We start from the raw sequence: 288,358 nt of genomic DNA on the forward strand, positions 1-288,358 counted from the left end.
CTCTTATAACAAATGCACCATTCTGGTGGGGAATGTACATGCCTAGGAACAGAGACTATATAAGACAAAATGCCCAAACAGAAGTAGCTTATGGAAGAAAACGGTTTATTTCTGGCTTACAGTGTTCAGGGGAAGTTTCATCATGACAGGGAAAGCATGGGAGAACCCAGCAGCTGGGCCTAACATCTCCACAGCAGCAGGGAGGAAATACAGACAATGGGCTGGCTAGAACTGGCAAGCTGGGTTGCAGTATAAAGCCCCAAGACTCACTCTCAGTGTAGTCCTCCTTAAACAAGGTTCCCCTTCCCCAGGGCTCCGCTAGCTGGGGATTAAGTATGAGGTTTAACCACAAACACATGGAGCTAAGAGGGAAATTTCATATTCAGTCCTCCACAGTGAGAAATGTTATTTCAGCTCAACTTTGTTATGAATTTAAAGATTCTGTAAAAATTAAGTTTATTAATTAAGAAGAATAAAGTCTATTTTAAAATGTCAAAGCTAGTGTCAGCAAATGAGCTTGCTAGCACATGCTACCCTGTGTGCACTCATTCATCCCATATGGCCCCATTTCAACATGGCACAGCTCTTAGGTACATGTTTCTACGTGGTTCCTCTTGTAGCTCCCCAAGGTCATACCATCCCTTGGTTGGTTTAGGTGAAAGAGGTAGGTCTCAAGGCCCAGGTCCTAGGAAGATAGGCCCCTGCTCCTTCCAGCATGCTGGGTTTATGGACTGCTCAGAAATGGACCCCATCAACACGGAGCCTAATGTTCACCCCCACATCTCCTTCCCCAATGTCTCCAAGAGCTGCCAGGATGTGCTGACCCTTCTTTTGCTTAATATTCCACCAGACCCTGCCTCTCCATACCTGCAGATGAGAGCTGCCACAGACACCACACACTTGTCTCCCACTTTCCTTTGCTTGTGCTCACAAATGAGTCCAGATGGACCAGCTGCCATCCCATTCATCAGCCCTCAGCTCTTTATCGTTCTGTCATAAAATTCTCTGATGGAAAACATCATGATGGAAGACCTATCACTTCCTAGGCCATTTCATGCATGTTCTTCTAGAATTCTCTTTCTAGCCTTCTGACTTAGCATTCTCATTTTTCAAATGAGAAATTGAGGCACAGAGGCTTGTTGACTTGCCAGTTTGTATTTTAGAGGAGTCAAGCTTCAACCCAGGTTAGTCTTGTTCCAGAATCTATGTTTCATTGACTCTGACACTCCATTCTTAAAGTTCTCTTAAATGAAACACTGATTTCTAACCCCACCTTCTTCTCAACCCTGTTCAATGACAATGACTTCTCTTCCTACTGAGTCTTCATTCTGGACCAGTCCTCAAGCTTTACTCAACAAATGATGTACAGCCCATCAGCTCACATCTCTCCTCCCGACTCCATCTCAGCCCATCTCTATGATGCCCTTCATCTTTAAGGCTTCCAGTGCCCCTGTTGACAGACCTGTGGATTCCTTAGCCTCTGAGATGCTCTGCAAAGCCAGTAGTCCCTGATCTCCATTCAACTACAGGAATCTGCAGAGATCTAGGGATTCTACAGAATACCCATATGTGCCTGGTGTTTCCATTCCTCACCTTTTCCTCCCTTTAACAGTGCATTCACTACCATCTGAGAACCTCACTTGCTACCAAATGTGACCTAACACAGCTAAGTCATACCTTCTTCCTAATGCTTTTTCCAGAAAATGACGACAAACATGAAAATAAAGAATAAAATGGCCAGGCGTGGTGGTGCACGCCTTTAATCCCACTCAGGAGGCAGAGGTAGGAGGATCACCATGAGTTTGAGGCCACCCTGAGGCTACATAGAAAATTCCAGGTCAGCCTGAGCTACACTGAGACCCTACCTCAAAAAATAAAAAAAAAAAAAGAATAAAATGATCCTGAGAAGTTTGTTACAATATAAAAATCCAACACAAACTGCTAATCCCAGTAGGGCCCATCCCTCCTGCTGGAGCCACTCACTCAGCTCCAGTTTACCCTAGGTGGGTGGCACTGCCCATAGTACCTCTCTCTCTGTTTCCCTATCTTTTATTCTAAATAAGCCAGCTCACTTTTTATAGGTAATTTTATTTTTACTGTGGAGATTATAATAATTTAACATGTATAATATTGTATTTCCTAGCTATACTTAAAATATCTCTAGGACTTTTATATCTAAGAAGTATCTCACTCTTTTACCAAGATAATACTTCAGCTCCCCTGGATCCCATTCACTCTATCGCCTCCAGCACCTCATTTTCTCTAAACCCTCATTTCTAGTCACTCCTTGTATAATGCTCATAAACCATGCTGTCCACTGATGCCAGGTCAGTGCCATGGCAAGGTCAATTATGTTTTCACAAGTCCTGGATCAACACTATAAAGCAGGTACTATGCTTGGTGCTGAGACAAAGAGAAGTCAGCTAGCTTCCACTCTCAAGAAACTTAACATTCCATGGAGGAAAAACAGATAAGTGAGGAGTGGATAGATTCCAGTGGAGGAGTAAGTACAGTATAACTAGGACAGTGGTGGAAAGACATCTAGTCTGCACTGGGAGCATGCCTTCATCAAAGGACTAGACGACAACTATGTTGTCCAGATTCTTTTGCCATTAAGATTCTATTTTAAGCCAGTTCCTTACTTTCTTGATTCCAGACTACAGCAACATTCTGCTGAACAGCCTCTTGGTTTCAAAACAGCTTCCAATTCAACTTCTCTTTATACCTCAAGGGTAAATATTATTTCATAACACAGTCCATTCAGGGACTCCAAGATGCAAAAACAATTCATCTGAACTGAGCAAGAAAACAAGCTACTTGCAAAGTAGATAATTCATACTATTATTATGGATATCGCTTATTTAACATTTATTCCATTGCCTCTTATTACATGTTATATTTCCATTTGCATACGACTCATTTTGTTTACTAACTTATAATCTTTGTGAGGGAAGTGCTGCAGATGTAGGAGCTCAGTGTCTTTTTCTATTCTATATTCTATACCATGTCTCAGTTCCTTAGTGGGCCAGAAATTATAAAATGTAAGACAAATCTAAATAAGCATTTCTAGTAAAAAGAATAGATATATATTTAAATATGCAAAGTGAGAAAAGGTAGACCAGAAAACAGAAAGTACCATGTGACTTCATTCTATCAGGAAAACATACTAGAAGTAAAAATGAAATGGATAGATGAATGAAAATATATAAGTAGAGTTGACCAAATAGATAGCAGGTAGAGATCTAGCTAGTTCTTCTTATAGTATACTCAACACCTACCAAAGCAGAGATTCAGAGGCTTCTAAGAGCTCATCACTGAAGTAGACTTAAAATGCACCCACCACAGCTAAAGGAATTTTGTAGAAGAAGGGGTAGAAAGATTGTAAGAGCCGCAGGTTGAGACATCATGCCAAGAGGCATTGCCTCCCCCAACAGCTACCTGCTGGTCCCACAACACACAGGGAACATCTGAAACCTCACTGTGGAGGGTTCCCAGTGGAAGGGGGCAGGGATGAGGGAAAGGATGATACCAATAACTATTTCCATAATAAATAAATAAGAAAAAGAAAAATTTTCTTGTTTTTCTAGTTGCAACCAGAAAAAAAGCAACATGCCAATTTCTGTGCGCAGTTCCACAGAATAAACTAAAGAAGGTGTCTCCAGTGCTTATGAAGTAATATTTCTGCCTACAGTTCATATACAGGAACAGTGAAGACAAAAATAGTAAGTAATATTCCCCACAAAAGAGCCAATCATGATGGCACATGCCTTTAATCCCAGAACTGCACTTGGAAGGCCAAGGTTGGAGGATCTCTTTGAGTTTGAGGCCAATATAAGAATTCCAGGTCATCCTGAGCTAGAGAGACCCTTCCTCAAAAAAAAAAAAAAAAAAAAAATCCCCACTAGCTAGCCCCAGAAAAGACTGATCCTTCATCACCAGACTACGAAGACTGTCTTATTGAGACCTTCTTACTAGAAGAATCTAGAAAATTCCCTTGCCCTGAAGTATTAGGTTTTCATTTGCTGGTATTCTTCACAGACCCCTCACCACAGCCTTTATGGGCCTCTTTCCTTAGTTAAATTTTATTTACAGGTGACAAAGGCCAAGGGAAGTTGGGTATGTTAAGAAAACTGAAGAACAAGAGGTAGGGCAGCCACAGGGAATGGATGTTGGAACACCTTTATTATCCTGGGTCTGTCTGTGTAGACTGGGTCTCTCTGTCCACCCTATAGCAGAAGATGGCTACATAGCCCTTATCCCACAATCCCAGGATCCACAACACAGACTATGGGTGGAAAGCCAACTGACTCAGTTTGCTCTGTACACCCATCTTTTTCACTGTAAGGACCAGCACAGCACATGGGTTCCAGGGCACAACCATGGGCTATCTAGGGCATAACTGTGGCTCTGTGGATGAAAGCATGGTTTCAGGAACAAAAGGTGGGTGCAGCAGTGGGGCAGGTCCTCCCAAGAATTATCCTAGCAAGTCCACTGAGTAGTGGTCCCTCCAGGCCATGCTGAGGCTGCATCTGTAGTCAAGCTCTGGCCTGCAGCCTCATGCAACTCATTAATGACTTTTCAGTAGGGGCTGTCAGCCAACTCCACCATCAGGACAAGGGTGTCTCACCTCTTTAATGTCTCCTCAAAACAACACATCAGGGCCTTTGGATAGTTGTTATCTGATTGCCTTGGAGAAGTGCCAGCTGTGAGCACAACCTAATAGCAAAGCATGAACAACCTAACACTAGCTTAAGTGATGAAACCAAATAAACTGTTTTACTACAGAATCAGAACCAAAGGGCTTGCTATTACCTCTGTATTATTTAAAAGAGATATTTTAGGGAATCTTATGTTGGTGTTATATAAGGTGAGGATATGGGAATAGTCTAGAAATCACCTCATCTTACCTGTGCAGTTTTCTATGCTATAAGCCTATTGAAAAGATATTTTGGTCCCTGAAATAAAGTAGCAATGTTTGCATAAGAATGTAGCCAGAACAGAAGTTAAGTCCCATCTCCTCAGGTCTACCTGAAATCAAGTTTAGACACATTAGGAAAATGCCATTTGGGATCTTGTCTTAATTGGATTTTCTAAGCTTCCATACATTGCAATGAGCTTGAGGGATGGTGAGATCTTCAGTGTTTAGGATTTAGCTACAATCAACATGACATAAGCACTTTCTTCTCTTTCAGTTGCTATGTTAGGAAATAAGGTAAGGAAGGATTTAGTGTGAATCTCTGTTACCCAAGGAAATCTCAGCCTTCAATGAGCACTTGTCCAAACCCTTGGTTCCATGGAGCCCTGAGTTATGAAAGAAACCTCAAAGGCCTTCAGAGAACATCTACGAACTCACTGCAGCTCAGAGAGTCATGTTTGATGATGAATTAACGAGAATCTACAATTCATCTGTGGCTTGAGATCAGTAAACTGGAAACCAGAAGGGAAGAGACCTCTGCTGACCAGTAGCCATGCAACAAAGTTCACATCACTTCAGGCATCCCTGACAGACAGCCCAGACATGCTGGACAGGAAAGCCTGGCCTTAGATACACCATTGAGAAAAATAAAATGAATAGTATTTCCATCTCTGACCATCTTAACTAGTCAGCTAGGGCTGCCATCAAATATTTTTATCAAAAAATTATTTTCACACAGTTCTGGAGGTTTAAAGTCCAAGAACACAACAGTGGTAAGCATGAAATCCCTGTGGCCTCTTTCTTTAATTTGCAGTTGCTATCTTCTTGCCAAGTCTTCATGTAGTCTTTCCTCTGTACTTGTGCATGTACACGTTTTCTCTTCTAATAACAAAAGTCATATTGGATTAGAACCCATCCTCATAACCTCATTACAACTTTATTGCCTCTTTAAAGGCCCTATGTACAAGTGCAAGTCACAATATGAGATACTGAGAATTCAAACCTCAAAATATGAATTTAAGGGTAAGACAACACAGTACAGCTTATGTGTTAGTCAGACTTTTCACCTATGTAGAAAATATCTAAGAAAAATAACATAACTTAGTGAGATAACCCAGGCCCAGAAAGCCAAACATCACATGTTCTCTCTCATATGTGGATCCTAGCTACAAATGTTTGGACTTGTATGTGGGTTGGAATAAAACTCAGTAGCAGAGGTCAGTAAGCTAGAGAGGAGACGTAAAGGGAATAGTATGGGAGGGAGGATGGGGGTACTTAAGAGGATGGCCCTGTATACATGTAAGTAGAAGAACAGATTACTGGGGGCAGAAAGGCCTAAGTGAGGTCAGGGGAAGAGATTGAGTAAAGGAAAGGTGGGGTTTTGGACAATGGCACACCCAGAAAACATAGATTGTTACTAGAATTTTTCAGTACCAGGGATGAGATACCTTCCAGTGAGTTGTTGGCCAGGGAGGCCCCTTGTGCCTCACGAAACATTACAGGCCACTACCAAGGCTGTTGGTTTCCCTTCAGGAAGACTCCACATATTTGGCATTTTTCTGGGGGGCGGGTATTGAGATAGATTTTCACTTTAGCCCAGGCTGACCTGGAATTCACTATGTAGCCCCAGGCTGGCTTCGAACTCACAGTGATCCTCCCACTTCTGACTCCCTAGTGCTGGGATTAAAGGCATGCACCACCATGCCTGGCTGACTCCACATATTTGGGCTGCAAGGTCCCTGAGAACTCTTGTTGGTACTGAGCTGAAAACCTCCTCCATGTAGACCAACTGACAGAAAGCTAGAAAAAGCTATGCTGCATACAGTTCCATTGAGAGAGAGAGAAATCACCAGTGGAGATAAACAACAGTGGACCCTGTAAGCCTTACATTTGGCCAGCCAGGCCAAATGAGCCAATGGGTACAATAGTGGAATGTCTGTTATGGGGGAAACCAACTGCTCTCTAATTGGACTGGAGGCCTGCTCCATAGGAGGGATTACATGCCTGATACTGAAAACCTATGACAGGGAAAATCATGAGCCTAGGGGTACAACATTTTCTGGGTTCTGGATAGATGCATATAGTATGCTCACCAAACTGCCCAGTAAGCACTTCTCTTAATGTTCATACCCATATATTAATGCTACTCTCAGTTTTGGTTAGAGAAGCTTCTCTTTTTCAGATGGCAGTGACTTTGAGATAACTCAGAGGACACACCATAGTGCAGAGAAGAATTGAGAGAGAAGTGCTCAGAACTGAAATATCTCTATCACACCTTCCAAGGCTCAGGGTCCACTGCAGAAGAGGTAGCAGAAAGAATATAAGAGCCAAAAGAAGGGTAGGCCTAATAATACACTCTTCCAGACACAAAAATGGCTTGGATATCTATGACCTTGCAGTGCCTAACACTACCTACACAAGACCATCATAACAGGAGGAAAACATGATGATATCCAAATTTTTTAAAAAAAAGGAATGATTGAGAGGGAGATGGGGTATGAGTTGCAAAGGGGAAAGTGAGGGGAGGGAATTACCATGGTTTATTGTTTATAATTATGAAAGTTAGCAATAAAAAAAGAAAAGGTTTCAGTCTATGGTTGGCTAGCTCTATTGTTCTGGGGTATAACATGGTGGAAGGCATAAAAGAGCAAAGCTGTTCACCTCATGGTGGCCAGGAAGCAGAGAGAAAGGGGAAGAGGCCAACATAAGCCATCACTCAAAGGTACATTCTCAGTGTCCTACTCCCTCTCCCCAGAATCCATCTCCTAAGTTTCCATTTCTTCCCAAACTAGTGTCAACACCTAGAGACTAGCCCTTCAACACAAGAGACTGTTGGAGACATTCCATGTTTAAACCACAAGAATCCTTAAAACCATCTGAAGAAACAAAATGGGTGTGTAAGTATGTAACAGAGTTTGGGGGTTCATGAATAGTCCTTGAACCCCAAACTGTGAGTATGTATCTGTTTTTAACCAAGGAATTGAAAAAAAAAAACAGACTGAGAATGATAATTTATAAAACATTACATTTTATTCAGGAATATATATGAGGGAGAAGAAGGGTCAGAGCCAAGAAAGGGAAAATGGGCACACTCACTAGTCCATGAGCCCATATGGGAGAACAAACATGGACCCTAAAAACAAACATGTGGAAAGGGTTTCATTTTAGAAAGGCATGTACTTTCAAAGAAATCAAAAGGCCATAAAAATAGTAACAAAGAAGTATCCCTTCCCACTCTGCCAACCACTGCCAGGGCGGGAAGGACCTAGTCTTACCTGTGCAGACTCAAGTGTGGAGGTGTGAGCAGCCAAAGAACTGGAAAGGAACTTTTCTTCTGGAACTAGGACTCCAGGGGAGATTGGGACACCTGTCTCATGTGTGGAAGCCAATTGGCCTAGACCCAGACAGGGGCCCACCCACACCTGGGTGAGGTGTACTGTAGAGAGAGAGAGAGATTCAACCGGATGAGATGAGTAGACACTGAGCACCAGTTCTGCACTGAGGAAAGCTAGCTGAGAGTATTGAGAAGAATGAAGCCATACTACGAAAGACAAATACTGGGCTGGAGAGATGGCTTAGCGGTTAAGCGCTTGCCTGTGAAGCCTAAGGACCCCGGTTCCAGGCTCAATTTCCCAGGACCCACATTAGCCAGATGCACAAGGGGGCGCACGCGTCTGGAGTTCGTTTGCAGTGGCTGGAAGCCCTGGCGCGCCCATTCTCTCTCTCTCCCTCTATCTTTCTCTCTGTGTCTGTCGCTCTCAAATAAATAAATAATAAATAAAAGAAAAGAAAAGAAAGACAAATACCATGTTTTCTTTCATATGTAGAATCTAGACTTAAATTTTTATATGACATGAAAGTAGAAAGGGAACTATGAGGGGCAAGGAAGTGATCTATAGGGAGGAGGAAAGGGAGGACAAGAGAAGATAACATAAGGATAAAGACGAAATGTCACAAGTTGTCTCATATATGAGGAATCTAGATTATATATACATGTTGTGTATGTAATATATATAAAATGTGAAAGCAAATGGGTGACTTTTTGGAGAAGAAAGGAAACAAGTGAGGGGTGAAAGGAAGGACAGGGAAGGGTGGAGACAGGGTGAATAAAAGCAAATAACATTCATGTATATATATAAAATGTCATAAGGAAATTCATTATTTCATAGGCCAACAAAAAATTTTTAAATGATAAGAGACAAAACAGATCTTTACAACAAAGCAAACAGCACAAGGAAAAGAGACAGGCCAGGCAAATGCTAGAGGTGATGGAATAACATCATGGGGGCATCATGGAGAGTGATGAGAGGAGAGACTGAAAACCACAGACTTCACTGCTTTTCACACAAGCACCGAGCTTTCCCGTCTTCCTCATTCAGTACTGGTCCCCATGCTCATGTGTGCTTACTGCTTCTTTTCCTAGTGTCTGCCAGAAAACTAGCTGTTGAAAGTCCTCAGAACATATCTCATTACTGCAGGAAGTTTTGTTCCACAGCACTATCTTTGATGATATTATTTAAGGGATGGAGAGATGGCTTAGTGGTTAAGGTGCTTACCTGCAAAGCCTAAACCAGGTTTGATTACCCAGGACCCATGTAAGCAAGATGCACAAGGTGGCACATGCACCTGGAGTTTGTTTGCAGTGGCTAGAGGCCCTGGCACACCCATTTTCTCTCTCCCCGCGCCCCCCCCCAACATCTCTGTCCCTCTCTCTCTCTTTCAAGTAAATAAATAAATTTTTTTTAAAAAGAGAATATTATGTAAGAGAGTTGGTGGCTTTAAACAGGTTTGGAACAAAGCACTTCTATAGCCATTGTTTTAGGAGATTAGACATCAGAAGCAAGACAGTTATGTAATGTGTGATTATTTTTTGCCTTTGTTAACAAAGCACTTAACCACTGTGAGGAATCCTAATTTAGAACATATGGTAGTTAACATCTTTGGTATTAAATATTTCTTCTGTGTTTCATGTAGCCCTTGACAACCTAACAATTATTTAGAACCTGGCCATCTCAGAGTGTGTGTGTGTGTGTGTGTGTGTGTGTGTGTGTGTGTGTACAATCTGCATATGTGTTCCATTTCTTAAGACTGTATCAGTTTTAATCTCCTTAAATGCGGAGGTTCATACTTTTTCTGTTACTTGGGCTCAAACCCAGTGCCTTGTGCATGCTAGGCAAGTACATTACCATTAGCTATATCCCTACCCTAAAATGTATAATCTGACTGTTCTTAATCCCCAGTATACAAAACCAGTGCTTTGCATATAGAATAATCACAAAAGACATTTGAGCTAATAGCCTACAAGGATCTCCATGGCATAACTCTACTTCCTTTTAGGACTTCACCACTTTCAATGCCAGACTCACTGTCTTCTTCTCCTGTGCTCCCCACACTTCCCCCAAATACCCAGAATTTACATACTCTCCAGAGTTGGCACACACTGCTTCCCACCACCCTACACTTTTTCTGGCTAGCTCTTGGTCATCCTGTAGGAATGGAACTTCCTGTTTTCTACCTTGACTGACCTCCAGGTCCCCTAGGAGGCCCCAGTGGGGCCATGTGTGCTGTTCTGTGCACAATGACCTGTTTAGCCCTCTGTGTCCTCCACCAGAATGGGAGCTATAGGTGGGCAGGAACTGTCTTTTATTCACTGACCCCCAGAGCTCAGCTTAAAGTCTGGGTCACCAAAATCACACAAATGTATCTGAAATGAATGAATGTGTAGACATTACAAATAATTGCTTACCATTTAAGTGCAATAAGGTTTACAGAAATTATGGGGGCCTACTCAAAGTCCCACAAGTAATGCATACTGCTCACAGCCTGACATTTCTTTCTCTGTGTCATATATAGATTCAAACAAATGGTAACAATAAACCTCTAGACTCAGAAGAGAGCATCTACCTTAGAAGTAAAATCAGAGGTATGGAAGGAAGAAAGAACATATACATAGATGAATCTATATGTTTAATTAGTACATGATGTTTATCTTATTAATATATATACATGTATTATATAGTTTATTTATATTACAGATTATAAAATAAATACATTTTTTTAGTTTTATTACTCCTCAGTGACAAGTTCATTTAACCATTTTATCTGTTTTGCTTTAGTACAAAATTTTAGTTTTGTGTTATATTTTACAGATATCTCAAGTGGTGAGATATCTCTTTCAAGGGGTACCATGAAGTGTAATGGCAATGTGCTCAATCTATTGCCAGGAGAAAGAACATGGATCTCAATTTCTAAGTCTAACCCTTTCAGCATCATTAAAATTGTCTTTCCATTGTAACCCAGGTGGTCACAATGACCCTACAGATCTGGTCAGTATAATGACCTTTGCCTAAAAAGCACACTGTTAGTAGCTACATAGTGACGCAGCTCTTTCTCAGAAAGCAATGAAAGACAGCAGTGGGGGAGCTATGGCCCAGAGCTGGTACTCTCACAATTTCAGTGAAGTGTTTAGTGGCCACTGTGTGCTCAGCAATGTGCTAGGCAAAGCACACAGCTGCTGATTCCAAGTTCTTCTTGTGTGAAGAGGCAGACATGGTGTTACAGACACAGCCTAGGTGAGGAAAACATAACTTTAATTTCTAAGTGGAAGGTTAGGTGTTAAGTTAGAAAAAGCTTCCAAAGAAGGAGAAGGGAAAAAAAGACATTTTCTGGCAAGGAGGTAGGTTCAAAGACATAAGGTACATAGAGATGGGTGTGGTGGCTCATGCTGAAATCCCAGCACCAAGGAGGCCAAAGTAGGAGGATTGGCAGGAATTCCAGACTAGCCTGGACTACAGAGTAAGAGCCTGTCTCAAAAGGAAGAAAAAAAAAAAAAAAAGAAAGAGAGAAAGGGATAAAGCAGGTAGAAAAGAGAGAAAGGAAGGAAACAAGAGAGAAAAAAAGAGAAAGGAGAGAACAAAAAGGAAAGCAGAAAGAAATGTTGATTTATTTAAAAGTTGCTCTATAGAAGTTAACTATATTTAACATGAATCAATCTTAAAATTATTTTATATCTACTGAGAACCCTGAAGATTACTAAAGCAGAGGAAACTGGCTTAGTACCACTGAAGAATGAAGTAAAGCCACTTAAAAGTTGTAAAATGTTTCTGTAAAAGCATTAAAAAACAGATAAGCAAACAAATATTGGGCCTTCTCTGGAATTGAATCATCGGTTCTCTTCACTAAAAGTTGAATCAGTAAAGGACTTCCCTATGGTCTTCCTTGCACCACCCCCTCCATAGGGTTAAGCATTTCTGTTTCCATGTGTCTTTTCACAGGACTATAGAACTGTTTCAACTGAGTGGAGGCCCGTAGTATTGCCTCAGTATTTACCAGGCAGGATACAGCTTTGGGAATAAAAGGGTTGGGATGAGCTAGGAACCAATCCTCTGATCTCCCAGTGTTTCCTAGGAGAAGGCACCAATTGTAAATCCTTGATCAACCTATCCAGTAGCAGATTCTTTTCTGGTCTCTGTTAGTCTTTCCCATTTCCATTTCTATCGTAGTGGCAGATGTGGTAATTAGGTGACTGATGTAAGTGCTGCATAATTTGTATAGTGCTAGGAAATGCCAAAGCAAAATCAAGGGAGTTTGGTCAAGGGAAATTTTATTTTAGTGATGAGGAGAGAGAGAACCAATGGCATGAGGCCATCTGCTTCCCAAGGCCTAATTAGGAATGTGGTTTGCTGAAAACACTTTTAGAAGCATTTGTAAGGGCTGCTGAAAAGCAGAATCAGTTATGAGAAGGAAGTAGGAGATATGCAAAGGGGGAGCAGGTGGGGCACTCTGGAAAAATCCCTGGACAGATCAACCTCATGGAATGGTCCAGCCCAACCAAGGAAATCCTGAACATAGAAAGTAGCCAACAAGTAGACTGGATAACCTGGACTCTGATATACTGTCTCTTCAATCTAATGATATTATAAAATGACATTTATCTCCAAGAAGCAGAACAGCATGAGAAAAAATTATGGATCAAGATGTTTTGAAAAGTAAAGATTTTCTTCCTTAATATCAATCTGTGACCATGTGCCAATTTTTTTACTGCCTGTGTCCCTGCAAAGAAAGGCTTAGTCATGTAACTTCTCAGAGATAAGTACCCAGGGAGAAAGCATCAAGCTTCTAAAGGCCTTAAAAGAAGAGAAGGGAAAAAAAGAAAGAAGAAAGGGAAGGAAGAAATGAGAGGGAAGGAGGGAAGAAGGGAGAGAGGAGGCAGGGAAAAGTACTTGTAAGAATATGTTGATGGGCTCTAAGTTTTAGAAGGTATTATTTCTGAACATGCCTCATGAATCTGGTTAAATAAAGATGGGACAGAGTATCTGTAAAATTAACAATTCAAAAGTATTTGTGTTACATGTCTTTAATAAATATTGCACACTTATACTTTAATGCTTTGATTTTAATAGTTTCTGTAATGTGAACTAAATTAGACTATTCATCGCAATATTTGCCAGCATCTATTATAATCAGTGTAATTACCTTCATCTGTCTACTAAAGGACAATTTCTACTTCATGTCATTATCCCCATACTGAAATAGCACAACACAAATTAGAACTTATATAGAGATAAATTAAAGTTCCCTCCCAGAATTTCAGTTTCTCATGTAAAAACTTTAGTGTCAGATTCTAAGTTTGCTTAGATTTTAAACTTAATTACCTCATAGTTTATTTGGTATGAAATAAAGTATAACAAGTACTAAATAATACAGAAAATAAAATTTCATAAAATCAGATTTCATTAATGTACAATTCACCATGTTTATCTTCACTATAGCTATAAAACATAATTTCTAGAAAATTACTATTTAAATCCAAATGTACTAAGAAGGTTCCCAATGCTATGTTCAAGAATCTGAGTGTTTTGAAATCAAATACTTAAAATTTTGTATATTACTATGGAATATACTGTCACAAGGACCTTTGTTGGTGGGGGAAATGAAAATATTAGATCTTTTCTAGCCTATATACTTGGAAAGATGTACCATCTTACAGATAGTGTTCTTTTCCTTCCCCAAGATGAAAATGCTTTTGAGGTTACCAAGAAAGAATAACTGAATTTAAAAAAATACTGCAGTGTCCCATGTGGTGCTTGCACTTTATGTAGCAATTCCCCAGAAAGAAGACCATAGGAATAATGCTGAGTGCGTGGGAATGTTCAAGAACCAAGTCATCCAAACCCACCACACACAAATCCTTCCCACACACCATCATAAAAACACATCTAGGTCACTTCTAACAAGAAGCCTACCTCAGCTCCTGAAACAGGGCCATCCTGCTATCCTGCCAAATATCTTAGCTCATTGCTTCCTGAAGCTGTTCAAAAAGGCAAGGAGAGCTGGAGAGATCCTTAACAGTGAAGTTGCTTGCCTACAAAGTCTAACGACCCATGTTTGACTCTCCAGATCCCACATTAGACAGAGGCACAAAGGTGAGGCAAGCACAAGGTGGCACATGCCCACTAGGTGGTGCAAGCATCTGGAGTTTGACTTCAGTGGCTGAGGTCCTAGTACTAGAATTCTCTCTCTCAAACTTTAAAAAAAAAAAACTTTAAAAAGACAAGGAAACAAGTGCATGTCTATGTTCCCATTGAGTTCATTTCTAGTCCTTTCCTCCTATAGAATTTCTCAACTTGATTGTGATGATTGATACTTCACCAGAGGAAAATATAAACTCATAATGCCTGCCCCAAATGAGCCTGCTTCCAGAAGGACAGGGAAAGTGCCCTAGGTGGGGTGATGCTGTTCAAAGCAACACATGACTCCTAAGCCACTACCAAAGGCAGTCTTCTATCTCTAGCTCAGTGAGTTACTGGTTTATAGGTAGTGACAATTTTGTAGGTTAAGAAGCAAACAGAAGTTATACTTGTGAAAGCTGAACCATGGAGTCCTGAAAAAAACTACACCTTGGAGAAGAAACACAGACAGCACTTGTGTCTGGACCAAAAGCCAGCATCTTCAAAGATGAGGAAGAGTGTTGGCCAACATGTTGTGAGTGCCATAAAGAGAGGTGGGAAGAGCTCCAGCTTGCCAGGAAAGCCAGGTATCAATCTAGCTGGACTTTAAGCCAGCTGAAAAGAGGTTTCTGCACAACCCTCTCAACAATGTCTCTCACCTGTAAAATAAATGCAACAAAGAGTATGGTTGTTCATACAGGTCCCTTCCAGTTCCAGGCTCTCATGATGCTAAGGAATTGCCTACTGGTTAAGTGTAATGAAGGTTAATGCTGTCTTTTTAACTATAACGATACACTTAAGAGTGTCACAATTTGTCCCACATTCTCTGTAAAAGCTCAAGCGAATCAAAAAAGTTACTTGGAAAAATATTGAAATTCAATCCATTAAAATAATTGCTTCCCATATTCCAAATTCAAGCTTACTTGTTAGTGATATAGAGAAATCTTTCAGGAAAAAAAATTGGCCCTATCCTGAGAAATCATGGTGACTTATATGTCTGTTCTGTATGAGCAATTACCATTCCTCTCAATAGAAACAGGAGCAACAACTTGGGGCCATGAGTAATCAAGAAGTCTATTTAATTTCCCAGAGTATTAAAGGTAGTAAGTAACCCAGGGGCCTTGGCAGAAATGAGGAAATGGCAGAAGATATGTTGATTGTGTTTTTTAAAATTTCAATTTCACTTTCAAGTGCAAAATGTGCCCAGAAGCAAGAGTCTGCAAGCAGCCTACAGCAAATGTCCTTAATTACTTCTTTCCCAGGCTGCCTCTAACATTAGCAATCTGGAGGCCAGGTCCATAAAACTGGCTAGAAATCACTGGAAATCATTTTCTCATCATTTACTTGAAAGTAGGAAGGGGTTAAGTTGTGTAATGCTACCCTACTAGGTAGGTACTCAGCAGAATGAGGTGCAGTCTTCCAGTCCCAGTGGGATTTCAGAGGCAGCAATGGCCCAAATGCCATGTTTCCCTTGTGATTTATCTGACCTGCTTCTCTCTGCTTTCTCATTCTGTTTACCTAGACAGCATACTATTGAGTTCTGTTAAGTTCTGGGACAGCCAAACGTAAAATAGGTTGCTTTATTACTTTACAAAAAACCTATTTTCTATAATTTGTGCCCCAATTTGTGGCCTAAAAAATTGGGAATCCTGAGGAGTAGGCCTACTACCATGAATTCATGTGCTTTTTCAGTAATTCATGTGCTCATTCTTTTGATAAAGTTGGTGACAGTCAAAGAGTCTTGGCATTTGTTGCAGTTACCTTCTCATTGCTGGGATAGAATACCTAACCAGAAGCAGCTTACAGGAGAAAAGGGTTTATTTCAACTTATCATTTCAAGGGGACATTTCATCATGGCAAGGAAAGAATGGCAGACAGCTGGGCATCGCATCTTGTCAAATCAGCTGGGGTGGGCAGCTGCAAAAGTAAGCTAGCTGAAATCCTAGTGGGGCTGGACTGATACAACTCAAGGTCCACCCCCAGTGACACACCTCCTCCAGCAGGGCTTCACATCCTAAAGGCTCCACCAGCTGCACATTGAGTATGAGGCTCAATCATTAACACAGAGCCTATAGGGGACATTTCACATCACAGCATGTCTTCAAATAAAATTCACAATGCCTCAATCTCTAAACTGTTTGAATCAAAATGTTCTTTAAAACTCTAGTAACATTCTAGTAAAAGACACTCAAAATTGTAAGAATTGGGGCCAGGGAGATGACTCCATGGGTCAAGCATGAGGACCTGAGTTCTGATCCTCAGCACCATGAAGATGCCATGTGTGGTGATGCACACCTGTAATCCCAGAACTTGAGAAGTAAGATAGGGATTCCCCAGCGAGAGCTGACTATATGAACTTGCTGAATCTGTTAGTTCTGGGGGAAAATTTGTCTCAATAAATAAGATGGACGGTAACTAAGGAAGATAGCCATCATCAACCTGTGGCTTATTCATACATATGCCCACACATATGCAAATATGCATACCCATACATATATACCATACAGATATACACAAGGGAAAAAAACTATTTTATCTTCAGGAGTCAGTCTGAAGTCGATCAATCATTGGTATAGAAGTAAACATCTTAAGTGCTTTGTGTAACTATGCCAAGTATTGTAGTGTGGATACAGGGGAAGGAAGTTGGAACACAGGGATATAAGCCAAAGGACAAAGAGAAGAATGATAATTTATATCAAACAAGAAAAAAAGTTTTAACTCTTTTAAGTTTCTATGAAACATCATCATCTTTGGAATAAGATCACCAATAGGGGAGAAACCCAGACAGAATATGTGATGTGCTGATGTTGTATTTGGCAGAATTCAAGCAAAAAATTCACCTTGAGAGAACCTGGTGCTCTCCTCAGGAGGATGGGGTATGCTGAACATCTGCAAGGGAGATGTCTAAGTGATACCCATTCCAACATCTCCCTGTGGCAACCTCCTCTCTGGAAGCCAGACTGGCAATTTTTCAGATGTAAATGTTCCTACTTCAGACTTCTGGCAGACAGCCAGTGCCTTATAGATGCACCAATTTTCACTATCTTTGGAATGAAAGCGTCCCTCCTGTAATGGCTGGGGCAGGCAAGAGGTCATCACTGGAAGGGCAACACTGCCTTTCCTCCCAACACTGAGATCACACTTCAGACTGGTGAGCAGCAAAAATAGGAGAGACAAGGAGATGGAGGCTTCTATAAATAAACAGAAGGTTGATCTAAGATGCCAAGTCATAAAGATACAACGGAGACACCAAGATCCCCTTAATTCACAAAGAAAACCTCAGCATTATGTAAGAATTATTTGGCACCTGAGTAAAAGACTTTACTGTCAATGCTCTTACAATGAAATTTAATGCTACCTCTGAAACAACTCAGGAGGGTATACTCTAGACTAGGGCATAGGATAGGAGGCACTTTTTAGTCCATTTTAGTTTCATAAACATTTTTAAGACTCATCCTATCCTTGCTTTTTGATTTGAAATGTGACACAAACACCTCTAGTACTACTCCTAATCTTGTGGCTTTGGTCAAGTGTCTATCTTGTATGTGGGACCAAATTCTTGAGGATGTTGCTGAGCTAATGGTACCATGACACTGCCACCCTGAGCATCAACTCAGTGATGCTAGCTCTATAGTGTTGGGCAGACCCACCAACGAACTGTCTCTTCTCTCATTTTTTTAAAAAATTTATTTTAAAAATTCCATATATGCACATGCACACTTGTAACTAAACATACCAATGGACTTGTTTTGTTTTTCTTGCTGGCTGCTGGCCTTCTGTATGGCTCCACCCACATCATGGCTTCTTTCCTCAAACAGGGATCTTCTGGAAACAACCTTGTATGCATCCTTTCATATTTTTCTCTGTGTTCATGTCATAACATAAACTCACACAAATTTATACAAATGTATATTTTAAGAAACATAGAAATGTTTAGTATAAGATCTTATTTTAGGAACTTTTCCACATCTCACTTTGCTTGCATCCTTCCTCATGGAAATCCCTCCAAGCCAAGCAATGTAAGCATAGGCTTGTTTTGTTTTGCCTTTGCTTTTTAAATGGCTGAATAAGATGCTGCAATACAGATGCAAATACAATCACTGACAAGACCACTCCCATCCAAGGAAACATTCACTTTGTTTCCCATGGGTAAATGTGCATGTCGTGTGGTTTCTCCAGAGAAACAGAAGTAAAGGACATGTGTGTGTAAATTGTTTTATTATAAGGAATTTGTGTAGTTTGAATGTATGTCCCCCTTAGACTTGGATGTTTTGTTATGGTGAATGGTCTTTATTGTGTTTAGGTGTCTCTTCATCTTTGTTTCCCTGTTTGTTTTTTGAGATGAGGCTTGATATAGCTCAAGTTGGCCTCAAAATTGCTATGTAACTAAGGATGACCTTGACTTCTTTATCCTCCAGCTCCACCTCCCATGAGCTGTGATTCCATCTATGACCCACCATGCTTGATCTCTTGCTTCTTTCATTTTTGTTTTGAATATTTATTAGTTGAGAGACAGAGAGGGGGTGGAGAGAGAGAAAGAGAGAGAGAGTGTGGACACGCCAGGGAGTCCTGCCATTGCAAATGAATTCCAGATGCATGTACAAACTTTGTGCATCTGACATTACATGGATAATGGGGAATCACACTCTAGCTATCAAGCTTTGCAAGAATCTTTAACCACTGAGCAATCTCTTGTGCCTGCTTGTTTCATTTCTATATTACTTAGTTTCAATTTATAAAAATTTTATAAGAGGACTGGAAAGATGGGTTAGCAATTAAGGCACTTGACTGCAAAGCCTAAGGGCTCATGGTCAACTCTTCAAATCCCACATATGCCATCAGACACAAATGCACAAGGTCTCACATGCACACAAGGTGGTGCATGTGCCTGGAGTTCGATTACAGTGGCTGGGGGCCCTGGTATGCCAATTCTCTCTGTCTCTCTCCTCTCTCTCTCTCTCTCTCTCTCTCTCTGTCTTTCTCACTCTCTTACATAAAAAGGCCAGTCTTTTGGGCTTGCCTCAATTTTTTTTAATTTATAAGATGTATTTTTAAACTTCATTAATATAATCTCGTGTTTTTTCTCTTGATTTGCTGATGCCTTAAGTAATTCTGAAACTGCTATATACATATATTTTTGATTCATTACATAAATCATAGTAGATCATATTGTAGAGCTCCTTTAAACTTAACTAGATTCCATTTGCTGTTTATTTTTGCATTGATATTTGTTAGATTTGTACTTTTTAAAAATTATACTTCCTTTAACAAAGTTGAAGGGTAAAATTAGATGGGGCATATTTTTCACTTTTCTGTGATTTAGGAATGTTTGAGTCACATTAGAATTGCCTTTCTGGAAATGCTAGATGAACACCTGGAGGCTGAGCAGCCCTGTTCTTTCTTGTGCTCTCCCTACTTCTGGCCCCAGGGCAGAAGACTGTGTGGCCCTTCGGGATCTACAAAGGACACAGGTTCTTTACACAAAACTTTTGTCTGTACTTCAGCTTCATCTTGGTCTAGTTACTTTGCTATTGATGTTGACCCTTTCCAGTAGTTTCTGAAACCACGAGTGTGAGTGAAATGGTCTAGATGAGGGTATATCTTCAAGCCACTTTTTTTTCTTGCTTTGACATGAATATTTTGATGATGATAGGATTCTCATCTAGTCCTGAAGATTTTGTTACAGTATATTCTAGCTCCCATATGAGAAGTTTGATGCTAATTTTATTCCTTAGAGTAATAACTTATTTTCCTACTTAAACACTTACAAAATAGTCTATTCATTCTTACAGTTCAAGTTTTCCCAGAATATGTCAAGTGTCACTTTCCTTGCCACACTGCTCTAGAACCTAGCTGGTCCTTCGCTATATACTTAAAATTTCCTCTAGAAAGTTGTCTTCTGTTGTGCATTTATCAATTAATTTTTATTTATTTTATTTGAGGGTCAGAGACAAAGAAGCAGAGTGAGTATGGGCATGCCAGGGCTTCTTGCCACTGCAAACAAACTCCAGACACGTGTGTCACTTTGTGCATTTGGCTTTACATGGGTACTGGGGCATTGAACCTGGTCCATCAGACTTTGCAAGCAAGCACCTTTGGCCACTGAGGCATCTCTCCAGTCCCCAATGTGTTTATTAATTCTTATTCAACTGCTTCCTTTTTATCTTTCTATAAATCCTATCACTTTCAGAGTAAATCTGTTGGTTCTACCATCCCAGTTTTACTTTTGCTCTCATGTGATTTCTGTCTCCTTTTGACCTTGCTTAGTGCTGTGCTCTTTAAAGCTACCAAAGTGAGTCTTAGCAGTGACTGTTAATCCTCTGTTACACCTACTGAATTGGTTGAGTGAGGACACATTTCCTGTCTTTGGGAGTTACATTTATTTAGTAATACATTGTGGTAGTCTGAATGCATGTTCCACCACAGACTCGGGTTTTTTATTAAAGCTTATAAATTGGGTCTCCAGATGGATGGCTGGAGGAGGTGTCACTGGGGCAGACACTGGGGTTGAGCCCAGGTGTCTCTGGGGACAGACCTGAGTTTCATCCCAAATGTGTGGTGAGCAGTCTGACCTCTGGAGTCCTACTTGGTATTAGTTTGTGCTTGCTGCTTTTGTTTCTTTCTGCCCATTTGGTTGTTTCTCTCTGTTTGGATGTACAGAAATTGCTACTTCTGCCATTGATGGAACTTACCTCTGGATCTGTAAGCTTGAAATAAACCCCATCTCCCATAAACTGTATCTGGTTTGGATGTTTATTCCAGCAGTATGAAGCTCTCTCTAGGTTTCTTTTTACTCTTTGCCCATTTCTTCCAGCAGCTCAATTTTCCTGAGATTGTGTTCTTAGGGTTCTTACTCATCTTCCTGTCTCCAGTCACATGTTCTTTTTCTTTGTGGGTTAAGTGGTGTTGGAACTGGTTGAACATGGGTAGAGGGCAGTCGTTTCTTCCAAAGGCTGGCAGCAGAAAAGCCAGCACATTTGGGGCCCTGTTGTGAATTCAGAAGGAAAGTGCTCCCCTCTCATCCTCCTGAGAGACTCTTGTGCCACCCCTTTGGCTCTTCTTTAGACCCTTGGGCACCTGGGGAGCCAAAAGGGCCCATTGGCTGATATCACCCTTGTCTGTTGAGATGCTGAGATCTTTAGAAGGGCCATGGGTTTCGATCATCTTTCTCCCCTGAGATGCTGGACCAAACTCTATGGGATCAACTCCCTTCATTCCTCACTGAAATCTATTGACTGTCCCCACTCCTTACCATATAAGCATCTAGTTCTAACATAAAATCTGTGCCAAGACTCTTGCATAAATAGTCCCCCATCCTCACGCAGCTCAGTGTGCTTCAGCTCCAACTGTCATCTACTTTAGGAGATACAGACACACTGGAACTTGAGGTGTGGTAATATTTATTAGTTAATAAAACTAAACAAAAATAACCCATAAAACTGCTTGTCTCCTCCCTTCAGCCAAGTTCCAGCAAGAGAAAGACATGGATTCCTGTAACACAGTGCTTCAGTGGAGGAAAGAGAAATCCAGTGGAAGAAATATTTAAAATGTTATTTCTCTTCATTTCTGCAAGGCCTGCCCTGGTTCTGTGGGTCCTCAGCATGTGGGTCAATTTGTAGCTTTGCCACTGTGTTTGTAAAATACAGGAAACTGGGCCATGAAGGCAGATCAAAAAGAGAGGCATATTTCCTTCCAAGTCCAATTTGGATTTATTTGATTCAGCTGTGATGCCAAAAAAAGCCAAATATTACACAGCAATCATCCTTGTGTGAGCCCTGTTAGGAAATGAAGAAGACTATCACTGGCTTGTGACATAATAAGGCAGAACCCACAAAAACTAAGAATTCAAGGCCAAATCCCACCTGAAGTGCCTAATGACCATGTAGCATCTGTGTTTCCTTTTTACCAGTCATTGAAGAACATTAATACTGCTTGAAGTTGTCCATGAATCAGCCTTGCTCACTTGAAATCCAAGCACATGGAAAAAACTGTATGGTCCAAATATCAAGCACACAAGAATAATGTCAGTCGGCACGGTGCACATGCACACGAGGATGATGTCAGTCAGCATGGTGCACATGCACACGAGGATGATGTCAGTCAGCACGGTGCACATGCACACGAGGATGATGTCAGCCAGCACGGTGCACATGCACACGAGGATGATGTCAGCCAGCATGGTGCACATGCACACGAGGATGATGTCAGTCAGCATGGTGCACATGCACACGAGGATGATGTCAGTCAGCATGGTGCACATGCACACGAGGATGATGTCAGCCAGCACGGTGCACATGCACACGAGGATGATGTCAGTCAGCATGGTGCACATGCACACGAGGACGATGTCAGTCAGCATGGTGCACATGCACACGAGGACGATGTCAGTCAGCATGGTGCACATGCACACGAGGACGATGTCAGTCAGCACGGTGCACATGCACACGAGGACGATGTCAGTCAGCACGGTGCACATGCACACGAGGACGATGTCAGTCAGCATGGTGCACATGCACACGAGGACGATGTCAGCCAGCACGGTGCACATGCACACGAGGATGATGTCAGTCAACATGGTGCACATGCACACGAGGATGATGTCAGCCAGCACGGTGCACATGCACACGAGGATGATGTCAGCCAGCACGGTGCACATGCACACGAGGACGATGTCAGTCAGCATGGTGCACATGCACACGAGGACGATGTCAGTCAGCATGGTGCACATGCACACGAGGATGACGTCAGTCAGCATGGTGCACATGCACACGAGGATGACGTCAGTCAGCATGGTGCACATGCACACGAGGATGACGTCAGCCAGCACGGTGCACATGCACACGAGGACGATGTCAGTCAGCACGGTGCACATGCACACGAGGACGATGTCAGCCAGCACGGTGCACATGCACATGAGGATGATGTCAGTCAGCATGGTGCACATGCACACGAGGATGATGTCAGTCAGCATGGTGCACATGCACACGAGGACGATGTCAGCCAGCACGGTGCACATGCACATGAGGACGACGTCAGTCAGCATGGTGCACATGCACACGAGGATGATGTCAGTCAGCATGGTGCACATGCACATGAGGACGATGTCAGTCAGCATGGTGCACATGCACACGAGGATGATGTCAGTCAGCATGGTGCACATGCACACGAGGATGACGTCAGTCAGCATGGTGCACATGCACACGAGGATGATGTCAGTCAGCACGGTGCACATGCACACGAGGACGATGTCAGTCAGCACAGTGCACATGCACACGAGGACGATGTCAGTCAGCATGGTGCACATGCACACGAGGATGATGTCAGCCAGCACGGTGCACATGCACACAAGGATGATGTCAGTCAGCATGGTGCACATGCACACGAGGATGATGTCAGCCATTACGGTGCAAATGCACAAAGACTGAAAGAGTGGTGGGAAGGCGATCAGGACAGGGCATGACCCACATATCCTCACCTGAAGGGTGGATGTCCTAACACTTGCCTTCCAGAACTATTGGGAACTTAATGAAATGCTTAATAAATTGTCTTGTCAAAAGATAATGATGGCCTTGCTTTCATCCTTATTCCACAGGAGTGTGTGGGCTTCTTGTTTCAGGCCTTCTTGTTTTGTTCAAGCCTAAGGGGTTTCAGAGAACAATATTCGTTCACACCTCTGTCTAATTTTATAGTTCTCATTAACAACAAGAGGCATCAGAATGATTAAACCAGTGTTACTATTCACAGTAGTTTATTGATTCACAAACAATAACATCTTATGGGTGTACTTACCTGAATATATTAGCCATGTAATAAAAGGGATGACTGTACTCATAAGTACTAAGTCAACCCTAATTCTTTTTTTTTTAATTTTTTATTTATTTATTTGAGAGCAACAGACACAGAGAGAAAGACAGATAGAGGGAGAAAGAGGGAATGGGCACGCCAGGGCTTCCAGCCTCTGCAAACAAACTCCAGATGCGTGTGCCCCCTTGTGCATCTGGCTAACGTGGGACCTGGGGAACCGAGCCTCGAACCAGGGTCCTTAGGCTTCACAGGCAAGCGCTTAACCACTAAGCCATCTCTCCAGCCCATCCTAATTCTTAAAAAAAAAAAAAAAAAGATAAAAGACCATAATGGATTCAAATAGGTAAACAAGGGCTTTTGTCTCTTTTGTGCCATTCTTTGCTTGTTTCTTTCTTGTTTATTTTCAATCAAGGACCTTCTCTGTATCCTTTTAGCAGAGAAATAACAAGGTTTTCCTTCACCGGAGCCCTCAGCACTTGTGGGATGTGCTGGTCTTGACTGATTGCCCTTCAACTAGTATCAGTGGAATCCCATAAATTAGAAATACATTGTGATGGTATGAGACAGCTTCCTTCCCAGAGTCAAAGAGAGCTGGGCTGTAGCAATATTACTCTGCTAGATTACTCTGTAGATACACTACATCTTGGTTATCAATTTGTCTAATGATGGGCATCTCGGTTGATTCCAGTTCTAAACTATTATGAATTAAGCAGCTATAAACATGGTTGAGCAAGTTTCTATGAACTGAGGCATGGAGCTTTTAGGATAAATTTCCTGTAAGGGAATAACTGGGTCTGTTGGTAACTCTATAGTCAACCTTTGTAGGAGCCTCCATACTGCTTTCCATAGTGGTTGTACCGTCTTACATTCCCACCGACAGTGGATAAGGGTTCCTATTTCTCCACATCCTCACCAGCATTTGCTTTCATTTGATTTTTTTATGAATTATAAAATTTATTTTAGAGAGATTTAGGATCAAGTGGGGGAAGACTAGCTGAAAGGTATAAGCCAGATGGAAATACTTGACTTTGTCTGGCTGCAAAAGGGCAGGGGAGATAGAATTTTTTTTTTTTTTGAAGATAACTATAACACCTAAACATATGAAGTATTTCAACAAGCAATACTGTGAATATTCTATTGAAAACATAATGACTTAGTACTGTGATTAAAAATAGAAATAATGAGGAAGGCTGACTATTTTAAACACTCTTGTAGAATATGTGATTCTTATGTATTTATTTTTTATTAATTAGTTTTGTACTCAGTAAATACAGCCAAATTGGTACCATTGTTAGCCTCCTCCATGTGCCACCACTGACCCCTCCTTGTTGAGGTATATGGGCCATGCATTGTGGAGTTAGCCCCCAGTTATGGGGAGGAGGAAATGTTTCTGCATATCATAACCCAACATGTGGCTCTGACATTCTTTCCACTCCCTCTTCCAAAAAATTTCCCTGAGCCATGTTGGGCTCATTTTGGGTCTGCTTCAGTGATGAGGTGTTGGGAGCCTCTGTGTGTCTGGATATCTGATTTTGTAGGAGTTGATTAATCTCTGGGTTTTGTTCAGGAAGCCTTTTCCCCCTTCTATATCATGGAAAGTTCCTCCTATTTTTTTCTTCCAGTAATAGCAGAGCTTCTGGTCTTATATTGAGGTCTTTGACCCATTTGGGCTTAATTTTTCTGCATGGCAAGATGTGTGGATCTAGTTTCATTCTCCTGCACATGGTTATCCAGTTTGTCCAACACAATTTGTTGAAGTTGCTATCTTTTCTCCAGTCTACATTATTAGGGCCTTTGTCAAATATCAAGTAACTATAGTTACTTGAGCCAAAGTCTGGGTCCTCAATTTTGTTCCATTGATCTATAATCCTGTTTTTATGCCAGTACCATGTTGTTTTTGTTACTATGGCTTTGTAATATAGTTTTAGATCAGGTATGGGGATGCCTTCAGAGGTGTTTCTTTTGCTGAGAATGTGCTTGGATATGTGAGGCATTCTTCCATTCCATATGAATTTTTAGATCATTTTTTTCTATCTCTATGAACAAAAATATTGGGATTCTTTGTGTTGTTGTCTTGAGGTATGGTCTCACTCTAGCCCAGGTTAACCTGAAATTCACTATGTAGTCTCAGGGTGGTTTCAAACTCACAGCAATCCTCATACCTCTGCCTCCTGAGTGCTGGGATTAAAGGTGTGCACCACCATGCCCGGTGTAAATATTGGGATTTTTATTGGTATTGCATTAAGTTTGAATATTGCTTTTGGTAAGATTGCCATTTTCACAACGTTAATTCTGACCACTCAGGAGCATGGAGGGTATTTCTATTTTTTTAAAGTCCTCCTCAATTTCTTTCTTGAGTGTTTTTATGTTTTCATTGTATAGGTCTTTCACAACCTTGGTTAATGTTATTCCAAGGTATTTTTTTTATTGTTGTTGTTGAAATTGGCACAATGTCACTAATTTCTTCTTCTGTGTTTTTGTCTTTTGCATATAGAAAGGCTCATACTGATTTTTGTGTGGAGATTTTGTATCCTGCTACTTTGCTGAAATAGTTAGTCACCTTTCAGAGTTTTGAGATGGAGGTTCTTGCGTCCTTTATGTATAGAATCATGTCATCTTCGAATAAGGCTAACAAATTAACTTCTTCCTTTCCAAATTGTATCCCTTTTATTTTTTTCTCCTATCATATTGCTTGACCTAGGACTTCCAGCACAATGTTGAAGAGCAGAGGTAAGAGTCGACACCCTGTTTTGTTCCTGATGTCAGTGGGAATTCCTTAAGTCCTCCCCATTAAGTATTTTTTTGGGCTTTAAGGAGTTTTATATATAGCTTTTGTTGAGATATAAACGATCCATGCCTATTCTTTCCAATGTTTTGATCATGAAGTGGTGTTATATTTTAACAAAGGCCTTGTCTGCATCTATTGAAATGATTATGTGGTTTTTGTGTTTAAGCTTATTTATGTGGTGTATTACATTGACAGATTTTCAAATGTTTAACCAACCCTGCGTTCCTAGGATGAAGCCTACTTGATCCAGGTGGATAGTGCTTTTGATGTGCTGTTGAATTCACTTTGTGAGGATTTTGCATCTAAGTTCATCAAGGAAATAGGCCTTTGGTTTTCTTTTCTTTTGGCATTTCTGCCTGGTTTTGGTATTAGGGTGCTAATAGCTTCATAAAAGGAGTTGAGGTGTGTGGGGGGGCTTTCCCTGTTCTTGGATTATGTGGCACAGTTTGAGAAAAATTGGTTTCTGTTTTTTCATGAATGTTTGATAGAATTCAGCTGCAAAGCCATCTGGCCCTGGACTCTTCCTTTTGGGGAGGTTTTTGATTACCTTTTCAATCTTGATGGGTGAGATAGGTTTGTTTAGGAGATTAATCTGCTCTGAGTTTGACATTGGTAGATGGTATGTGTCCAGAAATTCATCCATTTCCTCCATATTATCCAGTTTTGTGGAGTAGGGGTTTTTGAAATAAATCCTGATGATTCTCCCAATTTCACTTATGTCTCTTATGATTTCTCATTTTTCATTTGTACTTTTGTTAATTTGAATGTCTCTTTTTTTTTTTTTTTTTGCTTGATCAGATTGGCCAGGGGTTATCAATCTTGTTTACTTTTTCAAAGAGACAGCTCTCTGTTTTATAAATTTTCTTAATTGTTTTCTTAGTTTCCAATTCATTAATTTCTGCTCTGATCTTAATTATTTCTTTCCAGCTGGAGCTTCCTGGGTTGGATTCTTCTTGTTCTTCCAATGCCTTTAGGTGAATCATTATATTATTGATGTGGGATCTCTGTCTATATTATAAGGCATTTAGTACTATGAATTTTCCCCTAAGGACTGCCTTCATTGTGTCCCATAAGTTTCAATATGATGTGTTCTAATTGTCATTTAATTCTAGAAATTTTACAATTTCATTTTTTATTTCGTCCACTACCCATTTATTTTTTAAAAGTGTGTTGTTCAGTTTCCAGGAGCTGGTGGTATTCCTGGCACATATCTTGTTGTTAAATTCTAGCAATACAGCATTGTGATCTGATATCATGCAGGAAATTGTGTCAATCTTCCTAAATATATGGAGACAGGCTTTATGGCCCAGTATGAGATCTATTTTAGAGAAGGTTCCATGGGCTGCTGAGAAGAACATGTAGTCTATGGATTTTGGGTAGAATGTTCTGTAGATGTCCGTTAGGTCTAATTGACCTATAGTGTTGTTGAGCTCTCTTGCTTCCATGCAAATTTTCTGTTTGAACATCTATCTATTGCTGATAGTGGAGTATTGAAGTCCCTGACTATGATGGTGTTGGTTATTTCTGTTGTGTTGTCAAGTAGGTTTTGTTTTATGAATTGTGGTGCACCTGTGTTTGGTGCATAAAGTTTCCATTCCTCTGTCGAGTTCCCTTCTCATGTCATTTTCTGATTTTCTTAATGCTTCTTGGAATTCATCCTTGCATATATTTATGTCTTCATTGAGCTTAGCCAGCTGATTATTGAGGTCCTTTTTTTGTCTTTGAAATCCTTCCTTGTGGTTCTTTTCTATTAGGTCTAATCTAGCAAGAACAGCATTCATACAATTATTGGACCTTTGTTGATTTTCTGCAAGTTCTACTAATTGCTTGGCCAGGGATGCATAGCTTATTTCTTCATTTTGGTATTTTAATCCTACTGTCTCTTCTGTGTTTGATTAGAGACAATATATTGTGGGACTGGGCAACCTTGTTAGATTTACTTGAATTTGATTTTTCATGTTATTCCTTTTGCACTGTGGTCTGCCCATCACAGTGTAGGAATCTTATTTAATTCAAGAGGAAGCTGTAGTCTACCCCTGAAGTGTCTTCAGTGATTATTCCCTTTTATGCTTGCTTGGATTAAGCTTCCGATGGCAATGGGTCCTCTCTGCTCAGAAGGAAGGAGCCTGTGAGGTTCAGGTGGGGGCCTGAAGACCTGATGAAGAGGTTTGTTGGTCGGTGGTTTGGGGTATGGGACTGCATGGTTAGGTGGTCAGAGGGGACCTGGAGTAGCTGGGAATTAGACTTATGTCTGGGCTGCCAAAAGGTGAAGGATGAGATTGCACTGTGGTTCTGCAATGCTGAGAGGTGAGGAGATGAGACAGTGGGATTGTTGGGACCACTAGCAGGGGGTGGATGGGATTGCCAGGTCCTGTGACAAGGCCGGGCAGGGCCGGGATATGGGACTTCTGTGGGTCTGTGTGGGTGGGGGATGATGCGCGGTGGTCCTGGTGGAGTGGCAGGAATTGAAGGGAGGGTTGAACAATAGCCTGCTGTTTGGGTCTGAGTAACCTGTAGGAAGTGCAGTAGGACTTCCTCCGTGTTAGGCTGTGTTTGTGCTTGGAGGTCCCTGGTGGTGGGAAAACCAAAGAAGGGAGAGAAGGGGAATACTAGCCTGCTGGTCTGGTTTCTGGCATGCAAGGCAGCTACTGGTATGGTGGTGGTACTGGAGGTCCCCAGTGGCGGGAAAGCCTAGGGAGGGGGGAATGCTAGCCTACGACCTAGGTCCACTTAGCCTTCAATTAGTGCAAGAGGAACCTGGTGGCACGTGGCTGGGGCAGCTGCTTGAGGGGATTGGGGGACTTGTGGGCTACCCCAGAGCATGAGAATCAGTGGATTTCTTACTTTGTTCCTCTTCACCCACCCACTGGAGGTCTACTAGGATCTTGTTTTTCCTTCCTCGAAAGGTGAGGCATGATTAGACAGATGCAATCTTCTCATCAGAATTTTCTGATGAAATAAAAATGCAGATGCTTCATTCCTATTGAACCTGAACCTCCTTAAAGGACAGAGTAATGGCAAGAAGCTGCATCTAGGAAAACATCCTAGATAATCTTGATAAGGTCTTGTGTGTGGGAACCACTGGCTTAGGCAATCAAAGCTGTAGAAAAATTAGTCTCATTATGTGAAAAACAAGAGACAAAATAAATTCATTTCAAATTGTGTCTCCAACTCCACTTTAAAAAAAAAAAAAAAAACTGGGCTGGAGAGATGGCTTAGTGGTTAAGTGCTTGCCTGTGAAGCCTAAGGACCCCGGTTCAAGGCTCGATTCTCCAGGACCCACATTAGCCAGATGCACAAGGGGGCTCATGCATCTGGTGTTCGATTGCAGTGGCTGGAGGCCCTGGTGTGCTCATTCTCTCTCCCACTTTCTCTGTCAAATAAATAAATAAAAATATTAAAAAAAAAACTATCTCAGAGAATGCCTTGAAAGTGTGGTGAAATGTAATAAATGCAAACATGTAAAGAAACAATATTCACAGGAAAAAGGCACCCATGGAAGCCAGTGAAGTTGCCCATTGTCACAATGAGCAATGTGTGGTGGGAAAAATGAACCAAGCCACTCTTTAGTTTTTATGTTACAATTGGTCAAAATTCAGTAAGTGTCCCAAGAGCCAGTGAATATTGTTCCCTGCTGTTGTGGCCTAGAACATTGTATACACACAGCTACATGAAGTTTTGAGCATCTCAAGGAAGGATAGCAGATGGCAAAGTGCAGAAGGCTACTCCTTCACACCTGTCCTTAAGGCTGGTCCTTTCATGTTCCCCACTGCCACTTCCCATCCTGAACAGGGCTCTGTTTGGGACTACGGGCTGACCCAGAAAAACATAGGAATTCAGGAATGTTGAAGTTGAGATTAGCACATGAAGAACTCTATATAGAGCATGCTGATCTGGAGATCCTTGCACCTTTGGGTGGTACAGGTGATGAACAGGAAGCATTTACCACCCCTGGGTCAAGGCCTGTGGCCAGGGCCTCCAAAATGTGTAATCAGAATAAAGAAAATCTATAGCAGGCAAGATCTGGGTCACAGCAAATTTGAGTTTGAACCACCAAATTCTTGTGTCATATTAGCCAAAGTATTTAATCTCACCTGATCTCAGATTCTCCATGGAAAATGAGAGCAACAATGCTCATTCTATAGGGCTGAGCATTAGAAATATTTGCAAGTGCCTAACACACAGGAATCACTCAACAAATTCTATGTCACACTCAATAAGCAGATGTGTGAGTATTAGAAACTGAAAACATTTACTTAAAAGAGAATGATTCTTTTGGGTTACATCATGCTCATCTTAACTGTCAATAAATTACAAATTTCACTACAGCTTAGAAGTCTGATTGCCCACATATCTCTTTAATGACGCAGTGTGACTGCAGGACCACCATGACGGCAGAGTGAGCAGCGTGGGCAGGTGAAGGTCGGCACGGAGAGTAGAGGGCTGGGGGCTGGGAAGTACATTTTAACATGACAGATACTTAAGGTCAAAACAAAAGAGCTCTTTTTCTTTCTGTCTTTTATTTTGGTGAGTGATCTCAAGAGTCAAGTCACAGTGTCCCCATCCACCCTGTGTGAACCAAATGGGTAAGTGCTTTGGAATGACCTTGTTAGGATCTCAATTGAACAAGCTCTGTCCACTTAGTACCTAATGCAGCAATCAGCACAGACAGATGCTCAGAAATTACTTTTAAATGAGAGTTTTACAGACGACCTCTCTTCTCTCTGTGTGTCGTGTTGAAATGCAGGTGGCAGTGATGATGGCGGCACGCAAGGATCGTGTCGCTGCACTACTTGTCCTACTGAGGCTCCACCCTGGAGCCTTTCCAAAGAGACTTGGTTATTATTAAGCCAAGTCTAAAACGTGTTTTTAAAGATAGTTTCACCAAAAAAAAAAAAAAACAGTTGGGATTAACAAAACTTGGGGGGGGGGACAACAAAATTCCTTCCTATACCTCCCTTTCTCAAAAGTTAGTAGGAGGCAGCAGACTGAGGAGTGAGGGAAGGTATATTTAATAACCTTCCTAATGGAATCAATGTGTACAGAAAAAGTACAGGAAGAAAAATCCCATTTCTTAATTCATTTAAAGAGTCTCCTGTGTCTACATCAAGTCATGATGAAGATATTGAGATAGAGGCCCACCCCTTTATTCTTTCCAAATGAATCAAATGCCTCAGTGTATGTTCCAGGACTCTGATGTGCCACAGAGATACAACAGTGAAAAGGATCAGCATGATCTTGCCCTCTTGAAGCTCCCAGTCCAATAAAGAGAGGCAAACAGGACACCATGGTACTTGTGCCCACTCTTATCTCAGCAGCTTCCCACAGGGGCACCCTGACAGCTGCTCAGCACATCTCACTTTCTGTGCCAGGAATTCATTTCAGTCACTGCAAGGAGCACCAGCAAGGATCCACTGAGTTGTCACATAGACATGGTCTGAAGAGCAACAGGATTGATGTTCCCTAAGGCACTGACGATGAAAGTCAGAAACCAATGCTTCCCTTTTGCATCCCATTGGTGCACAAATTTGAGTCACACTGATATAGTTTATTCATGACATTGACTGTGTTCTCAGAAAAGGGAACATTCTAATCCCTGCTGCCTATGCAGATTACCTTATTTGGAAATAGTCTCTACAGATGATCCAGTTAATGACCATTAGGTCTTTAGAGTAGGCTTAATTCAGGTCTGGAGAGATGGCTTAGTGGTTAAGCGCTTGCCTATGAAGCCTAAAGACCCTGGTTTAAGGCTTGATTCCCCAGGACCTACGTTAGCCAGATGCACAAGGGGGTGCACATGTGTGGAGTTCATTTACAGTGGCTGGAGGCCCTGGTGTGCCCATTCTCTCTCTGTCTGTCCCTCTCAAATAAATAAATAAAAATAAACAAAAAAATTAAAAAAATAGAGTAGGCCTAATTCAATATGACTTGTCCTTAACAAAAGGTTAACTTTGGAGAAAGACATTCTCATTAAGAAAACATCATTTCAAAGGGGAAAGTGTGGGGGGGGGAGGGAATTAACATGGGATTATTTTTTATAATCATGGAAAATGCTATTTAAAAAAAAAAAACCCAGAAAACATCATGTGAGCTGGAGAGATGACTTAGTGGTTAAATCACTTGCCTGCAAAGCCAAAGGACCCAGTTCAATTCCCCAGGATCCAAGTAAGGCAGATGTACAAGGTGATGCATGTGTCTAGAGTTTGCTTGCAGTGTCTTGAGGCCTTAGCATACCCATTCTCTCTCTATCTGCCTGTTTCTCTCTCTCTTTCCCTCTCTCAAATAAACAAAAATTAAATAAAAATATTTTTAAAACAAAACATCATGTAAATCTAAAAATAGAGGTCAGAGTGATGCATATGTTCTACAACTCAAAGATTACCTGCAAATCTTTGGAAGCTAGACAAGGAATGTGGGATAGATTATCCATCACAATCTCCAGAAGGAACCAGCCAAGCTAACACCTTGACACTGGACTTCTAGAACTGTGAGACAACAAATTTATGTTATTTCAGATTGTAGTACCTTCTTACAACAGGCCTATAAAATGTGTATACAACTCCTCAGAATGTCTCATTAGGAAGGTGCCTCAGTGTCAACCATGAGACCATGGAACTTCACCTCAACCCCTGCTTCAGTTTTCCTAGCAGCCTTCTTTAGTCAATTGAATCCTAAAATTATGTCTACTAAATAACCAATACTAAATAGATCCCCAGTATTGAGCCCTTGTCTCACACTGGCTTCCTAATGGGAAAAACCAGGCTAAGGCTTCCACTCCTGGAAGACCGTTCTCTAGATGAGGATTGGTTTGCTGGCTATCACGGCTTAGCCAGGGAACAAAGGGCCTGGCCCTGCCAGACACAGCCTGTAGCACAGGTTGCCTGAGGCAGCATAGTCAGGAGCAATGACAATGTACTGGGGTAACATGTCCCCAGCAACTTTCAACAATCTTTGCTTCCATGTCTTCCCAGATTATTTTTATTGCCACTACCTAGACAGATGCTCCTTGACTTTAGACAGTGCTCTGCCTTGATAAATTCTTGACTTTAGATGGCGATATGTCCTGATAAATCCTTGACTTTTGATGGGTCCCTAATAAATCCATTGTAAGCTTTTCAGCTTATGGCACCGTAAGTCAAAAATGCATAGCTAAGCTATGGAGCATCACAGCTTAGCAACACTGTGCATGGCAGAGTATCAGCTGTTTCCCTCATGACCACATGGCTACTGTTGTCCAGCTCCCAAGAAAGCATATGATTCTGCGTATTATCAGACAAGATAAAAATTCAAAACTCAGCACATCTAACTTCCATCTCCGAAATCATGAGTCTAATCATCATAAGCTGAAAGGCATCTATATAGATGTAAAATTATATGCTAAGGTCCTCTGTTTTCTGAAAAACCCAGCACCTGTACCTCACTACACCCTACTTCATCCCTGTCCACCACTTTTTCCCAGGACCAGGGGCTGTTGGGTTACATTTGTATAACTGCTGCAGAAGCATTCCATAACAAATAGCATTCATTGCTTCTGGAAGCTATTATACTATCATAGCCTTCATGTTTATATCTGACTCCTGGATTATATTATAAGCACCTTCATGGCACCAAAGAAACTTATTTTGAGATGGTGAAATGGGACTTACTTTTGGGGGTTCAAACACAAACTCAAAATCTGAGACTTTGGTACAGATCATACTCAGAGAACTCACACAATCACAGAAAGACAATGCTGCATGGTCACACTCATATGTGGTTCCCAGGTTGAGTTGCTGATATACCTATAGGCAACTCAAGGCCCAGACAATGGGAATAGAAGAGTTTGGAGGAGAGGGGAAGGGGAAAGGGAAGAAAAACAAACACAAAACTAAGTCCAAAATGAATGGGTACCATAGAAACCTTTATCCTTGAAGATAGACTAATAGATATAGTCTTCATCAGGAGTAAGGAAGAAAGCCAGTCCCCAGACAGTTAGCTCATCTAGTGCTGGAAAGCTACTGGGGGAAGTGGCCAACAGCAGTCAGAGCAACCAGAGGTCTAAGCTAATCAAAAGCAAACACCCTGACAGGATGTACATGCCAGTGCAATAGTGGCACACAGCCTTGGTGGGCAACCAATAGCTTTCTGATTGGCTAAAAGATCTGCTCAGTGGAAAGGAACACATATCTGGAATTAGGAACCAGGTCAGAATCGTATGGAAACAAAAATGATGTTCTCCAGTGTCAAGCTCTCACTAGTCTTCAGCTAAAAGAGGCATTACATACAACAAATTCTCCCTAAATTAATAATGCTTATCCCATTTAAACTCTGCTGACTTCACTTTTCATTGGAAAATCTGTTTTTCTTTTTCAGAAGGCAGGAAGATCTGAGGACGTAAACTACCACTACACTTCAGCTAAGCCACAGCTGAAACCACAGAGGAACTGGAGAGATGAGAAGGAGTGCTGCTTCCATGGTGAACCTGACTGGTGCCACAGTGAAGGAGACAGGCACTGTGGATACTCAACAAGTACCAAAGTGAAGATACAGAGGCTCCTAAGAGCTCATCACTGAAGCAGACTTAAAACTCATCCACCATGGCTCAGGGAATTTTGCAGAAGAGGAAGAAGAAAGATTGTAAGATCCACAGGATGAGACATCACACCCAGGGGCAGTGCCTCCCCCGCAAAACTGACTGATGCTCCCACAATGCATAATCTACAACCCATAGGGAATATCTGCAACCCCACTGAGGAGCATCCCCAGCAGAATGGGGGCAGGGACGAGGGAAAAGAATGTGCCAAAACAAGATGCATCTATATGAAATATGTTGTTAATAAGAATAAATAAAGAAGTTTGAGAAGGATTATTTTGTGAATTATTATATTCATTCAATAGGAAGGTGAGGGAGAGTCCATGGACCAAAGAAAGGGGAATGCTAGGTGAGTTTGCTCTGAGAACCAAAGGTTAAGGAATAGAAACATCCATATGGTCTAAGGACCCATTCTTTCCCACCCTGGTATCAGCTAAGCTAAGCTAGGTTTTATTATTAGTTACTAAACTAAGCTAAGCTGCCAGGGTGGGAAGGTCAAAACCATACTGGTGATGATAACCTCAGATGCTGAGGGATAAACAGCTCAGGAGTCTGAATAGAGGAAAAGCCTACCACAAGTTTTATGAGCAACCAGGCTTTTATCCTAGGTCCAGAGCTGAATTAAGAAGTCACACACCTAGGTGCAGTGTCCGGAAGGGGCTGGGCTTGAACATATGCACCTGAGTGACTCCAACCCTGCAGCAGGTGCTGCAGACAGCAGGGTCAGGGTGAGTGCGAAATGTTAAGCAGCTGCCATTTGTTACCTCTACTTGGTGGGCAGGAATTAAGAACCATGTTTCTCCTGTGGGCAATCCTGTCCAGCAGACCAGGGCTACAAAAACCTCCTTTGCTTTGCACAAAGTAGGAACTGAGTAAATATACAAAAATTCATTATCCTCACATTTATATCTAATATTACCTACTCCCCTCTCCTTTCAAGTGTCATCCCAAATGTGGAAGAAAAATAGCAAAGCCAGCAGTTTTCCGAGATATTTAATACATCTGCAATTGACATGGTATTTTTATATTGCTTTTTTTATTCTTTTAATTTTAATTTTTTTTTAGAGATAGAGATGAGAGATAGAGAATTGTCATGCCAGGGCCTCAGCCACTACAATTGAATGCCAGACACTTGCTCCACTTAGCGGACATGTGTGACCTTGCACTTGCCTCACCTTTGTGCTTCTGGCTCACATAGGATCTGAAGAGTAGAACATGAGTCCTTAGGCTTTGCAGGCAAGCACTTTAACTGGTAGGCCATCGCTCCAGCCCATGAATTTCATTTTAGAATATACTAATGGTACACACTTAGGGCTTTCTTTATGACACTTTCACACATGCTTATTATAATGTATTTGAGTCATATTCAGTGCCTTTATTCCTCTTCCTTAACCTCATCCTTTAATGATGCTGTTTGAGATGACCTGGGAGTATAAATATTGGGAAATTCCTTCCATCCTGGAGTACATGCCTAAGCAGCCATGGTTCTTTCTCCCCCAAACCCCAGCCTCCCTGAGCACACATGATCATCAAAGGACATCTGCCCATCTGGCACCCAAGAACTTGGAAATAGATCCAGAAACAAAAACAACATTCTCTTTCCACACAGCTTCCCACCTGTAGAAGAGCTGTGATGACCATTCTATTTTTAGCATGGAATAATGGGCTCAGGTGCTAGGTGGCAGGAAGAGGGGACTGGGACTTGGACAGGAATGGATCAAAAGCTACACACACACACACACACACACACACACACACACACACACACACCTGTGTTCTGCCTCTGTGCTATGGGCATCCTCCAAAATGATCTTGGTGCCAGCTGCAATTAAAAATTGTAAAGTGAAAAAAAAAAACAAATAAAAATTGTAAAGTGTGTAGCACAGAATCACAAACAGGATAAACAATTTTACCAATGGGCAATTATTTGTTCAGGACTTGTGTGTGATTGCAAATAGTTGAGGTAGGTTTGAAGAGCACAGGCATGGAGGCAAGCCAGTCTTACATTCCACTCCCTGGACATTGGTGAGGGCTGTCAGCACTAGTTAAAAATGAGCCTCCCTAATATGATGGAGAATGGAATTTCAAAGGGGAAAGTGCGGGGGGGGGGGGAGGAAGGGAGGGTATTACCATGGGATATTTCTTATAATCATGGAAAATGTTAATAAAAATTGTGAAAAAAATGAAAATAAAAATATGACAAAATACATGAGCCTCCCAAGGAAGCAGGTCAACTCTAGTTTCTAACCTCCTAGAAAGCTGCAAGTCTCACCGATGACATGAGAGGCAAAAAAAAAAAAAAAAAAAAAAAAAAAAAAAAAAAAAAGCAGAGAAAATAGTGGAGCAGCAGCTGGTGAAAATGTGCAGGTCCCTACACACTGAAAACTGGAGCAGAGTCTAATTCAACATAGCTCACCTGCAAAGAACCAATCACAGCTATGCCTCTGAACACTGAGGATGTGCTAGGCCTTTCTGCATGAGTGTGGACAAGCTTATTCCTATGTGACTGCACAAGAATGTCACTGGTCAGCCCTGTGTTTGTCAACTTTCCATCACCATGACAAAATAGCTGATGTGACCAACTTAATAAGGGAAAAGGTTATTTTGGCTCACAGTTTCAGAGAGTTCACTCCACAATGGCTTGGCCCAGCTACCTTTTGGCCTGTGGAGGGGAAGAACATTGTAGATAGGAGCTTATACTAAACGGAACTGGAGCTGGGCTCTCAATATCTCTTTCAAGGCCATGGCTCCACCATTCTAACTTCCTTTCTCAGGGCCCCACCTCTTAAAGATTTTATCACCTTCCAAGAGCATCATGAGCTGGTGATTAAACCTGTAAGAAATGGGATTTTTGGTGGTGGGGGGGGGCATCATTTAGCCAAAGTAGCAGATCCAAAGACCAGAGATATTTTCCAGTTGATGTCACATATGTCTCTGTTTTAATCAGTTTTGAGAAAGACCACATTCTGGACTATTTGCCTTTACAAATAAATGAACTGTTATGCTTGGGAACAACCCTATGGCTAAGAATACAATTATGGAACCTGTCAATTCAGGTATTAACATACAATCTGGTGAAGAATGTTCTCAACTCACTAAGTACATACACAAACATCCACATGGTCTAAGGGTCCATCCTTTCCCACCCTGATAGCAGCTCAGCTAAGTTAGGTTTTATTATTAATTACTAAGCTAAGCTAAGCTGCCAAACCTTACTAGTGATGACAGCCTCAGATACTGAGAGATGAACAGCCCAGGAGTCTGAAAGGAGGAAAAAGCCTACCACAAGCCTTATGAGCAACCAGGCTTTTATCCTGGGTCCAGAGCTGAATCCAGAAGTCACATACCTAGGTGCACTGTCCAGAAGGGGCTGGGCTGGAACACATGCGCCTGAGTGATTCCAACTCTGCAGCAGGGTCAAGGTGAGTGTGAGATGTAAAGTAAAATCAATGCACTTCTCCATATAATAATCTTACTGGTTTATTTCACTAACAAAGGGATCAATATGATGATTTTTATGTCACTACTCATGATGTGAATATTTTTGGTTATGTACAAATCTGTATATATTTAATAATAGAATTTTCTCTTTTTTTAAAAAAAGTATTGGTGTGTGTCTCTGTGTGTGTGTGTGCGTGCGTGCAAAAGAGGGAGAAGGAGAGAGAGAATGGGTACACAAGGCCCTCTTGTCACTGAAAATGAACTCCAGATGCATGCAACACTTTGTGTATCTGGTTGCACATGCGTACTGGTGATTTGAACCAGGGCCTGCAAACTTTGCAGCATATACCTTTAACTGCTAAGCCATCTCCCCAGTTCTAGGATTTTTGCTCTTATGTTTACTAGTGAGACTTACTTTCCCTTCACATTTGATATTTTGACACCATGGTGTGCAGGGACGGGGGGGCAGGAAATACAAAGCAATCCTAGTCTGTAGTTGCTGCAGAAGCCTCTGTACCTCCAGGAGTACAGTGATCTCAGGATGCAGAATGAACATCCACCTCCAACCCTGTGGCTCAAGAGAAAGTGTGTGGCTTCCTTCCTCCATCTTTTCTTTCCTTAGCACTTAGGGACCCCTGAAGTCTCCCATTCTAGGTCCTGAAACTCTCTCTTGAATTGGGTAGTGACTAAGTGACAGAGACCTTTGGATGGCAGCAGGCAGGGAGGGAAAGAAACAGAGTTCACAGGTAGAGAGGCACCAGTCCTTCCAAGCACATAGTTGCTCAAAGGAAAACAAACCAGTGACCTGAGATCTGAGCCTTCCCTTTAACAACCAAACAAAATATATTACTCATTTTCAGTGAACTCACCCAATCACAGAAAGATAATTGCCACATAGTCTCACTTATCTACAGCTCCTAACCTGAATCTACCAAGTTGCCGACATACCTAGAAAGCATCTCAAGGTCTGAACAGGAGGGAGGATGAGGAAGGAAGTGAGGGTAAGGGAGGGTGTGGGGGACATACAAACTGGACCCAAACAGCAATGGTACCATAAAACTCTGCATCCTAAAAGACAGACCAAATGGCTGAACCTTCACCGGGCCCTTAGAGGGAACACCGAATTCACAAGGCCCTGGAAAGGGTATGACAAAAACTGACCATTATCTCCTCCTGTTTCTGTTTCTCCCTCCCTCTCCCTCTCTCCCTCCCTCCCTCTCTTCCTTCCTCCCTCTTCTCTCTTATCTCTCTATCTATTTTATATCAATTATCCGGTTCTTCCTTCTCTTCTTGGGTGCTGACCTGTAACTCCCTGTACTAACAGGTAGATATCATCCACAATGAGCTTTTGATCAGAGAGACCTACAAGATGTCCCAAAAGAAGACAGATTTATGTCAGAGCACTGGAGGACCCACCATAGGTTAGTGGTAAGACCCTACTGCTGAAGACACCATACACAGTTGGCACACATCATGGAGCGACATTGCTGGAAGCTGGAAGAGAGTCAGTCCTCAGGCAGTTAGCGAGTCTAGTGCCGGGAGGTGCTACATGAGCAACTGGGGGAAAATGACCAATATCTGTTCAAGCAACACATGGTCTAACCTACCTAGCAGCAAATAACCTGACATGATGCTCACACAAGTGCAGTAGTGCTGCACAGCCATGGTGAGAAACAAACTGCTCTTGATCTGGCTAACTGATTTGCTCAGTGGAACAGAGCCCATAGCTGGAGCTAGAAAACAAGTCAGAACCATATCCAACAATGAGCCCACTCTCCATTAAACTCTCTCTAAAAAATAATGGTTATCACATTTACTTGGTGCTAACTTTACTCTCCATTGGAGAGTCTGCTTCTCTTTTTCAGACTGACACTGATCCTAAGGAGAGAATCACCTCATCATACCTCAAGAAGGACCCAGCTGAAACTAAGAATAATTGGGGAAACATGAATGCTGTTTTTTTTTTTTTTTTTTTTTGCAAACCAGGAACCAGCACAATGGTGATGGAGATAGACACAGAGAATAATCAACCCCTACCAAACCAGATATCCAGAGACACAGAGGCTCCCAAGACCTCAACACTGAAGCAGACCTAATATGAACCCAACATGGCTCAGGGAAATTTGCAGAAGAGGGGGGAGGAAAGAATGTCAGAGCTACACACTGGGTCATGACATGCAGAGACATTTCCTTCTACCCAAAACTGAATGCTAACCCCAAAATGTACAAACTATATACCCCCAACAAGGAGGGTCCATGTGGAGGGGGAGGACAGGGAGGAGGCTAACAATGGTGCCAACTTGACTGTATTCACTGACTACAAATACATACATACATACACATATATATATATATATATTTTAACATATAATATATATATATGTAAATATATATATATATATATATATATATATATATATATATATATGTTAAAAAACAACAACAAACAAAACAGTACCTTGCAGTAGTGAGCAAGCCTGAGGAAAATTATTCTGAAGAAAAATGTTTAAAAATATTACACTTTTTTGGACAATGGAACACTCAGGAGTCATAGATTGTTACTAGAAAATTTTCAGTACCAGGGATGGGATACCTTCCAGTGAGTTGTTAGCTAGGGAGGTCCCTGATGCATCCAAACCATTATAGGCCATTGCTGAGACCCTTGCTTTCCCACCAAGAATAGATGGTAAGACCCTATTGCTGAAGACTCCACCTATTTGGACTGCAAAGGCCACTGAGAAATCCTGCTGGAACTGAGTTGATAACCTCCTCCATGTAGACCAGCTGACAGAAAGCTGGAAGAAGCCATTGTGCATGCAGTTCAATGGGAGAAAGGAGAAATCACCAGTGAAGATACTCAACAGTGGACATTGCAAGCCTTATATTTGGCCAGCCAGGCCAAATGAGCCAACGGGTGCAATAGTGGCACATCTGTCATAGTGGAAACTAACTGCTCTCTAATTGGACTGGAGGACCGCTCCATGGGAAGGAATACATCCCTGATACTGAAAACTTAAAATAGGGGTAGTCATGAGCCCTTGGGGTGTAACGTCTGTTACTGTCTGGTTAAATGTATATACTATGCTTATCAAACTGTCCAGTAAGCACTTCTCTTAATGTTCATACCCATATATTAATGCTACTCTCACTTTTGGTTGAGAATCTTTTCTTTTCAGATGGCAGCGACCTTGGGATGACTCAGAAGTTATCATGGTGCTGGAAAGAAGTGACCAGATTGCTCAGTACTGCAATATCTCTACCACACTTTCCAAGGCTCAGGGTCTAATGTGGAAGAGGTGGCAGAAAGAATGTAAGAGCCAAAGGAAGGGTAGGACTCCTTACAATGTGTTCCCCCCAGATACAAAATGGCCTGGATATCCATGACCTCACAGTGCCTGACATTACCTACACAAGACCATAAGAGAAGGAAAAGATCATGACATCAAAATAAAAGAGAAACTGATTGAGATGGAGAGGGGATATGATGGAGAATGGAGTTTTACAAAGGAGAAAGTGGGAGGGGGGAGGGAGGGTATTACCATGGGACATTTTTTATAATCATAGAAGTTGTAAATAAAAATTTGAAATTACCCAAAAAATAAAATATTACAAGAGACTGTCATGAACTGGAAAGGAACATTCATCAATTCCAGAGGTACCTACTCCATTGGCATGAGCAGGCTCTGCATAGACAGGGATGAAAAGTTAACTCCAGAAAAGCCTGTGGATCACAGCATGAAAATGCACAAGTGTTATTCTGAGGCCTAGGTAGAGATTACTTTTGCATAAAGGGCTGATTGTTCTAATGAGGAACACACTGGGCATCTTGCCATGGGCACCTTGCAGGACACAAGGTGCAGAGTACCAAGAGAGGAAATCAAGTTTACTGCACAGATATGGAATGGAGATGATAAAAAAATGCAATTTTCAATTGGAAAATTGATAGCTGCACACCTTGATGAACATCCTAAAACCACTGGGATGTACACTCAAGTGTCATGTTGTATGGCATGTTAATTATATCTCAGAGATATTTTTAAATATTTAATTGTTATGTATTTCAGAGACAGAGAGAAGGAGGGGAAGAGAGAGAGAGAGAGTGAGGAAGAGAGAGAGAGAGAGAGAGAGAGAGAGAGAGAGAGAGAGAGAGAGAGAGGGAGAGAATGGGCATGACAGGACCTCTAGCCACTGCAAATGAGCTCCACACACATATGCCACCTTGTGCATCTCACTGACGTGGTTACTAGGGAATTGAACCTGTGTCCTTAGGCTTCACAGGCAAATGCCTTAACTGCTAAGCCATCTATCACTACAACCCTCGATATTTAAAGAACTTCCCGTGTCATTGGCAAAGGGCTAGCTTGGGTACTATTTTACTACAATCCAGTATATGTGCTTCTGCTAATGGCTTGAATATGAGCTTGAAAAATATCCCACCCTCATTTTCTTTTTGGGGTTTGTGTGTGTGAAAGGGATGGAATTTATTTCAGTTTACAGATCCAGGGGAAGCTCACACTTCTCTGCACACCTTTGGGCTGGATTCCCTCACCCACCCCCACTCAGTGATACCTCCTCCAGCTAGAGACCCAAGTTACAGGCTTTAATAAAACACCTGAGTCTATGTCACCCTCATTTTCTGATTGGATTTTCACAACTACCACAGAAGTCAGCAAAGTAGAGATTGTGGGGAGACTTGTGCCCATGACACGGTCAGCTTAGCAATAGAAGATGGTTCACAGTGTCTTCTACCACTGTACTGACATGTTATCTGACTGCTGACTAAAGTCAGGCCCATGATTCTACCAGTAGGTCTCTGAGCAAGGTCAGCAGTGTGGACACCTGGGCAAAGGCATCCACATGAAGGCTGGGATGTGAGCACGTGTGAGCTGAGATGTTGGCTCTTGGGAAGAACAGGAATCTGCAAACTGGGTGTCAACAACAGCTTGTTCTTTTCTTTTTGTTATTTTCTGTAATCTGTAAGCTCTTTCTGAGTATCTAATGTGCTCTAGGTCCTCGGTATCCAGAGGAGAACACATCTCCACCATCATGGAGCTTTCAAGGCAGGGAAGCAGAGATGCTAAACATATGCCATTTCTATAAACAAATAGTCAGAATTATAATAAGGGATGCATGTAGGTTGTCAAAAGCATCCAGTAGGAGTTGGTGTGCTCTGGACTGCAGACCAACTGGGAAGAGAGACATCTGGCCAGACGTCCAATGAAACAACCCATTTCTGGGGGTTGTTTATATAGATGTTGTGTGGTGGTTTGCAGTTTGTTGTTGCTGTTTTTAGTGTATATGCTTTACTTCCTCCAGCCTTGGGTTTTCATAAAAAGAGAAACTTCCACAAATACTTCTGACCTTTCAAGTCCTAAGGAGATACCATAGTTTGATCTTATGTGATCTTCAAGGCACATGTGTAAAAGACTTGGCTGCAAGTATCTGGGTCCATTGGGAACTGGTAGAACTTTTAGGAGGTGGGCCTTACTTGGAGAAAGTTATTGGAGGCACACCCTGAAGATGGGATTTGGGGTCCTTCCCTCCCTCTCATTTTTTTCTGGTCACCATGTGGTAAACAGATTTCAATTGCTACATACTCCTGCCATGTGTTGCTACAGGCCCCAAGAAAAAGGGGCTTTGAATCCATGACCCAAAAGAAAGTTTTCTCTTTATAGGCTGTTACCTCAGATATTTTGTGTCATTGAAGAAAGCTGCCTACTTTGATCTTTCAGCTTCTTTTATTTTCTAGGTATGTGTGTCACCCATGCAAGCACTCTGTCTGTCTTTCTGCTTTTACTTGTGTCTTTCTAGAAAGAGGGATACCTGATTAAATGAGGCTGACACCCCTAGTAGTGAAAGTGACAAGAGCCTGAAGTCCCCTGAGCCTCTTTCCAGGAGGCAGATTCATTAGCACTGGGCTCTCTTTGGGCCTCAGCCTTAGTTTGTTCAGTACAAAAAGTAAGGGATGAATCTCTGCTCTGTGTGCTCCAGCCTCAGCTGGGACTGGATGAGTGTTCTAGTTATCTATTGCCGATAACAATAATAAACTCGGTTTAGCAGTTAAACGCTTGCCTGTGAAGCCTAAGGATCCAGGTTTGAGGTTGATTCTTCAGGACCCACATTAGCCAAATGTACAAGGGGGCCCACTCGTCTGGAGTTCCTTTGCAGTGGCCAGAGGCCCTGGTGCGCCCATTTTCTGTCTCTCTCTCTCTATCTGCCTCTTCCTCTCTGTCTGTTGCTGTCAAATAAATAAATAAAAATAAACAAAAATTTTTTTTACAAAGTAAGCTATTGTATATGCCATAACAATTTTGAGGTTGTGAATTTGGACAGTTCTTCTTCTCCGCCTCGTACTACCGGTAGTGGATCCATACCTAAAGCTGGGCTGGAAGGTCCCAAACAGCTTCATTCCTATGCCTGGCCCCATATGGGGATGGCTGGCTCACATGGGCGCCTCTTCCTCTCCCAGAGCCTGAGGGCTCACTCTGTGGCTTTTCTAGCCTCAGGGCTCTGAGAGGAGCCTTCCAGAGAACCAGAAGCAGCAACAGCTGAGACATGGTCACAAAATCATACCTGTCCATATTCTGATAGTGAAACTAGTCAGAGATCTCACTTGATTCGCAAGTCAAAGATATGGATTCTACTTGTAGTGGGAGAAGTGTCAAAGGAGTGACAGAGCCACCACTGTCTGCCATAATGGAAGACCTCGCTTCAAGCTGGAACACACAGAAAGTCCCATTTGGCCTCAAGCCTTTATTTTGGTAAGTAAAGGTGGCCTGTGGACCCCTATTTCGTTCAGCTGATTGTATTTACATTTTGTAAGCCAGCATCCTGAAGCACAAAAGAGATGGCTATCCCCAGGACCTGGGCTCCCAGGTTCTAAGAAGCCTGAGCAGACTAATAGAGCAAGAGACCCACATAACACTTGCCATTTCTTCTAAACCCCTCTCTGCTGCTAGCATAAAAATCAGACTCACTGTGCTCAGTGGTTGCCATCCTGGGACCTGTGGGAGAAGCTGGGATTGGGGAAGAGAGACTCCAAATAATGCTTTTGGAGTTCTTCCCAGACCCTTGCATTTGGAATGGGCCTTGCAGAACCGGGAGGTATGATTTCTGGGATCCAACAGCTGTGGCCTCTCTATATTGCTTGGCAGCTTGCACAACCTTTTCTGGAGCAAACAACCTTGCAGGGGGCTTGGTGTGCAGGCCTAGGACACCATGCTATTTGAATCACAGATGGACAGTGGAACCCTGCAGTGGCCCATGAAGGCCTAGACCCCAAGACACACAGAAATGTTTAACCAGCCTTGTGCTCTGTGTACAGAGCCCCTGTGATCTTCATTGACAAGTCCATGCACTTGACAGCATGGGTGTGGAATGCTGGGTATATAATATAGCAGAGCAGGCTGCAGCAGCTCTGAAGAAGGAGATCTTGTTTTCTCTTCCAAGCCCAAGTGAATGATCCCATCAGCAATGATAATGATAATGAAATATTCCCTAAATGTTGAAGCACATCAGCTCACCACCCCCCAACAATCCCATGAGCTGAGAACTACAAATAGCAATAGAGTAACACTGATAGCATACGTCAAGTCAGAAATCCAACGTACACAGCAATCAAGGTACTTATCTGTAGTCATCCAGCTAGATAATGGTAGTAAGAGGCCTGGAACCAAGTCCACACTTTTTTTTTTTTAAAAATTTATTTATTTATTTATTTATTTATTTATTTATTTATTTATTTATTTGAGAGTGACAGACACAGAGAGAAAGACAGATAGAGGAAGAGAAAATGGGCGCGCCAGGGCTTCCAGCCTCTGCAAACGAACTCCAGACGCGTGCGCCCCCTTGTGCATCTGGCTAACGTGGGACCTGGGGAACCGAGCCTCGAACCGGGGTCCTTAGGCTTCACAGGCAAGCGCTTAACCGCTAAGCCATCTCTCCAGCCCCAAGTCCACACTTTTAACATTACTATCTTGGCATGGCTATGCTTAAAAACATGGATGCAAGCTGGGTGTGGTGGTGCACACCTTTAATCCCAGTACTTGGGAGGCAGACCACCACTGTCTGCCACCCTGAGGCTACATAGTGAATTCGAAGCCACCCTGAGGCTACATAGTGAATTCCAGGTCAGCCTGAGCTAGAGCGAGACCCTACCTCAAAAAACCAAAACAAAAACAGAAACAAAACATGGATATAGACTACACCTCCTCAAAAACAGGCAAGTGGATCAAGACCTTGGCTTTGTGTTGTGCAGCTTCCCTGACGTGTTAGCTGTCCAAGGTGGCTGTAACAAACTGTCATAACCTGAGTGGCTCAAAATAATGGAAGTGTATTCTCTCACAGTTCTGGAGACTGAAAGCCCAAGATCATAGCACCAGAAGAGCCATCCTTCTCTTCTGGAGGCTTCAGGGGAGGGTCCTCCCTGCCTCTTCTAGCAGCTGTTTCCCCTGACTTCTAGAACTATCAATCACTCTAGCCCCTGCCTCTGTCTCCATAGTCATTTCCCTATGCGCCTCTGAGTCTTTCCTTCTTCTCATAAGGAAATAACCTTATCTCAACTGTTTCATATAAAAAGCCCTTATTTCCAAACAAAGTCAAACTGCAGAATTAAATTAGGGGACCACAATTCAAGTTAGTTTTATTTGGAAGCAAAATTGAGGTCACTGTACTGCAAAAAGACAAAGACAATATTGTTTATTTCATACAAATACAGTTTTTATTGAGAACTTTAATATATGAAAACACTATAATTTGACTGTATTCCCAACTTGTTATCTTTTTTTGTCCCCTTCCCCCTACCCCCAAACCACTGATGACCTCACCTTTCTAGGTAGTCTTTCCCCTGTTTTGTTGTCGCAGTCGCATTCCTTTTGTCCTTGTACTCCAGATCAAAATGTTGATGGGCTCAGAACTGTGCAGGTCTTGTGGGGTTGTCGTGTGAAAACAAGTAGCTGCTTCCACTCACCTGGGTTGGTGCCTTCCCTGAACTCTTCCAGAGTTCTTAAATGTTGTCGCTATGCTTATGGCCTTAGCATTCAATTATCTCACTTGTAGGTTTTGCTTGTTGAAGAGACTATACTTCTCATTGGTGGGAAGCTTCCAGGTTTTCTGCCCCTTGTGACACCTTACATAGCACACAGCTCTCAGATTATCATTTCCAGAGCAGCCTGCATGTGTCATTTTCCAGATGACAAAGTCTTTCTCAGATGGTCCTGCCTCCCAGGACTTTAAGCATGGCATTCAGTCACTTTGACAATGTAGACAGCCCTACACTGGTAAATGTTGCCTCTCAAGTCCAAGTTTCTGGCCTCTGGGATATTTGGGTGTGCAGATGTCATTTCCTACTTATAAATTAGCCAAGACAAGTTGTAGGTGAACTGAAGGACAAGGTAAGCCTGTAGCGGTAAGAGAGGAAAGGGGGAGAGTAGGGAAAGGAGTCTATTAGTATCTTGTATATTACTTGAAAACTAGCTTTTGATAGTTTACCAATGCACTTTGGTGAGGGGGTGACAGGTCAAGTGACTCCCTGGCTCAAAATCTTACCATGTTCATGCTGAGGTAACATGGGTACCCTGCATAAGCAGTGACTGATCCCAAGAAGTGCTTGCTGGATGTGGCTTTCCAGCCTGAGTTCCTGGTGCATACTGCTTCTCACTATCATCCAAATATTTTCCTTTCTGGAATGCCCTATTTCCTCTTTTTTTTATAGGAAACCCAAAGTTCTTTTTGAGGGCCAGCTCATTGGCCCTTTCAGTAATGTCACATTCCACTTTACCAGGCAAATTGTTTTCTCCTCTCTTTTTCTGACAGATCTTGAGTTTTTGACTTTCCCTTTGCATACTGGCCCTTCACTCCTCAAAGTGCTCAGTCCATCAGTAAGTTATCAAAATCTATGAAATACATGAAAAATGTTAAAACCTTTCCCCACACATGCTTTCCCCTCCTCCATCTCAACCCCACAAACCAACTCGACCTTCAGTCCTCCTACAGACCCACAATGCCTCCAGGCTAATTTATAAATAGGAAATGACATCTGCATACCCAGTATCTCAAGGCCAGGGATAATCTGAAGACAAGGTCAGGAACACACACATTCTGTGCCTTCAAAAATATCTTACTCTTATGTATTTATGATTCTTTAGTATCTAAAACAGGCTTCTCCCTTAAGGCCAGTGAACACTTGGCTCATCTTTATTGTTCTGTATGGAAAGTCTCTCACCTTGGGCTGGAAGCCCTTCCCTGGGATAATTCCTCCCTGGTTCTAAAGTGTCTCATTTAAAACAATAATACCATGCCCAAAGAATCCAAATGCTTAAGTATTCCCTTAAACCCAGCATCTAAAAGGGCAGGCAGATTTGTATCCTTTCCTCAGGGTCTGTGAGGGTTGTTTGAGAGCGATGTTATTACCTAAGCAGTTACATGTTTTTAGGAATTATGAGGGCATGTGGTGTTAACTGTCTTAGGGAGAGACAGGGAAGTCCTTGAGAGGCACAGAAGCTTGCTAGAAGATGGGACAAGCTGACCTCAGTGAAGGCTCAGAACAAAAGACCTCCCAGGAAATGGAGAGATGGCTTAGCAGTTAAGGCACTTGTCTGTGAAGCCCAAGGAACAAGATTCAGTTCCCCAGTTCCCACATAAGCCTGATGAAAGTGGCTCGTGCTTCTGGAGTTCATTTGCAGTGACTAGAGGTCCTGGTACACCCATTTTGTCTATCTCTTCTATTTGCAAATAAATATATTTTTTATTTTTTTATTTTTATTTATTATTTATTTGAGAGTGACAGACACAGAGAGAAAGACAGATAGAGGGAGAGAGAGAGAATGGGCACGCCAGGGCTTTCAGCCTCTGCAAACGAACTCCAGACGCATGCAACCCCTTGTGCATCTGGCTAACGTGGGACCTGGGGAACCGAGCCTCGAACTGGGGTCCTTAGGCTTCACAGGCAAGCGCTTAACCGCTAAGCCATCTCTCCAGCCCAGCAAATAAATATTTTTAAACAGACCTCCTGGAAAGTTCCTAGACTCTAAATACCTCAAGAACATCTGATATATAGAGACTCTTGCCCTGAACCTATAAAGAAAAACAGGCCTAATCAAAAAAATAAAAAAGATAAACAGGCTCATGAACTGGTTCCTTTTTTTTTTAACCTCTACCCCATCTCCACTTCTCTTTCCCCCACTCCTGCCTCTGACCCCATGAAAACCCAGCTCAGCTGTGCCTGCATGCACCGTCTCCACTCCAGAACAGAGACTGACTGCTATGCATTGTTCTTCGCTCTGAATAAAGGATGATCTTTTGCTGTTAAGGTAGGTTTCTCTTTCTTTCATTTTCATATCACCTTACTTGGTCTGGATCCCGGTTCAGGTTCAACACAAAAAAACACAGAAAGCCTATGCAGGTCTGTAAGTGAAGACATGAGGTGCTTTGATCTGGGTTTATAGGGCCCCTCTCAGGGTGTGGTGGGCTGGAAAGGTGAGAAAATGAGATAGGAAGCCGTCTTCCCTCCTATGAAACTCTCCTCTTCTCCAGCTTCTAACCCATTCATCCAGTTCTTCCACACCAAAGTGCTGGGTACAGGAGATACATCATTCACAGCTGTCATCTGTTCTCCTTTGACGAGGGTAGGTCAGCAGGCCCAATGCTGAGGGTCTTTTGTTAGTTGTTATGGCTGCATCTGATGAAAATGGCCATGGCTGTTAGGCTCTCCAACAGGTCACATGATGGAAGATGTTCTTTAAGCAACCTAGCTGCAGTTCATTTCACAGCTCAGAAATAGTTTCAGATAGAGTTTACTCTTGGAATCATCTCTTCCTTCTTTTTCAAGTACTCATGCATGGTAGACTACACACACACTCCTAACACTTCCTCCAAGCTCCTTAGCCACCCCAGAAGCCATCCTCAGCCTATTCAGATGGCTGTTATTTAAGCAGTGCTGAGAAGAATTATAGCACAGTGACAATGTGGCATATACTCACCTTGTGGGGCCTTATGCTGCCTCCAGGGCAAAGGCCCCTTACCTGGCTTTCTTCTTCCTAATATAATCACAGGTACATCACAGAGACCAGCATGTGGTGAGGGAGCTCTTCCTAGACTTCAGAGTTGCTCCAGTAACTGTGACAAGGTGCTCATAAGGCTGGGCCTATAGCCTATTGAAAAGATGTGGATCTGAGAACACAGATGTCACACTAGGAACAGGAATTCTAATGTAAGGTTAGATTAGAAGGAAAAAAAATGAAAGGGAAAATTTGGTTCTTACAGTGTGGGACTTTCCAGGTTTTTCATGTATTGGGTATGCGTTTCATGCGTGTGTGTTTATATGTGCTGTGAGCATGGGTATACATGTGTGCATGGGTGCACATGCACTTTTGGGTGCATGCATGTGTAGGCCAGAGGTTGACGTCAGGTGTCCTCAATCATTCTCCACCTTATTTATTGAGACAAAGTCTTTATTTTTAATATTTTTATTTATTTGCAAGCAGACGGAGAAGACAGAGAGAATGGGCACACCAGGGTTTCCAGCCACTACAAACTCCAGCTGCATGTACCACTTTGTGTCTTCTTTATGTGGGTGCTGGGGAATCAAACCTGGGTCATCAGGCTTTGCAGGCAAGTGCCTTAACTGCTGAGCCATCTCTCCAGCCCTGAGACAAAGTCATTGCTGAACCCCAACATGACTGATTTGGTTAGACTAGGCTAGCCGGTGGTCTCCTGGGATTCTCTGTCTCAGCTTCTCCAGCACTGGGATTACAGGCAGCATTCACATGAGTTCTGGGGACCCAGACTCAGGATGTCATATTTACCTATCAAGCACTTTAGCCACTGAGCCATCTCCCCCACATGCTAGTGCGGGCCTTTAGGGAAGACAGAAAACTACAGGAGCTTGAAGGAAGCAGACTGCTGCCATGTAGCCGGTGTGTGGTTCCTTACAGATCCAGCTCACATGTACCCCACTGTGGCTACACAGGTGTTTAAACCACCCCAGAAACTTCTGGCTTTAGAAATCATCCACATGGCTCCATGGCCACAGTACTATGGCTCCCAAGTCAAACTTCAAGAGCCTCTGATTAACATAGCTCATTTATTTCCCCTCTCTTTTATCAGACAAACTGGAATTTATGGGTGCTAGGGTGAGCCTTACCATGTTCTGGTCAGCAGGGGCCAAGGAGGATGAAAGATCAGAGTCTCTGTAAGACCAACCCTTCCACACGAGGTGGAAGGGTTTCCTTACTTAAGAGGTATTTGTGGTATCAGAAAGGCCGCCGTGTATATGGATTAGTATTCCAGCAAGGAGGAGAGGAAAGGAAACATGACTTTCCCAGAACCTGCTAGTGTCTGTCCCACACAGACTCTGTTGGTCAGACACAGAAGGCACAAGAAAGAGGTAGAGAGAAGCAGTCAAGTTGTAAGGAAGCAAGGGCCTTCCCCACTGAGAAATTCTGACCTTTAGTCTTTAAAACATTAAAAGCAAATGGACTACTTCTACACAGAATTGCTTGTTCACCTGAAAAGCCAGGAAGCATGAGCAAGCTCCCATTGGGAACCCTCAGACATAGAAATCTGTTCCCTGCACTGTTTTCCAGACTATCTGGAGGTGTGTGCCTGGGAGGAGGGTGGTCTGAACATGACTCACCTGCACAACTGTGAGGTTTCTCAGTAGGTGACAGACCTCAAGGCTTCACAGGGTTTTGTCCTCTCAGAAGTACCTACTCTTAGAGAAGGAGCCTGAAAACCTACCTCCTTTTCCTCATCCCTTGGCAACTTCTTTTGTGGAACTGGGTATTGAACTCAGGCCTCACAAATGCTAGAAATGAGCTTTCCCACTAAGCTATATATCAGCCCTCTTTATTTTGAAATAGGGTGTCACTAAATTGCCAAGGCTCACTTTGGATTCACTCTGTAGGCTAGGCTGGCCTTGAACTCATAATCCTCTTGCCTCAGCCTCCTGCATAGTTGTAATTAAAGGCCCATGCCAGAAGACTGGCTGCCTGGACTCCTTTGATAGAGCACCCATGTCCCTCACTCAGATGGTCATGCTGAACTGGCCTGTCTTTACATTGATCAGGGCTTTTGGGAGAATGAGTTGGCAATAAAGTTAAAGGGGGAGGAGGATTTAGTCAGGAATTGAGGCTCAAAGTACTTCCTGAGAAGCCAGAATCTCTGCTCAGTGCTTCCACACACTGGAAAGCCTGACTACATGGGGTTCTGAGGTTAGAGGCATGGGACCAGATGCCTCTTAGGTCACTGTAGACACCTCCAGGCACTCATTTAACCTTTCGGCTAATTTCTTTTTTCTGTTGTCTTGGGAAAAATCATAACTGTTGCTTCAATGAAAAGAGATAATGAACACTGTTGTTGGGCTGAATCAATAGCTTCTCAGTATTCAAACACAAACATCTCAGGTACTTTCTACTTTTAGGCACTGGACAAGGTGCTGGAATATGGGGAAATCAGGTAAGAGAACATTAACATACCACCACACATATAAGCACTGGGTATCACACAAATACATAAAAGACTGCCAGCTTAGGTAGGAAGAGAAAAACTTCTCAGAGGTGGTGGCAGCAAAGAGCCAGAAGAGGACAGGTAAGAGAAAAGAATGATCTAGGCAGAGGAGCTGCATGTTCCAAATTGTGGGGAATAAGAGCTGCAGTTTGGGGACCCACAAGCTCCAAGCTGCTTAACACCATGGGTAGGTGAACATGGCAGTACAGACCTGCAATCCCAGCACTTGAGAGGTAGAGACAAGAGTATCATGAGTTCAAGGTCATCCAGAGGTACACAGCAAGTTCAAAGCAAGCTTGACTAAATAAAACCCTTCCTTAAAACAAGCAAAAAAACAAACCAAACAAAACCCCACTATGGGAGTGAGCTATGTTTCTCTGTGAAGTTATAGGCCATCGATGTATCTGTGATATGGTTTCCAGTATAAACACACAGGTAATGCTGCTGGGTTCAAAGGCTTCCAAGCTGCTGCCTTGGATAAGAAGGACTTGCTGACATCTGTGGCCTAGAAGAATCCAGCGCTGGTGATGGGGATGCAGTTTCAAATTTTAATAACATTTTACTCACTTGAGAATAGTGTCTGTTCAGCCCTGAAGCCTTTTGAACCATGCTAATTTGCACACCACAGACACGCTCAGGTTTGTTTTTACTCAGAGCAGGAGGTAAGACATAGATAGAAATGAAAATTCTAATTGGATAAAGGTAGCTAGACTGAAGGAGAAAACAAAAGTAAAAGCCTCATAGGCAAGCTTTCAGGCTTTTGGGTGAAACGCCCAGCTGGGGCCCTCTGCCCATCATTTGGGATAACTGACAGGCTGATATTTCTATGACTCATCTTGGCAAGGCAGGGTCAGGACTAGAGGTTAAGAGACACATTTTAATTTAATAAACCATCTGTAGCAAACACATCGTTCAGTTTGGCATCCTTGGCCTCCCCATATAAATGCTTCTATATTAAGGTCCAGCACACCTCGAATTAAAATCTAAATTGCATTCAAGACTTTTGCACTGAAAGAATGCCTGTTCTGTCCAGCAAAGACCTAGCCCCCTGCATTGTGCGAGAATATATAAAATCTCTTTAATTCCTCCCTTTCCACGATATCACTTTCCATTTATATCTAGGTGCCAATCACTAGCCTTACTATGAATATAACTAGATCTCACTTCTCCCAACATGCATAAATGACACTTCATAAAAATAGTCAGGAAGTTTCAAATGAACCGCAGTGTAACAACAGCTGAGATGTTCACTGCACTTTCAGATGTGGCTCTTACATGTCAGAGAACAGGGAGGAAGAAATGTACCACAAGCCAATTATGTCTGAAGATAGGGCACCAGCTCCAGGGTTCCAGTGTCCAGCCCAGTAATCCCCAACCCTGTTTGCACATTAACACCACCAGGGAAGGATTAAATACACTAAGAAGATAGAGCAGCCAAAAGCAATAAACTCCTAAAATTAATCAGATTTCCCCAGAATAATTCATCAATTATAACTGATAAAATTTTAATAAGATCTGTAAGTTGGTGAATACTGTTGTATCAATGGTCATATCTTGGCTGTGATGACTGCACTGTGGTTATGTAAGATGTTACATTAGCAAAAGCTGGGGAAGGACACACAGAGCTGCTTAGGCAATTTTGCATATTTTATGAAGTCTGAGATTATTTCCTAAATAAAACTTTGAAAAACATTTTATCTAAGGAAAAGAAAATAATTAGTGGAAAAATTACCCAGGATGTGCATTAAAAAAAAATACCAATGTTCTGGGCCCCAACTCAAATTAATTCAAACTTCTAAATATGGAGCCTGAATTTCATCAATTTTAGAGTTCTCCTGGTAATTTTAATGTGTAGCTAGGGTACAAAACCACTGTTGTAGTGAGGTTAAGGGTAGGTGAACTGATTTTAATTCCAATTATTCAGTTTTATCACCTCCCACTCTATGACTTCAGGTAGGTCATTGAACTGCATAATGTTAGTCTACTTTTTGTTGCTAAAACTAAAGTTTGGGCTGGAGAGATGGAATAGCAGTTAAGGCACTTGCCCATGAAGCCTAAGGACCCCAGTTCGAGGCTCAATTCACCAGGACCCACGTTAGCCACATGCACAAGGGGGCGCATGCGTCGGGTTCATTTGCAGTGGCTGGAGGCTGTGGTGTATCCATTCTCTCTTTCTCTCTGTATTTCTCCCTTTTCTTTCTCAAATAAATAAATAAAATACTTTAAAACTGAATTGCATAACTGAGCAATTTATGAAGACTGAAGGTTGATCTGGCTCACAGGTCTAGAGGTCTTTATTGCTCTGCAGGTGAAAGTGTACATCCAAAATAAAGAGCCAGCCTGACATGGATAACAGACTCACTCTTACAAGAACCCATGAATCTGTGGACAGGTTAATCCACTGGTGAGAGAAGATTGTTTATAATCATCTCTTCACTAAATGGAAGTGTCTAATTCCCAGACATAGGCTGAGTCCAACTGGGATCTGCAGCTCTAACAAGTTCACAGGTGACGCCAATACTGCTGAGCCTAAGGACTACATTTTGATCCATCACATTGTGAACCTGACTACTTGAGATCATCTAGGCTCTGTTTGTGTCCTCTGAAGTCTCTGGAAAAGTGGATTTCTGGTTTTGTTTCCATTTTCTTACACTTGGCAGTGACAGCACAAGGAAGGGAAATGTTCTTATCTGTCTTAACAGCTGTGAACACTCAGATGTGACACACCCTAAACCTGACACCCTAGGCCTGATATTGCCCAGGGGCTTTCTCAGGGAGATGTTAAGAACACTTTATGACATTTGAGGTGACTGTCTTGGACATGATAAACATCTGAGAGTTCTTTCCAAACCTGTGTAATCTTTGTCTTAAGCTGTGATTTCAAAGTCTTCAGCTGAAAGCTTCATGAGGAATTTGGTATAAAAATCCTTAATACTATCATCATATATTTACCTGTTATCCTATAGTTTCTCTTCCATTAATATAGTCTAGAGAAACTCATAATGGATATGTGCAAATACTTAATCATAAGAATGTGTATCATAAATGTGCTCAAAAGCAATTTAGAAATCATTTAAATTCCAACCATAACAGATTAAATAAAATGTGATATATGTTGTATGTCATTTTCTAAATAAGCCTTTTATAACTTTTTATCATAGAAGCACTTCAGACTTATGGAACAGTTATGAAGCTAGTACACAGTCCCCACACACCCGGGATCTAGCTTGCCCTGTGAGTAGCTTCTTACCTTAGTATGGTCATTCACCACAATGAATCAGTACTGATAAATTAACTAAAAATCCATGCTTGACTCAGACTTCCTTGCTTTTTACCTGACACCTTTGTGTTTGAGGCTCTTATCCAGGATGCTACACGAAATTTCTTGACCACATCACAGTCTTTCCTTGTTTTCAATGATCTTGGTAATTTTAAGAAGTACTGGTCAGGTATTTTGTGGAGTATCTGCCAACTTGGATTTGTCTGATGGCTAAACTAGTATTACGTGCTTTGGGTAGAAGAGCACAAAAGGAAAGTACACTCTTACCATGTCGTATACACATCAAGGACACCGATTATCAACAAGGCTACTGGGCAGAGCTACTCAGGGTTTTCCACTGTGAAGTTATTCTCTTCTTTGCTTTTTTTTTTTTTTTTTTTTTTTTTACACTGCACTTGTTGGAAGAAAGGCACCAAGAACTTCACACTTCAAGAACAGAGTTATGTTCCAACTTCTTAAAAGACATACCATCTACATGAATTATTTTTTAATTTGATATGGGATATTTATCATTTTTGAATTTTTTGTTCAGTCATTTATTTTATCAGCATGGACTCATGGATACTTATTTTATAATGTTGTAATTCAGTTCCCCTTGATTTACTTGTCAATCAAATTCTTTCAGCTTCAGCCACTGGGAACTCTTTCTGTTGGCTCCAATACATTTTGGCTTCTTCCACTTCATAAGTTTTATGTATTTTTTTTTTTGCGCTTTCTTTTTTTCTAGAATTGCTAGGTGTTTCTGGCTCATGTATTTCTTGTCACAGTCCTAAACTCAGCCAATTTTCCAAGGAATTCTGATTTCTTCTGCAATAAAATGATATTAGAAACCAATACTAGGTGGCAGATGTGCTCACAGGTATGAGTATGTAATGTAAATTTAATACATCAAAACTTATGTTGTGAGAGGATACTTAATGTTCACCAAAAATTAAGAAAAATGAAGCCCAACATGAAGAAATGAAGTATTTTAGGATCTATATATTTTCTTAGATATATGGAAGAAACTGCATTAAAGTCCAGGTAGCATTGCTTATCAGTGGGAGTATGTTCCAAGAAATGCCTCAAGAGGGGATCTGATCATGGGGTGAACATCATACAGCATATTTAGAAAAGCCTGGATGGAATAGCATACTACATATCCAGACCCTAGTATGTATTCCAGCATGGAATGCTGCACATGGTTATATTAACAATGGCTGGCTGTGGAAAGTATGTGGTAACTTTTTAAATATATTTTTTAAGATTCTATTTTTATTTATTTATTAGAGACAGAGAGAGGGAAAGAGAAAGAGAATGGGCATGCCAGGGCCTCCAGCCACTGCAAATGAACTCCAGAACCATGTGCCACCATTGAGCATCTGGCTTACAAGGGAGCAGGAGAACTGAACCTGGACCTTAGACTTCACAGGCATGAGTATTAATCACTAAGCCATCTCTCCAGCCATGAAAAGTAGATTTTATTTTCCTTGTATAACTATAATTCCTAACAGGGCCTATAGCACTCATGGATTTGAACCTGCAGTCAGAAGATTCTAGGTAGAGTTAAAGAGCTTGGACTATAATCTGCAGTCATAAGATCCTAGGAAGAGTTACTATGAACAGAACTGGGTTAGTAGCATCTGCAGTCAGAAGATTCTACCCCAGGTGTGTACTTATAGCCCTGGTCCAAGGATAGAGTAGTTCTGAGTTATAAGAGAGGGCTGCCTAAAAAAACTGACATGCCCTGAAGGATGTAGTATTCTACCTTGAATAAGTAAATGCTGGCTTGGTGCAATCCCCTCTCCTCAAATGCATCAGTCTGTTTTGTGTTGCTATAACTACACACTTAAGCCTGGGTAACTTTATAAAAAAAGAGATGTACTTAGTTCATAGTTCTGGAAACTCATGGGTATATCACAGGAATAACGACAACTCTGGAAGGCCCATGGTGGATGAAATTACAGTAAGAGCACATCATCACATAGTAACTACTGCAATTAGGTTCTCACTGCTGGTAGAAGTCACCCAATCAAGAGCAATGAGAGGGTGAACATCAACCCCTGGCCCACATAAGGTGGGTAACAAAAACAGGAGAGTGTGCCAAACACTAACAAGGGGGAGCTGGCTACAACACCCATGACTCCACCCACAACAATACACTCCCTTCAGGAGGCATTAATTGCCAAATCTCCATCAGCTGGGAACCTAGCATTCAGAACACCTAATTTTATGGGGGGGGGCACCTGAATCAAACCACCACATTCCACCCCTGGCCCCCCTAAACTGTTAACCATCCATGATGTAAAATGCAATGCATTCAGTCCATCTTTTTTTTTGTTTGTCTTTTGTTTTTCGAGGTAGGGTCTCACTCTAGCTCAGGCTGACCTGGAATTCACTATGGAGTCTCAGAGTGGCCTCGAACTCAGGGTGATCCTCCTGCCTCTGCCTCCTGAGTGCTGGGATTAAAGGCGTGCACCACCACGCCCGGACATTCAGTCCATCTTTAAAAATCCCCATAGTTTTTCTTGATCCTAATAATGTTCAAACATTCCCATAATCTAAGGTCTTTTAACTGAGCCATAATACCAAAAAATTTCCCCAAAACCCATAATGGCACAGAATAAACATTCATACCGCAAAAGATGGCACTAGGCATAGCAAAGAAATACTCAAGTAACACAAGATTTAAAACAACAAGGGCAAACATCAAACTGCAGCAAGTCCAATAACTAGTCAGTGACAAATCTCCAAGTCCTATAATTCTAAGCAGCAATGAGTCTCTGGAGTTACAATTCCATCCCTCCAGTTAGGCTACTCACAGTACTGGAAAACTTCATCTGGGGCCAGCAGCTCTCCTTGGCAGCCATCTTGTGGTCACGATACCTTCACTGGGTCTCCACACAGGCATCCAGCAAATCTGCTTCACCCTGCCCATGACCATTAACACAAGACCACATTGCAAAAATAATGGTCCTCTCTTTCCTGCATTTTTAATACTCCACAATACCAGGTGGGGTGCCATTTTGTTAATCCAAGGGGCAATAAAGCAGACTTTGAAGAACAGGACACTCCTTGAGCACTCAGGCCCCTTCAAAAGAGTTTGCATTCCTCTTGTTGCCCCAGTGCAGACTGGCTGACCCAATATCAAAGGTTGTAATCTTTCAATTGCAGCTGGATGGGCAGCTGTTCACCCAAAGATTTTTTTTTTCTGTGCCATATTCTTCTGCTCACACCAGTTCATTTCTATTCAAAGCAACCCTGCACAACTTCTCAGAACATGGGAATAACAGCAAGCTTTTCACAGAAACTGTCTCTAGTCCAGTCCAAGAAAAGCCCTTTCTCACCTTCATAAGGCAAACCTCTGACCAGACTAGTGCATCAAGCTGTATTACAGCACAGCAAGGTGTCTCTTAGGCCAAGGTTTCAAATCCTTTCACATTCCTCTTGAAAATCAGCTCCAAAAGGCCAAAGCCATATAGTCAGGTGTCTACCAGCAACCCCACTCCTGGTACCACTTTACTGTTGCAGTCATGTTTGCATTGCTGATATAAATCACCCAACCAAGAGCAGCTTGTGGGAAAAAGAGGTTTATTTTAGCTTGCAGGTTCAAGGGGAAGCTCCACAATGGCAGGGGAAAATGAAGGCATAAACAGAGGGTGGACATCACACCCTGACCCACATAAGATGGACAATAGGAGTAGGAGAGTGTGCCAAACACTAGCAAGGGGAGCTGCCTGTAGTACCCATAAGGACACCCCAACAACATATTCAATCCAGGAGGCATTAATTCCCAAATCTCCATCAGCTGGGAACCTAGCATTCATAACACCTAAGTTTATGGGGGCCACCTGAATCAAACCACCACAGTAACCCAGAAAGTAATTCAGGGGTGGGCTTCTGTATCATAATGACCTGCTCTTGGGAATTAAATCAGTCTCATTAGCTACCCAAGGGCATGGTCATAATGACACAATAACCTCCACTGCCACCTCTAAACTGCAACATGGAGGAGTGAAACTCTAACATATGAACTCTTTTGGAAACATCACACTCAAATAAGTGAAAAATAAAATGGCTCTAAATATAAACACAAAGCTAATATAAGTGTTAAATATATATTCCAGATTCTTTTAAAGTGAACTGCAAAATGCTAGAGATATCCATTGAGTCTAAATCTGTTCCACCGATCATACTCCTCTAACTCCTCCAGAAGTGAGGACTGTGGGTAGTATTTCCCAAGTGCAAATAAAAGCTTAGAATAGGAAAGCCTAATGTGGTCAGACCCAAGCAGTTGTTATGATCCACATGTCTATGATCCCCCACAAATAGTCATCACAAATAGGATGATCACTTACTTTTTTGTTGCTGGGACAAAGCACCCAAACAGAAGCAGCTTAAGAAAGGAAAAGACTTGTTTTGGACTTAATAGTTTTGGGAGGAAATTTCATCATGGTAGGGAAAGCATGGTGGGAATAGACAGCATCATATCTTCATGTCACCATGAGGAAGTAGATAGAGCAAGCAGGGCTGGGCTGTGACTCCTTAAGATATGCTCCCAGTGGCATACCTCTTCCAACCAGACTCTACTTATTAAAGGTTCCACACCTTTTCCAAACAGTACCACCAACTGAGAAGTAAATAACAAAACATGAGACTACAGGCTACATTTTATACTCTAACCACCTCAGTAGCTTCATAAATGCAGACTGAGTTGCTTATTTGTCCTTTAGCATGAATATAGATAGATGGTACCATATGTGGAAGATTATTATTATATTTTATAGTAAAGTAGCATGAGGTTCTGAAAGATCCAATGTGAGGGCTAGGAATGTAGCCCAGTGATAAAGAATGAGCCTACGATGCACAGGACCATGGGTTCAAGTCCTCTTAAAACAAAGGAAATAAGGGAAGGAAAGAAGAAGGAACTGACCCATGTCATGTCCAGGTTTGATGGAAGTGTCAAGGAACAATAATTAATAGTAAGAAGCATATTTGGAGTTCCAATTCAGATTTGTCCTATTCTAAACTGCCTAACAATATAGTTCATAACATACTGCTGGTCAGGAGCACTGATCTTATTCTTAGCTATGATAAAAAGCTCTCAGAACAAATACAGGCAAAATACCTTGGATAGCCTCATGCCCAAGACTTAATGGAACCTCTAGACTAGGTTCTGACTACTTTATGTCTGTACAAAATTTATCTTTGCCAATTCTACACTTAGTTCTATCTGAAAAACTTTCTTTTAAAAATAAACTAGCTAGAGGGAATTACCATGGGATATATTTTATAATCATGGAAAATGTTAATAAAAATTAAAAAAAATAAATAAATAAACTAGCTAGATATGGTGGGACATACCTGTATTCCCAGCACTTGGGAGACTGATGCAGGAGACTGGAGTGAGTTTGAAACCAGCCTGGAATATATTACAAGACCCTGTCCAAAAAACTAGCCAACCAACCAAACAAGCACATACAAAGAAATAAACCAAAAGCAAACAAACTAAAGCCTACTGTGATGGTTATCGGACAATGGGATGCAAGTCTGAGTGTCTGGAAATCTCAGTCCTACCAGGACTATATACCTTTTAAAAGAAAATCTTAAAAGGCATGGTGGCACATGCCTTTAATGTGAGCACTTGGGAGGCAGAGGTAAGATCACCCTGAAATTACATTGTGAATTTCAGGTCAGCCTGGACCCTATCTTGATAAACCAAAAATAAATGAATAAATAAATAAAAGAAAATCTCATTAACCCAACTGCATGTATAATTTGTAGGACATATACAATCATTCATTATCATGATATTTTCTAATCATTATTTCCTGTGTACTACTTGCTTAAAGCTGAGTGGGATATAGTAATGAACAACAACAAAAAAAACCTCTCTGGCCTACTTTGCTTGGCTGGGTTGGAAAGGAAGGAGCACAAAGACAGGCAACAGAGTGTCAGATGGTGGTAAATGCAATGAAGCAAGCAAAACTACAGAGAATGACCAGTTAAGATGAACTGGTTGGTCAAGAAAAACTCCATGAAGTGATGCTTGAGCCATGTAGGTACCTGGGGTCAGGGTAGGGAGAAGGGAAACTCCAGGCAGAAGAAACAGCTACCTCCAGTGTGACTAGTATGGACTGAGTAGAGGGAAAGTAATAGAAGCTCTAAGGTCAGAGATAAGACAAAATATGGTATGTTATGGACCATAGAAAAGGTCTTACATTATATCTGAAGCATGACAGGGAGTCATTACAGTTTTGAGGAATCACACAATAAAAATTTTGATATAAAAGGCTGGACTGGATAGATGGCTTAGTGGTTAATGCACTTGCCTGCAAGGCCAAGCACCCAGGTTCAATTCCTCAGGACTCAGGTAAACCAGATGCACAAGGTGGCACCTGGAGTTTGTCTGCAATGGCTAGAGGCCCTGATGTGCTCATTTTTTTTCTTTCTCTCTCAAATACATAAGGAGAAACAAGAGACCCAAAATTCATCAAGGCAGATAGTCAGAGGATTCAAAGAGCTCTATAGTATTAGAATTCTCAAATCTCAATAGTAAGCAAGTAAAACTAAATTGCAAAATACTTTGCCAAAGGAAGAGACATGGATACACAGAAGCACATGGAAAAATGTTCAATGTTTAGTTGAACTCTATAAACATCCAAATTAAAGTTATGAGATACCACTATGCTTCCATTAAAATGGCTAAAATTGAAGTCTATATCATGCACAAGGTGGTACATGTGTCTGGAGTTCATTTGTAGTGGCCCTGGTGTGCCCATTTTATCTGCCCCTGATCTCAGAAATAAGTAAATAAAAATATTTAAAGCCTTTATCAGCCAGGCGTTGTGGCACATACCTTTAATCATAGCACTAGGAAGGTAGAGGAAGGAGGATCACCATGAGTTTGAGGCGACCCTGAGACTACAAATGAATTCCAGGTCAGCCTGGGCTAGTGAGACCCTACCTTGGTAAAACCAAAAAATGCTTTCACAAACTACTGGTGTGATATAAAATGGTAACAGTTACTTTGGAAGAGCATTGGGAAGTTTAGTTAAAAGTTAAATATATGTGCTGGAGAGATTGCTAAGTGGTTAAGGTGCTTGCCTACAAAGCCTAAAGACTAGCGTTTGATTACCCCTTACCCACAAAATTCAGATGCAGAGTGGCAAATGCATCTGGGGTTTATTTGCAGCAGCTTGGAGGCCTTGGTGTGCCCATTCTCTTTCTCTCTCTCCCTCTGCCTCTCTTCATTCTTTTTCTGCTTGCAAATTAAAAAAAAAAAAAAAGTTAAATATACAACTATAAGGCTGACGAGATGGCTCAGCAGTTAAGGAGCTTGGTGGCAAAGCCTAATAACCAGGATTTGATTCCCCAGTACCTATGTAAAATGAGATGCACAAAGTGCAGCATGCATCTGGAGTATTTGTCTGCAGCAGCTAAAGGCCTTGGCACACCTAGTCTTTCTCTCCTTGAAAATAAATAAATATTTTTAAAAGTAAACAATATGAACCAGCCACTCTAATTCTAGACACTTACTTAATAAAGATGCACATGTGCAAGTTCATAGTAGCTTCATTAGTATTGAGAGAAAGTTTGAAAATGCTTGTTTGTTCACAGGTAAATGGATCACTTGTACATCAATCCACACTTGCCCCTTCATGGATGGACTTCAAGATAATGATGCATGACAAAACCCGACTCATACTTATGATGCTCTTTAACTAATCTACAGGGAAAGAAGATCGATGATTAAAGAAAGTGGGATGGAAAAGAGAAGGCTGGCCACAGCAAAGTATACCAAACGACATGACTGATGACTTGAACTATGTACTTATAGTTCAAAACTTAACAAATTTTATATTTTACACATATGCCATCTTACTGAACATCAGTCATGTCTCAATAAAGCTTATAGGGTAAACACTTAAGGAAGCATAAAAAAGGAATAGAGACAATTCTTTGGAGTTGTGCTATAAGGGGGAAAGGATTTAGGAGATACCAAGGTTTTGGTTTTAGTTGAGATGGTATACATTATAGAAGTCATAAACACTTAAGGAAGCATAAAAAAGGAATAGAGACAATTCTTTAGAGTTGTGCTATAAGGGGGAAAGGATTTAGGAGATACCAAAGTTTTGGTTTTAGTTGAGATGGTATACATTATAGAAGTCATAAAGAAGAAACAGAGAAAGGGGACAAGTGAAGAAGTGATATTCATGAGTGGGTCAGAAGAAATGAGGTCCAGCTCAAAAGTGGGGTTGGCAGGCAGCAGCAGGAAGGAAGGAAGAGCACAGGAACTAGGTGTTGGAAATGGGTGGGTAAGGACATTCACTGAGGGTCCTGAGTTGGGTAGTGAGGTGGGTCCATATGGTTGTACCGCTTTTCCCTCATTCTACTGCTAAGGTGTTTGTAAAATAATCCACTCCTTCAGTTTTCACTCCTATCACAGTCATCAAAGCAGTCCCTTGCTCCCCTGTCCTCTCTCTATCCCCTTTCCCTGTGTTACTTTTCTTCATGACACTTATTCCACCTGACAGTGTTTATGTGTCACTCCTTACTGTTCATCCTTGCTGGGTCACTGGTACTGACTACACAGATGACAAAGGGAGGACTTCTATGAGTCCTTCTTTCCTCCTTCAAAATGAGATTCTGCAAGCAACTAAGTGAGGTAGGAGCCCCTTTGGGGTAAATGTCTATATTATGCATATGTATGCAACTCCAAAGTATCCTCTCATTTGGGTGAAGTTAAATCATTTTGGGGAAAAGAGGATAAGTATGCCAAAAGTATTTCTGCCCACTATCTTTAAGATGCATACTGGCCCGGCCAGTAAAGTGCTTTCCATGCAAGCATGAAGACCTGAATTTGGACCCCCAGCACCACAGAAAAATACCATAGTGGTGGCATGCATCTATACTCCCAGAACTATGGAGGTGGAGACAGGGATCCCTGGGGCTTATTGGCTAGCTAGTCTAACAAAATTGGTGAGTTCTGGGGTTTTTGAGACCCCATCTCAAAAAACAGAGATTGAGGAGATATCAATACTATGTGTATGTACATACACATACATGCATGATCAGCACACGTGTCCACACACTATAAACACCATACACACATGGACACTACAGTCACATACACATGTGAAAAAGATGCAAGTTAAACACATTCAGAAATGTTCCTATCAGCCTTGTCTGTTTCTTAAACTATGACCTTAAACTAGCATTCCTGAGTAATGTATATCTTGATTTGAATGTGCTCAGGAATGTGCCTTCCCATGTGAACAAGTAAGGGTACCTTGAATCAAATCTAAATGAAGTAAAATCAAAGTGTTTTCTCATATGAACATGTAGGTACATGGAATAAAACCCCATGTTTCTGCTGTTTAAGGAAGATATCACTCTGGAAATGACCCCAAGGCTGTCTTTACCTGCTACAGTTATTAAGCCTCCACTCTTAATTCTTAGCCATGCTTATTTTGGCTTTGCACTCAGTGAGATGCAAACCCATTGCATGTCATTATAATTCCATCTACTAATGCCCTACATCTCTGCCAGTTTCTCTGGCTTGCTCCCAAACACTTTTCCACCCTGCTTCCTCTCTGGTTTCAGAAGGGTGGGGTCACTGAGGGCCACCAGCAGGAGACTTAAGAGAGCCAGCATTTACTCTTTAGGCTCTTCCCTGTCCTCGGCAGATGACTGTACAGTTAAACTGAGGGTCACAAGGCAGTTGTATGTGCTCCTCTCTCCATCCTTCCCTCCACATGCTCTCAGGGTGAGGTGGTAACACTCCTCTTCCTTGCCTTTGTGATTCCTTACACCCTGCCCTCTTATATGTACATAATCCTTTATTAACCCCCATTAGGATGATCCTAATTTGTGTACACCATCTGTTTCCTGCTTGGGTTTTGATAGAATCTTTATGAATAATGATTTTAATAACTTTTAATTCCACTAGAGCCTCAACATTCAAATGTGGCCACAGGCCAGAAACATCACCATCCCCTAGGAGTTTGGCAGAAATGCACAATCTCGGACCCACTCTGATCTACTGGATCAGCAGCTGTTATTTTAAAAATTCCCTGGTGAAGGGCTAGGGAAATACTCGTTGGCTAAAGGTGTTGGATTGTAAAGCCTGCTGGACTAGGTTCAATTCCTTAGTAACCACAAGAAAGTGACATATGCATTAGGTGTTCATTTGCAATGACAAGTGACCCTGGCACACACATGTGCACAAACAGAAATAAATAATATTCCTTAATGATTCCTTTATAGGTACTAACCAAGCAGTACTGTATTAGAGAGTTCTGCATTTCATTAAAGCTTCTGGGGCCTAAAAAAAAAAAAGATTCACTCAGACTAGCTCAAATGATGGGGTCTTATGCCTCAGATAATGAAGGGAACAGACAGAATAGAATCCATGAGAAGGGTAAACCTGTTAACCCCAAACTCCTCAGAATAAAGGGTTCCCAAAATAAAAGAGTTTACTGAACCATTACAGAGGATATCCCCCAAAAGACTGGTTCTAGGACAAGTTTTCACAGCAATCAGCAGCAAGTTTTGGAAAAGTTCTGGACCAGAAGAGCAAAGAGCATTTTCTATTTAAAGAAAAAAAATTAGAAGAAAGGTGTGTAGTGCTTGTATTGAAGAGGGTCAAAATTATTGTGACAGGAGGATAGCCAGATAGAGAAGCAATTACTGTGTCTGGACTTGGTCAAATAAGCTCTACATTTTCTTGTTAAATAAGTTCTGTATTTTTTTGGTAAAGATAATCACACACACACTTGCTACATACAGCATGTGTGCAGAGGTCAGAGGTCCACCTCAAGGAGTCTGCTCTTCTTCCACCTTCAAGACCAATGCAGTCTACCTGGCCCATGAGCTTCTGTCTTCCGTTGTCTTAAGTGCACTGGGACACAGACACATGTGCCACTTTTGAGTCTGGCTTCAATGGGTGCTTGGAAATTGAACTCAGGTTGGCAGACTTTATAAACAAGTGACCTTAATGACTGAGCCATCTTCCCAGCCCCATGGGTTTATGTTTAAACACACATTTAGGAATGTAAAATGGTCTCCTCTCCCCAATCCCATCTTACCTTCCTTATTGCCTCAGACCCTTCTACATTCCAGACATTTTAGAATTATTCTCTTCTCAAGCTTCAGGAAGACAAAAACTAGAGGATCACAAAGATGTCAAAACAGGAGTTTTATGATTGCTGTGAACAAACATATGGCACAAACTACTTAAGGACGGGTTTATTTTGGTCCTGGATTTTAAAGTTTCTGTCCGTCATAACTCCATTGCAGAGAGCCTCACATCACAATACACAGAATGTGCAGTGAAGCTGTAATAGGAAGAGTCCAGGGCAAGACACAACCCGAGAACATGCACCAATGACTCATTTCCTCCAACAAGGTCCCACTTTTTGCAGCTCCATTACAATCATTTAATTTCATTAGAATTTTGAATCCATCTATGGATTTGACCATTCATGGTTCAAACCCTCTGATCTAATAATCATCCCTGTAAAGATCCTCATGGCTTTGCCTGACTCACAATTTGAGCTCTTTTCTTTAAATCATCATTATGCTCCCTGTTCTATCCACAACCTTCCCATCTTTCTCATTATTTAAACTTCAGTTTCTGAAAATAAGAATGTATGCGCCAGGGAGATGGCTAGTAGTTAAAGGTGCTTGTTTGAGAGTGTTTGTCCAATTTGTCTCTTCGGGTTGAGATATTTTAAAAAATTTTTAAACTTTTTATTTTTATTTAGTCCTAGGGAATTGAAGCTGGGTCCTATGGCTTTACAGGCAAGCACCTTAATTGCTAAGCCTTCTCTCCAGCCCATGAGCTGAGATTTTTTATATGAATGTCCCTTGTAGGCTAAATGATGGAACAGATAACAATTCTTCATTCAGCAGGCAATGGGTAATGTGGTCTAAAACATATCTGCCTGGGCTGTCTGATCAGCAGGGGCTGTGGAAAAAAAACACACTATGACTACATTTCTGGTTATAATAGTCTTAAATTATATGCAGCAAGGTTCTGAATCTTGATTGCAGTCTCCTCCACTCTTCACTATGTCCTAGGAACATCTGTATCCTTTGGCAAACTGTTGATATCTGTCTCAGAGAGGACTTTTCATGTTCAGGGTATTTCAAATGTTATATAACAAAACTAATTACATTTAGTTAGACATGTGCATTTTTTATGGCACCAAACAAACCAAAAATGCCATGTGAAGCTTAGGAGATGGCAGTCCTCCAAAGATTTCTGCTGCTGGGTTTACTTATCAGAGACTTACATAATGCTGGGAATCATTGTATACTAGTGAGTCTGATACATGGCCTCTTGGCCTTGGTTCAGTAGTAAGAATTAAGTCTCTTCATAGAACTTGCAACTACCTATACCCTCCTCTCCTTCCTGCAATCCAGAAATAGCTCCCTTAAACCGTCACTTTCCTCTGATTATTTCATGATACACTAATTATGCATCATATCCCCTCATACACACTAATGGAAATGACACCTCTCTAAGAACAGAGCACATGGTAGTTGTTGCACTTACTAACACACTGAAAAAATGACTGTGATTGTGGGGCCCAGTCTGAAGAAACACCTTCTTTCTGGTCCATGCTAGTCCAGCAAATGGAGGACTGGAGCAAAGCTGATAAGAAAACCTCTGATTATAACCAGCATCCAAGTCATGGATGAAGTCAACATCAATAAGGTTTTAAGAATACACTTCTCAGGCTGGACAGATGGCTTAGCGGTTAAGGCGCATGCCTACGAAGCTTAAGGACCCAAGTTCGATTCTCCAGGTCACATGTAAGCCAGATGCACAAAGGCCCTGGCATGCTTATTCTCTCTCTAATAAATAAATATTTAAGAATACACGTCTTGGGCTGCAGAGATGGCTTAGCGGTTAAAGTGTTTGCCAGCAAAGTCAAAGGTTCCAGGTTTGACTCTCCAAGACCCATGTAAGCCAGATGCATAAGGGGGCACATGTATTTGGAGTTAGTTTGCAGGGGCTGGAGGCCCTGGAGTGCACAATCTTCCCCTCTCTCTTTCTCTCTCAAATAAATAAATAAAAGTAAAAGCATTTTTTTAAAAGAGTACACTTCTCAAAGGGAAGGAGTAGATTGGAATAAATATTTGCTAAACAATGCAATCTACCAGAATTCTAGTGAGCTTTCAAAAGCAACAAAGTGAGGGTCAGAGAGATGACTTAGCAGTTAAGGCACTTGCCTGCAAAGCCAAAAGACTCAGGTTCAATTCTTCAGGACCCATGTAAGCCATATGCAAAAGGTAGTGAGTGCCTCTGGAGTTCTTTTGCAGTGGCTGGAGATCCTGGTGCACTCTATCTACCTACCTACCTACCTATCATCAATCCATTTGTCTGCCTATTTGTTTCTTCTCTCTCTAACTAAATAAATAAAAATAAAAGCAACAGAGTGAGATACATGGCACAGTTAGGATCCATTCAGTCCTAAGGGCAGAATACAACTCAAGGTAGTTTATCAATCAAAAGGAATATATTTACTCAATAATTCCATCCAGGAACTAAATGGCCTTAATTCCTTGTCTCAAGAAGAACAACTAAAATGGGAAAGATAAAATCAGTTTATGCACTCTTGTAGTTTCACGATATTTGGAAAATGTTCAAGGCCAACAAACTGTATTAGAAACTGTAATTTTAAAATCTTCTCAGGTTATTAAACCCCAAATTCAATTCCAATCTATTTACTCTTTCCTTCCCTATCTACAGTCATTTAAATGAGCTTTTATGTCCACAAACTCCATCTCCTCCTCCAGAGCTGACAGAACAATGTCACAGACTGGCTGGCCTTCAGTGTGCTTTCATATCACTAGACACAATAAAAACAGTAGTACTTTATATTATAGGAAATATGTTTGTTTACTTATTATCTCACTTTAAAATACTCATTCTTTTCTCAGGGATGATCTATTACAGTAGTTCCTTTATAGTATTTCTTTGGAGATATGAAGGACACATCCAAAACAAAGCCTGTGAAGAGTTGAGTGATGTGATCATTTCTGTTTGGAGAGGTGTCCTTTGGGAATAGGACATATGGAACCCAAGTACCCAAAGCTAATAATGTTCAACTTCTTGCCCACATATGTCCAGTGGTGTCAGGGAACACTCAGAAGTAGTTAGCTCTGACTTCTGAGCAGGTGTAATACCAGCTCTTCATCCTCTGCTAAAGATAGGCCTGTATCCAAAGGCTCTAAGGTTTCCCATTTGGCCTTCTTCCCATGATGGCTTGTTGGTCCAACCTCTTCCAATTCACTGTTGCTCCTTTTCCTCATTCCTTGCTTCTTCTTGGTATCACTGGTGGGAACAAATCCAATGATTTACTTTATAAATAATTTACTCATTAATATAAAATCAAACATTTTAAATGGAACAAAATAAATAAGAACACATAATTGATGACCCACATAAGCCAGATGCACAAGGTGGCAAATGCATCTGGAGTTCATTTGCAATGACTTGAGCCCTAATACATCCATTCTCTCCCCCTCTCTCTCTCAAACAATAAAATAAAATAAAATAAAATAAATCAAGTAGCAAAGCCATTTTGAGCAAAAAGTAACAAGCATTATGTTACCTGATTTCTACATCATACTACTAAGCTATAATAATCAAGCAAGCATGGTGTTGGATAGGCAAGTCATTATAGAACAGAACAGAACATAAATAGAACCAAAACAAGGTGCCACTAAAAACTGGGTGACAGATCTAAAAAGATATTTCTCAAAAGAGGACATGCAAGTGGCCAGGAGGTCCATAAAAAGGTTCAACATCAATGATCAGCAGGGGAATGCATAATCAAAACAACAAGAAGAGCTCTCTTTTCAGTAAAAATGGTTAGTAGCAAAGCAACTGCAGATAGTGAGTGGCACAGGTAAGGACTTAGAGAAGAAGGAATCTTTGGACCCTACCAACAGGAATGTATACTAATGCAACCATTATGGAAAACATATGGAGTTCCTCAAAACAATATAAATGGTTGGAATCTGATCTATCTCGATGCTAGGTATATATACTAATCAGTGTATCAAACAGACATCTGCATTTCCATGCTCAATGCTATACTATCTATCATAACCAAGATATAGAAACAACCTATTTGTCTACCATTTGATGTATAAAGAAAATATAAATACACAAAAAGTAATAAAATCCTATGATCTGTAACAACATGTATGGAATTTTAAATCACCATTTAGTGAAATAAGTCAAGCACTATAAAAGTACTATATGGTTTGATCATATGTGGAGTCTAAAATAGTTGATCTCATAGGAGTTCAGAGTAGAATGGTGGTTACCAGAGGCTACAGATAATGGGGAGGGGAAAGGATGGGAAAGTTAGCTCAATGGACACTAAGTTATACTTAGCTAAGAGCAAGAAGTTTTAAGGCATTATACTGTACATTATGGTGACTATATAAACTATGTACTATACATTTCAAAAAGTTAGATGTATTTTGAAAATTCTCACCACTAAGAAATGATGAATGTTTGAGTAAATAAATGTTTAACATAATTACATAATTTAAACATTCTGTAATTTGTACTTATAAATGTCATTATGTATATATTTTATACATGCCATATGATTTATTTAGGTTATAAATATATGTATTATCAGTATTTTGGGGGGGGATTTTCGAGGTAGGGTTTCACTCTAGCTCAGGCTGACCTGGAATTTACTATGTAGTCTCAGGGTGGCCTTGAACTCACAGAGATCCTCCTACTTCTGCCTCACAAGTGCTGGGATTAAAGGTGACCACCACGTTGGGTAGTACACATATTTAAAAATATATTATTTTTATTTATTTATTTGCAAGCAGAGAGAGAGAGAGGGGAGAGAGACAGACACCCAGACAGAATGGGTGGGTTAGGGTCACCAGCCACTGCAAATAGACTCCAAATACAAGTGGCACTTAGTGCATCTGCCTTTACATGAGTTCTGGGGAACAGAACTTGGGTCGTTAGGCTTTGCAGGCAAGCACCCTAACTGCTAAGCCATTTCTCCCATCCCTAGTACATATATCTATGTTTCCCCTCTTCTGCCAAATTCCCTGAGCCTTGGTGGGTGTGCTTTAAGTGTACTTCAGTGTTGAACTCTCAGCAGCTTCAGGATTTCTGCTTTGGTGCATTTTGAGTATCCTCAGTGTCTGTCTCCACCACCCTGGCCCAGGTTGTCAGGCTTGTTGTGGAAGCAGCACTCTTGCTCATCTAGCCGATTCCTTTTTGGTTTCACCTAGGCCCTAGCCAATGTGCAAGGGGTTGTTCATTTCTTGCCAGGGAATCATGAATCTGCTTTCTTTCTAAACACTGGGCTTATATAATTTTTTCAGATTTATTTTGACAATTAAATGAGAAGTGTAACAGTGCTTAACACATGCTAAGTTTACTTTCTGCTTAGAAACTACTTCCTTTCAAACAAAATTTTCACACTGACTACATAATACTCAACAAAAAGTCAGAGAAATATGTATGATATACTCTCAAAGAATAAACTGCTCATTTGAATGGACTCCATTACTATTTAAAAAATAGTGTGGATATAAAAGTGAATTGCCTAATCAGCATACCCATTATGACCAGCTGGAAGCAAAACTGCAGATAATTCCCCTATTTACCCAAAAGCTTTGACTCAGCCATTTTCTTTCACCAGTAAAGGAAAAGCAAACTAGATGAGGTTATTCAAAGCCAAAGATTGCTGCATTCTCAAAGGGACTTGGAGAGATGAGCACAAAAGACTTCCCTGTGACAAGAATTCAGCCATCAAGGAATTAATTCTTTGAGCTTAAAAAATATAGTTAATCCTAATATTCTTATGAGTATGGTCAATTCCATTGGGCTATAGTGCTATGATTTATTGGGTGGAAGATAACACTGACTTTTGCCCTGTCTGTATATAAAATGCATCTCAGAATGGCTCACCAGAAAAAGAACCTAATGAACAGGCTCTAGAATGCATCTTCTTTGTTAATATGCTGCTACACAATACATTTCCTGAAGGAAATAGATAGTTCCAATCAAAAGGGAAGATCAGGGTTGGAGAAATGGCTTAGCAGTTAAGGTATTTGCCTGCAAAGCCAAAGGACCCAGGTTTGATTCATCAGGACCCGCAAGAGCCAAATGCACAAGGTGGAGCATGTGTATGGAATTTGTAGCAGCTGAAGGCCCTAGTATACCCCTCTCCCCCTCCTCTTTTTCTCTGTCAAATAAAAATAAAATATATATATATTTTTAAAGGAAGAACAGAGCTGGGCAGTGCACACTTTTAATTCCAGCACTCAGGAAGCAGAGGTAGGAGGATCACCATGAGTTCGAGATTACCCTGAGACTACATAGTGAATTCCCGGTCAGCCGGAGCTAGAGTGAGACCCCATCTCGAAAAACCAATAAATAAAAAAATAAAATAAAAAGGAAGATTAACAATGAATGCAGCCCAAATATTTTTAATTAGCACCTTTGTGGAGCAGTTGAAATTTTACTATTTATTTGTATACTTATATTTGGGATATATATGTGTGTATGCCTATAGAGAATATGGGTGCCTGTGGAGAATAAGTCAATATTGGGTATCTTCAGTTGTTCTCTATCATCTTTTTAAAAATTAATTCATTTATTTAAGAGAGAGAGAATGGGCACACCAGGGCCTCTAGCCACTGCAAACAAACACCAGATACATGTGTCTTCTTGTGCATATGGCTTACATGGGTACTGGGGAATCGAATCCTGATTCTTAGGCTTCACAGGCCAGCACCTTAACTGCTAAGCCATTTCTCCAGCCCATCCACCTTTTTTTTGAGAGAGTGTCTCTCATTGAACTTGGAGATCACAGACTGGGCTAGACAAGCTGGCCAGCAAGCTCACAGGGACCCTCCTATTTGCTTCCCTGTGCTGAGATTACAGGCGTACACCATCATGCCCAGCTTTTTACATGAGTGGTATGGATCTGAACACTGGTCCTCATGTTGTGTAGCAAGCACTTTACCTACTGAGCCATTTCCTCCTAAGTTGAAATTTTTGAAGAGCATTTTATGTTACTTTAGATAGCAAATAAATAGGGATTTGTAAAATATCCATAACAACTGTATAGGTATTCTATAGGTAATCTGCCACAAAGGAGATAACAAAGTGTTTTAGTTACCTTCTCATTGCTGGGACAAAAACTGGACAGAAGCAGCTTATGGAATGAGAGTTTATTTTAGCTTACAGTTTTGCAGTGAAGGAAGAGGCTACACATCATGTCTTGCCACAGCAGCTGGCAAGAGGGAGCAAGAGTGTGAGGTAGCTAGTACTGGCAAGCTAGGCTAATATACCTCAAGGACTAGCCCAAGCAACACACCATCTCCAGCAAGGCTCCACCTCTCAAACTGAAACAAGCAGTGGATTCAGTGTGAGGCTTAATCACAAACATCTGAGCACTCCACATTCAAGTTACCATATGTAATGAACCTAAAAAACTACTACACAGAAAAGCCATGAGTTGGATTTTTCAGAAAATGACTCTTTTTGCACTGGAGAGATGGCTTAGCACTTAAGGCACTTGACTGCAAAGACTAAGGACCCAGGTTCAATTCCCCAGTACCCACATAAGCCAGATGCAGAAGATAGAACAAGTGTCTGGAGTTTGTTTGTAGTGAATAGAGGCCCTGGCACGGCCATTTTCTATCTGCCCCTCCCCCCTCTCTCTCTCCCTCTTTCCCTCCCTCCCTCTCTCTCTCTCTCTCTCTCTCTGAGGGAGTTTCTGAGGGAGATTGAAGTAGCTGAGGTGGGAAGACCCACTATAGATGTGGCAGTGGCTGTGGTTCTGGGCTGAAGAAAGAGGAGAAAGCACATGGAACACTAGGAGTCATTCATCTCTCTGCTTCCCGACTGAGGATCATCTGTGATCATCTGCCTCACTCTCTTGTTGCTCTCTCCCCCCACATAACAGACATATCTCTTCCTTCCTTAAGTGGTTTCTTGCCAGGTACTTGGTCACAGCAACAAGAAAAGTTACTAATAGCAGCACATCATTGGTACCATCTCCATCTACCAAATAAACAGTGGAATATTCTGCAGATAAAAATGTGCTTAAAAAAAAAAAAAACCTTAATCCCAGTGCCAAACAAAAGATCACAACTGTAAATTCTTTTCCTGAAATAAGTAAACTCAATAAACCAAAAAAGGGTGATGTGGCATATAGTTTCAGTGACTGCTAGGTAGTAGCCTACAAGGTAGGGTACAGTATCTGAGCATGAGCCCCACATTTTAACTTCCTATCAGTACTCTTGGAGGATATAAAGTGCCAAACTCTTGCCATATTCTTCAATGCATGATGTATAAGCTAAGTTTCAGAAAGCAACACATTACTTCTCAGCATTAAGACAGTAAAACAAACCTCGAATATCTAAAATAATACTGAGCAACAAAAATGAGGCTGGTGGTATCACCATACCTGATTTTAACCTATTCTACAGAGCCATAGTAACAAAAACAGCATGGTACTGGCACAAAAACAGACATGTAGATCACTGGAACAGAATAGAGGACCCAGATGTACGCCCAAGTAGCTATAGCCACCTGATATTCGATAAAAATGCCAAAAATACTCATTGGAGAAGAGACAGCCTCTTCAGCAAATGGTATTTTGAAAACTGGATATATATCTGCAGAAGGATGAACATAGATTCTTCTCTCTCTCCATGCACAAGAATTAAGTCCAAATGGATTAAAGACCTTAACATCAGACCTGAAACTCTGAAAATGCTAGAGGAAAAAGTAGGGGAAACCCGCCAACATATTGGTCTTGGCAAAGACTTTCTGAATACAACCCCAATTGCTCAGGCAATAAAACCACAGATTAATCTCTGGGACCTCATGAAATTACAAAGATTTTGCACTGCAAAGGACACAGTGAAAAAAGCAACCTACAGAATGGGAAAAAAATCTTTGCCAAATATATCTCTGATAGAGGATTAATATCTAGGATATACAAAGAACTCAAAAGTTAAATAATAAGGAATCAAACAAGCCAATCAAAAAATGGGCTATGGAGCTAAATAGAGCATTCTCAAAGGAAGAAATACAAATCGCATATAAACATCTAAAAAGATGTTCTACGTCACTAGTCATCAGGGAAATGCAGATTAAAACTACATTGAGATTCCATCTCACTCCTGTCAGATTGGCCACCATCATGAAAACAAATGATCATAAACGTTGGTCCGACTGTGGAAAAACAGGAACCCTTCTACACTGATGGTGGGAATGCAATCTGGTCCAGCCATTGTGGAAAACAGTGTGGAGGTTCCTTAAACAGCTAAAGATTGATCTACCATATGACCCAGCTATAGCACTCCTAGGCACATATCCAAAGGATTCATCTCATTTCCTTAGAAGTACGTGCTCAACCATGTTTATTGCTGCTCAATTTATAATAGCTGGGAAATGGAACCAGCCTAGATGTCCCTCAACTGATGAGTGGATAATGAAGATGTGGCACATTTATACAATGGAGTTCTACTCAGCGGTAAAGAAAAATGAAGTTATGCAATTTGCAGAAAAATGGATGGACCTGGAAAGTATTATACTAAGTGAGGTAACCCAGGCCCAGAAAGCCAAGCGCCACACGTTCTCTCTCATATGTGGATCCTAGCTACAGATGATTGGGCTTCTGTGTGAGAATGAAAACACTTAGTAGCAGAGGCCAGTAAGTTAAAACGGAGACATAAAGGAAAGGGAAAGGAAGGGAGGAGGATACTTAATAGTATATATGTAATTACAATGATTGTAATGGGGAGGTAATATGATGAAGAATGGAATTTCAAATGGGAAAGTGTGGGGGTGGGGAGGGAGGGAATTACCATGGGATATATTTTATAATCATGGAAAATGTTAATAAAAATTAAAAAATAAAATAAATTAAAAAAAAGAAAAATGAGTTTAAGAAAGACAGTAAAACATATCTGTCAATAAAACATATCTTAAGCAAAAGCAAGGCTCATCTCAGCACACAAAAAGTCCACCTATTATTATAAAAAAAAACAACCAGCCAGAAGGAAAGGATCACCTTTCAAAAATCCAAATCATAGAGACATCATTAGTGATGTGTTACATTATTAAAAAAAAAAAAAAAAACCAGATCTTACAATAAAGTACAAGGGAAAATGTCATCTTGTAATGTATAAGCTGACCTGCCAATAAGAGGAAAATTCATTAACTTTGAAATTTTACTGAACACAGAAATATAAAGGCTTTTCAGGGTACTCAAAGCAAGCATCTGAACCAATTATTCACTGCTAATTATTAAAGAAAAAGAAAAAATGGGATATGAAGTTTAAAATCTTTTACTAAGAACTCAAAATCCTTCTAGAAACTGTTGTTTCCAATAGTTTTGACTTGCTGGTTTTAATATTTTAATTTTGTCAGGGACTTGTAGATGTCTAGTCTCCCCAGCAAGAATGCCAACTATATGAAGTCATAGGCGACAAAAGATGGGGAAGGTGGAGTCTGCACTTTTAGGTTTTAGGTTGGCATTCCCACCAGTATGCCCTGCTATAAATATGGCATGTCTTTCCAAATGAGACTTGCCTTGTCCTTCAAGGCTTTCTACTTACTCATATTCCCAAAAAGGTACACAATTAAACTAATTTTCCCCTCTGGATTCATATAGCTTGACTGTCTTCTTTGTTATTTTGCCTGTAGCATTGCTACTTGCTGACATGAATGTGATTTTTCTCACCTGCATGCAGTTTGGCACCACCTTTCACAAGTAAGCATGCCCAGCAATTTCTCGTCTGGGAATACTTCCCAAGGAATAATTAGGGACATGTTTACAGATTCCTTAAGATAGAGGTTAGAAAGTAAGCTGTTTTAAATTTCAGAAAGTAGAACCTTCCAACTCTCAAAGATTAATTCATTAAATAAGGTATAAAATCCAAAGTGGGAAGTGAGGCAGCCACTAAGGATAACGCTGCAGAAATGTCTGTATGGATAGACACTGAAAAACATAGAATGAGGGTCTATTTTTATTCTTCAAAACTTCTGCATGTATGGAAACCCATTTTTGGGATTTATTTTCAAATGTTCTTTTGGTTAATGTATGTATCTACAGGATTTTTCTAGAAATTAAAAATTACTTTCATATTCTACGTAGCTAAGTGATGTTAATTATTGTTTGTGCTAAAAGAATCTTTGCACCTGTTGATGATATAGTCTCTAAATTAGAGCCTTTTGATTCATGTATGGTGGCAGCAAAACTTGTTAGGTCAGAATGTATGAATGATGGCTTATTTTCAATACTTATTGCACACACCCAGCACTCAGGAGGTGGTGGAAGGATTGATACCAGGGATGTGAGTTCAAAGCCAACCTAGGTTACATAGTGAATTCCAAGCCTACTTACATACTGAAACTCTGTCAAAAAAAAAAAAAAAATGTGGGGTTGGAGAGGGATCCATGATTAAGGTACTGTCATGCAAAGCCTAAGGACCCAGGTTGGATTTCCCAGTAACCAGGTAAAGCCATATGCACAAGGTGGCACATGCATCTGGAATTCACTTGCAGTAGCTCGAGTCCCTGGCATGCCTATATTCTTCCTTTCTTTCCTCCCTTCCTTCCTTTTTGTCTTTCTTTTGTTCCCTCACTTTCTCTCAAATAAATAATTTTTTTTATTGTGTATCACAAACAGAGTAAGTTTAAGGTATTTTTGCTATTTATGCTTTTCACTAGAATCATTTCAGCTGAGTTTAGAATATGTTTGGTATGTAAAAAAGACCATAAAAATCTGGGTGTGATGACACATGCCTTTAATCCTGGCACTTGGGAGGCTGAGGTGGAAGGTTCAAGGCCAGCCTGGGGCTAAGGAGTGAGTTCCAGATCAGCCAGGCCTAGAGTGAAACCCTCTTCAAAATTAAAAAGGCTATAAATATTTAATATAATGACTAAAGTTGAAAACACCATGAAATATGTTGATGGTGCTGTGGCCCAACAAATGGTCCATTTATTTCCAGTGGGAATGCAAAATGGCACAGTTTGACAGTTTCTTAAAAACTAAACATATTCTTGCCTTATGATCCACAATTGTGCCCCTTGGTATTTATGGAAAGGAACTGAAAACTTATTGCCATGCAAAACTTTCACTGAATATTTATGGTTATTTTACTTATAATTACCAAAACTTGGAAACAAACAATATGTCACTCAAAACATGAACAATTAAACAAACTGACATGTACCACAGAATAATACTCTGTGATGAAAAGAAATGCACTGCCAGGCTAAGAAATGACTGTGGAGAAACCTAGAAGGCATACTGCAGGGGAAAGAAGCCATTGCAGATAGGCTATGTACTTAGGATCCCAAATATATCACATTAGAACAGACAAGACTATAGATCCAGTGAGAAACCAAACCAACCAGCAAAACCAATGACAGACAGTACCTGCCAAGGTTTCAGAGGAAGGATAAATCAGTGAAGTACAGGGAACTTTTAGGGCTGTGGAAATACTGGATATGGCACTGTCAATACGTTTGTCCAAGCCTACAGGATACACAAGAGTGATCCTTAACCTATCAATTTTAATGAAGATTAACACTGGCTTATCTATTCTAACAAATATACCACTCTAATACAAGACTTAGCAACAGGAAATTGTGGGAGCAGTGAGAAAGAAATGGGAATTTCATCTTAGTTGGAAGTTACAGTTTACAAAACAAAGATTAATCCAGGGTAGTAAGAATCTGACCTTTCTTTCTTTGGGTTGTAGAGGGGGGTGGTTCAAGTTAGGGTCTAGTCCAGGCTGACCTGGAATTCACAGGCAGGCTTACAATCTTCCTACCTCAGCTTCCTGAATGCTGGGATTAAAGGTGTGCAAGACCACTTCTTTTTCTTGGATTGAAAAAAGTTAAGATTATTAATATCTAGACTATACAGCTGTTTCTTTTTTAAAAAACATTTTCTTTTTATTTATTTATTATTTGACAGAGAAAGAGGGAGGGAGGGAAGGAGACAGAGAGAGAGAATGGGTGTGCCAGGGCCTCCAGCCACTGCAAATGAACTCCAGATGTGTGCCCCCCTTGTGCATCTGGCTAACGTGGGTCCTGGGGAATCAAACCTGGGTCCTTTAATTTTGCAGGCAGACACCTTAAGCACTAAGCCATCCCTCCAGCCCTCTGTTTTTTTTTTTTAAATTAACATTTATTTATTTATTTAAGGCGGGGGGGGGGGAATGGGCACGCTAGGGCCTCTAGCCACTGCAAATGAACTCCAGACACATGTGCCACCATGTTCATCTGGCTTATGTGAGACCTGGAGAATCGAACCGGTGTCCTTAGGCTTTTCAGGCTTGTGCCTTAATGCTAAGCCATTTCTCCAGCCCAGCTGTTTCTTTTAATTATATTCAATACTCTGCAAGTTTTTATATCATCCATATGAGGATGCATAAGCCAAACGTGATGAAAGCTACTATATATACAAAAATTAATATACTACATGTAGGCACTTGCCTACCAAGCCAAAGGACCCATGTAAACCACATACACAAGGGAGCACATGCATTTGGGGTTCGTTTGTAGTGGCTGGAGGCCCTGGTGCACCCATTCTTTTCCTCTCTTTCTTTCGTGCACATGCTGTCTCCCTCTGCCTCTTTCTCTCTCTCTTTCAAATAAATTTTTTTTTTAAAGAAGAGTTTAATAGAAATTTGGTTAAAAACACTCTCATCTCACTTCAAAGGCTATGTTCTTTGTAAGGACTATTTATCCTTGATTCAGACTTAACTTACTTTAGGCACTGCTTAGATGCAATTCTTTTCAGGAAGCACTTCACCAGCCTCAGGGGAGGCCCATCTCTAATATACTCTCCCAATACACTGCCTGTGTAAACCTTTCCCCAAGCACATAAATCTCATCACCCATATTATTTTATAAATTGTGAACTTGGCTCTCTGCAAATTTCAGTGAACTAAAAGCTGTGTGAAAGCAGGAAAGGTACTTTTTGCTGCTAAATGTTTATATCTGTACTCATGATGGTTGACACATGATGGCACTAAAACATACTTAGCTGAAGAATGTATGAAGAGATGTATTAATTATTTAGAGATAAATATGTCAGGTATTTTAAATTCTTAAGTAGAATGTGGTTTAAGAAATATATAAAGTTCTTACTGTAGTTCTTAGTATGCACATACAGAAATTCTTTAAAAGATGTTTTTATCACTGAAGCATTATAACTACATTATATGGGCTACTTGAAGTGAAAAAGTATTGGAGTCCAAAGGCAATTGCAAAAGTGGAAACACCCAAGGTAAACAAGACAGACTTGTTTCATCTCTATTTTAGCAATAACAAAATAAAATTTCCACTTTCTATGAATTCTACCAATACTAATTTAACAGTTATGAAGAGGAAAGAGAACAGAAATCCAAAAAGAGTAAAACAGCCAGGAGCATTTTTAAAACAGATAAAAATGAGAAAAGGGTCAGAGAACAAAGCAAGTTTCTGTCTACATATGCTAAAAGAATCATCAAGCCTGGAGCCTCAGGTGGAGTTTGGCCCATCTGGTCCTAACTCCTGTAACATTACCTGCTACCTTGCCCTCGTTTCAGTTGTTTGTGAGAGAATAAACTAGATTCACGGCAGCATTCTTGATATTTATAAGGAACTCAAGGTCACATAATGATTGGGTCTGGGACAAGCAAGAGATCTGTTTCATGCTTGCTTAAAGGGGTTGAATGCTGCATAATAGAATCCCTTTGGATGATCAGTGCTAGAGAGAGCAATTCTGATAATTCCACAGAGGGCTGAGGGCAGTTTTAAATTCTACTGTTGCTGTGCACTGAGCTGAGGAGAAGGATGGAAGTGTGAACTTTGAAAAACCCTGTCAGGACTCCCTGAGGAGAAAAGAGTGACCCCAGATTCAGTCATTCTCCACTAAATCTGACTCTCACATTGCCTACTTCCCATTAAAAGAGTGTTTTTCACACTGTGAGACAAGGAGGTTACTCATGCTGAATATTTATGAGCATCAACAAAGTGAAGGCAAGAGAAATACCCAGAGAATGTTTTAAATGAAACTAGTTCATGCTAGTTAGTTCAATACTAACAGCTATTTTCTATGTCTTAATCCTATATGACTGAACTCATCTTTGAAAACACTAAGTTTATAAACAATGAATAGCCTGGGAAGGTCTCACTGACCACAGAGGAGTGTGAACTGAGTGGAGGCTGGAGAAAGCACAGCACATAAACCCATGAATGAATAAATATGTAGTGGACACATTCAAAGGTTGACAACACAAAACTCTGGTATATCAATCATATCTATGAGAGGCAATGAAAGATGTAACCTAGCTAGAACAATACTATGTGGTATAACTACACGATGGAATTCTATGTAGTAGTAAGGAAAAATGACACAATGAAATGCCAACATCTGTCCAAGCAACTCATGGTCTAAACTACTCAGCAGTAAACAACCTGATGTGATGCTCACACAGTGCAATAGTGGTGCACAGCCATGGTGGGTAACCAACTGCTCTTGATTTGACTAACTGATCTGCTCAGTAGAATGGAACCATAGCTGAAACAGGGAAACAAGTCATAATCATATCCAAAAATTGAGCCTGCTCTCCATTAACAAGCTCCCACCAATCGTGGTCTACAATAGGGCCTACAAAATATGACCACTTTTAATTTGATGATGAAGAGTTAGTAACAAGCTGTCTTTGAAAGTAAATTGTTTTAATTTTCATGTAATGTGAAATATCTTCCATCTGAATCCATATTTTATATCAAATGCTTTGGCACCTCTCAAGGTACCACTACTACCTTGCTCATTACCATTACAATATCTACTCTTGGCTTCTTTCAGCAAACTTACTTCTTGCATTACTCAAACTATTAAGATCAATTATGTAACCTTTTGTAATTATACTTCTTTTTAACCCTAAAGTCTTTATCTTCAATCCATTGAGAATTTAAATAAAATCCTACTTGTTTTCTAATTCATGAACTACTTAAGTATAAAGGATTTAGAGAGATGAGAAAACTCAAAAAAAGAAAACACAACTCATTTATCATCTGAAAGGAATGATAGGAATAATAATAACAAAAGTTCCTGAAGATGATCAGAAGAGCATGAGATACCTATAGAATGTCCTACAGGCAAAATCACCAATAGTAGAAGCATTTTCCAAGTTAAAAAATTCTTAGAGTAATATGTTCAATAATGTACTTTAGATTCACTAAGGTGTGTGTGTGTGTGTGTGTGTGTGTGTGTGTGTGAGAGAGAGAGAGAGAGAGAGAGAGAGAGATACAATTATGACAGCCAAAGGTACAAGCATACCTCATCATATTTTGTATATCTTCATCACCAGATTCTTCAGAGTTTCTGTACTTATCTGGATCTGGAAGAGTGCTCGGATCAAATCCACCATCATCATCATCATCACTCCAATCCAAAAAGGCTTCCTCTTCATCACTGGCCTAAGAAAACACAAGGGAAAGTGTGTGTAAGAAGTCAGCTGATGAGCAGTCAGGCCCAAACGCATGCTCCTCTACTTGACATTCTCAAATTAGAAATTATTCTGGTAAGGCCTCTATACAGGTTCTTTAGAGCAATCATTTGCTGAGCAAGAAACAAACTATATAATTTTAGAAATAAAATATAATTCAGAAAGTCCCTATCTAGTAGATGAATTCAAACATGAATTTCACAACTACTACTATATGTATGTATGTATGTATACACACCACATGTGTATTGAAAATTAAGTCTGGATAAATTTCTCTCATATCATATTTATAATTCTGACAAACTTCAATGATTTTTTAATTCAAATGACTAATGTGCATTCCCAGAAACTGAATCACAACTCAGAATAGTATAATACATCCAATGCAGAAGTCCTTTAGCACTGTTGAAATGGCTTTTTCTTGACAGCCCCTAAACATAACAAGTGGAGGAAGTAAAATGGTAGTCATCACTGCCAAAATCCCTAATGTTTTCTTATAAAGCTCTTTGTAAAAACAGAAGATTTGTAACTAATATCAGAAGGGGAAGGGGGGGAAGGAGCCATGAGAAGCAACAAGCAGCACCACTATGGCGATCTCTCATTATGTACCTGAACACAAAGATTATCAATGAAAATGTAATGACATCATATAATCCCAGAATACTAAATCTCCTTGGCTATAAAATACATGTCCAATTTTTCAGTCTGCTCATCTTACAGGAATGTGCTGTAAGAAGGTGGAGGCAGATCAACTCTATAAACAGTTCTCAATTTTTGCTGTCAGGATATCTTTTATACTTAAGAACAGTTAAAAATTTTAAAAAAGCTCTTGTTAATGTGAAGAACATCTGCTGACATGTACTATATCTGAAGTTGTAAGAGTTAAAATATAATTTATAAAGTCATTTAATAATAAATTATGTGTTATCATAAAAAACAGTTTTGCTTTTTAAAAACCAAAATCTTATTTGCCCCCAAAGTAAGGAAAACTGTTTTATACTTTTCAAATCTCTAGAGCCTGACTTAAAAGATAGCTTAATTTTTAAATGAGCTTCTGCATTCAATCTGCTACAATATCTTGTTCTGTCAGAAGTATAAGAAGAAACCCTGGCTTCTCACAGAAAGACAGTTCCCTTGAGTAGTTAGTTTAACCTTGGCAGATAGCTTTAGTCAGTTTTCTCTAAGGCAAACAAACCTCCAGGAGCAGTAGCTTGTTCAGAAGTAGCTGCATTAGCTGGGTGTGGTGGTGCACACCTTTAATCCCAGCACTCAGGAGAAAGAGGTAGGAGGATTGCCCTGAGGCCACCCTGAGACTCCATAGCGAATTCCAGGTCAACCTGGGCTAAAGTGAGACCCTACCTTGAAACCCCCCCCCAAAAAAAAGTAGTTGCAATATACCATTTGAAAGCATGTAGGTGCACTCTTTGTACTTTGTTATGTTAAAATCTATTGGGTCACTTTTCTTTACTTCAAACGGTTATTTTACTAGTGACTGATTTTGTAATATCATACAGTGGTCACTTGGAAAATTTTTGGCAGATGGTACAGAATGTCCTTATGTGGCTCTCCAAGTTTCATTACACTATACAATATTTACTTATTTATGTAGGTCAGAGCACAACTTTGAGTTGCCTGTATTTCGACCTTTTTGAGACAAGATCTCTTCTTAAATGTTTTTATTGTATTTATTTAAGAAAGAGAAGCGCAGAGAGAGAGAGAGAGAGAGAGAGAGAGAGAGAGAGAGAGAGAGAGAGAGAGAGAATACACATGCACATGCCAGAAGAGCAGCTTATAGATGCAAATGAATCCCAGATGCGTGCGACACTTTGTGCATCTGGCTTTACATGAGCACTGAGAAACTGAACCTCGGCCAGCAGACTTTGCAAGCAAGCATTTTTAACTGCTGAGCCATATCCCAGCCTAGGGCCTCTTGCTACTGCAAATGAACTGTCAGACTGCAAATGAACCTCAATGGAGCAGGCCCTATAAGCTTAAGACTCTGACTCCACTCTCTATTGCAGTAGGCACCTTGAGATCACAGATACATGCACCACTTTGCATATGACTTTCCAGCTTTATGTGGGTACTGGGAAACTGAAGACAGCCTGGCAGGCTTTGCAATTAAGCATCTTAATTATTTAGCAATCTCCCTAGCCCCTGCAATATGCAATCATTTAAAAATGACATTTCGGCTGGAGAGATGGCTTAGTGGTTAAGCGCTTGCCTATGAAGCCTAAGGACCCTGGTTCGAGGCTTGATTCCCCAGGACAAACGTTAGCCATATGCACAAGGGGCACAAGTGTCTGGAGTTCGTTTGCAGTGGCCGGAGAACCTTGCACGCCCATTCTCTCTCTCTATCTGCCTCTTTCTCTGTCACTTTCAAATAAATGAATAAATAAATAAATATATAAGACATTTGTTGGGCTGGAGAGATGGATCAGCAGTTAAAAGTGCTTGACTACCAAGCCTAAGACTTGGGTTCAATTCCCCAGTACACACATAAAGCCAGATACACAAACTGGTGCATACATCTGGAATTCGTTTGCAACAGCACGAGGGCCTGGTGCACCCATTTTCTCCCCCTATTCTCTGTTTGGAAATAAAAAAATAACTGTATCTATATCTATATATCTATAAATGATATATTTTTTTTACATTTGCTGTCGGGAGAAGTGGCACATGCCTTTAATTCCAGCACTCAAGAGGCAGAGGTAAGAGGGTCACTGTGAGTTCAAGGCCATCCTGAGACTACATAGTGAATCCAGGTCAGCCTGGACTAGAGCAATTACCTCTAAAAAACAAAACAAAACACATTAGGTAATTTCACCGAAAACCCTTTTAGAAGCCGGGAGTGGTAGCGCATGCCTTTAATCCCAGCACTTGGGAGGTAGAAGTAGGAGGATTGACGTGAGTTCGAGGCCACCCTCCATAGTGATTCCAGGTCAGCCTGGGCTAGAGTGAGACCCTACCTCGAAAAAACAAAACAAAACAAAAGCCTTTCAGGGACTGGAGAGATGGCTTCATGGTTAAGGTTCTTGACCACGAAGCCTAAAGGTGCAGGACAGATTCCCTAGGACCCAGTAAGTCAGATGCACAAGGTAGCACATGTGTCTGCAGTTTTTTGCAGTGGCTAGAGGCCCTGGCATGCCCATTCTCTCTCCCCCTCTCTCTTTCTGTCTCTCTCAAATAAATAAATAAAGTATTTAAAAGGCCTTTTCATTAATGGGAAATTATAATGATTACAAGCTAAACATTATATGGGTGACCTTACATTTTTCAAGTTCTTTTTCCTTTAAAAGCTCAAATTTTAACATCAGTAACAAATATTGTCAATTGTTTTCCTTCAACTGTCTTAGAAAAAAAGTCTGTTTTTCTTCACGGTTGTTCTATGGCATATCTAGAAATGGTTCGGTGGTAGTTTGATTCAGGTGTACCCCATAAACTTATGTGTTCTGAATGCTAGCTTCTCAGCTGATGGAAATTTGGAAATTAACTTCCCATTCAGCTGCAACTGAGAGATTACAACCATTGAGATTAGCCAGATGACCTGCACCAAGGCAACAGGAAGAATGTAGACTCTTTTGAAGGGGCCTGATTGCTTAAGGAGTAAGTATCCTATTCTTCAAAGTCTGCTTTATTCCCCCAGATAACAAATTGGCACACTCACTACCTGGTATGGAGTATAAGAAATGCAGAATAGAGAGTGTCATTGAGTTTGCAACATGGTCTTGTGTTTTGGAAATGATCATGGGCAATGTGAAGCAGGTTTGCTGGATGGGGCCATGAGGATAAACTGTGGATTGCAGTGGAGACCCAGTGGAGATGCTGGGACCATGACATGGCTGATAAGGAAAGCTGCTGGCCCTGATGAAATTTTCCAGGATTTTGAGTAGCTCATCTGGAAGGGTGGAATTGGAACTCCACAGACTTGTTGCTGGCTAGAATTATTGGAGTTGGAGATTTGTCACTGGCTAGAGTTCTTGAATTTACAAAGTTGGATGTCTTCCCTGTTTAAATCTTGTGTTGGTTGAATGTTTCTTTGCGATGCCCAGTGCAATCTTTTGCAGTGTGAATGTTTATTCTGTGCCACTGTGATTTTCTGGGATATTTTTTGGTATTATGGCTCAGTTAAAAGATCTTAGACTATTGGGACGTATGAACATCATTGGAATTGATATAAACTATGCGGACCTTGAAAGTTGGACTAAATGCATTGCATTTTACATCATGGGTGGTTAATAGTTTATGGAGACCAGGGGTGGAATGTGGTAGTTTGATTTGGTTGTCTCCTATAAACTTAGGGGCTCTGAATGCTAGGTTCCCACCTGATGGAACTTAGGGAATTAACACCTCCTGGAGGGAGTGTATTGTTGGGGGCAGGCTTATAGGTGTTATAGCCAGTTTCCACAAGGCAGTGTTTGGCACACTCTCCTGTTGCTATTGTCCACCCTCTATTCATGCCAACATTTCCCCCTGCCATCGTGGAGCTTCCCCGAGAGCCCGTAAGCCAAAATAGGCCTCTTTTTCCCACAACCTGCTCTTGATTGGATGATTTCTACCAGCAATGTGAGCCCAATTGCAACAGGTTCTTTGCCTATAAACTAATCCACAGTATACAACTGTTTATTTGGGTTTCATTTTAATGTTTCCAGAAAGTGCTTTTAAAAACATATCTTGAGCCAGGCATGGTAGGGTCTCACTCTAGCTCAGGCTGACCTGGAATTTACTATGTAATGGCAGGGTCGCCTCGAACTCACAGCAATCCTCCTACCTCTGCCTCCCAAGGGCTAAGATTAAAGGCGTATGCCACCCTGCCTGGCTAATTCAACTATCTTAACATCTAATACCATTTAATATGGCCCTTTAATATTAATTATACAGCAAGTTCTCTTCTTATATACAATTTAATAAAAAGGAATAAATGATAAAGTGAGGTATGGCATAAAATAACTCACTTGCTATTCCAATGTTAATATTTATGTACTTGTAGGAAAAATTAATTTAGAATGAAATTCTAATATCAAATGGATATTATCTGGATTGGTCTTAAACAGTATTAGGCCCTTGCTATCTCCTGACTCACCATATCATCTGTGCTGCATTATACTCAACTCATGACAATGACAAATAAATTAAAGGTGAAAATCATTTATTCAGAAACACAATTTCAAACTACTTTTAGCTTAGAACAAAAGACATTTTGATAGTGATTATTTTGTTTCTTGTTCTACTCATTGAATGATCAGAAATAAAAACTACAAAATGTGTAACACCTGTATTATGAAAACTACACTATGATGCTACCAGTTTATTTAAAAATCATATGATTATTCATAACTACAATAAGACATAGGGCTAAAGAGATGGCTGAGCAGTTAAAGTGCTTGTTTGCAAAGTAATGACCTCGGGTTCAACTCCCCAGTACCCACAGAAAGCCCTATGCACAATGTGGTACATGCATCTAGAGTTTGCAGCAGGAGGGGGGCCATGCTCTCCCTGTGCTGATTCTCGTTCATTCGCTCTCTCCCCTTTTCTCTCTGTCTCTCAAGTAAATAAAAGCATTTTAAAAATCAAAAACCTCAGTTGGGCGTGGTGGCAATCCCATTGCTTAGGAGGCAGAGGTAGGAGGATTGCCATGAGGTCACCCTGAGAGTACACAGTGAATTACAGGTCAGCCTGGGCTAGAGTGGGATGCTACCTCAAAAAACCAAAGAGTGGAAAAAGAAAAAAAAAGTGTAAATGCTCTGCCTGTCTTTGTAATTTCATGAATCAATTAAAAGATCCATTTGCAAATACAATGCTATCCTCATTTTGTTCTCTTTTAGACTGATTCTCATCAGAGGCAACACAAGTATTCTGTCATATAATATCAGCTCACATGACTTGTCATTGTGTTCTGACACCATAGCTGGAAGATCTCTACTCTAACGAACTAAAGGAACAACATTTAAGTATTTTCAAAGGGGAATAACTAAGTAAATTGGTATCACAGAAATGTAACAATGAGAAAGTAGGGACAAGGTAGATTTTTTTAAATAGGTGGTGGGACAAAAGCCCAAAGAGTCTGGCAGTAAGGCCTACCCCAGTGAACTATGAGAGGCTTGCCAAATGGGCAAGGTTCTTGGCTGTTCGTTTCCTCAGGGTCCCTGTTTTGGAATGTGCTTCCCCCCATCCTAGCCTAGGATGAGAGGGAGGACTTATTTTCCTTTTCATTTTGTTACTCTCGTCTAAGCTATGGGAATTTTACTAACTAATCTCTTAGCTTCTTTTTTGCTAGTGTGAAGGAGACAGCCTCTACACCTTCCCTCTTCACTTCTCACACAAGAGTAGATGTGTTTCTTTACACTCTTCATGCTACACTTCCCACAAGGAAACATGTATATTCCTCTACACCCTCATGGTATACTTCCCACACTGGTGTATGTTCCTTTAAATTTCCATCTGGGGCTGGAGAGATGGCTTAGGTTAAGGGACTTGCCTGCAAAGCCAAAGGACCTTGGTTCGATTTCCCAGAACTCATGTAAGCCAGATGCACAGGGGGTATATATGCATCTGGAGTTTGTTTACAGGGCTGGAGGCCCTGGCACACATGCCCATTCTCTCTCTCCCTCTACCTGCCTATTTCTGTACCTGTCTCTCTCTCACATAAATAAATAAAAATTAAATATTTAAAAATTTTTTCCATCTGTATGTATATCTGTTTTAGTCTTTCCCTGGTGTGGTGGTTTAAACAGATGGCCCCCAATATGTTCAGTTTTTTAATTGTTTGTAGTTTGCTTCTGTAGCCACCTGGCTGGAGGCAGTGTCACTGGGTGGATCTTAAGGTGTGGTGGTGGGTTTGAGATTTCAATCTAAAGATATGCAAAGTGTGCCTAGCTGGAGTTTCTGAAGTGTGCTGTGGCTTTTGGCTTTCAGGCTTGTGCTTCTGTCTGGCTGGTTGGGCCTGTGAAGGCAGGCCAGCTTCTTCTGCCATTTATGGAACTTCCCCTGGATCTGTAAGCTTCAATAAAGATCTCTTCCTCCATAACTGTGCCTGGTCTGGAAGTTTATCTCAGCAAACCTGAAGCTGTCTGCTATACCTGGGTAATATTTTTTCTCCAAATAGACCTTATAATTTAAACTTTCCAGAATCCATTTCCTTAATTCTTTTTTGGAATGGACAAGGAGCTAAAAGTTGGGATTCACAGGCCAGGGGAAAATACCCTGTCACCGAAAATCCCATAATAGGAAGACATCAGTTTTTTTAAAGCCATGAAGATACAGAGGAGACATGAAGGACTGGATGAAGATAAAGACAAGGAGCGTGAATGAGAGATACACGAAGAAAGAAACACCAGCTAGACTCTTTGTACTGCATGGGCACCTCCAAAATTCATGTTAGTATCTAATCCTTTGTGAAGGTTATGAGGGTAGAATCAGCTATTACTTGAGCCAAATACACTTGTAGGCTCTTGGGTGTAGAATGATGATGATTGGGTTGTGGTCCCCAATGATAATATGCTATTTTAAGAGAGTTACCCACATTAGCTGACCTGGGAAGAATGGAATAAAAACACACTGTACACATATATGAAGGCATTAAGAAACAAAAGAAAACATTTACATTTACAACAGAAAGATTTGCTACTCTGGAGAACAGCTGAACAAGAGTGAACAGGAGCCACTATCCTTGCTCAAAGGCTACTATCTAATGGCATCTTCAGCTCACAGTTCCTCGCATACATGGCTGACTAATTATGAACCATGGTTGTCAACATGCCTATTTCTCTTCAGGTATTTCCAGACTGAAAGGTCCAACTACTGTCTTTAAGCCACCTCCATACCATCATATGCACCCATGCTCCTCTATTCAGAACCTGAAGGGGGAAACATTGATCATTGACATTAAAAATGCAGGTTTGCCTCTATAAAGTAGTTCCTAAAATAGTTATTTAGAAGATTCATTTATAAGTAGGGCAAGTGAAAATATCCACAAATGAAATGCTACCTGAATAGCTTCTATTTTGATTTTGTTTTGATGATAGAAACACAGAAAAGAAGTGATGTTCTCTTGATACAATTTACATTCTACAACACATTTACAAAATGTTTCAACATTACATTTGATCTTCAAGCCCTGTGAAGTAGAACAAGTGTTACTGTTCCCATTTTTTAAATTAAACTGTGATTCAAATGACTGCATGACTTACAAAGGCATCCAAAGCCTGGGTATAAACTATATTTTCTCTGACATTACCCAGAATCTCATGGTTCATCCATTCAATCTCTACTTCTGCTACTTGTATAGTATTTTTTTTTCAGTCTCAAACATACTTTATAGGGTTTAAAGAACATAAGGGCATCCTTTTTGTCTAGTAATTTCTATCTAAACTTGAAACTCATGCCTCTATTTTCTCTTGCCTAGAGTCTCATACCAACTGCCCAAAGTATCTCCCCGAAAAGGTTACAGAGGAAATAGGCTTTTTATTCTGAATTATTAACACAAAACTGTTAATGATATAAAGTGTGCTTACTGAAATGAGAAATGAGCATTTACTAAGATAAATGTATAGGATATGAAATATTAACAAGAGATATAAGTGCTGAGAAATTACTGTTTCTGTACAAAATTCTTAAGGTTGATAGCCTAGCCTCTTCAATTTTTTTTTTTTGTTTTTTTTTTCCTCCGAGGTAGGGTCTCATTCTGGTTCTGGCTGACTTGGAATTAACTTTGATGTACTCTCAGGGGGGGCCTCAAACTCATGGCGATCCACCTACCTCTGCCTCCCAAGTGCTGGGATTAAAGGCATGCACCACCATGCCCAGCTTCTTTTACTTTTCAATAATGTTAAAATATTAATGAAAATAATTTTAAATGATTTTAGTTTCTTTTTACCTTCTAGACATTTGTTCCATATGGTGTTGGGTTATAGTGTAAAAATAATTTTTTGAAATTCAACTGCACTGTTTGTACTTGGTACATCAACAATAAACACCATTTAAATGCAACTGAAAACCACAGCTACAGTTATGGGGATACTGCTCAGAAATAGCATTGCTCATTGTAACACCCAGATTAATGAATAAAAGTGATAAAAAGAAACAGGCAACACATTTTGGCTCTAGCCACCTAAACATACAGGAAGAGAAGATAAGAGGCAATGCAGAGTGAAAAAAGTCATCTCCAGGGAGAATAAGTAGGAAAATTCAAGCAAAGGCTACCTGCTCATAAAAACCGGGTGCTTTGGGGCTGGAGAAATGGCTTAGTGGTTAAGTGCTTGCCTGTGAAGCCTGAGGATCCCAGTTCTAGGCTTGATTCCCCAGGGCCCACGTAAGCCAGATGCACAGGATGACACATGCATCTGGAGTTAGTTTGCAGTGGTTGGAGGACCTGGCGCACCTATTCTCTCTCTCTCTCTCTCTCTCTCTCTCTCTCTCTCTCTCTCTCTCACTCTCAAATAAATAAAAATAAATTAAAAAAAAAAACTGGGTGCTTTGAGGCCTGTAATACTCACCCAAATTCTTCAATTCCTTACTTTTCTGAGCTTTTCAAAATAATGAGACTAACTGATTACCAGACTATGAAGAAGTGACATCAATCATACATTCAGTGAACAAAGTTATGAATGGTAGGAAAAAGCTACCTCATGCATATTCAAAAATTCCACTTTGGCAGCATCTTCAGAATTGAGAATATTCATTTAACAAGATCTAAGGCACACTAACTGTGGTCTGAGCACTACCACAGAAGAATATCATCTGAACAACAGCATGCCAGGGAAAGACTCGGATTCCATATTTTAACCTAAACACTTATATTAGCAAATGAAATAAAATGCTTCCAAGAATAAACTGCATATAATTTATTATTCTTCCTAAATTGCTCACTCACTTGCTTACTTGCCATATCTATATATATATATACTTAACATATATATATATATAATATATCTCAGTCTTTCACAGAGCCCTGCAGGGCACATAACAATGGTACAATTTAATAATAATCTATTAATGGGATATTCTATTGTCATCACTTTCCAGAAGACAAATATACCAAGTAAGACACTAAACACAATCTTAAGCCCAGTTTGCAATTCTTTCCACAATACTGAATACTTGAATATGAGAAGTCAAACATTGGTTTCATCACTGCTTTATCAGCATCTAGTTGTATTTTCAAAGTAATTTACCTAACTCAAGAAGCTTCTATTTCTTTATCTGTATGAACACTAACAGCTAACATCAAAGGTTGTCATAAGCATTTAGTCTAATGGTACTATCCCTCCTAAGGTTTCTTCTGCTTTCTCAAAACCTAGTTCTAACATGAGTAGAAAGATGAAACAGATTTAAATCTCATTGGAAAGCAGCATATTCATTTTAGAAAAAATATAAAATATGCATAGAAGAATTTAACTAAAATGTAAGAGAAAATTAACGTCATAAAAGGTAAAAGCACTAATGTCAAATGGGTAGGCAAATACATGTGTTATTTTGTTAAACAGAAACTAAGTTTGGTAATTGGCAGATTACTCAATAATGAAAGGATTGGTCCATGTAACAATATAAGTGGATTTATGCTCATCTCACTGAAAGAAAAATGTCAGAAACAAAGGGTTAGATATCTGATGATTCATTTTATATGAAATTCTGGAAATGGAAAACTTAAAAGGACCAGAACACATCAGTGATTGCATGGAGCTAGGGTTGGTGGGAGGCAACAAGAGGACAATTTTTGAGAATATGGAATTCACCATTTTTTATTTTAGAGTTTTTATGACATATGACTTTATATGCATTTTAAAAACCCCATATGAGTGAGTCAAAATAGTATAATTTACTGGATGCAAGTTTAAAACAAAGAGTTCCAAATTTGAAAGCATTCACAGTGAGTTAGTAGATGTTTTCCCCTTTTTACCAACCAAATGGCAACTTAAAATAATGTTTTTTGAAATCAAGCAAAAGAAAACTAAAAGTCTTAAAAGAAGTCTATTTGGGCTCTTTGTTATGATTATAGATGCGAAAAGGATTTAGACTGGGGAGGAGTAACCTGAGATTCCTGGAAGGCACAAATTCACAGAAAATATGTAGTATACACAAATAAGAAAACTTATAGAAGAAGAAAGGTAAAATTTTCAGTAGTCTATGAGCAGTCTCCCAACCATAGCCAGGGATTACTGCTTCCTATAGCTTAACTTATTGAGGCTGAAATAATAATACAAGCGTATGTCACAAATCCTAGTTCTAGGCTTTGAGATTATTCACTCCTGAAGCCATGAAAATGATCAGTGACCTACTGCTTACTGACACATGTCAATCTCTCGTTGAGAGATTTTAGGCTTCTGAGAAACACAAAAAAAGAAAAAGAAAAAAGAAAAGAAAAAAAGAAGAATTCATAACATTCAATAAACTTTAAAAAGCCATGAAATGAGTACAATCGTGTGTTCTCTTTTCAGTCTTTTGTCAAAACTCTTCTGTCTCAGGGGGAGAAAAGTACCATTATGAAGTTACTTGTGATGTAGCTTCAGAGCAATATAACACCAAGGAGACAACCTCTAGCACAACCATGTCTGCATCTCCTATATTCTTCCTGACACGTTCCATGAAGTCATTATTGTTTCTCTAAGTGGAAACCTACATCCATCCTCTCTCCATGAACTCCGGGAAAGCTTTTCTCTACAAAGACTAAAACTGTTTTTATTTGGTAAAATTAATAGTAATTTTAAAATCAGAAATAAATCCATATTTTGAAAAAACTGTATGAATGAATCCAGTAGAATGAAGAAATCCATTAACCACATACACACAAAAATACAAAATCATTAGATACAAGGAAAGCATTTTAGCAAATGTAAAAATATTATAAACTATAACAGCATATCTTCCAAGGAAATAAATCATTGCCATGCCACTGAATGAAATGTCAGTGAACAAAAAGTCTCTCAAATCACTATGCTTAACCCCTTTCTTTAAAGTGCTCTCACTCTTAGTTAAAGAACATGTTTCCTTTTACAGATGGCAGAAATTACTGGGGAGATCCAAGATCCATCAATAGGAAAAGAAAAGACAGCTGACTGCCTACCTTGACATGGATCACCTCCATCACATCTACAGAGGCCCAGGAGACATTGCAGAAGAAGCTGCCACAAAAAATACTGCTCTTACTGCTAGCCTGACAGCCAGGTTCAGGGAGATTGTGATCATTTAAAACTCATCAAAGCAGAAATCTAGAAGATATAACACTCAACACTAAATCAGACTTCTATCATACCCATCAAGACTCAGGGAATATTGTAGGAAAGGGGGTGAAAGGAGAGCCACAGGGTGTGTAGAAGTATCTTCAGACAGGGTCCTGGCCCTCGCAACATAAAGACTGACTGAGGCCTTCACAACTCCCATAGTGAATACCAATAACCCCATTAAGGAGGGCCCCCAGTAAAAAAGGGTTAGGAGAGAGGGCATATATGTATTAAAAAAATAAAAAAGGCTAGAGAGATGGTTTAGCAGTTAAGTCATTTGCCTGCGAAGCCAAAGGACCAAGGTTCAACGCCTTAGGACCCACATAAGCCAGACACACAAGGTGGTATATGTGTCTGGAATTCATTTATACTGGCTAAAGGCCCTGGTGTGCTCATTCTCTCTCTCTCCCTCCCTCCCCCCCCCCTCTCTGCCTCTTTCTATCTCTATCAAATAAATAAAATAAATTTTAAAAAGATGTCAATAAATGTACATTTCCAGCTTAATTTTATAAAGACACTGCTGACTACAGTCTCCTTAGAGTAGGATCATTTCTAACTGGTTAGTTTTGAAACAAATTATCCACTTAAAAGAAGTCACAACAATATTCCCTCCTTTTCTCTCTCCCAATCTACTTCCTAATACCAATTATTAAATAAAAATAATAAGAAATTCTCAAAGTAGAATAAAGGAAGAACAAAACAAGAATCAATTAACAACCAGTTTTTCAAAAAGTTCATCACCACCATCATACAACCCAATTACAATGCATGCCCAGCAGAACTGAAAAGATAGGCCCAGAAAAGCTTGCAAATAAATGTTCATAATAGCATTTTTCCAAATAGCTAAAAGGGTGGAAAAAATTCAAATGTGCTATAAATAAATGGAGAAATAAGATGTAGGCTATGCATACAATACGATATTACTTATCAAGGGAAGAAATAATGTACTCATCCAGGCTACAAAGTAGATGAAGCAAAGTAAAAGAACTTGGCAACCTGTTATATGAATCCACTTATGTGAAGTTTCCATACAGGAAGATCACAAAGACAGAAGGCAGAGCAGTGACTGTCAAGGACAAGATCCTAATGCAATTTGGTGGAGCTGGTAAAAACTACCATTCTTTTTTAGATCTCAAAAATGTTGACTTAAATTTTAATGTAACATACACATAATACAAATATATAGAGTTACTCAATAGAGAACATAAAAATATATTCCTTTGTTGGGATATCTTCCAGTGAGTTGTTGGTCAGGGAGGTCCCTGATGCCCCCAAAACATTATAGGCCATTGCCAAGGCCCTTGGTTTCCTACCAGGAATAGATGGTAAGACCCTATTGCTGAAGACTCCAAATCACCAGTGAAGATACTCAACAATGGACACTGCAAGCCTTATATTTGGCCACCTGGCCAAATGACCCAATGGGTGCAAAAATGCCATGTCTGTTATGGGGGAAACCAACTGCCCTCTAATTGGACTGGAGGACCACTCCATGGGAGGGAATATATGCCTAAAACTGAAAACTTAAAACAGGGGTAATCATGAGCCCTAGGGGTGTAACATCTGCTGTTGTCTGGCTAAATATATATACTGTACTTATCAAACTGCCCAGTAAGCACTTCTGTCAATGTTCACACCCTTATATTAATGCTACTCTCACTTTTGATAGAGAATCTTCTCTTTTCAAATGGCAGTGACCTTGGGACGACTCAGAAGGTATCATGGTGATCGAAAAAAATGACCGCAGTGCTCAGCACTGCAGTATCTATATTACACCTTCCAAGGCTCAGGGTCTAATGTGGAAGAGGTAGTGGAAAGAATGTAAGAGCCAAAGGAAGGGCAGGACTCCATACAACATGCTCCCTCCAGACACAAAATGGCCTGGATATCCATGGCCTCACAGGGCCTGACACTACCTGCATAAGACCATCATAAGAGGAGGAAAAGATCATGACATCAAAATAAAAGAGAGACTGATTGAGATGGAGTTTCAAAGGGGAAAGTGGGGGGAGGGAGGGTAATACCATGGGGTATTTTTATAATCATGGAAGTTGTTATTAAAAAAACAATTAAAAAATATATATTCCTTTGAAAAGATCCAGTTATAGGGTGAGCGGAAAAACTAGCAAAGGAATGATGAGGAAGAGACATGATGTCAGCTCAAACACAACCGAAGGCTATTATGAACAAAATCTGGATTTGTGTGACAGTTTCCATTGTGTCATAAACATCTAACTGAACTCTGTAAGAGTGCAATCATCTTTGCTACTGGAGGAGTTTATGCTCATGAGGTTTTTCTAAAACCAAGTTTTGCTATACCCCAAGCATAGCTAGTAGGCATATAGTTTTGTGCCCTTGTTTGCTTGTAATGGTACCAAGACCTCTGGTAACCAGCACTACAAGCACACGTAGATCTCCTAAGCGTGTTACTATCTGCAGTGTTCAAACACACACTGCTGTGCTGGCAACTCTGTGTATTCAAAAAGATCCATTATGTTCCTGGTTTCAAACTTTTATTCTTGACACTAATAGTCCCATGACAACTGGTCATGTAACACTTAAATCTCACTAGTCACTTAAGGTTAGTAGATAGAATGCCCCCAAACAAGTTTCCTCAAGTACTTTGAGAATCCAGTATTAGATTATATTTTAAGCCATTAAAATCCCATAATGACTTTTTATTACCTTACATGTTAAATTAAAATCACTACAGATAAACCATGAAATGTTTTAGATATTCCTAAGGAGACATTTGTGTCCTTCAGATTTCAGCTGACTGGCCCATCTGCCCTACTATTTATAATGTAGATAGAACCCAAGGAAAAATATAGTAGTTACTTATTAACAAGTAAAATGCTTAAGACTGCAGCAGTATGGCTATGAGTTTCCATTTTATTTGGAACAGAGACACTTCCTAAAGCCTTTATCTGTTAAAAAAAAAAAAAAATTCCAACACATCTGGGAACATTCAGCACACAGAAAAATCTATACTGCACTATGCTAGCTGGATGTCTAGGTAGGTGGAAACTCGTGTGTTTACAGTTCCAGCCTCAGAAATAAATTCAATAATTTTAATTCAGCAAGAAATACACATTTTTTTTTTTAGTTTGTTTTGTTTTGTTTTTCAAGGTAGGGTCTCACTCTAGCTCAGGCTGACCTGGAATTCACTCTGTAGTCTCAGGGTGGCCTTGAACTCATGGCGATCCTCCTACCTCTGCCTCCTGGGTGCTGGGATTAAAGGCGTGCGCCACCACGCCTGGCTAAGTAATACACATTTTCATCTAACTGGATCAAGAAATCTAGAACCTCATCAGCTTCTACATTGGATTTATATAGTAAGTATTTCTTGAGTGCTTATTATATATAACAAAAATATGAAAACTCTGTGGCCAAAGAGAGAGAGAGAGAGAGACAGACAGACAGAGAGAAAAGCTGGTCCATGTTCTAAGAGTGCTTCTACATTAACAGTACTCATAATATACAGACATATATAATTTAAATGTAAGAACGAGAGTGAAATATTTTATAGGAAGAACTATATAACTGAAGTACTACAGAAGCCAGTGGAAAGTAAGATCTGCTACTGAGACTGCAGTGGTCGTAGACATTAAGTAAGGCACACTTCCTTTAAGATATGTCCTTTTGGACTGGAGAGATGCCTTAGTGGTTAATGGCACTTCCTGTGTAAGCATGAGGGCTTCAGTCCTGAGAAGAGTAATTCCAGTTCAATCCCAGGATCCTTAAAATAGCTGGATGTGGCCACAGACACCTGTAACCCCAGTTCTACCTGCAGAGAAACAGAGACCAGAGAAATGTAGGGATATGGTTGGGAAGGGTTGGATCACAGGGATCAGTAACAGACTCTGACTAACATAAGGAGCAAAAGAGTGATGGACTAGAACACCCAGCCACCACAGGCATAGGGTACGACATGGGCACACAAACATGCATATACCACACCACACACACAAGCAAAAATGAAAACTGAAATCATTTAAATTGTGGTCAGGGTAAAAAGGGATTGGGACACTTAGAAATATTAAAACATGCAGTTTGAATGATGGCATAGTACAAGCAAAGACAAAAGACATGAACAGTAAGCACCTATAAGGTCAATACCAGAAGCATAACTAGAACCAAGTACTCTTACCCCTTTCTCCAAAAGAGATATAGCCCTGCCATAGTTCACAGCTTGGGAAGCAAATGCTGGATTTTAGCTGCCACTAGTTCCCCTTCCCCAGACACTTCCATGAACAACTGGATACCCAGATGGGAAAAATCAGAGCATGGATGGGACAAACAACAGGAGCAGCATTAGTTACTGACAGATTTTTATTAAATCTTTATTCCTCTGGCTGTACAACTTTAATTTGGGCAAATCACAACCTTATCTGTGTATAAGTGTGGTATTAGTAAGTAATTAGTGAGTATATAGGCCAATGACAAACTAAATAAAAAGAGCCATGCATTAAAAAAACCTTGGTCAATGCGCATACTCAGTAAGTGATCAAAAGAAGCAGAGGGCTATAGCTGCAGACAGATTCTGGGACCTTAAGCAAGCATATCTTCAAATACTACATAGCCACTGTTTAACATTACATGTAAAGGTGAAGTTTAGCATTACAAAATAATTTAATATAGTTGTGCATCTACTACGTTGGTACCAAGTCACCAACAGCATAGGAAAAACTACATGATCTTATGCTAACAATTCCTTTTCTGTTTTTGTTTTCCTTAAATGAAATAATAATGCTAACTTTACATGCTCTTATCATTCATAATGAGAAAATATTAAGGATAAACACTGTCCATATGCCTCTTTCTGTTTATTTTGAAATGCATATGTGTAAGTAGCAATAAAGCCATTATACTTCTAAGACCTCTGTAACTGGTTTTAAAATAAACAAAAGATGTCAGATTTTAGCACAAGATTACAAGAATGTAAAGAAATGCCTATGGAAAAAGTCAAAGTAGCGCTGTAGAGGTTGCTCAGCAGTTAAAATTACTTCCTTACAAAGCCCGATGGCCTGGGTTCAATTCCCTAGTACCCACATAATGCTAGATGAACAGAGTGGTGCATGCATCTGGAATTCATGTGCAGTAGCAAGAGGCCCTGGCACACACATCCATACACACTCTTAACTCCCTGTCTTCTCCCTGCCTCTTTCTCTCTCTCTCTCTCTGCCTCTTTATGTCTCACTAACATAAAGAATAAATAAAAATATTTTTTATAGTCAAAATAGGTGCTGAGAGACGAGACAGAGCTCCACACGCCTTCCCAGCTTCCACCACTACCATGGGAGTGCAGGTGGAAACTATCATGCTCTACCCCCTCCCCACCTTTCCTAAGTGATGCACCTTCCTGAAGCACCAGACCTGCGTGGTGGTGAATTACGCCAGAATGCTTGCAGATGGAAAGAAATTTGACTCCTCCTGGGACAGAAAGAAGCCCTTTCAGCTTATGGCAAACAGGAGGTGATCCAGGACCTGAAAGAAGGGATGGCCTAGACCAGTGTGGGTCAGAAAGCCCAACTGACTATTTCCCCAGGTTATGTGTCTATGGAGCCACCCAGTACCCAGACATCATTCCACCATAGGCCACTCTGGTCTTTGATGTGGAGCTTCTGAAAATGGAATGACAGCAGTGGCCTCCAGACTTGTGCACATGAATCCTGATGTCCTACTACACTCTGTATAAACGTCTACCTGACTGAATGTGTTCTGTCACTCAGCTTTGCTTCTGACATGCATGTCCTCTTCCCAACTCTCCTTGTATATATGTTTACCTGAACTCTATGCCATCAACCTCAAGTTACTCATTTTGTTTTGGGGTGAAGGATTCAGTTTCAGTCTTTTTGATCTAGTTTCCAATTAAGTATATTGTCAAGGATTAACAGCTCAAGCAATAGGTTAACTTTAGACTGGGAACTGGTGTTGGGGGTGGGTTTACAAGAATTTTTATTTTATTTTTGAATAAACTTTTTTATCCATTATATATGAAGACATTCTTGCTGCTGCGCCTGTGAGGCCAAAGCAGACTTGAAATGCTGTGGAGGGATAAATTATTCTCCCTGTGAGAGATGTACTGTTAAATTCCAAGAACTGCTCAAATTGAAGTGGGGAGGACGAGAGAGGGGTTTGCCTCCACCAGCCTTTCTCATCCTCCCCGAAACCCACTGCCTTTTAAAGCAGGTTTTCACTGCAATGTTGGACCTTCTTCATGACCTGGCCTAAAATTTCTTTTCAGCCTATTTTCCCCTCCTAAGGGCTTTTCAGGGATTTTTGTCACCACATGACTATCCAAACTCCATTTCCCAAACATTGAGAACTTTAGTCAAAAGTTTAAATTGAAGGTGCTGTTTTTAGACTTATCACTCAATGAAAGCCCAGTCATTGTGACAAATCCTTGAATGTTCTCTTAAGAAAATGATGCTGGTTACCATAGCTTCAGCTTCTCCTGTTTATCCCCCTTTTTTGATTGACAGCTTCCACACTTTGGTGATAGAAATTATTGCTTTTGCATCCCCTGAACCACATGAGTTTCAAATTTTATTACTGCAACAAGAGTGTTTGTGCTGGCTTCTCTTTAAAAAAAAAAAAAAAAAAAGTCAAGGGCTGGAGAGACGGCTTAGCGGTTAAACGCTTGCCTGTGAAGCCTAAGGACCCGGGTTCAAGGCTCCATTCCCCAGGACCCACATTAGCCAGATGCACAAGGGGGCGCACGCATCTGGAGTTCGTTTGCAGTGGCTGGAGGTCCTGGCACGCCCATTCTCTCCCTCTCTCTCTCCCTCCCCCTCCCTCTCTCTCTCTCTCATCTGTGGCTCTCAAATAAATAAAAATAAAATTTTTTAAAAAGTCAAAATAATTTATAACCACACAAAAGAGAAATCACAGTAAAAATTATTCCAAAATATTAGTGCAGAGAAAATAGAATGCTATAGAACAGCACATTTCTAAGGATTAATAACTTAAAGCAAGTTAAAAGTAAGAGTAGCAAAGTAAGACATGGCAGGCACAGGAGTTGTCAGCTAAAGATTTGCACCATCTTGTGTTCAAGGCATATGAGAAAATACCATGATTTTAAGAAGTTAAAGCACATATACATACTCAATGTCAACAACAATTAAGACTCCTACAGAACCATGCCTCACAGTGTTTTCTCAAAGTATCAAGCACTGTGCTTTATCTACAAATATCTGTAATTATTTCACTCAGTGTCAGTGTCAGGTTTGGATGAGCTGATCAACGCTGTAGCCATACATACATGTGATGGTTTTGATTGGTCCAGCATATAGTATTCAGTGAGATACTGGATTAACTTCACCTTGCAACTAATTTGTACTCATAGCAAGTAATACCTTTACATTTGTATCACACAGATCAATTCCATTCAAAATTATGGCAGCCACTGTTGTAATGGCATGTGAATCACATTGTGAGGGAAGATGACTTTAAATTATTTATTTTACTTATTGGAAACCTATTAGCTGAATTATTAAGGTTCACTAAAATCAGGTACTCAAAAATTAAAGGTCACCTTAGTAATCATTATACCACAACTCTTGCCTTAGTTTGGTTACAATTTTTTACTGTTTCTTTTGTCAGTGATGAAATTTTGTTACTTTAGATTTATAATTTTGGCTACAAACTCCAGACATATATGCCACTCTGTGCATCTGGCTTTATGTGGGCAATGGAAAATTGAACCAGGCCCTGCAAGCTTTGCAAGCAAGTGCCTTTAGCCTCCGAACCATCTCTCCAGCCCTAAATATGCCTTTTAACATTCTACTGAAGAATCTTCATTGTAAGTGTTTCATACCACATGCACACAAAAATAACTAACACCCTCATGTTACAGATTTAATACTACTACACAAGCAAGGAATATATGTAGAGCAGTAGTTGAAGCAAATTTCCTGGGATCACAGAACAAATTAACAAAACTAGCCTAAATTTTCAGCTTTTCAGTTTTCCAGTCAGAGCCAGATTATGCCACTCTCATGTAAAGGGTTACATGTGTACAAAATAGTTAACAAAAAGAAAAAGGTTAGAAAGTTAAAAAAAAAAAAGAGAGAGAGATAGGTATTTCAAAATTCTCTTTCCTCCTCAGAGAAGCAAGAAAGAAAAGACATCTGGACTTCAAACTGGCCTGAACTTCTCTTAGTATATATAGAAAGGGTATGATTTTTAAACAGAACTTAGTAAAAATCTAAGTATGATATTGCTAAACCTCAGACTCCACTTTCTACTTCACTCATGATTGTATTAAATATGTTTTTTTTTTTAAAAAAGTATTTATTTAAGAGTGAGAGAATAGGCACACCAGAACGTCTTGCAGCAGCAAATGAAGTCTGGACATAAGTGCCACTTTGTGCATCTGGCTTTATGTGGGCACTGGAAAACTGAACCAAGGCCTATGGACTTTGCAAGAAAGTGCCTTTAGCTGCTAGGCCATCTCTCCAGCCTCTAAATATGCCTTTTAACATTCTACTGAAGAATCTTCATTGTAAGTGCTTCATACTCTAGAAAGGATAAATTTTTGATTTAGCACTAAATTCCTACATCATTACCATTTTCACCTTAAAGAGAACAGGAAAGCATTAAAACACTCAGTTTCTGTAGAAATGGTTAAGCTGTCCACACTGGAAGGCACCAATACTTAAAAGAAAGCTAGTCCTTCAGGATGGTCTACACAAATAAGCACTAACCAACGAGACAGACTTTATAATCTCTGCTGTAGTAGTTCCTCTGAAAGATTCAGGAGAATGAAACATCTTTGGGGCCTGGAGGAGAGCTGATGGTATGAAAATGAAGGAAGCTAACAACTGACAATATTTTAAAACATTAACATTTCTTAAGGTACTTAAAGCCTATCTGAAAGTGCTAGCACAAAACATTAATTCCTGACCACCACAAAGAATGGATAATGAAGAACTCACAATGCCTGACATGAAGATCACTGCTTTAAGTCAAAGGAGGAATCTGTCATAGTAAGACAGGCTCATGAATGATAACGGCCTGTTTATAGACAAGAATCTGCTCAGAGAAGAATATGAGTACCATATTTTGTCTTTATTCTTACAATAGATTGTAATTACCTACAACAGTTGTATATATTTACTGTTATAAGATATACAGCAAACACTCAGTTCTCAAGAAAGCTCTTTGTCTAAGCCATACATCTATGCTAGCATACATATCTATTTGTCTATTATACAATACCTGATCCTATGTAAAGTTTCTTAATGATGTCTCAAAGTATCAAAATGACTAATTATTTATATGTTAGCTGTGGATAGTCAAACCAAATGTCAAAGGACAAATACTTTGAAACATTCTCATGATTCTCTTTGTCCATCCTTGTGTGCTAAACTTGTGAATTTGCACTTTAATTCTTATTTACTTATCTAGCAACCCTAAATGCAGAACAGGGGAATGGCTATTGTTTTAAATAAGTGACCATTTCAAGATTTCCCAGCTAGGCATGATGGCGCAGGTCTTTAATCCCAGCACCCAGGGAGGCAGAAATAGGAGAATCACAATGAGTTTGAGGACAGCCCATGACTACATGGTGAATTCCAGATCAGCCTGTGTGTGAGAGTGTGATGCTACCTAAAAATAAATAAATAAGTAAATAAATTAATTAGTAAAAATAATAAATAAAATTTTAAAAAATACACAAAACAGGGAGACAGGAAGGGAGGGAGCGAGACAGGAGAAATGGCTCAGTGGTTAACACACTTGCCAGCAACACCTAATGACTGGGGCTCAATTCCCCAGTGCCCATGTAAAGCCAGATGCACCAAGTATTTGCATGCATCTGGAGTGAGTTTGCAGTGGATAGAGGCCCTGGCACACCCATTCAATCATTTACTTATTAATTCATTCTCTTCTCTTTCCCTCTCTCTCTCTCCTTGCAAATAAATGAATAAAATATTTTAAAAGATTTATCTATAGTACTGCTGCAATTCAAGTTATAATGAAACAAACAGAATTCAGGACTTTTTCCATGCTCATCTGTGCTTGGGTTAAGAGTTACAAATTGAAAGTACTTTTGGATTATAAATAAACTAAAATCTCCATTACTTAAACTTCAATGGAATCTTTAAGTATAAAATTTGGGAATAATGAACTCTTAGATAAAAGAAGTAATATGTGTTAAATATGTGTTAGATTCATGTTCAATTTTGTAATTTTGACATCTATAAATCATGTGATTATAGAACCCAGAGGAACTAAGCTGGAAACGGACACTATGAAAAGACCAAACATAAGAATTCAGGGTATAGAATTAGGAAAATTTCATTCCAAAAGCATAGCAGAGTTTTCAACAAAGAAAAATTTGCCTAAATTGGGAAAGAAATGCCAATGAAGATACAGGAAGTTTTTAGAAAGCCAAACAGGCAAAGCCTAGAAAGAACCTCTCTTTACCATGTTATAATTAAAATACTAGATACACAAACCAAAGAAAATATATTGAAAGCTGCTAGAGAGAAAAAGCAAGTCACTTACAAAGGTAGGTCCATCAGAATAACAGCAGATTACTCAACACAAACTTTAAAAGCCAAAAGGGCTTAGAATGATATATTCTAGGTTCTGAAAGATAACAACTGTCAAACAAGATTACTTTATTCTGCAAAGTTATCTATCCAAATTGATAGAGTACAGAACAAAAACAGGCTAAATGAGTTTACAACTAAGCCAGCTCTACAGAAAATACTTGAAGGAATCCTTCATGCTGAAGAGAAAGCAAAACATACACATGAGGAAATAGGAAAAAATAAAACATAGTCAAACAACAGTCCCCAGATATTTTAGTGGGATAAAATAAAAGTGGCAGGCACTGTTATGTGCATCTGAAGCATCTTTCAATGATTTGGAGTCAACATAACCCAGCTTTCACTAATGTACCCCTTTAAATCTTGGATATTCTAGAACAAACCTGCCTAAAAAAAGAAATAATAATAGTGATAATAATGGTTTGTATTTTTAATTATGATTTACATATTTATTATCATCACAAGAGTTCTGGAAGGCTGACACTGCAGGCTATATCCTTGATATAGAAGAAGAAATGAAGGCTCAGAAGAATCATGCTTATCCTGGATTACAAACTTGCTGGTAAAAACTAAAGCTGGACTTCCTATTTTTAAATCTCATGCACCTTTGACAGCAAAGAACATAGTACTAAGTTATGACGGGAGACTAAACTCATGACCTATGATTTGATCTTATGGATGAATTCACAGCATAGATTCTAATCAATTCATCTTTTTGCTTAGAAAGCATATTCCCTTTTTGTTTTATTTTTGCTGGTTTGTTTGTTTTGGGTTTTTCAAAGTAGGTTCTCACTCTAGTCCAGGCTGACCTGGAATTCACTATGTAGTCTCAGGCAGGTCTTGAACTCTCGGAATCTGCCTCTCAAGTGCTGGAATTAAAGGCATGTGCCACCATGCCCAGCTAGTTGTGGGTTTGTTTTCTTTTTGCTGTGGTTTATTTTTGGGGGGTTAATTCCTTCACTTGGTATTCCTCAATGTACCACAAAAACATCTATCAGGCACACTGGTGTAGAACAGGCAAAAAAAAAAAAAAAAAATCAATCTTAGATTTAGGTGGATTTCAGGTTCAGGAAACAAGTGATTAATAGCACTTGTGTTTACAACTTATCCTCTAAGAATATACTTTCTGGCTGCCAAAGGCAGATGCACTAATAAATAGATCAACTGGAGAGTGTCAATTGAAAGAAGTAGGATGGCTGTATGAAATAAAAATCAAATGTGCCTGTGGTTGAAGGGAAAACTGATGTACATAGCTAAAAACTAAGATAAATAAAACAAAACAATCCATCTTAATTCTACCTATGATCATCTTCCAGACCAAAGAGATAAAAATTTTTGATAAAGGAACTTTATATGCTTTGTATACATACTATTTCTGAAGCTTTTTTCTAAGCTACATAACTGAAAATATGTTTGCATTTTCATTTGAGAGAAATTATTTTTATAAGCTTTAGGAGGTAAAATAAAAGAACTATGTATTTGAAGAGTATAAATTATCAACTAGTTCACAGCCTTTATAAAACAAACAACTCTAGGAACTATAGCTTTTAGTACTACTTATATAGTTAGAAGAATTGCTGATAATATCCTACACAAGAATCTTCATATTAAAACATTCAAACTAAAATAAAACATCTAAACTAAAATCACATATGAGAATTTATTCTTCCCTTAAGTTTTCATAAAGGATCCTTTTAATAGAAGTATACAAATCACAAGCATATAGCTTGATAAATGGCCATGGACATAAAGTCCCAGGTGCTCTGAAGGCTCCCCATCCTCACGTACCAGCTCCCCCAAAGCAGTCCTCTAGCCCAAATCCAACCCTTGCTTTGAGAAAAAGAAAACTTTGTAATAAGTATTTTACCTTGTTTCCTCTGTTCATTATTAATTCTGTAACATTTGGTATTGTTACTATATACAGCAAAAATTCAGACATAGGTATGTAATATTTCAATGCATGATTATACCACACCACAACTTATCTACTATGCAATTTGGATTATTGGCAGTGTTTGATGATTTTAAGTAGTGTCATTATATAAAGAGCTTTTGGTATAGACATTGTATAATTGTATAGACAATGTAAGTATTTCTCATGATTCTGAAGCTAGGCAAGAAGTATGGTACACAAGGAAAGCATAAGTTATCCTTAGCATATATTACCCAATATTTCTCCAAATGATTGTATTAATAAAGGGAAGTAAAACTTAGGAAACTAACATAACTTTGACCATAAATGTACAATGTTTTAAAAGAACTAGAGAAAAATTGAGTAACTCATTCTACTACTCACTTCTAATCTCTCTAGAGCATACTCAAGGCAGTAACTGAGACTCTTTTTTACAGTAAAAATTTGAAGGACAGGAAAAAAAAAAAAACTCATAAGGCCAAAAGAACTAGACATAGTGAGTCCTCAGAAATTTAAGAGATTTTTTTTTAACTGTACCAATTACTTAATAAGATCTAACCTAAGTCAGTTAGCTAGCTTTTCTGTACCAAAACTGTTGGATAGCTGTTATGCTTCCACTTATTTCATAAACTTTGTGAAAGTACTTTGAGAGGGTAAAACATTACATGTTCCATCAACATACTATATACACAAACAACTAATTCAAGAGTTCTTGTCGAGTAATCTTTCAGTCCTATATTATATCAGTAATAAAAAGTTAGGCAAAGATACTTTCTGGCCTTGGCTTCCAAGAAGACAAAGAAGTGAAGGAACAATGGTTGAGCCAAGGCCCCAGGCACATACGAACTGCACCCTGTGGGTGCCCAAGGACAAGGCCTTTAAGAAGTTCATCATTGGGAAAATAGTGAAGGCCGCCACTGTCAGGGACATTTCCAAAGCAAGTGTCTTCCAAGCTCTATATGAAGCTGCATTACTGTGTGAGTTGTGCAATTCACAGCAAGGTAGGTGGTCAGGAATCAATCGCGAGAAGGACTGAACCCCAGAAGGACCAAACCCCTCCACCCAGATTTAGACTGGCTGGTGCTGCTCCACAATTGCTACCAAAGCCCTTGAGAAGAGCAGGATTCTTAAGAGACTGAAGAAAAACTGTCTTCTCAGAAAAAAAAAATAACAAAGTTGAAATTACACTTTGAAAAAAAAATAGGCAAAGAGAAAAATCTTTCTGCATAGATTGCTGCCAGACATCTGGCAAAAAATTTTCTCCAAAGCAAGAAAATACAGCAAACATGAATCATTTAATGTTGATCATAACAACATCAGTAATAAGATTATCTAAATAGAGCTTTACAGTTATAGAACATTTTCATCTATAATTCCTTGGAAGAACAAAAGTGAAAGAACAAAAAAATTAAGAGAGAAAACAAATTTTTCTCAGTGACATTTTAGGGGCATAACATTACTCCGAGAAAGAGATTCCTTTGATCTTCAGAGTAAAGCCTTCCTTATCCACAAAAACGTACTGCCACTAACATAAGAGCTAGTAGACACCATAAATACTTGAAAATTGGAAGTCACATTTCCCTGTCTCTAAACTGAGATGAGCAAAACATTAGTTGCATTGATTTTCTCAGAACCAATGAATATATCTAAGTGACTACTCATGAGCAGGCTCGATTTTATTTTATTTTTTTTTCTGGAAATCACTATGTAGTCTCATGGTAGCCTTGAACTCAAGTGATTCTCTTTACCTCTGCCTCCTAAGTACTGGGATTAAAGGTATAAGCCACCATACCCAGCTGAACAGACTCTATTTTTAAACCAGTATATTATTGTGTGTAACATGTACAGCATAAACAAATAAGCATATTTAAAAATTTTGGCACTGTACTCAAATGTGGTATGCTATGCTTTCCTTGCATTACCAGATATCAGAAGAGCTAGGCCAGATTGCTTTGTACATCCATTCATTTGACAGACTGTTTTCCATCCATTCATTCTCTATGTCTGGGCATTTTTACCAACAAGATGCATTTCTGTGAGACAACAGCTAGTTGGGTCACCGAAACTCACAAGGACTTTCCAGGCTGGTCAAGGGTATGGGCATATCCTGAGAGCACAACTGCAAGTCTCTCATTACCAGTACTTCAGGAATACCTTCTGAAGGAGTCTTCTGCTTCCCACCCTGCACCAGGAAGCAACATGGCCAGAACTGCATCTTCTGCTTTGCTTCTCTTCTATGTGTGGCCCAACTTTTGTCCACATTTTGAAGGTATCCTATCCCTACCTTGGTGAATTTCTGAAGGGTTTCCTCCCTTTCTCTTTGGAATATTTTGCTTATTCTGACTCTTCTCTTCCCCTGGGTCACATAAAGGAAGCTTCTAGTCCAACACCTTACCCAGAAATCCTCCGTTAAGAGTCTTTTTCAGAATATCCTTCCCTACATCTTTATTTTGAAGTGCTATTCCTATGCTTTCCTCTAGCAGTTCTAGAATTACAGGTCTTACATTAAGGTCTTTGGTCTAATTTAAAATGTCTTTTACTCAGGCTGAGAGAGATCTATCTAGTTTAATTCTTCTACATATAAATATCCAGTTTTCCCAGCACTAGATTTTTTTTATAATGATTGCATTAAATCTGTAGATTATTTTCCATTTTCATAGTAGCAATTCATGAGAATGGGAGATCTTTCCATTAGCTATTGTATTTTTTTATTATGTACTTATTTATTTATTTGAGAGAGAGAGAAAGAGGCAGAGACAGAGAATGGGCATGCCAGGGCCACCAGCTACTGCAAATGAACTCCAGATGTGTGTGCCCCCTTGTTCATCTGGCTTACATGGGTCCTGGAAACTCAAACCAGGATCCTTTGGTTTTGCAGGCAAACGCCTTAACCACTAAGTCATCTCTCCATCCCAACTATTGTATTTTTTTAATTTTCACAATTTCTTCCTCAGCCAGTTTGTTCATGCTGCTATTGAAATTTTCAACATTACTTTAATTCAGTGTTACAGTGTTGATATTGTGACACAGTATTAGTAACTCATCTTATTAGTTAATTAAATCTAATAAGACCCTAAACTATATAGTGCTCTTTGGTATTTACTATGTTATGAAGATATGAAGTGGAATAAGTTTCAACTTTTAATGCAATTTTGGATTATTCAACTATAGACAATGGGAAGAATGTCTACTCAACAGGGCTTCCTTCATTTCTTCAGATGCTAAGCGATAATTTGCAATACAAAAGTTTTCTTTTGAAAATCTTGAATATACAGAGAAGAGAGAGTAAAGCATTACTGTCTAATGGTACGGAGATTCCGTTTGGGATGATGAAAAAGCAGTAAGAATGGATGTTGGCGGTAGTTGTATAGTACTAAAAATGTACTTAAACTACTAATGTACTTAATCCAGTTAAACATATGCTTAAACTGATGCATCTTATGTTATATGTTTTATTATAAATGTTTTTACATTTATGCTTTATATCCCTTCAAGCCACTCAGTCATGCTGCTTGAGAAAAGGCACCTTCTTGCAAAGCCTGATTGCCCAGGTTCAATTACCCAGTACCCACATAAAGCCAGATGCACAAAGTGGCATATGCATCTGGAATTCTGGCAAGAATCTTTGGTATGTCCATATTCATTCTCTCTGTCTGTTTCTTTCTATATGACTCTCATAAAGTAATAATGTTTTTTTTAAAAGTAAATAAATGTGAATACTTTTTATTCACTTCAGAACTAATACCACCAGTTATTAATGTACTATCCATAGCCTTATAATGTGAAGTCACCATTTAGCGGACAAAATTCCAGTGAAATATAAGGAAACAAAGTATTTTCAAATGATCAGAAAGCCTGAGCACCTAACATAGGAACTGTTTTCAGTAGTTTGTGCCTTTTGTGCATAGCACAGGTCAAGATTATAGGTGTTAGGTCAGGATGGGCTCCCAAAATGGAGTCACAAAGGGTAGCAGGATGGTGACAGAGGCACAAGGAAGTGGATTATCCACAATCTTCAAGAGAACCACTAGCCATTATCCCTTCCTTACCTACCAATGACCCCAGGTCATGGTATCCTACCCTCTTATCTCCAAAGTCCCCTGGGCACTGTTCAGGTATCATACCCTGGCTATTTTAGTTGGCTAATGTAATGACCTCCCCTAAAGGAGCTTTTTCTCTTCAACTTAACAAATGGAATTCTTTTTCCTTCTTTACCTTCTCCCAACTGAAAAAGCCTATAAGGCCCACTACCTAAAAACTCAGGTTGGCTATGCTCCACTCTTGAAAGTCAGACCTGGCAGCTCATGCTTTTCCCAAATAAAAGCTTTCATCTTTGCCTTCAGAGTGGTTTGTGTGGTCTTAGTCAGTCCCAAACCTTACAATAGGAGAACCACATATGCACATAATCATGACTATGATTAAACGTGATTAGGTAATATATGTCATTGAATTTACACATGATAAGAGGCCCATGAATGTAAATGACATGGCTCAGGTCACTTATCAACTTTTAAGACATAGCCTGCTTTCTAAATTTCAGCTTAAGAGTCTTTCCCTTACTCAATCCATTTGCACTTAATAATTAGCAATGTATAGTCATAACACATATAGTGTAGAGGAGAATTGTCAAAATTCTATAAGAAAAAAGAAAAAATAACCTATTAAAGTAACATGTAGTAACGCAAAACTCCACAACCTCCTCTGATATAGCAGTTTCTATGCTCCAAGAAGCTAGTAATGTTAGACTTTCTTATATTGGCTTACTTTTACCCTTAACTTATTTGTATATTTCTGAAATATTAAGTAACATGTAGTATTTTAAATAAAACCACTTTTTTAAGCAAAAGCTTTCCTATAGACTTGAGATGATATGTTTCTAAGAAAATGTATGTATATATTTCCTATATATTCATTATAGGTATAATTTATACACACATATACACACAGAGGGAAAAAGGACACTACAGACAAAAGGGTAACATACAGGCTAACCCAAATAACACTCTCATCTACTGGGAGAGAGCAATGTATCTGTATAGAAACCCTAAACTCACTCAATAGTATATAAACCATCAAGTAGATCAATGAACCACATTCACTAGTTTTTTTTATAGCAGCAAAAGTACAGAAAAGAACTAAAGATTGACAAAAATTTTTCACAAGGTCATGTAATAATGGTGGCTTAAGTTATTTCACAAATGCAAAGGCATTTTGGCATTAAAAATAGGAAAAGGAAACTCGGCATGGTGGACCATGCCTTTAATCCCAGCACTCGGGAGGCAGAGGTAGAAATATCACTGTGAGTTTCAGGCCACTCAGATTACATAGTGAATTCCAGATCAGCCTGAGCTAGAGTGAGACCTTACCTCAAAAAAACAAACCAAAAAAAAAAAAAAAAAGAAAAGAAAAAGGGAAACACAAAGCATAGTATTAAAACCAAACAACCAAACACAGGCACCCAGAAACAAATGCACACCAATCTATAGTGGAATAAATGATTACAAACAAGCTCATGAGTTAAGAGTAATTTCTTACAGCTCCAACCATTAAGAAAGACCAGATCTATAGCATTAATAATAAAACATATCGAGTAAGTCTTCCCACAAAATCTAAGGGAAAGTGGTTCCAGGACAATTCTACTACAACCTTTCATACCACAATCTGAATATGCCAAAGACCCTTATATTAAATGGCTTATAACCTACACATATGTTCCTATTACTTTAATTAATCTCCAGATTACTTATAATGCCTAATACTATGTAAGTAATTGCTAAATTCTTTAAAAAATAATGGCTCGTGGGGGGCTGGAGGAAAGCTATAGCCACTGCGTACAGCCTAACTACATTTCTGCTCTATGGATGCTGAATCTATAGATATGGAGCCTACAGATATAAAAGTTAAAATGTATATAACAAGCATGTATAAATATATACAGAATAAATGCAATAGCATGGCTTTCTTTTAGCTCTAGATTATATCTTTAATTTCAAACTTTTATATCTAGAAATGACAGCTTAGTGAAACAAAGGTTTATTTTTATGCTAAAATGCAATATTCTTAAATACCAAACATTTTGTTAGAGGAAAGGTTTTCTTTCTTTTCCTCTAAAAGGCCCTAAGATCCAATTTCCCAGCCATGTCACTTAATTCCCTGCATGTTAAGCCATGTAAAAGCTTACAAGTGCTTTAGCAGCCAGGCTTTATATCCTGGAACTCCCATTTTCAAGCAATTTAAAAACAGTGGTGTGTGTTACTGAATATAAACAGCCTTTTCATCTTAGACTTTTCATCTTAGTAATTATTTCCTACTTCAGAGTAACAGTATGAGTTATCATCTCTGACTTACTTTCTAAGTTCTATGGCCAACATAGGGGGAAAAAATGGCAAAGAACATTATGGGCTTACTCAAGGGAGCCAAATCTTTACTAACTGCCAAGAAGAAATTATGGGTAGTCAGGTGAAAGCATGAGAAATATCATATGGCACTGGGACCCTCGTTCTAGAAAATCATTTCTATTAACTTGGCTTGTAGAAGCTGAGCCTTCTCAGGGTTAAATACCATAGCAGTATAAATGGGTGATGTTTATAACTGTACACATGCATTCAGGGAAATTCAACATACACATATTCTTTAATTGTTTATGGTGTCCAGTGAAGGTGGAAGATAAGAGTGCTTTCACCTACACTCTAGGAACTTAACTGAAGCAACCTATGTTCTCTTAGTCACTTACTATCCAGGTAAGCTGAAATAGGCTATAGATCTAGTCTAAAAAATGATACAGATAAGCATCCTATCAATTGACTTCTGTATTTAACAAGAATGAAACATAATGGGAAGAAGTGGAAGAGGGAGCAAGAGAAAGCATAAATTATAAATCACCTTAGGTATGTTTCACTCTGCACCATAAACTATGAAAGTAAGTTACAAATGGCTTGCTGCATAAATAATCATAAAAGATACATTAAAAATATTGGTTTTGAAATTAAATTCAATACTGCATTTTCTTTTTATCATATAACTTTATAGACCAATAAAAATAACAAAACTGTATAGATATGCAGATATATATTCACATGTGTATTTATATATATATATGTACACACACACCCCTACCTTTGCTTGTGTTTTGTTGGCTTCTCTTCTGGCTTGTCTTTCCTTTAGCCTTCTTTCCTACAGGAAGAAAGGGAAGATTAGCAATATCTAAAATTTTAGCTATTAGGCATAAAGCAGTTTCACATTCATTAGTTTTCCATTTAAGCCAATAGATAACTGATATTTAACATTATTTTTCAATAAATATTGAGTAAACATGAAATTGGAGTCTGAATTGATAATGATTAAATGCAGGTTAGATCTGGAATCAAGTCCCAATTTTAACTTACAGGCTGTGTAGTTTTGAGCTACTTATACTTTCTAATTCAGCTTAAGATGGAACTAATAGAAAAACACATTTCATATTAATGCTTCAGTTGTAAACCCAATATCTGATATATGGCTAGTAAACAATGTCAGCTATTAAAATTAAAGAAAGAAAAGTTTAATTATGACTATTTCCTTGTTCTTACCTCAAACAGAATTTACAACATATACAAAATCCTCATCTTGGGTTCATAGGAAAGCAATAGTATTTTCTCAAAATCAATCAAAGGTCACTCTTACAAAACGTAGTATTTTATTAAACTGTATTATAATGTTTTTTAGTTTTTTTGTTTATTTTTATTTGAGAGCGAGCGAGAGAGATTGGGAAACAATGGGCACACCAGGGCTTCCAGCCATTGCAAAGGAACTCCAGTCGCATGCGCCCCCCCCTTGTGGATCATGGGGAATCGAATCTCGAACTAGGGTCCTTAGGCTTCACAGGCAAGCGCTTAACCACTAAGCCATCTCTCCAGCCCTGTATAATAAATTTTGCACTATTTCCACTGATCACAAAATTGGTAGAAATTATAAGATTTTTTTAATACTACATAAAATTTTAAAATGTAAAAGAAAATGTTCCAGCTAAAATAGAATGTGGTTATAAATGTAAAACTAACAACCTATCTCCATCTCCAAAAAAGTACAAACAAAAAGGCTATGTGAAGCCTAAATTCTTAATTAACAATTTATAATATTTATAATTTCAATAAGCTAGTATATGGCAATATAAAAAGTATATAAAGAGTAAAGAGTTTTCTTGTCATGTACCAAGAAAAGCAATTATTATCCAGTATTACATTAAAATTTAATACGAAAGTGAATAAGGGTTTGGGGGGAGTCAGAGTAGGCAGTTAAATTAATTAGGCAGGACCAGGGCCACCCTTAAAGGGAAGGACCTTAGGATATCACACCCTCGCCACACCTATCTTAGCCTGTCCCACCTGTGCCAGCCAAGGGATTTAGTGTTTGCCTAGCTCACCCAATGAGATCTCTCTCAAGTGTGCACCCTGTGCAGGTATGGGTGGATTTCTCCTCTAAACCCAGGCTGATTGGCAGGGACATCTGGTGCAGGTGTGTTCAGGTGGGATGGCACAAATCCTATACCCCTCTGGAGCCACAGAGAATGGGTCAGTTTGTCCTCTCTCTCCACATCTGGAAGCAAAGTTTTTGGGGATCTTCAGATGGGTATGAGCTCTCTCCCACCCTGGAATGGGTGAAAAGAGACACTTTCTTTCCTTTTATTACTTGTCTTCACTTTTGACCTCTCTGGAAGCACATGTTTTGAAAATACCTTCTGATATTTTTTTTTTTCCCTAAGATCCATGTTCTGTTACATGGAGTCGTAGGCTCCACATGGTGTATTTCTCTTCTCCCCACTTTATTTTTCCCTTACCTCCCAGATTTTTCCCTTCCCTTCTTTTGTAAGATCTGAATAAAATGTGGGATACTTAAAAAAATCATTTTCTTGAATCTAGAATTGCCAGTTCTTTGCTTGGTTTTAAGATATGAGCTCAGGGCTTAGGGTTCCAGGAAGCACTTCAGAACCTCCATCCCCCCACCCTGTTACAGGTTCTATGGTGAGTACTCTTTCATCTTATTCTGCTTTAGGTAACATGACTTTCTTCAGATTCAAATTCATATTCTGTAGATTGCAATATACACACACAAACACAAACATACTTTATCTGTGTTCATAGATTCCTTTATGGTAATGGGACAATAAAAAATGTTAAAAGACTCACAGGAAGTTAAATAAAAAGAAGGTGCTCACAGAGCTTTTGGATTCAGTGTATATAGCTTCAGAGAGCATAGTAGGAAAGCTAAATTCTAACTAACAAAATCTTCAATTCCAAATGGTATATATGGGATCCCCATAATATTAATTTTACTTCTGTGATGACTCTTTTTATTCTCTAACTGTAAAGAAAATGGTTAGTAATCCACACAATATACTGCTAGCAGGGCCAGTGAATAACTGCAAAAAGAAAATAAATAAACTTTCTAACAATAATTTGAAAATTCTAGAAACTAAGGTAAATGAAAAAAGATGAAGACATAAAAACTCAGAATGGTTTAAATTTGATTAGTATCACATAGCTTATGTCACTTCAAACAGATTGATCTCAAAGATGGTCCTTTTGTGGTATTGTTCTATGCAATATATGCTTAAAAGTCAGAACATGGGGGGAGCTGGGAAAAGTTCTCAGGAGGTAAAGGCTTGCCGTGCAAGCATGATGACCTGAATTCAACAGGTCCCTAGTACCTATGTAAATGGTGTGGGATGTTGTGGATCACATCCAAAGGCAGAAACAGGAGAATCCTTGAAACTCACTGACCAAACAGTCGAAGCTAGGATGTGAGCCCCAGGCAAATGAAAGACCCTGTCATACAAAGAGGAGGACAGCATACACCTGAGAATAACATTTAAGGTTGTCCTATGACCTTCACCTGCACACATGTGCAGGTGAACAGACACATACTCCTGCATATGTCACATACATATGTACATACAAAAATATCAATGAAAAACAAAATAAAGGGGCTGGAGAGATGGCTTAGTGGTTCAGGTATGAATTTCCTAAGGACCCAGGTACAATTCCCCAACACCCATGTATGCCAAATGCAGAAGGTGGCGCATGCAAAGTGATGGGCCCAGGTTTACTTCACCAGTGCTCATGTAAGCCAGATGTATAAGGTAGTACATGTTTCTGGAGTTCATTCTCAATATATGTGCATATTTATAGTATATCTTTATATATAAATATTTAAACAAAATATTTTAAAAAATAAAATAAAAATGGTAGTGCAGTGGGTATTAACAGACATGACTGCAAAACAAGAAAACAGTATTATTTCTGAAGGCATCCAATTAATGCAATAGTTCTTAATCACATTAAATCTTCTACCTGCTGCAAACAAATTCTAGGTATATGCGCCACTTTGTGCATCCAACTTTACATGGGTACTGGGGAACTGAACCTGGGTCATTAGGCAAAACATAGCATAGGGATACATGCCTATAAACTCAGTACTCAGAATGATGAGGCAGGAGGATTACAAGTTGTAGATCAGCCAAGGCTACACAGAAAGAACCAGTCTAAGAAAACCAAACCACAGCAAATCATTCGTAACTTGGTTCACTACAGAGAATACAAGGAATATGACTGATTTACAAATTTGGTGTGGGAAGAGAACATGCATATGAATAGCAGTTTATAAACACTTCGCACACAAGCATTTTACATAGTTTATACCACAGTTACTAATTATCTTTGAGCATTAGCAGAAGCATGCCTTCAATCTCAGCACTTAGAAGGAAAAAGCAAGAAGGTCACCATGAATTTGAGGCCATCCTGAAACTACAGAGTAAATTCCAAGTCAGTCTGGGCTACAGCAAGACCATAACTCAAAAGAATAAAAGAAAAAAATACATATGGGGAAAAATATTGATATTAAAATTTTAAAAAATGTTGCTAACTTGACTTAAAGTTAAGAAGCAACTTTAGCTTGCTGATGCATGTGCATGAAACTTTCTCTCTTCTTTAGTCCCAAATAGCAGGACAATTTAACCTTATTCTCTACCAAAAACAAAAGAAAAAGAAAATCTTCCAACTTTAGTTACTAAAAGATATTAAAGATAACAATGTTTTATATTATTCTACAGTGAAAGCAACTTTCAAGCTTTTGCTGAGTATTAAAACTATGGACACATAAATCATTAAATAACTATGGAGCACTCAAATTGTAGTTCTGAAATGTTCTATTACCATATTACTATGACTGGAGTTGCACTATCAGTAATAATATCCCTAAGTCTTTATCCAAAATATACTAGACATTTCACGTATCACTTGATGTCTTCTATTGGTATAGTACTTATGAGATATATTTTGTCCCATTTTACAGATCAAAAGATGGAAGAACAAAATAATTTGGCCATTTGACTAATGTCATATATACAGTAAAAGCTAAGTCTGGAACTCTTCTGGGTCCATGGTACTGATGTCAAGCCTAGCACATGATTTATTATGTATCACACTATTTCATTAGAATAACAATATATTAAGCTTTGTAGATTCACAGACAGTATCTTTATTGTAATAATTTTTACATAAATGGTACCAACTATCAAATTATTAATTGAGTCTTTCCATCCTAGTGACATTTTTCTTCTGACAATATTTTACATACTTAATTTTTGTCAAGCTTCCATGTCATTAAAGAAACGTTAATTTGCCCCATTTAACAGTCACACATTTTTATAGTAATTATGCAATAATTGGCCTTCTCGCAACACAGTACAGTACCTGAAAGTAGCACTTCAAAGTTACAAGGAATAGGGCTAGAGAGATGGCTTAGCACTTAAGTGCTTGCCTGTAAAGCCTAAGGACCCCAGTTCGAGGCTCAATTCCCCAGGACCCATGTTAGCCAGATGCACAAGGAGACACATGCATCTAGAGTTCGTTTGCAGCGGCTGGAGTCCCTGTTGGCCCATTCATTCTCATTCTCATTCTCATTCTCATTCTCATTCTCATTCTCATATTCTCTCTCTCTCTCTCTCTCTCTCTCTCTCTCTCTCTCTCTCTCTCTCTGTGTGTGTGTGTGTGTGTGTGTGTCTGGCTCTCAAATAAATAAATAAAAACAAACAAAATTATAAAGAATAACCTTAATATCTTTGCATCAGAAAAATTCTTTCTACACAGGTATATACAATCTATCCTAGAGCTTTTGATCAGTCATCTTGTTAGCTTAATAAAATATCCTGTCAATTTTATAGTGCTGCCTCAATATTAATTCATTATAGTTAGTCACTTAAGGGATATGTTAAATTTCAGGTTTAATACATTTCTTTAAATTAGAACTCATGGTGCAGACAAATACATTATTTCTTTTAATGGTTTCTGTTACCAACCTCAGACAGATAAGGGAGATCCAAAAAATTTTAGAAGAGGTGAACTAAACTTAATATTTGGGTAAAACAAAGGAAATAAATTCTACCCGCTTTATGAGTCTTACAATCTTTCTGCCCCTTCTTCCACAATATTCTCTGAGCTCTGGCAGGACTGTTATCAGTCTGATTTAGTGTTGAGTTATTTACAGTGTCTGGAGTTCTGCTTTCATATTTTAATTATTCTAATTGTCTGTCAACATTCTGACTATTTTAAGTGTCGGTTACCCTGAAATCTTACTGGGACTGACTGAGGCCCTCATGACCCCACAGTGATTACCAAAACCTCACTGAGGAGGGCCCCCAGAGTAACAGGAGTTGGGGTGAGGGGATAAAAGTATAACAACTTATTTGCAATAAAAAAGGAAATAACTTGAAGTAAGTCATTAGAAAGCTTCTCTATTAAAAAGGCTGTTATTACCCAGGCCAGGCATGGTAGAGCACACCTTTAATTCCAGCACTTGGGAGGCTAATGTAGGAGGATCACTGTGAATTCAAGACTAGTCTGGCACTACAGAGTGAGTTACACTAGGTTGACCTAGAGTGACATCCTAAGGGAGCGGAGGGGGAGATAAACAAAAACATGCTATTAGTGCTCCATCTTAAAAGAGATACAATAAGCCAAGATTAGTAGACATAGCAAAGAACCTTTTATATCCTTTTTTGTTGTTGTTGTTGTTGTAATAGGGGAAAAATTAAATGATTTGTGCTGTGCCAAAGAGAAAACATTAGAATACAGTCACTTAGCTAAAAGCAGAAACCGAATGATAGTTAATAACTGAGGCTCCCTTAATTTAATGTGATGCTTAGATCATTTATTTCCCTATACTGACATAAAATTATTTTATGCCACATAAAAGGCCAAATACTATCTTTAGTTCTTCCATACTACAAATGATTAGGATATGGACAGTGTGAAATTCAATAATGAAAACCAAATTCATAAGGGAGAGAAAAACAGAGAATCACATTTCAAGGTACAAAATAATCCTTTTATGGATGCTGTACTTGTTTTGGCTTTCCACATGCTGTATGCCCTAACCATCTCAAAAATAAAGTACCATGAAATATGAATTTTGTTAGCAGTTAGAGCAATGTATTTAAACCTTTTCTTTCTCAAGTGATACTTGATAATTTGTAGTTTTGGAAATAATACTCAGGTTTGGGGAGATAATAAAAGCATAGCCAATTGGAATATGTCTCAGGCAATCATGACTATATGGTACAGAATACAGTCTGCAATATTACATAAGAACAAAGAGGAAACATTTATCTTCACTTCAGTATTACAATAACCTACCTTCAGGGGAAGAAAACTGGTTCAATGAATGTGTACTAAAGAATGATTATTTTATGAGAATTATCTCCTGCTCCTCAAGAATCAGTAAACACAAATCCTTCCTAGGAACTCAAACGTTACAAGGTCTATGAAACTTATTACATATTTTACAGAGATTAATTTAAACAAGACTGAAAAGAACCTTCTTGGTGAACACTTGGGTAATTCAATTCACCAGAGTGTTCAGCATCAAATGAGGTATCTCTATCACACTCTCCAAGGCTCAGTGACCATTGCTAAAGAGGTGGCATGCAGAATGTAAGAGCTGGGCTGAAGAAAAGGCTCAGTGGTTAAGGCACTAAAAAAAGCCTAAAAAAAAACAGGTTCAATTCACCAGGATCTATATAAAGCCAGAAGCACAAAGTAGCACATACATTTCCAGCTCATCTGCTGTGGCAGGAGGCTAGGTGCACCCATACTCACTTTCTGTCTTTTTCTCTCTGTCTCAAATAAATGAAAAATAAAAAAAAATATTTTTAAAAAAAGTTTAAATAAGACAGGAGAGATGGCTTTTAGTGGTTAAGGCATTTGCCTGCAAAGCCGAAGGACCTAGGTTTGATTCCCCAAGACCCACGTTACCAGATGCTTGAGGCCTTGGCATGCCCATTCTCTCTCTCTCTGCCTCCTTCTCTATAAATAAATAAATAAATAAATAAATAAATAAAGAGAGAGAGAGAGAGAGAGAGAGAGAGAGAGAGAGAGAGATATTTTAGGTGTGCTTTTTTAAAAGTTTAATTGGGGGGGGGGGGTCCAGGTAGGGTCTTGTTCAAGCTCAGGCTGACCTAGAATTCACTATGTAGTCCCAGGGTGAGCTTGAACTCACGGTGATCCTCCTACCTCTGCCTCCTGAGTGCTGGGATTAAAAACATACACCACCACACTCAACCTAAATAATGGTTTTTGAGGCAAGCCCAATGGACTTTTTTTTTTTTTTTTTCTTATTTGAGAGAGAGAGAGAGGAGAGGGAGGGAGGGAGATTTGGCATGCTAGGGCCTCTAGCCACTGCAATCAAACTCCAGACATGAATGCCCCCTTGTGTATATGAGTGATTTTATGCACTTGTGTCACTGTGAGTCTAGTTTATGTGGGACCTGTAGTCATGAGTCCTTAGGCTTCTCAGGTTAGCGCCTTAACTGCTGAGCCATCTCTCCAGCCCTCAATTAAAATTTAAAAAATTAAATTAAAAATATTACTCTTCTGGTCTGGAGAGGTGGCTTAGCAGTTAAAACACTTGCCTGTGAAGCCTAAGGACCCTGGTTCAAGGCTTGGTTCCCCAGGTCCCATGTTAGCCAGATGCACAAGGGGGTGCACACGTCTGGAGTTCGTTTGCAGTGGCTGGAAGCCCTGGCGCGCCCATTCTCTCTCTCTCCCTCTATCTGTCTTTCTCTCTGTGTCTGTTGCTCTCAAATAAATAAACAAAAAATGAACTAAAAAAATTACTCTTCTATAAATCTGGAACAACTATAACAGAGATGAACATCAGGGAGAATAAAAAATTATCAAGTTGGCATGGAAACACTTATTAAGCAATTAATTCCCTTAAATATTCACTGAACTGCTCTGAACCAGGCCTCATGATGGACTCCAGAAAGAGAGCAATGGGCAAAACAGAAACACTTGAGCCTCTAGTGACCTGTGTCTTCTGTGAACAAATCCTGTCAAGCTTAATTCCATTAGCACCAACTGTTATGGTTTGAATGTAAACTTTCTCCCACAGGCTTACATGTTTGGTGCTTCTTGGTCTTTAGATGGTGATTCTGTTTGAGAAGGCCATAAAATGTTTAGGAGGTAGACAGACTTGCTGGAGAACATATATCACTAGGGATAGGCCTCAAGGTTTTATAGCCCATCCCAAGTCATACTTGTCCCCTATTTCCAGACTGTAATGCGAACACCTCTGCTTCCTGCTACTGCCTACATGCCTTCCCTACCATGAAACCCCGGCTTAAAATTGAAAACCAAAAAAAAAAAACCTTTTCTTCCTTAAGTTCCTTCTGGTCAGATATTTGCTCACAGCAGTAAGAAAGTAACTAATATACAAACCCCTGCTTTCTGCTCCTCAACCCTCTGTTCAGCTATTCTCTAGTCTAAGCACCCACACCTCTCAAATGCCACACAGTATCTATTTTTTTTTTTTTTTAAATCTGTGGTATATGGGGAAATGGCTCAACAGTTAAAGGCACTTGATTACAAAGCCTTCCAGCCTAGGTGTAATGCCCAGTACCCACATAACACCAGATACACACAGTGATGCCTGCATTTGGAATTCATTTACAGTAGCAAGAGACCTGGAGGCACTCATATTCATGTTGTGTGTGTGTGTGCATGTGTGTGTATGCTCTCACATGCACGTGCAACACTTTCCCCTTGCAAACAAACAAAAATATTGAATAATTAAAGTTAGAAAAGAAAGATTAAAAGTGTAAGAAAAATGTTCAAAGAACTGTCAAATATCATACAGCTGATAAACTAGAAGATAAAGCAGTATGAAATATTTTCCTCTTCTTCACTGAACAAATTTTACTTAAAATATCTATGTTGGAATGTTTAGTACCATATGCTCAGGATGGTATTTCTGACATCAGAAAAATTTCTTATAACTATATAAACTTAGTTTCTGATATTACTTTAGTCTTTCAAAATGGCCATACCCACAGAAAAAAAATGGACTCTGGGAACAGCATGTATATTACCATGAAATAAATAGTCACTCAGGAAAAACAGTATCAGTTTAGGGTCCTAAACTATTGTGCTAACCACAACACTTAAAACTAATTAATTCATTTTGGAAATATAATTTCAGTTATCTACTACTATGCTTTCTTCAAAACTCCATTCTTATTACCATCACTACCTATTTATTCCTTCAGGGTTAACCTTTTGCAAGACGATATTTGAAGGTTTGAGACTGGTATTAGTACAGCTGAAGAGTTAAAAATACAAACTGGGCCGGGCGTGGTGGCGCATGCCTTTAATCCCAGCACTTGGGAGGTGGAGGAAGGAGGACAGCTATGAGTTCAAGGCCACCCTGAGGCTACATAGTGAATTCCAGGTCGCCTGGGCTACAGCAAGACCCTACCTCAAAACACTAAAAAAAAAAACTAGGAGCTGGGAAGATGCCTCAGTTATAAAAGTATTTGCTATGCAAGCCTAAGGAACTAAATTCAGCTTCCCCGCACTCACATAAAAGCCAGATGCACCTATAATCTCAGCATGGGAGAGGAGATAAGAGGATCCCCCTGGAATATGCTGGCTAGAGAACCTAACCACATCAGTAAGCGCAGCTCAAATGAGAGACCTTGTATCAAAAACCTAAGGTGGAACAGGGTGTGGTGGCACACCCCTTTAATCCCAGCACTCTGGAGGCAGAGGTAGGAGGATTGCCATGAGTTCAAGGCCACCCTGAGAATACAGAGTTAATTCCAGGTCAGTCAGAGTTAGAGTGAGACCGTACCTTGAAAAACCAAACAAAACCCGTAAGGTGGGAAGTAACTCAGGAAGACATCTGATGTCAACCTATGCAGTGCAGAACACGGCTAACAGCACAAACAAAAACAAACAAAAAAGTTATTTAAAAACATCAGTTTAAAGTCCTTTGTATATGGAAGTATTCTGTTTTAAAAAGTAAAATCCACTTTTAAAAATATAATGGATTTAATTTTGTGTTATTATCAAGTAATTCATGTGGAAAAAATATAGCCACTAAATTGAATCTGGAAACATCAATGTCCTTCAGTCACTGGGTGAATGGCAAAACCAACTTTGGTATATCCAAATAATAGAATATTACTCAATAATAAAAGAAAAGAGTTAAAACAAATTAGATATACCATCAGAATATAATGTTGGAGAAAAAAAGACAACACCAAAAGATAATATGTTAAATATACTAAAACATTCTGGTAGTAATAAAATCTAAAAATAGAGAAAAGATGAGAGCTCTGTGTATTACTTCTTATAATTACATGTGAAACAAGAATTATATCAAATTAGATTTCAATAATAAGTCAGCCATCACTAAGTGATACCAACAAATGAGAAGGGCTACAATATCACTATAAAATATAAACTTATGTGGGCCATATGGATACACTATTATATAGCACATGACTATAAACTAAAAATGCAATGATATTGTTACTTAAAGCAAAAGCAGATTTAGGAGACAAAGGCAGTCTTTTAAAAGCTCTTTTAGCAGAAAAAGTAAAAGCAACATGTAAAATGGCAAATCAGCCAATATTACTCTAATTATTATTATTAATAAATGACTAATAAAGATTTAGATATGCGTCAGGACCCAGTTTTAATTTAAAGATGAAAAGCTTACCCGATGTTTTGCTTTAATTTTTTTCCTATATTCTTCTTTGTCAAATTTGTCCTCTTCCTGAAGCCTTTCCTTTGCTTTATGTAAGTTGATACCACCAGTGTCATCATCTTCCTCCACATCCTTGGCAGTAGATTTCTGTATCTGTGGCCACTGCTGAATCAACTAGAGACAACAAACTGTAAGGACGGGGTGCAAATATGGAGTGTTCACAGAAATCATTTCCCCTTGTGTAATCATTCTAAGTGAAGTGTATAACCAACTTTATGCCTTACAACTTCTATTCCTTAAACGGTCTCAAAAACTTCATTTTGAGCTCGGATCTACCTAGAAGTGAGGGACTCAGATTCACCCTAGCACCTCTCCTTTCATCCCCAGAAGGGACATATGATCTGCCACTAGAGCTGAGACCCACACATGAATTCAGTGACTCAGATTCACCCAGAATTACACTAATTCTAAAAACAGAGACATATCAAAAAGAGAAAACAGAAACCAACATCCCTGATGACCACAGATACAAAACATTTGCAACGAAATAGCTGTAGACCAAAATTCAAGAATATATCCAAAGAAGCAGTCAACTCCATCAAGATTCCAGATATGCAAGGATAGTTTAATATGTAAATCAGTAAGTCTAACATATCATATATATAGATTTGTATGTAAAGTAGAGTAGGAGACAGTAAAGGTCAGGAAAATAGAAAGGAGTCTTGAAGGGTTAAGTGTAGAATGCTTAAGGGGAGGGAATAGTAGATATGTAAGTAGACAGATGGAAGACTGTCTGAAAGGCAGAAGTGGAGTCAGAGGAAGGGAAAGGAGAAAGGAGGAAATGGCAAGAAAGTTAACTAAACCCAAAACTATTATGAAAAAGACAGATGAAATAGAAGAGTTGGAAAGCAAAGGTACAGAGGAAAGGGTGGAGGAGGGAGCACAAAAGGTAATAGGGGATGAGGTCAAATTATAATATGTTCATGTATGAAAATAACCTAACAAGAAAATGACTAAAGGACAACAAAATGATTTGGATACAGTAACTGCAGAATACAAAGTTTCTCTAAAATGTTCTAATATCCTACTCTCCAAACAAGTCAGCTCAAAATCATGTGCATAGAGCAGAATTCCAGGTAAGAGCATCCTTCTCCTTTTGGTATACCAAGGCTGCTTTTGTATGCTTCCAATGTAGCTTATCAAATGGGGCTGGTTCACTTTCCCTCTTCTCTCACTAGAACTAATGTCCTTATGGGCAGCAATGGGTTGCTCTTTTATTTTTCAGTTCCCAAAATAGTAAGTGGTGCATGGTTAACAGGTGTTTAAAAGTAATCAGTGAATCATGTATCAGTCAGTGATAGACCAAAAAAAGCAAAATAAATACATGAAAAGGAAGAAATTAGTTTGGGTCTGCTGAGCTACTCATGATTCCGCATAATTTATAGGCAGGAATACAGTAAGAAGCAGAGTGACCGGAAAAGAGACCTTGCTAAATGCCTTTTTACTTATAAGTAGTAAATAATGCTGAGTAAATTACTTATTCTCTGGACACCTGTGTCACTTCCAAAAATGAAAAGAGGTAGCTCAATAACGTTTCCCCAAGTTATAAAAGTATAAAACGTTATATATAATTTATACACAAACAATTCTCATCTTTTAACAAATAACTGGTCAGCACAAGGTTTTAAATGGCTGCCACTGTTTTGAAAACAAGTTAGTTAATCTTCAGGCAAAAGAAAACTCAAGGCACACACTTCACACGTACTCATGCAACACTGTCTCCTCTCTCCCAAGCCATTCTTCAAGGTAGTATTTCTATAGTTTAAACTTGCCAACCAAAGGGGATGGCAAATATAACTACATGACAAGCTATGCCAGCAGTCACTGAGTCCAAAGCAGCAGTGAGTAGGATCAAGTAAGACAAGAAGGATATGATCCATTACTCAAACTACTCATCTTATTTGATTTACAGAGGGGAAAATAGTATATACCTCTATGAGCGGAACAAACAGCAACATGTCTATCTGATCTGATCAGAAGACTCAGTGTCACTACTAGTCACAAATAGCTCCTTTGAACAGCAAACATACACTGAGTCATTGTACAGTCAACAATTTGTAGCCATCTTGGAATAATAGGTATAGACCATGCAGGTAAATTCAGTAACACACAAAGTACCCTCAGTATGTAAGAGCAATCATTTTACAGTGAACATGAGCTAGGGAATACATTCTTCTTTAGCTTGTTTTTCAGGGACTCATTGCCTTTTAGTAGTTTCATAGAGGTTCATTACTTATAATTTATACTGGCTTCCTCTTCTACTTCTAGCCAACTTGTAGTTTGTTGTTTTTTATCTCATCCATATACTGTAACAATAAGATCCAAAACTCTTTAACCTCAAAACAACAAGGAAATATACCCCATTGGGTACAGGCTACTTATACAAAATTTATAACAATGATGATGAAATGATGTGATTAATTAGTCAATACAAAAAGCTCTCACATTATTAGAGAAACATCATACATTCACAAATTATTCTGAGGGCTTAATGCACATTAGGCACTGTGCTAGAGAAGTGGGGAAGTGATGATCACCAAATAAATACTGTAAAATTTCAGAGCAAGTATTATGAAAGAAATTAAGGACAGATCAAAGAAATGAAATGATGATAGTACTGTGGCAGTGTACTAGGGGTGTCAGAAACATGCAGGTTCATGAGAAGGAAGTCGTGAAATGACACTTGCTATACCAGTAACTGGTTTTCATTCTCTGGCTAAATCACTTGATATCATCGATCTATTCTGTCACTTAAAACAAAACAATAACATATAGATAGATGTGTATTTACAGTCAGGTAAAGACAAAATGAAATTGAGGCACCTAAATTTCTGAGGTTACTGAAAAGCAGAAAATTCCCTTACAGAGCCAGCCTTGCAAGAAGCATGCAATTACAGCAGAAATGCAAAAAAAGCTTTTACACAGCAAAGAAAACTCTGGTGTTTATAACAAATAAATAATTGTTAGTATTTCTGTGATCATTCCCACTGAGAATGTTGATGAATAACCTTGATGAGAAAATCTTTTTTATAATCATGGAAAATGTTAATAAAAAAAAAAGAAAAAAAAAGGAAATCTTGTCTATAAAAATAGAGTAAAAAATTTAAAACCACATCTATCAATACCACAAGAAGCATCTCTGCTTATTGCCATTAAGAACTCCTTGTCCACAGTAGCAGAGCTGATGAAATGCTTATAGTAACAGGAAAGTACCTAACATGATACAGAAGAACATGGACTTTTTTGCTAATGAATGGCCTGCCAGTATTTAAGTTAAACTTGATAATACTTGAACTGTGTCTCAGAAATGAGATGTATACAGAATCTTACCTCTCCCTCATCAGTAAATGTTATTTTCTTATTCACTTTAAAATTTCTCTTCAGTACTTTTTTTGCTTCTGCAACCTTGGTTATTTTTTTCTTGACATTGGATTTAGAAGGTTCTTTGTTCTGTGTGAGGAAGAAAAAAGATGATTAGAAAAATGATAGCTTTATATTAACTCTGGTAATATGCTTACCAAAACTGAAGGCACTGTATACACTAATTGGTAATGAGTAGCAAGATAAACAGTGTCCAAAAGTTAAGTAAATAAACTTATTAAGAATGGCTCCTCAATCCTAAAGGGACTTAAATGTGAACTTAAGGCAGTAAATATTTTATTTTACTCTATTATAACTTGCTATGAAACCAATATGGAAACAGCAAGAAACACATGACAGTAATAAAGACACAAGATACAATTTTGCCCAGGAAAAACATAACACATAATTTCAAATACTCAAATTTAAATTTTTAGACTAGAAAAATATGCACTTGGAGGAAAATGACTAACACGTTGTTTGCAAACACCTTCTGTCAAATATAGCAATTTACTATACAAACATTGGAAAACACCCTATGAATATAAAAGTGTATCTGAAGAATGGAATGACAGTATTTAACAGGAGACAAAAATCAAACACAACTAATGACTTCAACAACCACGGCAAGATACTAAAACTTCAAAGCAAATGTTAGTTATGCTAAATGAACACAGAATGACCTTCTACAGAATAAAAGAAATAACATAGCCTGTGATGATAATAAAATGAAATAAGTTTCTGAAAATTTGAATTATTCTCAAATTAAGGCCAGTAGTATCCACTGATGATACCTTGCAATTTCTTACATGAGCAGACAGAAAGAGTGATTACATCTTGGGTAAAACTGCAGAGGAAATGGATTTGTGGTTAAGCTATGTGAGAGCTAACTATCCTCTGTAAAATAAGTATAATAATAGTAACTACCACTTTAGTGAAGGACTAAATGATGAATGGCCAATAAATTTCAAATGATATTTTATATAGCTCTTATGCTACATGACACATTCATGCCAACTGGATATAGGTGTATTTCACAAAATACTAGACAATGGGCTTCCTAATTTTAATTCTATACCAAAGAGAACTATCTAGGAAAGCTAAAAAAGAGAAACTTATCTAGCACACAGGAACCATCAGAAGTTTTGAGATTTTTGTAGTTACAGCCATCATGTCATGGTAATAAATATGCACAAAAACACAACTCATTTAATAAGGTGTTGCTAATGAGGAATTCATAAATACTTAAAATTCCACAGAATTTAAAACTAGCTTATTAAAACAGAAGTGTATAACAAGTTATTAATGTATATTTTTAGATAATGACCATTGTTTTCATGTTAAATACCTAGTGTATCCACAATAATATTGTGATTTAAGTATAAAGTTTTGTTGACACCTAACCAAATAATTTGGAAGACAAAACAATCACCACCACAACCATTAAGTCACAAAGCAATCATGGTTCCTATCTAAAGGGTCATGCTCATTAACACTGACAAGAAAATGCAAATTACACAATGCCCAGCATGGTGGTCAACACCCATAATACAATACTGAGAAGGCAGAGAAACAAGGGCATGCCAGGGTTCAATGGCCAACTGGTCTATCCTAATTAATGAACTCTACAGCAATGAGGAATCCTGCTTCAAAGAGAAGGATGACATTCAAGGAAAGAAAGAAAGGAAAATGGGGGAAAGGAAAAGGCGAGATACAATCAATGGGGGTGGGTGGGACTGGACCCAAGAGTGGTATTATAAATGAAAAGCAAAATTCAGAGAAATCAAAGTTACAACTGGAAATCGGATTATTTTATCTCCATAAAGTAACTCCTATTTTGCCACTAATTATTGTCTATAATAAAAACTACTTCAAACATATTTTGAGGAAGAAGAAACAAAGTGAAGAAAGAAGCCAACCCTGGTGGAGACCCTACAGTACTGTTTACCAGCTATGGGATAAGCCACTTAACTACAGATATTTACACTAGTGAAAAACTCAATCCATACTAGAAAATGTTCATGATTTGATTTATTAACATAAGCTAAAATCCCTACTATCAGGTATGTCCAAAGTCCAAGGAAAGCTATGAATGAAACCAAACACAAAGTTGTAAATTTACTTAAAACATTGTGGGTTTCTGTTTTTTTTTGTTGTTGTTGTTGTTGTTTTGTTTTGTTTTTTGAGATCGTGTGCTTGTCAAATGTAAACTTTTTTAGGTGACACTGTTACCTAAATGTCAAAGGGTAGTAAACCCTCAGGCATCTTAAATCTACTGAACTACAAAAACACAAATATTCTCTAATTTCATATTGTCAATAGCAGATACAACATTTGACATTCTACTTTAAGGACTACAGAATGAAGGAACTCATTACTACCAACAGTTAAGTAGCTAAAGTGTTATGCTTATGACCTGGAATTAACTATGCAGTCTCAGGGTGGCCTCGAACTCACAGTGATCCTCCTACCTCTGCCTCCCAAGTGCTGGCATTAAAGGTGTGCACCACCACGCCTGGCTAGCTTATGAATGTTTTTGCAAAAATGTGCAAATTTAACATAAAAACCCAGGCTAGAGAAATGGCTTAGCAATTAGGGTGAGGTTCTATAAAGCCTATGGACTCAAGTTTGATTCCCTAGTACCCACATAAGATCAATGCACAAAAGCATCTAGAGTATGTTTGCCATTTCTAGAGGCTCTGACACACCCTTCCTCCCTTTCTCCCTCCCTTCCTTCCTTTCTTTTTCTATCCCTCTCAAAATAAAATAATAAAATATTTTAAAATTAAAAACCACCAAATCATTAAAATAGTTCCTATGTTATAAGATGAAAATCAAGGTTCTATAGATCAGTTGTACAATACTCTAAATGTTCTTTATACTGCTGGAGTGACCATTTAAAATGGCTAAAGTGGACATGTTTTATAGCTTGTATCATCTACCACAACTGACCACATTTTTTTAAAAAGTTAAGTCTAGGTGGGCGTGGTGGTCTTGCCTTTAAACCCAGCACTTCAGAGGTACAGGAAGGATAAGCACCGTGAGTTCAAAGCCACCCTGAAACTACATAGTGAGTTTCAGGTCAGCCTGGGCTTAGAGTGAGACACTACCTTGGGGGGGAATGGGGGGGTATTTTAGTATCACACAGAGTATAACAAACAATTTCAAGTGCCCTCAGGCCCTCATGCATATGCAGGAAGCACTACCACTGAGTGATCTCTCCAACCCTAAACACTGCTTCTTTTAATGCTCATAGCAATCACAAGTCAATATAATCATTGTATTTACAGATTATTTTTAAATTAGAAAATTAAGGTTTAGATTAGTTCAGCAATTGCTTGATATTGCATAATTTTAACCAGTGTTTGATGCTTATACTCTATAATTTTTATTCTCCTTCAAATTGCTTTAAAAGACTGTATGAGCCGGGAGTGGTGGCACAATCCTTTAATCCCATTGAGTTCAAGGCCACCCTGAGACTACATAGTTAATTCCCGGTCATCTGAGCCAGAGTGAGACCCTACCTTAAAGAAAAAAAAAAAAAAAAGACTGTATGATTATAGTTTGAATTCAAGATTGCTTCTTAAATTTCTATCCATTTAGGGAAGCATAATTGATAACTGTATATTTGAAACACTCTTACAGTTGTCTTTTTGACAGTGAAACCAAAAAATATGACACATAAATTTTTCTTTGCTGCTGATTTTTGTGTTTGTGGATTAAAAATGTCAAAGTTCTAGAAATATCTAATAGGCATAGAAGACAAAAAAAAATTTTTACAGTCACCTTGGATATGTTAGAAGTAAACTCACTATGTCTAGAAAGAGGCAAAAGTTTATAGACTCTTGTTTCTCTATGTAATTTCACAGTGGCCTTGAACTTAAAGTGATCCCCCTACCTCTAACTCCCAAGTGGTGGGATTAAAGGCATGTGCCATCGAGCCCAACTAGACTCTGTTTCTCTAAATTGCTTCTAGTTGCCTGATCTCTAACATATGAATATTTATCAAGAGAGGCAGGCTAAATATTAGATGTCAAGGCAAAGTGTTTCATAATTTTGTTACCATGAAAAATATCTGCAATTGGACTATAGTGACTCTTTTTCTAGACAGGGCATGGTGTCAAGTAGAAAGTCACTAAAACACACTGCTTGCTCTTGTCTTAGGCAGTACCAAAGTCACCTGTACCAGTATTCTTCTGAGCAACAGCCACTCAATCTATAACAAGACAGCAGGGAGTTCACCAATTGGACTAGCCTGGCTGGTCAACAAGCCCCAAGGATCCTTCTTTCACTGCCTTCCAAGTGCTGTGGTAACAGGCAAATGCTACCACACCTGTTTTTACATATGTTTCAAGAATCAAATTTAGGTTACTGACTAAACAGACTCCCAAGCACAATGAAAACTGCTTAAATAGAGGGCTGGAGAAATGGCTTAGCAGTTAAGGTGCTTGCCTGCAAAGCCAAATAACCCAGGTTCAATTCTCTGGACCCCATGCAAGCCAGATGCACAGCGTGGCATATGAATCTGGATTTCCTTTGCAGTGGCTACAGGCCCTGGCATGGCCACTCACAATCTCTCTGCCTCTCTCAAATAAATTTTAAAAATTAAAAAGATAGAAAACTTGTATGTCTACTTGGTGATACACACACATATACATATATATGCATATATATATATATTCCTACATTAAAATAAAATTCCAAGACAAAGGGTATTGATAGAAGCATTTTTGCCATCATCTAACTTTCTTAAACTGTTTCCACTATAATAAGCCTTGTGAGTTTGCTGGGTATGAACAACATGTTTGAAGCAAAAGACAATTTCAAGTCCAACTAGCCCCAGTTCAGCTCAACATCAGAATCCAGAAGTAAAGTAGTACAGCTGGCCAAAAGTACATCCATGCATATCTGAATATGTACACAAACCCAAACATCTGTACAAACACTACACATATATATATGCACATTATCTATGTAATATAAAATATATGTATAATGCATATAAATTCTAATAAGTGTATTTGTGTTATTGTTAAAATACAACAAATGTATCTTGGAAGTGGTAAATGCAGAGAATTAATTTTATTGTTGATCTGTGGATTCAATGATTTTCAGGTAAAAGGATGTTTGAAGTATATAATTTCTTTTCTTAATATACTTATGTAAATGTATACCTGAAATTTGGTTAGAATTGGCTGTGTTTTGGCTTTTAATGTAACCAAATGCATTAAACTTTATCTTATAACACTGTATATGTGCCCTTTTAAAATTCCTTTGTATTTTAGAACCTTAAAAATTTTTTTCTAAATGTTCATACTGATTATATAAAGAATAATTTTTGAATGTTCTATATTTAAGCTATTTTCACCAAAAATAAATAGGTAGGGCTGAAGAGATGGCTTAGTGGTTAAGGCATTTGCCTGTGAAGTTTAAGGACCCACGTTCAATTCTCCAGGTGCCACTTAATCCAGATGCATATAGTGGTGCATGTGTATGGAATTCGTTTGCAGTGGCTCTCTCTTTCTAATAAACATACTTCTGACATTTTGAGTATTAATAGGCTCCAATGAATCAGTTTGAAGAGGACAGTGCAACTCCTCCCACCTCCCCATCAGACCCCATGGCACACACATAACCTTGCACACATTCTGTCTGGTTTGTGAAGACAAATAACTTGCTGAAACTGTGCAATATTAAGTAATTCCTATACTAATCTTTTTTTTTTTAAAAGCTTAGCAACACTGCCTTTTCATTAGTAGCTATCTCTGAACAGTAAGATGGCCAATAACTCAATTCTACTGTCAATTGTAGTAAAAGATAGTTGATACACTGATCAATAGCACAGACTTAGCCTTACTAGCCACACATTTTTTAATTTAAAACAGGATCTTTTTATGGGAGAGAAGGGAACCAACTACAGTTGGGAGGACCTGAATGCACTATGAGGGGTGGGGGAGTAGGTAGGGGATAACTGTGGAGGAGAAAATGGAAGCAGATTTAAAGATACTATTATATGGAAGTGCTATCAATAGACATTTTGTACCACACAGGTTACACATATTTCTATTTTTTCATTAATTTTGCAACAACGATATGAGGATATTAAGAGCTATAAAACACGAGGGACTGGAGAACTGGGTCAGAGGTAAAGGTGCTTTCTTGCAAAACTTATGATCTGAGTTCAATTCCCCAGTACCAACGAAAGCCAAATACACAAAGTGTTGCAAGCATCTGGAGTTCATTTGCAGTGGCAGGAGGCCCTGGTGTGCCCATAATGACTTCCTCTCTCTTAAATAAAGATATTTCTCCCCAAGAATTCCTTTAGATGGTTCCAGGTCACAAAATACAAGGCCTAGCCCTACCATAAGATTATCTTAATCTACCATTTGAGAAAACAGGAAAAAAAATGTTCTAAACATACATGAGAGTAAACATATTTTACATCTTAAATTTTTCATTTGACATGAAGAAAGTAAACTCGGCTGTCTAAATTTCTATAAGCAATTAGTAAAAAGTAACATTTCCTCAGATTATGTGGATTATTCGCATCAAAAACATTTACATTAGTTTTCATGGGTTTTGTTGCAAACATATCTATAAGAAGATTGTAAAGAAATAAATGATTGCTAACAGTTAATGAATCACAGCATGTAAAATTTTAACCTCAGAAGTTCTCCTAAAACTAGTCACTGACATTAAATACAAATAAGACTACTTGTTAAAAGAAATTATTAAAAGAAATCTAATTATTAAAAGAAATCTAATATGAAACACCTCAACCCTCTTCTCATTAAAACCTATTCTTTTTAATTAAATATTCAACCTTAAAAAGCAAAGAAGTTCTGATACAGGTTACCAATAGCAGACTAAGTAAAGCAAGATAGACATGAAGATAAGCGCTGTTTGATTCTCTTTATATCGGCAGAATCATGGAAACAGAAGGTATAATGACGACAATCACTGGACGAAGGGAAGATAAAAATGGGAAGGTTATGCCTTTTAAATGTAATTAAGATATGTATTCTTCCTTTTTGTGCATGTATGTGTGTTTGTGCATTTATATACATATTTGTATAATTACACATGAGCATGGAGACGTGTGTGCATGTAGAGGCCAGGGGTCAACATCATAGTTCTCCACCTTATTTTTTCTTCTTTTTGGTTTTTCAAGGTAGGGTCTCACTCTAGCCCAGGCTGACCTGGAATTCACTATAGAATCTCAGGGCGGCCTCAAACTCATGGCAATCCTCCTACCTCTGCCTCCCGAGTGCTGGGATTAAAGGCAGGCACCACCACACCCGGCTTCCACCTTTTTTGAGTCAGGGTCTCCTACTGACTGGGAGCTCACTGATCTGGATGAACTACCTGGCCAGAAAGCCTTTGGGATCCTTCTGTCTCTGCCTGCCCAGTGCTGGAAATGCAGGCATGTGCTATCATACCTAGATTGTATATGGATGCTAGGGAATATAAACTCAGGTCTCCATGCTTGTGTAGCAAGCACTTCACTGACTGAGTCATTTGCCCAGCCCCCAGAAGATGTTTGTTAGCAGGCACAGAGTTTTAACTTTGCAAAATTAAAACAAAAATTCTAGTGATCAAATTATAACAAATGAATATATATAAGCTTTTAAATCACATACCTAGAAACAGTTAATATGGTAAAGTTTATGTTATGTTTTATCATACCTGAAAATCAAAAAATAAAAAGAAGAGACCACAAAAATCACTGAGACTGAAAATAAGAGAACAGGAAAGATGAGGTTAATACAAGATGGCAAAATTTCTAGCATGTGTAAGGGGAAGGATGCAGCATGCATTCTAAACCCTCAGGATCACTAATGAGGAATGCTGAGCAAGCAAATAAACTGCCAATAAGTAACAAGCAATGCAAAATGAAACCCCTTCTATTACTCTTCGGCATCAAGGCCATTTATCAAGAATCAAAGAATTGCTTTTTTTATTTATGCCCTTCCCTGCTGTTTGAAAAATATCTGAAAAGGTCAGCAAATAACTACTGTTTTGTTACTTGCTGTTAGCAGACACAATAGGAATATTTATACTCCCCAAATTTACTTGTTATGATAAAGACACAGTGCTCCATAAAATTATACAAGAGATGTAATTCTGAAAGGTTTTATAAAGTTGTAGAAGCTCTAGCCATATATAAAATATTCTAGGTGAGTTCTATTCACGTGCCAAAACTGTCTCCTAAACTGGATCATTATAAAATAAAAATTATTTCTGCGCTTATTATATCTTGGTGTAAAACCCTTACTAAGTGATCTCACAATACCTTGGAAGAAAGGACTGCAATGTAGTTTAAAAAGTAAGATAGGGTCTGGGAAGAAGGCTTACTTGGTAAAGTGAGCTAATAAAACTAATGAGTTTGTAATCTCACATGTACAAACACCACACTTTTCTAAGCCTGTAAAAAATAATACACAATTTGAAATTGAAATGATTAAGGCAGGCTAGAGGAGATGGTTTAGTGTTTAAGGTGCTTGCCTCCAAAGCCAAAGAACTCAGGTTCAATTTCCTGGTACCCATGTAAGCCAGAAGGACAAGGTGGCACATGAGTCTGTAATTTGTTTGCAGTGAGTGGCTAGAGGTTCTGGTATGCCCATTATCTCTCTGTCTCTCCTTCTCCCTTAAATAAATAAAATATTAAAAACAAAAAAGGAAGAAATAATTGGGACACTTTAACAGGATCAAAATATATTTAGAATCTATTACAAGAAAGGTTATTCCAGAAGAACTCAAATTGGCCTTAGCTGTTTTGCTGAGGCAAAGATGAACCTGTGTGGTATCTGACCTTTGGTCAGGGTAACAAAAGGATTGTTTGGTTTTAACCCTGATACTTTTAGATCCTCTTATTTTTAATTTTTTTGTATAATTTTATTTATTTATTTGAAAGCAATGGACAGTGAGAGAGAAAGAGGCAGATAGAGAGAGAGAATAGGTACACCAGGACCTCTGGCCACTGCAAATGAACTCCAGATGCTGTGCCTCCTTGTGCATCTGGCTAACATGGGTCCTGGGGAATCGAGCCTCAAACCTAGATCCTTAGGCTTCACAGGCAAGCACTTAACCACTAAGCCATCTCTCCAGCCCTAGATCCTCTATGTTTTTTATTTCAGGTACAAACTGAATAAACATATTTGTTAGACTGAAGAGAGAAAAACTATCCCACTTTGTTTACCTTTTAAGGGAAGGCTATGGACTGAAGTGTTAAGTGAGTGGCCTAGCATTTGACTAGGGTCCATGAAGCCCATAGCTGAACTTCCAACACTGTGAGTGGTAGCTGTGATTAAAGGGAGGAAAGTCTTAGAAGAAGACTAATTCAACTATAAATTGGTAGAACCAATTTGCAAAGCAAAACAAAAATCTTTTTGTTTGAATCTCTAGAGACAAGAGAAACAGAGAGAATAGGCATGAACCTAATCTCTTCCCAAAGATTATTAACAGTTATTTGAGAATCATCACAAACAATAATGCTATGAATCTAGGTGACTATCTTTCAATTCAATTCCAATAAATGAAAATATATGCAAAAGGCAAACAACCATATTATAAAATACATTTAAATTTTTTTGAGAATTTATTAAATTTGTTATATAAGTATCATTATTATCCCATCCCCAGCAAAGGGGTACCAGAAACATCTTGTGACAATATAACCCAAGCACCTACATTAATAAAATGTTGATGTAATATTGAGAATGTATTATTTCAATGTTATGATAAAACACCAAACTTAGAGACAAAGGAACAAGTGTATTTGTGAAGATGTTGTAAATTAGGAAAATCACAAAACCATATGGTACTTACAAAAAACCTCCAGTAGAATTTTTCAAACCCTGGATTATTCCAAAAACAGCAATATTAGAAACAAATCAAATAAGTGTATTTGCTAGCTGCCCTAGTCAGCTCCATGCTGCTGGGATGAACTTCCAAACCAGACAAAGTTTATGCAGGGAACAGGATTTATTGAAGCTTACATACCCAGGGGAAGTTCCATAATGGTAGAAAAAGCTGCCCCCCTTTCACAGGTCCATGCTGACAGAAATACCACTCCCAGCACCATATACAAGCATACTCCAAGAACACAGGCAAAGCTCAAGTGCTCTGAATACTTTTAGGTTGAAATTCCAGATCCACCCCCAAATACACCTTAGGGCTGGACACTAGGATCCACCCACAGTGATACCTATTTCAGCCAGGGAGCTAGAAATCCAAGAAGCTTTAACAAATCTGAATCTATTGGGGGACATCCATTCAAGCTACAATACTACCCAAAAAAGACATATAACAAAGGAGGATGCAATTCCCTAACTCATCTAAAAAAGATTTCCTTCAGGCTGGAGAAATGGCTTGGTGGTTGAAGCACCTGCAGGTGAAACCTAAGCACACATGTTCAACTCTCCAGATCCCATGTAAACCACATGCACAAGGAGGAGGCAAGTAGAAAGTCTCACCTGTCCATTAGGTGACACAAGTGTCTGGAGTTCGAGTGCAATAGCTGAGGCCCTAGTACATCAATTTCTTTCTCTTTCTCTTTCTCTCTCTCTCACTCTTAAAAAAAAAAAAAAAAAAAAAAAACAAGCCCTTCATAGGCACAAACTCAGGAGAATGGAATATTGACATCTTTTGGTAGGCTGAAACTGAAACTCTGTTCCTTTATCTTAACTTTAACATGTCCTGTGCTCTATCTGTCTCTGTCTCTTGTTTTCATTACTTATAGGGATCTGACTAAACAAAGCAATCCAAATGTAAATGGGCAGATGATGATTAGACTTCTATGTGAGTAGGAAGAAAACTCAGTAGCAAAGGTCAGTAAGCTAGAAAGGAGATATAAAGGGAATAGGGGGTGGGAACTTAATAGGGTGGTATTGTATATATGTAAGTAGAAGGACAGATGAATGGAAGTGAAAAGGCTTAAGTGAGGTCACAGAAGAGACTGAGTAAAGGAAAGGTGGAGGGAGGGCTAATCAAAATCTAAGAGGATATAAATAAGTCATATGGAAACCTACTGTTTCGGACAATGGAACACTCAGGAGCCACAGATTGTTAGTAGAAAATTTTCAGTGCCAGGGATGGGATACCTTCCAGTGAGTTGTTGGCCAGGGAGATCCCTGATGTCCCCGAAGTATTACAGGCCATTGTCGAGACCCTTGGTTTTCCACCAGGAATAGATGGTAAGACCCTATTGCTGAAGACTCCACATAATTGGGCTGCAAACTCAATGAGAAATCCTGCTGGAGCTGGAAATCTACTCCATATAGACCAGCTGACAGAAATCTGGAAAAAGCCACACTTCATGAAGTTCAATGGGTGAGAGAGAAATCACCAGTGAAGATACTTAACAGTAGACACTGCAAGCCTTATATTTGGCCAGCCAGGCCAAATGAGCCAATGGGTGCAATAGTGGCACATCTGTTATGTGAGAGCCCAACTGGCCTATAATTTGACTAGAGGTCCACTTCATGAGAAGGAATACATCCCTGATACTGAAAACCTACAACAGGGGTAGTCATGAACCCTAGGGGTGTAACATCTGTTGTAAGCACTTATCTTTATGTTCATACCCATATATTAATGCTACCCTCAGTTTTGGTTAAAGAACCTTCTCTTTTCAGATGGCCATGACCTTGGGATGACTCAGAAGGCACCATGGTGCTGAGAAAAAGTGACAAAGGAGGACTGAGGACTGAGCACTGCAAAATCTCTATCACACCTTCCAAGACTCAAGGTCCATTGCAGAAGAGGAGGCAGAAAGAATGTAAGAGCCAAAGGAAAGGCAGGACTCCTTACAACATGCTCCTTCATGCACAAAATGGCCTGGACATGCATAATCTCACAGTGCCTGACACTACCCACATAAGACCCTCATAACAGGAGGAAAAGATCATGACATCAAAACAAAAGAGAGACTGATTGAGAGAGGAGGGGATATGATGGAGAGTGCAGTTTAAAAGGATAAAGTGGGGGGAGGGAGAGAATTACCATGGGGTAATGTTTACAATCATGGAAGTTGTCAATAAAAAAATAAGTAAATTATAAAAAGGAAAAGAAAAAGGTTAAGGTCATTTTTATCTCCTTATAAACTATTATGAGTCTATTTCTTTTCCAATGTTTTTAATAATTTAATTTCAGGCTGGAGAGGCAGCTCCATCTATAAAGAGCTTACCTTGCAAGCAGGATAGCCATAGTTTATTTACCAAAACCATTTTCTTAAAGTTGAGTCTGGAGGAGACTTACTTATATGCCCACAGCAAAGGAGGCGAAGAGGATGAGAATCCTTGGGGCATGCTGGCCAGCCAGCCTAGCTTAAATGGAAAATGCCAAGGAATGGATGTTGTTACTTAGTAAGGACATCCAAGTTGTCCTCTGGCATACAAACACATAAATACACATATAAATGTATATAATTACATGCTCCAAAAACTGTAAATAATGTATTTTCTTGTACTTCCACACAGAAAAACACAATCACTCACAGCTCCTAAGCAGTCTAACAGAAAGACTTTTGATACAGAAAGTTACAGTTAAATGCTAGGCATGGTGGTGCAATCCCTTAATCCCAGCACTCAGGGGGCAGAGGTAAGAGGATCGCAGTGAGTTCGCGGTCACCCTAAGGCTACATAGTGATGTTCAGGTCAGCCTGGGCTAGAGTGAGACCTTACCTTGAAGAAAAAAAAAAAGAGTTAGAATTAAGGCAAAAGAATTTGTATCAGACTAAAAATCCCACAGGTGACAATTAAAAATACAAAATGATATATATGAAACAACTATCTGAAGGACTACATAGCAAGTCAAATTAGACAGCCATTGAGATTCTCAGGAAAGAAAACCATACTGAAATTCCTGTTGTATTGGTTCTCTATTTTATCATTATTACCAAAAAAAAAAAAACCAGATCTTGGGAAGTGGCTAAAGGGTGATATGTTTATAGTGCAAGCATGAGGACCAGAGCCCAATCTCCAGAACCAACATAAAATAATAAAAATCCAGATAAAGAGGCATAAGCATGTAATCCAAGAACTAGGGGAGTAGGTATAGTAGGATCCCTAGGGCTCAGTGGCCAGCCAATCTAGCCTACCAGCGGGCTCCAGGCCAGAAATAAGGTTAAATAGCACCTAAGGAAAGACTATGAGAGGTTGTTTTCTGGCCTCCAGACACATTCACATATACATGCACATACACACAAAAAATAAGGGGTAGGGAGATGGCTTAATGGATAAGGAGCTTGCCTACAAAGCCAAAGGACGCAGGTTCAACTCTCCAAGAACCATGTAAGCCAGATGTGCAAGGTGGTGTATGCAAATAGAATTCATTTGCAGAGGCTGAAGGACCTGACACACCCATTCATTCCCTTCTCTCTCTCAAATCAATAAATAAGTAGAAATTAAAATAAAAAATAGAGCTGGGTGTGATAGCACATGCCTTTAATACAAGCACTCAGGAGGTATAGATAGGAGGATCTCCACGAGTTCAAGGCCGCCCTGAGACTACATAGTGAATCCCAGGTCAGCATGGTAAAAGCCTACCTTGTAAAACAAATAATAATAATAATAAATAAATAAAAACAAATCACTACATGCGCACAATGCCATGTACATGTGCACAAACCCTGGTAAAAATAGACACCTAGTCACTGCCCCTCATAATTTAAAAAAGATCAGGCATATTGATCTTAGCAAGGCTGTAGATACCTTCACAATTCAGAAAACAAAGCACTCAGCAAAGTAGAATTATTAGTAGGGAACTTTCACAACCTGATGAAAGGCAACTCTCATATAGGTAAACTAGCTACTACATTGGTGACCAAATAAAAGTTTCATGTCCACAACATTTATACTTCTAGTTAAAAAGACTCCTAGTAGGTTGTGGTGGTTTGATCCACGTGTTCCCCCATAAACTTAGGTGTTCTGAATGCTACGTTCCCAGCTGATGGTGATTTGGAAATTAACACCTCCTGGAGGCAGTATATCGTTAGGGGCAGGCTTATGGGTGTTATAACCAGCTCCCCTTGATAGCGTTTGACACACAATCGTTCTGCTATTGAACACCTGATGTTGGGCAGGGGGTGATGTCCACCCTCTCCTCATGCCATCGTTTTCCCTGCCATCGTGGAGCTTCCCCCTCAACCCTGTAAGCCAAAATAAGCCTTCCCCCCACCCCCACAAGCTGCTCATGGTTGGGTGATTCCTACCAGCAATGTGAACCGGGATGCAACAGTAAAGTGGCACTAAGAAGTGGGATTGTTGCTAGAAACCTGACTGTGTGGCTTTGGCCTTTGGGAACTGATTTTCAAGAGGAATGTGGAAGGATTTGAAACCTTAGCCTAAGTGATGCCTTGCAGTATTGTAAGTACAGCTTGATGGACTATTCTAGTCAGAGATGAAAGACCTGATCACTGTAAGAACTATGGATTGTAAGGCTCTTGATGGGGAGAGAAAGACAGAAGACAAAGATGCTGAGGCAGTGGGATCACGGTGGCAGAAACTGTTGGCCATAACGTGATCATAATTTCTCATTTAACTATACAGCCCTTCATTTGTTACTAAATAATTTAAGAAAGTCATAAACAAGTTCAACCCAAATGGATTGCTATTGAAATCGTAGTGCTAGAACTGAGACTGGAAAGTCACAAAAAACAATAAATATCAATCATGTTCACTTTTAATGATTAGTAGTTCAAAATGATATTACTGCAAATGTCTCCTACATTTAAAGATTTAGTAACCTTATTTTCCATTCCAAATGTATCCCCTATGGCTTGTATATTTTCATTCGGTATTGGGCTTTCACCTACTGTATAATGCAGGGAACTGTACAAGGCTCCATGTGTTGCTCCACACTTTAATTCCTCCATGTGATGGTCCTTAGTCTTTTTCCAAATGGCAAAAGCCCAAAGATGTACTTACTTTCACATTACTGGAACAAAACACCCAACCAAAAGCAGCAGATGGGAGGAAGAAGTTTATTTTGGCTTAAGTCTTGAGGGGAAGCTGCGTGATGGCAGGACAAGGTATGGCACAAGCAGTAGCTGGACATCACCGCATTGCCACAGCAGGTAGAAAACAGCACCAAGAAAGTGAGCTGAGATCGGGAAAGGGGTAGTTAGCTATAACATCCCAAAGCCTGGCCCCAGAACACACCTCCTCTAGCAAGGCTCCACCTCTCAGACTGCCACAAGGTGGGGACTGAGCATTCAAAATACATGAGTATTTTGAGACATCTGATTCAAAGCACCACAATTTGTAAGTTGAAACAGAAATACTACCAATACAGCTGCTGAAATATTTTACATCATATTTACACTTAAATTCTATAAACCTTATCTGAGCAATGTGGTACACACCTTTTCTGAGTTTTCCAGCTGATATGTAGCTATTTCCTAAAAACTGAAGCTTTTTTTCTAGAGAGGAGCCCTTTGAGATTCAGGAAGTAAACAGTAACTTAGAAGGGTCACAGGGGCCATCACCAAGGTTATGTAAGCAGTAACAACTGCTGGGGAGAAAAGACTGACTGACCAAGCAGCCTTACTCATGTCTGGGGTGGGCTTTCTAAGTTATACATACTCCTGTAAGTAACCCCAATAAATTCATTTACTCACCAAATTGGACTATGATGGAATAGTCAGTAAGTCCACTGTGCCTTATCTGGGGTATACAGACATTTGTTCATGTCCCCTGTTGCAGTCAGGTTTGTATTGTTGGTAGAAATCACCCAACCAAGAGCAGCTTGTGGGGAAAAAGGTTTATTTTGGCTTATAGGCTCAAGGAGGAAGATCCATGATGGCAAGGAAAATGATGACATGAGGAGAGGATGGACATAACCCCAGGGCCAACATAAGGTAGACCATAGCAACAAGAGAGTGTGCCAAACACTGGCAAGGGGACACTGGCTATAACACCCATAAGCCCACCCCCAAAACTGTGCTGTCTCCAGGAGACATTAATTCCCAAATCTCCATCAGCTGGGAACCTGGCATTCAGACTACTTAAGTTTATGGGGGACACTTGAATCAAACACCCACATCTCCCCAGGAAAAGTCATAAAATAAACTCAGTGCCCAAGCATGGAAAAAAATAACCAAAAATGACTTGGCAAGGAGGGGCTGCATGGTCCCTGCATCAAATACTGACTGAGACATGCAACTGAGGTACATCGTGTGAGGGTAAAGTGCAAAGCCCTATATGTACTGAGGGATCCTGTGCCTCTTGCTGAAATGGTGTTTGCAATGTCCCTATCATGAGTGATAAGACATGCAACCATTCTTTGGGAAAATTCCAAGGTGGCCATGTTCTGTGTGGTATGGACTGGCACCTCCTTAATGTGTGAGGTCTATCATATAAATAAAAGGATACTCTGAATATGATTGAAGGACCAAAGAATGCATCACAATTTCTGAGAATGGTATTCTTGGGACAAGATGGCCACTACTTTGTGTAATAAGATCTGCAACTGAACCCAAAATGGCTACGCAAAGGGAACTTGCATTTCTAAGGCACGAGTTAAACAGGAAAGGGACACGCTGTTAAGCGTCCTACAAGTTAGCCTCTTAAGTACCTGGTAAGCAAGACAAAACAGAGAATGAGGTAGAGGCGTTGGTTTGCCATTTCTAATGGGTGGCAGGATAAAATGGAATACAGTACAAGTTAAATCTGTGATAATAAGCCCTTCCTGAGATCCAAAACATTGAAATCTGTGGAAAGAGTTGGATGGTGAGGACAAAGACAGCAAAGTATGATAGAAGATCCCTCTCAGATCTGACCATTCACAGAAAGAAGTCCATGACTCAGCATGCAGACAAGGGTCTTAAATGATCTAATGAAGAAAACCTCAATATCCTCAATACCCCTCAGAACTGCTTATGGTAGGGAGGAATTTTAAGCAAGAAATGAAAGAGCCTCTCAAAGTGGTTCCTAGACCATAAGACAGAAGAGTGAATGGCATCAGTCTGTATGCCATGAAAGTGGGAAAACTAAGTGATAAAAACCACTCTCTCAAGACAAAGGCTGAATAATCTGAAGAAGTAAGAGGGAAATCGGCCTCTGATGGACTTGGATATCATCAGCTAAGATCCAAGACAATGGAATAAGTGATAGGGATTATGAATAAAGCAGTAAAGCAGCCCTCATTTTATAGTTAGCTAGTCAGGGTTGCATGCACAAAAAGAATTACCAGACATCTATATGGCCTGACAGAATCACCAAGCATATAGAGACTTTTTATTAAGTACAGAAAGCATAAGTCTGAAAAAGCCTTGACTTGCACTGACTTCCCAGAATTTTGGTTGCCTGATTCAAAATAACCAATCACCAGTCTAGCTCATTGGCCTCTCAGGAGCCCCTCATATACTCTCCAGGGCTGGAGATATGGCTCAGCTACTAAAGGCAATTACCTATAAAAACTAACAAGCAGAGTTCAATTCCCCAGTACCCATATAAAACCAAATGCACAAAGTAATAGTCCTGGTGTGCACATTCATATTCATATTCTCTCTCCCCTTGCAAATAAGTAAAAATATTTTTAAAACATTAAAAGAGTAATCAATCCACTCCACCTTGACTTGATAATTAATATGTATCCCCAATGAATAAAATCCCCTAATTCAAGTTACTATGGGCAACCTACCCTGAAGCCCTCATGACTTGGGAGCTGTTCTGTCTTCCTTTCACTTTCTGCTGTACTTTCGCTTTTTGTTTTTCTAATTAGCCTTTAACTTTCTGTTGAGTATGCACTAGACACATCTTCAATAGTCATAAGACAAATCCTGAGATCCACTGGCTTTGGGGAGTTTCAGTGACTGCCCAGCACTCTGACCCCTAAGCTAAGCCTCTCCAGGTCTGAGAAAGGCTCTGTCACTCAAAACTGGTAACATAAGGACAAATAATACTAAAGGAACTAGGCATGAGAAATGTAGTGTTTGATGTCCAGTTCACCAGACCAGACATGACTATACTCACTGGAGTGTTAAGAAAAGAGACTGGTTTCTTGGGGACCACAGGACTAGAATGGGGTTTTTGTGGCTTTGTTGAGCCACATTGTGGGACATAGCCTTAATGAAGTAGAAGAGGCTCTGGCTGATCTGAAGATCAGCACATGTAAAAAATGTCCAGAAAGCAGAAAAGCAATCTAAAGAAATAAAAGATAAAAAGCAAAAAGGGAGCTCTAGGGCACACTCAAAGGTGAATGTGTAAAGATCTGTGTCAAGCCAGAGTTCCTAGAAAAAAAGTGAATAATAAGTCAAATGGTGCGCTAGTGAGCATCTGTAAGACTTTAAGCACTCAAGTAGTAGTTCACAAAAGATATAAATGATTAAACAGTAAAGATTTTAAAAAGATTTTTTAAAAAGTTTAAAAAGCTAGGCATGGTGACAAATGCCTTTAATCCCAGCACTGGGGAGCCAGAGAGGTCAAAGGATCACTGAGAATGTGAGGCCAGCCTGAAAGTAAATTCCAGGTCAGCCTGGGCTAAAGCAAGATCCCATCTTGGAGAAACAAACAAACCAACAAACAAAAACTAAGCATGTTCAAGAGGGCAGCAGTTATCCCATTAAGAGTATGTATAGATATCCCCTGCCTATATTTTATAAAGCAGTCCCAGTGATAGCTAACTTACTCTTGCTGTTTTCTTTAAAAGATGTGAAATGATGTGACAAGATGTGATACTCAGCCATCTACTTTGCCATGCTTTTCTAACCATGATGAAACTTTCCCTTGAAACTCTAAGCCAAAATAAATTCCTACTTTCCAGAGCCTGGTTCTGGTTAAATGTTTTGTCCCAGAAACAAAAAGGTAATTAATACATCAAATTGGTGAAAAGAAGCGGTGTTGAAGCTACAATAAGCCTGACTATGTGAATTTGGGCCTTTTAGAATTAGTTAACTGGAGGAATATGAAAGGATTTGGGACTTCGGAGTTGAGAAGCCTCACCAAAGTGCAGAGAGAAGTGTGGACTGTGGAGGTACAGCTTATGAGGTTTCAGAGGGGAAAGAAAGGACTTTGTGAAGAACTGAATTAGAGGCAGTTCACGTGATATCCTGGCTGTGCTCTGTGCCTTGATAATTTGAGCACACTTTAACTTAGAAGTAATGGGCTACTGTGTTTAGCATAGGAAAACAGAGCAGAAGGATCAAAGATGCTAAGTTAGAACAGAAGGAAATGTGAGGTTATTTTAGGTCCATATTCAGCTACACTGTTTAATGGATTATCACCACCAAGGATGGACCTACATTGGGACAACAGCAGGAGTGCTAATCCTTGGAAAGGAGGGGCCTGAATAAAGAATGCTGAAGGAGTTTCTTACTCCTCAAGGTTTATCCTCTCTGGCTTAACAAATTTGGCAGACTACCTGGTTGACAAATTTAGGAAGCAGAGGGTCCTGAAGCTCTTAACAGTTCATAAAAGCCACTTAGAAGAGACAGTGGAAAATAGGATTGAGATCCTGGCTAGTAGCCCTAAGAAGCCACTGTATGAAGCTGTGAAGATAAGTTTTGGGTAATAGAGACCTCAAGATGTTGACAATGCCACGATCATAAGACAGCAACCAAGGAAAGCTGCAGGTAAATTCTGCATAGGAAGCAAACAGCACAGCTGGAGAAGTGGAGTTGCTCAAGGTTTGAGCCCAGGTGCTGGATATGGAGCAGCAGGATTTAATGCTGGCTCTTATTTTGGCCATGGTCCAGTCTTTCCCTGCTGTGCTCACAGTCTACCCTTTGGGAATGGGAATATTTACTTGAGTCATTATGTGTTGAAAGTGTGCTACTTATGTTTTGATTCTATAGAAGTCACAGTTGAGACTGTCTTGAATTTCAGAAGAGATTTTAAGAATCTAAACTTTGAACAGCGTTCTAATGGGTAAATACTATGTGCTCACTTAAAGTTGGACTGGATAATATTTCACCATACTTATATAGTAACTAATTCATATAAAACTTGATTAAAGTTTCCCAGATAGACTCCAGAAACATACTTCTGACAGTCTTTGTGTGAATACTTCCCATTTTTCCTGATACTTTTCTATTCTCAAATGAGAATACAGCATAGAAACTGTGTATGTTAAATGACTACGCTTGCCTCTTGTTTTGTTCTGAACAAGAAATTGGTAGGAATCAATGAACAGAGAGAATACTTTCCATTCAAGGTATACAAACGGTGTAAACAAATAGGGCTGGGGGTAGGGAGGTACTCAGTGGTACACTGCTTTCATAGCATGTTTGGAATCTGAATTCAATCCCTAAAACCACCCCTCTCCCAACCTCCCCTTGCCCACACACACAATATGAAGGCATGGAAGAGAACAAATACATGTTTCAGCACACCTTTAATGCTTATCAAAATGTTTACTTCATGAGGGCCAGGCATGGTGGCACACGTCTTTAATGTAAGTACTTGGGAGGCAGAAGTAGGAGGATCATCATGAGTTCAAGGCTACCCTGAGACTACAAAGTGAATTCCAGGTCAGCCTGAGCTAAAGTGAGCCCCTACCTCAACAAAAACAAAAACAACAACAACAAAAATTATTTCACAAAACATCTAAGCAAAACATAGATATCACTTGGTAGAAGGTAGATAGTCCAAAGACATCCCAGTGATACAAAAACCCACATGTATTCAAGCCCTTCATGGCATGTTATTTATATTTCTGTTCTTATACTTCTAGTCTATGTCTCTTCTAATTCTAATACAATGCAATTCTATATAAAGTCATTCAAATGTGCATATAGCAGATTTTGCAAGTATTTTTAATCCTTGCTTACTTGAACACACACATGTGAAATCCAAGGTTAAAGCATATACGATGTTACTGTTTCTTTGGGTAACATTTGTTCATACTGAAATGAATGACTCCATTTTGTAGAATTGTTGTATGCTTGTGAACAACTATATTTAAAGATGTCTCTGTTGTTTCTTTTAAATTAGCAAATATCAAATTACAAAATAGTGGTCTGTTTAAGTAGTCTTTATCCAAAATAGTGATGCAAAATGGTTTTCAGATAAGAACACTATCAAATCTTCTTGTTTATAAGGTGGGGATAGATGTGAATTTAATCAAAACTCTATATAAATGCGTTACTGAGGAACAGCTTCCCAATTCACCCCAAGAGAAAGTGAAGGACAGTAGCAACCCAAAACACTGAACCTGCTGACTAAAGTACTAACTAACCACCACTACTTATTTTATCCATGTTGGGTGGCAGGCAAGTCAAATGATACATTCAAGTCAGCAAATTCAACTTTAGGTTGAAAACCCTCTATATTGTATTTCTAACACCTCCACATGAGAAAAAGCTGTTGTGTTCAAACTTCTATGACATCATCAAAGCCAAACTTTAGGATTTGGGTTCCTTGGTGTTTGTTGCAAGCTGTCCCACAAATCAAAACCTATGTAATTTTGCTTCTGCAGTCTTCCCTCTCTACTCACCCCACTGGAAAAAAAAAAAAAAAACAGAACTCTGTACCTAAAATTAGTAACACTCAGTGAAAATTTCACCATATCTTAAGACATCAATATGGTGAAAACTGTAATCACCTTTGGAATAAATCTCTGAATTACACGCTGTTCAAAACTTCCATTTGCATTGATTTATTAATCTCTTCAAGCTTGCTACTATATAGGTATTTTAAGATATAGCAGTTTATCTAACTACATTTTGAATTTCCATAAAAAAGAAATTTCGTCATACTTTGAGTTTTCTTAATTTTACCTCTAGCACTGTGATTTGCTAAAACAAATGTTCAGAAAAGTTAAATACTTTCTCTGGCTAGTATGTCTCAATATTTATAAATATGTAAATAAATCCTTCCTAGACCATGTATTTTAATGTAAAAATTAGAGGATTTGGGAATATAGTAGGTTTAAGACATCTAAAGAACCACAATAAAGTGAAAAGCAAGAGATTTTTAATTTAATTTTTAGATAAATTTTCCATTATAATCAAAGAAACTGCCTACTCATTTTGAATCAAAGATCTAGAAAGTAGAGCTATCCATTAATGTTAATGCTATCAGGGACATGTTCTAATAATATAAATAGTAATAAATCTCATATATATATATGTAACATATGTACGTATGCATCTATGATAAACTTTAAAATTCATAAATGAGCCACAGAAAAATTAACAATAAAGCTTAACAATTATAAACTGATGAAATGAGTAGCAACATCACTATTTTGCACTTTGGAGAGATGCTCTGAAGTGAAATTGGAGTTACCAGAAAACAAGTGCTGAGATCCCACAAGTCAGTCTAATTACTGAAAGTGCTTCTAAGTGATTAACTGAAGGATAGCATAAATATGTCATGAATGCAATAGAAAATGGGATGTCCCATGTCCCAGGCAGAATGATGCCAAGAGATTTGATCACAATAGCCAGAATGCCATAATTTGTGGAATATTTCTTTTCATATTTTCAGAACATGGTTGATCCCACATAATTGAAACCTGGGAAGCAAAACAATGGATAAGAGCAAAACAATGTAATGTGCTTTATGCATTTGAAATTGTCAGACTGCCAAAGGGGTCCCTGGCAAAGGACACTGAGGGAGAAGGTCAAAAAGAAAAAAGTGGACTTAAGAACCCAAGAACAAAAGGGAAATTAATTTACAGCATAACTAAGAAGCCTGAGGAAGTTAGCAGAAAACAGGATCAATATCTGCCATTAGTTTTCTATTATAACATTTGAAAAGCAAATCTTAAATTTAAGGGTAGCTTAAATAGAAGTCAACTAGTAACTTTCAGTATAAGCCACACCTGCTTATAGTATAAAATTAAGATGAAAGAAGCTACTGCTGCAAACATCCACTGCTAAAAACACTAAAAGAGTGCTGGAGAGATGGCTTAGTGGTTAAGCACTTGCCTGTGAAGACTAAGAACCCCGTTCGAGGCTTGATTCCCCAGGACCCACATTAGCCAGATGTGGGGGTGCGTGCGTCTGAAGTTTGTTTGCAGTGGCTGGAGGCCCTGGTGCACCCATTTTCTCTCTATATCTGCCTCTTTCTCTCAAATAAACAAATAAATTTTTTAAAAGGCTCTCTCTAAAAATAAAAAAATTAAAATAAATTAAAAAGAAACATAAAAAGATACTGAAATAGAAGTCCTTTGAGATCAGCTTCTCTGACCATTTCCCAACAACAAAAAACTCACTCCAGTTACCTCTCTCAAATGGAGCCCTTAATGACAGAATCCTAACATGGCTTCTCCTTTCCATGAAGTACAACTTTCAAAGCAGCAACTGTATTTTATACAAATTTTGCAAATGTTAGCTTCAAACACTGCTAGACCATAATTCATCTTTAAAAAAGAAATTACAAGTTATACATAAAAATCACCTTTACAGTGTTTATGGGGTTGTCTACTATACTAAATAAAGTTCTGGAAACTTACATATAAAATTTTAACAAATTACAGTTCTTAAATATTTTTTACACCTAATTTTCTTACCAACAAAACATTTTGCAAACGTACAAATGGCTATTATGATACTCTTCATGCAACTAAGAATAATTGTTTATGTCATCAAAATTAAATATCTAGTTGAAATGCTGCACTTTTTAAAATAATAGGACTTATTTTATTATAATTCAATCTTATTAACAATATTACAAGTGACTCGTTGAGTGAATTAGTAATGTCTTACACATGCTATATGTTCTGACATTTACACAGCAAATGCAACACTGACACTTCCAAGTATGAGAAGAGAAAGCCAACCAATTACAGAAAGTTATTTAATAGAACATTCACATTCAGCCCAGTGTTTCTCTTTCAAAAACAATAAAAGGATCGGTCCTTGGCCTTTAAGTACCACACGAACTTTAAATATTATAACCTGTTAAGACAGGCAAGGGGCTAGAGACATGGCTCAGTGGTCAAAGGCACTTGCTTGGTAAGACAAGCAACTGCAACATAAGACAGGCAATTGTGTCAGTAAGACAAAGTACTTGCATTAAGTAAGTCAACAATGCCTCACTCTTTGGTCAAGGACTTTCAGCAGGAGCAGCACCATTATACAATGCTGTCCTCCGGGCAAGACAATAACATTACAATATTAATCACAGCACCTCCAGCCCAGATATACAGCCCAGACTCTCACAAGATTGAACATGTTGACAATTCCTTGAAAGGAGTAGGGGTGAGTCATAAGTATCTTACCTGAGACTACAACCACTTTCTCCTTACCCTCACTTATATGTAATTCTAATCTCCTAGCTACCCATGATCCCAGGAGTTACTATAAGAGCATACAGAAGGTAGAAAATTAATAGAAGGGAGACTACTCAGGTCATTTAGCGATGCAGCTATTTTGAGGTCATGCTCCTATAAGAAAGCCCAATAAACAAACTCAGTGGTTCACCAACCTGGACACGTAATAATTTCTTTGGGCTTCGTTGATGCCCTATCTGGGATAAATAGATATTGGTTTACGTCTCTCAGAAAAAAGTGACACAAGTGTAAACATCTATTTGAGGAAATTACATACAATACCTTGTAACAAATGCCTACTTCACACATTATGAATAAATGATAGATTTTTATTTCTACCACAACCATGACTCTAGCCTTCAAAAATAAGCAGAAATGAACTTTGGAAATCCATATGCAACCCATTCTGTTCCTCAGTATTATTACCCCACCACTAAACAATGAGTATCTTTTGTCCATGTAAAAACCAATATGCCAAAAGCACGTACTGAGCAAGAACACTGTCTTCAGACCTTAAACAGACTTGATTTCCTAATATTTGATGTCTTACTTGATATCCTATTGATTTCTATTCTAATTCATAATTAGAGTACACACCTTCTCATAAGTTAAACCCTTTAAAATGCTTTGATCTCTTGTTTTGTGACCCAGTGTACTGTTTCTCTACCTTCTGACCAAGAATAAGTATATGGCCCAGAACACAATGTATTAGGGATACCATACAAACAAGGAATCAACATTTTACACTAGGCCATGGTGGTTGATAGTACAGTCCAGATCCTCACTGTTTTTGTACATCTACTCATTTCTTGCAACTATATGTCTATGTGGTGTGCATACATGTGTGTAGGCTCCCATGTGTGTGCACAGGTGCATGTGTATGCAAGCGCATGGAGTCCAGAGATTCATGTCAGATGGCTTTGGCAGCCTCTTTACACTTTACTTATTGAGATATCATCTCTCACTTGGACACAGAGCTCACCAATTTAGCTAGTCGAGCTAGTCAGCTTGCCCCAGAAATACCCTGATCTTCGCCTTCAGAGCACTGGAATTACATGTGAGCCACCGAGCTCCCAGTATCTTTGTGGGGGTTCAGGATCCAAGCTCTGATCCTCACACTTGCACAGCATGTGCTTTACTGACTGAAGCCACCACTTACTGACTTTATAATCTAATTTCTCTATCATTTGCTGACAAAAGTTTAAATGTCCTACAATAATTCAGAACTCTCCTCTGGCTCTAGCCCTACCAGAAACCTGACTCATTCTATGGTAGGTTGCCCAGTGCACACTTCCGCAAATCTGAAATACTGCACACACTGTCTGGGAGAGTGTTAGGGGGGAAAACCACAAATATTTTGCCTCCAAAATTAATTTGAAATTATGGTATTAATCCTTCTTTCCATGTGTTTTATGTTCCTTATCATCACCTCAGCTCAGAAATGAGAAAGTAGCTATCATGTCAAAAGTCCTCAACTCCATGCTACATGTGAGTCTCACTAATCGCTGTAATTCTAGCCAATTCAGCAAAAGTTCAACTTACCACTCTATCTAATATAAAGATCTGGGTATTACTAATAACTGATCAGTTAGCACATAATAGGAAACCTATCTGCTCTCACTTAAACACTGATCAGACAAGATCAATCGAGATATAGAGATAAAATGTCAGGAAGAAGGCAATTCAGAATCATCGAAAGATGAATGAATGAATAAATAAATACATACATAAATAAGCAAACAATGCTGTTCCATGCCAGAGGAAAGAGCACTGTTTAGCAAGTTCTTGCTAAGCATTCTTCAAGTATGCAATGATTTCCTATAAACATTTTGTAATTACACCTTCCAAAATTATCATCAGAGCAAGGAAGAAAGCATCCTTCCCCATGGCAAAAGCCCACAGATATGAAATGCATGCAGGTGGAATCATTATTCTAATGATGATAACCCAAAAGATATAGTAGGGAATATTATTTTATTTTGGAAAACAAACTCAGGTAGGAATTGTTATTTGTAAGGCTTTATAGTAATTGCCACTAAGACACTGATTTACCAAGGTTAGCAATGCAAAGGGTATGAAGGGACCAAGTCCAACACAAAAGATAATTAGACCAAGACACATTATGCTTGACTTTTTTGTTGTTGTTGTTCATTTTGAAACAAGAGTATCACTCTGTGGCCCTGGCTGGTCTGGAACATGCAAACAAGCAAAGCTGTAGTCAATGCCTAATTCTTAGAAATTCTTTCATGTGTTCTAGGAGTATCTGCTGTGCTCAATTTATTATGCATTTGTTTCTGAAACTTAATTTATATACCATAAGAATCTGTACCACTTTATTCTAACTAGCAAAACAACATCTGTTTTCAATCATTTGCTGTGCCAAATAAAAACCAGCAGATTCTCTGTCCAACAGTATATCAAGACCGTCTGTCACCTCTATTCTAAAAGCCAACAGACAAGGGTAAAAGAAGGAAAGAGAGCAAAAACAGCATCAGACTTCTGGAGAAAAACACTCTAAGACTGATGATCTGTTACCTATTTAATAAACATTTTTCTTTTGTCCATGGGAAAACATTCTTGGTATTAAAAATAAACAATAAATCAGCTTTTGAAAACAAAAATCATAAGCAGTTCTAATAATGATGTGTTAAAGCAGAAAATGAACTACATTCAGCTTTAATTTACTTTCATAATAGGAATGAAACTAAGGTTTAAAAAAAAAAGCCATGAGAGGATCATATAAAGATGAACATCTAATGCTACAAAATAAACATTAAATGTATATCAGATGAGTAATACTACAAAGAATGCTGATACTTCAAATACTACCAGTACTCAGAGGGTCATGTTACTATACACTTCATAACATAGTCAAGCTACCTACCAAAATATAATGTACAAATTCCTCTTAATATTCCTTCCTTTTCCTGGTGGGTCAAGGAGTGTGAATAATTTAGACACAGAGCCTGTCTTAATCCATTTTGTGCAGCTATAACAAAATACCTGAGACTAAGATCAGAAATATGTTTCTCAGAGTATGGAAGGTTGTGACATTCAACCTTCAGGGCCTGAGTTGGATGCCTGGTGAAGGCCTGCCTGATGTGTCCTCATATGGCAGAAGAGCAGAAAGAGCCAAAGAGCAAGCTAGATGACCAATAAAAGAAGCCTCTTGTAAGAGCTTTAATCCCACACCAGAAAAAAAGATCCCATATGGCCTAACTTCCTCTTATTGTTACAGTAGCAACACCTGAATTTTAGCAACACAGCTGAGCCCAATACCTAAAGGGATGAGGGGCAAAAACCCCTCAGACAGATCCCAGAGTGGTGAGGTCATGTGGAAAAACAAGTTCACTCATCAGTGATGGCACCAAGGGTGTGGAAACCATGATAGAGAAACTGCAACTTTTCTAAAAAACATTATTTCAGTAAACATAATTTTGATGTTACAATACTCACATATATACCTACAAACATCTCACAATATTTTCTTCTTTTGTGGCCATAGAAACAGAACAACAACAAAAAAAACCTTTGTCATAAAAAGATAAAACAATCCAACAATATTGGTCAGAGAACTTTATCCAACAAAATCAGAATAATAAATTGCATTTAATAGCTCCATAGGGGGAAAAACAGCTAAATACGCTTAAATTCTATTAATAAGCAATCAATTTATATAGAGTATTCTTCTAGTCATGCTTTAATCTGGTGGTATAAGATTATGAGGTCTCCTTCAAATCACACTTTTAGAATGCTCAGCTCAATGCTATCCACACATTGTTACTTAAGTTAACATTTGCCTGTGATATCAGAGCAGCACTGATCACTTTTCAATTAGTAATGGACACTAAAAACACTTTTTAAATGCCCCATCGACTGTGTTATAATCATAAAAATTCATCTCCTAAAGTTATATGTGAAATAAATGGAACTATCACCTTTTCAATGTACACTGAGATCTGATTCAGAAAGAGGCCCTTTTCAGGAGCTATCTGAGATATAGCATGACCACATTCCTACTATAAATTTATCAAGTGGAACTAATAATGAGTAACATAATTTTCTTCCTCCTACATAAACTGTACTGGCTGCTTTATGCTTATTTCACAAAAACACCATCAAATAGGCACATGACTAGCCCCAATTACTGAGATGGACCCTAAAAACTCAGAAAGGTGAACTATTAAATAAACTGATAATAGTATCCCACAGTCAACACACCTTTTGGTTGGTATTACTTTCCTCTGTACTCTTCCAGAAAAATGTCCCCCATAAAACATTCCTATTACCTCCTCTAGAGATTCCTTAACTTCCTCCATAAAGTCTTCAATATGAGGCCAATAGAGCTTTCAATGTTTTTACAAATTAGGTAAATGGCCATTCGTGGTGGTGCATGACTTTAATCCCAGCACTCGAGAGGCAATGGTAGGATTGCTATGAGTTCGAGGCCAACCTGAGACTACAAACTTAATTCTAGGTCAGCTTAGGCCACAGTGAGACCCTACCTCAAAAAAAAAAAAAAAAAAAAGAGTATAAAGCAAGGATTCTATACATTGTCTACTTCCTTACAGTACATAATCTTCTAAAAGGCACTATGTTCCTAGCACTAAAACCTACACTAGAAGGGGAAGGGGAAAAAGAGAAGAAATAGAAAGAGAAAAAGAGAAAGACAGAGAAAAAGTGGAAACATACGACACACAGGTTTGATTCCTGTATCAGAATCTTGATTTGAATGTTGCAATATGTTAGCCAAGTTATACTTATAAATAAGCCTTGTATCAGCTAATCTATGCTTTGACCACCAGTAACTTATTATGATGCTGAGGGTAAAGCTATAAAGAAATAACAAAATAAGAAGATCTAGGGCTGGGGAGATAGGGATAAAGTGCTTGCTGCCCACTTATGAGTCCTTGAGTTTGGACCCCAGAACTCATGTAAAGCTCAATGCTATTGCACTAGCACTTATAGTCTTGGCATGCCTATGGAAAGAAGGGAGTTGGAGACAAGAGAATGTGCCAGAAGCTGACTAACCTGCAGCCTGGTAAAAGGAGCAGTGAAACAGTGAGAGATGCTACCTCACACAAGGTGGAAAGAAAGGATCACGATATCCTACATTTAACCTCTGCTCTCTACACATATGCTGCAGCATGCATACATCCACACTGATACACATGAACATTAACATATACAGACACAAACCAAACAGAATTCCTAAATTAATTTTTAGACAAATTTTGGCTTTCAATTCACATTCCTCTAACAGTGGATTCTGGAGGCCAACATTCTAAACACCAAAAAGCCAATGAAACTGAAATCTTTCCTCTCTGGTAACTCAACCTACCCTCTTTTACTGCCAGAATGCCCATTGGCCGCAACAGTGCTCTCTTCTGAACATCTTTCATTGTTCTATTATTCCTCATGAACTAAAAAGAGCTGCTCCTTTAGTGCAGAAGAGGACTACTGAGGCAGCCTTCTAGGAGGCAACACTTGCAGCTGGCTCACTTCATTCATGCTCAGTATATCAGTATGCTCGTTGGATATTCTAAGTGTGTATACAATAGGTAACCTAAAATTATTTACAGTGCTGCCAACTGCACTGACATTACTCAGATAAAGAAGGCAAACTATACACAAATGAGTATAAGCAACAAGGCAGAAGCCTGAGATTTGTCATGGCATACATGTTTTAAGTACCAGCTTCACCTCTGCGACTTCAGTCAGGTCATTTCAAAGCTTTTCAGGCAGGTGTGATGATGTACACCTTTAACCCCAAACTTCAGGACACAGAGGTAGGATAATCACTGTGAGTTTGAGGCCAGCTTGAAACTACAGAGACATCCTGGGCTAGAGTGAGACAACTTTCATAATTTCATTTCATCAGAGTTTTTGAAGTTAAGTTATACTTATTAAGGGAAGTACAATAAACTAGAAAGGGACTACAAGGGAGTGAGGAGGGGGGAAATAAAGGGGATGGTATTGTATATATGTAAGTAGGAGAACAGATTACTGGGAGTAGAAAGGCCTAAGTGATGTCAGGGGCAGAGACTGAGTAAAGAAAAGGGAGGGGGAGGGCAGATCAAAATCTAAGAGGGTATAAATAGGTCATAGGGAAACCTACTTTTCTGGGCAATCGTCCACCCAAAAAACCTAGACTGTTAGTAGAACATTTTCAGTATCAGCGATGGGATAACTTCCAGTGAGTTGTTGGTCAGGGAGGTCTCTGATGGCCCCAAAACATTACAGGCCATTGTTGAGGCACTTGGTTTCCCACCAGGAATAGATGGTAAGACCCTACTGCTGAAGACTCCACATGCTTGGCCTACAAGCCACTGAGAATTCCTGCTAGAGCTGAGCTGAAACCCTCCTCCATGTAGACCAGCTGACAGAAAGCTGGAAAACCTACACTGCATGCAGCTCCATGGGGGAGAGTGAATTCACCAGTGTAGATAAACAACAGTGGATACTGCAAGCCTTATTTGGAAAGAAAGGCCAAATGAGCCAATGGGAGCAATAATGTCTGTTATGGGGAAAACCAACAGCTCTCCAACTGGACTAGAGGCCCACTCCACTAGAGAGAATAATACCTAAAAAAAAAAAATCTGAAATTAAGGGATAAAGCAGATTGAAGTGAATGGTAAATATAATACAACAGTAAATTATAGAATTCAGCAATAAACTATAAAATGAAAAGCATGACAGGATTGTAGGTGCTAAGTCACATTCAAAACTATCTTAAAACAATGGTATCCAAAAGGTAACAGGGAGCTGGAGAGATGGCTCCACAATTAAGGGCTAAGGAACTGGGTTCAACTCCCCAATACACATATAAAGCATGATACACAAAGTAGCACATGCATCTGAATTTTGTTTACAGTGGTTAGAGGCCCTAGTGCATGCATTTATTCTCTTTCTCCAATAAATAAATAAATAAAGTATTTATTTATTTTTAGAGAGAGCAAGAGCGCAGGAGGGGTGGAATTGGCGCACCAGGCCTTGGACACTGCAATCTAACTCCAGAAGCTTGTGCTGCCTATTGTGCATGTGCAACCTTGTGCTTGCATCACCTTTGTGCATCAGACTTACATGGGATCAGGAGGGATCAAACATGGGTCCTCAGGCTTCTCAGTCAAGCGCCTTAACAGCTAAGCCATCTCTCCAGCCCATTAAAATAATAATAATAATAAAGAGAGGCTGGAGAGATGGCTGGGCAATTACGGTGCTTGCCAGCAAAACCTAATGACCGAGATTTGATTCCCCAGTACCCACACAAGGGGCCATAGTCATTCCCCCCCACCCTCTCTCTCTCTCTCTCTCTGTGCAAATAAATAAATCTTTTTTGAAAAAACATGCTATGGAAGCTCTATTTAAAAACAGCCCATGAAAATAAAAAATAAATAAATAAATAAAAACAGTCCAAATATGAGATACCTTCCAATGAGTTGTTGGCCAGTGAGGTTCCTGATGCTCCCAAAACATTACAGACCATTGCTGAGGCCCTTGGTTTCCTACCAGGGATAGATGGTATGATCCTATTGCTAAAGACTCTACATACTTGGGCTGCAAGACCCCTGAGAAATCCTGCTGGAACTGAGCTGAAAACCTCCTCCATGTAGGCCAGCTGACAGAAAGCAGGAAGAAGCCACATTTCATATAATTCAATGGGAGAAAAAGAAATCACCAGTAAAGATACTCAACAGTGGACACTGCAAGCCTTATATTTGGACAGCCACGCCAAATGAGCCAATGGGTGCAATACTGACATGTCTGTCATGGTGGAAACCGACTGCCCTCTAATTGGACTGAGGCCTGCTCCATGGGAGGGAATATACAACAGGGGTAGTCATGAGCCCTAGGGGTGTAACATCTACTGCTGTCTGACTAAATGTATATATCATGCTCCTCAAACTGGCCAGTAAGCACTTCTCTTAATTTTCATACCCACATATTAATGCTACTCCCACTTTTGGTAGAGAATCTCTTTTTAGATGGCAGTGACCTTTGGATGACTCAGAAGGTAGCATGGTGCTGGAAAGAAGTGACAGGAGTGCTCAGCACTGGAATACCTGTATCGCATCTTCCAAGACTCAGGGTCCATTGTGGAAGAGGTGGCGGAAAGAATGTATGAGCTAAGGAAGGGTAGGACTCTTTACAACGTGCTGCCCCCAGACATAAAATGGCCTGGATATCCATGACCTCACAGTGCCTGACAATAACTACACAAGACCATCATAATAGGTGGAAAAGATCATGACATCAAAATAGAAGAGAGGCTGATTGAAAGGGGAAGGGGATATGATGGAGAATGGAGTTTCAAAGGGGAAGGTGGGGGGGGAGGGAGTGTATTACCATGGGATATTGTTTATAATCATGGACATTGTTAATAAAAATAATAATAATAAAAATAACAATAAAATGTAAAACAATAAAAAATGGCCAAGAAAGAAGCAGTATTTACTTTAAAAATTCAAAAGCAGACAGGAGGTAAAGGTAAAAAGCAAAAAGGAAGCAGCCTCTTTATTTCAGTGAAAGAATAAATAAATTTCAACTTGTTTGTATATAATATTAAACAATATTATAGGAAGAAATCCACTTGACAAGTATGCCGTAAAATTGTAGAAAATAAATCAGATGTTTAAACCTAGAATTTATATAGTATGATATATATACAATTTTCCATAATTAACAATAAGTTTTTTTTTCTTTTTTTGGTTTTTTGAGGTGGCATCTCATTCTAGCCCACACTAACCTGGAACTTACTATGTAGTCTTAAGGTGGCCTTGAACTCACAGCAATCCCCCTATCTTTGCCCCCAAGTGCTGGGATTGAAGCTGTGTGCCACCATGACAAGAAAGAATATTAAATATTAGGGAGGTTTTTGTCGATTTTTATTTGTTTGTTTGTTTGTTTATTTATTTATTTATTTGAGAGCAACAGAAAGAGGCAGATAGAGAGAGAGAAAGAATGGGCATGCTAAGGCCTCCAGCCACTGTAAACGAACTCCAGACACCTGCGCCCCCTTGTGCATCTGGCTAACATGGGTCCTGGGGAATCAAGCTTCCAACCAGGATCCTTAGGCTTCACAGGCAAGCGCTTAACCACCAGGCCATCTCTCCAGCCCTTAAATATTAATTTTCACATAAACTACAAAGCTGGACATGCACAAATCTATGATTTAGAGACAGTAAGTTATTTATGATCATGCTTACCAAAAAAAATCAATAATGTCTTTTCAACCTATAAGCCTGACTGGAACACTTAACACAGCTTGAAAATACAGATTTCAGAACAAATGAATCTTACAAACTTGTTAATATTCAGTAAGCACACACTGGCATATAAAACTAGCACAAGAATGACCAGCATGACCCTCTGTAGGAAGATATTGGACAAAATATAGCAAAAGCTATTCAAATGTACTATTTCCAGCAAGTCATTATAAAAATGAAACTAAAATGACAATTCAATTTCTTTTATGACAACAGAAACAAAAGTCCCTAAAAAATATCTATCAGGAAATAAAATCATGCCCCGTTAGATAAAAGAAAATAAACTATAACTAACCATATCTAAGAAAGTTGCCAAAGAAATATAAACAGGCTCATCATTAGGGTTAGAAAAAAACATAATTAAAAATCCATATATTAACAGACTACGAACGACTAGGTAATCACCTTAACAGTTTTAGAAAAAGCACCTTAACAGATTTAGAAAAAGCACATGACAAAATTTACCATCCACTTATGATAAAAATAAAACACTAGAAAAGCTAGCAATAGAACTTTCTCAACCTGATACAGATACTTATGTAAACTACTGTCAACTAATATGAATTGTAATGGTAAAAGCCTAATACTTCCCCTTCTTAGATCAAAAACGATATATAAGTATACTTAGTCCTGCTGTTCTTAAGATCCTAATCAACATAATCAAGCAAAAAAATAAGAGGCATAAACAATGTAATGAAATTAGGATATTTGCTCATAAATATTATTAAATCAGCTGCAGAAAAAAATTTCAGATAATGCTAAATGTACCACCAGAACTTTCTGCTCACAATTTTTTTTTTTAAAAAGTGTACTTTAAAGTTATGGAAAAAAAGATGCCAAAGTAGAAAAGTCACACTACCATTAATCACTCAGTCACCTCTCCATACCCACTCTTTTGTTTTTGTTTTAAATTCCCCAAAGATAAGTACTACAAAAAAAGCACAAAAGAAGATTCATCAATGGAAATAAACTTACCTGTAATGTTTCATTCTCTTTAAGACCCAAACCAAACACATCACGCTGCTTCACCATCAGGAAATCAGCATCAGGCTCATCTTCCTCCTCATCATTTCTGTCCAAGAACTGCACAGGAACTTCCTTCACCTTCTGTGTCTCATTAACATTGGGAACACATTCAGTCTGGAACCCTGTTGCTTTGCTCAGTTTCTCTTCTATTACATCTTCTTCCTCCTCCTCTTCTTCCTGTTCTACATCCCTACTACCATTAGCCAGTCTGTACTCTGTCCTTTCTAGTACTTGCCCATTTTTCTGAAGAATGGACATTTTCTCACTGAAACAGGCTCTAAATTCTTCCACATCATCATTGGTGAGAGTAGGAGCCCAAGGCTGAGTTTCTTCAGTTTTTGGACTCCTGCTCAATATTTTAGTGGGCTGTTTCTCCTTTTTCTGAAGAAATCGTACTCTTGGTGCAACAGCAAGACCAAGAGACCTTTGAAAGGGGAATAAAATGAAAATAATTATCTCAGTATATAGCAGATGGTATAGTTATGGTGTTATAGAACAGCTTCTCCAGAATAGAGATCTATTTCTAAAGCTTTTTTATAAGAAAAAGTTCCTCTGAAACACATCAATACTGACAGACTAAGAGATGCAAAAGGCAAGCCAAAAAGTCCTGAATATTTGTCAAAAGCATTTAGAAACCCAGCTTTTCTTCAAGAGAGGTAATATGGTATGAAATACAGAGCACTGATATAGAAAAAAGATAAACACAGTTTAAGTACTAGACCCAATTTCCAATTCAACTCTCAGCATAAACATGCTCAAAAAACATACTAGTTACAATGATTGAGATGGAGAGGTAATATGATGAAGAATGGAATTTCAAAGGGGACTGTGTGTGGGGGGGAGGGAGGGAATTTCCATGGGATTTTTTTTATAATCACAGAAAATGCTAATAAAATTAAAAAAAAAAAAACATACTAGTAACACCTACCAGGTCAATCACACAGTTATTGTAAAGATCTAATTACCTAACTGTATGAAGTAATTTGTGTAAAATAAAAAAAAAATTTAAAAACTGTTTTAAGTTACAATATAAATTAAAAATGACATAGTCATAGAAGAAAAAAATAGTTTTCTTCAAAGAATAAACTAGAATATATATCATCTCCATCCCCAAACTTTCCTTTTGTAAAAGAATATGGCAAAATAATTGCTATAAAAAGAAACTTTTATTTAAGAATGTTACAGGAAAAAAAAAAGGTAGTTGAGCCAATATCTCAATCAGTAAAGTGCTTGACTCCCAGGACACACATAAAAATGCCAGGCATAATGGGGCATGCCTTTGTAGTCCCAGTGCCAGGGAGGCAGACAGCCAACCAGTCTAGACTAACTGGTGAGTGTTAGAACAATGAGAGAGTCTGTCGCAAAACATAGTGGACAGCACTTACACTTGCCTCCACATGTACATGTCCACACACAAGCACATACACAGACATGCACACCACACACACCATACATGAATGGAAAAACAAAGAGAAAGAAAACCAAGATTTCATTTAAACCGGGTGTTTCTTTCTCAGACCAACATTAATCACCTCCACTAAATACCCACTAATGGACTAGAAATACAATCTTAAAGCAAAGACAGCTTTAGAAAATAGCTAATGGTATGACACGGACACACTGCTCTTTTACTGTATGTGATTCACATCAAAACCGAACAGGTTCAGTGTTGAAAAGCAGAGACTCAAACAGGACTGTTAAGATTTAACTTCAGTGGGAATTACCATGGGATATTTTTTTATAATCATGGAAAATGTTAATAAAAATTAAAAAAAAAAAAGATTTGACTTCATGAACTGTGAGATGAACACTGTTACTTAGTCTCCTCGACCTAACTTTCTATTTACAAAAGGGGGTAGTAGGTTTACTGGCAGGCATGACACAATGGAAGTAACTCATAAACAGGCAACTATGGCAGCACTTCCTGCCATCACCATCATCACGGGTATGAGTAAAGGGGTTAGGAGCATGAGCGTGTATCCATCAGAAGATTTCTCTGACCATATTACACAAACATTCATATGCTCACAGACTCACAATGTAGCGGAGAATGTCCCTAAACTTCTGATCCTCCTGCTTCCACCTCAAAAATGCTGGGATTTCAGGTATGTGTCAGGGCTTCCTGCATGCCAGGCAAGCACTCACTCCTAGATCTGCACCCTTCCAAAGTGTTCCTTAGTCAGTTTTTTGTTTTGTTTTGTTTTAAAAAAAAAGGAATCCACGTATCTTACACGTATAATATTGCTTTAGGCATCAATGGCTTCTAAAGGAAATTACACAGTTCAAGGAAATTTCACATATAAATTTTCACATTTCACTGGAAATGCAAAGGTAAATATGACTGGCAATTTAAGCTCAAGTTTAATTTTTGCCATTTCTAGCATTATAAAAAGCAAGTCTTCAGCATAGAAAGCATGACATGTATAGAGTCTGGAACAATAAAAGAGCTCCTAAGTAACAGCTGCTGTGTTAAAGACCTTTCTCCACATTGGCAAATATTCTACCTAGAACAAGCAGAAAGTCACAACTGAACTTCACACACAACCCAAAAACCAGTTAATAATATAAATTCTATTCAGAAATGACAAAGCTAGGAACTGGTAAATAAAAATAAGGAAACAAAAGAAAAACAGGTTATCCATGCACATGGCTTTCCACCCATTACTTATATGGAAAATCAGTGGCCTCGTGCTGCTATCTAACAACCTAAAGAACAGAAAACAGCAGCTCATCCAGGTCAAAATTCCTGTTAAGACTCATTTAAAGATAAGGACACATTCATTCCTAGAGAACAAGCCAAACATACAGCATTTATGTAGTAAACATTAAACACACTTCCTCTGAGAAATGTCACACTGGCATTCAAAGTATTATGAAACTCAAGGAAACTTCGACAGGGACTTGTCAACACATTTCCCACAGATACGACTCCCTTAAAAAAGAGACCACAAAAAGAGAATGAGTGCATGAATGAAAGACGGAAGTAGGGAGAGAGGAAGGGAAAAGGACACTTTCCATCTTTACAGGTTAAAAGGTTGCTTGGGTTTAGCTGTTTCAATCCCTCAAATTTTCAAATAAAACCACCCACTCCAGGGTCTGAAGAGATGGCTTAGCATTTAAGGCATTTGTCTGCAAAAGACAAGGGATCCTAGTCTGATTCCCCAGGACTCACATAAGCCAGAGGCATAAGGGAGCTCTGGTAAACCCACTCTCTCTCTCCCCCCTCCTTCTCCCTTATTCTCTCTCTCAAATAATTAAATAATTTAAAAAAAAAAAAAACTCCATTTCATGCAAGAGTAATCTAAGTCACTAAATAGGACTATCTTGCAACATGAAGTGCAACATTAAGTATCTATAAGAAATATCAAGACAGAAAAAAGTACACAGAACTTAGAAATAGGAACATTCTTCCTGACAATAAGAACTAACAACAGGTCAATTTTCTATAGATTTAATTTAACCTTTTTCTCTGTAGGTAGTCAACAGATTTTTGTTTATGATAAAAACAGGGACTGTTTTAACTAGGACTCTCAGAAGAAGACTGATGAAAATTCTTTCTGTTTTATTTCATAACTGTACCATGAATACTTACAGGGCATATTCAGGAATAGGTAACTTGCTCACATCAAATACATCTTTATCCTTCATAAGATATACTGAACGTATATAGGAGACAAAACACTGTAAAATAAAAATGTAAAAGTAAATTTAACAGTCACTGTAAACTATGTTAAACCAAAACAGAAAACTAAGCAAAGGGCTAAATTCAGTAGTAGTATGTGGTAGTCTGAAAGTATGTCCCCCATAAACTCAGGAGTTTTATTAAAATTGAATTTGCAGCTTTAGTCCCAAGCAGGCGAGTGGGGGTGTTGTCACTGGGGACAGATCTGAGTTCCAGCCAAAAGGTATGCAGAGGGGTTTTCAGCTCTGCCTGTGCTAGTTTACAGAGCTAGCTGTTTGGTGCTCTCCATTCACATCTCCTCATTCCTTCTTCTTCCCACCTCCTCTACTTGATGAATTCCTACTCTGTAGCCCATTGCTGATATGATTACAGAGAAAGAAAAGATCACGGAACTATACTATACAGCAGCAGAAAAGACAGAGCTTCATAACAGGAGCTCTTATTTGTTGGTATGAAGATGACACTAACTAGAAAGCACAAAAGAATATTATTTCACTAGTTCCTTTCTCAAAGAATCTGTTAAACTTCATTAGCTAAAAGAGTAACTTTAAGTAAAAGTGATTTCACCTACCACAAACAACTAATTTTATGACAGCATATGTTAGTTTTATTAGCCATTCCAGAATGCAAGCATGTTTCAAAAATATGTTGCAAGTAATAAAATGTATCACTGTTATAAGTCCAAGAAAGAAAATCAAGAACAGCAAATCATATTTATACATATAAATCATATTTTATAAAAATTTATTTAAAATTATATAAATCATATTTATAGACTAAAATCTAATTCATGGAAAAAATTTAAAAGAATTCTATACTTACCAGTAATTTAGCCTAATATATTAATTTCTCAGTCAAAAAACACAATCAGGGCTAGGGAAGTGGCTTAGCAGTTAAGGCATTTGTCTGTGAAGCCTAAGGACCCCAGTTCGATTCCACAGGACCCACATAAGCCAGATGCACAAGAGGACACGTGCTCCAAATTTGTTTGCAGTGGCTGGAGGTCCTGGTGCACTCATTCTCTCTTTCTCTCTATGCCTCTTCCTCTCTCTCTCTCTCCCTCCCTCTCAAATAAATGAATAAGTAAATAAAGTATTAAGAAACACACACATACAATCAGGGGCTGGAGAGATGGCTTAACATTAAGGTGCTTGCCTGTACAGCAAAAGGACCCAGGTTCAATTCCCCAGGACCCATGTAAGCCAGATGCATGGGCTGGCGCATGCATCTGGAGTTCATTTGCAGTGGCCAAAGGCCCCAGCATGCCCTCACTCTCTCTCACTCACTCTCTCTCACTCACTCTCTCTCTCCATCTTTCTCTAATAATAAAATATTTTTTAAAAAATGAAAAACAAACACAATCAGGGCTTATTGCAGTTTTTCTGAAGAAATAAAAGTAAAGATCATCAAGTACATTAGACATTAGGCCACTAAACAACTAAAATTTGTCCGAGAGAAAATTTTCCCTATGTTTTGGAAAAGATGCTATACAGGTTACTGTAGGAAATACTTTTTGAAATTTCAAGAAGTAATCTAAACCTATCTATTTAAAATGGCACTGGTTTACCTTTGAGGCAGGATGATGCAAACACCAAGGTAGCAAACTAATGAAATTTAATTTCATCACTTATTTTGCCTCCCCACCCCAAATAAATCAGATCAAAGGTAACTTACCCGTTGAGCTCTTTCTTTTAAATCTTGATCTTGGGCTAAAAAGGATTCCAATTTCTTTTGCACATCTATAAGTTTTTCTGGATTGATTCTTTTAATTAAATAAAAAAGAAAATGGTTAACCTAAAGAAACCAATTTTTAAAAAAATTTTTTTGTTTCTTTTATTTATTTATTTGAGAGCAACAGACAGAGTGAGAAAGAGGCAGAGAGAGAGAGAGAGAGAGAATGGGCATGCCAGGGCTTCCAGCCACTGCAAACGAACTCCAGATGCGTACGCCCCCTTGTGCATCTGGCTAACGTGGGTCCTGGGTAATCAAGCCTTAAACGGGGCTTTACAGGCAAGCGCTTAACCGCTAAGCCATCTCTCCAGCCCAAGAAACCAATTTTAAAAGTAATAAACAGTATGCCATATTTCCCTATTTTCCTTAGTATGACTTTTATTTTAACTTGGTTTGCTTACTTATTTGAAAGCGACAGACAGAGAGAAAGAGGCACAGAGAAGAGAGAAAATGGGCCTGCCAGGGCCACTAGCCACTGCAAACAAACTCCAGATAACATGAGCCCCCTTGTGCATCTAGCTAACGTGGGTCCTGGGGAATCAAGCCTTGAACCTGGGTCCTTAGGCTTCACAGGCAAGCACTTAACCGCTAAGCCACCTGTCCAGCCCCTTAGTATGACTTTTAAATAATTAATAGTATTTCTTGCCTAGGATCCAAATAGACCAATACTTCACTGGATAAAATCTGACATACCTGCATGTTATGAACAACATGAGACAATTTTTTTTTCCTAAATAGCCCAGTTGAGTAAATGAAAGATACCTAGACTATCACATCAGCAGTGACTGCTTCTAAATTCTATAAAGCTTGAAAATAGCTTCAATTATTCAAATTACTCAAAATGAACTAATGAAATGGGATAAATGAAAACTAATGTTAATTTTGTATTTATATTTTCAAACAAATAATAAAATCAATTTCATTTAATAAACAAGTAGCTAACACAAATAAATTCTAATTTACCTATCTAGATATTAGATACAACAAAAACATTATGTAAAATTTTCCTCAACTAGGCTACAGCAAAGAATTATTTTTAATAGCCTTCACATTTTAGACTCTACTTATTTTCCTGAATCTGACTGATTCATTTTGCTCCTGCAAAATTGGAACTGGGAGTAAGAAGGCTAGGAGGGTATGGATTATGCTGTATTCCCTTTTTTATTAGAGAAAATATCAAAACAAAGGTAACAGTCTTTTGACCTCAAGAATTCAACCCACTGTCAATTTGTTTCTTCTACATTCTCAACCATTCTCCAAATATCTAGCCACAGTCCCAATTATTTCTAGGCAAATCAAACAAGAGATCTTCAATGTCCCTAGTACAAGTAACCCAAGTGATGAACTCCACAGATGTCTAGTTGTACACATCCTCAGTAGCAGGAGAGCATGGTCCTGCAAAATGAACAACCTACAAAATAATGTCATTCTAAAGGTTTCATCCTTGTAAACCTCAACACTTCATGGCACTACAAGTTCTCCTTTCCTTCTCTTTTTAGTTTTTTTTAATACATATACACACACACACACACACACGTGTAGTGTGCATATATGTACGCATGTTCACATGCACATGTCTTCAAGTACCTGTGGAAGCCAGTATATCAGTATATCAGGCATCTTCTTCAATTACTCTCAGTTTTTTTTAATATGTTTTGTTCATTTTTTATTTATTTATTTGAGAGAGACAGACACAGAGAGAAAGACAGATAGAGGGAGAGAGAATGGGCACACCAGGGCTTCCAGCCACTGCAAACGAACTCCAGATGCATGCGGCCCCTTGTGCATCTGGCCTACGTGGGACCTGGGGAACCGAGCCTCGAACCAGGGTCCTTAGGTTTCACAGGCGAGCACTTAACCACTAAGCCATCTCTCCAGCCCTATTCTCAGTTTTTAAGAAAGGTTTTCTCACTGAATCTGGAGCTCACCATCCAGCCAGACTAGCCAGTCAGCAAGCCCCTAGGATCTCTACCTCCCTGGGACAGGGGTTACAAGCACATGCCACAGTGTCCAGCTTTTTATATGGGTGCTGGAGTGAACTCAGGTCTTCATGCTTGCATGACAAGCAACAACTGAGTCTTCTCTCCAGGCATCTCTTTTCCATCTCTTTTAAGTCTCCTAAAATCTGTTTAAACAAAATGGGGAAAAAAAAAAAAAACTTTTTAAGAAAAAAAGAGGGAGAGAGAGAACGGACATGCCAGGGCCTCCTGCCACTGCAAATGATCTCCAGATGCATGTGCCACCTTGTGCAGCTGGCTTACGTGGGTCCTGGGGAATTGAGCCTTGAACCAGGGTCCTTAGGCTACACGGGCAAGCGCTTACCCTTTCTCCAGCCCAAAAACACTTTTTTTTAAAAAGTGGCAGATGGAGCTGGATGATGGCTCATTAGATTGCAGCACTTCCTGAGCAAGCCTGAGTGTGTGAGGTTTGACCTCCAGTACACATAAGAACCCAGGCACAGTGCTAGAGAGATTAAAAGTTAAGGTACTTGCTGCAAAGTGTAAGAACACTTGTTCAAATCTCCAGATCCCAAGTAAGTTAGACACAAAAGTGAGGCAGGCGTGAATGCCGCCCATGTGAGCAAGGAGGTGTGCATGTCTAGAGTTCATTCACAATGGCTGAAAGGCCCTGGCGTGCCCATTCAGTCTCTATATCTCTGGGTCTTTCATCCTCTGTCTCTCTCTCTCAAAAATGAAGAATAATATGTGGTAGTGCACACCTTTAATCCCAGCGCTCAGGAGGCAGAGGTAGGAGGATCACCATGAGTTTGAGGCCACCCTTAGACTATACTGAATTCCAGGTCAGCCTGAGCTCGAGACCATGGAAATAAAAAAAGAAGAATAAAAGAATAAAAACTATAATAAAATAAAAATAAAAGCTATCAAAATAAAGACAATGTAGTATTTGCAAAAATAAATAAATGAATAAATAGATCAAAGCAAAAAACAGAGACTTCAGAAACAGAGCCACAAATATGCAGTCAAATGATATCTGACAAAGGAGCAAGGGCAGGAAAATGGTGCGAAGCTAATCTTTTCAACAAAGGATGCTAGAATCAGACACTCACATGCAAAAACAAAAACTCTAGACAAAGACCTTACACTTTAAACAAAAAAATAATCCATCAAAATATATTATCCACATATTTGAAAACTGTCAATAAAAAATTCAACGTGATGGGCTGGAGAGATGGCTTAGCTGTTAAGCACTTGCCTGTGAAGCCTAAGGACTCCGGTTCAAGGCTCAATTCCCCAGGACACACGTTAGCCAGGTGCACAAGGGGTGCAAGCGTCTGGAGTTTGTTTGCAGTGGCTGGAAGCCCTGGCGTGCCCATTCTCCCTCCCTCTCCCTCTCTTTCTCTCTCTCTCCCTCTCTCTCTTTCTCTGTCTGTCACTTTCAAATAAATAAATAAACAAAAATAATTTTTAAAAAATTCAACGTGGGATCACAGATGTAAGTATTTTAAAATGTATAAAATCCCTAATAAAAGAATACAGAAAATCTAGATAATGTTGAGAATTACAATGATGTTAATTATAACAGAGGGCAAAATCCATGAATGGACTCATTTAACTGGACTTTGTTCAACCTAGTTACATTCTGTTTTCTATCCACCATTATGGGAACTACTCCACTCGGACACAATATCCTTGCCATGATGGAACAAAACCATAAGCCAAAAATACCACTATTATGATGGATCTTTCCAGTACTGACAAAAAGATAATTAGTGGAGGGTTGGTGTAAGAAGTGGGATCCCGGTGTAAATGCTTAATGGGATAGTGGTGTTCAGAAACCTTTGGAACTGGTTTATGGTAGAATTTTGAAAAGTATGGATATGCAGGTTGAAGCCAACCATAGAATGTTATGAGTAAAGCCTATGATCCATTTTGTTTTGTTTTTGTAGTGTCAAAGGTTGAGCCTTGGGCTTGGACACAGTAGGCAATGTGCGATATCCACAGCCCTCTTTTAATTTGATGCATGGTCTCACTAAGACTCTTTACTCCATAGTCCAAGCCTCTTGTCTATATCTCACAAACAGGAAGGAGTACAGCTCTGGAATGTAACTTAATGTACATCTCTGCTGTGAGCTCAGAAGACCAGTGTGAAGGTTAAGTTCTTTTGTCAACTTGGATCACATTAGAAATCATGTATGAAACATGATTCTTGAGCAAACGTGTGAGTATGTTTCCAGGTACTAACTGAGGAAGACATTCCTCCAAAGTGGGCAGCTCTTCCAGTAAGGTGACCCATACACACAAGGCAGCATATGCATCTGGAGTTTGATCACAGTTGCTTGAGGCTCTGGTGTGCCAATTCTCTCCCTTATCGCTCTCATTAAAAAAAAAAAAAGGCATTCTATTGGGCTTGCCTAAATATAGACATATACTACACACACACACACACACGCATACACACACACACACACATACATATATTATTAGCTCAGGCTGACCTGGAACTCACTATGTAGTTTCAGGGTGGCCTCGAACTCATGGTGATCCTCCTACCTCTGCCTCCCAAGTGCTGGGATTAAAGGCATGTGCCGGCATGCCCGGCTTTAAAAAATATGTATTTTTAACAAACAATGCAGCTATCATGTTCTTTGTTATTTACTTAAAGGGAAAAAAAATGTATGTGTACATAAAAACCCGCACCATGGATATTTATTTATCATTGGCAAAACTTGCAACTCATCAAAATGCTCTATAGTACATGGATGGATAAACTGTTATATCTGGACAATATAGAGCATCACACTGAAAAATGAAGTGTAAAGACAAAAAAGACAAGGACAAAATTTCAATGCATATTCTATATGATCTTCTAAAAGGGCAAATGAAGCAGACAATGAAAAGACCAGTGGTCACTACAGGTAAGAGGGCACAGGGATGAATAAGCACAAACGGGTGTTCTATGGCACCCATGAAACTGTAACACTGGACACATGCCATTACACAGGTGTATAACCCTATGCAATATTCTACACCAACAACCCTATGTGAGCTCTGGAATCTGAATGACACAACTGGATCAATGGAGGTTGATAAACTATAACAAATATAGCAATCTATTGAATGATGCCAATATGAAAAGTCTATGCATGTGTAGGGCAGAGAACATGTAGCAACTCTGTACATCCCCTCTATTTTCTCTGAACCTAAAATGCATTTTGAATGACTGCATGCTCATATTCTCCTAAGAATAACCTAAGAATAAGTAGCTCTTACTTGATTTCTTTCACAGGTACCTTCTTCTGAAGAAGCTGCTGCACCATCCCTTGTTCTTCAGAGGGGAGCAAAATTAACAACGCTTCTCCATCCTCTTTGTACCTGAACAAACCACAAGAAGCATCAGCACAACCTGCATTTCACACTTGCACAGTCAGACGAACTGTAACATGCAATAATGCTCACTCAATTAGTCAATAGGAACAGCAGTTGATAATCTTCTTTGACAACAGAAAGGTAAGGTTCTGGCTACCTCAGGTCAAATTAAATTGAATCACCTGCTATAATTATTGGGGACGTGTTGTGTTGTGTTGTGTTGTGTTGTGTTGTGTTTGAGGTAACTGTAGCTCAGGCTGACCTGGAATTTACTATGTAGTCTCAGGCTCGCCTTGAACTCAAGGGATCCTCCTACCTCTGCCTCCCAAGTGCTGGGATTAAAGGTGTGTGCCACCATGTCCCCCTAATTACAGAGCTTAATACAGCATGTGCCTCAACATCAGAGGTAGCTCCTAAAGAAGAATCCAATTAAAAGCTATACTTTTTAATTTTTTTTTAATCCCAATATAGTATCCCAGGAGCCCTACCTAGCTTTGAACTTAAGATCCTCCTGCCTCTGCCTCCTAAGTGATGACAGTATAGTTGTACAACCTAAGATACAGCTCTAGAGGTAATTTCTTAAAATTATCTAGACCAATATATCAAGTAGACTGATTTTCATTCAAACCACTAGAGGACTGTAGTAAAATTATTTACTTAATGAACATAACATCCTGATATATTTAAGTAAGTAACCAGGCAATGGTAACACAGGCCTATAATTCCACCCTTTAGGAACCTAAGGCGGGGTAACTGCCACCAGTTCAAGGCAAGCCATGGCTACACAGTAATATAGTGCCTCAAAAATAAATTAATTCAACTTCCTAGGAATTTTTCTAATACATTTGAAATAAAACTGTTCACAGAAATCACTTTGAAAAACATGGATCTTGCTGGAGAGGTGGAAAAAAAAAAGAAAAAAGAAAAACATGGATCTTTGCTTAGGTAACACTTGCCTCCAAGAAAGTCTTACTTAATGCTACACCTTCATAAATTTGTGCGGGCACTGACCATATGACTTCCTGGAATTATTAAGTTTCTTGGGCTACTTGCATATAGGTTACTGATACCATAGTGTCTGGTGGTAGATATAAGCAATAAAACTGATGGTATACTGGGGAAAGTGCTTGCCAATATGCCATGAAGACCAGGACCCCAGTACCCACATAAAAACCCAGGCACACTTCTACAACATCTCCCAGGGTCCAGAACAAATGGCAGAGGAAGTGTGGACACAAATATTGCTCTTACTGCTAGCCTAATACAAGCTCCAGGGTGATGGTAACAGGCACAATAATCAAGCAAACCTATTCAAGCAGAAATCCAGAAGCTAAAGAGTACTCAACACCAAATCAGACTGCCAACAGGCCTGCCATGGCTCAGGAATCATTGTGCAAGAGAGGGCAGGAAGATTATAAGAGCCACAGAATAGGTAGGACTACCCTGAGGGACAGCAGTCTCTTCCTAATCCCCACACCAAAAACTGGCTAAGGACTTCATGACCCCACTGAGGAGGGCCCACAGGGTAAGAGGAGCAAGGTGAGGGGAAAGAGCATACCCTGTGATTATATAAAACTAAATTAAAACAACAAAATCCCAAGCAGAATGCCACACACCAGGCAGGGAAGGAAGAGACAGGAGGATCTCTAGGGCTTACTGCAGCCAGTCTAGCCAAAATGGTGATCTACAGGATCATTGAGAGACCCTTTCTCAAAAAATAGGGGGCAAAGTGATTAAGGAAAACACCTGATATTGATCTCTGGCATCCAGATACATATGCATGCACATGCATGCAAGCACCAGAATCAAATGCAATATTCAGGATGGAGGTTTTAAAATATTATTTTTTTTTTTATTTTATTTATGAGAAAGAGAAAAAAAATGGATGTGCCAGAAACCATGATTTTGTTTTCTAATACACAAAAGAAAACGCTATTTCAAAGAATTATCTTTGTGATTCATGCTATACAATTGGGGGAGCACATTTTTGTAACTAAGAAAATAGTAAACTATTTACTGTGAAATTATGAGTCAGGAAAAACCTCAATATCACACAGAAACAAAAGACATCTTCAGGGACACAACACTAAGGTTGACTAGGAACAACAGCACACACAAGCAGCAGACTCAGAGTATAGCCCCAGAATGGTCAATGATTCCATGCCAAAGGACAGCCAACTGCAACAAATGCTACCAACTCAGACTCATCTCTCATTCCAGGCCAGGCCTGTCTATTGTACCAACCTTGAAGGGTTATTACAAAGACAAAACCAGAGGATGTCTCTAAAACTGTTTTCCAAAGGCCCATCCACATGTAAGGTGATGGCAGTAAAGTGCTGAATAAGTCTCCATGTGGATCCTAGCCACAGGTGATTGGGCTTCTGCGTGAGAAGAAAAAAACTCAGTAGCAGAGGCCAGTAAGTTAAAAAGGAGATATAAAGGGAAAGGAAGGGAGGAGGGTACTTAATAGGTTGGTATTGTATATATGTAGGTACAATGATTGAGATGGGGAGGGGATATGATGGAGAATGGAATTTCAAAGGGGAAAGTGCGGGGTGAGGGGGTATTACCATGGGATTTTTTTTTTTATTTTATTTATTTATTTGAGTGCGACAGACACAGAGAGAAAGACAGATAGAGGAAGAGAGAGAGAATGGGCGCGCCAGGGCTTCCAGCCTCTGCAAACGAACTCCAGACGCGTGCGCCCCCTTGTGCATCTGGCTAACGTGGCACCTGGGGAACCGAGCCTTGAACCAGGGTCCTTAGGCTTCACAGGCAAGCGCTTAACCGCTAAGCCATCTCTCCAGCCCCCATGGGACTTTTTTTTATAATCATGGAAAATGTTAATAAAAATTGAGAAAAAAAAAACCAAAAGAAAAAAAAGGTGTACTTGACTCTATGTTTGCATTATTACCTCATATGCGTCTGCAGAACACAACACTGTTTGCAAATAAATTTTATCCTTGAATGTAAGAGGGAAAAAATTGGCTTTAGCAACGAAAATTTGTGCATTTTTGCTATCCTAGTAGACAGGTAGAAGAATGTAAGATTGAACATACAGATACACCTTTGCATAATTATATTATAGCTCTGAAAAGCTAGTAATAAATATCTTCCCCATATTTGTTTAAATGTTTTTAGTGAGGGGCCTGAAGAGACAGTTTAGTGGTTAAGGTGCTAACCTGTAAAGCCAAAGGAGCCAGGTTCAATCCCCAGGGCCCACATAAGCCAGATTCACGAGGTGGCACATGCATCTGACTTCATTTGCAGAGCCTGGGGGCCCTGGTGCACCCATTCTCTTTATCTCTCTCTTTCCTCCTCCCCCCTCCTTCTTTCTATCTCTCAAATAAATAAATACTTGAAAAATGTTTTTACTGATTCATTTGAAATACACAAAGAAACTATGGACATGCCAGGGCCTCCTGTCACTGTAAACAAAGTTCAGATATATGTACTACTTTGTGCATCTGGTTTTACATGGGTCCTGGGGAATCAAACCCTGGGCCAGTAGCTTTTGCTACTTTAGCTGTTAAGCAATCTTCCCTAGCCCCTTCCTCATTACACTTTAAAAGCAGAATTATGACTCAAAGTTGTTTATCTTCAATTACTACAAAAAAAATAAAGTTTTAAAACATTCTCCTTTTAGCAATATTTAAGTCATACATGAGAGCAGAAATTATTAGAAGAAAGAGTAATGAGGTACACTCTGAGAGGACAAGACAGACAAAAGACATCAAAATAGATGCAATTTCAAGACTTCAATACAGACAGGTTAAGAGTTAGAGGATGTGAATCAACTAGCAATGACCATGTACCAAGATGCTAACAGGACTGCCATGCTGAAGTCAAATCAAGCCTTTCTAATTCTAATGATATTCTGTGGGGCAGAGATAAGGACAGCTAAGAAGTAAAGCCTGGCCATGGGGGTGGCTGTCTTGAACCCCAGCACTTGAGCGGCAGAAGTAGGAGGATCATCATGAGTTTGAGGCCAGCCTGAGACTACACAGAGAATTCCAGGTCAGTCTAGGCTAGAATGAGACCCTACCTCAGCAAACCAAAGAAGTAGTAGTAAATTAGGAGGTGGGAAAAAAAGACATTGATTTTAAGCTTCTATGTCCAAATTCAGAATAAAATGAAATAAACAGTTCAACAACTATACATAGCGCAAGAGCTGTAATCAAAGAACAAGAGAATTCTCTAGAACAAAAAGGCATTCTCTGAAGGTTCCATGATCTCCAACTGACTCATAACCAAGAATAACAAGGCTAAACATCTATATCTTGTCTACACATTCATGCACCCAGAGGGACCTGGAGGAGTCAGGATGAAAGTCAGACAAGGGCCATGACCAAACCCTTGAAAGCTCCAACAAACAGAACATAGACATACAGTTGCACATGGCTAAAACAGATGATAATGATGACATTTAGAAAAAACTACACCCAAAGGAAAATAGAAAATAAGATCCAAAGTGAAATTCCACATGTCAAACATCCATTAAAGATTGCTAGCCATTTTCCCTATTTTTTACATCACGTACAATTTTCCCCACCCCCCACAAAAAATGTGAAACACAGATTATCTTCCACATGTTAATAATCAAAACTTTCCAAAAAAATTTTATTTCAATGGTAAAAGCATAATGAGTACATAATGCTTATATGAACACTACCCATGAGATAGCTTTTAAATTTCAGAAGCAATATCCTACACTCAAGGCTAAATATATGTATAAGAGTAACGAAAGTTTTTCTTATAAATTACATTTTGAAAATCCATATATCTAGAGATATTTTATGAGATATTACTGGCACCACATAAACAGCTCAACATATGAAGAAAAAAATCCACCATCACCATCAGTATTAATTAATATATGTTGAATGTATGCAGTACTTTCCTAGGTATGTTGTGTGTGGTGCATGTTCACATGTGCACAGGAATATTTATGTGCAGAGGCCAGAAGATGTTGGCCGTCCCACTCTATAGCTCTTTCACCTTATTCCTTGAGACAGTCTCAGTTAGTTGGAACCTGCCCTTTTTTTGGTCAAAATGGCTAACCAGCAAGTCCCAGGGATTCTCCTGTCTCTGCCAACCTCAGGGCTAGGGTTACAGACATGTGCACATGTACCTGGTTAAAAGCCTGTGCTAGGGAGGTCAAAGGCCCTTCAGGGGTAACCTGCTACTGTTGATATGCTCAATGGACAGATTATCAAATGCCTTTGTGCAGTGGGCAGAGGGATTAATACAAACACATAGCTGGTGAAATGCTGAGAATAAGTAACTATTGGGAGTTACTAAGGACATCTATACCTTGCTCCTCCAGGGCTCAGAGAACATCAAGGATCTATGATGGAAAGAATGTTAGGAGCCTGGGATCCGAAGCAACGTTGTGGAGGGCTGTCCTCTGGATATGATGTGGCCATTACACTCCTATACTCAAAGCAGCTGTGGTTGCATGCACAAAATTAAGTTGGCCAACATTCCATCATGAATTAGGGATGGATCACAAGATCCTACTCCTGCCAGGGTAGCTATTTGGCAGTTCATGATTAGAGGGAGGGGAGGCTTGTTCTTCAGTATTGTTCCTACTGAGAAGCTGCCTATACAACAGCAAATAACCCCCAACACATGCTCATACAAACAACCTTAATTTAACCAAGTGGGTCACACACATACAAAACAAGGCATACCAGACAGGAGATTCGTTGAGAAAGGATTGAGTGGCAGGGGGTTAAGAAACAGTAATGGGGAGTGAATATAGTCAAAATATACATGTATAAAACTGTCAAAATTAAAAAAAAATGAAACCAATAATGTTTAGCCCAATTCAGGTTCCCCAACACATCAACTCCATTCCATTTAAGTCTCTATCCATTAAATTTTGCCCATTCATACCTCCAGCTACAGTACTGTCATGTTTTGACCCTTTACAGTGCTAAACTAATCTCACTTATTTCAGCCTAGTACTCCATGTTAAAAGTTATGTTATCAAAGGATCCATTTAGAAAAATTAACTTTGTAATTTAAAAAATGTATCCCTCCCAAAGCATAGATGAAAAAAATTTCTAAAAGGTGATTTTAGAAGATTGGAACAATTAAATCTTTTTACCTAGCATCTATATAGTAACTACTGCTTTTGGCTCATATGAATGAATAAAAATAAGTTTATTACAAACTTAGAATTTATCTGAAACCTATGCCTTTTCTGGCACTCTTAGTACTAACAATATAACCAAAATTCCTTATGGGGACTATTAGATTGGAGGGAATGTTTATGTCATGGGATCCTAATAGCTATTATTTGTAAGTAAATGAAAACAAATGACAACCAGCATGAACTGGATATTCCAAGCTCATTTTTAACTTTCACTAGTTGTGCAAATCACTACTTACTATATTTTCTTATACAGTATAAAATTGAGTCAAGGCCCCTCTTAAGATCTAAAATCCTACAACTCGACTATTACTAACCTTGCCATTGTTTGCAATACAAGTATCATAAAGAGGTGGGAAAGAGGAGATGCTTGCTGGTTACACTCTGCCATTCCACAGCTTTCCTCTTCTCGGCCCTGCGTCACCTTCATTTCTCCCTATGCCTCAGCACTTACCTGTGGTTACCATCATTAAAATTTCATGTCACTTTAGACAAATGGTGCAATTTGTCAGGAAGACACAGAAAGATCACCATAAAGAATCCAAGTGCAACTGATTTGTTCCTCCTGCACAACAAGGTACAAAGGAGGACATGCAACTTCAGGGAAAAGGGCATCTGGGCATCTGACTCACATAATACCTGAGACTCTAAACTGGGTTGAAAAAGAGAAGACTGTGGCATATTTGGAAATATTAGAAACAAACAAAGTCATCCACAGCCTAAGACCTTAGTAGTAACACATGGGTTTATCACAATAAGCTCGACAGTTACAAACCAAGCTTACATACCATAAAACAAGTAGAAAGAAAAACTGGGTAACAGGTACTACATGGACAGCCAGCAAACAGGCCAAAAACAAGAATTGGGGGTGCTCACACAGAAAGGACAGAAAGCATTCAACTCTACCAACAGCATATAAACAACAATGGGATCTCTTAGATGAAATAAGGAGCATGAACATATTTTCATTGATCTTCATGAGCACAAGTTGCAGCAAATTTAAATAACAACATCTACCATCTTCCTCTAAGTATTTACCTTTCATCATCAACCATAAAGTCAACTAAGTTAAAACAGCTGGAGTTAAGCACTGTGGCAAGAGTGTGTCAGAAAGACCAGAGAATCAATCCAAGTCCTGATTCAAAGGACTAATCTTAGATACACCTCAACTCAAAATCCTTGGGTAAGTGCTTCCCAGTAAGAAAACTCTTTTCACAAGATTGGTCTATGGGTTAAATGTATCCATTCATTTATGCACTTAACCTAATGGAGTTCAGAAATTGTTGAAGCCATAACCACCTCATATGATACAGAAATAAAAGATAGAAAATGAGTTGTTCTGGCTTTAAAAAAAAATAGAAAAATAAAAAGGCCAGGAGTAGTGATGCACTCAAGAGGCAAAGGTAGGATAAAAACTTTGAGTTCAAGGCCAACCTCGGACCACAGGGTGAGTTCCAGTTCAACCTGGGCTAGAGTGAAACCCTACCTTGGGTGGGGGGAAGGGAGAGAAAAGGCTGAGAATGTAGCAGCTGGCATAGCACTCATCCTGGTCTCATGTGTACACTTAGCATGCACAAAACCCTGGCTGAATTTAATCCCCCACCCCCACACCTGACAAGTCAGGCATGATGGCACACACTTATAATCTGAGCACTGGGAAGATGGAGGCAGGAGAATAAGAAGTCATGGTCATCCTTGGCTACATTAGACCCTTTCTCAAAAAAAAAAAAAAAAAGTTTTTTGATCAAATCTCATGAAAATACTAACAGCTCATGAATGGAATTATCAAGGAACAAGTAAAATAAATAGAGAAAAATACTAACAAAGTATCTGGGAAAGAATGGTATTAACCACCATGAGGACCCTCATTTATAAGATTATTTTTTTGTTTGTATATGTGTGTGTAATGTGGTGTGTACGGGGTGTGTGTATATGTGTGTGGTGTTGTGTGAGCTATATATGTGCCCTTGCAGCACTCCATGCAGGCAGAAGCAGAATTCTAATGTCCAACTCCATCACACATCCAATTCTCATTTTGAGCCAGAGTCTCCAAATCTTGCTATTTTCCACAATCCCAGGTGATTCCCTGGTCTCTGTTCCCCTTTGTGAGACTGGAGTTATAGGTGTGACTGGCCACACCCAGCTATTTACATGGAAGCAGGATGTAGCAGTTTTAGGGTCCCCACAGGCTCTCATACTTGCTCAGAAAGCACATTTAACCACTGAGCCATCCCTCCCCCTGTGAGACACTATGAATAATACCTAACCATGGTTATTTACAATCTATATTCAAGAAGTACATTTCTATGGTCACCTTTGACCAAGTCAAACGGTCAATTGTTTAAATGATACTTGGAGTCTCCTGTGTTGATCTGGGCCACAGCACCCACAAATGACATAAATCCCAAACATTTTCTTATCTTACCTATACCTTGGGGTTGCTTCTATTCTTGAAACTATTAAACTTTGACACTGAGTACTATTACGTAGCTTCTAAAAGAACTCTCATTAATCTGTTCTTCATATTTTGCCCGTGGCAGTCTGCCCACCACAAAAGAACTAAAGCTGACAGGTGTTTGTAAACCCTAGGACACAATATAGAAGATGAGTGTGACTTCCCAGTCTGTTATAAAAGCCAACGCTGCTCCCAGATTCCTCTCTCTGGCCCTCTTCATGGGTTCTCTGTGACAAGATCAGTTGTTATGAAGTCAGATGCCCTTAGAAGAAGGCCACATGAGCATGGTGGCTCATGCCTTTAATCCCAGCACTTGGTAGGCAGAGGTAGGAGGATCACGGCAAGTTCCAGGCCACTGAGACTACACAGTGAGCAGGTCAGCCTGCCTGGGCTACAGGGAGACACCATCTTGGAAGAAAAAAAAAATGGAAGGCAGCCACATGATAAAAAACTTAAGAAGTAACTCTGATCAATACTTATAGAAGAAATGTACTGGCAAACAGCCACATGAATGAGTTTAGAAGCAGATCTACTCCAGTTGTACCTTAAAATGGCATTATGATACCTCAGTAGCACTGTGGTCCTCTGAAAGCTGGAGGACCTAACTAAGCTACAGCTGGGTTACTGCACTACAGAAACTGAGATGCCTGTCCTATAAGCCACTAAGCCAGGAAGAATACATTACAGAGCACCACACAAAATACCGAATAAAATCTGGTTCATGAGTCTGATTTGTTGTCTCAAATACCTACTATATACCAGGCCCTTTATTGTATCAAAAAGGGTCAAGATTACTGCTTTTACAGAACTTACAATCTAGTCATGAGAAAAGGAAATAAGAAAACTAAAGGAAGGTTCCAAAATATCTGACTGTAGTAAGTGGTATAGAAAAATGGAAAAGAGCAGAGTGCAGAGAATGACCAGGGAACATGACAAAGATGATCATGTTCACACTTGAAGGAAAAGCACTGCATCAGAAATAGCTGATATAAAAGCCCTATGGCAAGAGAATGGCTAGCATGTCTAAGAGACAGTAAGATTTGGAACAAGGGGAAAACAATGGGGTGTAGAGACACAACACACCTGGAGGTCACTGTCACAATGACTGAACTAGAAAATCATCAAGGAAATGACAGGATTTGACCTGTGTTACCAAAAGATGGTGGATCGTTTGGCAAACAGTGAAGCAAATACCAGACGCATAAGTATAGTTGAAAATTGCTTTGGAGCAGCTGGTCAACCCCTCACTATACCTGGGCGGGTGCTAATTGGAGAAGGAGTATTGACTAAGTTGTGCAGAAAGAAGCCTAAGGCAAGGCAGTTTTTCCTATTTAATGATATTCTTGTATATGGCAACATTGTCATCCAAAAGAAAAAGTACAACAAACAACATATAATCCCCTTAGAGAATGTCACCATTGATTCCATCAAAGATGAAGGAGAATTAAGGAATGGGTGGCTTATCAAGACACCAACTAAATCATTCGCAGTGTATGCTGCCACCGCCACCGAGAAGTCAGAATGGATGAATCACATAAATAAATGTGTTACTGATTTACTCTCCAAAAGTGGGAAGACACCCAGTAATGAGCATGCTGCTGTGTGGGTTCCTGACTCTGAAGCCACTGTGTGTATGCGCTGTCAGAAAGCAAAATTTACACCTGTTAATCGTCGTCACCATTGCCGAAAATGTGGTTTTGTTGTTTGTGGGCCCTGCTCTGAAAAGAGATTTCTTCTTCCAAGCCAGTCTTCTAAGCCCGTGCGGATTTGTGACTTCTGCTATGACCTGCTTTCCACCGGGGACATGGCCACGTGCCAGCCCACTAGATCAGACTCTTACAGTCAGTCACTGAAGTCTCCTTTAAACGATGTATCTGATGATGATGATGACGACGATGATGACAGCAGCGACTAAGAACACGTTTTGAAATATTTAATTGGGCTTGACTATTTGAGAAATCAGCTGTGGCGGAAATGTCAAATTCTTTGCTCTCAGTTACTCTACCCGCGAATTTGCCTGAGAAACTTTGAACCTATGTGCCTCTATCTCTGATAGAAACTAGGCCCCTTGCCTTCTGCTCCTTCCTGGGCTCCAACAGAGATACATTGTTGTTGGGATAATGTTTTGGTTTCTTGTTTATTTCTAGATTATTTTCTTGTAAATTGGGGAGAGATGTTTATTTAACAGATCTTGTACATTTTTTCCCTGTTAAGTGGAAAAAATATAAGCACAGAATGGGAACAAGAGTATAATGTAACTAGTTAATAGTAGCATATTTCTGCCATTCTGTGTAATGGTTAAGACACCAGTGACTATGGTTTGGAAATACCAAGTGGTGCCTTATTGTAATGACACTGTTACATGAAACAAGCCCAGACCCTCTCAGTTTTTGGTTGGTTTAAAGACATCGGTGCTCTTGGTGATAAAATGAATCTTTATTAATGAGTGTAATTCAAAGAACTAAATTTAGAGGTGTCTTCATTCTGTATGAATACATACTTTTCCTAAAATAGTTCTGGTTATATTTTTATATCTTACAGGCACCAGATCACAGTGGTCACATACATGTTTAAATTAATAGGTTGCCATTTTGAAGAGTTTGGTTTGACATTTATCACTAGTTTAGAAATGGCATATTGCATTAGCTTTGACTTTCAGTAAGACTTTTTTTTTAGATGCAGATTCATCTGCTTTCACATTATTTTAGAATGAAAAAGTCTTCTTATAAAACCTTTGGAAATAAGAGTCTTTATAAAAAAAAAAAATCCCACAGTGGAACATATATCTCCCAAGGCTTGAAGATTTGGAAAAAGAAATGTGTGTAAGGCAGGCCACTCCTAAGTTTTACTAGATGGCATATCTGTGTGAAGTATTGTCTATTGCATTGTGAAATGACCTTGAATTTACAAATGGTGTTATATTTTATAAAGTTTTGTAAAGCCCCAAACAATTTCTATTTTTGTAAGCCAATTGTATGCTTAATCTGTTTCTGAAACCATTTAACAATGTATGGAAATAGAGTAGCCGTTGGTATTTCTAAATTGTGAAGTTTAAGTGGGCCTAGTCTAGATTGTTTTTGAGAAGTGGTTGTTTCTCCTCTGCTGTTGGGGGCAGGCATGAGGTTGACGGTATGTTTACTGCATACACCTGGATGTGTTTGCACTGTCTCACCACTTACTTGTCTGCTGCAGTAACTAAGTCACCAGTCTACAAGTTTTAAGTTCTAAAGTTAAAAATACTCTAAGTCTGGATAACATTCTAAATGTCCTAAGAGGTTTATTGATAATGTGTGGACTGAGAATTTTTCTTATCAGATATTGGTTGAATTACTGTTCAAGTGTGAAAGTGTCTGAAATATTTATGACCCCCTGAAGGGAATGTGAGCGAAAAGCACAACAAAACTAGGGCTTGGAGTTTTGTCTCATTCTGTTCTTTGTTTTGTTTGGTTTTATATCAGGTGGACTTTTTTTTTTTTCCTTTGGCTTATAGGCAATCTATACATATAGTCAACATAGCTGAAAGGACCGTAAAGTGAGAGAAATGCTAATGGAAACTCGCTGGTACACAGGCGCCTAGTAAATTCAGGATCCAAGGAAAATGTTCTCACAGAACACTGCTTTGTCAACCTCTCTTGACTGTTTTTACAATAAAAAAATATCAGCTTGTCTGCTGCACTGAGTCGACAGCAGAAATTTTAAAAAAATGAGATCAGAGGAAGCACGATGGAAATGGCAGAATCCCAAGAAATACTAGCCCTTTGTGGACCTCCATAGCTCTACTAGTTATATTCTACCTAGGTCCTCAATGATTCAAGTTACAAAATGAAGAATTTCCTTTGACCTTTTATTAAGCCTTCAAATACAATGTATCAATAAGGCAGAAGATCATGTTAGAAAGCTCCAGTTTCAATCTAGGAGAAATTGAATGAAGGTAGAACTTTTGCAAATTTTAGATACAGAAATAAAAGCTAAGAAATTTCACTAGCCAAGACTGTTTCCATTTGTATACTAGAAATTCACATTAGGCTTATGTTAATTCTAACAAAATTGTCCTCTATTATTTCAATTTGCAATCAAGTTAAGGACTCCTACTTATTAAAACCTCAATAGGGCCAGGGCATCATGGCATATATCTTGAATCTCAGAACTTGGGAGGCAGAGGTAGGAGGAGGTTCGAGTCCACCCTGAGACTACATAGTGAATTCCAGGTCAGCCTGGGCTAGAGCAAGACCCAACCTTTAAAAAGAAAAATGAAAAATGAAAAAAGAAAAAAAAAAACTCATTAAGACTAGAGAAATGGTTCAGCATTTAAAAAAGCCTTACGGTCTGAGATCAATTCCCCAGTACCTATTTAAAACCAGTTGTGCCAGGCATGTGGTACATGCCTTTAATCTCAGCACTAGGGAGGCAGAGATAGGAGGATTGCCATTAGTTCAAGGCCACCCTGATACTACATAATGAATTCCAGCTCAACCTGGACTAGAGTGAGACCCTACCTCAAAAAAACAGTTGCACAAAGTGAACTATGCATCTGGAGTTTCTTTGCGGTACCAGAAGGCCCAAGCGCACCCATACACACCATACACACAAAAACACACTCACAAAGTCTCTCTCTGCAATAAAAATATTTTTCAAAAACAAACTTCTCATTGATTCCTTTAAAATACTAGCCTTTTCTACAAATCATGAACATTTCCTAATTTAGGAATTTCAACCTAAAGTAGTTAGAGGTTCCTATTATCATAAGATTAACACCACTCAACAAGTATATAATGTTTGGCCTTTGCTGTCCCCTAGTGGAATCATAGTCTCTTACCTATATTACTTCTGAGAACCATAAGACAAAGCCAAGCAAAATAATAAAACTGAGTTGGAATGGCTGAAATTATCTTCCTAACCATTACTCTCCAACAGAAAATTATTATCAGTGAATCTTCTACACAGAAGCCCCTCTATAACCAAATAGAAGAAATACATGATGTGTGCCTACTTTCCAATACAATGTTTTTCCTTTTACTGCCAATTTTTACTTGAAATAACTTGGTTTGTGAGTACTAAAAAACATTGCTCTAAAGAAAACTGTTTTTATGTATAAGAATGCATGTTACAGCATTCTTATTAATCTACAATCATCTCCACTCACTTCCATCAAAAGATCATTTTGTTAAAACGGAATGTGGTGTAAGGAAAATTTCTCAATAACTACAGATCCAAAGAAGTTATTTAGATCAAAGAATCCATTGAAACATGTTAGAAGGCAACAAGTAACTGGATCACAATTTTTATTTAGGTAAAGCGTAGAAAAAAAATAAGCCAGGTTCCCGAGCATTAGCTACATTGCTAACAAATTCATTTTTCTATATTTATACATTAGAATTCAATTTCAAAAGCAAACACTATCTGGCAAACTGGATTTAATTACAGCCTAACATAAGACTTAAATTAGTTTCAGATTTTAATTTAGCCTTTGTTCAACTCAATTATTCAGTCTTATAGTCCACAAAACTTTCTCATTCTCTCTTAAGCCCATTAATGGTAACTTGAAACTGCCAGACAAAAAAATGAGCATTGTATATGCTAACCTTTTCACTGACTCTACATCTAAAATTCAGAATGTGTCAGCTGTGAAGGGTCAGGCTTCTACTGTAAAAATTAATTACCATGTCAGAAATTACATTAAGGGACTCTGGAAAATGAGTCTTCTCTTTTCAGACATAGCATTGCAATGCTGTTCTCAGTCTTCCTCCCCATAATCATCAAAACCCACATTAAGGCTCACTATACTATATTCAGCTACATTGTTTTTCCATTTCAGAACCAATCAAACCCTGGAATTTTTCCTCCTTGGATCTTTTCTTCAAAAATAAAGTGTCTATTCATCTTTGTGTATGGTTACTCACAATTCTTAACCATTTAATTAGCAATAACAGAAGCAACTTTACTCACCTCTCATTTTCCTTTATTTGGTGGTATGTGGGGAACAGCATTGGTGACTGAAACTAGAGTCTCACACATGGGCTATATCCCTAGCCCTCTTTTTACATTTTTTATTCTTTAAGATATGGTCTTACTATGTTGCCTAGGCTGGCCTTGAACTAATAACCCTTCTGCTTCAGCCTCCCAAATAGCTAGGACTATATACATGTGCCACCATACCCAATTTTCAGCTCTCTATATTCTTAAGATCAATTTTTGGGGATAGTACCTCCATTGAGTTGTTGGCCAGGGAGGTCCCTGATGCCCCCAAAACATTATAGGCCATTGCTGAGGCCCTTGGTTTCCCACCAGGAATTGATGGTAAGACCCTATTGCTGAAGACTCCACCTATTTGGGCTGCAAGGCCACTGAAAAATCCTGTTGGAACTGAGCTGAAAACCTCCTCCATGTAGACCAACTGACAGAAAGTTAGAAGAAGCCATTCTATATGTAGTTCAAAGGGAGAAAGAAATACCACCAGTGAAGATACTCAACAGTGGACACTGCAAGCCTTATATTTGGCCAGCCAGGCAAAATCAGCCAACTGGTGCAATAGTGGCAGGTCTGTCATGGTGGAAAACAACTGCCCTCCCCAATGGGCCTGTAGGCCCACTCCATGGGAGGGAATACATCCCTGATACTGAAAACTTAAAACGGGTATGAGGCCTAGGGGTGTAACATCTGCTGATGTCCGGGTAAGTGTATATACTACGCTTATCAAACTGCCCAGTAAGCACTTCTCTTAATATTTATACCCTTATATTAATGCTACTCTCACTTCGGGTAGAGAATCTTCTTTTCAGATGGCAGTAGCCTTGGGATGACTCAGAAGGTATCATAGTGCTGGAAAGAAGTGACTGGAGCACTGAGTAACATCTCAATCATACCTTCCAAGGCTCAGGGTCTAATGCGGAAGAGGTGACAGAAAGAATGTAAGAGCCAAAGGAATGGCAGGACTCCTTACAACATGCTCCTTCAGACACAAAATGGCCTGAATATCCATGACCTCACCGTGCCTGACACTACCTACACAAGACCATCATAAGAGTAGGAAAAGATCATGACATTAAAATAAAAGAGAGACTGATTGAGATGGGGAGGGGATATGATGGAGAATGGAATTTCAAAGGGGAAAGTGGGGTGAGGAAGTGTATTTACCATAGGATATTTTCTATAATCATGGAAAATGTTGATAAAAATTGAGAAAAGAAAAGTTCTCTAGGGATGGAGAGATGGCTTAGTGGTTAAGTGCTTGCCTGTGAAGCCTAAGGACCCTGATTCGAGGACCAGGTTAGCCAGATGCACAAGTGGGCACACGCGTCTGGAGTTCGTTTGCAGTGGCTGGAGGCCCTGGCGTGCCCATTCTCTCTCTCTCTCTCTCTGTATCTGCCTCTTTCTCTGCCACTCTCAAATAAATAAATAAATAAAATGAACAACAAAAAAAATTTTTTTAAGTTCTCTAAAGCTTTTGATAAAGATGAAAAATGCTGCCCAAAAAGTTGTTAACCATTTGCAATTCTATTAACCAAACACCCTCCAGTTTCACTACAATAGCAATAATACAGACATATTATATGATCTTAATTTATTAAGATATATTACTGTGTCATTTAGATACAAATGACTGTGTCTTTCATCTTTTTTTCTAAGACAGTTACTTCCAACTCTTGAGCTTTTACAGACTGTAGAAAAAGGAAACAAAGAAAGGCATAAGGGTCCTAAGCAATGCTTCCAATTCTCATGCAGAAGGAAAGAAAAGGGGACTCCAAACAACCATATCCCTACTAAAGGCAGTACTATAAAAGATAAGAGCACAAGGCCTCGACCAGAGGAATCAGACTGCCTGAGCTCAAACCTTGGCTCTGTAGATCTTCAAACGTGATGAAATTGCTTAAAGATTTGGTTGCTACTTCTGAAAACAGATAATCACAATTCAATGAGATGATGGGCAATGATTCATTCTCAGAAGAGTTTAAAAAGGGTAAATTAAGTCAAACGCAAAGAGGCTGGATGGCTTCATGGTTAAGGCCTTTGCCTGGAAAGTGAAAGGACCCAGGTCCAGTTCCCCAGGACCTGTAAGCCAGATGCACAAGTTGGTGCATATGACTGAAGTTCATTTGCAGTGGTCTAGTCCCTGGCACGACCATTCTCTGTCTCTGTTTATCTTCCTCTCTCTTTCTCTGTCTGTGTTTGTGTGTGTGTGCCTCTCTCAAACAAATAAATAAAAATTAAAACAAACAAAAATAAGACTCAGATTTTTCTCAATACCAGTCAAGACTCAGACATGATGATTAATGCACACTACAAACCATAAAACCTGCTCACTTACTAAAACACTCCATACTTTTCTGGAATAGGAGAAACATGTTTGGTGATAGAACCCAAAGCAAAGAAATGGACCGGCACACCTACCTGGCAGTTCTACCAGCTCTGTGAATATAAGTGTTGGCATCTTCTGGACAGTCAAACTGAAGAACCCAATTCACAGCTGGAAAATCTATATAGAGAGGAAATGTTGACCAAAAAAAAAAAAAAATCAGTTTCAAAATCTGCCTAGCTGCACTATTTTAATTTAATAATAAAGAGGGTTAAAAAAAAAAAAAAGGTGTGTCAGAGCTGTCCATCACATCAAAATGGTAGATATCAACTGTGAACTCTACTAAAAATAAAAATGAAGGGACTAAGCCAGGCATGGTGGTACACGCCTTTAATCCCAGCACTCGGGAGGCAAAGGTAGGAGGATTGCCATGAGTTCGAAACCACCCTGAGACTACACAGTAAATTTCAGGTCAGCCTGGGCTGGAGTGAGACCCTACCTCAAAAAAAAAAAAATAAAATAAAAATAAAAAAAGAGGGGACTAGAGAAATTGCTCAGTGGTTAACGGTACTTCTGTACAAAGCTTGATGATCCACATTCAATTCCTCAGTACCCATGCAAAGCCAGATGCAAAAAAAAGTGGTGTATGCATCTGATGTTTGTTTGCAGTCGCAAGAGGCCCTGGTGCACCCATTCATATTCTCTCTCACTCTCTCATTCCTCTCTCTCTCCCTTCTACTTGCAAAAATATAAGTAAAAAGACAGGGATGGTAGCATACAACCCTTTAATCCCAGCACTAAGAAGGCAGAGTTAGGAGGGTCTCCATGAGTTTGAAGCCACCGTGAGACTACATAGTGAATTCCACATCAGCCTGATCTAGAATGAGATCCTACTTCCAAAAACCAAAAATAATAAAAAAATTAAAATAAGTAAGTAAAAATATTTAAAGATCAAATTATTAAGAAAAAATAAATATTTAGCTGGAAGGAAGGTTTAGCAGTTAAGGGACTTGCCTGCAAAGCCTCACAACCCAGGTTCAATTCCTCAGCATCCACATTAAGCCAGATACAAATTGGTGCATGCATCTGGAGTTTGTTTACAGTGGCTGGAGGCCCCGGTGCACCCATTCTCTCCCTAACCCTCCCTCTCTCCCCTTGCAAATAAAGAAATAAAAATGTTTTAAAGCAGGACGTGGTGGCACACACCTTTAATCCCAGCACTTGGGAGGCGGGGTAGGACAATGGCTGTGAGTTCTAAGCTATCTGAGACTACAGAGGGAATTCCAGGTCAGCTTGAGCTAGAGCAAGACCCTACCTCAAAAAGCAAAAAATAAATAAATAATGTTTTAGGGGCTGGAAAAATGGCTCAGTGCTTAAGGTGCTTGCCTACAAAGACCTGAGTTCAATTCCCCAGTAGCCACATAAAGTCAAAAGTACAAGGTGGCTCATGCATCTGCAGTTCATTTGCGTTGGCTAGAGGTCCTGGCATGCCCATTCTCCTGTTTTAGAAAAAGTGATAAAGGGCTGGAGAAATGGCTTAGCAGTTAAGGCATTTTCCTTAAAAGCCAAAGGATCCCAGTTCAACTCTCCAGGACCCACATAAATGAGATGTACAAGGGGGCACATGCATCTAGAGTTCATTTGCAGTGGCTGGAGATCGTTGTGTGCTCATTCTCTCTCCCCCTCTTTCTCTCTCTCAAATAAATAAATAAAATATGGTTAAAATAAAAGAAATAAAAAAATATATATTTTAAAAAGGTGGGTGTGGTAACACACACCATTTTGGAAGGCATATGTGTGTGTCCACATATATATGCATGTTCATGTGGAGGGGTGCATATATGTTTGCAAGTGCTTGTGGATGACTGTACATGAGTATGGAAGTTACAGGTTGCCATCAGGTGTCATGTCTTCTTCAGTCTTTCCACCGTATTTTTTGAGGCATGTTCTTTCACTGAACCTAGAACTCAACATCAGCTATGCTAGGTGGACAGTGAGTTATCAAGAACAACCTGTCTCCACTGCTCCAATGCTGGGGTTAAAGGTGCTCACCACGTCACCCGTCATCTTATATGGGTGCTGGGGATATTGACGCAGTCCTCACATTGGTGTGCCACTTTATCCCATGAGCCATCTACTTAGCCCTGACACAAATACAGTAAAAGAAAGAAACTGTAAAGCAGGGTATGGTAGTGCACACTTTTAGTCCCAGCAATTATGAGACAGCGGTAGGAGGATCTCCATCAGTTCAAGACTACATAGTAAATTCCAGGTCACCCTGGGCTAGAGATAAGACTCTGTCTTGAAAAGGGAAATAATAAAAAAAGTAATGAATAAAAATAAAATTAATCCCATGAACTAAAAAATTATACTTTTCTAAATTGACAAAATGGGCTGAAATTAATCACAGAGGGCTGGAAAGATGGCATAGCAGTTAAGGCGCTTCCTTGCAAAGCCTAAGATTCCAGGTTCAATTCCTCAGTACTAATGTAAATGCCAGATGCACAAGTTGGAGCATACATGTGAAGTTCATTTGCAGTGGCTACAGGCCCTGTCTCTCTAATAAAAAAATAAATAGATTTAAAAATTAATGATAAGACTTTGAATATTAAGATTGCCCTGTATCTAATAATAAAATACCCTGATAATGAATAACTTAAAAGTACCACTCTTTATAGGACCCCAGTGAACTATATGTAAAACTGATTTCTGAACTTAACTGAAGGTTACTTTTCCTACCTCCAACTGAACTAATAATGCCTTACTAAGTCTCTCTCCCTGTTTCCTAGCAGTAATTACTTCCTATATGTTTCTGACTACTCATTTCCAAAATAATTCCTATTCTCAGCACAACCAACTCTAGTCATTTATTGGATTTTTCTGCAAGGATTTTAGATAAATTTCCATCACAAAAAGGAACTAAGCACTAAAAGATGTAAGAAAATAGCGATATGTCATTAAGTTATACAACCTACTTCAAAAGGACTGGATTTTAGTATGGGAAGAAAGTACAGAAAAACATTTAGAACAACTATCTTGAGACTTGAGTACCTGTTACTTCAGAAAACAGGGCATGGGGCTGGAGAGATGGCTTAGTCGTTAAGGTGTTTACCTGCAAAGCAAAAGGTTCAATTCCCCAGGACCCATGTTAGCCAGATGCACAAGGAGCACATGCGTCTGGATTGCATTTGTAGTGGTTGGAGGCCCTGGCATGCCCATACTCTGTCTGTCTGTCTGTCTGTCTGTCTGTCTCTCTCTCTCTCTCCCTCCCTCCTTTTCTCTGTCAAATAAATAAATAAAAATAATTATATGGTGCTGAGCGTGATGGTGCATGCCTTTAAAAAGAGGAAAGAAAGAAAGGGAAGGGGAGAGAGGAAGGGAAGACAAGGGGGAGGGGAGGGGAGGGGAGGGGAGGGGAGGGGAGGGGAGGGGAGGGGAGGGGAGGGGAGGGGAGGGGAGGGGAGGGGAGGGGAGGGGAGGGAAGAAGAGAAAAGAAAACAGGGTAGGTTACAGGACTATGCAAAGACTGTGCACAACATGTGGAAATTAGGCCCCATCTATTATCCTATACAGTTGGGCCTTCTGAAGGAAACAAGTCCTTATACCTATAGAAAGGGCTGGGACCAGATGGGGCAGTAGGCTGGGGCAACAAAGTCAGAGTGCAAAGGGAAAACTGAATGGTGTTTGGGAGACCTTAGTGCTGACTTGCTTTTAAAACTTCCTGAGGAGAGTAAGCTTGATTCTTATGAGATTCAGGTTTCCTCCCTGAACAGATTAAATATAAAACCAGTAAAAGAATATATATCAGCATTTTAGGTCCTCCACAAAACAATCAACTGTGCAAATTCCTCACAATAGCAGCCATCATGTACAAAATCACTTCAAAGAAGTTTCTGGTGTTTCTTTACGATTCTCAGCATGTTCTAAACTTCCACTTTACTCTTTCTGTCCTTTTTTTTTTTTCCTTTACGAGGTAGGGTTATGCTCTAGCCCAGGATGACCTGACATTTCCTATAAAGTCTCAGGGTAGACTTGAATTCAAAGCAATCCACTTACCTCTGCCTCCCAAATGCTGGGATTAAAGGTGTTCGCTACAATGCCCAGCTTTTTATTTTTTCTAATGTTTTTTGGAAGACTTTTTAACCTCTTACTTCTTACAATATTCCACTTTTTTCTCTCTTATATGGCACTTTGTCTTTTTGTTTTTATTGGAGGCTTTCTTTAACTTCGTATTTGCAGAGGGAAAGCATTTTTCTAATGATCTCTAAAATTATATTAACTTCCACAAATCTAAATACTTTTTAAAAAGAAAAAAAAAAAAACTGTGTTCAGGCCCATAGGTTGCTGAAGCTGCAGAAAGAAATTTTTGTTACAATGGGAATACAGAAAATTATGGTCAACCAATCTAAGACCAAGTGACTGTAGGTGTAACATGATGGGCTAATACTCAGCCATAGCTGGAGGAAGATGAGCTAATGTTTTTATCACCTCCTCTACATTATGGCCCATTATGGGAAAAAGGGGGGTCAGAAAGGATGTAAGAGGAATGATTTGGGTGTTGTGAGATGCAGCCCTCCAAGAAAAACAGCTATTTTTCACCCTTATCAGAAGCATCACCAACCTACTCACAAGATTGAGCCTGTTTCCCTTGGAGGCATGTAGACAGAGTCATCAGACCCTCACTTGAAACTTCAGTAAACCCTAGGACAGCTGTATGCAATTATGCATGAAGCCTCATGATCTGGGAAAGATAATGTATATAGAAGGTGGAAGATCCATTTGTCCAACTTTAAGGAGATCATCATCTATGCTGGGATGAGATATATTAATGGTATTCCTGCTTTGGGGTCTCCGTGCACCTAGAATTAACCCCTCATCCATGCTCTGTAAGGAAGCCTAATAAACTCACTGGTTCACTGGGGGAGGAAAAAAAAGGCCTTTTTTAGCCTCTTCTTATTTGAAAAATGCAGTGTTTTCTCTCTCCAAAAATACTGCTTTTACATTCTACTCTCTGTTTACTTCATTTACTCTGACATTTATCTTGCATGTTTGAAGCTTCTCTCAACTGTTTCCATTGGGTGACATTTTCCCCCATTATCAATATATTGTTTAAACCTTTGATGTACTAATATATATGCTTGCTTACTAAAACAGTACAACTCAGTTATGATAACAATAACCATCATAAAAAAGAATACTGAATGTAAACCATATCTCTAAATGTACATTAAAACTACTTTAGAGGGAGGAGGGGGGTCATCAGGGGATGGTACTATATATAAGTAGATGAACAGATAACTGGAAGGGAATGGCCTAAGTGAGGTCAGGGGAAGAGAATGAGTAAAGAAAGGGTGGAGGTAGCATTAATCAAAATTTAAGAGGGATGATATAAGCCATATGGAAACCTACTATTTTGGACAATGGTGCATCCATAAGCCATAGATGGTTACTAGAAAAATTTCAATGCCAGAAATGGGATACATTCCAGTGAGTTGTTGGCCAGGGAGGTCCCTGATGCCCACAAAACACTACAGGCCACTGCCAAGGCTCTTGGTTTCCACCAGAAATAGACTTAGGTAAGATGCTATTGATGAACACTCCACATGCCTGGACTGCAAGGTCACTGAGAAATCAAGCTGGGGCTGAGCTGAAAACCTCCTCCCTATACACCAGCTGACAGAAAATTGGAAAAAGCTGCACAGCATGCAGCCCTATGTGAGAGAGAAGTCATCAGTGGCAATAAACAACACTAGATACTGAAAGCTTTAATTTTGGCCAGCCAGGCCAAATGCCCAAATGGGTGCAGTAGTGGCATGTCTGTTATAGGGAAAAACAACTGCTTGCAAATTGGACTGGAGGCCTGCTCCACGGGAAGGAACACATGCTTGATACTGAAAACCTATGATGTGGGAGGTCATGAGCACTAAGGGTGTAATGCCTGCTGATATCTGGCTAACTGCATATATTATGATAACAAAACCGCCCAGCAAGCATTTCTCCTAATGTCTCTACTCATATATTAATGCTACTCTCATTTTTGGTTAGAGAAGCTTCTCTTTTCAGATGGCAGTGACCTCTGGGATGACTCAAAGGCACCATAGTGCTGAGAAGTGACAGAGGAGTGTTCAGCACTGAAACATCTTTATCATGCCCTCCAAGGCTCGGGATCCATTGCAAAAGAGGTTGCAGGAAGAATGTAAGAGCCAAAGGAAAAGTAGGATTGCTTACAATGCCTTCTTCCACAAACATGACCTGGATATCCATGATCTCTCAATGCCTGGTACTATCTACACAGGCCCCTAACAAGAGGAGAAAAAGATGATGACCTCAAAATAAAATAGAGAATAATTGAGAGGAGGGGATATGATGGACAATGGATTTCTGAAAAAGAAACTGGGGGAGGGGAGGGAATTATCATGCCTTATTGTTTATAATTATGTAACTTGTCAATAAAATTTCTTTAAAGAAACCACTTTAATTGGTTAAAAAGTCACAAATACTTTTAAGGCTATAATCATTGGTGTCTTACATTCATAATATTAAATGTGAGATAAAGGCCAAAATATGCCTTATAAGTAAATTATGTTCCCATGATCATAGAAATTACATTCCAAGAGGCTTGCTTACCCAGTCCCCTGGCTGCAATATCAGTAGCAAAGAGTACTGCAGCCCTCTTGTGGACAAATTCATTGTAGACTTCCATTCTTCTCATCTGCTGCTGTCGGCCATGGAGAGCCAGGATAGAGATCCCTGGGCGGAGCCGGCAGAACACTCTGTACAAGTACTGAACCTAGCCATGAACAGAACATAATTTACTTTTACTCACACATTTCCTACAAGAATTTTCGGGCTGGAGAAATGGCTTAGCGGTTAAGGCACTTGCCTGCAAAGTCAAAGGACCATGGTTCGATTCCCCAGGACCCACCTAAGCCAGATGCACAAGGTGGTGCATGCATCTAGAGTTTGTTTGCAGTACCTGGAGTCCCTGGCGCACCCATTCCCTCATTCTTTCTATCTCTATCTGCCTCTCTCTAATAAATAAAAACATATTTAAAAAAAAGAATTTTCAATAAAAGGAAAATATTCTTACATTTTTAAATTGTTATCTGAAATATTTCCAATTACAAATACTTGCAAGAATATAATTACTTTAAAACTGATGTTTTAAAATGAACTCTTCTCTAAATGTCCAGGGGATTCTAAATAGGAAAGCATTTGAAACATATCAAGTAAAAACTACTTGAAGATGCTCCTCTTAAGCAGAAAGTTTTACTTCCTTTCCTCCTCCTGAACTCTCGTTTCTATTTACTGACCCCAAAGAACTATTACTTAGGTTTTAAGCTTGAAAGTCTTTCACTGATCATATTACAATTGATAAATTTCTACAACAAAATGCTTTCAGTTGTTCCTTTAGTTTCCTGTACTCACAGATTGCATTAACATTCTCATTAGCCACACATTTATTACATTAGCACATAACTGATCAAAAAATAAGAATAGGTAACTGTTAGACATAAGTACAGTTTTATTGTAAATTCACTTCACTGTAGACCCTAGGAGACGCTAGCTTTTAGTTTTACTTCTCTCTGCTATTTACTCTAAATACATACTGTGAACTGTCAGACAAATTCTAACTTTAGAATTTCTAACCTAGGTATCAAGAAAATGTGCTCATAATAATATAAAAGGTAGGCCCAAAAGAAGCTTAACTTCTTCAATGCCTATAAAATGGGCCAAAAATCACAACGCAAGATGACTGTAACAAGAAAATTCCTAAAGTACATGTCCTGTTACCTAGTCATAGGAGTCATTAACTTTCTCTTAGGGTGGAGATAGCTCAGCAGTTAAAGGCAGTGGTTTGCAAACCCTGACAACCAGGGTCAATATATGAAGTGGTGCATGATCTGGAGTTCATTTGTGGTGACAGGAAGTCCTGGTGTACCCGTTCTCTCTTTCTCTTTCTCCCTACTCCATCTCTCACTCAAATAAATATTTTATTTTTTTAGTATTTTATTTTTATTTACAGAGGAAGAGAGAGAGAGAATGGGTGTGCCAGGGACTTCAGCCACTGCAAACGAACTCCAGACACATGTGCAACATTGTGCATCTGATTAACATGGGTCCTGGAGAATTGAACCAGGGCCCTTTGGCTTTGCAGGCAAACACCTTAACTGCTAAACCATCCCTCCAGCCCTCAAATAAGTATTTTAAAAAGCATCATTAACTTTCTCAATAGCAATGCCTGAGAGCCAGGGAAATGATGATCCAAGATAATGTACCAGAGTAAAATCATGATGTCTAGGCCAGGTGTGGTGGCGCATACCTTTAATCCCAGCACTTGGGAGTCAGAGGTAGGAGGATTGTCATAGTTCAAGGCAACCCTGAGACTACATATGAAGTCCAGGTCAGACAGGGGTAAAGGGAGATCCTATCTTGAAAACCCGAAAGAAAAAAAAGAATAATGTGTAAGAGTAAAGGAGCCAACCTTGCACACTAGAGAAGAGACAGCACTGTCAACAAGTGATGCGGGAGAAATAGGACAACCATATGTAGAAAAATGAATCTACATCCATTTTCCTCACCCTGCACAAAAAACAACTTTAAGTGAGTTAACGACCTTAATATAAGACCTGAAACCCTAAAATGACTGAAGAAAATAGGAAGTATGCTCCAAAATTTAGGAATGGGAAAAGAATTGTTAAGTAAGATCCCAGAAATTAAACAATCACTCAACTAATGGAATTTCATGAAAATTAAAAGATTTTTTCTGGTTGTTTTTTGTTGTTGTTGTTGTTGTTGTTTTTGCTTCTTTAAGGTAGGGTCTCAATCTAGCCCAGGCTGACCGAAAGTCCACTATGTGGTCTCAGGGTGGCTTTGAACTCAAGGAAATCCTCCTACATCTGCCTCCCAAGTGCTGGGAGGCATGCACCATCACCATGCCCGGCCCTAAAAACTTTCTGTAGACAGGCATATCATAAACAGAGCCAACAAACACACAGAATGGGAGAATATCTTGGCCAGCTATATCTCTAACAGAGGTCTAATATCTACAAAGAATTAAGCAATAAAACAATGAAGCTGGATATGGTGGCACATGGCTTTAATCCCATCACTCTGGAGGCAGAGGTAGGAGGGGATCTGTGAGATCAAGACCAGCCTGAGACTACATAGTGAATTCCAGGTCATTCTGGGCTTGAGTGGGACCCTACCTCAAAAAACAAAAATAAAAGGCAACAACAACAAAAATCAAACAGGGCTGGAGAAATAGCTTAGAAGTTAAAGCACTAGCCTGCAAAGCCAAAAGTCCCCATTCAATTCGCCAGCAACCACATAAAGACAGAGGCACAAGGTGACACATGCATCTGGAGTTTGTTTACAGTGGCTACAGCCCATGGCAGGCTCACATTCTCATTCTCTCTTTCCCTCTCTCTCTTTAATAAATAAATAAATTTTAAAAAATCAAACAATGACTCAAAAATGGGCCAAAGAATCAAAGACAGAATTCTTACAGGAAGGAATACAAATGGCCACTGCTCACTTAGAAATGTTCAACATGCTAGCCATTGGGTAAAGGTAAATAAAAACAACTATGAGATTCCATCTTTACTCCACTCGGGATGGCGATCATCAAAACATCAAATGACAACAAATGTTGGCAAGGATGTACAAGCCTTATTCACTGCTGGTGGGAGGGTAAACTTGTACAACCACTATGGAAAGCAGTATGAAGACTCCTGAAAAACATGAAAATAGTTCTACCATCTGACTCGGCTAGTCCACTCTTGGACATTTACTCTAAAGAAACCACTCTTTACCTCAGAGATACTTTCTCAAGCATGGTTATAGCTGCTCCATTCATAATTACTAGGAACTGGAATCAATCCAGATGCCATCAATAAGACAGATGAATAATGAAGATGTGGTATAATACACAATGCAATTCTACTCAGCAGTAAGGAAAAAAATGAAATGATGAAATTAACAGGAAAATGGATGGACTTGAAAAATATGCTAAGCAAGGTTCACACACAGTCTATAAAAGTCAAACACTGCATGTTGTCTATCATATGTTGCTTCTAAAATTGGCCAGCTGAGGAAGAGGGTAAAAAGCAGTAAGTATTAGAAATATGGAGGTACAACTAGATAAAGACCAGAAAAAAAAAGTGAAAGCAGGAAGGGAAAAGAGGACGAGATAATAAACAAACAGAGGAAAAGAACATTGGGGGCTGGAAGGGTGGATAAGCTATAGGACGGGAAGGACACAGAGGTACTACACAAAACTAAAGAATAAAGTGGTGGTTAGTATATTAGGAACCATCCACCAGGATATCAGTACACAAGATATAACCCCCAATGAATGTCGGTGGATGGAAAAGCCCAGTAGAAAGTGAAGAAAGCTTAAACCCAAAACCACAGGTTCTAGCTTGAGAATCCCAGGACTGTAACTGGATTACCTCCTAACCCGCCCCAGTATGCATTTGGCCAGGGAGATCCATGAGGTCCCCAAAACAATGTAGGCCCATTCCAAGCACATGGTTACCCAACAGACTTAAAAGATAACTCGACTGCGGAACACACCACAGGCTGCCATCCCAGGACATGGAGAGACCACATGGAATCCTAGAGGAAATCCAGTAGACTCCTGACAAACCTATGGGAGTTATAACAATGGTCACCAACAGCATGGATAAGCAGGAGACCCCACAAAATATGCAACCACCAAATGGCCAAGAAACACATACTTGTTTAATAGTGGTCATACCCCATGTAGGTAACCAACTGCCCTCCAACTGAACATGAGCTCATAACTAGTGCAGGAACCAAGTCTGAGCACAAAGGTAGGAAACTCACAATCCCTTCCCCCGACCCCCAGGGAAGCTCCTATTAATCTCTCAACAAGATTAATGGGTATCCTCATCAAAATGTCTCTCAAAATTATATCAAAGCTGTACTCACCCTTACTTGGAGAATCTGTTTAATTTTACAGATGGCAGAAAATACTGGGAAGACTCAAGATTCACCAATGCAACAAGCAAAGATAGCCGACTGTTAACCACAAGATGCACCACATTTAATTCCTGCTCTTTACCAGATTAGCTAAAGTGGCAGACACATGAGGAATAAAGCCCTAGAGATTCTAAAAATGGAATTTAACTCTATTTCACAGAAAGTCATTAGAGGATTTCAAGCAAAGCAATGATGTATTATTTGGTGTCCATGTTTTCAAAAGTCGGTCCGGCTATAAGGTAGAAAAACTAAAAAAAAAAAAAAAAAAAAAAAAAATGAAGGCGTGAGAGACCAATCAGGGGGCTTTATCCGAGACATGCAGGGATGGTTCAATATACACAAATCTATAAATGTAATACATTATATAAACAGGTTGAAGGACAAAAATCACATGATCATCTCACTGGACGCACAGAAAGCATTTGACAAAACCCAACATCCCTTCATGATAAAAGTCCTACAGAGACTGGGAATAGAAGGAACATATCTCAATATAATAAAGGCTATTTATGACAAGCCTACAGCCAACATATTACTAAATGGGGAAAAACTGGAAGCTTTTCCACTAAAACCAGGAACAAGACAAAGGTGTCCATTGTCCCCACTTTTATTTAATATAGTTCTGGAAGTCTTAGCCATAGCAATAAGACAAGAGACACACATAAAAGGGATACAATTGGAAAGGAAGAGATCAAATTATCATTATTTGCAGATGACATGATTCTATACATAAAGGACCCTAAAAACTCTACCAGCAAACTGTTAGAGCTGATCAACACCTACAGCCATGTAGCAGGATAAAAAATAAATACACAGAAATCAGTAGCCTTCATATATGCTCACAACAAACACACAGAAGATGAAATCAGAGAATCACTCCCATTCACAATTGCATCAAAAAAAAATAAAGTACCTTGGAATAAACCTAACCAAGGAAGTAAAGAATCTATACAATGAGAACTTTAAAACACTCAAGCGAGAAATTGCAAAAGATGCTAGAAAGTGGAGAAATGTCCCCTGTTCCTGGATTGGAAGAATCAATATTGTGAAAATGGCAATCTACCAAAAGCAATCTACACATTTAATGCAATCCCTATCAAAATTCCAAAAGCATTCTTCACGGAAATAGAAAAAACAATTCAAAAAACTCATTTGGAACCACAAAAAACCTCAAATCTCTATGATACTGAGCAACAAAAATAAGGCTGGTGGTATCACCATACCTGATTTTAGCCTATACTACAGAGCCATAGTGACACAAACAACGTGGTACTGGCACAAAAACAGACATGTAGTTCAGTGGGACAGAATAGAGACCCAGATGTAAGCCCAAGTAGCTATAGCCACCTGATATTCAATAAAAATGCCCAAAATACTCATTGGAGAAAAGACAGCCTCTTCAGCAAATGGTGTTGGGAAAACTGGATATGTATCTGCAGAAGGATGAAAATAGATTCTTCTCTCTCGCCATGCACAAGAATTAAGTCCAAATGGATTAAAAACCTTAACATCGGACTTGAAACTCTGAAACTGCTAGAGGAAAAAGTAGGGGAAATCCTTCAACATATTGGTCTTGGCAAAGACTTTCTGAATACAACCCCAATTGCTCAGGCAATAAAACCACAGATTAATCACTGGGACCTCATGAAATTACAAAGATTTTACACGGCAAAGGACACAGTGAAAACAGCAAAGAGGCAACCTACAGAATGGGAAAAAAATCTTCGCCAGCTATATATCTGATAGAGCATTAATATCTAGGATATACAAAGAACTCAAAATGTTAAATAATAAATAATCACACAAGCCGATTAAAAAATGGGCTATGGAGCTAAATAGAGCATGTTCAAAGGAAGAAATACGAATGGCATATAAGCACCTAAAAAAATGTTCTGCCTCACTAGTCATCAGGGAAATGCAGATTAAAACTACATTGAGATTCCATCTCACTCCTGTCAGATTGGCCACCATCATGAAAACAAATGATCATAAATGTTGGCAGGGATGTGGAAAAAGAGGAACCCTTCTACACTGCTGGTGGGAATGCAATCTGGTCCAGCCATTGTGGAAATCAGTGTGGAGGTTCCTAAAACAGCTAAAGATTGATCTACCATATGACCCAGCTATAGCACTCCTAGGCATATATCCAAAGGACTCATCTCATTTCCTTAGAAGTATGTGCTCAACCATGTTTATTGATGCTCAATTTATAATAGCTGGGAAATGGAACCAGCCTAGATGTCCCTCAACAGATGAGTGGATAATGAAGATGTGGCACATTTATACAATGGAGTTCTACTCAGCGGTAAAGAAAAATGAAGTTATGAAATTTGCAGAAAAATGGATGGACCTGGAAAGTATTATACTAAGTGAGGTAACCCAGGCCCAGAAAGCCAAGCGCCACATGTTCTCTCTCATATGTGGATCCTAGCTACAGATGACTGGGCTTCTGCGTGAGAAGATAAATACTTAGTAGCAGAGACCTAAGTTAAAAAGGAGACATAAAGGGAAGAGAAAGGAAGAGAAGAGGGTACATAATAGGTTGTTATTGTATATATGTAAGTACAATGATTGTGATGGAGAGGTAATATGATGGAGAATGGAATTTCAAAGGGGAAAGTGGGGGGGAAGGGGGGAATTAACATAGGATTTTTTTTATATTCATGGAAATGCTAATAAAAATTAAAAAAAAAGAAAAAAGAAAAGTTGAGCATGATCCAGACTGCACAAGAGCATGGGAAGGGATGAGCTGTGAAAGAGCTCATAAGTTATCAAAAACCTCACTATGGATGAAGCAACAATAATTAGGATTCAGATAGAGAAAGTATATTTTTGAATAGCAACTGTTAAATTGTTTCTATTTAAGAACTACAGAATGATGGAGATGGGGAGGTAATATAATGGAGAATGGCATTTCAAAGGGGAAAGTGGGGGGGGGAGTGTATTACCATGGGATATTTTTTATAATCATGGAAAATGTTAATAAAAATTGTGAAAAGATTAAAAAAAAAGACAAAAAGGAATGAAAAAAAAAGAAAAAAAGAAATTGAAGAAACTTGAACTATAGCAAATGAGAACCACGGCTCACAGGCCCCACAAGTGTGTTTTCATGATTACTAAAGAACTGTGTTAAGAGTTCAGTTGGTTTAAGAGGCCTTTGGCACCTAAAAAGTCTAAACTCTCCAGTGCAGGTAAATGGCGTCAGCAAATACAGAAGAGCAAGCTGCATGCTTTTCCTCCCACCATTAAGAGCTGAGCAGCTGCTCTCATGTCACTTTGGCCGGGAAAGCAGAAGCAAGACCATGGGAGAGGACGGGCATCAAGGGTCAGTGTGCCTGCAGATGCCAGTGTGGCTTCCAAGTTGAAGTGATTTGCATGTCACCACTACAGCCCTCATTAACACCAGTTCAACTGAAGAAAGAGTTTGGGTTATACACAGCTGTTTGTTTTCTATCTAGAAAACAGAATGCATATAAAATTTGTCCATATATGACATTTCATCCCTTATAAAACCTGGCGAAGCAATTAGCCCAAAATTTATACAATAAATATCTATCATTTTTCTCTTTTCCTAATAAATAGAAAACTTAAAAAAAAATAAATAAAAGAGACTGATCAAGAGGGGGAGGGGATATGGTGGAGAGTGGAGTTGCAAAGGGGAAAGTGGGGAGAGAAGAGGGACTTACCATGGGTTATTGTCTATAATTATGGAAGTTGTCAATAAAAAAAATAAATTAAAACAAAAAGAACTAGAGAAATGGTACAGTGGTTAAAGGTACTTGTTTACAAAGCATGACAGCCAGGGTTTGATTCCCAGTATCCACATAAAGCCAGAGGCATAAAGTGGCAAATGCATCTGGAGTTTGTTTGCAAGGAAAAGAGGCCCTGGTGTCATGCCCATTCTCTCTTTCTCTACCTCTCACTCCCTCCTCTCAAAAAAATTTTTAAAAATTAAGGGCTGCAGAGATGGCTTAGTGGTTAAGGTGTTTGCCTGCAAAGCCAAAAGATTCCAGTTAGATTCTCCAAGACCAACGTAAACCACATGCACAAGGGGGCGCATGTATCTGGAGTTTGTGTCCAGTGGCTGGAGGCCCTGGTGCACAAATTCTCTCTCTTTCTCTCTCTCTCAAATAAATAAATAAATAAATAAATAAAATATGAATTAAAAGAGCACTGATCATTCTTCAAATAATAAAGAGAACTTTAAAAAAATTAAAAATTAAAAACTGTTGGGCATGGTGGTGCACGCCTTTAATCCAAGCACTGGGGAAGCAGGGGTAGGAGGATTGCTGTGAGTTCGAGGCCACCCTGAGACTACATAGTGAATTCCAGGTCAGCCTGAGCTAGAGTGAGACCCTACCTCAAAAAAAACAAATAAATAAATCAATAAAAATTAAAATAAATTGTTTCTATTTAAATTTGAGACCTTCTAGCACAATTGAAAATACCAGTACAGAAGGGGATGCACAAGTCTACAGCTCAGAAAAAAAGTCAGGACTTGGCAGGCGTGGTGGCGCACGCCTTTAATCCCAGCACTCGGGAGGCAGAGGTAGGAGAATTGCCATGAGTTCTAGGCCACCCTGAGACTCCATAGTGAATTCCAGGTCAGCCTGGGTTAGAGTGAGACCCTACCTCGAAAAATAAAAATAAAAGTCAGGACTGGAGATGTGGACTTGGCAGCTGACAGCATACAGATGGAATTCACAGCCATGAAAGGCATGAGGTTACCTACAAGCAAAGCACAGACAGAAAGAAGTTGGATACATTTCAAATTGCAATGCTAAAGCAAAGGAAAGCTCAGCAATGGTAGTAAGGATCGAGCAGCCAGAATACAAGGTGAGAAAAGGACAGGTTAATGGGTCTGAAGTCACAAAATTCTAAAACGGTTTAAGAGGGAAGGGATCAGCTGGACGTGGTAGTGCATGTCTTTAATCCCAGCACTGGGGAGGCAGAGGTAGGAGGATTGCTGTGAGTTTAAGGCCACCCTGAGAAATTCCAGGTCAGCCTGGGCTATAGTGAGACCCTACCTCAAAAAAACAAAAAAAAAAAAAAAAAAAAAAAAGAGGGAAGGGTGGTTAACTGTAACTAGTGCCTCTGGAGTTCAAGTCAGATAAGGGCTGATAAAAACAGTGAATGGAAATCTGTAACCTTTAATGGCTAACTCAGAGGAGCAGACTACTCAGAAGACAATACTGTGGGGAAAAATAAAGGGGACATGAAGTGTAGGAATATCAACAAATAGCAGAGAGAAAAGAAAATGTAGGAGACAAATGAGAACTTACAGCAGCAAATGCACTGTGCAGGGGAGTACAGAGACTAGAGCACACTGCAAGAGTTGGTCACCCTTACAGTCAATCTTGATTTTCAACTTGATTAGACTGAAAGTACCTAGGAGATCAGTAAAGCACACCCTCTGGATATAGAAGAATCCCCCAGCACAAGCATTCCCTCTATCTGTATCATGGCCACCATGACCAAAGCTGCCATGCTCAGGCAGGTCCAGCTCACTAGGGCAGACGGAAACTTCTGAAACCATGAAACCTCCATAAAGTTGTTTAAGTCAGACATTGTGTCACAGTAATAAAAAGTCTAACGCAGAAACAGACACACGCAAAGACAGCTATCTACTGTGGTAAGAGGAAAAGTAGAGTATTAGAATAGGTACTTTATACAAACTTTACAAATGAGTTCCTAGTCTCTACTTGGCCCTGGCATACCTATTCTACTTGCAAATAAACAATAAGTAATAAATAAATAAATAAAATCATTCTTGAGAAAATTAAGATAGAAAATAGAAAAGGACCACTACTCACCTCCCACAAGTTAAGAGGGAACCTCACCAGCATATTTATCATACCAAGGTGATGTAAATGCTATAAATGTAGAGATTAGCTACTAAATACCTATGTGTCATCAAGAAAACAGAGGGGAAAAATGGCATAGAACTCAACCATGATTTCTTATCCTTACGGGAAGAAACTGACTTTTCTTATATATCTCTGACTAACTTATTCCTATACAAGGGTAGTGTTTGAGTATTTACTAACTAAATAAGAATATAAACAAAATACTGCAGACAGAGAAAGAAAGAGAGAGAGAGAGAGAGAGAAAGAGAGAGAGAAAGAAAGAAAGAAAGAAAGAAAGAAAGAAAGAAAGAAAGAAAGAAAGAAAGAGGGAGGGAGGGAGGGAGGGAGGGAGGGAGGGAGGGAGGGAGGGAGGGAGGGAGGGGAGGGGAGGGAGGGAGGGGCTGGAGAGATGGCTTAGCGGTTAAGTGCTTGCCTGTGAAGCCTAAGGACCCCGGTTCGAGGCTCGGTTCCCCAGGTCCCACGTTAGCCAGATGCACAAGGGGGCGCACACGTCTGAAGTTTGTTTGCAGAGGCTGGAAGCCCTGGCGCGCCCATTCTCTCTCTCTCCCTCTGTCTGTCTTTCTCTCTGTGTCTGTCGCTCTCAAATAAATAAATTAATTAATTTTAAAAAAGAAGAGAAGAAGGGGGAGGGAGGGAGGAAGGAAGAAAGGAAGAGGGAGGGAGGGGAAGAAAAGAAAAGAGGAGGAGAAGAGAGAGGAGGAGAAGAGAGGGGAGGGGAAGGACGGGGAGGAGAAAGTAAGGGAGAGGGGGAAAGAGGTAAGGGAGAAGGGAGAAGGAGAAAGGGAAGGGAAGGGAAGGGAAGGGAAGGAAAAAAAACTGAGCTAGAGAGATGGTTAAGCAGTTAAGTGCACTTACTGTGCAATTGTGGGGGCCCGAGAATGCCTGATTTCAAATCTACAGATCCCACATAAAACAGCTGGATGAGGTCATATGTATCTTCAACTCCAGAGACCCAAGAATCACAGGCTCTGGAATCAGTAAAAGGAGACTCTGTCTCAAAACAAGATCAGGCAGAAGAGCAACAGACTGTGATGCTCAACCTTCCACTCTGGCCACCACAGGGAAGTATACAGGGCACCACAGGGGCACATATCTATGTATATACCAAACACACACACATACTATACACACACACAAAACACATATACACACAACACAAAAAAGGGGTTGGAAACTGATACTGATTCTGCAAAGCACTTTCAGGTAGAACATTTGAACTTAGCTTTAAAGAATACTAAATACTTATACAGAATTAAGGTAAAAAGACATAGAGCACAATCCAAACAGAGATGATAATGAACAAAGATAGGAGGCTTCAGAAAAAAGGTACATTTAGTTCATAACTCTGGGAGGGGAATGGAGCAGCCAAATTATAAAAGCCTCAACCTAGAGCCTGGGTGCTTGCTCGGTGGTTAAAGGTGCTTGTCTGCAAAGCCTATGGACCAGGTTCACAGTATCCGTACATGTAATGCCAGATGCACAAAGTGGTGCCTGCAGCAGGAGTTTGTTTGGAATGGCAAGAAGCTCTGAAGTGCTATTTTCTTTCTCTTTCCCTCTCACTCACTCTCTCTTTTCCTCCCTTTTCTCTCTCATAAATCAATCAATAAATAAATCATAATTATTTTATTAAAAAAAGGCCCCACCTTGGCTATTAATTGTTCTTTCTACTACTATTTTTTTTTCTCATACCAACTGTTTCCAGTATCTTCTGCAAATAAACACAGTACTGAAAGAAAAGATATACAAAGTTTCTGGCCTCATGAAGCTTAGTCTCATCACTGAATTCTTTACAACAAAAATACAAAATTGTCTCTGTATCTATAGGTTCACCTCCTGGGGGATGGTGCGACACAGCTTGAGAACACAAATAAATGTCAGTACCTGTTTGCAGCTGGAGAAAAAGACAATACTCTTCTTCTTCAGGTGGCTTCTCAAGAAGGAATACAACACACTTATTTTCTGCTGTAGCTCACAGACGATGTAGTTCTGCTCCAAAGTAGCAGGGGTGCTTATGGAATCAAGAAAAAAAAAAACCTTATTTCAAACGTTATATTGCGCTATCTTTGAAATTCATACTAAATTTGTCACAAACATACTTTCACTACTGTCTCTTGGAAAGAAAATCACTATTAGATTAAAATACATTCAATAAGAAAAAAAAACACGTTAGCAATTCTATGTCAAGATAAGGAATAGCAGGGCTAGAGAAAAAATGACTTGGCTGTTAAGGCACTTGACAGCAAGGCCAAAGAACCCAGGTTCAATTCCCCATTACCCATATAAAGCCAGATGCACAAGGTAGTGCATGTACCTGGAGTTGTTTACAGTGGCTAAAGACCCTGTTATGCCCATTTTCTCTATCTGCCCCTCTCCCTCTTTCAAATAAATATTTTTAAATTTTTATATAAAAGAAAAAAGCCAGGCATGGTAAAAAACACCTTTAAAACCAGCACTTCAAAAAGGAAAAGAAGACTGTTGTGAATTTGAGACTGCATAGTAAATTCCAAGTCATCCTAGGCTAGAGCAAAACCCTACCTCAAAAACAAACAAACAAAAAAAGAACCATATAATAGTCATCTCTGCATATCACAAGATCAAGAATCAACCATAAGAAAGGGACAAAGACCACCAACCATAACAAGTGGCATGAAGCCGGGCGTGGTGGTGCACACCTTTAATCCCAGCACTTGGGAGACAGAGGTAGGAGGATCGCTATGAGTTCCAGGCCACCCTGAGACAACATAGTGAATTACAGATCAATGTGAGCTAGAGTGACAATCTACCTTGAAAAACAAAACAAAAAAAAAAGCCAGGCGGAGCCAGGCATGGTGGTGCATGCCTTTAATCCCAGCACTTGGGACACAGAGGTAGGAGGATCGTCACGAGTTCAAGCCCACCCTGAGATTACATAGTGAATTCCAGGTTAGACTAGAGTAAAACCCTACCTCAAAAACAAAAAAAAAAAAATTAAAAGCCAGGCAGGGGCTTAGCAGTTAAGGCATATGCCTACAAAGCTAAAGGACCTAGGTTCCATTCCCCAGGACCCATGTTAGCTAGATGCAAACGGGGTGCATGTGTCTGGAGATCGTTTGTAGTGGCTGGAGGCCCTGGAGTGTCCATTCTCATTTTTTTTTCTCTCTCTCTCCCCACCCCACCCCCTTCTCTGTCAAATTAATAAATAAAAAGAAAAGTAAAAAAGAAAATGCACCTTTAATCCCAGCACTTGGGAGGGAGAGGTTAAGAGAATCACTATGAAATCAAAACCACCCTGAGACTACATAGTGGATTCTGGATCAGCCTGGGCTAGAACAAGACCCTACCTCAGGGGAAAAAAAAAAAAAGTGGCATGAAAGACTTGCTAATGGTAATACATCACATTCATTAAAGCAATTTAAGCAAATATGTTTTTAAATGTGTGTAATTCATGGTGAGTCACACAAGAAAATAAGCAAATACTGAACTTTCAGTAATAATGTATGCTAAAGGGTCATGGAGAAGTGTACAGATAACTAATTTACTCTAAAATGCATCAAACATCAGGATGGGTTACTATACAATTAGAAGCATGGACAAAGAGCTACTAAAAACATGCTAGCATTGGGTAGTATCTAGATGGCAGGCAAAAAGTATTTCTTGGAAAAGTCTCAATTTCTCACATGTTTGAAATTTCATGATTGAGAAATATAAATAGATTTACTCTTACACTTCTATTCTAAAAATTCCCAGGGACGAAGGGGAGGGCATATGTCATTAAAAAATTTTTTTGTCTCTCTTCTATTCCTTACTCCCTTTCTCTCATATGCCCTCCTTGTGCCCTCCCGCCTGCTTGCAGATAAATAAATAAACAAACAAGATTTTTTAAAAATTTAAAATTTGGGCTAGAGAGAGCTCAGCAGTTAAGGCACTTGTCTGCAAAGCTTGATGACCTGGGTTCAATTTCCCAGTATCCACATAAAGCCACATGCACAATGTGGTGTGTGCATTTAGAGTTTGTTTGCAATGGCTGGAGGCCCTGAAGTACCCATTCTTACTTTCTTTCTTCTCTCTCTCTCTCTCTCTCTCTCTCTCTCTCTCTGCTTGCAAACAAATTTTAAAAATATATACTCGTTTCGGTTTTTTTATTTAAAAAAAATTAACATTTTATTGTTATTTATTTATTTGAGAGCAACAGACAGAGAGAGAAAGAGGCAGAGAGAGAGAATGGGAGCGCCAGGACCTCCAACCACTACAAACAAACTCCAGATGCATGCATCCCCTTGTGTATCTGGCTAATGTGGTTCCTGGGGAATCAAGCCTCAAACTGGGGTCCTTAAGCTTCACAGGCAAGTGCTTAATCACTAAGCCACCTCTCCAGCCCAAAAAAATACTTTTTAACAATTAAAAACTAAAAGAAACAAGTCAACCCAAATATCCACTACTAGGAATTCATGTAGTGAACTATTAGATAACCACACAATTAGATATTATGTAACTGTAAAAAACACAACGAAGAATCTATGTAGCTCTGTGGAGAGACTTCCAAATTTATCATTATGTAAAAAAGTAGATATCAGGGTATGATTTGGTGTCATATCAGAGGGGAAATAAACATTACATATGAACAAACATGCATATCTATGTGTATCTACATCTATGGGGGGGGGGTTTAGACAACACAAAAACTAGAGGACAAATGCTTTTAGATATACCAAAATCCAAATCCACAAAGGGAAGAACTAATAAACCAGAACCTTTTAAATTTTCCTGAGTTATGGGAAATGCTTTCAAGGAAGAAGAAAATATTTGCAAATAACCCATTTGATAAAAGTCTGTTCTCTAAAACACAAAGATCTCTGTTGTGGTTTGAATGTGAAATGTTCCCCATAGCACACAATTGGTGGTACTGTTTGGGAAGCTGGATGAACCTTCAGGGGATGGTGGCACCTTGCTGGAGGAAGTAGGAGTGTGCTTGAGGTTTTACAGCCCTGCTTCCTGTTCACATTCTGCTTCCTGACTGTGGATGCAATATGACCAGGCAGCCAACTCCACTCCTGCCACCATGCATTCCCCACCATGATGATTATGCAGTCAACTGTCAGCCAAAATAAACTCTTCCTCAAGTTGCTTCTCATCAGGTATTAGATCACAGCAACAAGAAAGAAATAAATCCCTTACAAAACCACAAATGTCCCAATTACAAGAGGAAAAAATTCAAAGACTTTAACAAACACTTCCCCCAAAGGTAATATTCAGACTACAAATGACATAAAAGATGATCCACATTAAATAAGCATATGAAAAGATGTTCCCATTGTATACTACATTATCAGGGAAATTCAAAATAAAAATAACAACATGCCATTATACACTTAATCTGAGTGGCCAAAATTTAGATTTTAATGAGGATGTGGAGCGAAAGATAACCACTCATTGATAGCAGGAATGCAAAAATGGTACAGCCCACTTTTGTAGGTAGCTTCAAAGTTTTATTACAAAACCAAACATTCTTACCATTTAGTCCAACAATTGTGTCCTTTGGTATTTAAGCAAAGTAGGTAAAAACTTATGTCCACACCACACAAACACCTGCACACAGACATTCAGCAACTCTGTTTACAGCTGCCACAAATTGGAAGCAATCATGAGGCCTTACAGTAGGTGACTCAGTAAAATGTGCTATATATAGACAACAGAATAGGTCTCAGAATTAAAAATAAATGAGCTCTCAGACCTGCAAACATAGCTCAGCAGCAGAACACTTGCCTAACACATACAAGACCCTGGATTTAATCACTACCACCACATATTTAAAAGGGGGAAAAGAAAAGAAATGAGCTCTCCAGCCATGAAGAGACACTGAAGAAACAAATGCATATTATTCACATTACTAAGTGAAAAAAGAAGCAGATACGTACATAACAGATTTTATTCCGCAGAACCCACGTACAGATGCACTAAGTAGCACATGCACCTACAGTTCATTCACAGTGGCTAGAGGCCCTGAACGCCCATTCTCTCTCTACCTCTTTCTCTCTCTCAAACAAGTAAGTAAAATATTTTAAAACAAGATGGAACCAGGCATGATGGCACACACCTTCAATCCCAGTACTCGGGAGGCAGACGTAGGAGTATTGCCATGAGTTCCAGGGCTACCCTAAGACTACAGAGTGAATTCCAGTCTGGGATAGAGCAAGACCCTACCTTGAAAAAAATAAATAAATAAAAATAAAAATGATGAGAAGCAACTTGAGGAAGAGTTTATTTTGGCTGACAGTTGACTGTATAATCATCATGGTGGGGAATGCATGGTGGCAGTCATCATCACTCCGCTTCCTCACTCTGCTGAATATGACCATCTGCCTCCAGCTCCTAATCCTGGGCCTTCCCCATCACAATATAATGTAGCCTAGGACTGTAAGCTGAAATAACCCATTTCTCCCATAAACTGATTTTTGTCAGGTATTTTGTCCCAGAAAGAAATTGGCTAATACACATACTATCATAAATTCTACACCAACAGGATGTACACCTGCAAGGATGAACCCTGCATTAGCGTTTCATCACTGTGATAAAACTCCTAAGATAACCAATCTAAGATTTTTTTAAACATTCACTTGACTTCATTGCTTTTAGTTTGGTGTCTTTTTTCCTGTGTACATCATGGTGAAATCCCAAGGCAAAGGAAAATTCACTTCATGGGCAAATAGAAAGCAGAGAGATAGGAAGTAATTGTTAGGGACCAAATACATCCTTCAGGGACACGCACTTAACCACATCTTCTTTTCAACCATGCCCTGCCCATAAGGTTTCCAGCTCTTCCCAATAATGTCATCAGCGGACTTCTAGCCAAGATGGCAACCACCTACCTGCCCTGCAAATCCCAGGGAAAGAAAGGCAAGACATTAAGGGTTTTCTGGGTCTTCTTGTCAGTGGGAGGGCACAGAAGGGGGGGAAACAGGGAATCACAGATCCCCTTGCGGGCGAGTAGCCCACCCCTCCCACCAAATAGCCTCTGCGCATCACTGCCGCTGCTGCAGCGCTCCGATTGCATGCCGATTGCGCACCCATCGATCCCTGTGTGCAGAAGCTTAAACTGCTCTGCACACTTGCCCACATTACTGCTCCTGCTGCTGCAGCGAGCCCAGTCCCACAGCAACTGCCACACAAGCCCAGACTGTGTCTCTCGTTTGCGCCAGCTCAGGTGCCACCCCATAACTGTCTGCCACTCAGGCCATCTCCCATTCTCCTGTGGTGGGGGAGCACAGACTGTTTCCGGGTCCCAGTGTTTCCAGCCAGAGTTTGGGCTGCTTCAGGGCTTGGTAGCTCAGTCCCCCTCCAAGCTCGAATGCAGGCAGCTTTGGCACATTACCACTTGAGAATTAAGGGAACTTTCACGCCCGTCTCAGGCAGTAGATAGGCAGCTTTGGCAAGTGGGAGCAAAAGCCTAGGCTGCTTGGCAACTGCCTCAGGCTGCCTGAGATTCCCACTATGCTACAGCCCCGGCTGATCCACCCACCTATCTGCCCATACAATGTCATAGGCAGACCACAGTGCAAAAGAAATAACATGAAAAATCAAATGCAAGAAAATCCAGTTAGATCACCCAGTCCTACAATGAATACATCTAACCAAAACATAGAAGAGTCATTGCCTCAGACTTGTCAATGGAAACCCTGAAAGCTAGAAGGGCCTGGAATGAAACTCTCCAAAGTCTAAGAACCTATGGCTTCCAACCCAAACTACTCAACCTGGCAAAGGTATCCCTCATAATAGATGGTGAAAGAAAAACTTTCCATGACAAAACTCAGCTTTACAATTATATGAACACAAAAAACCAAACCTACAGAGAGTATTTCAGGAAATTCTCCACAGAGAAGAAACAAATAACCAAACTCAAATGCCTACAAGAAGCAGATCACAATAACCAAACTCAGAGTAGGCACAAAAAACGTCAAAGCCCATGAAAACACCAACACACATCTACCATCACAATATGGCAGGGATCAAATCAAATCTCACAGTCATCACCCTAAATATTAATGGCCTTAATTCACCCATCAAGAGACACAAGCTAACAGTAAGGATCAAAAAATTAGACCCCTCAATCTGTTGCCTTCAAGAAACTGACCTCACCACTAAAGACAAACACCTCCTCAGGGTGAAAGGGTGGAAAACAATATTCCAAGCAAATGGGAAGAAGAGCAGGAGTAGCTATATTAATATCGGATAAAATAGACTTCAAACCAAAAATAATCAAAAAAGACAAAGAAGGCTACTTCCTACTTACCAAGGGAACGATCCATCAAGAGGATATTACAATCGTAAATCTCTATGCACCGAACACAGGGGCACCACAGTTCATAAAACAAAACCTACTTGACAATAAAATAGAAATAACCACCAACACCATCATAGCTAGGGACTTCAATACACCATTATCAGTAATAGACAGATCATCCAAACAGAAACTCAACAGGGAAGTAAGAGAGCTCAACAAAACCATAGATCACTTAAGACCTAAAGGACATCTACAGAACTTTCCATCCCAAATCCACAGACAACACATTCTTCTTAGCAGCCCATGGAACATTCTCTAAAATAGACCACATATGGGTCACAAAGACTGTCTCCACATATTTAGGAAAACTGACATAATTCCCTGCACGGTATCAGATCACAATGCTATATTGCTAGAAATCAACAACAAAAGACCCACCAAGAATCCCAACGGCACCTGGAAACTGAACGGCACACTTTTAAACAATAAATGGATAGTGGATGAAATAAAAAATGAAATTGTAAAATTCCTGGAATTGAATGACAATGAGAACACATCATACCAAAACTTATGAGACACAATGAAGGCGGTCCTCAGGGGAAAATTCAATGCCTTCATAAAAAAGACAAAAAGATCACAAATCAACAACCTAACCATCCACCTAAACGCACTGGAAAAACAAGAAAAACCCAACCCAAACAGCTCCAGAAGGAAAGAAATAATTAAAATCTGAGCAGAAATTAATGAATTAGAAACCAAGGAAACAATTAAGACAATTGACAAAACAAGGAGCTGGTTCTTTTAGAAATAAACAAGATTGACAAACCCCTGGCCAATTTCATCAAGCAAAAAAAGGAGAAGCTTCAAATTAACAAAATTCAAAATGAAGGATGAGAGAGCACAACAGACTTAAATGAAATTTGGAGAATCATCAGGACTTATTTCAAAAACCTCTACTCCACAAAACTGAATAATGTGGGGGAGATGGATAAATTCTGGATGCATACCATTTATCAAAGCTAAACTCAGAGCAGATTAATCACCTCAATGAACCCATCACACTCATGGAGATTGAAAAAGTAATAAAAAAAAACCTCCCCAAAAAGAAGAGTCCAGGACCAGATGGCTTCTCAGCTGAATTCTATCAAACCTTCATGGAAGAATTCAAACCAATCTTCCTCAAACTGTGCCACACAATTGAAGAACAGGGAAAGCTATCCAACTCCTTTATGAAGCTAGTATCACCCTAGTTCCAAAACCAGCCTGAGATGCCACAAGAAAAGAAAACTGCCAGTCTATTTCCCTAATACACAAAATCCTCGCAAACCAAATCCAACAACACATCAAAAGCATTATCCACCTTGACCAAGTGGGATTCATCCCAGGAACACAAGGGTGGTTCAACATATGGAAATCTGTCAAGGTAATACACCACATAAACAAGGTTAAACATAAAAACCACATGATCATTTTGATAGATGCAGAAAAAGCCTTTGACAAGATACAACATCACTTCATGATCAAAACATTGGAGAGATTTGGCATGGTTGGTTCATATCTTAACATAATAAAGGCAATATATAAAGCTCCAAAGTCCCAAACAATACTTAATGGAGAGAGACTGGAGGAATTCGCATTAAGATCAGGAACAAGACAGGGTTGTCCTCTCTCACCTCTGCTTTTCAATATAGTACTGGAAATCCGAGCTCAAGCAATAAGACAGGAGAAGGAAATAAAAGGGATACCATTTGGAAAGGAAGAAGTTAAGTTAGCTCTATTCGCTGATGACATGATTATATATGTAAGAGACCCAGAGACTCCATCCCAAAACTCCTGAAGGTGATTAACTCCTATAGCAAAGTAGCAGGATACAAAATCAATGCACAAAAATCAGTAGCCTTTCTATATGCAAATAACAAAGATACAGGGAAAGAAATAAGGGACATAGCCCCATTTTCAATAGCAACAAAAAAAAAATAAAATACCTTGGAATAATATTAACCAAAGAAGTGAAAGATCTATACAATGAAAACATAAAAACACTCAAAAAAGAAACTGAGGAGGACTTGAGAAAATGGAAAGACCTCCCATGCTACTGGATAGGCAGAATTAACATTGTGAAAATGACAATCCTACCAAAGGCAATATATAGATTTAATGAAATTCCAATTAAAATCCCTACAGTGTTTTTCACAGAGATAGAAAATATGATCTCAAATTTCATATGGAAAGGCAGAAGGCCTTGAATATCCAAAATATTCTCAGCAAAAGAAATACTTCTGGTGGCATCACCATACCTGATCTTAAGCTATATTACACAGCCATAGTAATAAAAACAGCATGGTACTGGCATAAAAACAGGAGTATAGACCAATGGAATAGACTTGAGGACCCGGACTTTGGGTCAAGCAACTACAGCTACTTGATATTCGACGAAGGCCCAAACAAAATATGCTGGAAAAAAAGACAGCATCTGGGCTGGAGAGATGGCTTAGCAGTTAAGCACTTGCCTGTGAAGCCTAAGGACCCCGGTTTGAGGCTAAATTCCCCAGGACCCACGTTAGCCAGATGCACAGGGGGCCCATGCATCTGGAGTTCATTTGCAGTGGAGGCCCTGGCACGCCCATTATCTTTCTCTCCCCCCTCCCTCCCCGCCCCTCCCTCCCTCCCTCCATGTGTGTGTCTCTCTCTCTCTCTCTCTCTCTCTCTCTCTCTCTCTCTCTCTCTCTCTCAGCCTCATTCTCTCTCTGTCCCTCTCAAATAAATAAAACAGAAAAAAAAATTTTTTTTAAAGAGAGCATCTTCAACAAATGATGCTGGACAAACTGGATAACCACATGCAGGAAACTGAAACTTGATTCACGCATTTACCATGAACTGCAATCAAATCCAAATGGATCAAAGACCTCAATATAAGACCAGAAACACGAATACTACTGGAAGAAAATTTAGGAAGTACTTTCCATGATATAGGAATGGAAAAAGACTTCCTGAACAAAACTCCAGCAGCTCACGATCTTAAACACTCACTCAACCAATGGGATCACATGAAGCTGAAGAGTTTCTTTACAGACAAGCATACAATAAACAAAGCCAATAGATTACCCACAGAATGGGAGAAAATATTTGCGGGTTATCCAACTGATAGAGGCCTAATCTCTAGAATCTACAAAGAACTCAAAATTCTAAACAGTAAGAAGTCAAACACCCCACTCACAAAATGGGGCAAAGAGCTGAACAGGCAGTTCACAGAGGAAGAAACACAAATGGCAAACACACTTAAGAAAATGTTCATCATCCCTAATCATCAGAGAAATGCTAATTAAAACAACTATGAGATTCTACATTACCCCAAGAAGTATAGCAAACATCAAAAATTCAAACGAAAATAAATGGTGGCGAGGATGTGGAGAAATAGGAACACTCATCCACTGTTGGTAGGAATGTAGAATGGTACAACCTCTTTGGAAAGCAATATGGAGACTCCTGACAAAAGCTGACTATAGAGATACCAACAGATCCAGTTATTCCCTTACTGGGCATCTACCCTAAAACCTTCAAACCACAGGCCAGAGAGATTTGTTCAACCATGTTTGTAGCATCTCAATTCATAATAGCTAAGAGCTAGAATCAATCTAGATGTCCATCACTAGAAGAAGGGATAACTAAGATGTGGTATATCTACCCAATGGAATTCTATACAGCAGTAGGAAAAAATGACACAAAGAAATTGGAGGAAAAATGGTTGAACCTGGGACAGATCATTCTCAGTGAACTTAGCCAATCACAGAAAAAAAATCGCGCCTTTAATCCCAGCACTTGGGAGGCAGAGGTAGGAGGATCACCATGAGTTTGAGGCCACCCTGAGACTACCTAGTGAATTCCAGGTCAGCCTGGGCTAGAGTGCGACCCTACCTGAAAAAAAACAAAAAAAGAAAAGAGAAAAAAAAATCGCCACATAGTCTCACTCATCTACAGCACCTAACCTGAATCTAACCAAGATATCTTACATACCCAACAAGCATCTCATGGACTAGACACTAGGATGGATTGGGAAGGAGGGGGGGGGGCATCGAAGGGGTGGGAAACACTAATCTACACCCAAACGGCAATGTTACCATAAAATTCTACTTCCTAAACGGAAGACCAAATGGTTACCAGGCCCTTACAGGAAACACCTAAACCACAAGACACTGGAGAGGGTATGATAAAGACTAACCTAAGGGCTGGAGAGATGGCTTAGCGGTTAAGTGCTTGCCTGTGAAGCCTAAGGACCCCGGTTCGAGGCTCAGTTCCCCAGGTCCCACATTAGCCAGATGCACAAGGGGGCGCACGCGTCTGGAGTTCATTTGCAGAGGCTGGAAGCCCTGGCGTGCCCATTCTCCCCCCCCCCCCCCTTTCTCTCTGTGTCTGTCGCTCTCAAATAAATAAATAAAAGACTAACCTAAATCTTCAACATCTTCCCTCTCTCCCTCTCCCTCTCCCTCTCCTCTCTTAACTCTTGTATGTTAGTTATCTTTTCCCTCATTTTCTTAGTGGGCACTGACCTGTAACTCCCAGTACCAGCATGAGGCTACCATCCACAATGAGCTTTTGAGCAGAGAAACCTACAAGGTTTCCTAAAAGTATGACAGATTTCTGTCAGAGTACTTGATGACCCACCAAAGGTTAGTGGTAAGACCCTATTGCTGAAGACACCATATGCAGCTGACACATAAAATGGAACGGCATGGCTGGAAGCTAGGAGAGAGTCAGTCCCCAGACAGTCCGCGTGTCTAGTGCCAGAAAGTGCTACATGGGCGACTGGGGAAAATGACCAATATCTGTCCAAGCAACTCATGGTCTAACCTACTTAGCAACAAATAACCTGTTGTGATGCCCACACAAGTACAATAGTGGCACACAGCCATGGTGGGGAACCAACTGCTCTGGATTTGGCTAACTGATCCCCTCAGTGGTACAAGACCCATAACTGGAGCTGGGAAACAAGTCAGAACCATATCCAAACATAAGCATACTCTCCAATATCAAGCTACCATCAATCTTGGGCTACAAGAAGGCCTACACCTATTAAACTCTCTACAAAAAAGTAAGGGTTTTCTCTTTTGTCCTGGTGCTAATTTACTCTCCATTGGAGAATCTGCTTCTCTTTTTCAGATAGATGCAGATCCTAAGGACAGAGCCACCCCATTGTACCTCAAAAGGGCCCTGGCTGAAACTAAGGAAAATTGGCGAAACAAGCAAGGGTGCTCTTTTCCTGATGAACCGGATACCAGCACAATGGGGAAGGAGACCAACACAGAGAAAAATCAACTCCTAGCAAATCAGAGAGCCAGACCCTCAGAGGCCCCCAACACCTCATCACTGAAGCAGACCAAAAATGAACCCAACATGGCTCAGAGAAATTTTGCGGAAGAGGGGGCAGAAAGAATGTCAGAGTCACATGTTTTGTCATGATATGCAGACATTTATCATACCCATAACTGTAGGTAACTCCACAATGCATGACCCATATACCTCAACAAGGAGGGACCAATGGGAAGGGGATAGGTCACGGAAGAGCCAAATAATGGTACCAAACTGCCTGTATTCGCTGAATAGAAAACTAGTAATAATAATAATAATGTCATCAGCTAGGGACCAAGCCTTCAACACAGCAGCCTTTGGTGGACATTACACATGCAAGCCACAACTAGTCCTAATGTAAACTATGAACCTTGGTGGGGAGGTTGTTTATAATAGGGAAGGCTATGCATATTCTGGGGTAGTATAGAAAAAAAATCTCTGTACCTTCCTCTCAATTTAATTGTGGCTCTGTAAGTATTCTAAAGAGTCCTTGAAATTAAAGTAATAATAGTCATACTCACAAAGTAAGCAGTATGGTAAAATAAAAAGGGTGAGGGGGGTTGGGTTTTTATATTTTCTCTGAGATAGGGTTTCACTCTAGACCAGGCTGACCTGTAATTCACTATGTAATCTCAGGGTGGCCTTGAACTCTTGGTGATCCTCCTCCTACTTCTGCCTCCCATGTGCTGAGATTAAAGGTGTGTGCCATCACACCTGGCTTTTATTTTATTTTACTTTATTATTTTTTTTTTCGTAGGTCGGTAGGGTCTCTTTTAGCCCAGGCCAACTTGGAATTCACTATGTAGTAGTCTTAAGCTGGCCTTTAACTCATAGTGATCCTTCTACCTCAGCCTCCCAAGTACTGGGATTAAGGGCATGGGCCGCCACACCTGGCTCTAAAGTCTACTTTTTCAAAAACTTAAACAAGCTCAAAAATATATCAAGCTGGGCTGGAGAGATGGCTTAGCGGTTAAGTGCTTGCCTGTGAAGCCTAAGGACCCCGGTTCCCCAGGTCCCATGTTAGCCAGATGCACAAGGGGGTGCACGCGTCTGGAGTTCGTTTGCAGAGGCTGGAAGCCCTGGCGCGCCCATTCTCTCTCTCTCCCTCTATCTGTCTTTCTCTCTGTGTCTGTCGCTCTCAAATAAATAAATAAAACATTTAAAAATATATATATATGTATCAAGCTGATGACAATGCCACAGGAAAACTTTCAACATACTTTCTTACAATATCTAACAAAAGAAAAAAAGAAATGCAAAGAAACCTCAAAACTGTGTGAAAGTCTGTCTCTCTTTCCTTCTCCCCTCTTTTTCTATGTCTCTGCTAGAAAATAAGTAAATAATAGCCGGGCGTGGTGGCTGCCTTTAATCCTAGCACTTGGGAGGCAGAGGTAGGAGGATCACCCTGAGTTCAAGGCCACCCTGAGACTACATAGTGAATTCCAGGGTAGCCTTGGATACAATGAGACCCTACCTTGAAAAACCAAAAAAAAAAAAAGAAAATAAGTAAAAAAATCTATATGTTTTTTAAAAAGTCTATGGGATGGAGAGATTACTGAGTGGTTAGAAGTGCTTCCTTGCAGGGACTAACAACCCTGATTTAATTCCCAAGTACCCACATAAAAGCCAAGACACACAAGTGGTGCATGTGTCAGGAGTTCATTTGCAGTGGCAAGAGGCCTTGATGTGCCCATGTGTGCATATGCTCGCTCACTCTCTCTCTCCCCCCAAATAAGCAGTAAGTATCTTGGTCTTTTTTTGTTTTTTTTTTTTTAAATTTTGTTTGTTTATTTATTTATTTGACAGCAACAGACAGAGAGAGAGAAAGAGGCAGAGAAAGAGAGAGAGAGAGAGAGAGAGAGAGAAAGGGGGGGGGAAATGGGCGCGCCAGGGCTTCCAGCCACTGCAAACGAAGGTGCACTCCCTTATGCATCTGGCTAACGTGGGTCCTGGGGAATTGAGCCTCGAACAGGGGTCCTTAGGCTTCACAGGCATGTGCTTAACCACTAAGCCATCTCCATCTCTCCAGCCCAGTATCTTGTTTTGAATATTAACCCATGGTAGATATGTAAGGAGAAGGCTGGAATATTGAGGTTGGGATGGTCTAAGTGGGGTCAGGAAACAGAATGGAAGAGAGGAGGGTTAGGGAGAAGGTTTAATCAAAATTTAAGATATTGCTATAAGTGATGGGGCATGCCTTTAATCCTAGCACTCAGGAGGCAGAGGAGGAAAATTGAGATAAGTTTGAGGCCAGGCTAGGACTATAGTCAATTCCAGATCAGACTGGCTAGAATGAGAACCTACCTTGGGAAAAAAAAAAAAAAAAAAAGATATTATAAGCCATATGAAAACCTACTTCTTTACTAGTTAATAATATATATGCTAAAAAGAAACAAGAGTGTAAGCAGAAGGATCCTTCTGTCCAAGGAGGTGTATGTGTCCAAAAGTCATACAAAAATTAGGAAAAAATTAAAAATATTTCAGTGTTGGGGGTAGGATACCTTCCAATGAGTTGTTGGTCAAGGAGGGCCTTGATGTCCTGAAAATATTTCAGGCTATTGCCAAGGGTCGTGGTTGGCCACCAAAACTAGACAGTAAGACCCTACTGCTGAAGACTCTACATGCTGGGGCTGCAGGTCACTGACTAATGAATCTGGAGGTGTGCTAAAAACTTCCTTCCTATTAACTAGCTGTCAACTGCTGGAAAGAGCTTTGCAGCCTATGGAAAGAGAAAGGACATCAGCAGTGGACCCTGCAAGCTTTACAGCTGACCACCCATGCCAAATCTATCAACTGGTACAATGGTAGCATATCTGCTAAGGAGGAAACGAACTACTCTCTGATTGTACTTGAGGCCCACTTCACAGGAGGGAATTCATGCCTGATACTAAAATCCTACTCAAAAGCCTATGGCTAGGGAGGTCATAAGCCCTAGGGGAGTAACAACTACTGTCATCCAGCTAAATGCATAATATTATACTCACCAAACTGTCCTCTGAACACTTATGCTTATGCCCTTATATTAATGCTACAATCACTGTTGGTTAGAGAATATTGTCTTTAACCAATGGTGGTGACCATGGGGGTGTCACCAAACTGAGCACACTGCTGATAAGAAGTGACAGTGGTGGGGCTGGAGAGATGGCTTAGCGGTTAAGCGCTTGCCTGTGAAGGCTAAGGACCCCAGTTCAAGGGTCAATTCCCCAGGACCCACGTTAGCCAAATGCCCAAGGGGGCGCATGCATCTGGAGTTCATCTGCAGTGGGTGGAAGCCCTGGCGCACCCAGTCTCTCTCTCTCTATCTGCCTCTTTCTCTCTGTGGGTGTCACTCTGAAATAAATAAAAATTTAAAAGAAAAGAAGTGACAGTGGAGTATTCAACACTAAGTGAGATATCTGTCACACCCTCCAAGGCCCAGGCACCATTGCAGAAGAAGTAGCAGAAAGAATGTAAGAGTCAAAGGAAGGGAGGACTGCTTACAACGCTGTCTTCCAGACACAAGCTGGCCTTGATAATCATGACCTACCTACACAATGTCTACATAATAAGGGTGGGGGTGGGGAAGATGATGACATCAAAATAGAAGGGAGACTAGTTGGAAAGAAGGGTTTAAGTTTAGGAGGAGGAATTTTGGAAAGAGGGAAAGAAGGTGGGTGCAAGATTAGGATTATGGTATACTATCTGCATTTATGGAAGTGGTCAATAAAATATTTTTTAGGCTGGAGAAATTTCAGGCTGGAGAAATGTCACAGCCTAATGACCCAGGTTCAATTCCCCAATACTGACATAAAGCCAGATGCACAAAGTAGCACATGCATCTGAAGTCCATTTGCAGCAGCTGGAGGCCCAGGTAAGCCTATTCTCCCTGTCTGCCTCTCTTCTATCTCTGCCTGCTTACAAGTAATTTACTTCAATTTACAAAGTAATAATCACTTTCCAGGTGAAATTATAGTAATTTTATCACCAGCATGGATTTGTCCCATGAAGGAGTAGAGGTTCTCATCACATTCTGACTGAACTTTCCTATTTAAGTTTTGCAGAAAACACCCTGGTCTTAGAGAATGACTTAAATTATAGCTTCTGTTCAAATTGTGGTTTCATTTCTGGATCTAATCGATGTATCTCATGACCATGTTCCTGTGTCCCTTTTCTTTATTTATTTATTTAGTTAGTTATTTGAGAACAACAGACAGAGAGAGAAAGAGAGGGAGAGGGAGAGAATGGGCACACTGCAAAAAAACTCCAGATACATGTGTCACTTTGTGCATCTGACTTATATGGGCACTGGAAAATCAAGCCTCAAACCAAGGTCCTTAGGCTTCACAGGTAAACACTTAACCTAAGCCATCTCTCCAGAGCCCTATGTCCCTTTTCTTCAAGACCCCCAAGAGCAGTTAGCTTTAAGTAACCTAGTAAGATACAAAGACTGCTCTCTAGCTTAATGTTGTAAAGGAATTTACAAATAGTTTCAAGAGCTATCCTTCCACAGAACATTACCCTATCCTACGCTGGTACTGTCAGGATGATGGTATCCTAATAGGTAGACGTTAAATTCTTAGAAATGTTTAATTTCACAATTACTTCTATATTTAATTACATTTCTATTTTTCCTTGTGATATTTTAGTGAAATGTTACTAGTGTTTTCTGCTTATTTTTAATTGTCAAGCATATTGCTGTAAAGTAATTCATGATAAAATTATGATAGCTACAGAATTAGACTTACTACATTTCATATATTCCTTCCACTGCTCTTTTTCACATTTATTTTAAGCCACGAATATATTAAATAGCTATAGAACTATATAGAATTTCAATCTGTTTTTTATAAAAAAATACATTAACCAGTAAGACAATAATCAAAAGAAAATATGACCAGGCCGAGTGTGGTGGCTCACATCTTTAATCCCAGCACTTGGGAGGCAGCGGTAGGAGGATCACCATGAGCTCAAGGCCACCCTGAGATTACATAGTGAATTCCAGGCCGGCCTACAGTGAAACCCTACCTTGGAAAAAATAAAAGATAGAAAAGAAAATACGGCCAGGGGAGGTGGGAAATGCATTTAATCCCAGCCCTTGGGAGGCCAAGGTAGGAGGATTGCTGTAAATTCACGGCCACCCTGAGTCTACATAGTGAACTCTAGTTCAGCCTAGCTAGAGCAAAATGCTACCTGGAAAAAAAAATAAAGAAAAAAAACTTATGGCAACTGACTCACAATTAGCAGAAATGCACTAGTAAATTTGTATGGACACAACTTCAGAAGCACATCAAATATGTACCTTTTCCTACCTCATCACATAACAAACCTATAGTCACTGAAAAACACATCAAACTACTTTGGAGTCAAGCAACAATTTTCTATTAAAATTATTAGAAGCACCATTTGACCACATGGAGCATAAAAAGAGAACACACTGGTATATACTACATAAATATGTTGTGATATTCAACTTCACAAAACTCTGAGAATTTCCACTTTCTTAAGTCCTTCTTAATTTCTTTTTTGAGTGTTTTTATGTTTTCATTGTATAGATCTTTCACTTCCTTGGTTAATGTTATTTCAAGGCATTTCCAAGAAAAGCAATATGGAGACTCCTAAAAAAACTGGCTATAGAATTACCAACAGACCCAGTTATTCCCTTACTGAGCATGTACCCTAAAAGCTCCACGCCTCAGCTCAGATCTCAACCATGTTTATAGTGGCTCAATTTGTAATAGCCAAGAGCTGGAATCAACCTAGATGTCCATCATTACACAAATGGAATTCTACACAGCAGTAAGGAAAAAAACAACACAATGAAATTTGCAGAAGAATGGTCAAACCTGGAACAGCTTATTGTCAGTGAACTCACCCAATCACAGAAAGATAATCGCTGCATAGTCTCACTCATCTACAGCTCCTAACCTTAATCTACCCAAGTCACAGACATTCCTTCCAAGCATCTGGAGGACCTGACAATAGGGCAGGTGGGGAAGGAACGAAGGGTAAGAAAGGAAGGGGGGAAACAAAAATGGACACAAGAGGCAATAATACCATAAACTCTATATCCTAAAGGGCAGACCAAATGGTTGAACTTCCACCAGGCCCTTAGAGGGAACACCAGAGTCACAAGGCCCTGGAGAGGGTACAATGAAAACTGTCCATTATTTCCTCCTATGTGTGCTTCTCTCTCTCTCTCTCTCTCTCTCTCTCTCTCTCTCTCTCCCAATCTCAATCTCAATCTCAATCTCAATGTCTCTCCCCGCCCCCTCCCTCTTTTCTCTCATCTATCTCTTTTTTTTTATCAATTATCCAGCTCTTCTTTCTCTTCTTGGGCGCTGACCTGTAACTCCCAGTACCAGCAGGTGGTTATCATCCACAATGAGTTTTTAATCACAGAGACTTACAAGGTTTCCCAAAATAAGACAGTTTATGTCAGAGCACTTGATGACCCACCATAGGTTAGTGGTAAGACCCTACTGCTGAAGATACCATACTCTGTTGATATGTATCATAGAGTGACATGGCTGGAAGCTGGAAGAGAGCCAGTGCCCCAGCAGCACATCTAGTGCCAAAAGGTGCTACATGAGCAACTGGGGAATAATGACCAATATCTGCCCAAGCAATACATGGTCTAACCTAGTTAGCAGCAAACAACCTGATGTGATGTTCATACAAGTGCAATAGTGGCACACAGCCATGGTGGGGAACCAATTGCTCTCAATTTGGCTAACTGATCTGGTCAGTGGAACAGAACCCATAGCTGGAGCTGGGAAACAAGTCAAAACCATACCAAAAGATGAACCTGCTCTCCACTAACCTCTCTCTAAAAAACAATGGTTCTCACATTTACTTGGTGCTAACTTTACTCGCTGTTGGAGAATCTGCTTCTCTTTTACAGAGAGACTCAGATCCTAAGGAGAGAACCACCCCATCATACCTCAAAAGGGCCCCAGCCGAAACTAAGAATAATTAGTGTATCAAGCAAGGGTGCTATTTTCTTGGCTAACTGGGAACCAGCACAATGGTGAAGGAGACAGGCACAGAGAACAATCAATCCCTACACCAAGTTTTTGCATTCATTTAAAACCTTATGAACTCCAAACAACTCACTCTGGGGATATGGATAACAACAAATTCTTATTAGTTCAATCAAATGAGCCTAGACAGTCTATACTTTATCAAGTAAATTCTAACAAAAGTTTAATAGCTATCACAATTTGAAGAGGCCACTATTTCATAAGTAACCCAATCTCAGACAGACATCTGTTCAACACGGTCAAGGTGGTCTGAATGCCTATGCCTTTTACATATAAGGACTTTCAAACAGAACAGTTCATTTTAGACGAACATTTTCAGAAAAAGTTTTAAGATAAACAATGGTGGACTGGAATGCATAGACATCTTCACAGAACCCAGCTTATGTTCACTTATCAAAAACTAGTTCATCAGGTGTGGTAGTACACACCTTTAATCCCAGCATTCAGGAGGCACAGGTAGCAGGGTCACTGAGTTTGAGGCCTGCCTGGAAGTACAATGAGATCCAGGTCAACCTGGGCTAGAATGACACCCTACCTCAGATTTTTTTTTAAAATCTTTAGTTCACTGGAAAACTTTTTTTTTTCTTTAGGAAGTCAATTATACCCAGTCTATGACGAAACATATCTGGTATGCATGTAATTCTACATGTCATATCAAAATACAGTTTAGAATACATTTCCACCAACCATTTGTGTATGACAAACACATACTCTTTCTCTCTCTCTCTTTTTGAGGTAGAAAGGTTTCACTCCAGCCCAGGCTGATATGGAATTTATTATGTAGTAACTTACAATGATCCTCCTAAGTCTCCGTCCCCAGTGATGGGACTAAAGGTGTATACCACCACACCCAGCCTACGTGCACTTTTAATTGTCACATAAACATACTTTATGCTCCAGTTTCAGAAAAACCAAACAAGAAAAATAAGTTATTGGCAACAGTTTTAAACAGAAAGGCATTTGGTAAATATTGCTGCTTTGATGAAATATGTTCCAAATGCATTACTACTACATAATACTGCTTAAAAGAATGGCTGTGTAGGAGAATTTAAGTAAATAGAGCATACCTCTCACTGCTTTGGAGTCACAATGCCTGTAGAAGCATTAAAGACATTACAAAACCTTGAAACCTAGAATTGTTTACTTTGTCTCACACACTAGCTACTTATCTAGGAACTTGTCCCCCTCCTCTTCATTCAGAGTGGGATAGGGGTGATTAATAAATGGTAAAAGACATGATAATATCTTGTGAAAAATATTTCTTCTTCTTGAGGCCAGGTGTTGTGGTACATGCCTTTAATCCCAGCACTTGGGGTGCAGAGGTAGAAGGGTTGCCATGAGTTCGAGACTACCCTGAGATGACATAGTGATTCTAGCTCAGCCTGGGCTAGACTGAGACCATACCTCAGAAAACCCAAAAAAAAAAAAAAAGTTTGTTCTCTAGACCAGTATGGGAAATACTATAATAGATTTCTCACACTTAAACATATATTCAGAATTTGAGTAATTTAATTTAACCAGTATATGTAAAATGCTTACACATCTAATAGCACAAAGCATTTTATCCCTATGAAATATAGATTTACAATCTCAAAATCTTGACCAAAAAAAAAAAAAAAATGAATGTTTCAGTTGAAAGAGTTCATACCTGTATTTTGCTTTTTCATGAACCCAGACATACTCAGGGTTTTTCAAACTCAAACGTGCAAGGTCCTTTACAGATTTGGTTTGCGTGGCTGAGAAAAGTAAAGTCTGCCGTTTCTTAGGAAGATTTTCAATAATAGCATTCATGGTATCAGCAAAGCCCAGATCCAAGATTCTATCTGCTTCATCAAGAACTAAAGAAGAAAAATCCAAGTTGATGTACGATTTCAAAAATACAGTAACCTAAAGCAGAAAAGGACACTGGCTGGGTTGGAGACAGTGCAGCTGTAGAGCTTGGCTAGCATGTATGATGCCCTGGCTCAAAGCTCAGAATCACAATTTAAAAGGAAATAAGATAAAATCTCACAAACTCTAAAACTTCCATAGTATGTACTGTTTTTAATCTTTCTTTAGGCAAAGGTCACATAAGAGGTTAAAAATAAGGGAAATTTGATAAAAGGCAATACAGGAACCCTTACTAGCACTACAACTTTTCAAAGTATAAAAGCTTTTAAAAAAGGAAAATTGATTAAACTACACATTAGATAACCTCAATACACACAAAAAGCTCTTTAAAACAAATGATGATTGGGCCTTAAGGGAGTATTATTTAAGAAAAAAGAAAAATTGTCAATACCTAATACTAAAGTTCAAAGTTTTATATGTAAAAATACATACATTCTTTTCCTTCAATTCAACAAGCAAAGGGGGTTCCCTGTATTAATCTCTGGGTATAGAATCCAAATGCTAGAAAGTCAGATAAATCTCAGATTGTTCTCACCTTATTAAGCCTTATGAGATCTCTCTAATAAGTGATTTTGTTCTTCATTAGAAATCATGGGACTCACCTAACATTTGGAGGTTGGTGGCATGGAAACAAATTGTTTCATCCATGTGTTGAAGAAGTCGGCCTGGCGTACAAACGAGTATGTTGATGTTGTTGATCCTCTCTGCTTCATGTTTCAAATCCTGAAAACAGTCATTTCTTTTGATTACACACACATGGCTCAAAGCGGCCAGGTGCCACCCTACAAGCCCCAGGTGCACATGGCATTTTGTCGTAGCACTTTAGATACTTAGAACGAAACATAACAGACAGAGGTAGGTGGAACAACATGAGTTTGAGGCCACCCCAAAACTACATAGTGAATTCCAGGTCAGCCTGGGCTAGAGCGAAACCCTACCTTGAAGAAAACAACAACAAAAAAGAAAGACATGTCAATGACATAACTGCTATCACTTCTATAGCCTGTACTGGGTTGAATAAAGGTCTCCCATGAAGACTAGACTCTTCATTATGTCTAAGGTTTTGAGTCTAACAAAAACTACCAAATGAATGTACCAACATTTAATTTCCTATTATATCACTATAGTGGATTTAAAAAACGAAAGTAAATAATGTCCTGTCCATGAGTATGCAAGCAATCCTAATTTAACACAAGGGATCCAAAAAAAAATAAGGGCATGAAAATAGGATTAATTGGGAAGAAGGAGTTTAGTAGGAGGGAAAAGGAAATAAGAATGGGTAATTAGAGCGCATAAGATCAAAATGCATTATATACATTTGTGAAAATGTCAAAAATTAAAATTACAGCACTCGCAAGGCAAAGGTAGGAGATTGCCGTGACCATCAGACTCTGAAGGATTGTGACCACGTCTAGCAGCAAGCACCCCATGAAGAACCATCTACAAAATCAGTCCATATAGATGCATCCTCCATCGTCCATCTGGGTCAATAACAAGGGCTCCAAGATAGGCTACAGAAGGAAAGGGCAGACAAGGACAGGACAAAGGGACAAACCTTTCCACCAATGATGAGACCAGCTGAGAAGTCATGATTCTTTCCCACTTTTCGGAGAACCTCAAAGGTCTGATAAGCCAATTCCCTCGTAGGTGATATTATCAGAACCCCCAGCCCATCTGCTGACGTCCACTGCAGACGATACAAGGCTTCTAATACCTTGAAGACAAAGCAAGTTCATGTTTCATTTATCGTTGGCTTTTTGTTTGTGTGTATGTGTAGGTAAAATAAGTGTGCAGCTGTGTGTGTCCCCATGTGTGTACAGAGAAGAGGCAGAACATTGGGCATCCTTCTCTTATTGTGCAACATCCTAATTCCTTGAGACAGGGTCTCCCCCTCAACCCAGAGCTTCTAGCCGTCGGAGCGCAGCAGCAATTCTTTTATATGGAGACCAGAGAACTGACCCCCACAGACATCTGAATTTACAGATATATACAACCACACCCAGCTTTAAACATGGATTCTGGGGAGTTGAACTTTGCAGTCTCTGATCCAAGAGGCCCTCATGCTTAAGCAACAAGCACTCTTAAGCACTTAGCCACCTTCCCAGCTTCCCTAAAATGGCAGTTTTTGACACAAAGTCTCAACTTTGTCCTTTCAAATCACAGATATCATTACATAAATGCTCACATGTCTCACTCCATATGAAAAGGACTTTTTCTCCCCATCTACCAGAAGCATCCATCCCCAATCCAGAGAGAAGAAAGAAGCCCTGTGGCCGCTCGTGTGATGTCAGAGCCATGCTCAGCAGAATGGCTACCCAAGAGAGGATTTGTGGCCCCCAGATCACTCAAACAGGCGAAGAATTTTTTTCAATTTCTTAACAAAACCATATTATAATAAGGTTAAGAAAGGGGGATAGATGATTTAGCAGTTAAGGTGCTTGCTTGTGAAGCATACAGACCCTGGTTACATACACCAGAAGCCACATAAACCAGATTCACATTGTGGCACATGTGTCTGCAGTTCATTTGCATGTCCATTCATATATTTTCTCCCATAAATAATGGAAGGAGGGAGGGAGTGAAGGAGGGAGGGGAGGAAGGAAAGGAAGGAAGTAATTTAAAGAACTAAGATTTAAGAAAAAAATCAAATACTTGCAGAAATTGTGATTTTTGGGCTAAAGAGATGGCTTAGTAGTTAAGGTGCTTGCCTGCAATACCAAAGGACCCAGTTTCAATTCCCCACAACCCACGTAGGCCAAATGCACAAGATGGCACAAGAGCCTGGAGTTCATTTACAGCAGCTCAAGGCCCTAGCATGCCCATTCTCTCTTTATCTGCCTCTTTCTCTCTCTCTCAAATAAATAAATAAATAAATAAAATTGTTTTTTTCAGGCTGGAGAGATGGCTTAGTGGTTACATCACCTGCCTGCAAAACCAAAGGACCCAGGTTCTATTTGCCAGACCTATATAAACCACATGTACAAGGTGGCACATGCTTCTAGAGTTTGTTTTCGACAGCTAGAGGCCCTGGTGCACCTATTCTTACTCTCTGTCTCTCAAATAAATAAGTAAAACTTGTTTTTCTTTTTTTTCTCTAGGGCCAATGCTTATTGTAGGAATCATAATAAACGACTAGGGCTGTAGAGATAGCTTAGTGGTTAGGGTCCTTGCCTGCAAACCCTAAGGACTCATGTTCAACTCTCCAGGTCCCATGTAAGCCAGACATACAATGTGATGCAAGCACACAAGATGCATAATATGTCACACACATCTATCTGAAATTCAATTTCAGTAGCTAGAGGGTATGGCATGCCAATTATCCCTCTCCTCCCACACTCTCTCTGATAAAAATAAATAAATACAAATAGAAGACTAAGTGACTGAGATATAAATTCCTAAGCAGCTCTACTGTTATAAAGGACAGCTACCAATGTTCTCAAAGTTCTCAACCAACACCAAAATCCCCTTGAAGTGAGCATACTGCAGCTTATCCTAGACAGATGGCAAATGTCAATGCTGCCAGCAGACTCACAAAAGTGAGAGCAGACAAAGCTCTCCCCACCTGTCTACAGAGCAGAAGGACTGTGCAGTGTCACCTTGAAAATCCACATCATGTGCTGGAGGGATGGCTTAGCAGTTAAGGCGTCTGCCTGTAAAGCCTAAGAACACCCCAGTTTGATTCTCCAGGTCCCACATAAGCCAGATGCACATGGTGGCGCATGCATCTGGAGTTCTGGATTTGGTTTGCAGTGGCTGGAGGCCCTTGTGCACCCATTTTATGATTCTCTGTCCCCCTCCCTCCCTCTCCCTTTCTCTGTCTCTAATAAATAAGAATAAATCTTTACAAAAAAAAAAAAAACACGAAGGAAACCCTCATCCTTTAGGAAAGTAATGGCTTGTCAAGGCACAAGAATCATTCACTAATTAAGTGACTGAGTGTCTGCCATGGGATAAGTGTTGTGCCAGGTGTTGGGGAATCCAGTAGCCAGGAATGGGGACAAGATGTCATGGCTCGTGTCCAACCAGAGAACTCCTGCATGAAAACAATGTTCACAACCAGATGTGGTGGCACACGCCTTTAATGCCAGCACTTGGGAGGCAGAGGTAGGAGGATCACAATGAGTCCAAGGACACCCTGGGGCTACATAATGAATTCTAGGTCAGCTTGAGCTAAAGGATTGAGACCTACCTCAAAAAACCAAAACAAAAGAAAGAAAACAATGTTCACATAAATATTTGTTTCTTACATACACAGAATTCTATGATGCAATAAAATAGAGGTTCTAACCCAAAGTGAAAATACTTACTGGAACCAGGAAAGCCAGCGTCTTGCCAGATCCAGTTTTGGCAGCTCCAAGCACATCTTTACCTTGCAAAGCCAAGCCGATAGTCTGCTTCTGGATCTCTGTCACCAGGCGGTACTGGGCTTCCTGAAGACCTGTCAGTGTGCAACAGATAACAACATTTCAGGAAACTCCTGCATGACAGGGCTACAGCCCAAATTGTGCCCCCATCATAAATGGCTGGCTGAATGATTTTGCTCTATCCTGACAGAAATTATAAGTTGCAAAGGGCCAACTCCCTTAGTATTGATAATATTAAGTTCCAAAGGCTCATAGGCTAGGCTTCCAAACACTCACACTGTTAGCTCCAGGTGATAACCTGAAGGCTTCGGGCTCCAAGCTTTCAAAGCTGGAGGCTTATTGTCCTGGGTGCTCACTGCAGAGCTCAAGGCCCACAATAACAATGCTCAGGCATGGTGACTACATGAACAAACCTGAAAATAACTACATTAACTGAAAAAAACAAGAAAAGAAAAGCCAAGTATAGAAGGGCAAACTCACAGAAATGGAAAACAGAATAATGGTTACCAGAAGCTAGAAGGGTTGAGGAGATTAGGAAGCTGTTGCTCAAAGAACACAAAGTTTCCAGCTACACAAGTTCAGTAAATTAAACAGATACATTTTACATCACAGTTATTAGCTAATTTTAACATACTGGCCACCTGAAATTAATCAGTTTGATTTAGCCATTCCATAATATGTTCATATTTTAAGGCATCATGTTGTATTGATAGTCAAAGTGAGATTTTTTTCAGGTTAATCTTCCTCTGAACTATTCACTCTTTAAAAGGACATGAGGGCTGGAGAGATGGCTTAGCGGTTAAGCGCTTGCCTGTGAAGCCTAAGGACCCCGGTTCGAGGCTCGGTTCCCCAGGACCCACGTTAGCCAGATGCACAAGGGGGTGCACGCATCTGGAGTTCGTTTGCAGAGGCTGGAAGCCCTGGCGCGCCCATTCCCTCTCTCTCCCTCTATCTGTCTTTCTCTCTGTGTCTGTCGCTCTCAAATAAAATAAATTAAAAAAAAATTTTAAAGGACATGAATAAATCGGGTGTGGTGGTATATGCCTTTAATCCCAGTACTTGGGAAGCACAGGTAGGAGGATGAAGGCCACCCTGAGACTACATAGTGAATTCCAGGTCACCATGAGCTAGAGTGATACTCTACCTTGAAATAAAATAAAATAAAATTTTAAAATACATGAACAAATCCAATAATACATCCTAAAATGATCTATGTACCTACCTTTCAAAGTTTTCTTAGACAAGGGAAAATCTGAAAATCTTGCAATTTCACTTACATTTATCTGGAAAAGATTTTAAAAAGGAGACAATGTCAGATAAAACAATAGTTTATAATAGTTTTAGTTCTACAATAAGATCCTTTCAGATGGTGTGGTCAGCTTGCTTTTAATACCACAGAATTACATAAAACCATCATGTCTACACAAAAGCCATCATTCACTCTAAAATGAAATACATTTTGAGGAAGTGGTCATAAATCAGAAACAAATTTGTACCAAGTATGCTAGTACATACCTGTAATCCCAGTACTTGGATGGCTGAGGCAACAGAACTGCCACAAGTACAAGACCGGCCTGGGCAGAGGCAGTGAGACTCATGACACACATACACACCAACTTGAACATCTTCCACCTCTCAAATATTAACAAAATGATCATCCCTATACCAATTATGGGAGAAAAAATAACTTCAATCTTGTAAGGGCAACCAATTTAAGAAATAAGAAGCAAGGCTAGAGAGATTGCTCAGTGCTTAAAGGCTCTTACTTGCAAAGCCTAGTGGCCCAGAGTTCAAACTCCCAGGAAGCACATAAAGCCAGATGCAAAATGTACCACATGTGTCAGGAGTTCATTTGGAGTGGCATGAGGCCCTGGTGCACCCATACTCATTCTGGGCCTCTCTGTCTCTGTGTGTCTCTCTCTCACTCAAGTAAATAAAACAATAGAAGCCAGGTGTGGCAGCACACACCTTTAATCCCAGCACTTAGGAGGCAGAGGTAAGAGGATCACCATGAGTTTGATTCCACCCGGAGGCTACATAGTGAATTCCAGGTCAGCCTGAGCAAAGTGAGACCCTACCTCAAAAAAATCAAAAAATTAACAATAAAGGGGAGGCAAAACCAACCATGTTGGCATATGCCAGTGATCCCAGCACTGGGAAAGAAAAGGCAAGAGAAAGAAGAGTTACAGGTCATTCCCAGCCACATAGCAAGTTTGTGGCCAGCATGAGCTATATGAGACCCTGTCTCAAAAAGAGAAAAAAAGTAAAACAGGAAGGAGGGAGGGAGGACAAAATAAGTACAAACCAACAAACTATAGACCACAGTACGAACAGTTCTATTTACACATCTACCTTTGTGAAAAGCTGGAGAAATATCAACAGCAAAAATCTCTTACTATCACCTATACATCAACAGCATGTGAAAACAAACCTTACTACTACCCATTTGGGATATAACTAAAGGAGGAGCATTATTTCAAAATAACCACAAATGTCATGCTGTGAAAGGAAAGGAAGATTGTGTTGTTTGTAGGAATCATGACGATCTTCTGTTGTGGCTCCAAGTATCTATTAGAATAACGTCTTCTAGGGTAAGAGTTGGTCAACATTTTTATTTATTTATTTGAGAGAGAGAGAATGGGCACACCAGGGCCTCTAGGGGCTACAAATGAACTCCAGACACATGTGCCACCTTGTGCATCAAGCTCCCATGGGCCTTGGGGAACTGAACCTGGGTCCTTACATTTTGCAGGCAAACGCCTTAATGGCTAAGCCATCTCTCCATTCTCATTTTGTCCTTTTAAACTTTACATTATTCAAATATCCATTATTGCTGCTCTTCATTAGCATGAACAATTTCCTGAGTTTCAGTTTAGGTAACACAAAAGCATCTCAACACAGATGCTGAATGCAGGAACTACCACTCCGATCTGGGAATGTGCTAACAAAGTATTCTTAACTCGCAAAAGAGGAAAGCTATGTTTGTCAGGTACACTTACTCAAATCACAGTGCAGACAATAAAGGGACTGCAGCTGTGTTTCATTTATAATCTACACACCATCTCTCCCACGATTTTTAACATAGCCCACAAAGGATTTCCTGATGCCCTCAAACAAAGGAAGACACAAGTACTAAATCATCTTAATCCCTACCAGTCACTACACAGAGACATTTCCTCCTACCCATAACTAAGGGCTAACTCCAAAATACATGACCTATATACCTCAACAAGGAGGGGCCAGCAGGAGGAGGAAGAACAGGGAAGAGGCTAACAATGGTACCAACTTGCCTGTATTCACTAAGTACAAAACCAATTAATAAAAAAGAAAAAAAGAAATCAAAAAAAAAAAAAAAAGGAACATCTTTGGATCTGGCTTCTCCTACCCATGCCTAAAGGAATTACATACATCTGTTTTTCCCATACATAACCTGAGTCCTTCCCTGGGAGGGAGGACTCCTTTTCTAAAATTAAGGTTTAAATCTAGCCAGGCGTAGTGGCACATGCCTTTAATCCCAGCACTGGGAAGGCAGAGGTAGGAGGATTGCCATGAGTTCGAGGCCACCCTGAGTCTACATAGTGAATTCCAGAAGAGCCTGAGCTAGAGTGAAACCCTACCTAAAAAAAAAAAAAAAAAAAAAAAAAAACCAAAAGAATGGTTTCTCCACATAACATAGAGACTCATCAGGGAACCTCAACTGTGATCATCAGCCAACGAGCTATCATCACAGGGAGCAGGCTGTGCACTCTCCACCACACAGAGCACAGACAAGCTGAGCTACTCAAAGCACAATGCACAGCTCCTCTTTACAAGGTCTGATAGCTTCCTAGAGGGTAAGTCGGGAAGAATGGAACTGTTGGGGCACACCACTGCCAACTGACATGGTACAGAGCTCTATGTGTGATTGAAACAGGTCACCAGGCAAGACTGATTCTGCTCAGGTCCCAAAGCAACAGGGAGCAAACAACAACCTACAGGGCAAATCTAATTTGCTACCGGTGAACAGTTTTACTGATGCACAGCTCCAGCCAGTGGTTTACTGTCTACACAGCGGTGATACTGTGGCCCTTCACAGAAGTTGGCCAAGTCCTGCTCTAGAGAATTTCATTTCGAGGAACAATTAAAACCACAGAAGATGGCCACGAGTCCTTCGAACATGAATACTCTTCACCTCCATTCATCTTTGCCTAGAAGTAATCAGCACTAAGTCTGCAGTGTTCAGACTGTCTATAATCTGTCTGCTTGTTAAAGACTTCCACACAAGTGAAAAAGGTGGAGGAAGCAGAGGGGAGAAGACAATGGGTATCACATAAGCACTAATAACACTAGTTTGTGTCCTCAGAGATATCTGTGATATTTCCAAATGTGAATACCTGGAATAAAAAGGATAAAAACTAGAGCCGGGTATGGTAGCACACACCTTTAATTCCAGCATTTGGGAGACAGAAGTAAGAGAATTCCTGAATGAGGGACTACTGAAGTATAACAAACAAGATAATGACTTTTGGCATTTGACATATGCTATGATACAATTATAATGATATAATTATAATTATATATATTATATATAATTATAATGATATATTATAATTATATGATACAAGAATCCAGAATAGTCAGAAATAAGGACATGGGGCTGGGGAGATGGCTCAGTGCTTATAAGCACTTCCTTCACAAGCCTGAAAACTGGAGTTCAGAATCCTAGTACCTACATAAAGCAGGTCACAAAGTGGTGGATACATCTGTAATACCAAATCCCCTACAACTGACAAAAGAAAACAGGGTTATGAACTCTGAAGGACTCTAGATAGAACAAAACAAGAAGTCACTAGTCCACAGAAATAAATCCAGCAAGAGCTGAGGCTACCTTCCCTAGGAAATTCAAGTCATGGTCCAAAACAAAGTCCAGTAACATTTACTTTTTAATGGCTTCTCAAAGTTAGTAGTAATATAATGGACAATTTTTCTGTGACAGGCAGTGTGCATGATGCTTTCCATGCATTATCTTATTAACACTCCTGAACAACTTGCAAAGTACTTACCATGATTATACCTTTTAAAGACAAGAGAAGAGGAAGGGGACAAACTTGCCCAAAGTCACAAAACTGCTGAGCAAGAGTCATGATCAAACATCTAAATTCAAAACCAAAACTCTAACCTCTATCTAACCTTATCGTTAGTGTCATTTAAGGAAAGCTATACCAAGATGGGAAGTGATTTAAAAAAAAAAATTTTTTTTTAGAGAGACAAGAGAGGGAAGGAGAGAACTGGTGCCCCAGGGCCTCAGGCACTGCTATCATCCAGCTCCAGACAATTGCACCACCTAGTGGACACGTGCGACCTTGCCCTTGCCTCCCCTTTGTGCATCTGGCTAATCTGGATCTGGGATCAGGAGAGTTAACAAAGGTCTTTAGGCTTCACAGGCAAGCACGTTAACACTTAAGCCATCTCTCCTGCCCCAATGTTGGTTCTTAATGCCAGGAATTTCCCACCTGTTAAGTCCTTGGTTATTCCACACGAGAAAGGTGGCTTTCACTAAAGGCTAAGTGAGATGGGTGAAGGATGAAAAATACAAGATTTATGGGGAAGGAGAGGAACTGAAATTCTTAAAGAGCCTGAGGAGGTGACCGGTGATAACTACTATGGGAATGCTCATCTGGCAACATCCAGCACAATGTGGAAATGACAACAAGAGAAACAGACAAGCAGTCTGGCTTTTCTACACTAATTCTTGGTTGGGAAAATGAAGCCAAGGAAAAGAGGCACAGGGCAGAGGATGAAGAGTGCAGTCTGGCAAAATAGTTTTTAAAATGCAAAGGCTTTGGGCTATAGAGATGGCTTAGCGGTTAAGGTGCTTGCCTGCCAAGCCTAAGAACCAAGGTTCAATTCCCCAGGGCCCACACTAGCCAGATGCACAAGCAGACACAGACCTCTGGAGTTCATTTGCAGTGGCTAGAGGCTCTGCCACACCTCTTTCTTTCTTTCTTTCTTTCTTTCTTTCTTTCTTTCTTTCTTTCTTTCTTTCTTTCTCTCTTTCTTTCCCTCCCTCCCTCTCTCTCAAATAAGCAAGATAAATAAATAAATAGAAAATTTAAAGGCTTTGTAATTACAAAGACAGGGATCTACATTTCAGCTCCTTAGCACCTACTAAATTTGAGAATTTAGGAAAATCTCTTATCCTCTTCAAACTTCAACGTTTTCATATGTAAAATGGGAACATTAAGAACCATTCAGATCAGTCCAAAGAGCTCATGTAAAACGAGGAAGCCTAGCCTGGCGGCGCATGCCTTTAATCCCAGCACTGGGGAGTCAGAGGTAGGAAGATCGCCCTGAGTTCGAGGTCACCCTGAGAATACATAGTGAATTCCAGGTCAGCCTGAGCCAGAGTGAACCCCTACCTCGACAAAACAAAAAACAAATCACACATGGAGGGAGTGTTTACAAGAATACTCTTATGTCTACCATTTTATACATTTCCAAGACGAACATTCTCATACCGTTTCGGTATGTTTTCTGCACTACGGTCACTACCGGTATTGCTATATTGCTGTAACCATTACAGCACTAGTCTTCCTGCCTTTAAATTTAAACACCACTACATTTCTATCGCTTCTTCTGGACCAGTGCTGAGAGCAGCAGAGGCGCGGACCCCAGGTGACACACCCCGCCGCGGGCCGGCCCCCCGTTCCCGCCGCAGACTCGGGGCCAGCCTCACCGTCTCGTAGCTCTGCGTGAGCCGGCCGATCACCTCGCGCTCGACCTGCCACTCCGGCTTCTTCCGCTGCCTCCTTAACTCCTTCTTCTGGCTCTGCCGGTGGCTGTGCTTCTTCTTCCAGCGATTGAAGCTCCGCACTGGGTCAGCTCGGGCTCCGCGACCGAGAGAGTGGGCACTTCGGCCCATGCTGGCAGCGCGCAGCAACAGCCCAAGCCGCTCCCGCCGCCAGAGACACGGCGTGGCATGAGCGATGCACCGGAAACAGCCCGCGGCAGCCGGCGCAAGGGCGCATGCCCAGGCCCGAGAGCCCGCCCCCAGCCTTTGAATCCCAGGCTAAGGCGAATGACGACAGGGAAAGTCCACGCGCTGATTGGTGGTTTGGCTTCCGCAGGGCGGAGCTCTCTCTAGACACTGTGCTAATAGGTACTTGGAGAAACCGGCATCCCTTTGCCTCCCTGCACACGGGCTTTTTAAAGGGGCACCTGTGTGCTGCGGTTGTTTTGATGGTGACTTCATGGTATTTAACATTTAAAAACCACTGTTCTGGTAAGGCAGCTTAGAGTGACTGGAGCCCAGAAACTAAATCTTTGGAGTGATGGTTAAGGCATTTACCTCCAAAGACAAAGGGCATAGGTTCAATTCTTCAGGACCCACGTAAGCCACATGCACAAAGTGGCATATGTGTTGGCCTTGCCGCACTCATCTTCTTTCTGCCTCTCTCAAATAAATTAAAAAACTAAAATATAAAACTATTTTTTAAAAACAGGTGTACTCTAAAACCTTCAAGCCTATCCAGAGAGATTTGCTCAATGATGGAATGCTACACAGCAGTAAGGAAAAAAAAAAAATGACACAATGAAATTTGCAGAAAAATGGTTGAACCTGGAACAGATCATTCTCAATGAACTCAACCAATCACAGAAAGATAATAAGCAGGTGGCTGTCATCCACAATTAGCTTTTGATCAGAGAGACCTACACGGTTTCCTAAATGAATAACAGATTTCTGTCAGAGTACTTGATGACCCACCAAAGGTTAGTGGTAAGACCCTGTTGCTGAAGACACCATATGCAGTTGACACATAACATGGAGTGACATGGCCGGAAGTTGGAAGAGAGTCAGTCCCCAGACAGTCAGCAGTCTAGTGCCAGAAGGCGCTACATGGGCGACTGGGGAAAAATGACCAATATCTATCCAAACAACTCATGATCTAACCTCTTAGCAGCAAATAACCTGCCGTGATGCTCACACAAGTGCAATAGTGGCACTCAGCCATAGTGGAAAACAGCTGCTCTTGATTTGGTTAACTGGTCCACTCAGTGTAATGAAACTCATAGCTGGAGTTCAGAAACAAGTCAGAACCATATCCAAAAAGCAAGCCCACTCTCCATTATCAAGCTATCACCAATGTGGGCTACAAGAGGGCCTACACCTATTAAATTCTCTCTAAAACAATAAGGGTTATCCCATTTATCTGATGCTAACTTTACTCTCCACTGGAGAATCTGCTTCTCTTTTTCAGAGAAACTCAGATCCTAAGGAGAAAACCACCGCATCATACCTCAAAAGGCCCCCAGCTGAAACTAAGAATAATTGGCGAACCAAGCAAGGGTGCTGTTTGCTTGGTGAACCTGGTACCAGCACAAGGGTGAAGGAGATCGACACAGAGAACGGTCAACTCCTACCAAATCAGATATCCAGAGACAAAAAGGCTCCCAAGACCTCATCACTGAAGCAGACCTAAAATGAACCCAACATGGCTCAGAGAAATTTGTGGAAGCGGGGGCAGAAAAAATGTCAGAGCTACACATTGGGTCATGATACACAGAGACATTTCCTCCTACCCATAACTAAGGGCTAACTCCAAAATGCATGACCCATATACCTCAACAAGGAGGGGCCAGCAGGAGGAGGAAGAACAGGGAAGAGGCTAACAATGGTACCAACTTGCCTGTATTCACTGAGTACAAAACCAATTAATAAAAAAAAAAGGGGAAATTTAAAAAAAGGAATATCCTTGGATCTGGCTTCTCCTTACCCATGCCTAAAGGAATTACATAGATCTGTTTTTCCCATACACAAACTGAGTCCTTTCCTGGGAGGGAGGACTCCTTTTCTAAAATTAAGGTTTAAATCTAGCCAGGCGTAGTGGTACATGCCTTTAATCCCAGCACTGGGAAAGCAGAGGTAGGAGGATAGCCATGAGTTCGAGATCACCCTGAGACTACATAGTGAATGCCAGGTCAGCCTGAGCTAAAGTGAGACCCTACCTTGAAAAACCAAAAACCTTAACTAAAATAAAATTAAGGTTTAAATCTCACTCTGGCATTGTGGTTGGTTGAGCTCAAGCCTAAAACTTGGCCTCATAGCTGGCCTCTTCCTGAACCAGCTCCTGAGTCCACATCAATCAGCCCTGTCTTAAGATTCAACTGAGCCACAGTGTAAAGCCCACCACAATAACATTATACCTGAGACTACATAGTGAAGTCCAGGTCAGCCTGGGCCAGAGTGAGACCCTACCTCAAGAAAAAAAAAAAAAAAAGAATTATAAATAAATGCTTAACAGGTGGGCAAGACCTCTTTTATGGCTGTCTATCTCTCCTGAACGTCCAGGTCCCTGCTCTAGTAAGCCGTCCTCATCTGAGCCAATGGGGGAGGGACCCCCTATGCCAAGGTGGGCTCCCTACTCCCTACTCCACATGGCAAGGAGCTCTCTTCCTTCCTCATCTTTCCTTCTCTTAATCTAATAAAGTCTCTCTAAACCTTGCAGTTCTGGTCTATGGATGTTAATTCTTCAAATTGGGAAGACTCACTGGAGGTGGAGGTCCATGCCTTTAATCCCAACAGAGGAGGCAGAAGTAGGATTGCTGTGAGTTTGAGGCCACCCTGAGAATGCATAGTGAGTACCAGGGTAGCTTCAGCTACAGTAAGACCCTACCTTGAAAAACAAAAAAATTCATAAGACAAGGATCTGAGGTACCCTACATTTATTGATGTATTGGGAAGGGACCCAACATTACCATTTCACTGATTTCAACACCTTAGGGCTGGACTCTAGGATCCATCCCCAGTGACATGCCTCTTTTCCAGTAGGGCTCCACCCACTGGAGACTCATGATTCAAGCCCATATATTCTAAATGTCACATGTGGGGTGGGTGAATGAGATGAGGGGTCCTAGCTTTAGGGAAATGCTGAGCCTGTCTGGATGACAATGGCAAGAATCTGCCTAGTATGAGATTTGGGGATCATATTTCAGAGAAGAGGATGGCAAAATAGTGCCAAGAGAGGCCAGGGTTCTCTGGAGTCTAGGACTCAGGGTGGACGGACTGGCTTTGTAACTAAGGCTCGCCTAGCTGCGCAAGGTGGCTGAGCTCCTGCACTGTCTCCTTTCGGCCCACGTGGTTCCCTGTCTTGTAGATCTAGTCCTGTTTCTCTTGATTCTTTCTGGAGGAAGTTGTGTGGCCAAATTTAGTTAAGGAATCATTTTACTGAGTGCTGCTATCCAAGGGTATGAGCTGGGAGGAATGGGAGAATGGACAGAACCTGCATTTCAAGGACTAACTTATTTCCTCAATGGGATAAATGCTCAACTGACAGAGTCCCATGGATTTAAAGGGGGTTTTGAGGTTCCTGTGAAAGTTACCATGGTTTGAGTTGCTATTAATTGTATACAATGTGACATTTGAGCTGGAGCTTGGACACTTTGGTATAGTTGGAGTGGACATCATGGGTGGAATACCAAAAAAAGTCTGAAACTTGGAGACTGATACAGGTGTTTGGGGGTGACCCACATTCCCATAAGTTACCTCCTCATCCATACTGCTGTGCATAAACCCAATAAACTCTTTGGTTTGTCAAGCTTGACTTAATTGTTATCATTCCTCTGTTCTGTTCTGAGTGCACTATCTGGGTAGAATAAATGTTTCTATCTCCCTGGGAAAAGATTACATACTACCCAGTTGAATGTCCCTGGTCCAATAGAGTGGAGCTAGTGTAGTGAGAGCTATGTATCACATAATTATATTTTAACTTTATTTATTTATTTGAGAGCAGAGAGACAGGAGAGACAGAGAGAGAGAATGGGTACGCCAAAGCCTCTAGTCACTAAAAACGACCTCCAGGTGCATGTTCCCCTTGTGCATCTGCCTTACATGGGTCCTGGAGAATTGAACCTGGGTCATTTGGCTTCACAAGCAAATATCTTAACCACTAGGCCATTTCTCCAGCCCAGGAATACATAATCTTAAATTGATTGCTTTGTGTTCTGGTACTTGTTCTGCGGTGGATATACCAGACTCAGCTCTTGCCTCAGGAGCTGCCTCTAATGAGGAGAAAAGGTAGGAGACAGGGGAAGGCAGTAAGAAAGGACGAGGGGTGTAGTATTTGAGAGGAGAGTGGATCTAGAAGTGAACTTATTGTATGAGTAATGACAGTATGCCACATGTCCAAAGCTGAGAATCCAAAGTGGGGGAACCAACACACTGTAATCAAGACTCTGAATATCAGGGCCTGTGTTCTGGGGGGCCTGAGACTGTGACTGAGAGTTCCATCATAACCAAGAGCCGTTAAGATTCTCAGCAGTGACACTGACGTGTATGGGGAGCAGTCGTGTTGGGACAGGAACACAAGAGCAGGTCACATGTGCACTGTGTGGCTAGAGCAGAGGTGCTGGTGTTGAACCTCTGTTTTTGTCCTCATCTATGGAGGGACAAGAGAAGTAGGTCCACCCCACAACCAGCAAGGATCCCCCTCCCCAAAGACTATCACCTCCAGCAGACCAAATGTTCAGAGCACACGTTTATGTGGGACACCTGATTCAAACCAAACATTCCCCCCTGTCACCCATACACTGATGAACATCCATGATGTAAAATACAGTGCTTCCAGTCCAACTTCAAGTCTTCATACTTTTTACCATTCCCAGCACTGTTCAAACATCCCCATAGTCCAAGGCCCCCTAACTGTAAGCTGTAACTATTTACATAATGGTATGGGATAAATATTCACATTGCAAAAGATGGCATTACAGGAAACAGTGAACCAATGCAAGATCTAAAACAAACAGGGTAAACTAATGTAGTGCCAAGTCTGATGCTGAAACCAGTGGCAAAGGCTCTGGTTTTTCAGTTCTGCCTCTCCAGCTGGGCTGCTCACTGACTGGGGAACAACCCATCCTGAGCTGGATGTTCTGCCATGGCCTCTATTCAGGGCCTGGCACTGCTCCACATTGCTTTTTTGTTTGTTTGTTTGTTTGTTTTTAATTTAGTTTATTTATTTGAGAGCGAAAGACAGAGGGAGAAGAAGGCATGCCAGGGCCTCCAGGCACTGCAAAGGAACTCCAGACACATGCACCCCCTTATGCAACTGGCTAACGTGGGTCTTGGGGAATTGAGCCTTGAACCAAGATCATTGGGCTTCAGGGGCAAGCGCTTAACCACTAAGCTATCTCTCCAGCCCTTGTTTTTATTTTTATTTTTTATGTTTTTAATTTACTTCCAAGGAGAGAGAGAGGAGGGAGGGAGAAATTGGCACACCAGGGCCTCATTCTTTTGCCACTGCAAATGAACTCCAGATACATATGCCACTGTGTATGTAGCTGGCTGCATAGGATCATGTGCTTTCTTTTTTATTTATTTTATTTTATTTATTTATTTGACAGAAAGAGGGAGAGAGAGAAAGAGAGAATGGGCGCACCAGGGCCTCCAGCCTCTGCAAATGAACTCCAGATACATGCACCCCCTTGTGCATCGGGCTAACGTGGGTCCTGGGGAATTGAAACTAGGTCTTTTGGCTTTGCAGGCAAACGCCTTAACCACTAAGCCATCCTTCCAGCCCTCGTATAAAAAAAAATTTCTTTTTGTTTTTGACTCTCTTTCTTTCTCTTATTCCTTTTGTTTTTGTTTTTTTCTTTTTTAAAAAATTATTTATTTTTAGCCGGGTGTGGTGGCGCACACCTTTAATCCCAGCACTTGGAAGGAAGAGGTAGGAGGATTACTGTGAGTTCAAGGCCACCCTGAGACTACATAGTGAATTCCAGGTCAGCCTGGGCTAGAGCGAGACCCTACCTCAAAATATATATATTTATTTATTTATTTGACAGAGAAAGAGGGAGAGAGAGAGAGAGAATAGGTGAGCCAGGGACTCCAGCCACTGCAAATGAACTCCAGACGTGTGTGCCCCTTGTGCATCTGGCTTAAATGAGTCCTGGGGAATAGAACCTGGGTCCTTTCACTTTGCAGGCAATCACCATAACTGCTAAGCTGTCACTCCTGCCCTGTTTTTGTTTTTTCAAGGTAAGGTCTCACTCCAGCTCAGGCTGACTTAGAACACACTTGTGAAGTCCGATCATGTGCTTTCTTTTCAATGATATTTGTTGAGATTTTTAAGATTGAAATGGACTTGTTTCCACCCAAACGGTTTGAGGTAGCAATGCTATTAATCTTTTCATGTTTTGAATATAAGCTGGAAGAAATTAGTGAATTTTATTCAATGATCCTGATTCATATTACTCTATATCTTCTTTTTTTACAAAATTTATTTATTATTCATTCATTCATTTATTTATGTGTTTGAGAAAGAGGTAGATAGAGAAAGAATGGGCACCATAGGGCCTCTAACCACTGCAAACAAACTCCAGTCACATGCAACACCTCGTGCCCCTGGCTTATGTGGTTGCTAAGGAATCAAACCTGAGTCCTTATGCTATGCAGACACATGACTCAACCACTAAGCTATCTCTCCAGCCCTCATATATTCTTTTTTTTAAAGTTTCATTTATTTATTTATTTGAGAACAAGAGAGAAAGGCAGATAAAGATAAGGAGAATGGGCATGCTAGGACTTCTAGTCACACTGCAAACAAACTCCAGATGCTTGCACCATCTTGTGCAGCTAGCTTTATATAGGTACTGGGGAATTGAAATCAGGTCCTTAGGCTTTGCAGGCAAGCACCTTAGCCGCTGAGCCATATCTCCAGCTTTTGTCTATATATTCTTTTTAGGAAACTTACTTTATCTGTTTGGAATAAAATAGTCACAGTAGCTTCAGCAAACAGGCTGAGGACAGTTCCTTCTTGGATTTTTCTGCAATTGATTTTGTATATTCACTAGGCCTTTAAACCTACGTAGAATTCTCTAGAACAAAATGCACCTAGAAATGTCTTTTTTACATGTGATCTGTTCAAGTACAGGTTTGCAGGGCATGGTGGCACACACGTTAATCCCAGCACTTGGGAGGCAGAAGTAGTAGGATCATTGTGAGTTCAAGGCCAGCCTGGGACTAAAGAGTGAGATTCAGATCACTCTGAGCTAATGTGACACCTTACCTCAGGAAAAAAAAAAAAAAAAAGTACAGGTTTAATTTTACTAATACTCTGGCGGCTTTTCAAATTCAATATACAAGTTTTCCTTCAGGGAATTAGGTTATTCCATATTTGGGGATAGGTTATATTTCTTTTAATAGCTTGTTTTCATGAGCAGGTCATGAGACTATATTATATGGATAGCCTTTATGGCTATATTATACTTTATTTTACATGCTTATTTGAAAATTTATATTAAATAGTATAATTATATATTTATGCCTAAGATATTTATATCCACACAAGGATGTTCTTAGAAAAACACTTTTGTCTTATTTAATCAGTGAGTAGCCTATCATTTAAATGCATAGTGATGGGAATATTTTTCAGGGTAGTCACACATTTAGAGACAAGGAACTTCATAATAATTTAAACATATGAGAAAAATGCATCTACTCTGATAATTATAGTCTTAGGGAAATAATATTACATGCACACACACATAAAGTAACCTATAGGATATCTTGAACTGACAGAAGCACACTTGGCTAGTACCAGCTGGTGGTTGTCACCGTAGAGATTAAGAATTCACTAAAAGTTCTATGGTCTATTGTGATATCTACCCCCTCAGTGCTGAATTCTGTCACTATGTGTCTAGGCACTGAGCCATAAAGTCAGATTTCTGCAGAGAGTGTTAGTAGCGTTATTTTTTAATGGTATTTAACTATGGGCTGTTGTTCATCTACAGGTATGTTGACTGGTCATTGAATGCTTTCCCTTCAAGTAGACTGGACAGTAAATTTTAAAATATTTTATATAATGAATTCTTTATGAATATACACCGATAATTGTTTATGCTATAATTTCATTCACTAAATTACATATATGCTGTTTCTATTTATATGAAAGTTTATAAAGATGTGTATTGCTTTTGGGCCATTGAACTGAAAATGTATTCACCTTATTTATTGTGAGTTATATACAGAAAGCAAGAGATATCCATTACAGATAACTCCCTGCCCACTTCCCTTCCAGAGAGAGGTCACTTTTCATAGTAATTCAATCAATAATCACTATTTTAACATACTAACGGATAATCTGTATTTCAACACACAAAAGTATAAATGAATTGTCAAGATGGATGAACAAGAATGTAAAGATTTGCTGTTGATTTACACTGATGAGTTTATAGATACATAGCTATGAAAACCAATAAGAACTCTATGTAGAGATGGTTGTGAACACCTATCTATCATCTATCTATCTACCTATGCATCTAGCTATCTACTTGTAGATTTAAACAGCTGTGGGAAGAGCTAATCCTGTTGTTATGTATTAGTGGCTTAGTTCTCCTTAACAGTATGAAGTCTGTCAAAAACTCTGGGCTTCCCCTAGGTTTGGCAATGGGCTAAAATATTTATGAGGAATTAATAAAGTAAGATTATGTGTTTTCATAGGTACTAGAAATTTTTTTGGTTTAAAAATTTGCATTTTAAAGCATTATTTTAAGTATTTAAAAACGTTTGTATTACATCACAACAGATTTATATGCAACTGCCAATTATGGAAAGAACAAAGCTGTTTCTGTGATCCTAACAAGGTATCCTTTTCTTCACCAGACAAAATCAAGTTAGGCTATTATATTTCAAAATGTTAAAACACCATAACACTTCAAACTCACTCTCTTCGTGTTTAAAAGAAAGCTATGTTGTTGTTTTTTTGTTTGTTTGTTTTTTGTTTTTTGTTTTTTTTTCCATTTTCTATTCTTTTTTTAATGTTTTTATTAGCATTTTCCATGATTATTAAAAAAATCCCATGGTAATTCCCTCCCTCCCATTTTCTATTCTTGACGAAACGTTTCTTTCCAGTGGAACCAAAACCTCCTGGACATTGTGCAGTGTCATCCAGCATTTGAACTTCTGTTTATGGGTTAAAAAAAAAATCTGCCCACAAATAAGCTATGGAATTAGATCACCCTTTTTTACTTAAACTGCTCTTTCCCAAAATCAAACAGCACACTACCAACATTTCCATCATAATCTTCACCTATAAGACCAGTTCCTACATGGATGACGTGTTTTACAGCCAAGGCAGAGCGTGGAGCTACTCTTCTACAGCATCCAGGGGGAGCAGCTATCTGAATGTCTGTTTTCACACTCGGTATCTCCTAATCATAGGCTCTGCCCTGACGTGGCCGGCGCCCGCACAGACCCTTGGGTGGGGCGGTGGCTGCTCAGAGAGCCAGGAAAGCGGAGCCCTGAACCGCCCTGCTTAGCAGGCGCAGGCTGTTTGCTGGGGAGGGCGCTAAGAGCTCACAACAGCCTGGCGGCTTGGCCAGGCTCGGAGCGGGCGGGGCAGCCATGCGCAGCCTCCCTCAGCCTGGAGCCCGCCCCACCTTCCCTCAAGGCCCAGAGGTGATTTTTTTTTTTTTTTCAGTAATTTGTTTATTGAGCATTAATGTTAACACTTCTAAGTTAGGTATTCACTGAAGAATTTTTCTTTGTCACTGTCCTGTCAATGGTCATAATGGAAAATATTGCACAGAACTCAAGCATGGAAATGATAAAATATCTACCCAACAAGTATCTGTTTTACACTTTAAAAACTAATTCAAACAAAATAATTGGAAGGGTTTCTCTGATTTGGAAGTCTTAAGATTTTATCTCTTGTTTTATTTGAGATATTTTTTCTTTTTTCTTTTTTTTAAAGAATGACACTGTACAAAGAGTGCAAATGGCCAGTAAAACTACTGCCTTAGAATTGTTGGCTTTAAGTAACTGAGGTATAATTTGAATTCACATCAGAGCTTTCTAAAATGGCAACAGTACACGCACATGACTTTTTCTTGTATTCAAAACTGGTTCTGGCTCTCCTGTCTGAGGAATAGAATTCTGGAAAGCCTTCTAAAGCTGGCACAATATCCTAAAACGCATTGAAAAGTTGGCAAACTTCACTGCCCTTGTTTATCTTAATAACACTGGGCTAAACAGAAAAGGAAAATTCAGTGAACAGTAACGAAAGCAGTGGGTTAGGTCTGGACCTGGAAGGGTTGGTAAGGTTGATGACCATTCAAAATCAGGTTCTTAGGAAAAAAGCAGTTTTTCGAAAGTAGGCCAAAATGCCTACAATAAAGGGAAAACTGCTACTAATGAATTGAACATTCAAGTTTACCTGTTTCCTAGAAGACTGAACAAAACAACAGAAGGCGAACCATTACACGTAGCTTAGAATGTATTCTCATAGTGTAAGTTTATTGGGATTATAGAACAATTGCTTTTCTAAATTTTCACTTGGTGTTTAAAATTTTGTGATTTGGGCTGTAGAGATGGCTTTGCGGTTAAGCGCTTGCCTGTGAAGCCTAAGGACCCCAGTTCGCGGCTCGATATTCCAGGACCCACCTTAGCCAGATGCACAAGGGGGCGCACATGTCTGGAGTTCCTTTGCAGTGGCTGGAAGCCCTGGCGCGCCCATTCCCTTTCTGTCTCTTTCTATCCCTCTCTCTCTGTCACTCTCAAATAAAGAAATAAAAATGACCCAAAAAATATTTTAATAAAATTTTGTGATTTATTATGTCACCATATGAAGATAGTTCAATTAATCATATCCAAGAAATACCTCATAAAGGACAAAGAATCCATAAATATAAAAGGTAATTACTACAAAGCTTGTTTCCACACTAAAATACATATTATTACCCAAACTCTGCATGTTGAGCCATCCCATCTTGTTTAGGTTAGCATGACAATGAAAATCTTGAAGGACTGCACTGCTGCTAAGATGCTGCTTCCTATATGCACCATTTTAGACTATGCTTTACCTTTGCACCTCCCTTGTAGTACTAAAATAACAATAAACAGTCCTTTAGCTAAGGTCCCTTGCCTTATCTTAAGTGAAACATAAAATAAGGTAACTGCATTAATTTCTTGCTAGAATTGGTTTAAAAGCTATTTACCAAAAAGAAATATTAAACTTACATTTGCAAAAAAATGGTTCTTTTAGATGCATGATTCATTCTATGTATCTTCATTCTAGAATCATTCATTCTAGAAGAGAGGGTGAATTTCAATATTTAACATTGTTTGAATTTTCAAGATAGGTTCTCATGCTAGCCCGGGATGACCTACAATGCACTATGTAGTCTCAGGTTTGCCTCGAATTCCTGGAGACCCTCCTATCTCTGCCTCCCTAGTACTGAGTGTAGTACCACATGCAGCCATTCATACATTTTTTTGCCTAGTTTTAAAACTGTTTCATTGGTAAAAACTGTACATGTTGGGCTGGAAAGATGGCTTAGCAGTTCAAGGACTTGCCCACAAAGCCAGAGGAACTAGGTTTGATTCTCCATGACCCACGTAAGTGAGAAGTACAAGGTGGAACATGTGTTTGGACTTCTTTTGCAGTAGCTGGAAGCCCTGGTGTGTCCATTCTGTCCCCCTCTCTCTCTCTCTGTCTGTCTCTCCCTCTCTCACACCTCACACACACACGGTTTCCCTCTCTCTCCCTCTCTCTCTCTCTCTCTCTCTTGCTCTCTTTTTCCAGGGGAATCAGACCTAGGCCCTTCAGTTTTGCAGGCAAGCACTTTTACTGCTAAGCCATCTCTCCAGACCTGCTTTGTTAATTTTGAGGAGGTTTGGAGGCCTAGCCCTGGCTGACCAGGAAATCACTTTGCTTCCCAAGCAGGTCTGCATCTAACAGTGATGCTTCTACTTCAGCTTTCCAAGTGCTAGTATTGAAGAAAACTTACCTTATGCTGGTAAGGCTGTAGTGGTGAGAATGGGCACACCAGGGTACTCTGCCAATGTAAATAAACCCCAGAGGCATGTGCCACTCTGTGCATGTGGCTATACATGAGAATCAAACTCTGGCCATTTTACTTTGCAAAAAAGCATCTGTAATCACTGACCCATCTCTCCAGCCTGCCTTTTCTTTTTCAAAGGCATAACTCTATACAATAGTGCCTGGAAGCTAAGGTTTACCTTGTGTTGGGTGGTCATTTAAAAGAGATCTTTTCCAACAGATCTGTTCCTTTCTGTTTCTGCCTTTGCCAAACATCTAAACCTTTGGCAGCTCTGTACAAAGTGTTGTGTTGAGTTTTGAGAACTGACCTATGATACAGGAAATGTGGTGGAACACAGGTCTCACATGACACATGAACCTGGATGAAAGGTCTTAAGAGTGAGTCAGTGAAGAAGCAGATCCCTTCTCTTTCATTCAGGATTTAAATCAGTACCTTCATGTGCATCTCTCATGGATCCTGGTTCACAGGGCACACTGAAGTAATTAATGTATGTCGAGGGGAGAATTTTGACAGTATTTATGGCTTCATTTCTCTGATGCCACTCACCAAACCCTAATATTTTGAATACTCTTGAACCATTGTTTATGAGACTGCAAGGATATTTCCTATAAAGTTTATATTAAATGTTAATTATCATATGTTATAACTCAAGTGTATTCATGGCTTTAGAATGCCATCTACCTAGGTTTCAACATGCTCACTGTGAGTGAGAGAACACTCACTAGTACCATTTAGATGCTGCTATTTTCTGTTGTGTTGCTTCTCTCTCTCAGCTTTTTTTTTTTTTTTTTTTTTTTGAAGTAGAGACTTATTATAGCCTAGGCTGACCTGAAATTCACTATGCAGTGTCAGGGTGGCCTTGAACTTGATTAAAGGCATGCACCATCATTCCCACCAGAAAGAGACAGAATGGGCATGCCAAAGCCTCTAGCCACTACTAACTACAGATGCATGTGTCACCTTGTGCATCTGGCTCTACATGGGTACCGAGGACTTGAACTTTGGTCTTTAGGTTTTGCAGGCAAATGCCTTAACTACTGAGCCATCTCTACAGTACACCTTTCCCTGCCCTTTTTTTTTTTTTTTTTTTTTTTTTTTGCTTCTTGATTAGTCTCTTCTGTCACTTGAGGATGCTGCTGTAGCAGCACTGCTTCTGGTATTCAGAGCACAGCCATACACACAGGCCTTTGTGTTGGATAAGCCGTGCTCTCTGAGTAATGCATGAGCCTCACCACCTCTGAGTAACACGTGCTCTGTTGTCTTCCTAGTGGAGGATGTTACCACTCATGACAACAGACTTAATAATGAAGATGAAGACACGGAATCCAGTGAAAAGGTAAGACAATCTTTCTTCATCTTTTATCTTGCTTTCTTAATTTCCTGTTTTGAGTTCAGGTCATTCATGGCCATTAAACCATGACACTGAGTATTGCAGATACTAATAGATTTCAGATTCTGTTTTCAAGAGTGGTGGATGAATAGACAATTAGCAACTGTTACATTTTGCAAATAGACAATTGCCAATGCAGGGTCAGGTGAAATGGTGTATGATAGGTCATCCTCCAGTAAGAAAGCCATGTCTCCTCCCGTGGATCTGCTGTAATTCATGAGGTAATGACAGGTAATGAGATCTCCTCCTGGAAATGATCACTGTTTTTGAATGGTGCATCTCATCCTTGTGTTATAAGACTATAAACTTGCCAATGACTGACAATTTTTAATAGTCAGAATGAAAAATAAATCAAGATATCAGTGAGTCCCAAGACTTCTTACACTGTCTTTGCTTCTATAATTGTAGATGGAACCCACAAAAGATGGTAAAAATTGTAAGTATTCTATTATTAATATTTAGGAAAAAAACGTAATTCCTTACTGGATTCTCTTAGAATAGTGATGATTGTAGCATTTTACAGGTTGAAAGAGCAGGAAACAACTTCAATATAATGCTAATTGTCTAAGTAAAAACTTGTTGTACAGTATTTTCTAGTTCTTGGAGGGAATTTACCTCACTGCTCCATGCTTCTGCATCTTGTGATTTTGAATATATATGTGATTTTTCTCTGAGGTTATGTTTTCTCAGAAGATATTTGAAAGTTTGGTCACAATTGCCCTCATCATTTTCCTTAAAAAAATCTATGACAAACATGTACATTACATGAACATTATGTAAATTAATACATGCAATGTCACTATGTTTATACATGGAGTTGGTGTAGTATCACCTCTAATATAGGACCAAAATGAACAATCTTAACTCTCAAATTTCTATGTGGACAAACAAGAACATGAATCCAGAAATAGGGGCCATTGCTGTTTCTTGCAGGTTGTTATGCAGACAATACCCAGAGGAGAGCAGAGACAACACTGCCTGTGGACTCGTCAAGAACTCCAGTCTCTAGTCCACAGATCTAACTAACCATTCTTAGAGAGGCTCCTCTGTCATCACATAAGCTACCTGAGAAATAGGAAGGGGGTGACAGACTGATCATGTCCATCCTTTCACCACTTGAAAAGATATTATGTTTCATGTGGACTGAAATGAACTTAATCATGTGACCAAGATTCAACTGTACTTTGGTGTCATCTAGAAAATCTGTGAATGAGGGGAAAGCTGAGGTTGTTTTTGTGTGATTCACTGTGGCTTCATTGTTGTAGTTAGGAGTAGGTGAGTCACGAGCTCTGCTGACTTCTTCCAGATGTTCGTGACAGAGAACATTTGTATGTATGCATTGTAAAGATTGAACATAAACTCACACAAGCATACATACCTGATTCCACACTGTACTGAGCTTTCATTAGAAAATGGATGATCATTTGTTCTGTGCTCCTTTTTTTGGAACCATTTTCATGGTTTAGACATGCTTTTTTAACAGCTAATAAATTACAGAGAGTGAACACCAGACATGTAAACTGAATTCCATAAAAACTTAAGAATCATTTTGTATTGTTGAATAGGAATAAATAAGAAAACACAACTTATTAGGTTTAAATATCATGTTTCATCAGCAAACAGCTGTTCCTGTTCATCTTAATATACTTTATGAATGTTTCTGCCTTTCTTCCATAATAGCAATATCAGCTGTCTTTCTTCTGTTGCTGCTGCCTGCTCTCAATCATGATCCTGTTTCTTAGCTCCAGGTTCTATGAACTTGAACCATGAGGTTACTGACAGATCTCAAGGGTACCACCATCACATAGATTGACAAAAAAATTCTATGAATGTCTGGTCACAGGGGAACAACATATTGTACTCAAAGAGTTATGAAAAAGAAGGTGAAATTGGCAATTGTGTACTATTATGAAATGCTTGTACTTTAAATTGAGATATATTTACTTGGTGATGATATGGACAGAAAATAGTTATAAATGTGACATAATGCAATTTGTACAACAGATCCCCAGCTGTTTTTGATCAACTTTCTTTATCCAGTAAAAAAAAATAGCAGCAAATCCCAGCATCACAGATCCCCATATATTGAAATGATCTGGAAAATGTCATGAGGACCTTCATAATTCAGATGCTTTCCAAATATGAAGGAAGAATGACAGGAATCTTACATTGAATATCAGTGTGCAGTGTGTTATCTCAGTTTCAATGTATCTTAATTGAGAAACAGGATTTCCTGCATCCAAGAGATTCCTGAAAATCAATGTGTACCTGGTATTGGACTCATATTCCCTTGCCTACACTTCCTGCACGCTGAGATGATTGGCAGGTGCTATGCTAATATTCAGCAGAGCTTGATATTTGTGTATCATCTATGGAGGATATATTTGCAAAGACAAGGCTCCCATGTGTCATTTCTTTCTGCTCTTTTCCCATTCTTCTTTTAGCCAGAAGGGTGAGCCTGTCACAGCTCAGTCCACAGTCACTAATCATCTACACGTAGTCTTAACAACATATAGAAATTCCCCAAGATATTATACCTCTTAGTTAACAACATGCTGACAGTTCTATTCTTTCATCTTAGGTTCACTCCCAACAATACTGGGAAAAGGACCACCACATGATGTAAGAGGATCTTTTGGTGACTTATACAAAATCATCCCTTTATACTTTCAATGTTCATAATTCTTGTGCAGACATATTTCTGGGTGTTGTGGAGTTAAATAATCTCCTACAAATCAATTCATCACACCCAAGGATAGTTAATGTGACTCCTAAGTGGCAGAACAATTTCCAGTGCAAATGATTTATCTTCTTATACTAAGGATTGTGAATTTCAAAGTGTAACTGTACTTGTGCATGAAATGTTCTTGAAAGTTCAGCTGTTGTCCGTAGAGGAATCTTTGTTAGTTTGTGAAAAATTTGACTTAACTCAGGGTTCCTACATTTCCAAAGTAGTACAAAGAAAGCCTTGCCATAGTATTGCCTGCTTCTCACAGTGTTTTCTTTTCTTTAATTGCAGGAATCCTGTATGATGTCACCGGGTATGTATTCTAAAGCTATTTCTTTATTGAGGAAATATCTTTGGGTTTCAGTTCTTAAATCCTGGAATCTGTGTTCCTTGTAAAGATGAGGGTTAGGTGTTAGTTGTGAGTAAGATGAAATGAGTCTTCCATGAAGGCTGTATAGAAAGTCCATGGAAACATGAGGCTCATTGTCTATGACTTAATGTGAGTGTATCTAGTATATGCAGGAATGGGTGAAACTTTTTTTTTTTTTTTTTTTTGGTTTTTCGAGGTAAGGTCTCACTCTAGCATGTACAGTGAATGACGTTTGGGTGTAGGATGTGAATAAGATGAAATGAGTCTTTCATGAAGGCTGTATGGAAAGTCTATGGAAAACTGAGGGTCATTGTCTATGAGTTAATGTGACTATACCTAGTGTATGCAAGGATGGGTGAAACACCTTATTGTCTAATGTACACTCATATGTTTATTATCAGTAAATGGGAGCACCTAAGTATAACAAGCTTGGAGAGGGAACATTAAAGTACATATCAGACATCATTCCTGGTGAGATCTAATGAAATAGGCCCCCAGGAGCAGTCAAATTTCACTTTATGCTCTGTAGTCTGAGGTCCTGGGAAAAGGTAACATGAGAACCAGGACTTATGTGTGGAGGTTCCTATGCTTTTCCTTCTCGGGGGCTAATTTTTAAGCTTTTCTGTCTGTGAGTTATGCTGTGTCTTGCTTATTCATGATATGGAAAGTTGATCTTTCCTTGTGAACCACTTCTCCTGCTTCTTGCACTGACAAACCTCCTTGCCTCTGGTACCTGTTTTTAGGAATTGTGCCCAAGTAGTAGTGTTGCATTTGGTTTCAGATCTGACATGTGACATGGGGAATGTGGTGAGGTAAACCCTTAACAGGCATTCACATGAAATTTAACATAAGGTCTAAGAGTCAGTCAAATGGAAAAGCTGATATTTCTCCCTCTGTGCCTTCAAAACTTTCACCAGTACCTTCATGTTCATGTCTGCCTTCATATAGTCTTGGCTTAAACAACACATTAAAGAACCTAAAATATGTTTAGAATGGGAGACTTCTTGGCAGTATTTATGTTTTCCTGTTCTCTGATGTCACTACTGAAAAATATTTTTGGAATTACCTTGGATCATTGCTTAAGATCTATGAGAACCTTTCCTCTAAGAGTTACTATTCATCACCACTTATGAAGTATAACTTAAATGGTTCATGCTTTTAGAATTTCAAATGTCTAGGTTTCCAAGCAATCACTGTGAGTTATAGGACTATAGTACTATTTAAAGACTCTTTTCTTTTGTCTTCCATTGCCATTATCAGACTTTCAAGGGCTCAGACAGTTACTTCTTCTGTTGCTTTTTGACTAGTGTCTGCTTTCACTTGAAGTGGCTTCTGTAGCAGCACTGATTCTGATGTTTAGAGCACAGCCATACACACCGGCCTTCATGGTGGTTAAACAGTCCTCTCTGGGTGAAACCCTAGCCATAACACCAATGGCTAATAAGTACTCTCTGTTTTTCTTTTTCTTTGTTGTTGCTTTTCTTTTTTAGTTGAGGAAATTACCCTTCTTCAGCAAGAATGTACAGAAGAGGACAAAATCCTTGAAGGAAGCAAAAATGTAAGGTTATCTTTCTTAGCCTGAAATAAAAATGTTGCTTTCCTAGTTTTCTATTTGGGGGTGAGTTTTGCCATAAACTACCATAATCATGACAAGTGACATTATATATGCTGATTGATATTCCCATTTTTTTTCTTGGAATCATAGCAGAATAGTAAATTTTATTCTGTCAAGTCATGCAAAAGGATATCTGCAAATACAGGTTCAGGTTATACATTATATGTTAGGTCTCCACCTGCTTGTAAGCAAAGTGTCCTCCTTGGTTTCCTGTGTAATTAATGAGGTCACGAGAGTAGGAGAGACATCCTTCAGTGAATGACCACATGATTTCCAGTATTAACCTCATCTTGTGTTTTAAGTCTATGACGATGAGTGTGCTTCACAATTTTTTCAAGTTTTTTTTTTGTTTTGTTTTTTTTATGTTTTAAAGAGAGAAAGAAAGAGAATTGGCAGGCCAGGGCCTCAGTGGCTACAATTGAATTCCAGATGCTTATGCTATCTAGTGGGCATGTCCAACTTTATTCTTGCCTCACCTTTGTGACTCTGGCTAACGTGGGATATGGAGATTAGAACATGGGTCTTGGGCTTCACAGGCAAGCACTTTAACCACTAAGCCATCTCTCTAGCCCCTTTTTAGAAGTTTTTTTTTTTTTTTTTTAAATTTTAGAGGATTGACAATTTATCGTGAGAGTGAGAAATAAATCCATGTGCCCATAAGTTGTATGATTTACTTCTTACAATGTGTTTGTTTTTATAATTGCAGATTGACTTTGAAGATCCTGAAAAAGGTTAGTATTTTATAATTATTTTTTATAGAGAAATTATAACTTTTTCTTAGACTTTCATTAAATAGTGACCTTGATTGTGGATTTGTACAGTCTGAAATGTCAGGAAACAACTTGAAATTATTCTGATTATCTCAGTTAAAACTTATTGGAAAGCTTTTCATAGTTGCTGGCAGCATTCACTCACTGCTCAGGTTTATGTGGGCTCATGTACATGTTGAATGTTGTGGTCTGGTGTGCATATATTTGTTGTGATTTTGAATGTATGCATGATTCTGGGGTTTTCTTTTGTCAGAAACATTGGAGCTTAAATAATAATTACTCTCATTCTCTCTTAAAAATCTCTGACAAACATGTATATTACATGAACATTATATAAATTAATGTGTGTAATGACACTACATTTATACTTGGGGCTGGTATCATATCACCTCTAATGCAGGACCAAAATGAGCAATCTTAGCTCCCACTTGGAATGTAAACAAAGAGGAAGATGAATCCAGCACTGGGACCATTGCTAATTTTCTCAGATTGTCATGCAAACAATAAACAGAGAACAGAGATAAAAGACTCCCTGTGGACTCTTGAAGTACTCCAGTCTCTATTTCTTAGATGTACCATCTTTAGAGAGGTTCCTGTGTCACCACAAAAACTACCCAGAAATAGTAAGATGGTGACAAACTGTACATAGTTATTCATGTGGCAAGCACAAATATACTCATTTTAGCTCAGTGCAGAGATCTTTGATGGTAGGAGCAATTATTAGGACATTGTGACCCACGCCTATACATTCTGGGTTCATGTCTTAGAAAGTGGACCCATATGTAAAAAAATGATTAAATAACTGTGTACACTTGAAAAATTCAACCTGAGCACAAAAAATACTTAAATATTTATCTACTGAAGACCTTGCAGAAGTAAGCATGAAGAACAGAAAGTAGTAGTCAGTCTGTTTACCATAATAGTGTTCATTTTGATGTGCTCCTGTGTTAAGAGCCTCACGACCTCATCTGTGTCACACCCCAAGGAAGGACTTGTCAATGGTGACTGGTACTGTTGTGCTATGTAGCCAGTACTTCAATAGAAATGCAAAACATGGAAAATGAAGTGTGGAGGGAATCATGCTTAATTATTTGTTGTCTTTTAGAATGGTCAACTGTCAAATAGTTTTTAAATCTTTTGACCTCATAAACACCAATTATCATAATAGAGAATTTTCCTTGGAACCCAACAAAAGTTGGCTTTCAAAGCCCTAAGGATTGTACAGAATGGGGCAATGTATTAGCAGCACAGGAGAAAATCATGGTTCTGGGCCATGTAATAAATAAACCATTTATTTAACTGTGAAGTGAGCCGAAGTAATGAGCAAACACTACCACTGAATCAAAGTATTTGTGAGGACCTTGTATAGAATGACCATCTCAGGTAAAATACTGTAGAAACTAGACATAAATCCAAGGAATCAGGATCTCTGTTATGGTTTTGATCTGTCCATCACTTCACCACAGGGGAAGATATGTTTCAGGTGGGATGAAATAATCATACTCATCTGACCAAGATTCATTTGTAGTTTGTTGTAGTTTAGGAAATCTGTGAATCAGATGAGAGCTGAGGTTGTTTCTGTGAGCCAATGTGGCTTCATTCCAGGATAGGAGAGCTATGACCTGCCCTGATATCTTTTAGATATTAGTGAAAGAGAACCCATAGATGTGTGTATTCTAAAGATGGAACATAAACTTACACATAAGCATACATACCTGCCTCCTCACTGCACTAAGCTTTTTTCAATAAATCAATGGTTATTCACTCGTCCCTAGTTTTGTGGAACCATTTATACATCTAAAAATGCCTTTATGTTTATTATCAACATTACATATTATTATTGTTAACACCATATTTTGTATGGATACATCATGTGTTGGTACCCTCTTTTCTCTCATCCCTGCTGCCATTCTGTAGGGGATGCTTCTCAGTGGAGTATCAAATATTTCCTGTATGGTTGTGATTTGTGCATTGTAGGAGCAGCAGTGAGTCATTTTTTGGTGGGAGTGAATGCATCTAGGCACAATGTCTCAACCTGTGGCTCTTACAATCTTTCTTACCCTTCTGAAAAATCCCCTGAGGTGTGGTGAGTGAGTTTTAAGTCTAATTCAGTTATGAGCTCTTAGATCTCTGCACTGGTATATGTTGTGTATCCTCTGGTTCTATCTACACTCTAGCACCAATTATCAGGTTCAACAGACATACCTATATATAGGTAGAAAGATAGGTAGATAGACAGATAGAAAGAGAGAGACATAGAGAGATATTTGGTGTTTTGTTTAATCCTTCCATTTTATTCAATTATTTGAGAGAGACACAGAACAAGGTAGATAGAGTGATAGAGAGGGAACAGGCATGCCAGAGCCTCTAGCCACTGCAGAGGAACTCCAGGTGCATGCACCACTTTGTGCATCTGGCTTACATGTGTACTGGGGAACCAAACTGGGGTCCTTAGGCTTCACAGGCAAGTGCCTTTTTAAAAAAAAAAAATCTATTAAGCCATAGAGAATGGACATGACTCATGTAAATTAAATTCTGTGAAGACTTAGCAATCATGTTGTGTCATTGCCTAGAAATAAGTGGTGAAACACAATTCATTACATTTAAAGATCCCATATTCATCAGCAAACAACTGTTTCTGTGCATCTTAATATCCTTTGTTAATGTGTTGTTGAAAATGTGAAGATTAGCTCTTTTTCTCCTCCTTTTGCTGACTGTTCTTAATCACATTTCTTAGCTTCATGCACTATTGGTACAGAAGGCTCTGTGAACTTGACCCATGAGGTTTCTGCCAGATGTCTAGAGAGTAACTGTTGCAGACAGCTTCAGGTTCATTGAGATGAACTTCTAGATGAGGCACAGTAATGGAGCAAGAGATTTATTGAAGCTTACAGATCCAGGGGAAGTTTCATAATGACTGAAGAAGCTGGCCTGCTTTCACAGGACCAAACACACACAGAGAAACACAAGCCAAAAGCCACAGCCACACAACACAGCACAGCACAGCACTCTTCAGAAACTCCAGGTAGGCACAATTTGCCTATGCTCAGATTGAAATCTCAAACTCACTACCGCATCTTAAGATCTTCCCAATAACATTGCCTCCAGCCAGGTGGCTGCAGATGCAAACTACAAACTAAAAAAACCACCAAATATGTTGGGGGCCGTCTATCCAAACTACCACCATAACAAAACAATCTATGACTGCCTGATAACAGGGAAACAACAGTTGTGCACAAGGCTTATGAAAAGGGACATTGGCAATTTTGTACTATTATGATATGTTTATACTTTAAATTGAGATAAGAGTTTTTGGAGATCCTATGAGCAAAAACTAGTTATAAATTGGCGGGTGCCCCCGGCAGGTAGTGCTGGGGGAGGACCAAGCCTGCTGGTTCCTCCCAATGGGTTGAGGAGGAGGGTGGGTGTCAATGGCCAGGAATAAAACCACTGATCCAGGAGAGTCTCGTCAAAGCAGGAACTCACTTTATTGTTACAGGTGGGTGTTTATATAATGTTGAGAACAAAGGCAGGGATTTTAGGATAGAATGAGATGTAAGGGCCAATAGTTTACTGCGACTTCTGAGATGATTGGTTCTAACTCTAACTTCCTGTTTGGAATTAGCAGGCCAGAGGCCATTTGGCGCCCTGCTGAGTTCTAAGCACGCATGGGTGGGAACTCTAATTTCCTGTGTGGAAGTAGCAGCCCAGAGGCCATTTGACCCTCTGCTGAGTCATAGCTGGCTGGAGGTAGTTTGCCAAACTTATGCTAGGCTCAGGAAGTTCCACTAGGCCTCATGTCTGGGCCTCTCAAGGCCCAACAATAAATATGACATAATGCATTTTCTACAATAGAATCCAAACTTTCTTTGAATCAACTTTCTTAATCCATTACATAATGGTAGCATAGGCTACTATCATGGATGCCAGTATGTTGAAATGGTCTTTCAATGTCATGAGGACCTTAGGGATTCAGATGACTGTACAAACATGGAGAAAGCATGAGAAGAGTCTTCATTTGAATGTCAGTGTGCAGTGAAAGTCACCTCAGTGTCAATATTTGTTAATTAGGAGACAGTTCCTCTTCTAGCCCAGTGATTTCTGAAGTTCTTTGTGTCCCTAATATTGGACTCAAATTCACTTTCCTCCACTTGATAAGTACTAAGTTACAGGCATGTGCTACAACATCTAGCAGGACTTGATTATTATCCATCATTTACAGTGACCACATATAAAAAGTCAAGGCTTCTATGTGTCATTTATTTCTGCTCCTTTCCCATCCTCCTTTTAGCCAGAAGGATGAGTCAGCCACAGCTCAATGCACACTTGCCAGCCATTTATCAAAATATATTAATAACATAGAGAAAGCCCCCCCCCCAAGGGATTTACCTCCTAGTTAACAAACTGTTAACCATTGCTTTCTTTTCTGACAGTTTCCATCTGCACAATATTGGAAGAAGGACCATCCAGTGATGTAAGAGAATGTTTTTCTGACATGTAGAATCTTCACTTTATGTTCTTTCATTGTGCAGAATACTTGTGCAGACTTGTTTCTGGGAGTGGTGGAGCTGAATGAGAATCTCCTATCAATCAATTCCTCACTCCCATGGACAGTTAATGTGATTTCTGAATAGTAGAACAATTTCCAATGCAAATGATTTATCTCCTTATACTAAGGATTGTGTACTTCACAATGTAAACATACTTGTGCATGAAATGTTCTTGACAATTCTGCTGTTTTCCTTTGTGAAATCTTTGTTGGTTTGTGACCACTTTGAGTTAACTCAGTGTTCCCACATGTCCAATTTAAGATGAAGAAAGCCTTGCCTATGGTATTGCCTGCTTCTCACAGTGTTTTTTTTTTTCTATAATTGCAGGATTCCTGTAGCACATCATCGAGTAAGTATGCTAAAGCTATTCCTTTATTGAGGAAATATCTTTGGGTTGGGTTTTAGTTCTTAAATTCCTGAATCTGTGTTCCTCATAGAAATGAGGGTTGGGTGTAGGGTGTGAGTAAGGTGAAATGAGTCTTCCATGAAGGCTGTATGGAAAGTCTATGGAAACCTGAGGCTCATTGTCTATTAGTTAATGTGACTATATAGTGCATTCAGCAATGGGTGAACCACTTTATTGACTAACGTGCACTCTTGTGTATTATAGGTAAATGGGAGAACACAAGTAAAACAAGCTCAGGAAATGTAGATGGAAGTAAGTAATCAACATCAGTTCTAGTCAGATCTTATGGAATTCAGGGCCTTTTACCGGGTGCACAGTATTCTGAGTTCCTGGGAAAGGTAACATGAAGCCTAGGACTTATGTATGGAGGTTCACCTGCTTTTCCTTTTTCAAGGGCAGAATTGTCTGCTGGGCTGTCAATGAGTTTTGCCATGCCTTGCTCACAGCAGAGAAAGATGATCTTTCCTAAAGGACCACTTCCTTTCTGCTTTTTTCACTGAAAAATCTCTGAGTCCTTGCTTGCTGTTCTTAGCAACTGTGTGCATGTGGTCTTGTGCTTGATTTGAGCACTGACCTGTGATATGTGGTATGGGGTGAGGCACCACTCTCGCAGGGCACTCACATGAACCTGGAGATAAGGTCTAAGAGCTGGTTCAGTGGAAAAGCTGGTCCTCTCCCTCTGTGCCCTCAGGCCTTACAGCAGTACCTTCATGTCCATGTCTTCCCTCATTTGGTCTCAGTTTAGAGAACACCTGGAAGTATCTAAGATGTGTTTTGCATGAAAGAAGTCTTGGCAGTGTTTATGTTTTCATGTTCTCTGATAACACTCCTGAAATGAAATTGTTTGCAGTTCCCTTTGACTATCAATTAAGAATCCAGGAGGTTATTGCTTCTAAGATTTTGCATTACCCACCACTTATCATCCAAGATAACTCATATGGCTTCATGGCTTGATAATATCATATATCTTTCTTTCAAAGCCATCACTGTGAGTAATAGGATACTAATGCCATTTACAGGCTTATCTTGTCTTCCAATACCATTATCAGAATACCAAGTGCTCAGTCATTCATAGCTTTGCTGCTTCTTGATTAGTCTCTGCTGTCACTTGAAGAGCCTGCCTTAGCAGCCCTGATTCTGGTCTTTACATCGCAGCCCTACACACTGGCCTTTGTGTTCACAAAGCAGGGCTTTCTGTGTGAAGCTGAGCCATGGCACCAAGGACTAACAGTTGCTCTCTGTTTCTGTAGTGGAGGAAGGTACTAACAAGGACTTTGAAGACCTTTATGACATTTTCGAAGACTATACTGAATACAGTGAGGAAGTTGTATCTGAGGAGGAGATGAGTTTCCATGACTCAGACCTGCGTAGCACCAGCGAAGATGATGAAGTAAGGCACCTTTACTCAGCCTGAAGATAAATATTGCTTTTTAAAGTTTCTATTTTCATTTGAATTTTATCAAGAGCATGACACCTAGAAATCTATGTATTGATATTTTATCCTTTTTATGGAGTAGTGGGAGAATAGATCCTTATGCATAAGGAGTTTTCACATGGCACATCCAGTTTATACAGTGTATGATAGACTGTGTACTGGTTGGAAGCAATGTCTCCTAATATGAATTCTCTTCACTTCATGAGGGAAAGGTAGCTAGAGATGGAACCTCCATGAAAAAGCCTTTGTTTTTCCAGTATTCATGATATCCTTAGTTTATATGACTTTGTCACTGCCAATGTTTCTCATATTTATTTCATGAATAAGAAGGAAGAAATAAACCTATGTACCAAAAAGTCACATGACATAGTTTTTTTTAAATTTTATATCCTAGATTGGGCTTGAATTTTTGGTTCTTCTTCCTCAATCTCTTCAGCAATTTCTCACTGTATTGTTTTCCTGTAATGAGTGTCATACTTCTTCTAATATCTTTGCTTCTGTAATTACAGATGGCTGTTGCATGTGATGAAAAATGTAAGTTTTAATTCATTGGTGAGGAAACCCTGTAAATGCTAAGATAGATATTTTGTACTAGCCAGGTACATTTTTATTTATAATAATTTATTTATTCAAGAGAGAGAGAGAACAAGGCAGAAGGAGAGAGTGAGAAAGAATAGACATACCCGTGCTTCCAGCCACTGCCAGCGAAATCCAGATGCATGCACCACCTTGTGCATATGGTTTATGTGGGTCCTGGGGAATTGAACCAAGTTTATTTGGCTTTGCAGGCAAATGCCTCAACCAGTAAGCCATGTCTCCAGCCCTAGATTCTTTTTGAAAACTGACTGACTGTATATCTCAAAAGTGAGAGAGGATTCAAGACCTGTTGATAACTAGTTTGTGTTGGTTAAAAAAAAAAATCAGTCAAAGCTGGGCATAGTAGTGCATGCCTTTAATCACAGCATTTGGGAGGCAGAAGTAGTGTGTTTGACTTTGTGTGTTTGAGGCCACCCTGAGATTACACCGTGAATTCCAGGTCAACCTAGGCTAGAGAGAGACCCTCCTTTAAAAACCAAGAAGAAAAGAAAACTGCAGTTAAATTTTCTCTAGTTTATGCAAGCAATTGCACTCAATCAAGTTTATGTGAACTTTTGAACTTGAATGCTCAGGTTTTATGTGTTCCTGTGCCTTATGATTCCTTTGGGGTGTGTGTGTGTGTGTGTGTGTGTGTGTGTGTGTGTGTAATGTGGTATGTCGGCATTTGGTACATGCACATATGTGTGCCCCTGAAGCATCATAAGCGCAGCAGGTGTAGCTAGAGTAGAACTTCAGGTGTGCAGCTCTCGTATTCTTCCTCCGGGACTTATAATTACGCTCCTTTTATGAATATTTCCAGAGATTGTAAGCCTCAGTTCTCAGGTCTCTACACCCCTAACGGACTGAGCATGGGGCCACACACAGCTGCTCTACATGGAAACTGGAGATTTAAAGTCAGGTAGTCTCAGGCCCTGATGGATCCTTGTCTGTACTTAACAAGTGCACTTAACCAATCTTTATAACCCTGCCTTGTGATTTTTAATGTAAATGTGATTCTGTCTGAGGTTATGAATTCTCAGAAGATATGTTCAGCTTAAAACAAAATTACCTACACCCAATTCCTAACATGAAGCCATTTCAAATATATAATTTACATCAACCTAGATCTATCAACCTAGATCATCACAATTAAGACAAATACATAGCATAATATAGCAAGACCAGAAGGAGAATAATGTGACATATGTCAGGCATTATGGCACATGCCAGTACTCCCAAGCACTTGTGAGGCAGAAGGGAATGCTCAGTATGAGTTTGTGGCCAGCCTAAGAATACATAGTGAATTCCAGGTTAGCTTGTGCTGGAATGTGATCCTACTCAAAAAAATAAATAAATAAATAAATAAATAAATAAATAAATAAATAAATAAATAACGGAGGAGGAGGAGGAGGAGGCGGAGAAAGAAAGGCATACATATCTTGGTTCTCATAAAAGCAGAATGATGCCAATATCTTCCACTCTTAAATCATTTATTATAGTATAACAAAGGATTAATGGATGTATATCATTACAGCTTGTGACCAGTGATAAATTCTTTTCACTAGGATAATGTGTATCTTACTCAGGATAAAATCTTATGCCCTGAATGATGAATATAGAATTTGTATTCTTTGAATATCAGAAGGTAAAACTAGGCTTCACAGATTTGATGATAGTAGTGTCACTCTCCTGGACTTCAAGATGGTCTGAAGAAGCGATAGAATGCTGACATTTAATCATAACATGCTTCAAAGGGTTGTTCCCATTGGAGAAGGGTTGTTTCACATTGTGTTAGGCTCCTATTATTTAGAAAGTAAAAAAAAGTGTTGCAACTCAATTCTCTCAAGGCATCTCATGGTCTTCTTTTCCTGTCAGAGGCCAACAGTGGTTATTAATCAGGTACTCCATGTATTCCCATAGTGTAACTAAACCCCTGAGCTTTCACCATATCAAGCAAAGAGACATCATTCATTAATAAGTGCACCATCAGTTGAGAGTTATTTTTTGTCCTTCTAGCTGATCCAAAGGAGGAGGAAAGTACTCCATCCACAACTGAACAGACACAGACCCATTATGTCCAGGTAATATGACATTTTTCCTCTGGCAAAGCTAGAAAGGATATATTTGTGAATCCTTTATTTTTTGGTGATGTTATCTATGAACAATGAGGCTTATAATGTACACTATAGGTAGTAGAGTGTTTGCCTGGAAAAGGGAAGAAATGGAAGTTTACTAACTCACCCCTGATTTCAAGAGTATTTACAAATGCCAGGGCAGGTGGCTTGCTGCATATTCTGGCATCTTCCTTTGTCTGGAGCATATGTTTCCATTCAGATTAAAATGTGAGTTATTTTTTACACATAGGAGAACAGGCTTATTATGTATGTTCAAAACTGAGTGCATGTTTTGAATAAGTACCCTCTTCTGAAACTTCTGACACTCCTATGATTGGAATAGAGTTTAAGGTGTCCCCTGAGGTCAGTGTGGTGGAAGATTCTTATGTCTAGTATGTGGTATTGATAATACGTTTCAGTCATGAGGCCCAGTATAGACAACGGGGATATACAGGCACCTCACCTTCCCCTTTAGAAAGGAGGAAGTTCACCCACCAACAGGATGTTTCCAACTTTCTCTATAATGTAGCAATATATCTTAAGGACTCTCAACGAACACCAAACAGACAAAGTTGGGCTTTGAAACAGCATAAGTTTCAAAAGTACTCCTTTTCACAACATAGTCCACATCACATGCCTCATGGCAGCAAGACAGAAGAGACTAATCCAGTCTTGGACTGGCTGTTCTTTTTTTTCTATCCTAGATCCCATTTTTAAATCACTGGGAGAACCAAAGTATCTGGGCAAAGTGAACACAGCTTTATCTGGAGCTCAGATTGTTTTTTCTTCTCTCCATTACAGGTTGGATCAAGGAAGACAATATTGTGTATGTATTCTGAAATCATCTTTTTTTTTTTCTTTTTTGGGTTTTTTGAGGTAAGGTCTCACTCTAGCCCAGGCTGACCTGTAATTCACAATATAGTCTCAGGGTGGCCTCAAACTCATAGCGATCCTCCTACCTCTGTCCCCCGAGTGCTGGGATTGAAGGTGTGCGCCACCACACCCAGCTTGAAATCACTTTCTGAAGACATGCTTTAAATAAGAATGCTGTAAATATTTTTTTTTTTTTTCTGGTTCACCACAATGATCTGCTGGCAATGAAGATTGAGAGCACAGCCCCTGAATTCATGGTGTTCCCTTTACTTGCTTTCAGACTTTGTTAATAATTGTGTGTCTTTATATAGGTTTCTTTTCTTGATATGAATTTTTATCCCAATTATCCAACCTAACTTTCAATGGCAGTTTGTCAAGAAAAAAAAAAAATCCAAATGCAGATTCTACCTATATTAACTAGTTCCAGCCTGATCAAGAACATGTATAGTAGATTTATTTCCCTGAGTACCCCTCCACAGATGAAGAAACCAATACACAGAGGTAAGTGACAAGGTTCACCAAACTGTGGGATACAAAAGCCACAAGAGGACATCAAATATGTTGTCCAATATTACTTCTAAAGTACTCACCTCTATTTATTCCACCAAGAGATCAGTAGACACTATGTAATAGTTTCTAGGCTATCAGAGTTGGTTAAGTCTCAGTTGGTAGCTTATTTTGCATCAAGGAAGCTTATGGTACAAATCCCAGAATTACAGAAACAAAATATTCTGGTTGTTTTCTGCATATTGGAGATAGTACAGTTTAGAAAGATTTCAAACACAATCATGATTGCCTCAGTGGTCATGAGAGAGGCTGGGCATGGAAGCACATAAATTTAAAATTTTTTGTTACTTTTTTGTTTATTTATTTGAGAGTGACAGACAGAGAAAGAGGCAGATAGAGAGAGAAAGAGAGGATGGGCACACCAGGGCCTCCACCCACTGCAAAGGAACTCCAGATGCGTGCGCCCCTTGTGCATCTGGATAACATGGGTCCTGGGGAATTGAGCCTTGAACCGGGGTCCTTAGGCCTCACAGACATTAAGCCATCTCTCCAGCCCGAGAAGCACATGAATTTAATTCCAGCACTAATGGGTGGGGGCAGAGGTAGGAGGATCACCGTTCGAGGCCAGCCTGAAACTGATAATGAATTCCAGGACAACCTGAACTAGAGCAAGACCCTACCACAAAAAAAAAAAAAAAAAAAAAAAAAAAAAAAAAAAAAGCTGAGATAGCATTCACTTGCAGGCATCACAAGTGAATGACATAAAATACCACATTCTTCTGGTCAGATCATGGCTTCTGAAAATGAGAGACTCCACAAGAAAATGGAGAGTGTGTGTCATAATTATGTTTCTAATAGGCATGTGTCATTATATCTAGAACTGTTGAAGTACTTTAACCAATTGACCAGCATTATTAGGAGCCCAAATAGCAACAGAGCTTAGTGATAGTGTCCACCCAGAAAGCCAGTCAACAATTCTTAGGGTCAATCATTCCATGGGTAGTACACTTAGGAAAGTGAGCTGGACTCTGCTCAAAAAGTCCTTTTTTTCTGAATAATAGTGTGCATGGGAAATGAAATCACATAGATCCAATCTATTCTGTGGATTTGTATCTACAGCATTGATACGTGAGACTGTATATCATTTTTTTCATTATGCTTCATCATTAGGATGTGTCTGAGTGTGTAGGCCTTGGCTATGGAGGACTTTGGTAAGAGGAGTTTGCATAGGCTAAGAATCCCTAGATTCAATTCCTAGTAGTTAACAAACACAGACATGGTTGAGGACTCCTGTAATCATATACCTCAGGAAGAAATGGCAATACTATCAGAAATCCAAGGTTATCATCAGCAACATTTTAAAAAATTCTTTATTTTATTTAATTTTTTTTTGTTATGTATATAGTGTGTATACAGTCATGTTGTTACCATCATTAGCCTCCTCCCTGTCCTCGCCCCTCTGCTGAGACCTTCCTCATTGGGGAATGTGGGTTGTGCCTTGTGGTGTTAGCCATGAGTTATGGGTAAGAGGCAAGGATTCTGTGCATAATGTCTCAACATGTGGCTCTAACAATCTTTCTGGCCCCTCTTCCACAAATTTCTCTGAGCCATGTTGGGTTCACTCTAGGTCTCCTTCAGTCATGAGGTTTTGGGAGCCTCTCTGTGTGTGTGGATATCTGGTTTCATAGCAGTTGAGTGTTCTCTGTGTTTATCTCCTTCACCTTTGTGCTGGTACTTGGTTCTCCAAGAAAGCAGCACTTTTGCTCATTTCTTCAACTACTTTGGTATCACCTGGGGCTGTGGTGTGATGTGATGGGTTAATTCTCTCCTCAGTATGTGTCCATCTGAAAAAGAGAAGAAAATTCTCCAATGGAGAGTGAAGTCGGCACCAGATACAGGGGATAACCATTGTTATTTTAGAGAGAATTTAATAGGTATAGGCCCTCTTGTTGCCCACAATTTGTGGGAACTTGATAAAATAGAGCAGTCTTATTTTTGGGATGTGGTTCTGGCTTGTTTCCCAGCTCCAGCTATGGGTTCAGTTCCACTGAGCAGTTTATTTAACCAAATCAAGAAGAGTTAGTTACCCATCATGGGGCCACTATTGCACTTGTGTGTACATCATGTCAGGTTGCTTGTTCTTGAGTAGCTTTGACCATGTGTTGCTTGGACAAATGTTGGTCATTTTCACCCAGTCACTCATGTAACACCTCCTGGCACTAGATGTGCTAACTTTCTGGGGCATGACCCTCTTCCAGATTCCAGCCAGGTCTATCCATGTTCCATGCCAACAACATAATGGCATCTTCAGCAGTAGGGTCTTACCACTAACTTTTGGTGGGTAATCAAGTATTCTGACAGAAATCTGTCTTACATTGGGAAACCTTGTAGTTCTCTCTGATTAACAGCTACCTGTACATGTTAGCCACATGCTGGTACTGGCAGTTACAGGCCAGTGCCAAGGATAAGAAGGATGAAAAAGATAGGTAATATAAGTAATGAGATAGAGATAGAATAGGGAGAGATAGATAGATAGATAGATAGATAGGTAGATAGATAGATAGATAGATAAACAGGGGAAGATTAAGGTACAAAACTGGACCAAAATGGCAATGATACAATAAAATTCTACATCCTAAAAATAGACTACATGGTTTAACCTTCATCATGCCCTTAGAGAGAAGACCTGAATCACTGGGCCCTGTAGAGAGTATGATGACTAATCTTAATTTATTTTTTATAAGATATGGGCATGTTTTATATATATATATATATTTTTTAATTTTTTTATTTATTTGAGAGCGACAGACACAGAGAGAAAGACAGATAGAGGGAGAGAGAGAGAATGGGCATGCCAGGGCTTCCAGCCTCTGCAAACGAACTCCAGATGCGTGCGCCCCCTTGTGCATCTGGCTAACGTGGGACCTGGGGAACCGAGCCTCGAACCGGGGTCCTTAGGCTTCACAGGCAAGCGCTTAACAGCTAAGCCATCTCTCCAGCCCTGGACATGTTTTATATGTAAACATCACATGTTGGTACCATCCTTTCCCTTCCCCATGCCCATTTTCTGAAAAGGCCTTCCTCATTGTGGATGCAGGTCCACCCCATGGGGATTGCAGGTCATGCAATGGGGGTGGTGGGAAGAAGCAATGGCTCTGCACAGAGCATCCCTCTAAAGATCTTTCCACCCACTCTTCTGAAAAATTCTCTGAGCCATCTAGGAGCATTTTAAGTCAACTTCAGTGATGGGCACTTAGGAGCATGTGCATTTCTGGTTTGGAGGTGTTGACTGTCCTCAGTATCTTCTCCCTTGTGCTGGTATCAACTTAACTAAGAGAGCAGAACTCTTGCTCATTTCCCCAACTCTTGTTTGGCTTCAGCTGGTGTTGCAGTGGAGTGCGCTGGGTTGTTTATCTCCTCAGGTCTAGTTCCTATCTGAAAAAGAGAAGCAGTTTCTCCAATACAGAGTGAAGTCATCACCCATTAAGTAGGATAACCATTATTAATTTAGAGAGAATTAATGGGCTTAGATACTCATATATTCCTTATATTCATTCAGTTTGCTCAATAGATTGACTTACACAGACTATTTACTGTGGGAGCCTTGAAGGAGTAAGCCCTTCAAATATGTGCATCTCATCTAGGTACAAATGTGGTTGTAAAACACTTTACATTATGTCTTTTGATGCTTTTCATAGTCATGGGGTCATCTCTGATAGTCACTGTGTCTGCATGTCTGTGGTCTCCTGTTTCCAAGTCTGGCAAGGCTCTGCAGTGTGTTTGCCTTATGTTTATTGTGACTGCAGGAAAATACATGTGTTTGCCTCAGTAGCATTTGGCATTGTGAATATGTGACCTGCTTTCATCTGTGTTAATTATGTTTATTTACTACTATCATAGAACTCATATCTTCTAATTTCTCAAGTTTGAATGACTCTGTGATTTACCATTCCTTTATAAAATCTTTAAATTTTAATTATTATACTCATTTATTGCATTAATGCACATTACAGTGCTATACACTCCTATTTCAGCATTGTTTTTATTGCACTCCACACTTACTTCTAAATTCTTACCTTATTCAGGTCATTATATTCGCAGAACTTTTTCAGCTCCACACTGTTCTCACAATTTCTTTACATCGTGTACTTCAAATGGTAAGTGTTTTGGAGGTTTCAATTTCATTACTTGTCAATTTCTAATTAAGTCACATATTGGTCTGGTAGTATAAGTTCATGTGGTAGAATTGTACCAGCCCATTCTTATGTGATTTTTGTTGTTGTGTTGTTTTTAGGTAGCTGTGAAAACTTCCAGACATAAACAGTTAGGGGGAGACATCGGTCAGTCAGATCAATGATAGTTCTCGTTGAAAGCAGCTCTGAAGGAGTGTATGACAGTTCTCTCCTGCACACATATTTAAGGTTTACATTTTCTCCATGATAGGACTTCAAGTGACTGGTGCAACTCTTGGCCTACAGAGTGGAGGATAGTGCAGGAGATATTAAGATGCCATGAAGCATCTTGATTGTGAAAAATGCTTCCTGAAGTATAGAAGATTTGGTTATTTTCCAGGATCCCCAAATTCCTATGATATATTCAGGAACGGAGAAATTTTGGCAGTCTTTATGTTTTCACATTCACAGATGTCACCCACTTAGCTATATTTTTTGAACACAATAGATCATATTCTTTGTAACAATATACTAAAGTGTTTGTGATTAAACACCATATAGTATGAAGTATAATTCACATTGTTTCATGGTTTTAGAATAACACCCATGGAGGCTCAAAAGTGATCATTATGAGTGAACAGGAGACTTACGCAATTTCCTTTTGTCTTTCTTTGCCAGTAGCATTATGTCAAGGGATAAACTTGTTATTTCTTTGCAGCTTCTTGTTTAGTGTCTGATTTCACTGATGAGGCTGCTGGAGTAACTTCTCAATCTAAGCTCTATTGCACATCCATGAAGCTCTAAATGTATTCTAAGTGAAACATGAGCCATGGCACCAAAGACTAACAGTTACTTTGTTGTGCTCCTAGATGTAGCAAATAGATCTACAAGTGTGGAATATATGGACAAGGAAACCCCAATTGAAGTGAGCGAAAAGGTAAAGGGACTTGGTCTTGCCTGAAATAACAATGTTGCTTAATTTCGTGTTTTGAGTTGAGGTTTCTATAAAAAATATGATACTGAGCATTATAGATACTCAAATATAGCAGATCCAATTTTCTGGAATAGTAGAATAATCAATACCAACTGTTGTCTTATTTGAAAGGACATTGGGAAATGGTGGCATCAGGTTATACACTGGGCCTCCCTTCAACTTGGAAGCAGTGTCTTCTCATGGGATGAAGTATTTTGAATTGATGACCTAAAGAGATATAGAGATACATTCTCCATGCAGAGATAATGGGTTCACAATGATATATCTTGCCTTGTTTCATAAGCCCTTCACTTTTCAATGCTTCTTATATTTCTTCATTATAAGGAAGAGAAATAATATGATGTGCACACAAGTCCCATGACTTAGTTCTTAGCATATCTTTGTTTGTATAATTGCAGATACATGCTGATGAAAATTCCACTGGTAAGTATTGTAGAAATACTTGGCAAAGGAAAATTAGATGTTTAAAATACTTTCTGAATTCTCTTTGAAGATTAGCTGTAATTCTCACTTTCTGGTGGGTGAAAGTTTGGAGGACGTTTTGGAGGAAAATAAAAATCACTTTCTAGGTCAAAAGTTATAGCCAAGTGTCTGGAAGTAGTTGCACTCATTGTAGGTTTACTTGGGCTTGTGTACTTGAAGAATGCTGGTGCCTTGTGTACTAATATGGCTTTTGTTTTGAAAACATGTATGGTTATGTCTGAGGTTATGCTTTCTCAGAAGTTATTTGAGGTCTTAAACACATTTGCCCTCAGCCAGTTCCTTAAGCAAATCTATGGGAAACATACTTTAAATGAACTCTATGTAAATTATTCATCCAGTCCTCAGTACATTTGAGCCTAAGGATGATTTGATAGCCCTGCCCCCCCGATAGAGTACCTGAGCTTTCATATTTTATGTGGACAAATGGAAACATGACTCCAGATATGTGGACCAATATGTTCCTGTCTGATTTGCATTTGTACTTATACCTTGTCATGGAGACACTAGCCTGAGAGCTTAGAGTCTATAGAGCTTGTGTACTCCTGTAGTACTGCAGGCTCTACTTCATAGATCCTATCTATCCATAGAGTTACCTCAGTTGTCACATAAGCTGTACAATTAACACAGAGGTATTTCCACAGATTTTGGCATAGTTGTAAATATGATGAGCACAAATGTAACTTGATGAATTTCAGTGCATAGGCTTGATGGTGAAAATCAATAGGACAACATGAGTTACTTCTGAAAATTCTTAGGACATGTCTTAGAAACTGACCACAAAAATAAAATTAGTTCAATAATTTTGTGCATTTGATAATTTAAGCATAAGATAACAAAATGCTCAAATGTTTGCCTATTAAAGACTTTAAGGGGAGGAAAAAACAAATACTGAAAGATGATGGTCTGTCTGGTTGCCATACTTGTTCAGATTCTGTTATGCTTCTGGATTAAGGGCATCAGGACCCAAACTCTGCCACTCCCCATATGAACATGGCAATGGTGTCTGTCTAGTGGGGTCTCTGAAGCTACTAACTCAACAGAAACACAGGACATGGAAAATGAAGAAAGGAAGGAAAGTTGTAATTAATTCTGTTAGGATTTTCAACACTTTTGTAATTCTTTTATATTCATGATTTTAGAATCATCAGGTAATATAATGTAGAGTTCTAGTACCATTTCTAGGACCCTGAAAAAAGTTTGTTTTATGTACTATGCTAATTATATAGAATGGTGAAATGCAGTAGTAACATAGGCAGATCTGATGGTTTTGGTTCATGTAAAGACCACATGACATTTTTGTTAACTTCCAAATGAGAAAAAATTACCAGAGTTTCATTGAATCATTGTATGTAGTTAAGACCTTGGGTAAATTGACCAAACATACCACCACAATGTGAAATCTAAGCATAAATACAAAGACTTACTTCCACGCTCATGGCTTGATCCTCTATCCACACTTCTTCCACAAAGGAACACAGTATATTCCAATTAGAAAGAAATGACCACCTTCTTCTGGCAAAGAGTCAAGTATAGTTAGTAACCAAGTAGAAAATGTTCCAGGATTGCAAAGGTGAGCTCACAGTATAGTCCAGGGAAGCATTCCTCTTGACCTGTTTTCTCATCTGCCCACTGTTTTCATTAGTAAGTTACTGTTCTGTGTGTCTTTTGTATAATACATATAAATGATCTAGAGATGCTTATTTAGAACATTAACAAGTCAGCATGAACATATGTCACACAAACTTAACTATATTGACTTATTGTAGAAGTCAGTAATACAGATCAATGAAATTCCATAATCTTTTGGGAATGTCAAGAGAGAATATGGATGTAAGTGATCATGCTCCTTGTGAAATCCAATGAGAGGGTCCCAGGAGTAGTCAGGTTATGCCTTCTCCTCAGGAAACAGAGAGTCTAAAAGGTGTCAGTGAGCACAAGGAAATGTGTGCAGTGGTCTTATGCTTTCACCTTTTCAGAGACATCATAGAGACAGTGCTATCTGCAAGCTGAAGATACCCTTGTTTAGCCTACTATACAAAGATGGTTGTTTCCAAAAGACCAATTCTTTCTGCTCCTGCCATTAGCACAACCCCAAGCCTTTGTTATTTCCTCTTGGTAATTGTGCTCATGACATGTTGTGTTGAGGTTTGAGCCTTGACCTCTGAAACAAGGAATGCAGTCAGCTTACATATGACTTGGAAATGAACCTGGAGATATGGTATTTTGTGTGGGATTTAAAGTCATTGAGTCTAAGATCCCCATGGATTCTCTTACTTACCAAAAAGTGCCTTTAACCACTGAGTAATCTTTACAGTATTGACTTGTGATTTTTAATGTATGTGAGATTCTGTCTGAGGTTATGAATTCTCAGAAGATATTTATGGCTTACAACAGAATTACCAACAACCAATTGCTAACAAAGCCATGACACATGCATAATTCACATCAATTTGGATTAACTCATGCAATCAACTAAATTTATTCCTAGAAAAGGACAAAAAGAAAGCTTGTGGGCTTCCAAATATGTATGTGGGCAAGTGAAAACTGGAATTCTGGTGTGTGGACCAGTGGTTCCCCTCAGATTCTCAAATATACCTTGGGATTTTTCATGGACTCACTGGATGAAGAGCTGAAAGACTACAGTGCCTGAGTCACCCTAAAGTACTCCAGACTCTAGTTCATAGGTCTGACCCTTCCCTGGAATATCCTCAATTGTCACACAAGCTATATAAGTAATATTAAAGTGTTTCCACTAATGTTGCCATAGTCATTTATTTGAAAATTATAAATATTTCATTAGAGCTGGTAACCAGTGATATATATTTTTCCCATAGTATAATCTGTATCTTACCCAGGATAAAATAGTATTCACTGAATGATGAACACAGAATTTTTATTCATGAATCTCAGAAGGCCCATATAGGTTTAACAGATGTGAAGTCACTAGTGTCATTCCACTGGGCTTTAGGATGGTCTGAGGCAGTGATAGAACACTGATATTTGATCATAACATGCTTCAAAGGATTGATCCCAATAAATAAGGGTTGTTTCACATTGTGTTAGGTTCCTGATACTAAGAGTGTAAAAAATACTGACCCCCAATTCTCTTAAAGCATCTCATGGTCTTTTTTTTTTTATTTTTACTATCTGAGGTCAACAATTGTTATTAGTCAGGTACACCTGTGAATTCTCATACTATAACTAAGCCCTTAACCTTTCACCATATCAAACAAAGAGTTCTGATTCATTAATAAGTGCACCATCAGTTGAGAGTTACTTTGTTTCCTTCTAGCTGATCAAAAGAAGGATGAAATTATTCCAGGCACGACAGAACATGCAGAGACACATTTTGTTCAGGTAATACATCTTTTTCTTTTGCAAGTTTGAAAGGATACTTTTATGATTCCTTAATTTTTTGGTGGATGTCATATGAACACTGAGGTTTATAATGTACACTATTAGTAGTAGACTATTTGTCTAGGAAGTGGATTAAATGGAATTTTACCCATTCACCCCTGATTTCAAGAGTAAATGAAGTATAGGTGGATCACTGCATTTTTCTGGCATCTTCCATTGCCTGGAGCAAGTGTTTATATTACTCAAATGTAGACAGGCTTGTTATGTATGGTCAAAAAAGTATATGTGTTTTTTTTCTAAGTAGCTTCTTCTGGTACCTCTGAAGGCTTCTGTTTGGAATAGAATTTAGGGTGTTCCCTGAGTTCTGTGTGGTGTAAGATTCTTATGTTCATTGTTGTGGTATTGATAATACTGTCAGTAATGAGGCCTGGTGTAGGCAATGGGACCATAGAGACACCTCGCTCTCCCATTTAGAAAGGAGGAAACTCACCCAATAACAGGATGTTTCTAAGTTTCTCTATCTTGTAGCTGTGTATATTAGGGAGTCTCAGTGAAGGCCAAAGAGAGAGAATTGGGCTTTGAAACAGCTTAAGTTTCAAAAGTATTCTATTTCACAACGTATCCAGCATCAAATGTCTATTGACAGCAAGATAGAAGAGACTAACATAGTCTTGGACTAACTGTTCTTTTCTACCCTGGATCCCATTTTCCCAAGTCACTGGGAGAACCAAAGAATCTGTTCAAATAGAACCCAGCTTGATGAAGAACTCAGATTGATTTTTCCTCTCTCCACTACAGGTTGGCTCATGGAAGACAGGATTGTGTATGTATTCTGAAATCATTTTCTGAAGAAATGCTTTAATTAATAATGGTATAAATATTGGTTCTTTTATCTGTTTCACCACTGAGATCTGTGCCTTCTGCTGGAAAGGAAGATTGAGGATATAGCCCCTGGATTCAGCAGTGTTCCCTTTATTTACTTTTGATTTTGTGAATGACTGCATGTCTATATATAGGTCTTTTTCATGCAGACATTAATATTTATCCCAAGTACCTAACCTAATTTTCAATAGCAGTTTCATAAGAAAAAAACTAAATTCACAACACAGACTCTGCATACATGAACTAGTTCCAACCTCATCAAATACATGTATGATAGATTTATTACCCTGTGTTCCTCACCACAGATGAATAAACCAACACACAGAGGTAACTGACCTGGCTCAGCAACTGTGGGGTGAAAAACCCACATGATATTTCCCAATATGTGGTCCAATATTGCTTTTGAAGTTCCATCTCTATTTATTCCACCAGCTCAGTAGGCACTGTGTAAGAGTGCTAGACTATCAGAGTTGGTTATATAGCTCAATTGGTAGAGAGCTTCTTTTGCATGCAGAAATCCTACTGTTCAATTCCCAAATTGATGTACAGAAAAAAATAGTGAAATTGTTGTATGCATACCAGAGGTACTGCAGTTAACAAAATCCCAAACACTATCATGACTGCCACAATGGTCATGAGAGAGGCTGGGCATGGTGGCATACTAATTTCATCCCAGCACACAGGGGTGGGGCAGAGTTAGGAGGATCATTATGAGTTGCACCTTGCGTGAGACTTCAAAGTGAATTCCAGGTCTCATGAGCCAAAGTGAGAACCTAACTCCAAAAAAAAAAAAAAAAAAAAAAAAAAAAAGAAAGATAGAAAAGAAAAGAAAACTAAACTGAGGCAGCACTCACCTTCACAAGAAAATGACATTAATTCCCAGATTCTTCCAGTCAACTCATGGCTTCTGAAAATGAAAGACACTCCACATGAAAAGGTGTAGTTGTGTATAATAACTGATTTCTAATAGGTATGTGTCATTGTGGTTAGAACTTTTTTTAAAAATAAATTTATTTATTTATTTATTTATTTGAGAGCGACAGAGACAGAGAGAAAGACAGATAGAGGAAGAGAGAGAGAATGGGCGCGCCAGGGCTTCCAGCCTCTGCAAACGAACTCCAGACGCGTGCGCCCCCTTGTGCATCTGGCTAACGTGGGACCTGGGGAACTGAGCCTCAAACCGGGGTCCTTAGGTTTCACAGGGGAGCGCTTAACCGCTAAGCCATCTCTCCAGCCCATGGCTAGAACTTTTGAAGTGCATTAGCAAATTCCCAGCATTAGGGGCCCAAAGAGCAACAGAGCTTAGAGATTGTATCTACTCAGATTGCCATTCAACAATTGTTAGTCAGGGTCAATCATTCCGTTGGTAGCACACTTATGCAGCAAGCTGGATGTTGCTCAAAAAGAACTTTTCTCAGACTGATAATGTGCATGTTGACAGGGAAATGGAAACATACAGAGACAACCCATTGTGTTTTTGTACCAACAGCATGGAAAAGTGTGACTGGATATCAATTTTTTCAGACTGCTTCATCATTAGGGTGTATCTGTGTGTGCAAGCCTTGGCTATGTAGGAACTTGCTAAGAGAAGTAATAATCAAGTTTAAATGAATACAGCATGCACGAATCCCTGGATCCAAATCCTAGTACTTACCAAAAGCAGACATAGTTGAGCCCTCCTGCAATCTTACACCTCAGGAGGAAAAGGCAATAGGATCAGAAATTCAAGGTTATCACCAGATACAATACTATTGTTTGAAATAATAATGTTTACAGAAGGTGTTATGCAAGTTTTAGTGTCATGGTTCAAAGATCAGAACAGAGGCATCATGTTAACTATGTTCATTCTTTATAAAGGTTGAAAATGAAGTTGGATATTGGCCATTAGGTACCAAACCCATTTCTGTCTTGCTGGCCTTTCTTCTATATTATTTCTTCCACATAAATATTGGCCTCAGCTACACTCCACATAATGTAGATCTTAAGAACACACTGAATACCATAATCTTTCTGAAGCCCCATTCAGGATGAGATGTCTATACTTGGACGCATGTCATGAAATGAAATGTTTAATCTCAGAATAATTACTCATTTCTCTCTGTTTTCCTGGCATTATGCTGACATAACTCTATTGGGAATGCATTCTGAGCCTTGACCCTGGAGAAACTGTACTAGTGCCCTTGTAAGAGAAAATGTCTCCAGTGCTCCCTTGCCATGATAAACAATCACCGTGTGAATACACTGAAGTAATTCACTAAGTGCAATGAATTCTGGGCAGGTATTGTAGCTTGTGTTCTACTGTATCCTGTGAGTAAAAGTGGGAGAGTTTGAGTAGTGTATTTCAAGAAGTAAAAATGTTAATTATTGAGCTCATTAGTATACTTCCTGCCATAGAATTTCAACATGTATTTAAAATCCAAGTTTTCTTGGACCTCAGCCTTTGAGAAGCTGAGGTATGAGCATCACTGTGAGTTTCAGGGTAGCCTGGACTACAGATTGATTTCCAGGCCATGAACCTGCCTCAAAAACAAAAGTGTTTTGTTCCTCAATGAATGGTAGGCTCGTATCTATGTAATACAGCCAGCTTACATCATTATTCTACACACTTTTCCACATGGATAACTAGTCAGACCTGCATAAAACTGACATCATTATCATTTATGTTAAGTACCCATGTACACCCCTTCACAAACCACTGACACAGTTGCCTCTTTAATTGTGAACTTACTGCTTTTTACATTTGCTACAACTGGTAAGCACAAATTGATACTTTCTAGCCTGGCTCAGACTTTACGTTACTTCACAACTGAGGATATTCTTGATATTTGTATATTCACAGATCATTTTTTTAGTATCACAATATTAGTCCTTCTGTGGCAAACCCAATACATTGCCTTTTTTAAATAAGAAAGTCAGTGAGATGAGATGGGGTGGGGAGACAGAGAGAATTGGTGTGCCATGGACTCCAGCCAATGCAGTGGACTGCTGATGCATCTGCCATCTGTGTGCATGTATGAACTCGTGCCCTTTTGTCACTGTGCATCTTGCTTACATGGGACCTGGAGAATTGAATATGACTCCTTAGGCTTCGCAGGAATGCACTTTAAATGATATGCCATCTGTCAAGCCCATCAGTCCGTTTTAAACCATACACACTCACAATACTTCAATAACCAGTTTTTACCCAGTTGCTCAGAACCCCTGGATACACCTTAGATTCTTTTGTGTTTTTTTAATGTCATTCACTGGGAATCAGAGTGCAGCTTGTCCATGCTACTCTGTTTTATGAACCTATATATATGTAAGATTCTGCCTTTCTCATTAATGAGTACACATGAACTGAGTGGTGTCAGACTATATTGCTCTGCAAGGAAATCATGTTTGATTCCAGTTTGGGTGACTATTGTTAACATTGGTAGTGTTGTTAGCTTCTTCTTGCTGGCATGGGAAGGAAGGACACACCAGACAAAAGGCAGCTTATGGGAGGAGGGTGTTTGTTTCAAGTTTACAGTTTTGAGGGGAAGTTTCATTGTGGCAGGGAAAGCATTGCACTGCAGACACTGGACATCACATCCTGTCATATCAGCTGGAAGTGAGCAGAAAGGATGATCTAGCTCTGAACACCAATTGGGCTGGACTAGTAAATCCTCAAGGTCCACTCCATAATTTCACACTTACTCCAATAAGGCTTCACTGCCCAAGTACACTACCAACTGAGCATGGCGTATTAGGCTTACTCACAAACATAGAAAGCACTGGAGACATTTTACATTCCAATTTACAGTTGGTGTTTAATTTAATTTTATTTTTTCAAGGTAGGGTCTGACTCTAGCCCATGCTGACCTGCAATTCACTATGTAGTCTCTGGGTGGCCTTAAAATCATTGTGATCATCTTACCTCTACCTTGCAAGTGCTGGGAATAAAGGCATGAACCACTATGCCTTGTGTTAAAATGATTTTTTGTGGGCATTGCTCTGAATCTCTGGAAAAATATGTTACATCATATATATATATATATATATATATATATATATATATATATATATATATATATATATACACACACACACACACATATATATATGAATATAAATATAAGTTTAATATATATATTTAAATTATATATATTTAAATTATATATTTAAATTATATATATATTTAAATTATATGTATATTTAAATTATATATATGTATTTAATATATATATATATATTTATTTAAATTAAAAATATATTTGGTAGGGGTGGCTTACCTGGAATTCACTCAGTAGTTTCTTGTGGCCTTGAACTCAGAGTGAACCTCCTACCTCTGCTTCCCAAGTTCTGGAATTAAAGGCATGTACCACCATGCCCTAAACCCTTAAGTTATAATTATTATACCCTTTCTAATGCACGTTTTAGTTCTAGGGACTTGTATGTCATAATTGTTTTGTTGCATTCCATACTTTATTCTTAATTGTCATTTTCTACAGGTCAACATATGCTAAGAGCTTTTTCTACTCCTCACCTTTCTAACTATGTCGTTCCACTGTGGACTACAATTGGTAAGTATTTTAGAGATTTCAACCTCATCTCTTGCCAATTTCTATTTAAGTTGCATATTGGGTAGGTACTGCAAGTTCATGTGGTACAATTGTACAGGTTCACTTGTGTGAGAATTTGCTTTTGGTTTTGTATATCTTTGAGATAAATCTGAAAACTTCTAGACACACATCGTTATAGGGCGAGATCTGTCAGTCAGATCCACTGATGATAGTTCTCCTGCAAAGCAGCTCTGAAGGAGTACATTCCAGTTCTTCCATGAATGGGCCTTCAAGGTTTGAATTTTCTCTATGATGGGATTGCTACTGTCTAATGCAACTCTTGGTTTAGAGAGTGGAGGACTGTACAGGTGAGGTTCAGATACCATCAAGCATATTGATCATGAATAATTCTTCCTTCAGTATATAAATATTGGCTATTTTCCAGGATCCAGAAATACATATGATGTACATGGACAGGAGAACTTTTGGCAGTCTTTATGCTTTCATGTTTACAGATGTCACCCCCTTACCTATATTTTTTGAATATTTTATATCATAGTCTTTGTGACAATATCCTAAAATGTTTGTGATTAGATGCCACATAGGATGAATTTTAACTCACATTGTTTCATGGCTTTGGAATATCACACATTGAGGCTCAGAAATTATCATTATGAGTGATAGGTCACTTACAGTATTTCCTGTTGTCTTTCTTGGCCATTAGCAGAATGCAAAGGGATAAGTTTCTCATTTCTTTGCCGCTTTTTCTTTAGTATCTGGTTTCAATGACTAGGGTGCTGGAATAACTACCTAAGCTCTATTGCACAGCCCTGAAGCATCAAGTGCATTTTAAGTAAAATGTGAATCATAGCACCAAAGACTATTAGTTATTCTCTTGTGTTCCTAGATGTAGCAGATACCTGTACAGAGGTGGAATATATGGACAAGGAAACCCCAATTGAAGTAAGTGAAAAGGTAAAGCTACCTGCTCTTGCTTGAACTAAAAATGTTGCTTAATTTCCAGTTTTTATTTGATTTTGGCATAAAAATATGAAACCAAGCATTATACACACTTAAATATAGCAGATCCTATTTTATGTACTAGTATAAAAACCAATAACAACTGTTCAATTGTTTGAAATGGCATTTGCAAAATGGTGGCTTCAGGTTACACACTGTACACTAGGCCTACTCCTACTTGGAAGCATTGTCTTCTCTTGGGATGAAATGTTTTGAATTTATGACCAAAGACAGAGTGAAATAAATTCTCCATGCAGATACTATGGGCTCCCAGTGAAATATCTTATCCGTGTTTGGTAATCCTTTCATTTGAGTGCTTCCTGTATGTCTTCAATATAAAGAAGAGAAATGATACAATGTACCCACAAGTCCCATGACTTAGTTCTTACAATGTCTGTGCTTCTATAATTGCAGATGTGTGCTGATGACGATTTAACTGGTAAGTATTCTAGTATTCCTTTGCAAAGGAAA

General features: G+C 39.4%; 2 protein-coding genes and 1 pseudogene across 2 annotated transcripts; 2 read left to right on the forward strand and 1 right to left on the reverse strand.

Moving 5' to 3' along the window:
• Positions 1 to 70,059: 70,059 nt before the first annotated feature.
• Positions 70,060 to 243,274, reverse strand: Ddx10 (DEAD-box helicase 10). The gene is made up of 18 exons (XM_045145228.1): positions 243,025 to 243,274; positions 237,532 to 237,592; positions 236,253 to 236,383; positions 233,501 to 233,659; positions 232,548 to 232,668; positions 231,704 to 231,893; positions 211,315 to 211,441; positions 199,187 to 199,349; positions 192,655 to 192,739; positions 175,559 to 175,660; positions 170,271 to 170,358; positions 168,507 to 168,595; positions 164,864 to 165,338; positions 130,374 to 130,493; positions 126,996 to 127,157; positions 116,076 to 116,132; positions 84,102 to 84,241; positions 70,060 to 71,080 (listed from the first exon to the last, which is right to left on the reverse strand). The coding sequence occupies exons 1-18, from the start codon at positions 243,208 to 243,210 to the stop codon at positions 70,903 to 70,905; spliced, it is 2,634 nt and encodes an 877-aa protein (XP_045001163.1). The 5' UTR covers positions 243,211 to 243,274; the 3' UTR covers positions 70,060 to 70,902.
• LOC101607965 lies at positions 101,785 to 102,127 on the forward strand (annotated as a pseudogene).
• Positions 185,422 to 187,039, forward strand: LOC123459303 (pleckstrin homology domain-containing family F member 2). Its single transcript, XM_045145230.1, has one exon. The coding sequence runs from the start codon at positions 185,426 to 185,428 to the stop codon at positions 186,179 to 186,181; it is 756 nt and encodes a 251-aa protein (XP_045001165.1). The 5' UTR covers positions 185,422 to 185,425; the 3' UTR covers positions 186,182 to 187,039.
• Positions 243,275 to 288,358: the final 45,084 nt, after the last annotated feature.

Source organism: Jaculus jaculus, chromosome 3, assembly GCF_020740685.1.
Source record: "Jaculus jaculus isolate mJacJac1 chromosome 3, mJacJac1.mat.Y.cur, whole genome shotgun sequence".
NCBI classification, from domain to species: Eukaryota; Metazoa; Chordata; class Mammalia; order Rodentia; family Dipodidae; genus Jaculus; species Jaculus jaculus.

What these genes read in the sequence shown, in the direction of transcription:
- LOC123459303 (XM_045145230.1), top strand. Translation starts at nt 185,426, where the DNA reads ATGGTGGATCGTTTGGCAAACAGTGAAGCAAATACCAGACGCATAAGT.
- Ddx10 (XM_045145228.1), bottom strand. Translation starts at nt 243,210, where the DNA reads ATGGGCCGAAGTGCCCACTCTCTCGGTCGCGGAGCCCGAGCTGACCCA. An exon ending in GTCTAAGAAAACTTTGAAAG is followed by an intron (nt 236,384 to 237,531) that starts GTAGGTACATAG and finishes GCACACTGACAG; the next exon opens with GTCTTCAGGAAGCCCAGTAC. An exon ending in AAGAGAATGAAACATTACAG is followed by an intron (nt 130,494 to 164,863) that starts GTAAGTTTATTT and finishes TTCCTCACACAG; the next exon opens with AACAAAGAACCTTCTAAATC.